The sequence below is a fragment of the Canis lupus genome, chromosome 34, assembly GCF_048164855.1.
Source record: "Canis lupus baileyi chromosome 34, mCanLup2.hap1, whole genome shotgun sequence".
Classification (NCBI taxonomy): domain Eukaryota; kingdom Metazoa; phylum Chordata; class Mammalia; order Carnivora; family Canidae; genus Canis; species Canis lupus.
Window position 1 is genome coordinate 50,954 of NC_132871.1, and position 288,358 is coordinate 339,311.

At 41.1% G+C, this 288,358-nt stretch overlaps 2 protein-coding genes, 6 long non-coding RNA genes and 1 pseudogene across 9 annotated transcripts; 5 read left to right on the forward strand and 4 right to left on the reverse strand.

The window, feature by feature from the left end:
• The first annotated feature begins 1,539 nt into the window (after positions 1-1,539).
• LOC140624561 (mitochondrial inner membrane protein Mpv17-like) lies at positions 1,540-2,237 on the forward strand (annotated as a pseudogene).
• Positions 2,238-46,159: 43,922 nt separating this feature from the next.
• On the forward strand, positions 46,160-69,189 carry LOC140624140 (uncharacterized). 2 transcript variants are annotated; one of them, XR_012023668.1, is made up of 6 exons: positions 46,160-46,371; positions 47,263-47,416; positions 47,829-47,977; positions 48,177-49,590; positions 67,435-67,478; positions 68,567-69,189. It is a non-coding gene; the product is annotated as an uncharacterized lncRNA (long non-coding RNA). The 2 variants fall into 2 exon arrangements; XR_012023667.1 differs by lacking the exon at positions 48,177-49,590.
• Positions 69,190-75,792: 6,603 nt separating this feature from the next.
• Positions 75,793-83,634, forward strand: LOC140624212 (uncharacterized). The gene is made up of 3 exons (XR_012023716.1): positions 75,793-75,932; positions 81,260-81,362; positions 83,481-83,634. It is a non-coding gene; the product is annotated as an uncharacterized lncRNA (long non-coding RNA).
• A 6,863-nt stretch (positions 83,635-90,497) lies between these two features.
• On the reverse strand, positions 90,498-97,245 carry LOC140624178 (uncharacterized). The gene is made up of 3 exons (XR_012023696.1): positions 96,161-97,245; positions 95,386-96,064; positions 90,498-94,138 (listed from the first exon to the last, which is right to left on the reverse strand). It is a non-coding gene; the product is annotated as an uncharacterized lncRNA (long non-coding RNA).
• A 206-nt stretch (positions 97,246-97,451) lies between these two features.
• On the forward strand, positions 97,452-235,714 carry COL5A2 (collagen type V alpha 2 chain). The gene is made up of 54 exons (XM_072811054.1): positions 97,452-97,651; positions 162,772-162,996; positions 165,563-165,576; positions 170,085-170,117; positions 171,204-171,236; positions 172,210-172,263; positions 176,957-177,067; positions 178,667-178,744; positions 180,452-180,496; positions 181,511-181,564; positions 181,970-182,023; positions 183,144-183,197; positions 186,136-186,189; positions 188,710-188,763; positions 189,705-189,749; positions 190,255-190,308; positions 193,344-193,388; positions 194,763-194,816; positions 197,011-197,109; positions 197,446-197,490; positions 197,601-197,699; positions 199,131-199,184; positions 199,417-199,524; positions 200,561-200,614; positions 201,199-201,297; positions 202,635-202,688; positions 203,529-203,627; positions 203,733-203,786; positions 203,913-203,966; positions 205,574-205,627; positions 206,349-206,402; positions 209,502-209,546; positions 209,858-209,956; positions 211,222-211,329; positions 211,742-211,795; positions 214,203-214,256; positions 214,475-214,528; positions 214,967-215,020; positions 215,438-215,545; positions 215,663-215,716; positions 216,244-216,297; positions 216,969-217,130; positions 217,729-217,836; positions 218,977-219,084; positions 220,447-220,500; positions 222,445-222,552; positions 223,080-223,133; positions 225,855-225,962; positions 226,343-226,396; positions 227,452-227,559; positions 229,586-229,877; positions 230,620-230,807; positions 233,093-233,332; positions 234,003-235,714. The coding sequence occupies exons 1-54, from the start codon at positions 97,555-97,557 to the stop codon at positions 234,147-234,149; spliced, it is 4,500 nt and encodes a 1,499-aa protein (XP_072667155.1). The 5' UTR covers positions 97,452-97,554; the 3' UTR covers positions 234,150-235,714.
• On the reverse strand, positions 141,814-144,843 carry LOC140624313 (uncharacterized). The gene is made up of 2 exons (XR_012023804.1): positions 144,710-144,843; positions 141,814-141,974 (listed from the first exon to the last, which is right to left on the reverse strand). It is a non-coding gene; the product is annotated as an uncharacterized lncRNA (long non-coding RNA).
• On the reverse strand, positions 155,218-158,579 carry LOC140624312 (uncharacterized). The gene is made up of 2 exons (XR_012023803.1): positions 157,825-158,579; positions 155,218-156,108 (listed from the first exon to the last, which is right to left on the reverse strand). It is a non-coding gene; the product is annotated as an uncharacterized lncRNA (long non-coding RNA).
• A 12,803-nt stretch (positions 235,715-248,517) lies between the features above and the next one.
• On the reverse strand, positions 248,518-286,391 carry COL3A1 (collagen type III alpha 1 chain). Its single transcript, XM_072811274.1, has 51 exons — positions 285,693-286,391; positions 275,511-275,713; positions 275,172-275,222; positions 274,613-274,726; positions 273,304-273,384; positions 271,535-271,588; positions 271,054-271,107; positions 270,205-270,258; positions 269,512-269,565; positions 269,291-269,344; positions 268,711-268,764; positions 268,239-268,283; positions 268,064-268,117; positions 267,525-267,569; positions 266,871-266,924; positions 266,373-266,471; positions 265,796-265,840; positions 265,545-265,643; positions 265,291-265,344; positions 265,094-265,201; positions 264,839-264,892; positions 264,184-264,282; positions 263,837-263,890; positions 263,581-263,679; positions 263,188-263,241; positions 263,010-263,063; positions 262,656-262,709; positions 262,051-262,104; positions 261,686-261,730; positions 261,065-261,163; positions 260,877-260,984; positions 260,683-260,736; positions 259,089-259,142; positions 258,945-258,998; positions 258,288-258,341; positions 257,718-257,825; positions 257,324-257,377; positions 256,976-257,029; positions 256,617-256,778; positions 256,393-256,500; positions 255,581-255,688; positions 255,019-255,072; positions 254,825-254,932; positions 254,342-254,395; positions 253,869-253,976; positions 253,519-253,572; positions 253,059-253,166; positions 251,943-252,237; positions 250,727-250,914; positions 250,042-250,284; positions 248,518-248,949 (listed from the first exon to the last, which is right to left on the reverse strand). The coding sequence occupies exons 1-51, from the start codon at positions 285,769-285,771 to the stop codon at positions 248,803-248,805; spliced, it is 4,398 nt and encodes a 1,465-aa protein (XP_072667375.1). The 5' UTR covers positions 285,772-286,391; the 3' UTR covers positions 248,518-248,802.
• On the forward strand, positions 250,201-252,741 carry LOC140624426 (uncharacterized). The gene is made up of 4 exons (XR_012023906.1): positions 250,201-250,330; positions 250,635-250,673; positions 251,778-251,846; positions 252,604-252,741. It is a non-coding gene; the product is annotated as an uncharacterized lncRNA (long non-coding RNA).
• Positions 286,392-288,358: the final 1,967 nt, after the last annotated feature.

Consider the following 288,358-nt stretch of genomic DNA (forward strand, 5'->3'; position numbering starts at 1 on the left):
GAAATTAACCTCTAAAGGACATTCTATTTTATCAAAGGAATTTCCCCAGAGATACCTATCTTCAAAAATCTTTCTCCTTTTAGTTTCAGATGCTACTTTTACCAGTAACTCTGAAATTATGTCTTTGATTCTGTGCTTGGCTGGAAGCATTGTTGCCAGCGGCAAGATGTCATGTTAGACAACCCAGGTGCCTTGTAGTGGTGATATGTGACCTTCTGGAAATCAATTATTTTATCTCAACTTCAGCTTTTCTTTCTATAACATGAAGATACTATTTCTGGCCTTGTCTATCGTCTACAATTTTTGTGAGCACCACATGAAATGCCAGGCATGAGAAATTGCAGTATGCATGTAAATTATTAGAATTCAAGGCAACTTTTCTAATTGTTTTAACTTTCTCTAGAGGTGCGACACCTGGAATTAAAAGCAGTGCGTAGGTGTCGATGGATCCAGAACTTTAATAAGTAAAACACAGCTGCGATTTTTCAAACATTGGGGAAGTTTTGACGTGTAGTCTAGCATTAGGGGGAACAGTGCCCATTTTGGTCATGGTAGCCTGTTTCAGAAGACAGATGTTCAGATTCAAGGAGAGTAGCTAGCCGAGGGTTCACTCTGCCTTGCTCTGAGTTTCCATTCTCTCTCCTTAAAGGATATAGTTTCAGAAGGACTTTACCCAGTTGCTTTCTGGTGTGTCTCTGTCTTATGCACATGCACACAAATACACACACACGTGCATGTTTGCACAAAAGTAATATATCAATATAGATATCATAAGTGGCTTCATAAAATAGAAAACAAAATTAACAAGAACAACGCCCATCTCCAAACAATAAAACACTCCATCAAAGTTTTTGTTATATTCTGGTCAATCCTTGGGTTTGCAAGAACTTGCTGTATTTGGTTCCCACATTGAGCAAAGGAACAGTCATTGATAAGGAACAGTTAAATATTAAAAAATAGAATTAGGGCAGCCCGGGTGGCTCAGTGGTTTAGCGCTGCCTTCAGCCCGGGGTGTGACCCTGGGGTCCTGGGATCGAGTCCCGCGTCGGGCTCCCTGCATGGACCCTGCTTCTCCCTCTGCCCGTGTCTCTGCCTCTGTCTCTCTCTGTTTCTCTCATGAATAAACAAAAAAAATCTTTAAAAAATAGAATTAAAAGATTTTTCTAAATAATTGATTACTAATTCTACTTTGAAAAAAACTATGACTATGAGATTTGATAAGATCCTTGGATCAGGAAAACTGTGGTGAATCTATTCAGTAAATACTCCCTTTCCTTCTGTTACAGTGTCTAAAGAGTTCGGCTGGTTTTATACAGCACAGGTAATACTTCATTATCTTTGTATTAGGCATTCTTAGTATTTTTAGCTACTCCGTTAACAGAGCCAGTCTGTATAAAAGCCTGTCTCAACATGGCATATTAATTTGAATTACAGGTAATGAAAAACTTGTTATTAATGTCGAGAACTGAAATACGTTAGGCAGGACAGCCTTGGTTATGCTTATGAAATCCTGGTGGGCTGGGCGCGAGCGCAGGAATCATGGGCCTCTGACGGGCATACCAGCGAGCCCTGACTGCTCCCCCGGGGAAAGTACAGGTCCTGACAGCTGAGTCGTGAGCCCTGGCCTGATCAAGGCTGCTAATCCCAGTCTCTAGCAGGACACAGGGAGGCATCACCATCCTTGGGAGAGAAGAACCTTGAAGCAGCAGTAAAAGACCGGTCATTTGTCCCACCACCTCTTAGGCTCAGGGTGTCAGAGCCTCGCTCAGGGACTTACTTCCCTACCTGGAATGGCAGCCCATCTCCAGGAGGTGTCCTGACAATACCCGTGTGCCCTGCACAGGGTCCGTGGTGGGCCTGGGTGACGTTATCTCACAGCAGCTGGCGGAGAAGCGGGGTCTGCGGGGACACCAGACTGGCTGGACCCTGACCATGGCCTCCTGGCCTGTGGCTTTGGGGGCCCTGTAGTAGGAGGCTGGTGCAGGGTTTTGGACGGGCTCATCACTGGCACCACCAAAGAAGGTGCTTTTGGACCAGGGGGGCTTTGCCCCATGTCTTCTAGGCTGTTTCCTCCCACCAGTAGGAGCGCTCAATGGCCTGTCAGCCCAGGACAACCAGGCCAAGCTCTGGTGGTTGGCCAGCTTCTACCTGGTTCCCTTCATTACAGGCTGGCCATCGTTCAGTGTGTCGCTGTCATTTTGAACTCCTGCTTGTCCTGGAAGGCACACCAACTCTAGGCCCGCCTCACTCCGGGTCGGCGCCTGCCGTGCTGCAGCATGACCCCCAGTGCCACCAGATGGTCTCCTTCAAGTGGCCGCGTTGGCTTTCCTGGGGTCCCGTTGCCACTCAGAACTTAACAGGCTTAGCACCTGACTCCTTTTGAAATCATTTCAGCCTTTATAACGGTCTTATGCCCACCACACACTGGGCACTCCATAAATGTGTACAGTCTTGTCAGCTGTAGTTTGTACCTGTATCCCAGCAATGGCACTTGTCCCCACCCTCCACAGGCACATCTGCTCTCTACAACCTTCCCAGGCCACCTGGAGCTCTGGCTCTTCTGGGGCCCCAAACACTTTATGTGGTGCCTCCAGAAATCTGTTATTAAATACATAGTTGGAAACTTGCCGTTAGAACTTCTAGAGCTGGAAAGAAGTCTCGAGACAAGCAATCCCAATCTTCCCCCACGGATGAGCATGCTGAAGTGAGACGGCCAGTCCACTCCACCAACCAGTGGCAGAATGGAAACTTGAATGCACATGTTACAGATGAATGTTTGTATGCCCTCCAGGAGTCTTCTGTTGCAAACCTAATGCCCAGGGTGATAGCGTCAGGCAGTGGGGCCTCTGGGAGGCCATTAGGTCATGAAGGATTCGTGTCCTTTTAAAGCAGTCCCAGGGACACCAGGGGGGCTCAGCGGTTGAGCATCTGCCTTTGGCCCAGAGTGTAATCCCGGAGTCCTGGGATCGAGTCCTGCATCGGGCTCCCTGCATGGAGCCTGCTTCTCCCTCTGCCTGTGTCTCTGCCTTCTCTCTGTGTCTCTCATGAATAAATAAATGAATAAATAAAATCTTTAAAAATATATATATATTTTTGCTTTATTAAGCAGCCCCAGACAGATCCCTCACCCCTCTCACCATGTGGGGACACAGCGAGAAGGAAAAGTTAGTGAATACCACATCTGCGAGTGCCATGGGCTTGGACCTCCCAGCTTCTAGAACTGTAAGAAATAAATGATGTTTATAAGATAAAAAACAAATTAAAATTAAAAATAAATCTTGGTGGCCTAGGATCCAAAAGGCTACTTCTACTCTGTGTTCATTGGGTCAACAGTAGAGTTTTACAACTGATACGACTGAGAGGTGGAAGGTGCCAGAGGCATCAGACACCTGCCTGGACACAGGTGGTCCCTGCCCAAGAGAAGGGCTTCTACAGGCCTCCTTTGCCTCGGAAGCGACACACATCGCTTTAGTTCACAATCCTTTGGCCAGAACATCACATGCCCTCCTACCCAAAAGAGGACCACAGAGGGTAATTTCCCACTCGCCCGGAATAAAGACAGACCCAGAAATAGTTGGCAAAGGGTTCTGATGACACCACAGCTGGTGAGGACGAGTTTCAAAGAAATTAAAAATCCAGCAGATCCATTTTTGAGAGCGGACTATGTGTCAAGTTCTGCATTAAATGGTTTCCAAACACTGTCATGTAAGTCCCACAATGAGCCTATGAGGCAAGTTGTGTTATTCTATTTATTTTCAAACTGGGAGAAGAGATGAGACCGTTTAAGTAACCTGTTCCGTGGGACGGAGCCAGCGGGTAGCTCAGCCAGCTCTGCCTGGACGCAGGGGTAGCAGGGATTAGCTTGGCTTTTTAAAAATGTCCCCAGTTGTCAGTGTTTAGCCCTAAAGTGACGGACCTTGAGGTAGAGATCTATCTAGGCCTGTGCTACCCATGACTATTTCACTCTATTCTTTCTGAAAAGGGGAACCTGCTGAAGAAGAGCCGACCGAAGATGCTCGTCAGAGGAAACTGGAAGGGGACCGTCTCCTCTAAGGGTTTGGTCCTAACTCGTTGGGCTACGGAGCATTATTTTAGTACATTTTTCCAGATTAATGGTGAATGTGGTTCAGATTAGTGACAGTTTTGGATTCATATGGTAGTTTTTGAAGTTGCTAGAATGGTTTTTAATCCCATGTTTTTAGAAATAAACTTTTTAACTTCAGAATAATTCTAATTTATTTACAGAAAAAATGTGAAGATAAAATGAGAGCTTCCATGTACCCCATATCTAATGTCCCATATTGTTGATATTTTACTTTACTTTGGCACATTTGCCACAATTAATGAACCAATATTGATACATTAGCATTAAGTAAAGTCCACACTTATTCAAATTTCCTTAGCTTTTATTTAATACCTTTCTTCTGTTTCAGGATCTCACCTAGGATACCACACTACCATTATGTCTCTTTAGGTTCCTCTTAGCTATGACAGTTCCTCAGATTTTTCTTATTTCTGATAATCTTGACAGTTTTGAGTACTGAGCAGGAGTTTGTAGAATCCCTCAGTTCCTATATTTGTCTCATGATTAGTCTGAGGTTATAGTTTCTTGAAGGAAGACCATGGGGATTAAGTTCGGCCCACAATTTGCTCTTTCAAAAACTTCATAGACTAATTTTTTTCTTTTCTTTAAATTTTCTCTGCTTTGGTTTCCCTTATCCTCCTTTCTCTTTGCCAGTTCCTTTTCTCTTTTCCTCTCTCTTCCCTAGTTTTTCTAACTCCTTTGCCCCCTTCTCCTTCTTTCCAATCTTTTTTCTTTCCTCTTTCCAAACAAGTCTTCATATAAGTACTAGTAGTATATTTCCCTACGTGAAGGTTCCCCAGCTCTTTACTTCCTTACATTTAACTAAAATTCCTCAACTAATTTGATGACTCAAGCAGCAAATATATACATTAGTGAAGTTGAATAGGCACCCCTTGGGTATTGTTTCTCAGATTTTATGCTTTCAGATACCGAAAACCATATCTACTTCATTTGTTCAATAACTATCATAGACTTTTGGCTGTTGCTCTTCAGGTTGATTTTCACAGAAAATATGATGCACATCATTTTTATTATCTAATAACTATTTCACATATATTCTGGGATTTGGATCTTTGTAAAGTATTCAAAGAGCAGCAGGCACAGAAACTTTTCTGAATCAAGCGATTTACTTTGATCGTGCACATGCCCTGACTTCCTTTGCTCTTAGTATCCCACCGAGAGCAGAGTCACTGGCGTAGGAAAGACGTATCAAGTACATCCAAGGTCAGACATGTAGATCAAGAAAGTAAGACAACTTCCGTATGAATGATGTGCTAGAAATTAATCCACCTTATTTCTATATACTAGAGATGAAAACAAGCTCCTTATTTTATATTCTGCTTTATGAAACTTCTTAGAGTTAATATATGCCTTCTCTTAGTTTCTCTAATAGTTTTGCTTACTCTGATCATAGTTTTATTATTTTTAAATTATAAATGCAAAAGCTGGCAATGATTGCATCAAATCAGAAGTTAGCAGATACAGGAGTGGAATTAATGATCCTTATTTCCAACATTTTTTAAAATAATAATATATTTCTTTTTTAAATGTTTGGTATAATTTTATCTTTGCCCTAACATTTCAGACAGAAAAACAACATAAATATGCTAAACACATTATTATATATATTTATTTCCATATAAAGAGCTTATATGAAAGCAGAGAATTATATGTCATCACGTTTGTTTTATCTTTATTTATTTTGTTTTCATCTTTTGATTACAGACCATGGAAATGTTAATATGTTTTGTAATGTGGGGTCCTATTTCCTACTTCTGATATGCAATGGATTCTTAGGGCAAAGAACTTGATTTATCACTGGCCTTAGAGGGGTCTACTTGCTGATTAACTAGAATCTTGATCTTTCCTTGATTTCTGAATGATAGTTGTTTGTATCATAATCCCTCAGTGCTTCAGATTCCAATTTTGTTCAAGGTAGCATTAGGTCTGTCCACAAACACTAACTTCCAGACTCCCTTGCAGCTAACACAATTATGGCCACTGACCAGGAAATGAAAGTTTAACGGATATTTTGCATAGAATTAATAAGGGGATTTGGGGAAAGTGTAGGCTTCTTGGGATGGGGAGCTGGATGTGGAATGGCCATCTCATAACCTGAGTAATGGAAGGTGCTGATGAGGCTGTGTTGTTGCTGTACCAGCACAAATGTAGAGAATTTGAAAATGAGGGAAAAAGACTTTTTTTTTATAAGACATTGCAGTTAGATTTCTGGTGTATATCTGAATGTTATTTTCAACATATATTACTTTCCCTTGGTTATAATAGTGGTGGAAGGGGGCACTCCACACTCTGGAATTTCCTGAGGTTTGGCTGGTGGTGAGATGTGCATATTTAAAGGATGGAGCGAAAACCTCCCCTTACCATTTTCAACATTTTTTACCTTGACTATATATTCCTAGAGACTCTCTGCTCTCTGCTGTGATATTCTGTGTTTTAGACCTTGCTCAATTTTGATCCTTTGCCAGCTTATGAAATTTTAACAGATTCCTTCCAGATGCTCTAGTCAACTCTCATTTCTGTCCTCCACTTGCCAGCCTTGTCCCATTGCCTCACTTGGCCTGATGAGAAAAGGATTTCCATTTTTACATGCCAAGCACACTCAGAGCCTTTGCAGTTAGTTGCTGATTCTCTGCTTAGGATGCTCTTTCTATGTATATATATATCTCCTACACCTCATTCTCTCACTTCCTTCAGATCTCTGCCCAGATCACATCCCTGACCACTCCCTCACCTTCTTTATTCTTCTGAATGACACTTATATACTTAGTAGCTTCTTTATTGTTTGATCATTTCAGAGGAATCTAAGTTCCAGGGACTTTGTCTTGTACTTTGCTATATCTTGTTAGATGTAGTACATACTCAATGAACATTTGTTGAATGAATGAATGAATTTTTTGCAGACAGTCAATCTTACTGTTCTTAGAGATGATATTACTGGCAGCCATTCTGATCATTGGGTGTAGTTGTTCATCAGAAGATTAATATGTGACTGAGATTCTTTGCCTCATTAAATAAACATAAAGATGAGTTGGTCACAACCACATTTTTATTTTTTAGTCACAACCTGGAGAGTCTGATTTTTTGAGACACCATCTGTTAAATATCCAGTAAACTCAGTCTTTACTCATATAAACCATGCCATTTATTGCAATGTTACACTCGGTAGGCTACCCAGCTGTAGTTCTTTCCTAATTATTCATAACCATGTGGTATTTTAGGTCAGTGGCTTGATGCGTAAAGTTCCAAGCTCCTTTAACTCTTACTGCATCAGACAAACTATTTTGGTTTTCTTTTTTTTTTTAATTTTTATTTATTTATGGTAGTCACAGAGAGAGAGAGAGAGAGAGAGAGAGAGAGAGGCAGAGACAGGCAGAGGGAGAAGCAGGCTCCATGCACTGGGAGCCTGACGTGGGATGTGATCCCGGGTCTCCAGGATCGTGCCCTGGGCCAAAGACAGGCGCTAAACCACTGCACCACTCAGGGATCCCTATTTTGGTTTTCAATTCAATTTCTGTTCAGATATCCAGTTCCACCTTATATTAGTTATATGACAGTGAAGACATCTGTTGATTTAGTTGAATTCAAGTTTTTACTTATAAAATGGAAATAATAATAATAATAATAATAATAATAATAATAATAATATATCCTGGCAATCTCACAGGGTTTTTGTAAGATTAAATGATATAATAAATATGCAAATTTATTGTAAAACAAATTATTATAAAATATATATGTTGGGGTTTTTTTTTTAAGATTTTATTTATTTATTCATGAGAGACACACAGAGAGAGGCAGAGATGGAGGCAGAGGGAGAAGCAGGCTCCATGCAGGGAGCCCAATGTGGGACTCAATCCTGGGACTGCAGGATCACAGCCCTTTTGTAGGGAAGTCAGACAGCCACAAACACGTTTAGACCAGACATCAAAACCTAATTTTTAAAAATCTAATTAAAACAAAATTTTAAGGATAAAGATCTATTGGTTTTTAAAGATTTTATTTATTCATGAGAAGCACAGAGAGAGAGGCAGAGACACAGGCAGAGGGAGAAGCAGGCTCCATGCAGGAAGCCCTACGTGGGACTTGATCCTGGGACCCCAGGATCACAACCTGAGCCAAAGCAGGCACTAAACCTCTGAGCCACCCAGGCATCCCTATGGGTTGTTTTAAACTCACTTTTATATATACCAATGAGAAAAAATAGTATACTTATTAAATAGTGCTAGAATTATTGGTTGATAAATTATAATCCTGTGCTTTCTTAAATGGGAAGCTGCAGATTGATTCAGTCAATAATTTGCTTCTTTTTGACTGAGAAGTGGCTTCCTGCTGGGTAATTGCTTGGGTTTTATCCCTACAAGATACATAGACTTTCCTATGAGCCGCAATTTTTCTGTTTGATTTGTTCAACATAAGAAATATTTTACAGTATTTGCCCAAATATAAAATGTATATACTCTGTCCTGAAAATACAGAAATAATTGAACATCATTGTCAGGAAAACCATTTTGGGTCTATAACAGATTAGGAAAATTCTCTGAAACAAAACATATTCCAGGTCTCTTGCTTTTCTTTATACTTTATTGTTGAATACTTGTATAATATAAATTCTTATTGTATACTATCTGATATTATGCAAAAAGTGTGAGGAGTTTTTAAAATTAAATTAAAAATGGAGACCAGAATTGAGAATCCCCTGAGCAGACAAAACTGTTAAAGCTATGTAAGCAAAACCAAATCTACCTTATCTTATGAACATAAGAGAAACTTAATTTATATCTTGTGAGTGCCTCTGATAAACATAAAAGAAATTTAAGTTATCTCCCTAAAAATGGTATAAGATAATCATTTTTAGCCGATCCCTAACCATCTGGAAACCTCCACTGTGATAATCAATCACTGCAAAGATTCAACAACTTCCTCATTTTCACCTCATAGTTATCCTGTGATGCCCCCAGCTTCAAATAAATTTGAGTTTCTTGTTTGCAAACTGTTCTTACAAGATCTGTGAACTCTTAGAAGCTACTCTTTATGGTGGATTTAATTTTGCTATTTCTGGATTTTTGACAAATAAAACCTAAAATGGATTTTAAAATAATAATATGAAGACTAGAGTTTGCATAGTGATTTCAAGTGGATCTGGCAGGGGATTTATACTGTATCTAAATAAATGCTGAAAAAATAGTTTAAACAAAATTCTTTAAATTATTGTAGGGAAGAATACATATATCATGAAATCCTAGGGAAAATAACAAATTTAAATTTAAAAGAACTAATTTGAGGCAGCCTGGGTGGCTCAGCGGTTTAGTGCCGCTTTGAACCCAAGGCCTGATCCTGGAGACCAGGGATCGAGTCCCATGTCGGGCTCCTTCATGGAGCCTGCTTCTCCCTCTGCCTGAGTCTCTGCCTCTCTCTCTCTTTCTGTCCCTCATGAATAAATAAATAAAATCTTAAAAAAAAGGAACTAATTTTAACTTTCTATTTTAATAAAATTTTTGCATGACAGAAGTTCGAAACTTGAAAGTATTCTTTTTTCCAATGGTATCTTCCCAACTTTTTATTCTGCTTGTGAAATATTTTAGACATAATGTACCTGATAGTTACATTTGCAACGATAAAAATTCAATTCAACAATTTTTGTAGGCTCTTTTAAATAAACTCTTACAAAACACTACCTACAAAAATAATAGAACCTGGGCAGCCCGGGGGGCTCAATGGTTTAGTGTTGCCTTCAGCCCAGGATGTGATCCTGGAGACCCGGGATCGAGTCCCACATCGGGCTCCCGGTGCATGGAGCCTGCTTCTCCCTCTGCCTGTGTCTCTGCCTCTTTCTCTCTCTGGGTCTGCCATGAAAAAATAAATAAAATCTTTAAAAATAAAAGAAAGTACTTTTCTAAAATACTAGAGCCATCAGTGAGTCAAACTTGTGTAAAATGGCTCATAAGTTAGCAATTCCTAAGGAGAATTTAAATGTGGCAATAAGACAATAATTGCATGCAATGTGGTAAGTGTTCACTTAAAAACCTAGTACATATTTAGCAGTATCTTGGAAGTCTGATGTCATTGGTAAAACCAGAAAACAATTCCCAGGTTTTTCTATATCCTTAACCTCAAAGGAAACAGTTTACCATAAATACCTCAGGAGTAAGACATCTGAGCAGACATGTAATCCAGGAAATATATGGCATTAAATAGCATGTGGTGGTCATTAAACATAGTTAATAAAAGTCTTTAACATCAACCAACTTCCATTCTGCCCTCAGCATATAGACTACCTAATTTGGAGGAAAAAAATAGAAAAGTTGGTTTGGGTTGAGATAAAAATTTGAAATCATAAGCAGTCTATGTAGTGCATATGATGGATTATCACAATTTTTAGTGGCTTTATGTGTAACTGATAGGAAGGAATATGTGTCAATATTTTTTCTGGGCTGGAAAAATAATTATTAGTTTAAAGCATATGAAATTGGTGATACTTGGCCATTTTGACCTAAAAAGTAGTAATTTCATAAGATTTGCGTAATAAAATACTAAATCAATTAGTCTGTCATGTTGACTTGTTATAAATAATCAAAAAGAATATTGTTATTTGGAAATAAAAAGTTCTCCTTATTCTTACATATTTGTAGTTAATAGATTCTTATTATTTAGAAGGAAAGGTTTAAAATATGAAACAAAGCAAATTAATGGTAATCTGTAAGATTTGCTTCCAAATTTGAGCAGTAGTATTAATTCCAAGAGGTTGGAAATTTTTAAGAAAGATTTGTTTATTTATTTAAGAGTTAGAGAGTCGGGGGGCCCACAGAGGGATAGAATTTTCAAGCAGACTCTCTGCTAAGTGTGGAGCCCAGACAAGGGGGCTCGATCTCAGGACCCAAGAGATCATAATCTGAGCCAAAATCAAGAGTTGGACATGCAACTGACTAAGCCACCTGGCACCTCCAAGAGTTGGAATTTTTGAACTAAGCATTTATTTTTATTTGAAAAAATATATATGATATATATTTTACATATGTATTTATATTTATAGATATATAATTAAAGGGATATTCCATGTTTTAACTAGTATATATTAATTTCTTATATAAATAATATTTTGAGGGGATCCCTGGGTGGCTCAGTGGTTTAGCACCTGCCTTTGGCCTGCGACACTGATCCTGGAGTCCCGAGATCGAGTCCCACATCCGGCTCCCTGCATGGAGCCTGCTTCTCCCCCTGCCTGTGTCTCTGCCTCTCTCTCTCTCTGTCTCTCTCATGAATGAATAAATAAAATCTTTAAAAATAAATAAATAAATAAAATATTTTGAAAAATGATGTTAAGTGACAAATTAGAAAAATATGCTGCAGATACTTAGAAGGCAATATTTTGTTCTTTAATGAGAAGAATTTAATGCTAATAAAAATACATTGTCAACATTTAAAATTGTGAGGTTTAGAAAACAAATGTCACATAATTTAATCACTTCTATGCAAAAGAAGCCAAGATTTATAATAGAAAAATAAGTAGTCTTAAAGATGATTTTCCTGTTAATATTCTTTGATTTTTTGACTACAGCCATTGACCACGAACACTAGAAATATTTGAAATTATAAACTGTAAAGCAGGTAACAGCAGTATTTTAAGATTAAGATACTTAGCATGATTCAGTATTTATTATTTTCAGTTTGGGGCACGACATAAAACTCCCTTCGGTGCAGTTTCCTCCAGGGATGAATGAAGGAAAGTAATGTTCTTATTCTTGATAAGAGCCTTATCAGAAAGGTAATAGTAAAATCAGGTACCCATAATTCTCCAGTGCTTTCTGTCATTTGCTGAGCACTCCCTAGGGAAAGGCCTGTGTTTTTTGGCAGAACCTGGGACTGGGCTGAATGGTTCACATAACCAGGAACAGGACAAAGTGATGAGGATGATACAAGAGAAAGGAGATGAGCACCTGCAGCGCTGAACTCAAGATTAGGAAAAGACAGGCCTTGTGGCCAAAATCTGGGGAAGATTGAAGAGAGCTGTGAGTGAAATATATGTGTGCCCTACGAGATCTTGTAAGTCTTCAGCGAAAATACCCAAATTATGATATGCTTGCTGTAAATGGATTTCCCGTTGTTGCTTGTGGCAGATGCTAATTTTTTTTGTCAGGGTTGTACCGGAGTTGGCCTGAGTGGATAGGAGGGTAATACAGATCTGGGTTATAGCTTATCTCATTAAAATCCCACAACAACCCTAGGAGGTACACACTGTTATTCTCAATTCTTTTTTGCCGGAAACTTAAGGCCCAAAGTAAGTGATAACCTATGACAGAACATAAGCTGTCAAGTGATAGTGAGTGATACAATTTTGTATCAGATCTCACATTCAAAACTTTTTATGCTTTCTGTCATCATATTGCCTTTCATCATAGCAATTTAATTTTATCTGCGACTTCAAGTGCAAAAGCACAACACATGTCTACATTGCTAGTGAATGAGATCAGAACATAGCCAGCATTTTGATCCACCTAATTTGAAATCTGTCTTTCCATAGAATACTATAAAGAAAAGCTATTTGTACCTTCTTCTGGTTTGTGGATGGTAGAGGAGAACCACCCAGTAATTTACACTGGTATTCTTGGCAAAAAATGGATTATAATCATTTCACAAAATTGGTGGTCCTGATATACAAGGAGTGAAGGTTTTCTTAGTTCCTGAAATATCTATGCTAGTTGTCCATGTGCACAACTGGTGGAGAATTACACAGAGCTCTTTTCAGATCCTTTATGAATTTTGTTGTCTGGGTTTGGGATCCGTAGCTAACATCTAGAAAACCTGGTGTAGAATGACAGGAAAGCCACCACGTGATTAAAGAGTTGGAAATTGAGATTTTTAAGGAAAGTTTAGGACTATTTAGCCTGGAAAAAAAATGTGAGGTGTGATTTATTAGCTCTATTCTAGTATGGAATTAAATTTTTTCCATACAAGGAAAAGTAATCATCCATTCTCTAGCCACATTATAGAAAGAATTATTGGAAAGGCTTAAGATTTAGGTTATTCAAAAAGAATTTCCTGATCATGAAAATGGTTAAGTACTGCAGTTGGTAACCAACCAAACGTTTGGTCTCTCATTTCATTCCATTACGAAGAGGCTAGACTTTCATTTCAGAGAATTACAGAATTTTAGGGACACAAGTGATCATCTTATTTTAATAACCTTCCCTTACTAGGGCTCTTCATGAGGAGTTAAGCAACTGCTGAGTAGTTCTAACACTCAAGTCTGATTTATATAAAGTTGCCTTAACCAAAAGCTGCGCCATTTCTTGGTTTTCCCTAATGTGGAGCTTTGTGTAAAGGGGATATTGTTTTAATGGAGAATTAAATTTATACAAAGTAGCCACTAATAGTGGCATTTGTTTCCTGTTTCATTTGTTAAAGAGAGATGATTCATCTTTTAGCCAACTGGTAGGGTGCTCCTTGTAGATCCTTTAAAGTTTATCCTCAGAAAAAGGATATTGTTTTCTAGATGCTCAAGTTGAGATATTTATTGTAAATGGTCAAGCAACGAGTAAGTCTAGCTTGTCAGACATGGGTTTTCTCTAAGCCTGGACTCCCTCTCATCGCTCGGTCCTCCTCGGAGCTGGGGTGTGTGTCTCAGGCGTTCCTAAGTGAGGAGTATGCTGAAGAGAATGTGCTCGGATGACTAACGTAAAAATAGCATGAGGGCTGGAAATAATTTAAACTTCTGCCACATATTCAGTAAGCCAGAGAAATGGTGCTGGAACTGACAATTTCAGGCAACAAAATGAAGTTTTATTCAAAGAGAAAGGAATGTTATATCTTAGAAATAAAATGATAACTTTGTTTCCTGAGGAAATACTGCCAGTTTTCTTAGGATCTTTAGTTTGCTGATTGCAAGACTGACTCAAGGAAGAGGACATAGTAATGAAGAACTTCCGTTCTAAAATGATTTAAAAAAATTCTTTGACCCAAAGGGTGTGGGAAAAAATAAACCGAAACTCTATCTGAATAATATTTACTGCATGTAAAAAAACTAGTGAAATACTATTTTTAATGCCAATTTGGGGGTAGGGAGACAAATGAAGACTAAATATGCAGAGATGTATTTTTGTAGTAAATAGTCAATAAAAAAAAACAATATAGGAGGAATCGTAATATATAAAAATATATTTTAAAAAAAGAACAAATGGATTGATAAAAAGCACTGAGCTATAAGATTAAAATATATAATAGCAAAACTCTTATTATGAGTTTGGTTGGCTTACTTAGCTTGCTAGAGTCATTTTCATAGTTGGGCCAATGACTTTTAGTAAACCACTCATTCTTGACCTTAAAAACATTTTGTAAACATAAATACAATGTAAGACATATCCTCTATATTTGACTCCAGCCCTGGTCCATTAAGTGGAGTCAGCCTGCCTGTGTGAATCACGTCTCTAGGAGCTTGCGAAGGCCCAAACTTAGGCAACAGCCTCCGCTCCGCTCTCGTTCATTGTCTGGGCTCCTCAGTTCCTGGCATTCTGATTTTACTGCTATTTTATAATGAGAGGCACATGACGTAGGAAGTAATTCCCTTTTATTTCTATACAGGACTCCTATTTCCTTCCTTATCCCCTAGGCAACCATTTAAATGTATTTAATGTATATCTTTCATTTGTATGTATTCTTGCTCATTCATATTTGTGCATGAATTTTATATAATGAATATATGCATTTTTGCTAAGCATCATATCGTTGAAATTCCACCCACATAGAAACGTTGAAATACGTGTATTTAATCTGTTGTTTGTGAATGGTTGGTTGGTACTATGCATTTGACTAGTGACAGAAAACTATTTTGAGCAATATTTTAGTTTCTTCCTTTTTCTAATAATTGTATTGATATATAGGTAATATAATATACTATAAATTCACCCTTTTAAATGTACAGTTCAGTGTTTTATAGTATATTCACAGAGTGTAAGCAGTATTTGTATTTAGTTTTAGAATATTTTCATGAACCCAAAAAAGAAACCTCGTATCCAGTTTCCCCCCACCCCCACCAGCAACCATTAATCTCTTTTGTGTCTCTGTGTATTTACTAATTTGGGGCATTTCATGTACATAGGCTCATACAATATATGTCTTTTTGTGTCTGGTTTCTTTCACTTCGTATATAGAGTTTTCTTTTTTTTTTTTTTTTTTTAATTTTTACTTATTTATGATAGTCACAGAGAGAGAGAGAGAGGCAGAGACACAGGCAGAGGGAGAAGCAGGCTCCATGCACCGGGAGCCTGACGTGGGATTCGATCCCGGGTCTCCAGGATCGCGCCCTGGGCCAAAGGCAGGCGCTAAACCACTGCGCCACCCAGGGATCCCCGTATATAGAGTTTTCAAGGTTCATGCATGTGGTAGCGTATATTGGTACTTCATTTCTTTTTAGGGCCCACTAATATTCTATTGCATGGATTTACCATATGATTTTATCCATTCATCAGCTGGTGGACATTTGGGTTGTGTTCACCTTTTGGTGTACAAGTTTTCATGTGGGCCTATGTTTCAAATTCTCCTGTGCATAAACCTAGGAGTGGAATTGCTGGGTCCTAGGGCACCAACCCTTTGTTTAACTCTTTGAGGGACTGTCCGACTGTGTTTCAAAGTGGCAGCATCATTTCACATTTCTACTACCAGAATATGAAGGTTTCAGTTTTTCCACTTCCTTTCCAACACTTGTTATTATCTTCTGATTCTAGCCATGTCAGTGGATGTGAAGTGATATCTCACAGTGGTTTTGATTTGCGATTCCCTGATGTCTAAGGCTGCTGAACATCTTGCCCCGTGCTTAGCACACATTTGTGTATCTTCTTTCAAGAACTGTATATTCACATCTGCTATGTTCAATTGTGTTGTGAAAACATTTGTTGAAGCCTTAACTCTCTGATACCTTTGAATGTGACCTCATGTGGAAATAGGGACTATTTTTTTTTTTTACTGATTGTTCTTTTGGTGTCATACAAGAAACCACTCCTTAGCCAAGTTTACTAAGATTTACTCTTATGCTTTCTTCTAAGAATTTTATAGTTTTGTTCTTACATTTAGGTCTATGATTCAGTTCGACTTAGTTTTTATACATGGTGTTAGTCTACATGGATTTTTAAGGTAACATTGAACCCTTTACAACTGTTGTAAAGTATCTGTCTGCCCCTCACCGTGTTCAAGCAACTGGTGCCAATTCAGTATGTTCCTCTGTACCACTGTGACAAGTTGTTTAAATAGATGAATTTTCTCCTAGGTCTATTTCTGCAGTCTTTCTTTCCTTCTTCAACTTATATGGTATTTTTAAACAGAACTTTTTGTCAGAACTTTGAAGATATCTTGTGAGAAATTTAGGTTTTATTTAGGTTACCTATCTATTCTTTTGGAATGCATTTAGATATTTGTCCTTTCAGCTTTACTATGAAGTATATAGTGAGAATTACAATTTTTTGTTGTTTTTCTTGAGTCTAAGGATTCATATCTTCTGCTTATTTTTTAATAGGGTTGTATGTATATTCATCATATTGAAGCCCTCAGCATGGCAATTCATGCCTGTAACCTACTTCCCTCTAGAGTTAACCACTATTCTGATTTTTACTATATATATATCTCCTTGCTTTTCTTATAGTTATACCACACATTTATGTATCTCTAAACAGCATAGTTTAGTTTTTTTCTGTTTTTAAACTTGTTATAAATATAATCATACAGCAAATGTGGTTTTTAGGCTACCTTAAAGTTACATTTTTAAGATTTATCTGTGCTGATGCAAATAGTTGTAGTTTGTCCAATTTCATCATTGCATAGTATTCCTTTGTATAGACATATCTCTAGGAATTTATCCATTTTTACTATGTGTGGGCATTTGAGATGTTTCTGAACTTGGGATATTAAAATTTTGCTGCTTTGGAACAGTCTTATACATGAACCGTCATATACACTTTATAGTACACAAATCCTTTGTCAGCTACATGCTTTTCAAATATATTCTTTTAGTGTGGTCTGTCTTAAGTGTTTTTTAGTGATTTTCATCATAATTAATTTTATGATCTGCATTTTTGTATTTGATTTAAGAAAAGTGAAATCAGAAATATGTTCTGTATTTTTTTCTTTAAAAAATGTTTTTTTAATTCTCAATTCATATGAAATAGTTCATCTTTTCCTCACTGCTTTTGCAATGCTCCTTATTTTATATATAAAGTTCCATATATGCAAGACTTTGTCATTGGGTTCTTAACTTTTCTTTTAAGGTTTTTTATTTATTTTTTTTATGAGAGACACAGAGAGAGCGAGAGAGAGGCCGAGACACAGGCAGAGGGAGAAGCAGGCTCCATGCAGGGAGCCCGACGTGGGACTCAATCCTGGGTCTCCAGGGTCAGGCCCTGGTCTGAAGGCAGACGCTAAACCGCTGAGCCACCCAGGCTGCCCAGGTTCTTAACTTTGTTCCGTTGTATCATTTGTTTTTTGCTGAATCAATACTACACATCTTATTTATTATTGTGATGAATTTTAGAAATAACTTGTGAATTTATACAGAAAATAGTCCCATGAGATTTTTTGTGTGTGGATTTTATGTAATCCATTCTAATAGATGTCTAATGGTATCTCATTTATCAGATGTGTTTTTTCAAATATTTTCTCTATCTGTGGGTTGTGTTTTCATTCTCTTAACAGTGTATTTCATGGAGCAGAAATCTTTAATTTTAATGAAGTTAGGCTTATCAACTATTTCTTTCATGTATTATGCCGTTTTGGTGCTGTATCTAAAAAGTCATCACCAAACCCAAGGTTATCTAGAATTTCTACTATGTTACCTTCTGGAAGTAGGAGTTTTACATTTAAATCTGTGATCCATATTGCATTAATTTTGCAAAGGACATAAAGTCTGACTCTAGATTCATTTTATTTTATTTTTTTTGCACATGGATATCCAATTGTTCTAGCACCATTTGTTGAAAGGTCTGTCTTTTCTCTATTGCACTGTCTTTGCTCCTTTGTCAAAGATCAGTTGACCATATTTATATGGGTCTATTTCTGGACTCTATTCTGCTGATCTGTTTGTCTGTTCTTTCACCAATACCACATTGTTTTCACTACCGTAGCCTTATAGTAAATCTTTAAGTCGGACACTACCAGTACCCTAACTTTGTTTTCCTTCAATATAGTGTTGGCTATTGTAAATCTTTTGCTGTCCATATAAACTTTAGAAGCAGTTTATCAATATCCTCAAAAGAACTTGCTGGGATTTTGACTGGGACTTCACTAAATTTATAGATTGAGTTGGGAGGAATTAATATCTTGATAATATTGAGTCTTTCTTTCTGTGACCATGGAAGATATCTCTATTATTTAGGTTTTTTAATTTCATGCATCAGTTTTCAGTTTTCCTAATACAGACCTTATACATATTTTGTTATATTTGTACCTAAGTATTTCATTTTGGAGGATGCTAATGTAAATGGTATTGTAGTTTTTAGTTTTATCCATTGATGATTGCTAGTACATGGGAAAGCAATTAAGTTTTGTATATTAACTTTGTATCCTACAACTTTGCTATCATCATTTATTAGTTCCAGGAGCTTTTTGTTGTGTGTGTCTGAGTTTATAATGGAAAGACTGAGGAAACTAAAAACTTCTAGAGAAAAAAACTGAAAGAGGTAGAGTTTGGACAGGTGGTGTCTCTTTTTCCTTTGTGGTTTACATTTGGTGCTGCTAATATTTTCCTTTTCAACTAGAAGACTAGCTGGAAACAGGAATGGAATAATTTCAAATTATTTGTATATAATCGTATTTTAAAAGTCAGCATTTGGAAACTTTGGATTAGAATTCTTATTTTCAAACTGCTCTTTTACCTTGTAACCATTAGAAATTGAGGTTAAACCATTTAACAAATTCTTGGACGGCAATATTGGTAAAACAATGATAGAAAATAGTTATATTTTTATGAAGAATACTATTAACTGTGATCTGGATTCTCTTAGATTTTATGCCTTGGGGTTGTATTTGAAAAGTCTTGAACTACTTTCACACCTCTCTGTATTTGGAATTGCTTACCTTTTCCTTTAACTCTGCCTTTTCGATTGTTTAGTCTGTTGCTATAGCAGTCACTACTATGCTTCCTAATGTTTGGCTAGAAAGTCAAACTTCCGCTGGAGGTGATAGACATGGCAATTTTGCTTCAGCAATTGGCCAAAATAAAGGATGGTGTGAACGGATGGGAGGGTTGTGACACTCTACCCCAAATTCTGTGTGAGTTCTAGCTACGTATATTACAAATGAAAGAACAGGAAATCTAAGCTTGGTCGTGAAGTCAGATATATAAAGCAGTTACTGCTCCTTAGAATTAAGACCAAGAACTAGCTAGCAGATGTCTGATTCATATGCACTGTATGAAGAAGGAGATAGACTTTTATGATTCACATTTTCTCCTGACCAACTGCCAACTCTCTTTTCTGACTGACTGACCAAATGTCAAATATCCTCTGGAGGTTTTCATGGATTTTTCAGTCAATCTGTAAATCTCATTACTTGTCTAACAATCTTTCCAGAACTTCTTTTGTATTTACTTTTCCATTAATTTCTGCATAGCTTTCCAGAATTACTTTACTTATTATTTTCAAAATGTATGTATATCTAGATATGAGACTTATTTCACCTAAAAAACATAATTTCAAAAGTTAAAATTGGACTACTATTTCTTGATGCTTTCACTATTATTTATTTCACTACTCTTATTAATAAATAGTAATTTGAGTTAATAGAAATATGAAAGAAGAGTGGGCTCAGTGAGATTATGTTGACTATGAATTATATTAGGCATAGTTTTATTCTCAAAAATTTTGTGTAGAAAAGTTTGGGTGAAGAATCAGAGTAGAGGAATTCAATGGATTTCAAAAGTAATTATAAAAATTGTTAAGTAAGTAGCAATTATAGATATGCTAGTCTTCCAGAGAATCTGGATATGTCCATATACGTTTGACCTGATCACTTGTTTCTGACAACCCTTATTTTCAAATCCTTGAAGACACACGAGCATCTGTTCTATGTTTAAATATTTCATGGAAGGAAAATAACGATGTCCATCAGTGCCTATGTCTCATGCTTTACAAAGTTCATTGGTTGGAAGATTTCCCTTTTATATAACCTGAATTCCGCCTACTGTAATGTAATTTCCCGTTTGCAGATTCTAAATGGACAACATCTGGTCACCATCTTTTTCTTTCTCTCTTTCTTTCTTTCTTTCTTTCTTTCTTTCTTTCTTTCTTTCTTTCTTTCTTTCTTTTCCTTCCTTCCTTCCTTCCTTCCTTCCTTCCTTCCTTCCTTCCTTCCTTCTTTCTTTCTTTCTTTCTTTCTTTCTTTCTTTCTTTCTTTCTTTCTTTCTTTCTCTTTCCCTTACCTTTTGCCAAAGCCATTAGCAGAACCCTGTCTTCTGACTTTTGCTATTCAAGTCTGACCCTTAAAATCCCATCGTTTTTGTCTGTGTTGTTTGGGCATGGTGCACAGGCAGCAGATTCTTTGATTGCCTCAGCCTCATTGGATTTTTCAACCTTTGCTAGACTTAGTTCCCCTAAGCTGGGCCCACTGATTTTCACGCTGCAAGTCAGCTCTGCTCCACTTTCTAAACCAAACAGGACACTTGGAAGGTGGTGATAAACAACCTTAGCTTCCCATAGAAGCTGACTCTATTAATTATCCTCCTAATTCTAGAAGCTGGGGCCTCCTCAGTCAGTAGACTATCCAAATAGTCTTAGCTGCCACCTAGACTTGGCATTGAACTCCTAGATCATCTTACAAAGTCACATTTCTCTTTGCTAAAGGTTTTATTTTTATTTTTTAAAGATTTTACCTATTCATTCATGAAAGACACAAAAAGAGAGGCAGAGACACAGGTAGAGGGAGAAGCAGGCTCCATGCACCGGGAGCCCGACGTGGGATTCGATCCCGAGTCTCCAGGATCACGCCCTGGGCCAAAGGCAGGCGCCAAACCGCTGCGCCACCCAGGGATTCCCCCTGCTAAAGGTTTTAAATTGAAGTCTGTGGGTAGCTTTCTAAAAAAGCTGTGAATCCTCTGAAATTGCCAAAGTAAGACATTACATGTGTATTTTTTTTTTCTGACATTGTACCTTTTAGTAGTTTCTCAAAGAGGTAAATAATACAACAAAATTTCTAGACAACTTATAGATGACTTAGGGATGTATGCTGGATTTAAGAATGTAATATCATATCTACAGCCAATATAAAATAAAATTAAAGAAATAAACGCTTACTTCCTTAAGTCCTTGTGCCTGGAGTTGAGTGTTTTCTTTGGTACCTTACAACCCACATTTCCCCTGTCTCCTTCCTATGTAGATTATTAGCAGTTAACTGGGATCTCAGCCCAGTTGCCAAGGTTCTTTGGCCCTCGTGTACTGCCCAGAAGTCAATTGCCCTGTGTAGCTTCCTAAACATAGTTGGCTTCTTTCTCTTGTTAAGGACCCTAATGTCTCCACTTGGAAATTTCATTAACAATAGAACAGTCGTGACTTTGCCTTTCTTCTACCACTTCTTAACTCTGTGAGGTCATGTACTATAGCCAAATATCTCCTAGTATCTGTGTCTACCTAAAGGGTAAATCTTATGTCAGGTTCCAACTTCTTCAGTCACCACATCAGCTTGTGAAGCCATTAGCCAAGTACAAAGATGTGAAATGTGAAAATCTGGGTCTCTTCTTAGTCTGTTCTTCTCATATTTTGTTATTATAATCAGAGAAGAAAGACATGGAAAGGGAATAATGAAGTATACGTGTAATCATATTCCCTAAATTTTAAAAAAAAGAGATAAAGTCTAAAACTTGGTCTAAATTTGGAACAAAACGATTAGAATTGAGGCTTCCTTGGAAAATTGGTGACATATGGTTACCATAGTAGAACAATCAGAGTTTTACTATATAAAGTTAAAAATAGCCTTGGAAAATTATGCTTGAATGGAAAATCTTAGGATGGGTTACAATATTCAGTTACACATTTTATTTTCACATTTTGAGAAGGAAATTAAAACACATTTCTTGCTTGTGTAATTATCTCCTACTGCACGTTTTTCTTTGAATAGCAACTGTTGTGCCACAAAGACATTTCTCAATGAAATTGGATTAAGGGTTCATTACAGATTACTTGACTGATGTGTGTAAAAGGAGTCATAATTCACTCCTTTCCTACTCAGATAAACTTTACTTCTTTGATCCGTGTCTGGGTGGTAAGAGTGAGGGTTGGATAAAGTTGGAATTATTAGAATATACACAGAATATTGGACGAGGAAAGGATCTTGGAGACCATCTGGTCAAACTTTTCAGTTGAGGAAACAGATCAAGGTTTGGCAGATAATTTGCCTTGGCTCATTGGCTGTCAGAGCTGAGGTTGACACTGGTTCTCCTTGCTCCTCTGTGTAGATTCTTCTTGTATCACCATTGTTGCCCCAAACCACTAGGTGTTTTTCTGGGCTACTACAGTTCCCTGTCCTTCCTCTTTCAGGTGACAGAAATAAAAGTCCAGTATGAAAGAAAAAGGATCATTTTTTTTTTAGCAAGGGGAGAGGGAGGGACAGACAGAGAAATTTATTTATTTATTTATTTATTTATTTATTTATTTATTTATCCATGAGAGACACAGAGGCAGAGAGAGAAAGAGAGAGGCAGAGACACAGGCAGAGGGAGAAGCAGGCTCCATGCGGGGAGCCCGACGTGGGACTCGATCCCGTGACTCCAGGATCAGGCCCTGGGCTGAAGGCGGTGCTAAACCACTGAGCCACCGGGCTGCCCCAGACAGAGAATCACTCAATGCAGAACCTGACCCAGGGCTCAATCTCACAACCCTGAGATCATGACCTGAGCTGAAATAAAAAAATCAGAGGCATAACTGACTGAGCCACCCAGGCACTCTGAAAAAGAATCCTTTTAATATTTACATGTCTCCTGTTTTATACACAAACTCAAACACATATCACCTTCCTTACAGTCTCCATTTTGAAGGTAGAATTTAATTAAGAAACTCCATATTGCTCTTTCCACAGTCCTGGGCCCAGAGTTACTATCTTAAACAAAAATTGGACACTTCCATGTTTTACTGAATTAGTTATTTTTTCTTATTCCCATAAGATGCTAGGATGTCCTTAGATAAAACATCTGTTCAGAAAAGGATAAGTTAAAATTATAGAGAAAAAGCTACCATATAATGAATTATTTGGGGTACAAAATTGGACATCATTGGGGTAATTATTAGCCTAAATATTTTGGTTTTCATGGAAGAGTGGAAGAAAATATGAGGCAGACATTTACTGTGCCAAAGTTTGTGGTATAATCTGTATAATCATCTGTAACTTTACTCTTACATTGACAGAAATTAAGTTCCCAACAGACATAACAGGAATTTACCCAATAGAACTTACTTTTATAGTAAACTTAAATATATTTATTTCATAATAAGAGGGATTAGGTGTATTTTAATAACAGGTAGTATGGTACAGGTAAAAAGATTTTTTTTTCTTTTTTTTTTTGGTAAAAAGATTTTTAAATGGATAAGATAAAATATGTACTTCTCCATTTGGGGTTATATTATACTTGGAACAATTGTTTTAAAAATATATTTTATGATAATTAGAATTGGCATGGGCAACCATTATCTCATTTTTCTTTCTAGCCCCGAATCTGATCCATTTCTTTACATTTCATGCATTTTAAAACTGTTTAATTCACAATGATGGCATTGATTATTGTACCTGTGGTAATAAACATTAAATCTAAGTATGATACAGATATTTTTGTATTTCAAATTCCAATACAAAATTACAGCCATATGATAGAATTAAATTTGATTATATTGAGGCTTAGATCATGTTTTCTGTATATTGTGAGATAAATGACATAATACAACATTAAAATCAAATAATCAAGGGAATTCACAATCCTTGATGTTTCCACAATTTTTATATTTCAGAACCTCATGGATTATTTAAGCTTACAAACAACATATAATAACAAAAATTAAAGATTTCAGTGTGCCAGAATTGGAAAATGGTCTATAAAAGACATCTAAAAATGAGAGAACCTTGCATAAAACCCTAAACAGTATTTTGGCAAACATGGGCCCAAACTGGTTCTCTCATATGTTGCTGTATGACTCCTATGAAGGACAATTTAGCAATACTTCCTAAAATTATGACCGTGGGTAGCCTTTGATTCTGGGTGCTTATCCTAATGATAAACTCAAAAGTGAGTGAAATGAGGAATATACATGTCAACTAACTACAGTACTATTTGTAATTAAAAAGTTCATAAATTCCAGTACTAGTAGAGTGATTAAATCATTGAGCTACATTCAAAAGCATATAATAATTATCGACGGCCCTCGGTGTTAGTTTGGAAAGATCTCCAGATTTTCCTAATTATAAAGCCCTGAATCAGCCAGCCTTACCTACCCAGTTGTCAACTGTGGACAACTTGGAGAAGCTGAGGTCAGCATGAGTTCCCTGAGGGCAGGAAGAGAAATGGTCAGAGCGCTATGCCCGGTTTATCCTTTGAATTTGCCAGTCCGGTCAGTCATTTCTCCACCTCAGGGAGAGAAGAGAAGCCATGGGTACTATTGCCTTTCACCCTCATTCTGCAGGAGGGAATTAGCACAGGAGGGAAGTAAGTGTCCCTTAGAACACACCCATCTTCCCATTTTCAATCTTTAGTCCCTCTAATCTAGGCAACTGTGGCCAAAGAGCACTCTCAGAATACAGTCTCATTTACTCTACCTGCTTCTGCAGAGACCTTCAGAAGCTTCCTGTTGCCCACAAAAATGAAGTAAAATTTTAAATTTGCCTTCCAGGTTTTCTGGGTAGGAAAGCATGGACTGAATCTTCATCCCCATTGACTCCTCAGGACCAAGGGCTCTGCTTGGAGTCTAGCAGATGTGGAGTAGATGCCACTGAGTGATTAGTGAATAAAGGACAAGTAACTGTGGAGGCCACAGTCCTTCTCTAGTCACCTAGAGGCGCTCCTCCTCGGTCCAGCCCTCCATGCCCTCCAGCCATTCATCAGTCCCTTCATCCTCCTTGTATGTCGAAGGCATCGTGTTCCAGAGAGTAAAATATTGTCATTTCTTTCTTTCTTTCTTTCCTTTTTAGACTTATTTATTAATTTTTGGAGAGCAAGAAGAAGGACAGAGGGAGAGAATTTTTCAAGCAGACTCCCAGCTGAGCAAGAAGCCTGGTGGCTCACTCCCGCGCTCCAGGAGGTCGTGACCTGAGCGAAAACCAAGAGTCAGTTGTTCAACCAACTGAGCCACCAGACCCCGTTCTTTCCTCTCCCAGGCTTGTGTTTCCAGGTGTTGAGCGCTAATTCCTTTATGAGACTTCCCCAGGCTCCCCTCCCCGAGACCAATAGTTGCTCCTACTTTGTACTCTGGGAACATGTTTGCAATTCACTTTAGTGCTTACATTAATAATTAAATTATAAGCTCTTTGAAGGAGCTTATTTTATCCTATATAGTGCCTACCATTGGAACCAACCTACAATAAGAATTAATAACTTTATCAAATTGAATTGTGTCTAAATTTAAAAAACACACAAAAAATATTTATGTATTTGGCAGTGACTTTTGATGCACAAAGAATTATTATATCATGGGCAATACAAATTTAGTTTGTTTTGTGAAAATATTGGTATTTTCCAAACATTTATCTAAGTAATAGGAGGTCAGAACAGAGATTTTTGGGAGCTGGGGTTGAGAAAAAGAAGGTAGCCATTGGATGGAGAAAAGTAAGAGTACAGATGGCATTAAAATTACTCTATAAATTTTATTGCACACTGGAAAGAATGTCAAATGACTATACAAATTTGACTGTTTTAATAATTAATTGAGGAGTGTAAATTTTTGACTTGCATGGAATTTATATTGGAGCTAGACTTTTAATAGGTTTGGATTTTAACTATTTTTTGAATTAACTTAATCACGTAGTCACTTAATCCACATTTGAAGTCTATGTTTGGATTCTTAGACTCGTATCAACCAAAGTCTTTGGATCAGAGGTACATATTTGCAATATGTGGGGGGAAACACAGCTGGCCTGTTCTCTGATAGGTGGAAGAGGGAATGACACCTCACTTTTGCCTTCTATAACGTAAGGTCTGCTTCTTGGGAAGGGACATGATGGGGTGGGCAGGCATTTTCTTGTTCGTAGGTAGCAGGATAGAGTTTCTAAGACCAGGATGATTACAGTGTCTTCAAAATGGAAGGTGTGTACTGATGCTTTCAAATGAGAGGACTTTTGTTGCCAAGTCAAGCCAAGAATCTGCCAAGTGATTTACTTCCCAAACTGGCCTGAGGCTCATATTTTTCCTGGCATCACGCAGCAGTTGCTTCTAATGCAGTGAAATACTGTGACAAGCAGAGGTGGCCCAAGTCTGCAGTGTCGGGGGCACGTGGGGGGTGTCCTGCGGCCCATGGGCCTGGGGGGCAGCCGTCAGCGCGGGCCAGCAGCAGTGTCCCCGAGGTGCTGCCTGCCTGGGCCCAGCGGACTGTGTCCCTTCCCTCCCAGACCTGGGTCTGGGGGGCACATGGGTTTGGCTGGCTGCTCTCCCAGCACATTGTAACCCTGGAGATCTTTTAGTGGAACAGTGATACTGGTCTCCATCGTCGGCCGTAGGAGCCTTAGGTTCCTACACTAAGCATGAGCCAACCAGTATTTACACCCCTCAGAACTGCTGTTTGTGAGACACTCGGATGTCAGCCCACACGATGAAATGCAACGTGACCCAGCAGGATACACAACTATCAGCTCTGTTACGTTATGGTGCAGCATATGCTCAAAAGTTAAAATCATCTTAATTGAGCGGATTTGAGTTTCACTCTTTGGAAAGACTTTGTGAGAATAATAAAATACTCAAGGGCAATCCAACTGTATGAACTCAAGATTACCTAATGAGCACTTTTCAGATTACTTCCTGGCAACAGGTTCCACAAGGATGACACATGAAAGCTTAGTACGAGGACAGTCGGTTTATGGCAATAAGGAATTTATAATCTATTGGGTGGCATTCCTGTGAGTTATTTGTTACTGCATGAGTGAGTGATTCATCAAATAGTTATGCATCGGATTTATTCCTCTAAGACACCAATCTGATGAGGTGTAAAGCTCCAGAAGAGTTGCAGGGGGAAGTGACTCACGGAGCGAAGAGGGGCAGTGAGTTATGTACATCAAGGGCTCAAACGCAAGACTGTATGTGATAAGGTCCAAAATGACTCAAAGTCCTATGAAAGTTCAGAGACTTATTTGCAGAGGTTTTTGAAACCTTTGATCAAATGTAATTCAAACCTTATTAACTTAAGTGCTGGGAATTTTAAAGATGACTAAACCATGGGCTGTTGTATTAGCTTGGATTTTGGCAGGCGAAAATCAGTGAAAGAGATGACCTGAAGAATGATCTACTAGAGGTAAAAAAAAAAAAAAAAAAAAGCAATTATGTGTAGAATATAAGGAACATTTAACAAATTTGAGGGTACACAAATCTGGGGGAGACCTAATGTCCAAATAATGCATCTGATTCTTGCATTGTTAGGGATACCATTTTATGGCTAATATTTATAGACAATTAACCAGTTATGGTGCCAGGAACTTGGTATAAATTATTGATTTTAAAAATAAATAAATAAAAAATAAATTATTGATTTTAACTCTGACAGCATCTCTAGAGGTAGGTATTGTGATGATCTCTATTTTATAGATGAGAAAAAATGGATCTAAGGGAAGTGTGTTAATTCAGCTAATGAGACAGAAAGTGGGAAGGTCAGGGCAGGGACAAGGGCTCTGACTCCAGAGCCACATAACCATTGAGCCACTTTGCCAACCTTATTGAGAGTCACTGAAATGTTTCTGAGGAATGAGATCCTTCACTCCATTGGCTCCACTGCATTATTTAGTTCTCACCACCTCTTATCCTGACAATAGTATTGTCTCACCTTTTTTTCCTTAAATTTGCTCTAACGTTGCCTCCAGAGTTACCTTTGGAAAATATAGATTTGATCATATCACTCCTTTGTTAAAACAGGTAATACCTGATTGCCTTTAAGAGCAAACTCAGGGGCTCCTGTGTGGCCCAGTTGGTTAAGCATATGACTCCTTTTTGGCGCAGGTCATGATCGCAGAGGGATAAGACTGAGCCCTGCGTTGGGCTTCACACTGGTCCCCTGTAGCCTGGTCAAGATTCTGCCTCTCCTCTGCCCCTCCCCACCCCTCCCTTCCTAAAAAAATAACAAAACAAAACAAAACAAAACAAAACAAAAGGCAGACTCAGACTTCTTAGTGCGGCATATAATTTCCTTTATAATCTAGCCCTAGTCCAGTTTTTCTTCACAGCCTCATTGTCTGCAACTCCACCCTCTCCTCAAGCCTCTCAAATACCCCAGCCGTACTCAAATATGCTTCAATTCTGAAACTGTATGGGAGCAGGGATGCCTGGGGGGCTCAGTGGTGGAGCATCTGCCTTGGGCTCAGGGTGTGACCCCGGGGTCCTGGGATGGAGTCCCGTGTCGGGTCCCCCACAGGGAGCCTGCTTCTCCTCCTGCCTGTGTCTCTGCCTCTCCCTCTGTGTCTCTCGTGAAAAAATAAATAAAATCTTAAAAAAAAAAGAAAAAAGCTATGTGGGAGCTTTAGAATTCCTTTAAAATATTGTCTTTTATGTCTCCTGAGAGTTCATGTATGGGAAAACTTGAAATAGTAAGAAATAAACTAAAAAATAGATTGGATTTCAAAAAAATAAAAAAGACATTGAGTGACAGGCTAGGGAGTTTGAAATTTATTAAACAGACAATGAAGAACTACTGAAGACTTTCAAACAAGGCAAGAACCTATCATGGTCGTTCTTTAGAAGGATTAATTTGTTGAAGTGGGCAAAATTAGATGGTAGAGGGATTTTTTTTCTGCTTAGTTCACTGATGAATCCTAGGTGCCAAGAACACTGCCTAGAACATGGTAGGTACCCTATAAATATTTGCTGACTGAGTGAACTCTGGAGCATCTCCTGGGAATTAGTGCTTACATGGTACCATTCTCTCCCCATTTTTGACCTTTATATCTCCCTCGGCTTCACTCTCCCTCTCCTTCATACACATGTGCTCTCTCCTTCTCATCCATTCTGATCTATTTTCTCACTTATTATAAAGGATAATTTTCTAACATAATTATTATTACAGTCATTATAATTCATAGTTAGCAAGTATTTCCTAATTATCATGTTCCAGGATGAGTTTGGGAGGTATTCTCACACTTGATCACGTAGAATTCTCACAAGAACCCAATGGGATGGGTATCATGTCTCACATCTTGCGACAGATTGATGTCAAGAATCCACACCAATATGCAGGGTAGATTTCTGGCTCCAAGTCTTGATTTCCTTACACCAAAACAATTGAATAATTCATATTGTGATTTGTTTTAAATATTTTATTTGTTTATTCATGAGAGAGGCAGAGACACAGGCAGAGGGAGAAGCAGGCTCCATGCAGGGAGCCGGACGCGGGACTCAATCCCAAGACCTCGGGGTCACGCCCTGAGCCGAAGGCAGAGCTCAACCAGTGAGCTACCCAGGCACCCCCATACTGTGATTTCTTTTTGGCTTTGACTGAATGTTGGTGACTGACTTAACCACCTTTTTAAAATTAAAATAAAAATTACAAGAGGTAAAGAAATGAAGATGGGATGATAGCTTTAGAGGGGAGCAGGGCTGAGGGAATATTTATTTTCTCAAAGGAAGTAGAGATGTGAATATGTTATAGTCTTGGATGAAAGAAGACATATTGTAAAGTAGTGTGAGGACAGTTACGCATCAAGATAATTCATAGAGTATGGTAGGGACCAGAATTAAGCACCAAAGTGAGGCCTTGAATTAATGTTGGAAAGGAAGAGGGATACTTATTCCTTCAATGAAGGAAGAAAATAGAGAAAACAGTGGCACACTAAGATGAATTTTTAAGTAGGGGATGGAAGGAGTTGCAGGAAATCACGTCAGAAAGTGATTTGGGGCAATTGGCTAAAATATCTGTCTCTAGAAATCCAGAAGAGCCTGGCTAAACTTCATTACTTGGTTATGAGCATGGATTATGAAGTCGAACTGTCTGGGCTTCAGCCACGGCTTGTCTGTTTGCCAACTGAATGATCATGAGCAATTACTCTATCACTCTGCGCTTTAGTCATCATTTTAAATGGGGTGATACAGCACCAAGCTCATAGGGTTGCTGTGTGGAGTAAATGAGTTAATATATCTAAAGCTCTAGGAATGGTACCCTTCATACAGTAGACCTTAAAATAGGTGGGAGCTGCTGTTCCAGTTCCCTGCCACCTTAAGCATCTTGAATATTCTTTATTCTCTTCCTCTAGTATATATTTTCTTTGGAAGGTGTGGCTTAGCTGTACCAGGAGTGAAATGTGCTTTCCTCCACTTTTGCAAACATACTCGTGTACATGGAATGATTCACAGATAACTACGCTGGCCTTAATCCAGCTGATAGCTGTGATTGAGTGGAGTCTTTGTTATTTGAATTGTTCTATTTTTATTAAATAATTAAGAAGGAGTAGTTGGGATCCCTGGGTGGCTCAGCAGTTTGGCACCTGCCTTTGGCCTAGGGTGCGATCCTGGTGTCCCGGGATCGAGTCCCACGTTGGGCTCCTTGCACGGAGCCTGCTTCTCCCTCTGCCTGTGTCTCTGCCTCTCTCTCTCTATGTCTATCATAAATAAATAAATCAAAATCTAAAAATAAAAATAAAAAAAGAAGGAGTAGTCAATCAAAAGAGACCATAGATAAAAGGACTGCTTTTAAAATTATTGAATGGCTGCAAAAAAAAAAAAAGATTGAATGGGGCAGCCTGGGTGGCTCAGGGGTTTAGCACTGCCTTCAGTCCAGGGCCTGATCCTGGAGACCCGGAATCAAGTCCCACATCGGGCTCCCTGCATGGAGCCTGCTTCTCCCTCTGCCTGTGTCTCTGCCTCTCTCTCTCTCTCTGTGTGTGTCTGTGTCTCTCATGAATAAATAAATAAAATCTTAAAAAAAAAATAAAACGATTGATTGGGAATTCTGTAATAAAGTGACAAAGACAATTTATTGTACTTCAAGTATGCTAAAACACCTGATAAATTCTGAATTATTTTAAAAACAAAAATTTGGGATCCTGTATTACCATAGGAAATATAACCAATCTACTACATAGTCATAAATTAGTAAAATGCTGGAGTTTGGCCATAACATATACATAGTGAAGCTTAAAGTTCAAGGCCAACTGGAGAAAGACTCTAAGTGTTGCATTAATGACAGGTTCATTGCTTTAAAGCTGCTATCTTCTTTTGATGTAACATGTAGACGGTCTCTGAATTTTGACTATTTTGACATATGATTGCAATTAGTGATAATAATGGCAACAAATCTCAGCAGCCATCCTAGCTGATTTTAGCAAAGGGAAAAATAATCTGATATAATACTTGCCTATTCTATATATTGCTACCTACATCCCCTAAAAGTGTGTTTTAATAAAATCTTTCTCGGTATGCCAAAGAAAACTACAGAATTGGCTATCTCTTAAGAAAATTCATTGCAAAATTTTGTGTTAAGCCAAAATTTTGTCCCCCCCATCCTTTGAAATATTACAATAACCTTATTTTAGAGGAGTCATCTTTTAATCTATCCACCAAAGAATCTTAAAGATACTTTAAAGCCATTTTAATGATGTGGAAACATAGCTTGATCAAGAATAAAATGAACAGGGCAGCCCCGGTGGCTCAGCAGTTTAGCGCCGCCTTCTGCCCAGGGCCTGATCCTGGAGACCCGGGATCGAATCCCACGTCGGGCTCCCTGCATGGAGCCTGCTTCTCCCTCTGCCTGTGTCTCTGACTGTGTGTGTGTGTGTGTGTCTCATAAATAAATAAAAATTTTTTTTAAAAAAAGAGTAAAACGAACATATTATGCAAAATGACTAGATATGCCCAGAAATGGAATTATGACTCAACCACAAGAATCTCTCAGAAATTACTGTGGAACAGTAGTAGATCATGAATGAGACTGTTTTCTCAAGCAAATGCTAGTTTAAAACTATAGTAGAAATTAAAAGAAAGGATGTGTAAAATAATCAGTGTTAATTTTAAAAACCACAGATTATAGTAATAAGAAAGACCTTGAAATATTTTCAATATATTACATGTACGATATAGAGTTTTATAGAGACTGAAAATTATGAGATATTCTCTAAAAGTAGTTTTCCAAATTAATTAAGGTTTATATAGTGTACATCAATATTTATCCTTTGTCTCATTTCAATTAGATTTTTCTTTTAAAAGAAGTACATGCAAAATAAACCTGCCATTTATACAGAGCTATTCTTACAGAAATGCTCCAGCACTTGCTGCCAAATATTTTTGAAATAGTTTGAAATATGTATCACCATTCAACATCTGCTTCTTCTCTAATTTTTTAAAACATGGAAATAGCTGTAGATAAGAGAAACTTCTTTGAAATGTTAGACTTTATTATACAAACATAAATTATGACATACACAGCTTTATCTTGAGACAGAAAACTACTAATTTGTATGTTGATAAAAGCACATGCTATTAGGATAAAAATTGTGACATTTTGTAGATTAAATATATATTTTTTTTCTAATATTTTGGAGCTAATAATCAGAACTAGTCAAAACTAAGGTTTTTTATTTAAAGTCCAGCTAAACTATTTGGGAAATAAAATATTTCCAAGTGAATTATAACAGTTAATTTTACTCCTAGAAAAATGAGAATATGTATTGAATTTAAAGGTTTTAAACATTCAGCAGATACACCTTCAGAACCTATCATTGTTTAGTGCACTGGGTTCCGTGCTATGTTGTATTAGCTTAAAAACTAAACATTTGAACCAGGCTTTCTTTTTTTTTTTTTAAGATTTTATTTATTTATTCACAGAGAGAGGCAGAGACAGAGGCAGAGGGAGAAGCAGGCTCCCTCTTGGGGTCCATCAACAGATGAATGGATAAAGAAGATGTGGTTTATGAATACAATGGAATATTCCTCAGCCATTAGAAAAGACAAATACCCACCATTTGCTTCCACATGGATGGACCTGGAGGGTATGATGCTGAGTGAAATAAGTCAATTGGAGAAGGACAAACATTATAAGGTCTCATTCATTTGGGGAATATAAATAATAGTGAAAGGGAATAGAGGGGAAGGGAGGAGAAATGGGTGGGAAATATCAGAAAGGGAGACAGAACATGGAAGACTCCTAAATCTGGGAAACGAACTAGGGGTGGTGGAAGGGGAGGAGGGCGGGGGGTGGGGGTGACGGGGTGATGGGCACTGAGGGGGGCACCTGACAGGATGAGCACTGGGTATTATTCTGTATGTTGGCAAATTGAACACCAATAAAAAATAAATTTATTATTAAAAAAAAAAAAAGAAGCTGCAGGCTCCCTGCAGGAAGCCCAATGCGGGACTTGATCCCAGGACCCTGGGGTCACGCCCTGAGCCTAAGGCAGGCGCTCCACAACTGAGCACCCCAGGCGTGTACCAGGCTTCCTAAACTAATGTGCCATGTGAGCTTCAGTGTAACAGTGGGGTTGTTGCAATAAAAGAAATTGCCCCTTGGTTCGATAAATGTGATCACTTTAGGTTTCTCTACTGCAGAGCTTTTCAGACCCTAATACATACTGTGAATCTGGAAAAGGGCTATGGACACATCTTTCACAATCTTATTTCATCACAGAGCCTCTCTGGGGAAGGAAGGAAGAATAGGGTACACAGCCCCCATGAAATCATTACCCACTGATTTGTGCACATTCAATAAGACTGTTGGGTAAGCAGTCCTCAGTTTTCTAAGCGTTCTTTGTCTTTTATTTGGCTCTCTGGGATTTCCCAAAAGAAGGTTCATTTCTTATCTCTTCTTTAATCCACTCCTTAGTCTGTACTTTACTTTTGTACATGCCATGTTTCTGGGCTGTTGTCTGTTACTCTGCTCTTCACGTTGATGCTTCTTGTACCATCTGTGGTGGTGTTGGCATCATCTCGGCCTACCTGCAGGACCATGACCTGTCCCGATCCCTGGTTAAGGAAGGTTCAAAGACAACCAGCTTCTCTGCTACCTGTTCTTGGACGTCCTCACTATTTGACCTGTGTTAGATCAAGGGTTATCTGACCAGTAGAGAAACATTTTCTTCATCTCAGGCTCACTTTTTTGTTTTGTTTACAAGTGAAAGGGGTGAAAGTGAAAGTGAAAGGGCAGTTATTATTCCTCAGAAGAATTGGCTTGATGAAGTTCTTGGAGTAGGAACGAATAGAGTTGTTTCATGTTTACCTCATGGTCTTCTCTTTCTCAATGACCATAGGTAGCCCTCCCTACTGCAGAATGCCCGATCTGATGGCTTCAAATAGCTCTTTAGACTCTATCCTCAACCACCACCAGTCTCTTTCAATAAGGACTTGTTTTACAAAATTCAGCCCACTGGACCAGTTATTCTCCATGTATGCTTTTATCCATTATTCCATATTCTCCATTCCAATTCCATATATTCCATATTCTCCACTTACAATTTTTCTTCCAAGGGAGCCCCTTGCTCTCTATCAGCTGTTATTTGGCCTTGGATACATTTTACCCATCCCTGTACAGCAGCCTATCACATGTCTATCTGTAACTAAAGACCAAATGTGGACAGGCTCAGTTTTCTACGTGGTTCCCTGGTCTCATGTAACCAAGGCAGATAGCTTAATGCTATTTGGAATGTCACCTATTTTCATTTGCTACAATTCCCATCCTCAGCTGTGACACAGCTGGGACAACTCTTTCAATAAACTCGATGAAACAAAGATATCAAATTAGAACTAAGAGAAATTAACTAATGTGTGACATGCTATAATTCAGATTATATTTCTGGGTTAGAACTAGATTTTTCCAGTATTTGTGAATAAATGAAAAGTTTCATATATACCTTTTTCAAGAAAGATTGAATTTTTTTCAAAAATAAAATGACATACGTCTGTTTAAAATAACCAAATATATCATCATAAGTATTTGCAATGGTCTGTAAGTAAAATTGACAACATCACCAAATTTCTGTTTGTTGAAGTCTAATTTATTTTCATCATAAGCTAAATACTTTTGAGGTTTCCATGATATTAGCTATGAAATGGTTCAACAGCACGTACCATGAGCTTCTTCAGTTAGAGGAATCATACTAAGCACAAATTGTAATGGCATTGATAAGGAAAACAGTTTCAAGTCTATCAAAATAGTGAACTGTTCTTCCAAGAAAAATTAATTCTAAAAATGTCTCCTCACTATATTCTAGTTAAGAATATGAAGGATCAAAACATAACAAATGGAAGGCTGGAAAGAATAATCAGAGAGAAAGAATACATTTGTAGAGAACTTAGGAAAAATGCACAGATATTTCAGACATAATATTTTTGGACAAAGCTAATATTTTAAGAGATCAGTTGATAAATATTTAAGTTTAGAAATGTCTTAAAGAGGGACGCATGGGTGGCTCAGTGGTCAAGCATCTGCCTTCGGCTCAGTGTGTGATCCTGGGGTCCTGGGATCGAGTCCCACATCGGGCTCCCCTCATGGAACCTGCTTCTCCTTCTGCCTGTGTCTCTACCTGTCTCTCTCTCTCTCTCTGTATCTGTCATGAATAGATAAATAAGATAAAATCTTTAAAAAAAAAAAAAGAAATGTCTTAAAGAATGTCTGAGACTAAAAAATTCAGTTTAGTGGCACAAGTGACAATGGACAAGGTCTGTATGCATTGGACAGAGTGGTGCAGACAGAGGAGGTGTTTGGGAAAAGCATTCTCTTTAGACCGTCTAAGAGAAAGTTTTACGTTGGCTAAGAATTGAAACTGTCTTGATTGTTGAGGAGGAAGATGGAAGTTCTTATTGGATCCAACTGTATAATATTTAGTTTCTTAAAAAATTTAAGTAACCCTAAATTAATTTTAGAGTAAAACACATACAGTATGTATGCATACCATAGTTTGAGCTTCATCATCTCAAATAATCCATGTAAGTTTTTATTTACATCATCTCTCAGTTCCCACCAGGAACTGAGAGATCTGTGTTCTACTTTTCCAGCTTCTCCAGGATCATTTGACAGGTGCCTCTCTGCAACGCCTTCCTTTATCCATTATTTGTTCTTCCCACATATGAAGTTCAACCTGCTTCATAGAGTTTTCAAACTTTCCATGTTATATTTTCTGTTTGAAAGCATATTTCGGGCAGCCCGGGGGGCTCAGCAGTTTAGCACTTGCCTTCAGCCCAGGGTGTGATCCTGGAGTCCTGGGATCAAGTCCCAAGTTGGGCTCCCTGCAGGGAGGGAGCCTGCTTCTCCCTCTGCCTGTGTCTGTGTCTCCCAAGAATATATAAAAAAAATCTTTTTTTAAGTGTATTTTAAGGTTAATATATTGCAATATGACATTTTCAGCATTATAGTAATGATTTTTCTCATATAAAATATTATTTTGAATGGAAGGCAGCAATATTTGAATTGGATGTAAAGAATGGGTAAAGTTTGAACAGATTGGTGTTAGTAAGAAGTGGACTCAGCGAAGCAGCGCCCAATAAGGCATGTTTATTTGTTGAGGCATACAGAGAAAAGTAGGAGGGCTTGCTGTTGGGTGGAGCCGTATTTGAATCCTAGACCTGCTGATTCCTAGCTCTAGAGCCTTGTGCAAGAACTGAGCTATGTGTCAGAGCGTGATGGGGATACGTGCTTATGGTGTATGCATATCCATAAAATGGATACATTTTACCCATCCCTGTACAGCAGCCTATCACATGTCTATCTGTAACTAAAGACCAAATGTGGACAGGCTCAGTTTTCTACGTGGTTCCCTGGTCTCATGTAACCAAGGCAGTATGGTGATTATATGGTGTATGGTGATTATATTTGATGTGGCAGAGAATAGGGCACCACTGAACATCACAGAAGATTGGAGAATGAAAACGAAAGTTATATAAAACAATACAATTATACAATGAGGGATTAATGGATCTTTTTGTCTGAATGGCAAGCTGCAGTTGTCCCTTGAACACGTGGGAGGTAGGGGCCCTGCCCACCCATGCAGATGAATACCACATACAACTTGGCTCTTCCAGACAGTCTGCTATTGACTGGAAGCCTTACTAATAATGTAAACAGTCAATTAACATACATTTTATATGTTATGTATTATATACTGCATTCTTATGATAAAGTAAGGTAAAGAAAAATTATAGAAGAGAAATTACATCACAATACTGTGCTGCATTTGTGGGGAAAAAATCTTTGTATAAGAGGCCTGCATGGTTCAAATCTGCGTTATCCGAGGGTCAACTGTATTTGGGTTTAATGATAAAACAATAAGTGAATTGGAAATTTGAAGTCCATTTTGAGGGAACAAACACAAATGGATAGAAAAGGCAAAATATTATGAATATGGTTTTGTTCATGATGTGTATTTTTGAAAATGTTTTAGATTTTCCCTCCACAGACTTATTGGCTGATTAATTGATCCATTAGTCCCCTATTGTATTTCGCTAATATTTATGTGTTCCATCATGACTCCACTTGAGAGCCTCCATGAAGCTGCCTCTGAGACCCTGGAAATAAAGTAAGATGTCCTCTGGGAGTTGAATGATGAGAACACACATATTGGTTCAGAGAAGACATCTACAAAGCCATCTTAAGGACACTGGCTGTCTTTAAGACCAACATGGAGTAAAACCCAGATAAGCCAATCACAAGAGCCACTAATTAGGTAGAGAAACACAAAAAGAAGAAAGGAAAGTCAAGCCATAAAACACTGACAGTGTGCAACCCTATACTCTATAGGGAAGAGCTCATCTTAAGTTAGCTCACACTTTATCCTGTTGGTAAGGCCATATTTAATATCTTCTTAAAGGTACTTATTTTTATAATCTAAAGGCTAGAACTTGGCTCACAGATATGATTAACTTGGCTTGCTTAGAGGTTCCTTAAAAATATTACATTAGTTTCGTAATACTGCCATAATAATACATCACATATGTGGTGGCTTAAAGCAGCACAAATTTATTATCTTTTATTTCTGGAAACCAGAAGTCTGAAATGGGTCTTATTTGGCTAAAAACAGGTGTGGGTAGGCTTTATTCTTTTTGGCAGCTGTAGGGGACAATTGATTTCTTTATCTTCTCCAGCTTATGGAAGCCACCTGCATTATTTGTCTCAAGTCCCCTCTTCCATCTTAAAATCCAGAAATGTTGTACCTTCGAATATATCTCTGACTCTAACCCTTGCTTCGGTCATCACGTCTCTTTCCCTGCTTTTTCCTTTCTCTTAAGGACCTTTATGATTAAATTAGGCCCACTTGGATAATCTAGGATAGTCTCACCATCTCAGGATCTTAACTGAATCACACCTGCAAAATCCTTTTTTGTCAAGTAAGGTTATATTCTTATAGCTTCTGAGGGTTCATGGGTACAGTTGGGAAGCTGTTATTCTATTATAAATTCAAAGATCTATAAATATGAGGATAAATATTAATATTTAAAATTCCAGAGTTTCTTGAAAAAATAAAAGATCAGAGGAAGTCTCAAAGATGGCAACGTGGATCATTTCCGACTTTGCGCCCGGTCATAAGAGCAACCAAATCTGTTCAAGAATAAGATACCACTGAGAAAATCCTAGAACATGAAGGTGAAGCTGAAGCACCCTTAAGCTCCTCAGAGACCAAGGCAGACTGCATTAAAAGTAATAGAAGGGTCTACCTGTTAACTGCTTAGACCCTCCCCTCAGGACGATGCAACATCCTGTGGAGAAGTTTTCCCTGAGCCTCTGATTCCGCCAGTGAGTAAAGAGCAGCCAGGTGGGACAGCCAGCCTCCCCAGGATTGTGGGTCATTTTCTAGGAGCACTTATTCTGATCTCATATCATGGAGGTTTACAGGGGAATCTGCAGGGTCCAGGCACTGGCGCTCTGACTGTGATGGAGAAGCGGGAAAGTCTGGAAACAGCACACAGTTCTTGGCAGACTGAGCTCATAACTGAAGTGCCCAAGTAGTAATCCCAACCAGTGGCTTTGTTCATCTACGGAACTAAGTTGGGGGTGTATTCTGACCTGGGAACTTGGAAGGATGCCAGTCTGCCTGATTTGGATCCTCAGATGAGGAGTTTTGCACGCTCTAGCACCCTGTTTGCCCGCACGTGAGCAGGGTACTGAATTACAACCCCAGCCGCTGTAGAGTGCCTTCCAGCCCCATCCCCAGAAGGGCTAATGAAAACCTGAAAGCTGTGCACCCCAGGGTTGCTCAAGCCAAGAAAATCTCAGAGCAAAGCCAGTGGCCCCATCCAGTCAGGGAAGTTGGGATGCAAATTGGCTTGAGGTAAGATAAGAGCTTTGCTAGTTTTAGAGCTCTTCTCCCTCTGCACTCAGGCAGGGACTCTAATTTGTAACCCTGCTTATTGCTGACTATATCCTTCACCTATCTGAACAGGAAGCCTAATCATGGTTAGCTGGATGGTAAGCTGTATGGCCCACTCAACTGCCAAGTGCTTACAGTGGCACCTAAATAGAGAACACATTCTGTGGCTTCCCCTATCTGTAGAACAAACCTAAGTGGCCTAGCTTGACCAGGGAATTAAGTATACACTGGGGCCTGATTCAGGTCCCCAAACAATGAGTGTCTAGACCACAGGCCCTAGACGCTTGCTCTGTGAGTGCAGGGAAGCCAATTCATAATGTCATCTACCACTGAATAGGGTCCCAACTATATGTAAGCCTGACCAGAGAACTTGGGCAACTGCATAGCACATCCTGCAACCTCACTTGGGTAGGGACTTAAGCCAGCAGTCCAATCCAACTGTTTTCACCAAGTGGCACACCTCCCATCCTCATCCTTAGAACTCAAACAGTTGCCTTGCCCTAAATTGGTCCATAATAGAAGGTTCATCTTGCCCAAAGACATTATCAACAGACACACCCAGAAACCCAAACTGAGCTGGCTGGTGAAGAACTGCCTTTGCCAGAGCAAACCTGTAAAAGCCTAGAAGAGGAGCTCATTAATCAAATGAGCAGATACCAATGTAAAAAATCTAGGATCACAAAAAATCAGATTATTATGACACCACCAAAGGAAATTATTAAAACTCCAATAACTGACCCTAAGGAAATTATTATCTATGAAATGCGAACGAATTCTGAATCATTCTCTTAAGGAAGTTTAGGGAACTATAAGAAAACACAGGCAACTAAATGAAATTAAGAAAACAATGCATGAACAAAATGAGAAATTTGACAAGGAACTAGCAATCATAAAAAAAATAAATTCTGGGGTTGAACAATATAATAACTGAAAAATTCAACACAGAGTTTCAAAAGTAGAGTTGACCATGGAGAAGAATCAATGGCCTGGAGGGCGGGACACTGAAAATTACCCAGTCAGAAGAGCAGGAAAAAAGAGAGAGGAGAGGAAAGAGAATGAAAAAGAGGAGCCTGCTTCTCCCACTGCCTATGTCTCTGCCTCTCTCTGTGTGTCTCTCATGAATAAGTGAATAAAAACTTAAAAAAAAGAATGTAGCAAAAAAAACCCCACAAATACATAATCTGTTATTAGTTACACAATATAAAAAACATGTAAATTATAGCAGCAATAACCTAAAATATGACAGGAAGAAAGAAATAAATCAATAAATCTTTTTTAAAAAAGACAGGAAGAGAAGTAAGAGTGTCAAGTATATATATTCTACTGAAGTTGTGTTGTTGCCAGTTTAAAATAGAGTGCTACAAGTTTAAGATATTTCATGTAAGCCTCATAGAAACCACGAGGAAAAATCTGGCAGGAATTACACAAAATAGAACATAAGAGAGAAGTCAAAGCATACTGATACCAAAAGACATCAAAACACAGTAAAAGACAGTACGATAAGAAACAAGGGACAATGGATCTACAAAACAACTAGAGCAAATGTAAGTCCTTACCTGTCAATAATTTATAGATCAATGAATTGAGATCTCCAGTCAAAAGACATGGAAAGGTTAAAGGTTAACCACACGCATACACTAAAAACCAACAATAGGCTGCCTACAAGAGATTCATATTAGCCTTAAAGACACTCATAGACAGAATGGAGAGATGGAAAAGACATTTCAAGCAAATGGTGACCAAAAAAAAAATTCAATGCAATCCCTACCAGTATTCCAATGGCATTTTTTTAAAAGAAGTAGCGAAAAACAGTCCTAAAACTTACATGGGACCACAAAACCAACTAAAAAGACAAAGCAATCCTAATAAAGAACAACAAAACAGGACGTATCAGACTTTCTCATTTCAAGATATACTATAAAGCTATAGTCATCAATGCAGTATAGTACTGGCACAAAAAAGCAGAGAAATAGACCAGTAGAACAGAATTGAGAGCCCAGAAATAAACTCAAGCATACATATGGTGAACTAACATTTGACAAGGGAGGCTGGAATACTCAATGGAGGAAAAAAAAATAGCTTCTTCAATAGGTGGTGCTAGGACAGCTGGATATTCACTTAAAAAAGAATGAAACTGGACCTCTCTTATACCACTCACAAAAATTAACTTGAAATGGATTAAAACTTAATGCAAGACGTGAAATCATAAAACTTCTAGAAGAAAAGATGACTTTGGTTTTGGTTATGATTTTTTTGGATATGATATCTAAAGCACAAACAACAAAGGGGAAAATAAACAAGTGGGACTACATCAAATTAAAAAGCTTCCGCACAACAAAAGAAACCGTCAACAAAATGAAAGAAAAAAAATTTATAGAATGGGAAAAAGTATTTGCAAACCATATGTATGATAAAGAATTACTATTTATTTTTATTTCTTTTTTAAAGATTTTATTTATTTATTCATGATAGTCACACAGAGAGAGACAGAGAGGCAGAGACACAGGCAGAGGGAGAAGCAGGCTCCATGCACTGGGAGCCCGACGTGGGATTTGATCCCGGGTCTCCAGGATCGCGCCCTGGGCCAAAGGCAGGCGCCAAACCGCTGCGCCACCCAGGGATCCCCAAGAATTACTATTTAAAATATATAAAGAACTGATACAACTCAATAGCAAAATGTAAATAACCCAGTTCTCCAAAGAAGATATATGAAAAGCTAACAGGTACATGAAAAGATGCTCAACACCACTTGTCATTAGGAAAATGCAAATGAGAGGCTCAGTGGTTGAGTGTCTGCCTTCAGCTCAGGTCATGATCCCAGGGTCCTGGGATTGAGTCCCGAATCATACTCTCCACAGGGAGCCTGCTTCTCCCTCTGCCTATGTCTTTCTGCCTCTCTCTGTGTCTCTCATGAATAAATAAATGCTTAAAAGTATTTAAAAAAAAAAAAGCAAATGCAAATGCAAACCACAAAGAAATATCATCTCATACCTGTTGGAATGGCCATGGCCAAAAAGACAAGAGACAACAAATGCTGGTGTAGATACGGAGTAAAGGAAACTCTTGTTTACTATTGGTATGATTGTAAATTGGTACAGCCACTATGGAAAACCATATGGAGGATCCTCAAAAAATGAAAAATAGAGCTACAATATGATTCAGTAATTTCACTTCTAGGAATATATCCCAAGATAATGAAAATTCTAATTTGAAAAGATATCTGAACACCCATATTCATAGCAGTATTATTTATAGTAGTCAAAACATAGAAACAACTTAGTGTCTATCAAATGGATGAATGGATAAAAAAAGTTGTGAGATATATATAATATATATGCTATATTTTCATAATTTGTATATAAATTATACATGTATATAAAATGCAGCCATAAAAAATGAGAAAATCCTACCATTTGCAACAACGTGGATGGGACTTGAAGGCATTATGCTAAGTGACATAAGTCAGAAAGAGAAAGACAAAATACTGAGTGATCTCAGTTATAACTAGAACTCTCATAAACTATTGATAGACATGTGAACTGGTATAACCACTTTAGAAAATGATTTTTCAATATTTAGTAAAACTGAATCTGTATCCTATGATCCAATAATTCCATTCCTTTGTGTATGCATTTAACATATTTTTACCAAAAGACATATCCAAGAATATTCATAGTAGCACTATTTGTAATTGCCCTGTGTTGGGCATTGCCAAGACCACCCCGCCATGTTTGATGATAGGCTAGAAGACTCATAGGACTCAACAAGCCCAGAGGCCTGCTCATCAGTGTAATATGTATAGCAAAAGGGTAACAATGTAAAGCAGAATCAGCATAGGGAAAAGCTTATGGGGTAAAGTCCTGAGGATCTTGGAAAGCTTCCAGAATCCTGTCCCAATGGAGTCACACAGGACATGCTTAATTCTTCCAACAAGAAGGTGTAACAACATCTGTGAAATACCGTCTTCCCAGGAACCTCTCTAGAGACTCAGTTCTCCAGGTTTTTGTTGGGGCCAGTCAAGTATGCAGCCTCTTCCTGGCATGTACCAGAATTCCAGAAAGAAAAGCAGATGTTCACATAAACCATATTGTTCTTATGAACAATTTGGGTACAATAAGCCTTTCTTAAAATTAGGGTGGTGGGAAATCTTCCAAAATCCAAGTTCTCAGCTACCAGCCAAGGGCCAGAGTGCCTGCAATCCTGTCTGAGAATAACGTCAGGTCTGCTATGTTAACTTGTTCCTGCACAAGCTCTAAACTGGAATTAATTCAAAAGTCTATCAACAGTAGAATGGAACAATGCATAAATACATTTTTGTGTATTTATACAATGGAATATTATATAACAATGAGAATTATAGTCCAAACTCTTATGCAATATAGATAAAACATAATGCTGAGCTAAGGACACCAAACATTGTATGTTTCTATTTGTATAAAGTTCAGAAATAAGTAAAATCGATCACCATAGTGATTGAAGTCACCTGGAGAAGTTATAACTGAAATAGGGGAGCTTCTGAGATCCTGGTACTGTTTTTGTTTTGTTTATTGATTTGAGTGCTGATTATATGTTCACTGCGTAAATATCCTTTGGGTCAGCACTTATAATTTGTGCTCTATTCTGTATTATGCTATATTTCAATAAAAACTTTACTTAGCATCAGTTTTTAAACTAAAAAAAAGGGCAGCCCTGTGGCTCAGATGGTTAGTGCCACCTTCAGCCCAGGGCGTGATACTGGAGACCTGGGATCGAGTCCCACATCGGGCTCCCTGCATGGAGCCTGCTTCTCCCTCTGCCTGTGTCTCTGACTCTCTCTCTCTGTACCTCTCGTGAATAAATAAATAAAATCTTTAAAAAAATAAAAAAATAAATCCTTTATATATTTAGGCAGAAAAAACAAGTTATTTTTTTTAAAAGGTTTCTGAGACTACTATTGTATAATATTAAAATAAATAAAACTTCTGTATAATTTTTAAACAATAAAATATGTATAATTTAGTGAATATTTATACCAGGTACTCTACTGAGTTGTGTTATATTGCTCTACTCTCTCCAGTATCATAGCCATTAGATATATGTGCTTACTGAGTGCTTGAAATGTGGCATGTCTGAATTTACATATGCCATATGTTTATCCTATAAATGTATATTATACCTGTATGGTATAAGTATAAAATATACACATTTTGAAGACAGTATAAAAAGAATATTTTTATGTTATTTACATATTGAAATGGCATTGTATTATTGAATATATTGGGTTAAGTAAAATATATTATTTAAATTAATATCTTTTTTTAAAAAAAAGATTTTGTTTATTTTAGAGAGAGAGTGTGTGTGTGCACGTGGGAGGCACAAGGGAAGGCACGAGGGAGAGAAAACCCTCGAGCAGATTCCCTGCTGAGCATGGACCCTGCTGTGGGGCTCAATCCCAGGACTCTGAGATCATGACCTGAGCTGAAATCAAGGATCGGCTGCTTAAGTGTCAGGGACCCCTATCTTTTTGTTTTTACCTTTTACATGTGAGTGCTAGAAAATTTAGAACTACATATGTGATCCATGTTATATCTCTACTAGAGAGCATTAATATCCACCATGTTATTAGTTTCTTACATCAAGCCTGAGAGATAATAGTCCCATTTTATAGATGAGAACACTGAGATGTAGAATATAAAGAAAAGGATATGTAATTTATAAAGATCACATAGCAAGTACTTAGTAGAGACAAAATTAAATATACATATTTCTAGGTCCTGGTTGTTCATCTCTGTGCTATACTCTCAGAAGATAGAGACATGCTACCTACCAGATTTTGGGGGGGAGAGTGAATTTGACTCAAGAATTCTATATCTCACTGAGATATAGAGATTATCCCCATATAGAGATATTATTCCCATATAAATGAAAAAAAGTGTTCTTATGTAACCAAAGGCTTAGGAAATACATTACTTACATATCAATCTTACCAAAATTTCCATCTAAACACTCATTTCAACTAGTTACAGAAATTGAATGAGGAATTCATGGTGTAAAAGGAGTGGTGATGGGTTTTGAGTCTATTTAAGCATAGAATTGAGTCTAATTATTATCATAAGTAGAACTATAAGAGATAAATATAATTCCTTGAATAAGATATTATAATTTTTAAATAATTTTTTTAAAAAATGTAACAGTAGTGATTTCAAAAAGCATAAAAGCAAAAACTACAGTGTTGTAGAGGGGTGGGATAAGGTCGAGGAAGTGTGTAATTCAATAATTTCTTCCTTCATTTCTGAACTTGATAAGCTGGCAACTATACTCTTAAAAAGTGTCATTAAAAGATATAAAAATAAACACTAATGGAACTAAAAACAGAATTCAAACTTACAATAAACTGAGAATAGGTATCGTTTTCTATGATATTATAGAAAACGTATGCCATAAAATAAAAGAGAGAAAAGAAATAAAATAGCACAGAATCAGAAATAAAACAGAATCTTTAAGATGACTGAAAGATCAAATATAGCTAAACCAATAATGAAATAAAATGAGATAAACTTATAAAGATTGAGTTGAAAGAAAGATTAAGAGCAGAAATATGACATAAACACATTTATTCTTAGAGTCTCTTTTCTTTTCTTTTTAAGATTTATTTATTTATTTCTTCACGAGGGACAGAGGCGCAGGAGGGAGGAGCAGCTCCAGGCAGGGCGCTGACCCAGGACCCGACCCCAGGTCCCCGGGTCCCCAGGAGCCCGCCCTGCGCCGCAGGCAGCACTAGGCCGCTGAGCCGCCCGGGCTGCCCCGGAGTTTACTTTCCAAATACAAGAATGAAGCTGCAGTATCGAGGGGATACAGGCGAGGTAGGAGCTGGCGCCGCGAGAGAATTCTAGAGACCTCCGCGGAGCTCATTAACGCCCGGGGGCAGGGCCGGGGGTGGGGGAGGGCAGGACCCGGGGCAGCACCGGGGGCGGGGGGGGGGCAGGGCCGGGGGCAGGACGGGGGGCAGGACGGCGGGGGGGCAGGACGGGGGGGGGCAGGACGGGGGGGGGGCAGGACGGGGGGGGGCAGGACCAGGGGCAGGACGTGGGGGCAGGACGGGGGGCTGGACCGGGGGCAGGACGGGGGGCAGGACGGGGGGGGGGCAAGACGGGGGGGCAGGACGGGGGGGCTGGACGGGGGGGCTGGACGGGGGCAGGACGGGGGCAGGACGTGGGGGCAGGACGGGGGGGCAGAACCGGGGGCAGGACGGGGGGCTGGACGGGTGGCGGGGGGGGGCAGGACGGCGTCAGGACCAGGGGCAGGGCCGGGGGCAGGACGGGGGCAGGGCCGGGGGCAGGACGGGGGCGGGGGGGGCAGGACCGGGGGCAGGGCCGGGGGCAGGACGGGGGCGGGGGCAGGACGGGGGCAGGACGGGGGCGGGGGGGGCAGGACCGGGGGCAGGACGTGGGGGCGGGACGGGGGGCTGGACGGGGGCAGGAAGAGGCTGCCCCAGGCCTGGGCGGGGGCTGTGATATCCCCGGGAGCGGGCGGGGTTGGGGGGAGCAGACTCCCTAAGGGACTTTGGAAGCAGGTCCCAGGGCCTTGAGGGCTCAGGCACGGCGGGAACAGGTCGCCGATGTCCGGCTGGTGCCACCGGAGTCCGGAGGCCCTTCAGATGGATCCCGCGGGCCGCGTGCTTGGGGGTGTCGCCTGCACGGGGTCGGGGGCAGAGGCCAGGAAGTGTCTAACGGATTGCTTCGCTGTCCCCATAGGCTCACGGGGTCCTGGGCCGGGCTAGCATCGCCTTGGCCCCGAGCGCAGCGGGACCTCGGGGCAGCCGCGTCCCTGCGCGCGTCTGCAGGTCGTGCCCTGTCCCCTGCGGGTCCCGCCCCCTCCTCAGCGTCGGTTGTATGTAGTGGCTCCGAGGTATCTAATTCCACATGCTTTTCTCATTGCTACTCGTCGTAGTCCTTAGGGTCCCAAGCCTTGCGGACTACTTAATAGGCTGCTGTTCGTGGGCGAGCAGCAGGAGGAATTAGGGACGTGGTGCCTCGCGTTTGGTCGCCTCTCCAGCCTGTGACTACACGCAGTTCTGCTGTAGAGTGTGGCAACAGCTTTATTCTTAAATAGAAGCATTTAAAACACTTAATCTTTCCTAGATCTCAGCCTCTAATTACTTGGAAACAGAATGAGGGCTGTAAGAATAAAGGTGCAGGCACCAACAGGAAAACAATCATTTGTACACTCAGCTTAGGAATCCTGTATCTTTGATGTGGAGACTATTGTTTCTACATGTTTACTTTTGACTGAAATTTCTTGCTTTTTTTTTTTTTTCGAGGTATTTCTGAAATAGCAAACCTGGTGTACCACAATCCAGCTGCGTGTTCTCTTACATTTCATGGATTCATCAGTCCTCCCGGGCGATCCAGCCTTGAAGGGGAAACCAAGCCTCCATAAGAGTCACACAAAAGACCGCATTTTCTTCAGGTGTGAGCCCATTCTCTAGAAGTGCAAATGCTCTTCCACTACCTACAGCTTTGCTCAGCAGGTGTTTTCCCCTCCACTTCGGGCCCAAATCCTCCCATCAACTACGAGCTAATCTCCTATTGTTTTTCTTGTGCTTTCCTTCCTGGTGGAAATGTTCCCTGTGCTCACAAGGGGACGTTTGTCATTCCTGCTCCTGCAGGACACTACTGTGGCCGGCTCCAGAGAGATTGCAGGTGCTCTGGGAGCTGAGCCCGTGCGGCTGCACCGGCCTCTACCGCTGGCTTTGCCACGGTTTACCTTCCAGCTGCTGCTGCTGTCTGATGCTGAGGGCGCTGATTCGGGACACATCCCCATCTTCTCTTACTGCGACCAAAGCCACTGGCTCCGTCTCCCACCACTGCTGAAGCGGTTGACAGCAATGTCTCTAATGCCTTGCATTTCCAATGGTATAAATATAGTTGATTTAGAGTTATTTGAACTTTACGATATTTGTTCACTCTTTTATTATAGCCTCTCCCTTTGAGGTGCAGGATGGAGTCAGGACTTTTTTTGGACAGGCAACATGATAACTCAGAATCAGCTATTTCTTACTCAAATAGCATATCCTTGACCCAAACCTCTGTCATTTAACTCATTCTTCTATTACAGATCAACTTTTTCTCAAAATAGTGTGGCACTGGCATGAAGACAGACATACAGACCCATGAAATAGAATAGAGAGCTCAGAAATAAACCCTTCCATATGTGATCAAATGATTTTTGACAGGAGTGCCAAGACCACTCACTGGGGGAAGGACAGTCTTTGCAACAAATCGTGTTAAGAAAACTGGATGTCCACAGGCAAAAAAATGAATTTGGACCCTTACCTCGTATCACATACAAAAATGAACTTGAAATGAATTAGAGACCTAACTGTAAGGGATACAGCTGTAAAACTCCTAGGGGAAAACACAGGGCAAAACAGGCATGACATTGGATTTGGCAATGACTCCTTAGATATGACACCAAAGGGACGCACAACAAAAGAAAAAAGACAAATAGGAATTCATGAAAATTAAAGTTTTTTGTGCACCAAAAAGTATCAACAGAAAAAAAAAAGATGCCCATTCACAAGGAATGGGAGAAAATATACCCAAATCATATATCTGATAAGAGATTAATATCCAGAATATGTAGACAACTCCTAAAACTCAGCAACAACAGAACAAACAACCCAACTCAAAGATGGGCTCGAATAGACATTTCTCCAAAAAAGATATACGGATGGCCAAGAAGCCCATGAAAAGACTCTCACTATCACTATGCAGCCACTATGGAAAACATATGGTGGTTCCTCAAAAAATTAAAAATAGAATTACCTATGATCCAGCAATTCTATTTCTGGGAATATAACCAAGATAACTGAAAGTGCAGTATCAAAGAGATATTTTTACACCCATATTAATTGCTGCCATATTCATAATAACTAAATTGTAGAAACAGCACAAGTGTCCATCTACAGAGAAAAATATAAGCAAAATGTGCTTTATACATAGAGTGGAATATTATTCAGCCTTTAAAAGGAAGGAAATGCAGAAATACACAAAATATGGATGAACCTGGAGGACATTGTGGTAAGTGACATAACCCAGTCAAAAAAAGACAAATACTGTCTGATGGGATACTTAAGAATGGTCAAAAATCATAGAAAAGTATAATATGGTTGCCAGGGGGTGGTGGGAGAGGGAAAAAGGTGAGTTATTGTTTAATGAACGTAGAGTTTCAGTTTTACCAGATGAAAAAGCTGTGCAGATGGATGGTGATGATGATTTCACAGAACTTGAATGTACTTACTACCACATAACTGTACACTTTAAAATGGTTGAAGTGGTAAATTTAATTGTAGTGTGCTTTTATCATAATAAAAATATTGAAAAAAGAAATCATCAAACAAACTAGAAGACCCATTTAGCCAGGGAGTCAGCGGTTCTGTGGGCGCCGGTGGGCACCCACGTCAACGTGTGCTGGCTATCAGAAATGCAATTTTGCAGAAGTGTTTTTTATTCTTTGTCTTTGTTTTTTACAAAGTGCACAGTTTTTAGAGAAGGAATCAAAAGTTTTGACTGGATGACAGTCTCAAGTTTTTAAAAGCTCACCTTTCAGAAGGGGCTCTTTTTTCTCTTTCTTCACTCTATCCTCTTATGTTCTTATTCTTTCTGGTAGAGTTGTTATTCCTTTACCTCTGTTAGGATGATTATTAATCATCTGTTGTAAAAGTGGCAAAAAGCATATAACATGAGATCTACCCTCTTAAATCTTCAATCCAGAAGTTCAGTGTTGTTAACCATAAGCACAGAGTGTTAGTGGAGTGGGCTGGGCTCCTGTTGCCTCCCCAAGGAGAGGCCAGGGCCCCGGAGTTTCCTCGCCAGGGAACCATGGCAAGACAGGCCACCGGTTTTCCAGCTGGCTTCCCTGTGGTGTGTGCTCCGGAGAGCAGGAGCCTCTTCTGTCTGGATTTCTCCTGCAGAGAACTGCTCCACATACTGTGGAATCAGGATTCTGGAGGAGGAAAGAGGGTCTGGGGCGTCCTGTGCCACCAACCTGCTGGCACTCCTCCCCGGTCATTCCACCACTTACTATGGCCCTTGTCTCCTACGTGTGCTTTCGTGGTTTGAGGACTCGGAAGCGTGATTGCCGTGCTCTGGGCTTTTTATCTGCCCGAGAGGACACAGCTAAGACATACAGACCTGAAGATGGACACTTTTAAACCCTTTTACTGCATTAACAACTATCCTCAGTGTTTACACAATGATATTTTTCCCAAAAACATTATAGACACGTTACTATTGTTTTCCTAAGCTTATAGAGGAGGAAACTTACACAGAGAGAAAATATTTAACTTGCCCCAAATCATGCTCTTTATTAGTAGAACTGGGAATTAAAGCAGGCAGTTTAACTCCAGAGCCTGTGCCCTAGAGACCAGACAGGGTAATTGTTGCACTTGTGTGACAACTCAGTGGTTGTTCTAGAAGGAGAAAACAATAGGAAAAAACAAAACAATACAATAATATAAAAATAAAAATAAAAAAAACCTCTGTAAAATCCCCAAAATTCAGTGTCCAACTTGGAACATGCATTATATGTGAAGGGGTTTGGGTTGCTATTTGTTTTTGCTGTTATTGCTGTTTTTTTTTTTTTTTAAGATTTTATTTATTTATTTATTTATTTATTTATTTATGGATCGCTGTGGGGAGGGGTCGAGGGAGAAGGAATCTCGATGCCGGAAGAGCAGGGTCTCCAAATCACCTGTCTCCACCAAATTACCTAGAAAACCTTCCAATCATCCTGAAAATCTATGAATTCGGCCTGAGATTTAAAGAGAGACCAGCTGGAATGCTACAGTGAGAAGAGTTCGCGCTTCTATCAAGGTAGGAAGACGGGGAAAAAGAAATAAAGAAACAAAGGCCTCCGAGGGGGAGGGGCCCCGCGAGGAGCCGGGCTGAGGCCGGGGCGAGTGTCCCCAGGACAGGAGAGCCCCGTCCCGGAGACGCAGGAGCTGCACCGACCTTCCCGGGGGAAAGGGGCTCGCGGGGAGGTGGAGCAGGACCCGGGAGGGCGGGGATGCCCTCGGGCTCCCTGGACAGTAACAGCAACTCCGCGCCCAGGAGAGTGCGCCGAGCTCCCTAAGGGCTGCAGCGCGCACGGGGGACCCGGAGCAGCTGGGGGTCTCGGGGGCGGCTCCGCGGAGGGGGCTGTGCGGCCCCGGGAGCAGCTCGGAGGGGCTCGGGCAGAGGAAGAGGCTCCGTGCGGAGGGGGCTGCGCGGTTCCAGGAGCAGCTCGGAGGGGCTCGGGGGCGGCTCCGCGGAGGGGGCTGCGGGGCAGGAGCGTGACTCCACCAGCGCAGGCTCCGGAGCACAGGGCGCCGGGACACAGCCCAGGATCCCGCCTCCCCCGGGACAGGCAGAGGCCGGGAGGGCCCAGGACAGCGAGGACGCTCCTGCCCCAGCTGAGCACATCAGCGGCCCCGCCCCGGAGCCTCCAGGCCCTGCAGACGGAGTTCCTGCCGGAGCTGAATCCAGGTTTCCAGAGCTGCCCCGCCACTGGGGCTGTTCCTCCTGCGGCCTCACGGGGTAAACAACCCCCACCGAGCCCTGCACCAGGCAGGGGCACAGCAGCTCCCCCAACTGCTAACACCTGAAAATCAGCACAACAGGCCCCTCCCCCAGAACACCAGCTAGACTGACAACTTCCAGGGGAAGCCAAGGGACTTAAAGTACACAGAATCAGAAGATACTCCCCGGTGGTTCTTTTTTTGTTTGTTTTTGTTTTTGTTTTTGTTTTTGTTTTGTTTTGCTTTTTGATTTGTTTCCTTCCCCCACCCCCTTTTTTTCTCCTTTCTTTTTCTTTCTCTTTTTCTTCCCTTTTTTTTTTTTTCGTTTTTTTTTCTTTTTCTTCCCTTTTTTTTTTCTCTTTCTCTTTTCTTTCCTTCTTTCTCTCCTCTCTTTTTCTCTTTTTCCCAATACAACTTGCTTTTGGCCACTCTGCACTGAGCAAAATGACTAGAAGGAAAACCTCACCTCAAAAGAAAGAATCAGAAACAGTCCTCTCTCCCACAGAGTTACAAAATCTGGATTACAATTCAATGTCAGAAAGCCAATTCAGAAGCACTATTATACAGCTACTGGTGGCTCTAGAAAAAAGTATAAAGGACTCAAGAGACTTCATGACTGCAGAATTTAGAGCTAATCAGGCAGAAATTAAAAATCAATTGAATGAGATGCAATCCAAACTAGAAGTCCTAACGACGAGGGTTAACGAGGTGGAAGAACGAGTGAGTGACATAGAAGACAAGTTGATAGCAAAGAGGGAAACTGAGGAAAAAAGAGACAAACAATTAAAAGACCATGAGGATAGATTAAGGGAAATAAACGACAGCCTGAGAAAGAAAAACCTACGTTTAGTTGGGGTTCCCGAGGGCGCCGAAAGGGACAGAGGGCCAGAATATGTATTTGAACAAATTCTAGCTGAAAAATTTCCTAATCTGGGAAGGGAAACAGGCATTCAGATCCAGGAAATAGAGAGATCCCCCCCTAAAATCAATAAAAACCGTTCAACACCTCGACATTTAATAGTGAAGCTTGCAAATTCCAAAGATAAAGAGAAGATCCTTAAAGCAGCAAGAGACAAGAAATCCCTGACTTTTATGGGGAGGAGTATTAGGGTAACAGCAGACCTCTCCACAGAGACCTGGCAGGCCAGAAAGGGCTGGCAGGATATATTCAGGGTCCTAAATGAGAAGAACATGCAACCAAGAATACTTTATCCAGCAAGGCTCTCATTCAAAATGGAAGGAGAGATAAAGAGCTTCCAAGACAGGCAGCAACTAAAAGAATATGTGACCTCCAAACCAGCTCTGCAAGAAATTTTAAGGGGGACTCTTAAAATTCCCCTTTAAGAAGTTCAGTGGAACAGTCCACAAAAACAAGGACTGAATAGATATCATGATGACACTAAACTCATATCTCTCAATAGTAACTCTGAATGTGAACGGGCTTAATGACCCCATCAAAAGGCGCAGGGTTTCAGACTGGATAAAAAAGCAGGACCCATCTATTTGCTGTCTCATTTTAGACAGAAGGACACCTACAGCCTGAAAATAAAAGGTTGGAGAACCATTTACCATTCGAATGGTCCTCAAAAGAAAGCAGGGGTAGCCATCCTTATATCAGATAAACTAAAATTTACCCCAAAGACTGTAGTGAGAGATGAAGAGGGACACTATATCATACTTAAAGGATCTATCCAACAAGAGGACTTAACAATCCTCAATATATATGCCCCGAATGTGGGAGCTGCCAAATATATCAATCAATTATTAACCAAAGTGAAGAAATACTTAGATAATAATACACTTATACTTGGTGACTTCAATCTAGCTCTTTCTATACTCGATAGGTCTTCTAAGCACAACATCTCCAAAGAAATGAGAGCTTTAAATGATACACTGGACCAGATGGATTTCACAGATATCTACAGAACTTTACATCCAAACTCAACTGAATACACATTCTTCTCAAGCGCACATGGAACTTTCTCCAGAATTGACCACATATTGGGTCACAAATCGGGTCTGAACCGATACCAAAAGATTGGGATTGTCCCCTGCATATTCTCAGACCATAATGCCTTGAAATTAGAACTAAATCACAACAAGAAGTTTGGAAGGACCTCAAACACGTGGAGGTTAAGGACCATCCTGCTAAAAGATAAAAGGGTCAACCAGGAAATTAAGGAAGAATTAAAAAGATTCATGGAAACTAATGAGAATGAAGATACAACCGTTCAAAATCTTTGGGATGCAGCAAAAGCAGTCCTAAGGGGGAAATACATCGCAAAGAAGCATCCATTCAAAAACTGGAAAGAACTCAAATACAAAAGCTAACCTTACACATAAAGGAGCTAGAGAAAAAACAGCAAATAGATCCTACACCCAAGAGAAGAAGGGAGTTAATAAAGATTCGAGCAGAACTCAACGAAATCGAGACCAGAAGAACTGTGGAACAGATCAACAAAACCAGGAGTTGGTTCTTTGAAAGAATTAATAAGATTGATAAACCATTAGCCAGCCTTATTAAAAAGAAGAGAGAGAAGACTCAAATTAATAAAATCATGAATGAGAAAGGAGAGATCACTACCAACACCAAGGAAATACAAACGATTTTAAAAACATATTATGAACAGCTATACGCCAATAAATTAGGCAATCTAGAAGAAATGGACGCATTGCTGGAAAGCCACAAACTACCAAAACTGGAACAGGAAGAAATAGAAAACCTGAACAGGCCAATAACCAGGGAGGAAATTGAAGCAGTCATCAAAAACCTCCCAAGACACAAGAGTCCAGGGCCAGATGGCTTCCCAGGGGAATTTTATCAAACGTTTAAAGAAGAAACCATACCTATTCTACTAAAGCTGTTTGGAAAGATAGAAAGAGATGGAGTACTTCCAAATTCTTTCTATGAGGCCAGCATCACCTTAATTCCAAAACCAGACAAAGACCCCACCAAAAAGGAGAATTACAGACCAATATCCCTGATGAACATGGATGCAAAAATTCTCAACAAGATACTGGCCAATAGGATCCAACAGTACATTAAAAAAATTATTCACCATGACCAAGTAGGATTTATCCCTGGGACACAAGGCTGGTTCAACACCCGTAAAACAATCAATGTGATTCATCATATCAGCAAGAGAAAAACCAAGAACCATATGATCCTCTCATTGGATGCAGAGAAAGCATTTGACAAAATACAGCATCCATTCCTGATCAAAACTCTTCAGAGTGTAGGGATAGCGGGAACATTCCTCGACATCTTAAAAGCCATCTATGAAAAGCCCACAGCAAATATCATTCTCAATGGGGAAGCACTGGGAGCCTTTCCCCTAAGATCAGGAACAAGACAGGGATGTCCACTCTCACCACTGCTGTTCAACATAGTACTGGAAGTCCTAGCCTCGGCAATCAGACAACAAAAAGACATTAAAGGCATTCAAATTGGCAAAGAAGAAGTCAAACTCTCCCTCTTCGCCGATGACATGATACTCTACATAGAAAACCCAAAAGTCTCCACCCCAAGATTGCTAGAACTCATACAGCAATTCGGTAGCGTGGCAGGATATAAAATCAATGCCCAGAAGTCAGTGGCATTTCTATACACTAACAATGAGACTGAAGAAAGAGAAATTAAGGAGTCAATCCCATTTACAATTGCACCCAAAAGCATAAGATACCGAGGAATAAACCTAACCAAAGATGTGAAGGATCTATACCCTCAAAACTATAGAACACTTCTGAAAGAAATTGAGGAAGACACAAAGAGATGGAAAAATATTCCATGCTCATGGATTGGCAGAATTAATATTGTGAAAATGTCAATGTTACCCAGGGCAATATACACGTTTAATGCAATCCCTATCAAAATACCATGGACTTTCTTCAGAGAGTTAGAACAAATTATTTTAAGATTTGTGTGGAATCAGAAAAGACCCCGAATAGCCAGGGGAATTTTAAAAAAGAAAACCATAGCTGGGGGCATCACAATGCCAGATTTCAGGTTGTACTACAAAGCTGTGGTCATCAAGACAGTGTGGTACTGGCACAAAAACAGACACATAGATCAGTGGAACAGAATAGAGAATCCAGAAGTGGACCCTCAACTTATTAGTGAGGCAACTAATATTCGATAAAGGAGGAAAGACTATCCATTGGAAGAAAGACAGTCTCTTCAATAAATGGTGCTGGGAAAATTGGACATCCACATGCAGAAGAATGAAACTAGACCACTCTCTTTCACCATACACAAAGATAAACTCAAAATGGATGAAAGATCTAAATGTGAGACAAGATTCCATCAAAATCCTAGAGAAGAACACAGGCAACACCCTTTTTGAACTCGGCCATAGTAACTTCTTGCAAGATACATCCACGAAGGCAAAAGAAACAAAAGCAAAAATGAACTATTGGGACTTCATCAAGATAAGAAGCTTTTGCACAGCAAAGGATACAGTCAACAAAACTCAAAGACAACCTACAGAATGGGGGAAGATATTTGCAAATGACATATCAGATAAAGGGCTAGTTTCCAAGATCTATAAAGAACTTATTAAACTCAACACCAAAGAAACAAACAATCCAATCATGAAATGGGCAAAAGACATGAACAGAAATCTCACAGAGGAAGACATAGACATGGCCAACATGCACATGAGAAAATGCTCCGCATCACTGGCCATCAGGGAAATACAAATCAAAACCACAATGAGATACCACCTCACACCAGTGAGAATGGGGAAAATTAACAAGGCAGGAAACCACAAATGTTGGAAAGGATGCGGAGAAAAGGGAACCCTCTTACACTGTTGGTGGGAATGTGAACTGGTGCAGCCACTCTGGAAAACTGTGTGGAGGTTCCTCAAACAGTTAAAAATAGACCTGCCCTACGACCCAGCAATTGCACTGTTGGGGATCTACCCCAAAGATACAAATGCAATGAAACGCCAGGACACCTGCACCCCGATGTTTATAGCAGCAATGGCCACGATAGCAAAACTGTGGAAGGAGCCTCGGGGTCCAACGAAAGAGGAATGGATAAAGAAGATGTGGTTTATGTATACAATGGAATATTACTCAGCTATTAGAAATGACAAATACCCACCATTTGCTTCAACGTGGATGGAACTGGAGGGTATTATGCTGAGTGAAGTAAGCCAGTCGGAGAAGGACAAACATTATATGTTCTCATTCATTTGGGGAATATAAATAATAGTGAAAGGGAATATAAGGGAAGGGGGAAGAAATGTGTGGGAAATATCAGAAAGAGAGACAGAACGTAAAGACTGCTAACTCTGGGAAACGAACTAGGGGTGGTAGAAGGGGAGGAGGGCGGGGGGTGGGAGTGAATGGGTCATGGGCACTGGGGGTTATTCTGTATGTTAGTAAATTGAACACCAATAAAAAATAAATTTAAAAAAAAAAAGACTACCTAATATGGGGAGAAAAAAAAAAAAAAAAAAGAAAGAATCTCAAGCGGACTGTGCTGAGCGCAGAGCCCAACACAGGGCTCAGTCTCACAACCCTGAGATCATGATCTGAGCTGAAATCAAGTGTCGGATGCTGAACCAACTGAGCCACCCAGGCGCCCCACTCTGGCTCTGTTTTTAAACAGTTAATTATTTTTATTTTTCATAGTTGAAAAATATTTTTTGGGCAGCCCGGTTGGCTCAGCGGTTTAGCGCCGCCTTCAGCCCAGGGCCTGATCCTGGAGACCCGGGATCGAGTCCCACTTCGGGCTCCCTGCATGGAGCCTGCTTCTCCCTCTGCCTGTGTCTCTGCCTCTCTCTCTCTCTCTCTGTCTGTCATAAATAAATAAAAAAATCTAAAAAGAAAGAAAAAGAAAAGTATTTTTTGTTTAAAAATGATTCTTTTCAAAACATTCATTGTGTTCTCTTGGTTGTAAATTGGAAAAAAAAAAGTAGCAGCTCTATCTTCTAGCAACTGATGCTTTGCCAAATTCAAATACAGATTTCCCTGAGAGCCTGTGGTAATTAACATGTAGTAAAATTTTTTTTTAGGTTGAAACCATATTAGAGAGTGCTTTTCAAGATAGGAGAGGTTTTTATCCTTTTGGGTCAGATTGTCATAACCGTTTTTCTTGATTTTTAACCTCCTCCTGGAACTGCTCCTGTTAACACCAATGGTCCCCAGAAGCCAGGCCGCTGCCCCCTCGTCTGCTCTGCCCCAGAGCAGCCCAGGCTTCTGGATCCCAGAGTCCTCTGGTCATTATTCCCACCTTTTCCTGATTCTCTGTGAAGATAGCTGAAGGTCAAACTTGAGCTGCTGGTATGTACAGTGAAGTGTTTGTTCAGCTCAATTGTCCTCCAGGAGGTTTTAGCATTTATATCTCCATCATATTTCTGTATTATCCCAACATGGTCAGTAATATTTATGAAAATATTTGTCAGTTTTATAACTTCAGAATGCTATAATTATTTTTTAAAGATTTATTTATTTATTCCTGAGAGACACAGAGAGAGAGGCAGAGACCCAGGCAGAGGGAGCAGCAGGCTCCATGCAGGGAGCCCGATGCGGGACTTGATCCCAGGACCCCAGGGTCACGACCTGGGCCAAAGGCAGACAACCACTGAGCCCCCCAGGAGCCCCTCTATAATTATTTTGATACTCATTGAGGTTGAATTTCCATTTACTTGTATTCTTTTGTGACATGCCTGTTTGTAACTTTTGTCTACTTTTCTGTTAAAACTTGTTTTTTGATTTCTAAGGATTCTTAGCAAATCAAATATATTAACTCTTTACCCTTTCAAATAATTTTCAAATATTTCCCCACAACTCTAAATTTCTCTCACTTCGAGTTATAGTTTTTGGGTGCATATATGGTTTTAATTTTTCAAGTTGAAAAAATTATGGTATTATGCTTAGAGTAGCTCATACTTCAAGCTTATATTTTTAAATATAAAGAGACGCAGAGAGAGAGGCAGAGAGAGACGCAGAGAGAGACGCAGAGAGAGAGGCAGAGACACAGGCAGAGGGAGAAGCAGGCTCCATGCAGGGAGCCTGACGTGGGACTCTATCCCGGGTCTCCAGGATCAGGCCCTGGGCTGAAGGCGGTGCCAAACTGCTGAGCTACCCGGGCTGCCCTATTTTGTAGCTTTTAAAAAATGGATTCTTCCCTTATATTTTAGCTATCTCCCATTTTATACTTTATCTCATCTAAATTGTAAGGATGACTAACTTCTGGGAAGATTGCATTGTATGAGCTAGGGAGCTCATTTTATTTTTTACGTCAGGGACCCCAATGCCATTTATTTTTCTTGAATAGCTTTGATTTCTGTACCTTCTCATTAAGGAAGAAAATGACTTTTGGTTGTGTTTGGTTTGATGTATGATATTCTCTGAGCATTTTGGTTTAAATTTTATTCTCAACGCCTGTGCCTTACCCCTTTAGGGGACTGGCAGTTACTTCATGAGATAGATCTTCCATCTTATTCCTTTTCTCTCCTAGCTCTACTTGGTACCAATTTTCCTTGCTTTTAATTCTCATTTTTTAATTTCATTTTCATGTTATTTTCCTCAGTGGCACAATGAGATAGCATTTTTGGTGAACTTTTTATGGGAGTATAATATATATACAGAAAAGTATGCACATATTTTGTGTATAACACACACTGGATTTTCTCAAAGTGAACAAACCCATGTAGTTAGGACCCCAATATGGGAACAGGGTCTTGTGGACAACCCAGAAAGCCCCCTTTACAAACACCCAATAAGTATCTTTCCTCCTCCTTCATGTTAACTATTATTCTGATTTCTCACACCACAGATTAATTTTTCCTGAGTTTGAATTTTAAATAGAAATATAGGGCAGCCCCAGTGGCCCAGCGGTTTAGCACTGCCTGCAGCCCGGGGCATGATCCTGGGGTCCCCAGATCGAGTCCCATGTCGGGCTTCCTGCATGGAGCCTGCTTTTCCCTCTGCCTCTCTCTTTCTGTGTTGCTCATGAATAAATAAATTAAATCTTAAAAAAAAAAAAGAAATATATGCAGTATGTACCAACACCATAATATTGGCTTTCTTTGCTCAACATTATGTTTATAATATTTTTGCATAATTGCACATAATTGTAGATCATTCTCACTGCTATGTGATCTTAGCCATAAATTTACTTGTCCATTCTATTGTTGTTACACATTTGGATGGTTAATGATTATTGACTATTAGGAATAGTTCGACCATGAATATTCTTATATGTGTCTTTTGAAGACCACATACACATCATTACAACCTGATTAGCTTTTTTTAAATTATTTTTTTTAGATTTCCTGGCTTATTTCTGACCTACTGACTGCCTATGTTGTTCTAGCATTCACAGAAATCCAGCGATGGAAAACCCATATCTGAATTTTGAAAAACAGGAACTATGGATTAGGCAAGCGTAGGCCAACCTGGTTATATGCCTATAACACTGTTCAAACATATAGTTTTGTTGCACTAAATCTTGTGTGTTATGCAGTCTGGATGAGGAAATACTTTAAATTTGGATGAGAAAATAATCTTTTCCAAGATGGCTTCATTTGGCAGTTGTTTTGGTGGAGGTTTCTTACGTGCTAAGCATTTGGAGAAATTTCTTTTCTAACGAACACAAGCTAGTAAGATATTTTAGTATAAAACTAATTCATACAGGAGCCTATTTTAGCTGGGCTCACATAGAGAAAACCCAGATATTTGTTCTTTTTGACTAAAATTTAGTATGTATTTATTTATAGTCCCTCAATGTTATCCGTGGGTTATTCTGACATACATCCTGGGAAATCTCATGCTGGGTGAGTGAGAATTTCTCAGCACAGGAGCCTAGAACAGTCTCATGTGAAGCAGCTCTCAAGACCAGTGCTGACTTACTCTTGTGCCGATACCTGCTTTTCATGTGCTCAGTGATGTTCTGCGTTCAGCCTGCGGCCGACTATACCACTAGGATTCTGGGAGGCTTTCTACTGGGCACCGGCTATTTCCTTTCCTAAACTACAAACACAACTGCCCCTTCTGTGGAGGGAAACAGACAGGTTTGCCTTGGCCAAAGTCTGATGGCCCAGAATCAAGCCCTTAAGTGCTTTTTCAAGTGCCCAGTCTAGGTTCTCTGAGGATTAGTCTGTTTGGTAGCCCAAGAAGGAAATTACCCAGTCGTTTCTGTTCTGGCATTTACCAGAACACAGATGTTTCTTTTGATTTTGTGGGAGAACAAACTTGAACTGGCACTTTTCCTGGGTAGGAGGATACAACTGGTAGGAGATATAAAATATTTTTTATTGATCTAGATGTCTTAGAGAATATATTATGAAAATGATACTTAATTAACTTTTATCCATCAAATGTCCCTTTTCCATTTCACATAATAGAGGAATTAGAAACTCCCACAAAAACACTAGCAAAAACTTGAAATTTACAGGTATCTATTCCAATGTTTTTTAATATGTGGGCCATAACCCTAATCCTATTAATTGGAATCTTTGGGAAAGGGCCTATGGGTTTCCAATTTTATCAGTTATCTCAGGTAATTCTAATATATACTAACATATGAAGACATATGGCTTAAACTCCAAAGCACACTCAGCTGAATTTACTCTACTAGTTAGAATCTGTTTGAGAATAAGAGGAAATTTAAATGACAACAAAATGATACTGATTTAGTTGGATCTGTTGACATAGTTAAGCATTATTGTAAGTGTTTAATTCTAGTAATAACCTTGAATTTTTTTTCAAGGCCTCAGGGTTATAACTTAGAATGGATTCAAGATGTGGTGTAACTATCTCATAACACATTCATATTTCAGAAGGTAAATACCCTTCACTTTGGGTCTTGAATAGATCCACATTATAGAATATTCCATTCTGTAAACAATAAGGTTATGGTGGACACATGGGGACATAGAGATAAGCTGCCCAGGTCTCCCTCCAGGACAAGCCTTATTGCCTAGCAACATTAATTTGTCAAATTTTAGTCCAACTTTTATAACATTACCATGCACTATTCTTCACTCCTGTTACCATTAGAGGAGCAGATAAGGAGAGAAAAGAATGAAAAAATAATTTTTTTTCAGGGTCATGATCTGTTAAAACGGGAGGGAATCCCTGTCTACAAGAGTTAAGAGGGGCTCATGTCTAAAATCCATGTGCCTTCTTTTTTTAGCAACCTAAATGTAAGCTTATCTAATTACATTTCTTGAATAAGTATCTTTTAAAAAGCAGTTCTAGGGAGGCCTGGGTAGCTCAGCGGTTGAGTGTCTGCCTTTGGCCCAGGGCCTGATCCTGGGGTACTGGGATTGAGTCCTGCATGGGACTTCCTGCAGGGAGCCTGCTTCTCCCTCTGGCTGTGTCTCTGTCTCTCTCGCTGTGTCTCTCATGGATAAATAAATAAAATCTTAAAAAAAAAAAAGTTCTAACATGTTTAGATATAGACTTCATATGTTACTTGTGCTCTAAGTATTAATGTTAGCATGACTATAATTTTTTTTTTTTAACATTTCTTTCCTTCCTCCTACTTCCTACCCTGAGGATTTAAGTTCCTATGTCTCTGTGAAAGATAAGATCTTAATTACATCCTGGTCAGCAAAATAGAAACCGAGCTTTACTACCACTACTAGATACTATACTCTAGGTTTTCTGTTTTAAAAAAAGAATAACATCTCTTGGCTATTTAAGATAACTTTTAGATTGCACCAAATGCATGATCATCCACAAATTGAACTTCAAACTGGTTTATGCTGTAATTATATATATATATATATTTTTTTTAAGATTTTATTTATTCATTCATGAGAGACACAGAGAGAGAGGCAGAGACACAGGCAGAGGGAGAAGCAGGCTCCATGCAGGGAGCCTGACGTGGGACTTGATCCCGGGTCTCCAGGATCAGGCCCTGGGCTGAAGGCGGTGCTAAACTGCTGAGCCACCCGGGCTGCCCTGTAATTATTATTTTTTTAATAATTTAGAGTGTTTAAGGCTTTGAGTATTACTTTATTATCTCCATTTTGATTTCTATTGAGCTGTAGTATAACAGTACTTTGCTTTTGCTAACTGTGCAAAAGTGAATTTATGGATTTTATATTTTTAGTTGCAATTTTAGGAAGGCTTTTATAAGTTTCTATGTATTCATTTACTCATTCATCCAACAACTTATTTTAGAGTACTGACTCTGGGTCAACCACTCTTCTTTGTACTGGGACTGCAACAGTGAACAAAACTGGTAAAAAACCCTGACCTCATAGAACTGTCTTGTAGAGGGAGGAGATAGGCAATGAAAATGGCAAATATGAACAAAAATTCAAAAGAAATCATTGTTATGGGGGGAAAAAGAGTAATGTAAGAGGGGAGGGAAGGGTTGGGTGATAATCTTCATGCTTCTGATCTTGTTTACATACCACAGAGCATCAGAAATAACATTGGGATGCTAAATATTATTTACATCAGTTCTTTTGCTTTACTGTAGCGACCAGTGTTTTGTTTCTTAATTTATAACAAGGATTACTGATATGTTTCCAGAATCCACTGAATTTAAAATCATCTGAAAATATGTCCTTATTTGGGATCCCTGTGTGGTTGAGTGGTTTAGCTCCTGCCTTTGGCCCAGGGCATGATCCTGGAGTCCCAGGATCGATTTCTGTATCAGGCTCCCTCCCTTGAGCCTGCTTTTCCCTCTGCCTGTGTCTCTGCCTCTCTCTGTGTGTCTCTCATGAATAAATAAATAAAATCTTTTTAAAAAAAAAAAGTCCTTATTTGAAATAGTCTCTTTGGAATGTATAGCTAAGTGAAAAAAAATATTTTTTGAGAGAAAAAGAGAGGTGGGGGAGGAGCAGAGGGAGAAGCAGAGAGGGAATCCTAAACAGGCTCCACCCCCAACATGTGAGCCCAATGCAGGGCTCATCTCACAACCCTGAGATCATGACCTGAGCTGAAATCAAGAGTTGGATGCTTAACTGACTGAGTCACCCAAGCACCCATAGCTAAGTGAGATTTAATTAAAAAAAAACAAAAAACAAAAAACAGAGACTGGGGTGCCTGGCTGCATCTGCTTTCAGCTCAGGTCATGATCCTGGGGTCCTGGAATTGAGCCCCACAGTCAGGCTTCCTGTTCAGCGGGGAGTCTGCTTCTCCCTCTCCTGCGTTTCCCCCTGCTCATGCTCTCATTCTCAAATACATAAAATCTTTTAAAAAAATAATAAAAAGACAGAGACTGAAAGTTGTCTGTATTGATTTATGTGAGAGCAGTTGGCATATTAAACCCCAGTAGAAAATTAGCACTTGCCTTTTTTAAGTTCACCGAATTTATGTTGCAGTTATAAATTTAAAATGCAATTAAAATAATTTGTGTTCTCTCACCAAAGAAGTCTCACTAAGAAAGAAATCTTAGTGAGAAATTTTCTCATTACATCATTAAGAGCTAGGAAAACAACTTAGACTTCTGAGAATCTTTACATACTTAAAATGAAAAAGGAGAAAATTGGGCAACTGAAGTTATCTTTAAAGTATTGCAGTAAGATCTTAACACAACATCCGGCAGATGGACGTCATGTTGGTCGGCCTAGGTCCCCCTCCAGAAGACTCGTTGCCCAGCTGTCAGCAACTGCAAGGTGGGCTTCCACTGCAGAGCATCTCCCTACCTGAAGTCACCTCCTTCTTGTGGCAGCCCACAGCTCGTGACAGCCAGGCAGTCTACCATTTCTGCTCCACATGGGCTGTGGGACGCCATGTTCAAAACTTACTACAAAGTTCGAGAAGATGGCAGGATAATGAGCAAGCATGGGGCACTTCTAGGTGTGGAGCCCATTGCACCTACGCAGGTCACATGTGTGTAAAGCTGGCGCTGGCTCCACAGAATCCCGTGTGCTTGGCCAAGGCATTGTTGGGCTTAAAATCGCATTGCAGTTCAACCTGGATGCCAAACCCATTGTTGTGTAACCAAGCAAATACTTTTTTCTAAAAAATTTAAACTATACTTTGCTGGTTCACCCGTAGCTCTAAGTACCAAGTCGTGAAAGCTCTGCTATCCATCATGCTGTTTTATATGTCATATCCAAACGCTTTATAGTATAATCTCCACCTTCCTACTTAAGTCATCATGAATATGATGCTTTTATTCATCCATTTCATTTTTGCCCTTACACAGAGGTACATTCTTACTTGATTTGAGAGACTTCTATAAGAAAAAGACTAGGAAATTACAAATACAAATTTGGTATGTGAATTAATATTTCCTTAAAATACGAAAAGAAATAATAAATATGTATACAAAAACTTGACAAATGCCATATATGTAGGAGTTTTCTGACTGAATTTTTAAAAAGAATTTATTGATTTATTCATGAGAGACACAGAGAGAGAGGCAGAAACACAGGCAGAGGGAGAAGCAGGCTCCATGCAGGGAGCCCGAAGCAGAACTCGATCTCAGGACCCTGGGATCATGACCTGAGCCAAAGGCAGATGCTCAACCCCTGAGCCATCCATGTGCTCCTTTCTGACTGAATTTTAACCAATTTTTTTTTAAGTCAGTATTTTTGGCTTCTTCTAGGATACTTCCCTCCTGTTGTATTTGAATTTTGGTATGATAAATCATTGTGAAAAATATATAAAACTAACTTAAAACCATAAGAAAGAGCAATTTAAGTGCATTTTTATGTTGCTGTTCTTTTGTTTTGAGCTATGCTATTGTACTTTATACATGTGTATGTGCACACATACACAGTGGTTTTGTTACTGGAATACTAACTTTCTCAAACAATTTTTCTGCATTGGTGGAATTTTGCCTTTTGTTTGCTCCAGACTGTCAGAATAAGGTGAGATAGATATACTAAAATATAATCCAATACATTGAAATGCATGTAGAACAAGCATTTCACAATTTGAAGTACTTTCTGTTTTTACTACTGCTATGGGTTGTGTCCTACAGAGGTAACTGACAATTCCATTTCATGTACTTCCCACCAAAAACAAAACAAAACAAAACAAAACAAAACAAAACAAATGTATTATCTGTTCACAATTGTGTTCCTTGAATTATCAAACATATTGCTGAGAGGAGAGAACTTCCACTTTCACTATGCATAAGTGAGTCCTAATACCCCAATTCAATTTTACACAGCTGATGATTGGAAGAATTTTCCAGGCTAGTTTCTGGTTTTATACATTTCAAATCTTGTATTTTCTCCACTACCTACCAGTTTATGTTTATGTTTATTTATTTTTTTTTTTGTGGGTTTTTGTGCAAGGCACCAGAGGACATGTTCATGTTAATATATACATTCTAGCCCTGAGGCTTTATGTTACTTTGCTGGGCCAGTCAGCCAATAGGTAGGAGTGTCTCTTGAGGTCATTCCTATACTGGGCCTGCTAGCAATATCTTCACTATGTGGAAGGGACTGTGAACCAAATAAATATCTCCCACTAAATCAACAATAAATGTATCCCCAACATAGCTTCTTAGTTGGATTCCCAAAATGCCTGTGGCTGCTCCAACACTTCTGGAGCATAATGGAAAGTGTGACAAAGAAGTCAGCATGGAAACTGATCTTTATTGATTACAGTTAAAATGTTTTATTTTTTGCAGATTTTGCAAAAAATATGATTGTGTGCATACATTGTCATTGCACATACCAGAATTCAGAAGAGTAAACCTACTCTTACTCTGATTGCAGACTTGATCCTCTCTAAGGAATTTCTCACCTCCACTGTTGATGTCTTTCTATGACACTAAGATGCTGATGCTCTTCTTACTTGAGGAAGTAAATAAATGAATGCAAAGACTGTACGGAGCTATTCAATATTATTTGTAATCAATGAGTCTTTATTCATAAATAATGAACCCGTATTATTTTCTCTAAGAATTATTTCATTAGGGATGGCTGGGTGGCTCAGTGGTTAAGCGTCTGCCTTCAGCCCAGGGCCTGATCCTGGGATCCCAGGATCGAGTCCCACGTCGGGCTCCCTACATGGAGCCTGCTTCTCCCTCTGCCTGTGTCTCTGCCTCTCTCTCTCTGTCTGTCTCTCATGAATGAAAAAATAAATCTTAAAAAAAAAGAATTATTTCATTAAATCTGGCTGGTCCAACACTATATTGTTGCATGGATACTTGCTGTTGCCTTCCCCTCCTTCCTTCCTTTTTGTACTCTTTCAAAGTAAATGTTTGCAATTTCTTCGTGTTGGTCCTCATTGATCAATGAAGTCTTCATGGATCTGTCCCTACCATTTTCTTCAGCAAATTTAGATTTTATGAGATCCATTCAGTAATTTAAAAAGGTACATTTTTGAGTATACAGAATATATATACAATTTTAAAGGTTCGAAGTATTACTGAGCTTATTTTTTCCTTAATAACATTCTGAGGTAGTATTACCATTTTCTCTCTTTGAAGGAATGGAGACTGAGAAAACCCAGATGCCCAATGACACGCAACTAGTAAGTAACAATGTTCAGAATTAGAATTTAGAGCCACTTGACTCCAAAGTTTGTGACCTTAAACATTTTATACTATTTTTTCTTCAGAATCCTGCTGTCCTCCAATGTGACTTATTTAATCTGATTAATACATCGAAGTGATAAATACAACCTCTACTGTAACACTAATAACATTATAGTATTTTTTGTTCGTTTACATATTAGGTTGTAAGATCTCAAGGCAGCAGGAATTGGTTTCTTTCATCTTTGAATTCTCATCTTCTAGCATCTAGAGAAAAGAACACTGAATAAATAAGTGAGTTAGTGAATTGCTGAATGAATCTAACAACAAACAGAAGAGATTAGTGACTCCTACTCAAAGGGGTCACATTATCTATAGAGAAGTTTTAAAAACTGAACTGAAAGTTGGTCTGCTTTATGTTATCAGCCTCGACTGTCAATTCTAAACAATGTCAAAGACAGAATAATCCTCTCCACCTAGGTGGGTCCCTCTCACTGGCCACCTCCCCTTCCAAGCAATGGACCTCAAAACAGGCCACTGGATTTTTCAGTGAATACGTTCTGGCAGCTATTTGGGGATCATCTTATCTTGAGGCATCAGATACCCCCAGGCCTCCCTTGACTTTCTCTTGCACTGCTTCCATCCCCCGCAGGTTTGAGGCTGTTGGTGGTTTGTCTCCACATACTTGTATATTGCCATCTAGTTTTGTCGAAAATGTTGTCCGTGGCTCTTTAGTTTTCTCTCTAGCTCTTACCTCCATGTTTATGTCAGTTTCCTGGAAGACCCAAAAACTATGCTGTTTCTACTTGTGTCATTTTCTCAGGATCTTCCTGGGTACTTTCATTTTTAATCTTTGTCAGTATGAAACGTGAGTTCATGGAACCTCAGTGTTTTCAACTTTTCATTACTTGATTTTTAGTAAACCTAGTAATGATTTTCTTATAGTAGTTATTTATGGTTGGTCTTTTTTTTTTTTTTTTTAGTAGCCTGTTTATAGTTTTGCCCATTTTTCTATTTAGAGTCTGCCTTTTTCTTAACGATATGTTAAGAACCCCTTCTTCGTCTTTTTTTTTTTTTTTTTTTTAAGATTTTATTTATTTGACACAGAGAGAGAGAGAGAACAGCAGGGAGAATGGCAGACATAAGAAGGAGAAGTGAGCTCCCTGTTCAGCAAGGAACCCAGTGTGGGCCTCCATTCCAGGGCCCTCGGATCATGCCCTGAGCGGAAGGCAGACGCTTACGACTGAGCCACCAAGGCGCCCCTGTAAGAACTCTTCTTAAGATATAAATTTTAATTCTTTGTCTATCACACGTTATAGTAACAACAACAATATTTAACGGTGTGGCATTTGTCATCTAAATTTATTTTGACATAACATAGTTTTGAACTTTCACTGAATCAATTTCTCAGTATTTTTTCTATGTTTTTGGTTATATTTAGAAAGACCCACCCACTGGTTGTTGAAGACTTTAATAAGTTTTTCATTCAGTTAATGTCACTACAGAACAAAGAACAATGAAGTCTTGGAAAGCAGCACATTGTCTTAATATGAAATGATACCAACGTTGTTTCCATTTATAGATGATCTCTACATGCTCTGATCTATTAATAAATAAGTAAGATTTGTGCAGTGACTTATAATTTAAAGACTTCTTTCACTTATATAATTTGGGCCTCACAATAAATCATGTACTTAGAAAAATAACTGCCTAAAGTCAGCAAGCATTCTTTTCCAAGTAAATTCTGCCTAATTTTGAATCTTTCTTGTTGTTAAGGGATCTGAAGATCAGCAACCACAGTAAAAAAAAAAAAAAAAAAAAAAAAAAAAACATCATGAACAAACCAGTTAGCAGACATTTGCCAGGAAATGGATTGTTTGCAGATTACTTGGCATAGATCCCCATAAAGAAGCAAATCTGTTCCCACCTCTTTACTCTACTTTTCCTGCCTGCTCTGTTCCAAAGAAGCAAATGTTTAGATAAATTCGAATCATCCAAACTAGGAGTTTATATTAATCTGAACAAGATAAGTTATAAAAACCAGGTGATATTCAAATATTACCCATTTTTTCTATAGTTGATATTTACATTTAAAAAAATATCACCAAAGTTTTTTTTTTTTTTTTTTTTTAGGGTTTTCTCTGTTTGGAATTAAGTTACAAGTTTAAAAAAGCCAAAAATATTTTTATGTGATTTGGGGAATTATTTCTTGAATGGATTTTTTTTTTTTTTAAGTCTTTTTAAGTCAAAGTTAGCTCCTATGATGCTGCAATTCTGGTGAGTCAGAAACAAACCATATTTGGACTTTCAACTTTCCACTTTCAATGGCTTCCTCTGTTTTTTTTTTTTTTTTTTTTTTTCATGCTCAACAAATGTAAAATATTTTAATCAAGTGGAAACAGATGAAAATGTGACTCATTCTACTCGGCTAAGGGATTGGTTTGCTGATGTCATCCTAGTCTCTGTTGCCAAATTATCCTAAGACGTGTGATCAGTCTAAGGAATCCTGCATTTTGGTGTAGGAACTAAAGCATTTTGTTCTAAAATGTTTTTATCTCCCATTTCCCTCTACTTCATATTTCCTTTAAAAATAAAAAAAAAACCAACTCTTGAATTGTTTCATACTTTTCTTGTGTGTCATACCACATACATTTCCTTTCATTCTTTGTGCCTCCACTCTACTACTTTTAATATATGTTTCTTCTGAAGACTGTTTGCTATTCTTTATGTAGAAAAAACAGTCATAAGATTTATAGCTTGAAAACTCCACTCACTCTGGAGTCTCCCTTTCAGGTCAGGCATTAAACATCTGCTTTCATGTCTTTATTGAGCATCTTTGTTCTGAAAGCTCTGAAATCTGCATCTTTATGTCAACCTTTTAAATGAGCTAACTCAACTTCCGCTTTCAACTGATAACACTCTTCACATGTCCCACGGGCACTTTTAGTTAAAATATTCAAAACTTAATTAATTATTCATTCTCAGCACCCAAGGTTGATCTTTAAAAAGATTTCCATTACCATTAATAGCTTTATCATCCACTCAGTCACAGAAGTATGTCTTTGAATTTTTTTTTTACGGCTCCCTCTCTATGACATTTCCTGTTGAACTAGTGTTCAAATACTGTTGCTTCTTTTTCAGAAATAATTAAAGTATTCAACCCTTTTTCAGTTGTTAAAAGGAAGGACTTCGGAACCAGAAAACTGGGGTTTATTTTATTTATTTATTTATTTTGAAAACTGGGGTTTAAATCTTGTCTTCACCATTACTATTTGTGTGACCTGGGGCCTATTGCTTAAAACCCCTCTGGGCCTCAGTTTTCTTGTCTGTAAAATGAAAATAAGTATAATATCTATATCATAGGGATTATGGACCTAGAACAGTGCTTGGTGTATTGTACATGCTCCCTAAATCTTAACTATTATTATTTTCATCACCATCTTTCCCTTCCCAGACAACCAAGAGGAATATTAAGAACACTGCTGTATAAATGAGTGTGTAGCTCAAAAGTAAGAGAAAAGTACATCGAGACTCTGTAGCATAGACATTCCAACCAAGGTTTTAGAGAGAGAGAGGAGAGTAAAGAAAAGAAGATAATGGCTAAGTTTTTAATAGGTGCAACAAGTAAAGGCTGAGTCAGGGGAAATGACACCAAGAGGAAAGAAAGAGTGCTGGAGAAACAGGATTAAAAACAGAACTAGTAGGGAAAAATTTCAAAAAGATGGAGTAGCAGCAATGTTAAATGCTGTCAGGGTTTGCACGCGGGCTTTTGCATGGGACTTAGTCATCAGTGGAAAGATGGCCCTGCTGCATAGAGTTGAGGGAAGACAGATAAAGTAGAGAATTTGTTCAAGAAATCTGGCCAGAAAAAGCATGTACCCAGAGCACTTATTTCCTTCTATTATAGTTATTTATCAGCCTTTCTAAACCACTAGAATGTGCACTTCTTGTGGGCAGTTTGCTAATCTTTGTAACCTTAGCACTGAGCCCAGAAACTGGCACCCACTAGATGCTGGATAAAGGAGTTGTATGGCTGATGATCATTAGAGCAATTAACTGAAACTGTAAAATAAGAGTGTCTTAGTCTGTTTGAGATACTATAACAAGAACCACAGACTAGGTGGTTATACACACAAACACTTATTTCTCATACTTTTGGAGGCTGGAAGTCCAAGGCCAGGGTGCTAGCATGGAGGTCCTGGGGGAGGCCCTCTTCTGGGCTGCATACTTCTCACGGTGGCCTCGCATGATGAAGAGGCTAAGGACCCTCTGGAGGCTCTTCTATAAGGCACTAATTCATGATGGTTCTACCCTCATGATTAAAACATCTTTCAAAAAAAAAAAATAAAACATCTTTCAAAGGGCCCAACTATTGATATCATCACCTTTTTATTTTATTTTTTATTTTTTTCATCACCTTTTTAAAAGGAATTAGGATTTCAACATATGAATTTTGGGGGAATACAAACATTCAGATCATAGCATAGAGTAAATTCTTTCTGGCTTAGGCTTAATAGAATGGATACTGAAACGCGTGTTAATTTTTTTCTCCCCGAATTACTATTGGCCTAATTTTCAAGATATGTCTCAATGATGCAAAAATATTTTGCATACTTAAAGTTAACAATAGAGATTAGAGGATCTAATTAAAATATAGCTAATTTTTGAAAATATCACATTCAATAAACTTCACAACTCTAGTCTACGGTCCTCTTGCTCAAGTTTGAAAAGTCATACATTTACCCTACTTTAATTCCAAGTTAACATATACAAGAAGACAACTAAGCTTTTGTTTGATCTGCAATCGGTACTTCAGGTCAATTTGTTGAATTTACTGCCTTGAGGCTCCTTTCAGCATTTGGTTTAAGGTTGGATAGTCTTGCTCTTGCCATCTTTCGTGTGGTTATAGTCACCTCCCTAGCTTAGACATACCTCTTACCACTTGCCTTTCTAACGGAGTCCATCCGTCAGTGAGCCTGGACTCACTTGAACCAGCTCTTTCTCTATTCCTAGTCCATCATGGCAGGGGCCCATTATCTCCACATGTCTCCTCTTACTCCCTCCCTACTCCTTACTCAGTTCCTCTACTCCTAGGCCATAATGGGACATACACACCTTATAATCACTTAAAAAGTTTTTTGTAGACTTAAGAGAGACTAAGAATAGTTTGTTGCAGGGAGAAGAGTAGCTGCTTTTCTATTTTAAACAGATAATTTTAGGAAATAAGGAATGTGGCAGGGTAGTCTGAGTCTGGCCCTATAATTACATGAAAACTCCACCAATTTTTCTTTATAAATGTGATATCTTGATTCTAGTGTGTTACACAAATTTGTAATTATTTAAAAATGTTCATTACTTTTGCTTCTGTAGTGAATTATGAATCCCCCCTTTTTTAACCTTGAAGATCTAATTACCTATTGGAATTGTAAGAAATTTAAAAATGTGATTGTAGACAGCCAACTATTATTGATATCTACTATTGGTCAGATATCTTACATGCAATTATTTTACTAATCTTTGTAATTCCTCCACCATTTAGGGAGCGTTATCTCCATTTTACATACAGGTAAGAGTGGCCCATAGAGATGGGGTTAGGTAACAAGTTCAGCATGGTCATAGCAATCTAACCCAAGGCCAAATACTAGTGGTGCTGCTTTTGAGAATATTAATACTCAATTCAATTATTTTAGTAGGACTTAGAGATGAACTCATTTATATATGAGTTCATATATGCCTCATTTATAGACATAGCCTCCCACTGTGATTTAGAATATAGGATTCAGAATTAGATTTCCTGCATTTTTTAAAAGATTTTATTTGTTTATTCAACACACACACACACACACACACACACACACACAGGTAGAGGGAGAAGCAGACTCCATGCAGGGAGCCTCACAGGGACTCAATCCTGGGTCTCCAGGATCAAGCCCTGGGCCAAAGGCTGGCGCTAAACCAAGCCACCTGGACTGCCCAGATTTCCTGCATTTCATATGTCTTCTCTGCTATTCATCAGAGGTGAGGCTCTGAGCACATGCCTTAACATCCCCCAAACTCAATTTCATCATTTCTAAATTAGAGATGATGATGGTAAAGATGTCGGCAGTTCCTTTTTTCAAAAATTGTCTGTGTTAAATGAAATGATTCATGTAAAGCAGTTAGCATGATGACTGGTGTAAACTAAACACAAAATAATTGTTTTTTTTAATGAACTCAGACATTTTGACTTAAAAACATCACTTTTTTCTTTTTTGTCTAAAAAATAGGAAATAGGAAAAGCTATATGTTCAAGGTAGTAATCTGCACATTCCTGTGAGTTTCTTCAAAAATTTAAAATTAGAACTACCCTACAATCCAGTAATTGCACTACTGGATATTTACCCAAAAATACAAAAACACTAATTCAAAGGGATACATGCACCCTTGTGTTCATAGCAGCATTGTCTACAATAGCCAAATTATGATAAAAGCCCAAGTATCTGTCAATAGATGAATGGATTAAGAAGATGTGATACACACACAGACAGACACACACACACACATACACAATGAAATACTATTCATCCATAACAAAGAATGAAAAAATGAAATCTTGCCATTTGCAATGACATGGGTGGATCTAGAGAGTGTAATACTAAGTGAAGTAAGTTTAGTCAGAAAAAGAAAATACCATATGACTTCACTCATATGTGGAATTTAAGAAACAGAACAAATGAGCAAAGGGAGAAAGAGAGACAGACAAGCTATGAAACAGATTAAACTGAGGGTCACCAGAAGAGAGGTGGGCAGGGGATGGGTGAAACAGGTGATGGGGGTTAAGGAGGGCACTTGTGATGAGCGCGGGGTGTTGTATGGAATTGTTGGATCACTATATATATATTTTTTTGGATCACTATATTTTACACCTGAAACTAACAACACTAAACTGGAATTAAAATACCAGATAAGAAACCAGATAAATAAAAAAAACAATGAGATAGAAGGAAACTCTTCAGTCTGTGACAACATGGGACAGACCTTGAAGATAGTACGCAGATTGAGATAAGTCAGACAGTGAAAGACAAATACCACACGATATCACTTCTATGTGGAATCTTAAAGAACCAAACTCATAAAAATCTAGAGTAAAATGATGGTTACCATGGACTGGGATGTAGCGGAATAGGAAAGATATTGTTTAAAGGCTCAAATTTGCAACTAATAGTCACATCAAGCCTGGAAATCTAATGCACAGTATGCAGCATGTGGACAATATTGTATTATAACACAAACACGATAAGAGACGAGATCTTGGTTTTTCCCACCATAAAAAAGAAACAGCAATTATGTGTTGTGGTGGAGGTGCTATTGCTACGAAGGTAATCATATTACAATATAGAAATATAAAATCAACACGTACACCTTAAGTTCACATGTTTTATGTCAAACATAATTCGATAAAAAGAAAAACTGATTTCCATAAAAAAAGAAAGTAAATGGCAAGTAGGTACTGCTTTTCACCTCACCATTCCAAGTCCATAGCCGACATAATTAACCTCAGCACTGTATTATTTCCTGTGCAAGGTTGAGGTCTGTCCTCAGGCTCCTCCTAGTAAGATGTCCCAGGCAGTCATCATGAATCGGTTCAGTCAGCCCACAGGATGAAGTCTTTGAAGTCCAGTTGCAATCTTTGTGAAATACTCAGTTTAAAAAAAAAAAATAGCATGGGGACAAGAAATCTAAAGGGAAAATAAAGTAGGGAAATATTTTCCAGTGTGCTGAGATTAAACTTTAAAGATGAGATGGATTTGATAATGTGAAAGTAAGCCTAGGTCAATTCAACATTACTGAAGCCCAAATAGGTCTGAGTCAGATGCACATGAACACGTAATTTAGAAACAAGGTAAATTGTATTAGGTTGTAGTTCATTAGTCCAGAAAGAAGTCCTCAAAATTTCCAAGAATGGGACAAGTGAGGCACTAAGGGACCATTTAGTCATTATTCATTCAGCAAATATCTTTAGGCAAAGCCCTGTTTGGTAAATGAAAAGATGCTTCTTTTTTATTTTCACTTTTGAAATGCTAAAGACCCAAACATCCCCATAAAATAGCATAAATCACTAAATTGGAGAATTAATGTTTATACGGAATTAGGGTTTATGTGAAAATGCCTCATTCTTATACAGGGATAGCATGGACAAAGTTCTTCAATTTTATTCTAAATAACTCTCTAGCATTACTCTTGAGAATTTCAATGTGAGATATTTCACTTTTATTAAAATCCTCACATATATATAACTAAGTATTTGTTCACTTGAGTCTGTTTCAGGCTAAAGGGTCATCAGCTCCTTTGGAGTTAGCTGGTGCTACGTCTGTGGGAAATAGTAAGATGTCTAGATTGGAACAAGAAGTATAGCCATGGAAGTAAGATGCGGCCCTCAATATTGAAACTGGCGACAAGAATGCTTAATACAGGTGATTTATCCCATACACACTTAAAAAATACTCAGAATGGCACTCAGTTCTCTGAACTTGCTGAGACATTGCAACTTTGGATATTCTTTTATGTCTGATTCAGCAGTTTTAGAAACACTAAAATACTCAGCATACAGCTGTGTTCCCATTTGCACAGACTGCACATCTGCCAAAGCAAACACTGGTGTGGGCCCTGTAATCCTAGCACGCCACCAGACTTTCTCCTGTATTTATGGGATGGGTGTGTTGATTGCAAGTTAGAGTCCTGGTGTTTGGTTCTTGACTACATTGTACTTAAGTTCATTCTATGTTTGTTTTTTTTTCTTTTGGTTAGAACTTGAAAGCAATGCCACTTTTAGATTTGGGAGGGTGCAAAGAAATAAGGCACAATAATTACATTATAGTCATGATAAATCCTCATTTTATTTCCTTGACTTGTACGTATGTTTGAAAGATACATCTCTTCTCGTTTCCAAGCTATACTTTAAAAAACTCCAGTTCACGTAAAAAACTTAGTGCCTCACTTGTCTTATTGAGCTATTAAGCGAAGTTCTTTAAAAAGTAAATAATTTTATTTAAACATCGATACTTTTAAGTATAACAGGTAGTGAAGTACCAATGATTGAAATTATTATCTGGAAAAAGTTAATAAATGAGCATTATGTCTTTGATCCACTTTCCCTTATTCCTCCTTTCTGGCCAAATCTTCCAACAAAACTAATGATTTTAGTGATGATTCTCAAGTTCATTATGCCTCTAGTGACTCTTCCTTAAACTGAGTCATTGCTCACAGTGAGCGGTGGAATCTTGTATTCTGCTCTCTCTCCATCACGTGACCCCATGCATAAGTGCCCCTTCCATCACTTCTTTACTTTGCTCAGCTGCTCTCTTTTCTACCACACAAGTTCTAAACCTGGAAGAGTTAATTTTTCCCGCTTCTGAATATGAAGCCTCTGCTTAGTCTGCCCAGTTCCCTTATCACCTTGTGAGTAAGTCCGTCATTCCATCCTCTACACTTGCACTTATTCTTCTCACCTCTCGCCCATTAATTCAAATCCTCACGACCCAATCTGATGATCTGCGGCTTCTCACCGCATGATCAGTTTATTTACATTTATTACAACTTAATTTTTAACATTGCATTTTATTCTTCTGATGTATCCTACTTTCTCTTTTTCCCCTTCTTGATTTTTCAGGGAAGAGGTTAATAGATTTTAGGTTTTGTTCACATTTTAATCCTCCACCCCGAGCTACAGTGTATTTTATGCATTTAAATTCTTTTAATTATTGTCCTAGATATTTTCACATACATTAAACTTAGTAATATAGAACTAATATTTTTAACTTATTACCAAATAAAACAGGTACTTAAAATGCTTTACTTCTAAAACACAACAGCTATATGCAATTTTAGTTTTGCATTATTTTAATTAACCCATCTGATTTTTTAAGCCTTTTTTTAAATTTTTTTTTTTATTATTTATGATAGTCACACAGAGAGAGAGAGAGAGAGAGGCAGAGACACAGGCAGAGGGAGAAGCAGGCTCCATGCACCGAGAGCCCGACGTGGGATTTGATCCCGGGTCTCCAGGATCGCACCCTGGGCCAAAGGCAGGCGCCAAACCGCTGCGCCACCCAGGGATCTCCCATCTGATTTTTTAAAAATTGTTTTATATGGTCAATGATTGTTTAGATTTACCCATATGCATGTTTTTCTTTGCTTGCATCGCAGACTTGTTTTCTAAGATAACTTTTGTTTTCTTCCTAAAGTAACTTACACTGCCTTCTGGTTCCTTTTGTTGTTGAAGAATCCGCTTTTAGCTTATTTATTATTCCTTTCAGTTATTTGCCTTTCTTTTTCTATTTTTTTAAAGATTTTATTTATTTATTTGACAGAGAGCACAAGCAGGGGGAGAGGCAGGCTCCCTGCTAAGCCTGATGCGGGGCTCAATCCCAGGACCCTGAGATCCTGTCCTGAGCTGAAGGCAGATGCTTAACTGACTGAGTCACCCAGGCGCCCCTGCCTTTCTTGTTTTTTATTTTTTTATTTTTTGCCTTTCATGTTCTAATGCTGCTTTTATAATATTTTGTCTTTTGTGTGCTGTAATTTTAATACAATGTGCTTATGTGTGAGTTCCTTTTTATTTATTCTATTTAGGTGAGTTTTTTTGTAACATTTTCTAACTTTGAGGATCACATTAATTTTTAATTTTGAAAATTATTAGCCATTATCTGTTAAAATATTGCCCCTTTTCTATTTCCTTGACTGTCTTCTTTTGGAATTCTTTTTTTTTTTTTAAGATTTTATTTATTTATTCATGATGGACACAGAGAGAGACTCAGAGACATAGGCAGAGGGAGATGATCCCAGGACCTTGGGATCATGATCTGAGCTGAAGGCAGCTGCTCAACCACTGACCACTCAGGCATCCCTCTCCTTTTGAAATTCTAATCAGATTACTCCAACCTCTATATCTCTTAATGTCCCCTTTATCTTTCTTATTTTATTGTTTTCCTATGTTGCACTCTGGATATTTCTTAGGTTTTGTCTTCCATTTCATGAATTCACTCTTTAGCTATGTCTAGTCTGTTTTTGGATGATAATATTGTGTACAACTCTATTTTATTTCCATTATGGACTTATGAATAATACTTATTTTTAATACTTTGTTAGTAGTCCTCTAGGGTTCAAAATATACACTTTTTTAATCAAAGTCAACCTTCACATATAGTGTTAAACTTTATTATAACAATAGAATTCCACTCTCTCATTGCCATTTTTATGCTACTTTTATCATATAGTTTACTTTTTCATATGTCTTACAGTTTCTGTTGGGAAATCTGGTGCAATCATTTATATATTATGTATTTGTCTTTTTAGTCTAGATGTCTTAAATATTTTGTTTTTATCTCTTTGGTTTTCAGAAGTTTGAATATGATACATCTAGGTGTTTTGCTTTTCCTCTTTGTTATTTATCCTGTTTCATGTTCTCTGAGCTTCTTGAATCAGTATCTTTACTATATTTATTATTTTGGAGAAACTCCTAGCCATTATCTCCCCAAGTATTATTTTTGTCTCATTCTCTTTTTCTTCTCCAATTTGTTTTACAACCTCATCTTCTTTTTATATTGCTGGAAACCATGATGCTTAACTGCCCTGTAACCTCTATTGGGTTAAACAAAAATTATGATTTTGAAGGTTATCTTGCTTTTACCTATTTTTAGGATAGGAGAAACAAAGGTTAGCTTTCTACCTCCTACTCAGAAGCTAGATGTCCTTTTATTCTGTAATTAATTTTGAGACAGTATCTAATGACTTTTAACAATGAATTATATGAAAATCAGTACATTTTACTTTCCTTTTGCCTTCCTCTTCTCTAGCTCCTTAATTTGGATTACTTTGTTATTTAGGCCATCAAGCTTAACACATGTTTTTTCTTTCCCTTCAGTCACAATTTTTTCAGTTTGTAGCATAATCTTTTCACATTTGTGCTTCCATTTTACTGTACTTAAAACCATCTCTTGATTTGATCAGATTTTATTTATAAGATTAATTATTGAGCCAGTTTTCTGTTTCCTCAGTATTTTCTAGATATCACTCCATTTTTTTCTGGTGCTGAATATTACTGCAAAAAATTTGCAAGCCAACTTGATTTTTCTCCTTTGTATCAGACTTTCAGCTGCCTCAATATTCATGTAACTTTTATTTATCATGAAAATTCCATAAATCCAACAAGATAGGGCCTAGTGTTGATCATCCAGTAACAATTTTGTTATGATACATACATTCTTTCTATATGTCTATTCAAGATGTTCTTTTCTTTCATGAAAAATGTTTTTTCTCTCATATCTTTATTTGTTTTCTGTTCCATTTTCTTCTATTTTTAAATTTAAGAGCACCAAATATGTATACATTGAATGTCTTATCTTTAGTCATTCAATATCTGTTTTTGCCTTTGTATATTTAAATAATTGGTTAGTTTCCACTTTATTTTTGTGTAAGTACCTCTAGCTTATTCACTATCTCTGTTTTTAGTAATATTTATTGTATTGCTTTTATGTTCACATATGGCTTTTGTTCTAAATATTTTTATCTTCCATTTTTTGAGCACTGATAAACTTATTTTACATCTTCTATTACTATATAAACTCTTTGGCTCATAGTTCTTTTGTGTGTGATTTGTTAATGGAAATGGCATACACTAATTTTATTGAGAATCTGAAGAACTCTTTATATAAACTATGCCTCTGTTTTCTTGTGTTTTGCTTTTCTTCCTCTGCCTTCTGCTTGCATGTTTTTTCTCCTTTCATTTTTCAGTTTCTCTTTTTTGTTTCCATGCTGGCACTTTATGGAACTGGAAATTTGCAGAAAAGTAAAGTGAAGAAAGAAAAGTAGCAAAGAAACAAGGTGAAAGTTCTGTAGCTTTGAGATTTATTTTTTTGAGCACTCCTTTAAGGTCCACCTTTACTTAGTTCTCAGCATCCATGAGATTGGCACAGCTGAAAAGTGACATTTATAGTGACATTCTCCTTTCTGCCAACCTATCCTTTTCCCATAGTCTTTTTGAGTTTGATCTGATTAATAATACAGACCATTTGATTAAGATGCTATGCTACCTCCTAATGTAAATGACTATATATATATATATACTTTAGTATACACTTTATATACTTTAGTATATACTTTATATATATATAAAGTAAAAATTGAAAAAAGATAGAAGTTATATAGCTAAATAATTACCATTTGGTAACAATGTGTTGTAGTTGAGGCTATGGACCTCTGGATTCAAAAATGTTGGAGTTTGTTGGGATGCCTGGGTGGCTCAGCGGTTGAGCGGCTGGCTGTCTTTGGCTTAGGGCATGATCCCGGAGTACTGAGATCGAGTCCCATGTTGGGCTTCCCACAGGAAGCCTGCTTCTCCCACTGTCTCTGCCTCTCTCTCAGTCTCTCATGAATAAATAAATAAAATCTTAAGAAAAAGTACTGGAGTTTACCCAATTCCAATCACTATCTTTGTCTAACTATACTTAACCATTCTAAGTTTTGGTCTTCTTATCTTCGAATCTATCTCAAGATGGTGTTTGCATTAAATGACATAATGCCTAGATGGCCCTTACTAAAATGTTGGGCACAGAGTATCCAGTAAACGTAATTTTTCATTTTTATTATACGGGTTTTCTTTTAAGTACGAATTCTTATAAATTGGTGAAATCCTTATCTACAAGTTGCTAAAGCAAATATCCACCTTGATCTTACCAGTTTCATTTTTTCTCAGTTATCTTTCTCTATGTCTCACCAAATTTTTTATGTATCCATCACTTAGATGCATTCTGTTTTGATGGATTGTATCTATCAGGATCCTGGTCAACAAGAGATGAAAGCCTCAAAAGAGATACAGGAGAATAATGCAATCACTCTTTACAAAGGTGTGTGGAAGGCAAAATAAGACCAATACGAAACAGTAAAATGTTGACTTTATCATCCTTATGCCCAAAGGAGAACAAGGACAGAGCAGTTCCTGGAATCTGGGGAGGTACTGCTGTAGGAAAAGCTACTGCCCAGGAATGCAGCTGTTCTCTAACCACAACCTGGCAGGAGGGGACTAGGGGAATATGTACTCTGACTTCATTCTCGTCCTGCTTTCCAGTTATGGTTTTCCAAAGGCCAAACCATAGCAAGTAGCCACAGGACAAGGTTGTCTACTGCTGCAACCTGTAAATGTCAGCCTCTTGGGGCAAAGAGATGTGCAAAGAAGGATGGAGAGTGAATCTGAAGGAACAAAAGAAGAAAACCAAGTAGTCCGTTGCTTCCTTTGAGAATTGATCATATTAGGATAAAAAGTCTAACTGGAGAGCTGTATTTCTATATAACTTAGACTTTAAATTGAACAACCTTTATCTACCTGAATTTTTAGAGTTCCATTTTTTTAATGGCCATTCTACAGCTTTGTGATTTGATGAGCTCAGAACAAATAGAACTTCAAAGATTGTTCTAGATTTTAAAGAGAAGAGAAAAAATTAAATACTACCTTAATAAATCTTGCTCTGTAGTTACTTATAGCTTTATCCCATGGTTCCTTTTATTTTGCTAGCATTAAATAGTTTTACATTTAGGTTTTTAATTATTTCTTATATGTGGGTTATGTAAATCCTTGCTGATTAAGAATGGAATTAATAAAGTACACAATCTTACTTTTTTGATCATGGACTTGCCCAACAATTCTTGTTTATGGGAATCTAGCTCACAGAAGATTATAGAAAAAATAACCTTAATTCTTCCCCTACCCAGAGTCTACTAATCTGAAGAGATAAGACATGTGAAAAGCATACATATAAACATCAGCATATTACATGTGGGGATTTAGTTATTCAGGTTTATATGTGTATAGGACTTTATTTTATTTTATATTTATTTATTTTTTTCATGTGAGAGAGACGGAGAGAGCCTGCACCAGTGGGATGAGGAACAGAGGGAGAGGGACAAGCAGAGTCCCTGCTGAGCATGAAGCCCAGTGCAGGGCTGTATCTCAGGACCCTGATATCTTGACCTGAGCCAAAATCGAGAGTCAGATGTTCAACCAACTGGTGGTCCCCAGATCGTGCAGGCTCCTAGATCTAAATATCTATCTTACTAAGGTTATTAAAGGTTAAGGTAGCAGAATAAAAACCAACAAGGGCCTATGTAAAATTTTTACCACGTAAGACCAAAACAGTAATGTGAAGTTTCGGCCCATATCAATCACCTCCGTTCCTTAAATATACCAAGCAAAAATAGTCTGAATGCATTTGTATAATCTTTTGCTGGAGTTTTCTTCCCCTGAAAATTCTCATGGCTAGGTACTTTGGTCATTTGAATTTCAGCTTAAATATCATTAACTAAATAAATAAACCTAAATAAACATTATTTTAAAGCCAATTCAACAGCCAAAACACACCCTTCCTTAACCACAACAAAGGATATATATGCCTCCATGTGGCTTCATTTACCACCCAGAAACTTACAGAATCTTACTGGGAACTATCTCTGCTTTCCTTTATTTGTAATATTTTAAATGGGGAACAGTTCGAGTAACTAACAATAGGAGAGTAGCTCAGTAAGTTATAGAGTTCTTAGGATAGAATATTACACAGTCATTAAGAGTTGTGCACAGAATTTTAGGTAGCGTGCATTAGATTCTTATCTCAGGGGCCCCTGGTGTCTCAGGGGTTGAGTGTCTGCCTTTGGCTCGGGGCCTGATCACGGAGTCCTGGAATCGAGTCCTGCATCGGGCTCCCTGCAGAGGGCCTGCTTCTCCTTCTGCCTGTGTCTCTGCCTCTCTCTGTGTCTCTGATGAATAAATAAAAAAAACTTAAAAAAAAATCTTATTCAGTGTTAATTGGGGAAAAAAGCAATATACTGAGTGAGATTACATATTAAGAATGTATTCTCAAATGAAAAAATCTTTGAAGAGAAATAAATGTTGTAAATGTTAACGATCATATCAAGGTGGTGTGTTTATTAGTGAAATTATTTAAAAAATATTTTCCTCACTTTCTCTTTTCTAGGGGCAGGAGGAAAAGCATGTGCTACTATACAAATTTGAAAATTAAATACTGTAATAAAAATGTAGAAGAGAAATGGACATGCTTGGACTATGGTGTTAAGTAAGTGTTTCTCAAAATCTTGGTTTGCTCTCAGGAGCCCTTTGTACCTTTTTAATTACCGAGGACCTTAAATAAAATTTAGTAGTTTATACTTTTTGATATTCACCATATTAGAAACAAAAACTGAGAAATTTGTATTAATTTATTTAAAATAATAATAATAATCATATATCCATTTTTTGTTAACATTAATAGTGTATTTTTATGAAACTAGCATAACTTACCAAAAAAAAGTTAATGAGAAGAGTAGCATTATTTTACATTTTTGCAAGTCTCTTTAAAGTCTGGCTTCATAGAAAACAGCAAGATTCTCATATCTGCATCTGATTTCAAGCTGTTGCCATTTGTTATAACGGTTAAAATTAATGGTTAAAGTGAATGAAAAAAATCTGGCATCATATAGATCTGTACTTGGAAAAGGGAAGGCTTCACAGACTCACCCTTAATTCCCAAAAAAGAAGATATTGTGAGCACGTAGGAATGCTTAGACCTTCTGAAGTAGAGGATGAACTGCAAGTCAGTACATACGTCCTGCATGATGTCCTTATAGTTGTGTGACTTCTGCATGTCATGTGACCCTACCGAACTTATTGCTAATTACCTATGACATGAGCTTTTTTTTTTTTTTTTTAAGATTTTATTTATTTATCCATGAGAGACACACAGAGAGGCAGAGACACAGGCAGAGGGAGAAGCAGGCTCCATGCAGGGAGCCCCACACGGGACTCGATCCCGGGACCCCAGGATCACGCCCTGGGCTGAAGGCAGGTGCTAAACCACTGAGCCTCCCAGGGGCCTCATAACATGAGGTCTTCACTCACTATATGGCTAGGGAAATTTGGTGGGGTGTGCTCATGAAAGTCCTTTGCAGCATCAAAACAAAGACTTGGGATTCCACACATGTCGTTTTTGCATTTTCCCTATGTAATCAAATCACATCTTTCATAGTAGTTATGTTTGAAACTCGCGTAGTCATAAATTGTAAAGGAATAATATCTGGCTTATGTACATTACTCTTAAGCAAATGGAAAGTCTGTTTTTTCCAAGGCAATGTCAGATACTTTCTCTCATTACTGTTTCCCATCGGTTCTCTCCACTTCGTCTCCTTTAGCTCACTCTGTTAGATGAGCTCTCAACTTGGATGTTCTTTCTGAGTTCAGGCAGTGTGAGGGGAACCCTGCCAAACTAAGGCATTGCTCACTTGTCTTGTCCTTTTACCCACTGAAAGTATGTTTTAAATGGCTAAAAATAGCTACAGGATCCCACACTGCCCATTATTAAGCAGAGAATTGAAAGGATTCTTCTCAAACAGCTTATTTCTGTTTAATCATCCCTCAAATGTAGTAAGAATAATAAGAACGATAGCTTATATTTTATTAATTTTTAGAATTTGTAAAACTCATTTATGAATAGTTCCTGTAATAGTCATTGGAAATGACCAAGGCGCGCACCAGAGGGGACTATCAATCACAGGATTTCATATGTTGTCATTGTCACACTTTCACATTTTTGTACATCAGTGAATTTTTTATATTAAAAGGTTGAGCCAAAGCCCCCAGTGTTTGTATTTTGAAGCCAAGCTTCACTTCTAAAGTGCCTACAGAGTTCTGTAAATGAAAATGCAGCTCTGCACGAGTTTGAAACCATCATTCCTCTTTATAAAATGGGAATGGCATATGCTGAGGTGGTCGTAAGTCTTAACTTTTCAAATTTTAAATAAAAGACTTTGCATATTGAAAAATGCAATTAATTTTTAGAATTTGTAAAACTCATTTATGAATAGTTCCTGTAATAGTCATTGGAAATCTGAAGGGACTTCACCATCTCCTTTTCCAAGGAGGCACTGGGCTTGGTGCCCAGCACCCCTTGGTGGGGGGGTGCTCTCCCTGGGTCAGGAGCTCGGCGGGGCCCAGGCTGTCCTGGCCCAGGGCCACCGGGCGTCCTGTTCTGGTGAACAGCCTCGCACGCATCACACTGCAAGTCCTGAAGGACCCAAAAGGACTTTTTGTGGTTTCCTTGTTGTTGTTGTTTTGAACCTGAAACTAGTTTGATTATACGAGATATTCATTCCCTTTCTTCAGGATTTGGAATTTGGAACTGTGTTTTTCTTTCTAAATAATTTAAAGGCCTAGTAACCCGCACGGGCTTCATCAGAGAGAGACTTACATACGTGTTTTCAATTCTCTTCGCCGTGTTGACTCTCAGGCTGCTGAGAAGCCTCTTTGGGGGGAGCTTAGAAGCTGAGATGAGGTGGCTACGTGAGAAACAGAATTCAAATCAATGTATGGTTACTGATTCATGCGCATTTTTTCTTGAGCTATGTCTTCTTTTGGAAGCAGAGATATGGGTGTGGTTCCACAAGAAACAAAACCATGCAGAATATTAGAAATGCTTTATTTATTTATTTATTTATTTATTTATTTATTTATTTATTTATTTATTTATTTATTTATTTTTTACTTTTACTACAAGAATAAAGATGTAGGCATGTTATTGATGTCTTTCTTCACCTGTCCAGTGACAGAGCATTCTGGAGAATACAGTCCTGTGGTATATTAGTTTAGTGAAATCATTAAAAAAACCCCATAGTACCTTGAAATAGAATAATTGACACAGATATTATCTTGAGATAATGACTAGACTATTAAGGATGAAAATATTGTTAAGGTTAGGATTTATTGCAGTTGGCTTTTAAATATTTCCTGTCTTCCCTTCCCATTTCCTTTGCTGTAAATACTTTATGCTTTTAAAATATATTTTACTTAGTAAGTTGTGAAGTAGTAATAAGCATTAATGAATCTATTATTTATGTGTATTTATTACTTGTGTATTAATAAGTATTTAAGTTTTACTTAAATATTTCATGCTTTGTACTATGGAGGGGGCTCAAAGTTGCACTGTTGAGATTTAACTCTGCTAGGCTACTGGCACTTGAATATTTTCCTCTCTGTCTTCCCTAACCATCCTTCAGCCAGTCTCTGTTGAGCGCTGTCTCTTCTTTGAAGCTCTGTGTAAATTCTTCCATATGTGTAATTCTTCCCTTTCCAGATTCCTTGTGACTCTCTGTCCTCTTACCTTACCCCATTTGCCTGTTGTTGTGTGCACTCCTATAGTAGAACTCATCCTGGGAGAGTGGGGATTACAGGTATCAGTGCTTGTGTCTCTTACACCAAACCAGGTGAGCCCTTGGAGGGCAATGAGTATGTCCTATATATATTTGCATCTTCAAAGTAATCTCTCAATAAGAGTGTATTATATCGAAATGCATGTAATTTTTGAAACCAGAACCCTCACTTAAGTAGGGAGATGGATATATTAGGATGTGCAAGGTACACTGGAAACAAGAGTGTGGTGGCTGATGCTCATGCCTCAGCAGCACAGTAACTTCTTAATTCTTTCTTGGAGATGATTTCCATATCTCAAATATTCGAAGTAATTTGGAGAGTTTTTAATAGATTCATTAAAAAGTGAGCAGAATTCAGAATTTATTTATTTATTTATTTATTTATTTATTTATTTATTTATTTATTTATTTAAAAGATTTATTTATTCATGATAGACACAGACTGAGAGAGAAAGGCAGAGACATAGGCAAGAGAGAAGCAGGCTCCTCTCAGGGAGTCTGATGTGGGACTCGATCCCGCATCCCGGGATCAGACCTGAACCAAAGGCAGGTGCCCAACTGCTGAGCCACCCAGGCGTCCCAGAATTCAGAATAAATTTAGTAAATTAAGTGCACTATGGCTCCACTACTGGAGCCAACTGACAGTCCTTGGAGATTGACTATATGATGCAAATTAATGAAGGATCTCTTTTTACAATTTAAATGTGTATAAATTTAATTGTAGTTAAGGTAACAGGGAGAGAAGTTGCTGAAGTTCTAAGTGTCTCTTGATTGTTCTTACTGGGTATTATATTTATGGAAAAAGAGATTTCAGATGTTTCGGGGACAATTCTCCAGATCCCTCTCATTCCAAAATCATGGAAGTGGAGATGATGCTGAAAGGGAAGACAAGGCACATTTATGAATCTCACTCATCCAATAATATCTTCTGATTGCAATTACTCCAGAGAAAACAAAAGTAAGCCTCTGTAAAACAAGAAAATGAAGTCCATGTGTTTTCCCAAATCTCAGGAGACAATATCACTAATATACTTCAAAGAAACATTAAAATAATATATTCTCCAACTAGTGAGTGAAACCTGTGTCGTATTTTCTGTGTATGAGGAATAATAACCCAATTTTTGTAGTAAATGATCACAGAGGGCTTTGATTTTCTCATCTTTAGGTGTCAAGGAGGACTCTAGATTTATGTGGGTGCAGTAACTTAAGATCATACTCAAAATCAAGTTTATGAATTACCCGTCACCAACTCTTTTTGTATGGGTGTGTATATTTTGTGTTTGGATATTTACATATTTTAACTAAATAGTAATAGTAATCAGGTCATTATGGTCTAAATATACAGAATGTTTCTGATTTCTAAACAGTATATTAAATGAGCCACTGGATCCTGGTGGTGTTTAGAACATTGGAAAGAGCCCAAATGCCCATCACCTAATAGATGGATAAAGAAGATGTGGTATATATTATATAAATATATATATGTGTGTGTGTATAAATATATAATATATATAATGGAATATTACTCAGCCATCAAAAAGAATGAAGTTTTGCCATTTTCAGTAATGTGGATGGAGCTAGAGTATATTATGCTAAGCAAAATAAGGCAGTCAGAGAAGACAAATACTTAACTATAGAGAACAACTGAAGGTTACTGGAGGGGAGGTGGGTGGGGGATGGGTTAAATGTGTGATGGGTGTTAAGAGGGGCACTGGTTGTGATGAGCACTGGATATTATATGTAAGTGATGAATTACTAAATTCTACTCCAGAAACTAACGTTATCCTATATGTTAACTAATTAAAATTTAATTAAAAACTTGAAACAGGAAAACAAAGAACATTGAAAAATCTGCTGCATAGTGACACATTTTAATAATTAAGACTTCAATTACTATAGTCAGAGCCTATCTGAACTCATAATAGTATATTTATACAAAATGAGCATCACGCCCTGGGCCGAAGGCCCACTGAGCCACCCAGGCACCCCTGCTAGCCTTTCTTAAGAGCCAGTTTATAAAAACTTCTTGCATATTCTCTGAAAGAGAATTCCACAGCTCTGAAAAACAACTAACTTTATTAAAGGAGCTGAAGGAATAGTTTGCCCCAACACCAGGAAAATTTAAAATACTAAACAAAATACTGATGAACTTGTGAAAAGTGGTAAAATATATCACATTAATTTCCTTGCCCTCTACTTCCGTCTCCATTCCAAGGACGCAGTTCCCCGACCTCTGGCTGCCACGTAAGAACTCAGAATCTGATGGGCTGAATCACTCCTTATTTTGTTGAAAAACAACCTACAACTCTTTGGCTTTTAATTTTTTTAAAGCAGTATATGGAGCATAACAAGCTCATTTGGTATAAATGGCCTTTGGTGTCATTGAGTGTCTGGACAATTTCTCCTTTGTAGCCTGTCCCTAGTCCTGCCATCTTAAAAGTTTCCCTGAGGGGAAGCCCTGACTCATGGACTCTCATTTTAGCTGCAGAGCATTGTCTATTCCAATACAAACAATCATCCATTTTAGGATTTATTAGGCTTAATAAATAAACAGTGGATTAATGGTTAAGAATGAGAATAAATTCAAACGTGTAAACATACGGATTTAAGAAAAGGAATGCACTGCTGATATATGCAACAGCATGGACGAAATCACAGAACCAGACAAAAAAGGCTACATACTCTTTAATTTCATTCATATAACATTTTGGAAAGGCAAGGCTACGGGATGGAAATCAGATCAATGGTGCCAGGGATGAGGATGAGAGAAGATGGACTCAAAATGGAGGAACTTTTGGGGACAAGAAAATATCCTCTGGATTGTGATGATGGTTACACGATTGTATGCATTTGTCAAAACTCAAAGAACCGTACACCTAAAAATGTGAATTTTGCTCTATTTAAAGCATGCTTTGGGGCACCTGTTGGCTCAGTCAGTAGAGCATGAGGCTTTTGATTTCAGGTTGTGAGTTCAAGCCCTACATTGGATGTAGAGATCACTTAAAAATTAAAAAAAATCTTTAAAAGAGAGAAAAAGGAAGGCATGTCTTAATAAACATAATATAAAAGAATAAAAAACATAATGTGGGAATTAGTGGAGCATACTGTGATAGATAATGAAACTTCCTTCTAATTACCTTAAGTTTTCATCTTTATGTAAATTGTAACAGTAAAATCTTATTTTTTCTTTTTTTTTTAAATCTTATTTTTTAAAGAGTTTTTATTGAAGTATTGCTGACATACAATGTTATATTAGTTTCAGGTGTGCAACACGTCGATTCAACAATTCTATATATTGCACAATGCTCACCATGGTAAGTGTAGTTAGTGTAAGTCACCATATACCATTACTGCAATATTATTATATTCCCCGTACTGTACTTTTCGTCACAGTGACTTATTTATTCTATAGCTGAAAATTTGTACCTCTGAATCTCCTTTATTTATTTCACCTATCCCCCAAATCTCCTCCTCTCTGGCAACTACTGGTTCTTTGTAGTTATGATTCTGTTTCTATTTTGTATGTTTATTCATTTTTTTTAAAGATTCCACATGTAAGTGAAATCATATGTTATTTATTTGTCTTTCTGTTATTTCACTTATCATAATACCCTAGGTCTATCCATGCTATCAAAAATGGCAAGATTTTATTTTTTATGGCTGAGTAATATTCCATTGTGTATATATATATATATATATATATATATATATATATATAAACAGTTAAATTTTTAAGCTGTTGATAAATTATGCTTTTTATTTTTTGAAAGATTTTATTTATTTATTCATGAGAGACACAGAGAGAGAGGGAGACAGGCAGAGACACAGACAGAGGGAGAATCAGGCTCCCTGCTGGGATCCCAATGGGGGACTTGATCCCGGGTCTCCAGGATTATGCCCCGGGCTGAAGGCAGGCGCTAAACCGCTGAGCCACCCAGACGTCCCAAATTATGCTTTTTAAAAGAAGCACTAATGCTGTTACTTGTTTTTATTTAACCAGAACATATATAATAATATTACCTGTATGCCAGACATTGTCTGTTTTACAAATATCAACCTATTTAATCCTCAAGATGACCTATTTAATCCTCAAGATGTTATTATTCTCATTATGCAAACAAGGAAACTAAGATGCAGAAAGACATGCAAGTTTTTCATAGTCACCCAGCTGGAAAGTGGTGGACTGGGATTTGGATTCTGTGAGTCTAGCTTCAGAGTCTATGCTCATAACCACTATAATTCTGCAGACTTTATTATTACTATTATTATTATCTTAGCTTTTTTCTTTTTTTTATCTTCGCTTTTTTCCAGCTTTATGGAAGTATAATTGATAAATATGTATACGTAAGGTGTAGCAAGTGATGATTTGATGTATATATATGTATATACATATATATATAGTGAGATGACTGTGATCAAGTTAATTAACAAAACCCTTATCTTACGTAATTACCTTTTTGTGTGTGTGGTAAGAACATTTACGACCTATGCTTTCAGCAAATTTCAAGTGTGCAGTGGTCACCGAGCTGTACATCAGAATTCCAATCTGTAGACTTTTTTGATACTGCTTATCTAGTTAGTAAAATTTGAATTATAGTTTAATCATCATGAGGTACAATGGGTAGAGTGCTAGGACTTGGAAGCCTATGCTTGAGACTGTTGTTGGCACTGTGTAGCTTCTGAAAGGTCACTAATCTTTCTGAATCCCAGAGTAAAGTGGAGATAATCATCCTGACCATGTATGTATTCAAACAGTATGTAGAGGAGAGGGTGCTACACACTCCAGTATTATTTACCAGATCACTTATGACTTTGCCTCATAAGACTTTTCATAACTTCTAAATATAACTGTTGATTGCCTCAGGAGATAAGGCAGTTTTTTTGGGATGTAAAATCACAAACTTTTCTCAAAATATGACTTATTCTGAAACATGTTTAGATTAAAATGAAAGTTTATAACTTAAGAAGTTAAGTTTCTTTTTTTTTCTTTTAAAGATTTATTTATTTATTTATTCATGACAGACACAGAGAGAGGCAGAGACAGAGGCAGAGGGAGAAGCAGGCTCCCTGCGGGGAGCCTGACATGGGACCGGATCCTGGGACCCTGGGGTCACGCCCTGGGCCAAAGGCAGCGCTAACCACTGAGCAACCCGGGCTGCCCAGAAGTTAACAGTTTCTATTACAAAAAGATATTTCTAATTATGCCAAGATGTAGATATATTTTTAGTACAAATACTCAGCTAGAGGTAACCTATATTTACAAAGTTTGGATATAAATAGGACTTGTAATTAAATTCATTGGTTCATATAATTGCTTACTTGAAAAAACACCATGCTAACTACATCCCAAAGGATTCTCCCCCATTGTCATTTGTTAAAGAAAAAAATCAGTGATGGAGTTTAGGGAAATAGACATCCTATAATTTCTTTGAACGTCAACTCCTTGTGAGTTGTAAGGCTGGATCTGGTCATTTCTTGCTGTATGTACGACTTGACACAAGTCACGCAGCTGCCATGAGCCTCAATTTCCTTTTTTCGTTTGTAAAACAAGGAAAATAATAGCGCTTATCCCACAGTATTGATTTAAGTTAATTAACACACGTGCAATGCTTACACAGTATTTGACAAAGCGTAAGGGCTTAATACGTTTGGCCGTCACCACTGCTCTTGTGGTCACTGTCCCAGTGACCCTGCCGCAGGAGAGCCTAGCCCTAACTCTGGCCTCTCCCGCTCCGGGTCTGGGCTCAGGTGCTCCACGGCGGGTGGGCGCAGAGCGGCCCGAACCGGCGAGGCTCGTCCTCCTCTGACCCGGGTCCTCTTGCAGGCTGAGGTGCTTCTCTCGCCAGGGTCATCATCTTCCTAGTCCTCTGGGTTGGCAGCTGCGAATCCTTTGGACTTTGCTCCCTGCGACTTGTGTCACGGGCTTCAGTCGTCGAGTCCTACTGATTCTTGAGCGAATGGCAGGTGTTCAACAGGTAACTATCGGGCAAATAGAAGCAAGGTCTGTGTCTCAGGGATCTCGCCGTCGGGGTCAGGGCATGTGGCCATGACGTGATGCTGCTCAGGTGTGCGCAGACCACGCTGGACGGTTCTGCGAGAGACAGCGGGCCTGTGTGCAGACGTGGGGGTCAGACGTGGGCTTTGCTGGCCCCTCATCCCCTCAGGTGGCACAGCCGTCTGCCTTGGTTCTCCCCGTTAGCTAACTTCTCAGTGATTTCATTTCCAGAATCCACCCGAACCCCTTTGCTTCTTTCCATTTCCCTGCACGTCCCTGTCCGAGCCGTCGTGTCTCACTGGAGCCCGAGTGCTCCCTGACTTGCGCCCTCACGTGCGTCTTGCCTTGGTAGAAGACATTGCTCTAAGCCGTCCAGATTTCTAAAATATCAAAACATTAGGGTACATCACTCTTCTGTTTAAAAATTCTTTATCTGGTTCTCACTGCATTTAGAAAAAGTAGCCTCAACTCCTGTCCAGGACGCGCAGGGCCTCAGGGCTGGAGCCTGGCGAGGCGGCCTTCTCCCTGCCCCTGCCCGGTCACAGCCTGGCCCGTGGGGGTCAGAAGGCGGTGGCCCTCGGGACGTGCCCACGCTTCGTGTCCGCTTTGTCTGCCTTGGTGTTTTCTGGTTGTTCTTTGAGATGCCCACGTGGTCATCTTCGGAGTCTGTGACTGTGTTACCTTTCATGTCAAAAAGCATTTTGCAGGTGTGATCAATGATCCCAGGACGTGAGAGGTTGCCCTGGACTGCACAGGTGGAAGCAGGACTGTCACACGTGTCCTTAAAAGCAGAGAACCTTTCCTGCCAGTGGTCAGAGGGAGGACGTGGCTGTGGAAACAGCTGGCCTTGCCCGTGGACACGGAGGCCGTGGGAATGGGAGGGGGCCCTGGAGGTCCGCAGAGGCGAGGAGAGGTCCCCCTGGAGCCTATGAGGGACGCAAGCCTGTTGGCACCCTGACTTAGCCGCGAGGCCCAGGCTCGGGACTCCCAGGACCTGGGACCGCACATCGCATTGTGTCAAAGGACCACGTGTCCGTAACTGGTACAGCGGCCGGCCAGAGGAAGGTCGCGTGTCGCCCAGGCCCCTTGGACTTGCTGTCCCCGCTGGGCGCGCTGCTTCCCCCGTTCTCTAGGGCAGGTACCTCCACACTTCTGGTCTCAGAGTCGCTGTTACCGCTTTCAAGGGGCCCGCCCTGCAGGCCCTGATCTGCAGCGTCCCCGCCTCCCACTCCTGAGCAACTCTGACGACACTCCTTGTTTCCTGCACGGCGCATCAGGGGCTCGGATTATCAGTTTGCACATTTGCTCACTAGTTTATTGCCGTTTTCCCACTCAGGGTTCTAAGCTTCCACAGCATCGGGGACCTTGTTTATGTTGTTCACAAACATATCCTTAGTTCCTGGAGTAGAACCTGGCAAATAACAGGTATTCGACAAATAGCTGTTGAATAAAGGAATGGATTAGACCTGGGAAATGGTTTTTTCAGGAAAGGCCAGAGCCTGAGCAAACATCCGAGGTGTGAGACTGCCTGCGTGCCTGGGAAAAATCTAGATTTCCAATGGCTGAAGCCAAAAGAGGAAAGGAGACGGCACCCGGGAAGTAGGTGTTTCCTCTTCGCTCATCCTCCTCCCTCCCCTCCCCCCCCCCCCCCCCCCCCCCCCCCCCGCCGCTCCCTACCTTTCTCTTCGTTTAAACTATCCTAGAACTATAGCTTGTAAGTACTTGGGAGGTAACTTGGTTTTTTTTTAAGAAAGGAGAAGTAATCGAGTGAAGGAACACACGACAAAACCCACACGGCCTGGGGCCTGGCCGGCAGTTGGATGCGGGTGGGGGGGCCTTGCTGGGCTCCTGAGCTGGGGACTAGAGCGGCGTCCAGGGAAGATGTTCAATGCGGACACTTAGACACACGAGTTGACAGGTGTGCAGCTCGGGGGGAGCCGTGCCCGGATATCGTCAGCGTGTGACCCGCAGTGAGGTCGGGGATCTGACAGGGGACACGGCCCAGGAGGGGGGCAGGGGGCAAGGTGCACCAGGACAGCGCTGGGAGCGCCACAACCCTCTAGAAGGAATTACAAAAGAAGTTTGACCAGAAGAGCAGAGAACATAAGAGGAGCATGTGGGACCAGGGAGTGTTGGGAGGAGGGAGTTTCAGGAAGAAGGGGGTCAAGTACTATGGGGAGGGAAGAGGAAGGGTTCACCCGCAGGGGAGGCTTGGTGTCTCCTGCAGGGCAGGCCGTGACATTCTCCCGAGGACAGTGACACACGACGGGGGGACGAGGAGGTAGAGGGAAAAAGGAGATGACGAAGGGGACTCACGAAGGGAAATCTTTGTGGGGTTGTTTTTTTTTTTTTTTTTTTTGAGGATAGAGAGGGGGACACAGAGTGAAGTCCTGAAGGAGATGTGAAGGGACGGAATAGAGACAGACGGGAGGACCAACCCTAAAGGGGCTGAGACAGCTTTCTCTGGAGACCGGAAATATTGGTGTCCTGCAGGTCCAAGAGCTCGGAAGAACTGAGAATACTCACTTAGGACATGAAAGTCTCTGAAATAGGACCCTAGATCTGCCACTTAGGAGCTGAGCAAACTTGAGGAGGTGAACTTCTTTGAATCATAAATCCTTATATATGACTTAAGAAAAATAATAACTTTCAAGGAGGCCGTGAAAGTCGAGTTGGTAAAGACTTACCCAGGAGGTGCGTAGTGTTATGTCTACACGCGGGAGGGCTTCGCGAGGTTGTGACAGGTTGCTGGGCTCCCCGCTTAAACACCGGGGCTTAGGACCAGTTCTTCAAGGACCAAGAAACGGTCGCGTCCTCTACCCTGAATGTAACCACAGCCGCGAAAGCCACGCACCTGGTCAACACCTGTGTACATTTTACTCTTTTCCAAGCTGCAGTGTAGGATCCCAAAGCCGATCATAGAGGAAAAGCCCAAGTCACAAAGCTCGAAAAGACGAGCTAATTTATCACAGCTGTCCTGAAAGTATGTTCTCTGTCCCTATCATGCCAGATGCTTTTGGTTTGACAGGAAGCAGAGGCTGAAACTGGAGGGACCTGTGGGAGGTCAGGTCGTGTTTTTAATCTTTGCTATAAAAGTGAAAAATTGAACTGAGAGACACAGGGGTAGAGCTGCTTGGAAAGGTGACCGCCTGTGGAATGTCTCTCCAGAGATTGTAGCTCCAAGCTGAGATGCAGAGGGTTTTGGGTTTCTTGTATTAAAAGGATGGCGCATCGCTCACCTGACCGTGCCGTAAGCCCCCCTTCCTCTGCATGTCTCCTGCGCTGACTGCGCCCCACAGCTACGTGCTCGGGCTTCCAGTTCTGTGTCTCCCGCAAGCCTGTTTCTTGAGCATCTCCATGTGTTCCCTAAAGGCAGTGGCATGGCTTCCACCTACTCTGTGTCACTGTCGCCCTCAGGGCTCAGCACAGTGTCAGTGTCAGCTACGAGGAACAGTGACTCACCTGAATTGCGCGGAATGGGCCATTTTGGTTCTAGGTGGACTCAGCGTCGCAAATGTATTCGGTTCGTAGGACGCTGTGAGGTCATTAAGATCTTGGCAGTTGTGAGGACCGGCCCCAGATGACGAATGCTGCTCTTAAAAGGCAGGTGTAACCGGGACTACCACAGAATCTGAAAAACTGGTGTAGGAGTCACAGCAGCACCATCTCCTCCTATGTGGCTCTTTGCGATCTGGGACGTAGTTAATACTGTGTCACTCATGTTAGTGTCGCGAAACTGTGTACACTGGTCGGGCCAAAGCCCTTTCCTCGCAGGAGAAAGCTGGGGGCACGGGGATAATGGGCTCGGTGTTTCTGCAGTTGGTCAGCCCGAGCTGCGGTGGGAAGCAGACTTTGCACACCAAGTGCGGTGTGCCCCCCTCCCTGAACCCGAACATAGCAGCCTGGCTCCCGAGCTGGTGAAACTTTCTGGGACAAGAGGGCCCTGCAGATGTGCCCCCCTCAACCACAGATGTGGAGAAGGGCAGAGGTCAGCGGGGTGTAAAGCACGATGCGCCACAAACCGATTTGGCTGCAAGTTTCTTCACCGGACGTTACCTGGGCACAGGTTTACTAGTCCCCTTCCAGAATCTGGGGGAGAAAAGCCCCAAACGAGAATCCGGCACGGGGAGGCAAGACTGTGTCCTCTTCAGTCAAAAGAGAGGGTTAAGATGTGATCCTTTGCCATGCAAGCTGAACAGGAGCCGTGGATTATCCAGACACCAAACAGCTGGGCTAAGAGGCTGTATTTCCTCCCTAAGGTCTTTTTCAGCTTATAGGGGAAAAGTGAGAAGTGAGGGGGTGTGTGTCGGGGGAAGGGCTGGGGAGGATGGGCCCTTTCTCCAAACAGTTTTTCTCTAAAAAAAAAAAAAAAGAAAGAAGGAAGGCGAGAAAAGGGAAAGGAAGCGAAATGAGCGTCCGCCGCCGCGTCGCCGCGGTCGGGTCCCCCTCGGGTCTACCCGGTAACCGAGCGCGGCCCCGCTCGCAGGCGCGGGCTCTGATTCGGTCGCTCGCCATCAATCAGACGCGCTGGGCGCGCACTGGGCGGCGGGAGGCGGCGGGAGGCGGCGGGAGGCGGCGGGGGGCGGCGGGGGGCGGCGGGCCGCGCGGGGCCGTCCTCCTCCTTAAAGCCGCGCGGCCGGGGCCGCCCCGCTCAGACGGGCCGGGGCCGGGGCCGGGGCCGGGGCGGAGGCGGGGCTGGAGGCTGGAGGCTGGAGGCTGGAGGCCGGGGCTGAGGCCGGAGCTGGAGGCCGGGGCCGCAGCAGGAGCCGGAGCCGGAGCCGGAGCCCGAGCCCGAGCCCGAGCCGCAGCCCGAGCCGCAGCCCGAGCCCGAGCGGCCCCGTCGGGGCGCAGGCGGGATGGCAGCAGCCTGCGTGCGGGCGAGCCCGCTGCTCCTCGTCGCCGTCCTCGTCGGCCGCTGCGTGGCGGTGACAGCGCAGGACGACGGCGACGACGGTGAGTCTGCCGGGCGCGCGGCTCGCGGCGGCGGCGGCCCCGGGGGCGGTGACAGGTGTGCCCGGGGCCGGCGGGGCCCAGCGCGGGGCGCCCCTGCGGAGTCGGGGCGGGCCCGCCTGGACGCGGACGCCGCGCGGTGTGGACGAGGCTCGAGGAGCGCCCGCCGCGGGCAGCCGGGGCTGGGGCCGGGGCCGGAGCGCTGGAGGCTGGGGCGGGGGTCGGGCTGGAGGCCGGGGGTCGGGGCGCCGGGGCTGGAGGCTGGGGTCGGGGGTGGAGGGCGGGGTCCGCCCCGCGGCTGGAGGCTGTGGTTGGAGGTTGGGACCGGGGACCGGGGACCGGGGACCGGGGATCGGGGCTGGAGGCTGGAGGCTGGAGGCCGGGAGTCGGGACCGGAGCTGGAGGCCGGGGCGGAGGCCGGGGCGCGGGGACGGCGGCCGGGTGGAGCCCCGCGCCCCACTCCTGCTGCGGCTCCCGAGCCTTTGTTTAGAGAACCCGCCGCCGCCGCTCCGACAGCGGATCCCCTTTGTGTCGGGCCCCTCGTCCTCCTCCCTCTGCGGGCTTCACCGCCTCCTCATTGTCGTTGGGGATCTCGGAGCACTTGGCCTCCGCAGAGGCGGCCTCGCTGCCTTCCCGGGCGGAGGCGGAGAAGCGGCCCCTGAAGCCGCGGGCCGCCCGCCCCGCCCCCGACGCGACCCCGACGCGACCTCAACCCCGACCCCACCTGCGACCCCGTCCCCGCCGCGACCCCGACCCGACCCCACCCGCGACCCCGACTCGACCCCACCCGCGACCCCGACCCCACCCCGACCCCAGGCGGACCGCGGCCAACCCGGCGCCTCCCCCGCGGCGTCTACGGGAGTTTGCGGGGGCCTTCTCCTTGGGGCGCGAGGGGGAGGTCACCTTTTCTTTTTTTCCTATGCAATTTGCGCATGTCAGGGTTGGGTGGTACTGCTGGGCTGCTGTAGAATATAAGAAAATATTTAATTTGGTTCCACTGATTATTAAATCCTTATTCTCCAGACGTGTTCTTTTTCAGAATAGGCCATTATAGATTTTCGTGACTATTTAACATCAAACTCAACCTTTTAAAACTTAGCCCATTGGAACTTTTCGTATCTACTGCGGTGTGTGTATATATACCTACGTGTATAGATACACAAATATATGCCGATACATGCAGATGTGTATGCACATGTCTTTTAACCTACCTCTCTGTATTTTTGCTCTGAAGATGTTCATAAAAATCATCTAGAGGCCAAAAGTTCTAAAAATCATTTAAAGAGTGAAAATAAGAATGTGAGATACCCAACAATCTGTCCGGAGTCCCATAGAGGGGGCACTTTCTAAAATCTTGGAGCTTTTTATATTGCTTTTTATGTTTTAAAAACAGACCGTTTAGAAAAGGTAAAAGTCTCGAATTTCTTTGTAATCGTGTGAAAAACGTGCATGGCTTGGAAGGGTGGGGAAAATAACTGGGAAGTAGAAGTCAGAAAAGGGGAGAGAAAAAACAAAAATTACAATAGAAATAGCAAATCTAATTAGGAGAGTTCTCTCCCCTCCCCACCAAAACAACTTTTAATTTAAAAATTCACACAACTTTCCTTGTTAATATAAAATAAATAACTTACTTTTATAAAGTGTGGAAATGATTGAACATGTGAATAAGCGAAAGGAGCGTTGCATAAGGTTAATGGAATAGGCTATATATGCTCAAAGATTTCCCTAAATAGTTGTAATTACTCTGTAGGTGTTTCTGAAAAATAAGGAGAGGTAAATTTTTCTTACTATGAATTTACATAAAAGTTAGAAATTTGTAATTTGGTGCAAAACAGTCTCCATCTCCTACCAACCCTTCTTCCCCCAATATAACCAAACAGCACAGTGGCCAGAATCTCAAACATCAGATTTTACAGAAAAAGTGTAATTCCTTGCATTCACATTGCAAAAAATAAATTCCTCTGTTTTATTACTCACCCTAGGAGAGTATATGTGTTAAAAATTTCAAGAGCAAAAGAAAGTAGTATGATCCTATGTAAAGGTGTCTAGAAGAGAATTCCAGAATCCAGTATACTCAGAGTTTCGTGACTTGTATTGTACTTACTTAAGGTGCATATTTTGGTTTCAGTTATATTGAATGGATACTTGGCAATATTTTGTTTCCCCTGTTCAGGCTTGACACCAGGTTAATAAAAGTGTCAGTTTTGAAACTCCATGTGATTTTAAGTTTGGGGAAGAGTAAGTTCAGGTAAATGCTTTAAAGAAATATCTAAAGTACACATACAAAACAAGTATGTTTTTCAGCTTTTCGCTGTAACTAAATCATGTAATCTGTTATTGACTTTGTATACAAATATGTCCTCTTTAAAATGTGGAGATGTGTTATCACATGTAAGTAGATGTTTACAAACTTTAATATTTTTTCTTTTCAATACTTCAAGGTATATTTTTCATCTATTTGACTCTGGTTATTTTACCAGAAATGTAAACATAGGCATAGTGGCTACCTGATAGAAATTTTTAGGAATGATGTGATGAAAGTAAGGAAATAAAGTTTTAGGCATTTTAGGCCCAAAACTTTACTACTTGTCAATAAGTTTTAAGAAGTGAAATGATTTTTTTAATTCCTAAAAACTGAAAAACTAAATTATTAACTGAAAGGAGGTTGAACTAACTTTAGTTGAAACTATTAAGTAACAAGAATCAGAGTTAAGATGACAAAATCAGCTTTTCATGAGTTTTGGAGTATGTGTGTTTGTGATGGTGGTGGTGGGATGCTTTGAAAGTTTCCTTTTTTTTTTAAAATTTTTTTTACTGTAGGAGAAGATACTATAGTGCACTTATAGTAATTTTGACATTCCTAAACAAAGTTCTAGCTCCTAGTGAGTTATACACATTCTTGCTTATTGGAAATGCACAGACTTAGAAAATCATCTTTGGTATGAATCACTGATTTCAACAACAGAGAGAGAATGGAGAGAAGGAAAGGTGCAGAAATGTACCATTTTGTTTCCAGAGACCAGGCAGGTAACCTAAACAAGTGAAGCAAGTGAGTGTTTACATCAACAGGGATGATGGGCCTGTGGAGATCTGAAGATGCATGCCCACTTTAAGGCATTCAAAACTAATGTTTTCAAAAAGCATTGCATAAGCCAAATGCAATATATCTGACTGCCAAGTTTGGCTCATGGACCATAAATTTGCAACCCTCTTGTTGCAGCCCTACCCTGATATCCTGGACCCAAGCCAACTTCTGATGATTAAGAGATGAGGGGCTCACAGTACTTTTTATATCATGGTCCCTTGCACTTTATTATGCTATATCTGCCACTTATCTGATTGTTAAAATACAAAGTTGAAGACACAAGTGCTTATTGCTCGGTATTACATGGATCAGATCATTTTAAAGGAAGTAGAGAATATGAATACATAGCTTAAGGTACTTGGTCATTCATAAATCATTTAAAACTCATTACTATTAAAATAGATACTTTGGATCATGTAGGATATGCACTTTTCTTTTATACTGAATGTTTTAATTTGGGTTCAGCTACATCTAGCAGAATGCAGTAGTAAGCCAAAAAAAATTGGACTTCTTTTTCCCTTCTCTTTTTAAAAGAAGCTTTCAGGTAGTGAAAGGCTGGTATATTAGCTCTACAATGCTGTCAACGACTCCACCCCTTTCTAGTTCTCTAGTCTCCTATCCCTAGAGTATAACCCTTGATGTGATGGTCCTAGATGGCTTTTGGAGTTCCAGCCATTACATTTACTTTCTAGGCATCTGGATAGATGATGAGAGACAAAGGCTGTGAGTCTCCTTTTCTCACGGAGACTGTCAGGTCTCCATGCCATTTCACCTTGCTTCTGACGGCTGGAATTGATCATCTTGTTACAGGAAGCCACAAGGGAAGCTAGGAATTGTAGTCTTTCACCTAGGTAGCACTCATCATGTACTCTGCTGGGTAGAGTTACCTTCTGAAGGTTATAAACGAAAGAACAGCTGTTAGGAGGCGACTGTAGTCCCAACCACAATGAGGATCAGCCACTTTCAGTTGAACAGACCTGCTTTCAATGGGCAGGGTATAGTTGTGATCACTTCTGAGTAGGTCGTGGAGCTCAGAACATGGGATGGAACTTAAATGAGGCTGCAATTCCTTGCTTCCTAATTCTTTTCAGATAAATTTACAAGTGCCTGTAACTTTTATCCAAACCAAAATGAAGCTTTACTTTGAAGAGTGTCTCTATCTATATAAAGACATAGATATACATAATTTTTTAAAAGATTTATTTTTTAATAGGGGGAGGGGCAGAGGGACAGGGAGAGAGAGCTGCAGAGCCTCATGGGGCTCAATCTCAGGACCCTGAGAACATGACCTGAGCCGAAAACAAGAGTCAGCCATGCTCAACAGACTGCACCCCCCAGTGCCCCGATACAGATGATTTTTTTATATTGGCAAATATATACGGCAAAACATATGTTTTGACCATGACTCGTTTAGTTCATGCATAAACCACGCACAGATCCATGTTGAGCTGGCCATATAATCATCTGAAGAGCTTGTTACCAATATTGATTCTAGGCACCTCTCCCTTGCAAATACCCTGATTTAGTAGGTTTGGATGGGATTTGCAAGCTCTGCAGGTGTTGGTTAACCACTGCATTACATCTCTGCCTAACATTCCTTTGATCTTGATGTAGCCCAGTTGGCTTCTTGTTCCAAGACTGCACAACTGTGACTTGATAATAACTTGCTATTCCAGTTATTCCTTTTAGTTGCAAGGCTGCCTAATTAAGGTTTGTAGATAAACCATTGCAAATTCCCCATCATTTCGGGGAAAAATAACTCAAGCCCAAATCCTTTTTCATGGTGGCTGAGGTAAATCATTCAACTATACCATGGGCTCATGTTATCAAAATTTCCAAGTGAATATATAGGTTTCATTTTCCTTTCACTTCCTGTTCTTCACACTTTTAGCACTGTTACCACAGGCGTGCATTGCGATTCATTGTGTTGATCGTTGTAGAAATGCACATAACGCTGATGTGAGGTAAAAACAGTAAGAGAAAGCTTTGCTTTTGAGGAGATTGGAAACATGTTAATCTATGACCACAGAAAGAAATCTTTTCTAATTCAAACAAGGTGCTCCTACTTGAAAGACAATCATACATCATCACTTTGCCTTTGATCATATTTATAAAATGTGCCAGTTTTTGACTTACCATTTTTGCTCTGAAATCACAACATTGACAAATTTAGATATGCATATGAGAAATGTAATGGTAGGGAGAAGACTAAAATTACTACTTATTGATTTATTATATAAATTTGGGCATGTTGTACAACTTTATGTAAAAATGGAGTTAGGAGGATGTTGACAATTCAGTTTTTCTCTTAGTTTCTCTCCATGTAAATTTCACGTGTATTTCATCTAAATTTCCTGTAAGACTGTTGAGCCCTTCTAGTCAGTGTTTTTAAAAGTATCTCTTGGCATTTGCTGGAGGGGGCAGGCTATCCTATGGAAAATTTTGCCTTAAAATTGTGGCCCCATTGGCAACCTTAATGTTTTTATTATATTTTATTGATGTGTTCAAAACTAAGCCCTTCAGAAGGAATCAAAGTGTTTCCATCTTACATTGAATATACTGAGGAACAGTGTATAAGAAAAATCACAGTAGTGTAAGATTCTTCTTAATCTGCATGCATTCTACAGAGAAGGTAGTAATGTTGACAATATTAATGAATTAATATTAATAAATTAATGGAAACTTGTCCCTGTATCTCTCTGGTATAATGTTTAAACTCGAAAATGATTACTTTTTTTTTTTTTTTTTTAAGTTTCTCCTGGGGAGGAGAAAAGACAGTCTCACAGTTCTTTTTCTCTAATTTTTTTCTCTTTTGGGTGTCTGCTCAATCAGAATTATAAATTTGGTTTCAAGAGACAACGAATACATTCTCAGTGGCAGTGTTACTTGCCGCATATGCGTCACCACCTGACATAGTCAGGAGAGTAACCCAGTCCAGCAGTCGCTAGGAAAACACCCGGGTTCTGGTCCGTCTCCGCCATGAGCAGTTTTGCCACCTGCAAAGAGGGCTTTAGCCTCACCAGACCTTTGGGTCCTTATCTAAAGTTGGGAAAATGTACACACCCCTGCAATCTGATGGGACTCTTAGCAGATCATTTGGGAACCTTACCTGAAGGTAATTTTAGGAGACTTAAATGAGACCCAGAAAGTGATACTACAATCTGATCTCAGTCATCATAGGTACAAACCTTAGCAGTGTTATTTTTGACTTTTACTTAATCTTTGAATTTATTTTGAAAAAACTTTTGGATTTGCTCTCCTTCCATATTTTTGTGTGTTTCCCATTTCCTGGGGAAACCTGCTCCATCATGCTCTCTTTTCTGTGACTACAACCACCTCCTTTCTCTGGGATCTTTCCTCTTGTTCTGTAAACCAGCTCAACTCTCTCCAGGGCCTGCGGCTGTCTCACACCCTTAGTTCTTAGCCCAGCTGCTCTAAAGGCCTACTCTAGTTTTCTGTCTCTGCCACCATGCCGCACTCATCCTGATGAACTCTGACTCTTGCCCCATTCCAGTGATGCTGGTCCAGTGAGAGGAGGCCTGAAATGTTGGATGTCTCAGTGGGTCCCTTGTATCTGTCTTATCAGGCCTGTCTCCTTAATTCGATACAACTAACCACTCCAGCTCTCTCTGAAAGTTCTCCCTCTGGCTCCCAGCCTCTTCCTCTCAGTTTCATGGGCAACTTCTTAAAATTTTTTTCCCCACAGGATTTAGTTCAGTGGCCCTCCCTGTCTATTCTCCTAGATTGTCCCAGAATCGCTCACCCTCAGGGTTTTGCTTAACAGCAAACTGCTGATAATTCTCAAATCTTTCTCTGCTATCCTGACCTTCCACATGAACCTCAATACCCAGCTTCCCTCTGATGGGCCATAACCATTTCAAGTTTGGTGTATCTAAAACTCAACTCATGATGGTCATCCCTTCAAGACAAGAGCCATCTTTCCTATGTATTCCTTCTATCAGTTAATGGCAACATCATCTTAACTGGTCACTCAAGGAATATTCCAATCAGTCACTAAATTTTGCCATTTCATCTGCTAAGTAGTTCCCAGATAAACCCATTTAGCCCCCTCTTCTACAAATGCCTCAGTTCAGGCCCACATCAAATCCCCAGATTATTGCAATAGCATTTAAATTCCCTGCCATGCCTCCTGTGTGGCCACTTCCCATTCACATGTATATAGACCCCCTCTGCTGCCACTGTGATATAAAACTAAAATCTGATCACGTCATTACCATCCCTGTAACCTTGTGCTGACTCCCATTGTTGGGGAAAAGGATAATGTTCAAGCTCCTAAGGATGGCATAGAATACCTTTTATGATCTGGCCCATTTCTAGATTCTTACTCATATCAGCTGTCACTCTGCTTCAAAATAGGAAAGTGCTTGTACTTCCCAACTCCCACTGCACATACACACCTGTACTTTTCCTTTTTTCACTCACCTCTGCCTTCCAGATTCCACTCCATGTTATGAATTCATCTTATATGTTAGGTACATGATAGTTTTTCCATGCATTTTTACCAGTTGAATATTATTTTTGAAAATCTAAGAAAATATTTCCCGCCATTTATTAGTGAACTTACGTTAAACTCAGTTTTTGCAAATTTGCATAATCTTGAGCAATTTTTAAAATGTCTTTATGTCTTAGTTTCTTCATCTATAAAATTGGAATAACAATTTTTACCTCAAATAATTCTTATGAAGACTATCATGTATATAAACCACTTAGGTAGTATGGATCCTGACAAATAGCAAGAGCTCATTAAATGATAGTTGATATTATTATTTGATTACTATAATAATACAGCAATAAATACTTACTAGGTGATTATGAGAATGAAAATGTTACATATTATTGAAAAATAAAAGAATTAACTTTTGCTCTCAGAGAGGAAAGTCTAGTGGAGAACTTAAAATGCAAACTTTACCTACTGTTGTACTATGGTCATTTTGATAATACATCAAAGTATGTAACTCATTTCTAATGAGCTGTATCTTAAGCGGTTTAAAAATTGCACTCTTCAAACTAGAGCTTTATAGTATCAGCTCCTTGAGTAGGATTACTATGGGAAAAAACAAAGGAAACAACACATCTTTCCGTGGAGCCTGTCTCATGGCCATGTGGTTTGAAGCATCACCCGCCTCTCCCGCCTCACACCCCCCACACACACATTTCATTCTCCGCAATGGTTTCCAGTGTGTGAGCAAGCCAAGCACGATTCCCTCCATGGCCCAGTGCTACCTCACGCCTGCCTACCAGCTCTGTCTCAGAGTTTATTTTCTGAAAATATGATAGTCATAAAAGTCTGTTCAAAATTGGAAGCTTATTTTCCACACTGCATTGCGCTGGGTTGCACTCGGAATGAGAGGAATGGCTTCCCGGGCAGGGATTTACAAGGCCGCTCCCAGGACTGTTTGGTACAGCGGTGGGGGTGACCATCTTTTCCCAGACTTGGCAGCAAGCCCTTCCTCCTCCAAAGGCTGCTCGTTTCTTCACTCCTTTTACTCCCTGAAGGTTTTTGTGAGATTGACTCCAGAAAGCAGAAACTGATAGAGGAAGTAGGTACATTATTCATGCTCACACTCTCCTTCCTTTGCTGCTTCTTTCTTCTCGGTTTTTTAAACTTAAACAAAATGATGGGTTTGACTTAGAGTGACGTTTGCATTGGAAATTCACCAGGTAATTTGTAGCTGTGAATTCTTTTAATTAAATCTTTATTACTCAGTATGGTGGTTCTGTGGCCATCAGCTTTAGATTTTTCATCATGGAATTCTAAAAATATGGATGGTTTCCATAGCAAACAAACTTCTTTATGAGGATTTAATATTTTCATTTATCTTAAACAGCGGTCATATGCTTACTATTTGTTTCTGAGGTAGAAGAACCTATCAGATTTCTTTATGCTGCTTCAAAATGGTTGGTAAGCCATTTCTTTCTCATTCTTTGCACAGCTTTATATTGAAGAAATGATTAAGTTATAGTTTAATTTGGAACATCATCTTTCTCATGTTAGTGCTAATTTTTGAGGTAGAACTTCTGGTAGGATGGACAGTGAGGTTAACTGGTTACCATAGAGGATGAATTGCAAAAAAAAAAAAAAAAAAAAGTTCCACATTTTCTCATCTTTGGCTATAAACACAAAACCTCGGAAGCTTTATAAAGAAAGCTTATACTTTATTTTGAGACGGCAGAGGGTACTGGTCATTCCAAGGCAAATGAGTGATTCTGATATAAGAATTTCCTTTTACACAAATTTGTACTGAGAAAAAAAAAAAAAAGACTTGGACCCTGGAAGGAGGAATAACATTTCCTCAGGAATCTTGCGTTCAAGCCTTAAGGTGCTAAAAATGTTATGTCTTTTTGAGTGTTCATTAAAAAAAAAAAATCTCACTTCTCTAACCATTTCCCATTTCCCCTAAAATCTTGACATCTATTGATTAGATTAAGTGGGTGTTTGTGCTTTTATTTTTCTCCCTTAAGCATAGTAAAATTGAACTGAATTTTGCTGAGAAACAACTAATATATTCCTGAACTAATGGAATTCTCATTAGCCCTGGAATATTTCAATCTTCTTATGATCTGTTTATTTTTACTTTTAAAAAAGTGGGGTAATTCCATTATGTAGAGAATGAGACAAAAATGAAACAGAATTACTGCTATAGACATTAACCAGTGAATACCATTGGCAGTGCTTGTGTTTGGATACCTGGAGGAGGATGAAATAAAATTAAATTAGTATTTTTATGATAACTAGTATTTTTCAATAATATTTTGGCATATTCAGCATGAGTGTTTCATAAACTTGCCAAAGCTTACACTTACCTGAGCTACCTACATCTGTTCCATGGGTGCAATGTTACACAGTCCTTAGAGGAATAAGCAGGTTCAGTTCCAGAAAAAGTTTTAAAATAGATGACTTTTGTTTTTGTTTTAGGAAAATATGCTTTCATCCCCTTTCTGTTTGAAGGGAAAGCATTCAGAATTCTGCATGAGAATCAGGGTCTTACCCTGCAGCTCCACCTGGATGTCACCTTCCCAAATTTTGCTTCAAGTTAGACTTTTCCTTGGAGCCTAACCTCTAATCAAAACTTAACTGTGTGGTGTCTTCTTCTTTCCTGCTCCGTAAGACACTAATGCACAACACATGCTCCCTTAGTTACTGTTCTATAATGCACAGTTTTAGTATTACTCCCTTACAACGAGAGCTAATTATATGGTAATTTGCCTTTTGCAATCCTTTTTCCACTATTCTCTGGCCATCAGAATCAGCAGACACCCTGGCTTTAGGTGAAAACTCCACCGTCACATCTACTCTGTGGCTCGTGCTTTAGGAGGATGAGACATGGCTGTTGTGGACACTGTTTTCTTGCCCATGGAGGGTTTCACCATCAAGACATTAGAATCACTTCAGATCCAATCTAATAGAAACTGGCAGTTGCTTAAGTATAATCAAAATGGAAGTTTCCCCACGAGATTCTCACTGTTTTTGAAGAGGACTTTTGAGTTTCTTCAGGATAGACTTTTACGGTAGTGCACCATGTGGAAGGCATATGTGCTTGGGAGGATGGGTTCTCTGCGGGTATGCAAGGGTGCCAGTTAGCTTCATTGAAGTCACTGAAATGGAAGGCACCACGGTAATGGGAGTCTTCATGACTGTACCTGTATCATATCTTGTGAGATTTCTTTAGAGAATTTCAAAGAGGTTGGGGAAGTTTGTGACATCTTTTTACTTTTGTTCTTTCTCTTTTTTTTTTACTCTATATTCCTAAAACAGCCACTTTAGAATAAATAGACACCACAATACTATAGCTCTATATATTTCTTTCTTTTTTTTTTTTTTTGGACAGCAGTATATATACTATCAATCAGGCCTATGGACAGAAGAAACAGGTCATTGTCTCACAGTCAGATTTTTCTATTTTTGGAAATTTCCTCAGTTCCAACTATTTCCATTTTCAGTACTTAGGGCCTTTTATGGTTAGCGATTTCTACATTTCAAACTTCTTTTCCACCTACTTTCAATAAGCAGTTACTAGAATATGGGTCTTTGGAGTCCACATTTGCCATTTGCAAACCTTATGATCTTGAGCAGGTTACTTATCTTTGAGATTGTTTTTTCATCTGCATATTGAAGAACTGAGTCAAACCTTTCAGCTTTTCATAGATATTGAAGAAAAGCTGGTATTATTAATATTCAGGATGGATTTCCTGATTGAGCCATTGCAGACTTTTTTCTCCATGACTGAAATAATTCTCGTCAATCTATTCCGACTTACTAGGTGTGACAGGAGAAAAAAAGGGGGAGCGGTGACTTCTAGGCATGAGGGGCAGAATGAAGGTTTGGGAGGGAGAGGTATAACTGGGAAGTTTGAAATGGCAATAAATAATTATTTATCTCATATTTTCCCCTTGAGCTAGGCCTCTGCCCAATTCTTGATTATTCACATAGCAAGTTAGGAAAAGCAAACCAGCAAAACCCCTGAAAGTTGTACTTTGGTGTTAGGATGCATGTCACAAACTTGACAGTACCTATACTAGTTTAATTTCATTCTCTCTCTCTCTCTCTCTCTTTTTGTAACAATGATTTTTGGCAACTATTTGCACATTTGGTTCAGGTAGAGTTGTTCGAGAAAAGTGAAACTCTGTTGAATATATAAAAACTCTGTTTAACTTCGCATTTTGCTGCGGTCAAGGCAGACTTCTGAGAACCCTGGGCGGTGTTTGGTGAGGGGCGGCCTGTGCCTCCCCCTGGGCGGTCGGCGGAGAGTGTGGAGCTGGTGGACGGCTCGCTGGGCGGCTACGAACCCAACGTGGCGGCAGTACCTCGGGGCGCCAGTCCCGTCTGATGGCTGGAGGAAAGTGCTCCCTTTCCTTAGAAGTGCCGAGCGTTACTTTCCTCATCGGAAACAGGGATAACACTATCTCACAGGTGCCAAATAATTCGTGTGCCTGGCGACTTAGGGGCAAGGCCCGCGTGAGAAGTGCGGCGGCCTGCGCAGCCCCCGAGGCGACCTGGAAGTCGGTAAATGACGTCAGTGGTTCCCCGAGGCGACCTGGACGTCTTCGGGGCAAATGACGTCAGCGATCCAAAGGAGTAGAAGGCTGTCCGTGGACATGAAGAAAGTAAAATACCTGCTTGTCCTCCCAAAGCCTCAAACTAGGGATTAAATAGGAAAAAATTAGAACAGAGGCTTTGACTTGAGGACAAACGGAACAAAAAGAGAACGCAAGCATGACTTGCGCGACGTGACTGGGCCGCAGCCCCTCCCGGATCGGCGGCGGCGCCCCCTGCCGTCCTGACCCCCGCCCTCCCGGGGAGCCGGCCTCAGAGTCCGAGCGAGCTCCGAGGGCCTGTTGGCGGCGCGTCTCCCTCGCCCCGGCCGAGGTCACCCGGAGTCGGAAGCTGAGACTGGTGGCCGGTGTCCGCGGCTCAGACCAAGGCCCCATCACCCCTCAGCCTACTTCCGGGGGGGCCTCGAGACTCGCCACTCGCTCGCAGAGAAGCCTGCGGCTAGAGTCGGGCTTCGGGGAAACAGGCTCCCTCGCCCTCCCGAGTGAGTTGTTGGAGCGACTGTAGACCCCGCTCGCGGTCGGGGTGGGACCGGGACACGGGACCCTGCACGCCAGGGGCAGCCCGGCGGGGAGCCCGCTGCGCGACCGCCGGCCTCAGGCGCGTGTGCGGCGGCCGCTCCCGGAAGCCGCCCGGGACCTGCTCCCAGAAGCCCCCGCGACCTGCTCCCGGCAGCCCCCGCCGCTCCCGGAAGCTCCCGGCAGCCGCCGCGGCCCGCTCCCCGGGGAACCGGCGCCTACCCTGCAGGGCGCCGCGCCCTCCGCGGTCACGTGTCGCGCTTCGAGGCGAGGATGCGAGGTTTCCCTCGGCCCGGTGCCCTGCCCCTGCGCTGCACCTCGGGAACGCAGCTTCCAGCTTCTTTGGAAAAACAATCCGCTTGTCAGGGAATGGCTTTCGGACAAAGTTTCTAGAGAAGTTTCTAAAAGGAGACAACGTTTCCAGACAAAATTCCTTTTTTTGTCTTTGGATTTTTAGAGATTTTATTTATTCCTGAGAAACACAGGCAGAGACCCAGGCCGAGGGAGAAGCAGGCTCCCCGTAGGCAGCCCCAGGCGGGACTCGACCCGGGGACCCCGGGGTCACGCCCTGGGCCGCAGGCGGACGCTCACCGCCGCGCGCCCCCAGATTCCTTTACCGGCGGTGCGGGCGCCCCGGGAGAGTCGGGCGGCCTCGGCCCAGCTGGAGCCTGTCGTGCCCACAAGCCTCAGACCCGACCGGAGCCAGAACCAGAGTCGGCGCTTACCCCGCGGAGCGACGCGGCGTCTCTAAGGGACCTTGTGAAACGAAACTCACAGGAACAGGGACTCACGGCCTCAGATCTTGAAAGCTTCGGGCGCCTGAGCCCCCGCTGACCCCGGGCGCCCGCGCCCCTCCCGCGCCCCTCCCGCCCCCTCCGCTCCCGCGGCGGCCCGGTGGTCGGTCCCGGCTGGTCGGTCACAGCCTGGTGATTCCGCCTGGTCAGGCACGGCCAGTAGGTCATGGTCGGTCCCGCCTGGGGGTCGGTCACGACCTGGTCATCCCGCCTGGTCATCCTGGGGCCAGTCACGGCCGGTCGGTCCTGGCCTGGTCATCCCGCCTCGTCATCCGGCCGGTCAGTGCACAGCCGGTCCCTGCACGGCCGGGCGCGTTGGTCCCAGCCTGGTCCACAGGCACCTCAGGCGCTCCTGGCGCTGATGGGCTGTCCTCAGGGCGGAGCGCCTTGACTTTCCCTGAGGACTGAAGCTACTAAACTGCTCTTCTGTCCAGACTTGGAAAACAAGGAGGGGAGACCCCGAGGTGGCTCAGCGCTTTGGCGCCTGCCTTTGGCCCGGGGCGCGGTCCTGGAGTCCTGGGATCGAGACCCGCGTACCCACATGGGGCTCCCTGCGTGGAGCCTGCTTCTCCCTCTGCCTGTGTCTCTGTCTCTGTGTGTGTCTCATGAATGAACGAACGAATGAATGAATAAATAAATAAGTAAATAAATAAATATTTAAAAAAAAGAGACAAGGAAGAGGAGCATTAAAAGGCTGTGGGCTTTCATGGAAGGAGCAAGTTCTTCAAGCCTGCATTTACGCTTATTCTTAGGTCCTTACTGTGTTTCGCACTTAGGTTTGTGGGGAAATACGTACACGTTTACTGTGAATACCCGGGAGGTGATGCGGCCCGTCAATATTTCTTCCAACACAGAACTTTTTGGAACATACTGCTTGCCCTCCCTTTCCTGCAGGGAAAATGAGGCTGTGTTTCTGCTGCTTTCCCCATTTCCCTTCCTTAGTCCAACTGACTCTTTTACGTCCCCAGATCCTGCTAGAATTTTACTCCCAGACATTCTGGGGATGGAGAGCAGCCTTCTGTATGTATGTATTTCTTTCCCATAACTATGTGTCTAATTCAGGTGCATGAAAAATTTAGATTAAAAATCTGAAAAGAGGGCGCCTGGGTGGCTCAGTGGCTGAGCGTCTGCCTTTGGCTCAGATCATGACCCTGGGGTCCTGGGATCGAGTCCCGCATCGGGCTCTCTGTGGGGAGCCTGCTTCTCCCTCTGCCTGCGTCCCTGCCTCTCTCTGTGTCTCTCGTGAATAAATAAATCTTAAAAAAAAATCTGAAAAGATTAACAAAAATGCTACCCAGAAATGCTCACCTCCACGTTCAAATCAGAGGTGCCAGTGGGAGTCACTGTCAGGGTCTAAAGTAAGTGACCTACTGGTCATTTTCTAGCCCTTGGTAACAATATACTTTGGGAAGGAAGGAAGATCCCCCTCAAAAACCATTATAAGATTGCATTAGTGACGTTGGGATTTAATTCAGATGATTATGAAAATTTTGACGTTTTATCAAAGGAAATAATGTTTGGGATGCCCAGGTGGCTCAGTGGGTGACCGTCTGCCTTGGGCTCGGGGCGTGACCCTGGGGTCCTGGGATGGAGTCCCCCATCATGTTCCCCTCAGGGAGCCTGCTTTTCCCTCTGCCTAGGTCTCTGCCTCTCTCTCTCTCATGAATAAATAAATAAAATATTTAAAAATAAAGGCAATAATGCGCTAATCTCAAGTGATGGTGGTTTTGATTTGCTTTTCTCTAGAGCAGAAGGTAGTCCCAGCATACATCTACGAGACACTTCTTGTGTTCATTCATTCATTTACTACTTCAGTAAGCATCTGCTGAGTACCTGTTGTTTACCAGGCACTTTACTGACTGATACAGAAACAAATATTTAATCCTTGCCCCCAAGGAGCTAATCATCTCGTGGGCACAAGTAAAATAAGGGATGGTACCGTGGGATCTGTGCTGAGAAGGAACTAGACGGAAGCTCCCTACCCTTCCTGTGGGGTGAAGGGCGCAGCAGCACAGCCATTAGCTCCTTAGCCTTAGCCTTAGCTCCTTCCTCTGCCTCCCACCCAAGTCCTTCTGATCATAATCTGGTCAGACGTGCCTCCTTTTAGAAACCTCTGTTGTCCTCCCAGACATCTGTTCTTCCCCTTTCTATGGCACCTTTAGCACTCAAAAGGATCTTCTGTGTTGTCCTTTGCTTTATTTGCACTTTTCAATAAATGACATTGAGCTGTTGGTTTTATCATATGCTCCTTCAGAACAAGACCATCTCTCAGTGGATAAAGTAGGTGATGGGTGCTAAGGGGAGCACCTGTGGTGGTGGGCACCCGAGGTGGTGTGGACACCTAAATCATCCATCTGAAACTGATAGCATGCTGTGTATTGACTATGGGGAATTTAAATAGACACTTAAAGACTGTTTCTGAAACTCAGAAAATCAAATGCATTTCTAGGGCTACACATATTGTAGATCCTCAGTAAATGTTTGTGATTAATAATTAAAGTGAAATATATTTTTTGATGGTTCAAAATCAAGTGGCTTCTCTCAATTGATTAGGAGATTGTTTTTCAATTGTATTGCTCAATCTTTGCTAGGTTTCTATATCAGTAGTAAACTTGAAAAGATGGAATCAGCTTTTATATATAGGTTAGCTATATTTAGTACTTCTTTATGTGAAGCCTCATAAAAATATATGCTTCAAAGCACATGAGTTGGGTATGAAATAGAAACAAAAGTTAATTTTATAATTTATTTGATTTGTAGTGACTTTAGTCAGGCTTTAGGGACACAAAGATGACTAACACACGATCAGGTATTTTCAGAGACATAAAGTCCCTTAATGAGGGGAATCGACATTTGAGCCCAAAGGTAAAACATGATATAATAGGATGAAAAAGAATGCCAAGGGTTGGTTTCCTGGAGAAGATAGACCCCCAAACATAAATGACGGAAGTGTGGTAACTAGTGTGGACACGAGAGGAGCAAGAGGACGATGTCCAGTTAGGAAAAAGGACATGAAGAAATACTCATATTAATCAGCATTGTTTGGTAGGAAAACTGCAAAAAACTGCAGAAAACTGCAGCTACTTTAATTAAGGTCTTGAAGCATAGAATGGGATAGGATCATCTCATTATTAGAATTTGATTTTTTAGACAATTGATTATAAATTCTGTATTTAATAGTAGTAGTGATAAAAGTATAGATTATTATTTTCCTTTCTCTATCCAATAAAAAGCTGAATTGTGAAGTGATGAAGAAATGTAGGACCATAGTTGGGATAAGAGGTAGAATCAAGTAAGGAATTTTGCTTTATTTTCAGATGACAGGATGGGATGTTTTAGTTTGAGAGAAGGTGTCTCAGGAAGACTGATTATTTTGAAGATCCAGAAAGGGCAACAAAGGTTGCCCACAATACAGAAAGGCACAGGGTTGGGTGTTGGGGTGGAGAGGTTAGCCTCAGACAGGAGCTGAGTGTCACATATAAGCTTTGACGCCAGAAGCAAGGAGGCAGAGAGGCCAATGTGGCTTCAGGTGAAAGCTGTCTGTGGGTGCCGGCGGGGGCGTGGAGAGGAGCGAGGAGCGGAGGGTCGTGATAGCTCAGGCTATTATCAAAAAGAATGCATTATTGCCTCAATGATTCAGTTACTTTAATGCATCAATTTTAATTCAGTACAAAATTAATTTAATGTCATTAATTAAATTGCATGTCTTGGAATGTTCCTCAGACCAACTGTCCTAACTATTGGTCTGCTTGTGCTAACATGATGCAGAGATTAAATTATCAGTAAATTATTTGTTTTTGTTGAGAAGGTTGGTTGTCAGACCGTTGTTCAAAGTGCTTCTGCATCATACTACTTAATGTTTCTTTTTCCAGCTGGGAGCCGCCGCCCTGTTCTTTAGGACAGTCATCTTAACTTTCCTTCCGACCCTAACTGTCACTCGCACCCCCACCACAGGTCGTGAAATCACAGTGATTAAAAGAGAGACACTTTCCCAGAGGTAAGGCTAGGGTGTTCTCTCCTGGCCAGTGATCTATGTTCTGCGGACGTTCATTTGGAGAGTTTGCTGCCTCCGTAACTAACATCACACTGTACCTGGTAGGACTTCACAGTTCATGAGGTGCATGTACTCAGTTGATGCACACGTGGAACCCTAAAACCTGAATTGACAGGTGAGGAAACCGAGACTCACAAAACAAACGATGCAAGGCTCCCGGTCCCAACAGTCTCTCAGAGAGAGAAATGGAGGGATCCCTGGGTGGCGCAGCGGTTTGGCGCCTGCCTTTGGCCCAGGGCGCGATTCTGGAGACCCCGGATCGAATCCCACATCAGGCTCCCGGTGCATGGAGCCTGCTTCTCCCTCTGCCTATGTCTCTGCCTCTCTCTCTCTCTCTCTGTGACTATCATAAATAAATAAAAATTAAAAAAAAAAATTAAAAAAAAAAAAAAAAAAAGAGAGAGAAATGGAAAGGAGCAAGACACGTTTGGTCAGAAGAAAAGCTCTCCACACTACACGAAAATCAGTTTTGTTTAATGCTGGATCCTTAGAGACCTCAGTGAGACCAAAGCTGTGGCAGGCCACGATTTGGGAAGGTATCATTTGGTCTTGTAGAGGTTTAAATTTTTTTTTTTAGATGTTTTTTTTTTTTTTTTCAGACAATGAAAGTTGAGGATTATCATGAAAAGCTGTAATGAGAAAATAAGCAAACAATTTTTTAAACAATTTTTAATTTACCCACCTAAATTTTGACTTGAGATGAAATAGGAAACCTTGTCAGCAGATGCAATCACAGGATGTGTTATAGGATAAGAGCCAAAAATGACTTTGGAAAGAAAAAATGATGTGGATTTAGCACCCAGTGAGACACCCTTAATTATTAGGTTTTCTGTCCTGGCTTTCTGCACTCCACTGATTATAAAATTAGTGAGAAAGTCACTGTTCAAATATTATTGAATTCTAAGTTCCAGCTCAGACATTGGAAGTAGAAAAATAAGAAATGGTCTTCTTAACCTACAGAGTCCTGGTATGAGAGACACAACTAGCCATAAATTTTTGTAAAGAGAACTAATAAATAGGGAACAGCATGTGTGTAGATCTGCTTAAACTTGTCTATAAATTAGTTAAAACTACGTAAACCAGACCTCTGCACCAAGCATTTTCAGTGGGAGGATCTCCAATGAAAATGTTTATTTGCTAAGAAATTTTTTTCTTCCTTCTGTAGTGACATTTTTATCAAAACATTTATCTTTCTGTGAAGATAATTACAAACAAGTTACTATTTAATCATATGCAGAAATGTTTTACATTTGTGTAAATGCTGTCCCTTGATAATTAATCTACAGTAACAAATATTTTTCTGGCCTGTATACCAGGCCAAGGGCTATGATACACCCAATCTGTATATTTATTAAAAATCAGAACTAGATGCCATGGTTCCTAACCTTAGGAAGCTTCTAATGTAGTTGCAAAGGAAACACTTGAAGTAATTAAGCTCAGAAATAGGATACATAAGCCCTGAACAAAAATACATTAATTTTTGATAATAAGCATAATAAGCCTGGGGTAAGTTTAGGAAAGGGGGAAATTGGCTGGAGCTGTTAGAAAATGAGTGAAAGTTTCAGAGGAAAGCAGGCAGTACACAGTGCTGTGGAAGCCTCCAGAAAGGTTCTTAGTCTTAGCTTGACAGGACTTCCATCACGGAGGCCCAAGGGGGGTGATGCAGAGTAGGTACCAGCCTTTAGAGTGTGGAGCTGACCTTTCTCAAAGGCCTTTGAGAGAATAGTTGTTCAAATAAGAACCAAAGCAAAATTTCAGTGGTTAGGCTTCTTATATGTTCTAATATATTTGTTTCTGAACTAATTTCATTTAGTGGTTACCTAAGTCGCACATTTAAATTCTACTCAGCTTAGTTCTATATTATGTTCTAAAGGACTTACTGGTATAAAAGTAGAGGACTGTGACCAGTGGATTATATGAGCAAATAGCGTAAACTCCACCTTGGCGTGATATTTAATCTCTATGGTTTAAGAATACTTGCTATAAAAAATAACATAAGTTTCCATAAATTAATAAGGCCATTACTATGGAGTCAGTCACTGCACATATCGTCAGGTTCTGACGAGGATTGTAGACTCTCAGGGACCCTTCTATTAATTACTGATATGATAACCCTAAAGACTTCGACTTTCTTTCTTTTTTTTTTTAATTTTTATTTATTTATGATAGTCACACAGAGAGAGAGAGAGAGAGAGGCAGAGACACAGGCAGAGGGAGAAGCAGGCTCCATGCACCGGGAGCCTGATGTGGGATTCGATCCCGGGTCTCCAGGATCGTGCCCTGGGCCAAAGGCAGGCGCTAAACCGCTGCGCCACCCAGGGATCCCCAAGACTTCGACTTTCTAATTAAAATTCAGGAAGTCTTTGTTGGCTATGTACTGCGTTCCACCACTGCTCAAGGCCGTGGGCATACCACAGTGTGAGACACGCTGCCTGGACTCACCGAGCTCAGTCTACCCAGAGAGACGGAAAAGCAAGTACACAGAATGGAAATGTCATTTTTAAAGTATTTTTTAATATGTTATTTATAAAGTGTTATTTTTAAAATATTTTTTAATTTTAAAAAATGTATTTGAGAGGGAGAGGGAGAGGGTGCCAGCACGTGCACACACATGGGAAGAGGGACAGAGAGGGAGAGGGCTGAGCAGGGGTCCCCATCCCAGGACCCCGAGATCATGACCTGAGCCCAAGGCAGATGCTTAACTGAGTCACCCAGGTGACCCTGGAATTGGAATGTTTTAACAATTTAGTTGTCACGATAAACTTTCTTTTTCCAATTTAGATAAGTATCAGATAAAAATGATTTATTATTTCATCCATTTTATTGATTGTAAAAATGGTAAGTTGTTTCTTCAAACCAGGACATACCAGAGAGAACAGAGCATTTTGACCAAACTCTTGGCAAAGTTTTATTTCAAACCAGAATGCCACAAAACGTTTAGTTCACCAAAGAATTAGCCCACATTTTATTTTTGTCATCCAAAGCATGTTACATTCCAGACTTTCTGTTACTGGCATGTGTGAGATACACTTTGAAGTGGATGGTGGTCTCGGTTGGGTTCTCTGTTCAGTCCAGTCACGTTGGTAAAGTGCTGCAAATATCATTTCTTACGTAGGAAGATAACAGGATACTGATTATTGTTTAAGATGAATGAGGAAATGATACTTCTTTTCTTTTTGGACCTTTTTCCTTATGTCTTTCACATGCTCTGCTAACTCAGTGTTTTCAATTCTTTACCACTCTTCCATTTTTTGCTTTTGTCTTGGATTAAACTTCTAGATGTTTTATTATTTTTATATGCTTTAGTAAACACAGAAGAAACAAATTTTTTAAGAAGTTAGCAAATTGGGACTTTTAATGTGATCTGAAAGTTTTAGCATTATTTGTATTTACATCTTTTTATATACGTATGTTTATATGTGTATGTATGTGGGAGAGAGAGATCCATATATATTTATATATAATTTTCATTAAACGTACATAATATTTAACTGCTTGTTATATTATGGCCTGAGTGCTGAGTGCTGTCCACTGGGGAGATGGGTAAAAAATTAGAAGGTAGTTGGAGCCATTACATAGTCATATTAGCAGTTGCCTAGGCTGAATTTTCCATTTTGTAACCAGATGTTATTTTTTAGCTACCATGGCAACTAATCCTCAATCATTTTCACTATTTTATTGCAAATTATTACAGTAACCTAATAGAGCATATGCTTGTTATATTCCCTCGTGTAAATTAATATTAGATTTGTACTAGCTATTTTGGAAGTTACAGATGATAATGTGATTTTACACTGTCAGTTTAATGGAATTTATTCTTAGATAACACATATTTGGCACAAAAATATAGTTGAGATAGATACGTGTTTTGGGGTATGCAAAAATAACATCAGATTTTTCTATTAATGCATCAATGTGCTTATTTAATGCATATGTCTCATTGGGGCAATGTCTCCAACAAAGCAGGATAATCAGACTCTTAAAATTAATATATGGGGCAAGGCCATCAATATATATCAGAAAACTGATTGAAACTTCCAAGTCTTGTCAAGTCCTTATGAAGGGAAAATATGTTGATATTGGTTTGTTTTCAAAGGTACTATAAATTGTAATTTTATGGCATTTCTTGTGCTTTTATCTTTAAAATTCTACAGTCTTCAATATCCATAGCCAAAAAATTATTTCCCTGAAAAAGGAAACAAAATTTATTTATTTAACAACTATTTATTGAGTGCAGTGTGACAGATACAGTCCCTGGCTCTGGGGATGAAGTCGGGAGCAGGCCTCTGACCACATGGAACTGGAATTCTGCAGGGTGTGGCCAGCCATTAACAGCCCTCCAAAGATGCCCATGCTCTGATCCCTGGAACTCGTGAATGCGTCACCTCACATGGCAAGGGATGATTAAGTGTATAGATGGAATTGTGGAGACGAATCAGCTGACTTCAGGAGAGGGACATTAACCATTAACTTGCGCTAACTGGGTGGGCTCAAGGCACCAGAAGGAGGCAGAAGAAACGCAGTTGCAAAAGAAGATGTGACGATGAAAGCAGGGGCCAGAGTCGGAGAGAGATTTGAAGATGCTGGTTATGAAAACTAGGGCAGGGCCATGTGTCAAGGGGTGTAAGTGGCCTCTTAATGTGGAGAAGACCCAGTAAATGGGTTCCCTTCCAGGGCATCTAGAGGGAGTGCAGCCCTGTCCACACATCGATTTTAGCCCCGTGTATCCCATTTCAGACTTCTGGTGTCTACAACTGTTAGACGATAAATTTGTGTTGCTGAGCCAGTAAATGTGTAGTAATTTGTTACAAATGCAGTTAAGAAATGAATATAGTATAAAAGTGGGAGAAGAAATTGGACAGAGGAACCAGAGAGCCGACAGGATGAGATGGCCGGGCCTAATGTCACTGGCTTTGAAGCTGGGATGGACCATGAGCCAACGAAGAGAGGCAGCCTCTAGAAGCCGACAGGCAATGCAGTGAGTTCCCCACGGGAGGAGAGCCAGCCCCTTGATTTAGACAGACTCATTTGGGATTTCTGAGCTTCAGGCTTATAAGATAAAACAAATGGATATTGTCTTTATTTTTTTTTAAAGATTATTTATTTATTCGTGAGAGACACACAGAGGCAGAGATCAGGCAGAGGGAGAAGCAGGCTCCCTGCAGGGAGCCCGACGTGGGACTCGATCCCAGAACCCCTGGGTCACGCCCTGGGCTGAAGGCAGGTGCTCAACCGCGGAGCCACCCAGGGGCCCCATTGTCTTTAAGCCACTGAGTCTGTGACAGTTTGTTACAGCAGCAGCTGAAAATTAATATAGCATAAGGCAATATATAAACTAAATATTTCTTTAAAACAGATACTTTTTAATAATAACTGGCATAAAGGAATTAAAACAAAGTAAGGTTCTGGAGCTGCGTGGTCCAGCATAACATCCCTAACCACTTGTAACTATTTACATTAAGTAAAAATAACTAAAATCCAAGCGCTACCAGTGTGGCTGGTGATGATTTTATGGACAGTTTATTTTTTTATTTTTAAATTTATTTATTTAAAAGATTTTATTTATTTATTCATGAGAGACACAGAGAGAGAGAGAGGCAGAGACACAGAGGGCCCCACGTAGGGAGCCCGACACAGGACTGGATCCCGGGACCCTAGGATCAGGCCCTGGGCCCCCGGGCTGCCCCGGCAGCTCACATGGTGGAACACGCCCATCACAGAGAGTTCTCTTGGCCAGTGCGGGTCTGGAGAACGGCACTGCGTTACGGTGGGGGGTGCAGTTTGCGTGAAGGTCTGACCACGAGCAGTCAGGCAAGCGGCCGGCTGTGGAGGCGGCAGTGCAGAGACAAGGGCAAAGTGTCGGTCGTCTTGTGGGGCCCGCTCACCTGCAAAACCGCTCACGCCAGCCGGAGAAGTAAAAGCAGCAGTCCTGGATTCCGGTTTACCCGGCCAAGGAGGCTCATCTTTCCTAAACTTGAAGTCCTTCGACCAATAAGTGTTGAACTAGGACTTCACGTAGATAGTGTGTGTGTGTCGTCGTCGCTCTGTCTTCATTTCATTGTTCTTGAGCAGTTTGTGTTGGTGACTGATGGTGACTCTCAGTAATCACGTCTTATGGATTAAAAGATCGAGTTTCCGGGGTGGTTGTCTCCAGAGCATTTGTGCATGTGAGTGTGTGTGCTTGTGTGTGTGTGCTTTTTTGTTTGCTTGATCCTTTGTTTTAATTTGTTCCTTTTAAATTATGTTAACTTCAGGATGTTCTAACACTGGCTCATAAAGCATGTCATTCTTAGCGTGATAGAAAGTGCCAGAGTGTGCAGTCAGTGGGTTCCAGTACAACCAGGGCACGTTGGAAAGCTGTCCTCCAAGGTCATGTGGCATCCCGGGGGGTCCATATGGGAAGTACCTTTTAAGGCAAATGTGTCTTACCGGTGAAAGTGACGGAGGATGATTTCCAGATGTTGAGATGCTTGTTTTGGCGACTGCTACAGAGAACCTAGACATGTCTTGCCAGAACGACCAGAAGGGCTGTGAAAGCGCTGATGTAAGAGGGGTCGGGCATGTGGCAAGCGAGGCCAGCAGAACCCAGGAATCATGGATACAGGGGAGGCAGGTGAGCCACAGGAGCAAGATCTGGAAGCCCAGGGCACTGAGAGCACGTTGGCGCCCGGCCTGGGTCACACTGGGCGCGCACATGGTGCCACTGCCGTGCACTCCGCTTACCCCTTCCCCTGCCTTCTTGATCTTTCCTGTAAAGATGGGTGTCGACGTGTCAACCAGGGAAACTCTTCCCAGCTGATGTGCCCGTTAGATACGAAGCAGTTGGTAAAACCTGCACGGCTGGAGTCCCCCTGATGTGTCTTCAAATCCTGTGCTCACCATTTCCTGCCAGGAAGACCTGGACTGAATTGCTTAACCCGGAACCGGTCCAACTTCCTGATCTGTAGAAGGGAGGTTATGATCTTATTGGCAGAGCACTGTTGTGAGAATCAAATGAAGTAACGGATGTGAGCGCCGGACTCCTGTTTTTAGCTCAGGTCATGATCTCCGTGTCGTGAGATCGAGCCCCACCCCGTCAGGCTCCATGCTGGATACAGAGTGGGCTTGGAAGTCTTCCTCTTTTCCTCTCCCTCTGCCCCTTCCCACTGTGCACTCTCTCTCTCTCTCTAAAATAAATAAATTAAATCTTTAAAATGCAGACTGTTACTTGTCATCCCAAACTAGTCAACCAGTTCCAAGCACTTCAAGATACATGAAATTCCTCATCTGTCTCCACATCTTGGTGAGATCTTGGACTTTCTTTTTTTTTTTTTTTTTTAAGATTTTATTCATTTATTTATTTGAGAGAGAGAATGAGAGAGAGCTTGCACGTTCAAGTGAGTGCAAGCAGGGGCAGGGAGAGGGACAAGCAGACTCCAAGCTGAGCATGGAGCCCCACGTGGGGCTGGATAATCAGTTCTCCCAACCCTGGGGTCATGTCCTGAGCCATAATCAAGTCAGACCTTTAACTGAGTCATCCAGGTGTCCTACACTTGCATTTCTAAATCATTTTGATTTCTTCCCTTCCCTCTACAACATTCTCCATCCCCAGATCTTTTCTGAAATAGAGATTTTTTTTTTCCCCCAATCTCTCTGCTAAGCCTGGCCTCGGACCAGAAAAGGCCAGATTCTTCCAAAAAGCCAGACTCTGGAATTGGAACCTCAAAACCTCATTGGTACTCCAACTATTTTCCCAAGGGGTGGAGTAACAGGAGCCAGGATAACAGGAAGGGACCCCTGTGGGGAGCCAGCCCGTTCTACACCTGGACATCTGGCTGTGTTCCACTGCAGATTCAGTGGGGAAGCTTTGAAGTCTGAATTTTCAGTTGAGCTACACTGTGTGTTGATCTCCCAGCCATTTCAAATTAGCACATTAGCTGCCCTGCCCTTTGTCATCCTAATTTCTCTGAAGAAAACATCACAGAGATACAATTCAGAATTTTTTGGCCTCATGACTTAATCACAGGATGCTGACCTTAACCTATTATTATACTTGGGAGTTGGAAGCTTTCAGCATAAATCCTAGCACCTCCGTCTACCAGCTGCATGATTTTCTATTTTAAATCCTACACATTGGGCCTCAGGTTCTAAATCTAAATAAAACGTAGAAGGTGAGATACTTGTTCTGACTGCTTCATCTTGTGTGAGGATTGAATGAGATCATGTGCGTTGAAGTACATAAAACGGTAGATGACTCCGATGTCAGTCTCCGAAATTTTGAATTTTTCTGTTCACACTGCATTGTAATTACTTGACTCTACTCTCCCTCCTTTGTGACTGAAAGATAGAGATAATTTTTATTTCTGCGTATTTGTCTCAGCCCCAGTACCTCGCACTTGGCTGGTCCAGGGGAGGTATATAGGACATTCTGAAGAGTGGGCCCTCTGAAGTCATGTTGCAAAAAATCCGTATCTCAGGCTATGCTCATAGCTCGTGCTGTGGGATTCTGAGCAGGACAGTTCGGCTTAGCAAGCCTCAGTCACCTCATCCCTCACATGGCATGAAAGTCTCTGCTACCTACTTCCTTTATCAATCAAGAGAACTAACACATTTAACACAATGCATGGTATGGATTAAGTTTACAAAACTTCTTAGCTTTTATTTGTACTCCAGGTACTTAAATAAATGTTCCAATGAGATTTGTTTTACCTAATACAGATTTTCTTCTATACTAGACACTGTTTTTTTATTCTAGAAGTTTGGAAATAATTTAATGCCTTAGATTATAAGGCTTTTTGTTTTCAAGGCTCTTCAGCAAACACAGGAACAATCACAGATCTCTTTCTAAAGTAATTACTAGGGTCATAGACCCAACAATACAGTTTTCAGGTAGACTCCATCGTTACATGATTTTTTAAAAAACAGAGTGGCCTTTACAATAAAAATGGTTTTTCTATCCTTTCTTACTAGGGTATGGTTTTACCAAAGCTACTGAGAAGTATGTAAGATGTGTGCAGTCAGTTGAAAAAGCTCAGTTATGGCGGAGCTTTGAAAATAATTATAGAGAGTAAAATATGAGAAGGTACTCTAGCTATTTTGAAGTTGAGAATGTAAGAAGAGTTATAGAGGAATATGTGTATTTATGGTCTTTTAATTTAATGAAAGCACACCTTGATTTTAATTTAAGAATTTAATTAAACACACCTTGGCAACTCATGGTGGAAGGAGAGTAAGCTAACTGAAATGGAGTCTTATAAAAGCAATAGCTAAATGTCAGGTGTTTACTGAATGTGCAGGTTATCTAGACCATCACTTCTCTTTAAGCCTTTGTCGTGCATTCATGTCTTTAGTCATGGATATTATAGAAAACAAGACAGTCACTAGTTATTTTCACTATTCCTTTTCTTGGGAGGATCTGCTATGTAGATGATATGTGTCTTCAATCTGAAGAAGATTGCTTCATTTGTCATTATGCCTTTATTAAATATAAACCACAAAAAAATTTTGGGACTAACTCCAACACCATTTTCCATAGAGATCCTTTTAGTTTCTAAAGAAAGTACCTTTTGGAAGTATGTCCAGGGGAGAATATGATAATTCTTTTGTAATACAAGGGGTGAAGTGATTGAGTTCATATCATGGAAGATAAGAAGGGAAGATACTAGGATAGGGCCCCTGTTAGTGTATCTTAAAAGTATTTGAAGGACTTATTTCTTATAACTCCCAACAGACCAAGGTAGCTCCATATAGTAAAAAGTGTAAGTGGATCAACTTTGGCTTCCAGGTAGTCCATGCTATGCTGATTGAATTACATTAAAGACAGCTGCTCAGTGTTTACACATAGACACTCTCTAAATGCCATGTGAATTCTCTATGGAAGATCTTAATGATTTGACCTAACCGAAAATGGAGGGCTCCCATCGAAGTGGGAAGTTCTCCATCTCTGGAAGTAACCAAGCAGAGGCTTTATAGTCATTTAGGGATGCTAGAAGGGATTCGTAAGACATTGGGTTAAACAGATCCTTGTTTTTTTCTGACAATCTGTGTAAATGAATTTCGTGTTCAAGAAGCCAAAGACCAGCTCCGTGAATTCATTCCAGAACAAAGATGGAACATTTATTATATATATTGAAATTCTTTATCTTTCAAAGAATCTTTTTTTTTTTTTTTTTTTTTTTTAACGGAGGTGATGAAATCCAAGCCTGGTTTAGGTTGATTCCCTTATAAGATGAACACTACTGGTAGACCACAGAGACATTAACATCGCAAATTAACATTTTAATCTTTGAGAACTTGTATGGCACTTGAAAATTTACATCTTCAAATATTTTTGTCCCGAAGTATTTTAGTTAGCTAAATTTCAAATAGGAATCTCATATGCATTGTGTCTCAAGGATTTTTATATTGACCTAACAGGATGAGATTTGTGTTTGTGGCCTGATAACGTGACAATTAGGATGAACTCTAGTCACTTCTTTTCCTGTTGTTTGTCATCTGAGAGCATTTTGGATGTAATTTATTGCCTGTTAAGCCATCTCCAAAGTACAATTATGATATAGGAAACAATCACTATCGTTTAGTGGCTGAACAATTGGTTGCTTTCATTTGAACTTTGCTGTGTTCTGTAAGCCTGTTAGTTTGATTCCTGGAGGCATACACATTGTTCAGGAATGTTTGCCAGTAATGAGTGAGGGCTCGTTTTCCATATTGACCTCATACATAATTACATAAATTAAAGCAAACCATAACAACTGAGGATACACATAAAATATACTTCACAGAGGGATTTTAAGGCCCTTGCATTGCACTAAGCTGGAAATTACATAGCCATATAGGACATATATTATTTTTGAAAAGTGTATGTTTCAGTTTCTACTAAGACTTTACAAAGAACACTGAATAAAAGGTTCTGTTTTAATTAATGTTATCATGGAGTTTTTTTCTCCAGAAGAATTTAGCTATGGAAGAGGAATATTGGCGCAGGAGGCCACATTTTATTCTGGAGGTTAGACTTCGTAATAGAAATTTCTAATGCTGGCCTTCCAAACTATCTTAAAACCACTAAATACTTAAAGGTAAAGGGGAAATGTAGAACGTAGATCTTAACCCACTGGAAAAATCTGTCATTTTCAATGTACTTAGAATTTCTTCATTTTCTGCATTTCCAGAATATGTTGATATTTGGCCAAGTCTAATTTAAATCTGTAATGAACCCTTATCATGTGTGGTTTATTTCTTTGGTTAATAATGTAGTAGATTATTATTTTTTTAATGTGAAGTATTATATTAGTTTTTATTGTTTAGACTTCTGCAAATGATACTGCATTTCATGTGACTGTTAAAAGGATCATAGACTTTTAGAACTAAATGGAATTTAGATCCGATATTAAGTCTATTAGTAAGTTATTTATTTTAGATTGTGGAAGGACAAAAATTTTAGTAATCAATCAAATGTTAACCCAACAAGATTATTAATTAGCGAGTGTTACTGCATTTATTTCACTCCTAAAACAATCTTGTCTGAGGTTTGTAGAAATTTAGTTCTAGTTGTCTTCACTAGTTTCTGAAACAACAAAAAAGATTTCGTAAAATACCATAAAAGATGATGAGAAAATCTTAACCTAAAATTTAGTATGAAGTTTTCTTTTTGATAAAAAGAGAGTGAAATTGTCCTGATGGAGGGTTAACATTTTCCATATTTCAAACTTCTATAGAGAGCATTCAGTATTTCTTGTAGAAGATCATCATATCACCATGAAAATAAGCTTTACGTATTTTAGGAATTTCATCTTTGGTTAAGGCCGTGCTCTATATGAACAGGTAATCTGTATGTGGGATCAAATTTGTGCAGTGAAGATTCTTTTCCAGAAAAATGAAGATTCAGCTAAATCTACGACTCTAGGATATGTAGGGGTAAGACACTTTTAAAAGTACTTCCAAATATATTTATACCCTGTCTGGTATTCATAGGCTTAGTTAAGTCTTGGTCATTGCAGTATTTTATAATTTTCTAGCACCATTTTGGGAGGGCAATATGGATTTTATGTTTAATACCAACTCTGTAATGTTCTTTTCTTTTTAATCCTCTGGTTACATAAAATACAACACATATTTCATTAATTCACTAGTCCTTTAACTATCCACTAAGAGCATCACAGAACTTCTTAATGATGATCATTCACAATTTGGCTTTTTAATTTCTAGAAGGGTTTTGAATTGCCCAGTAGTGATTCTAAGGATTTGTGGTAAAATACTCAAGAATTCCCTACCATTTGATAGAGGCCCAGAAATCCTCACAGAGGAGATGAAACTTCTCATTTCCCTCCCCAACCCCTCCTCTTCTCCTCTCATCTCCTTCTCAGGAGACCTTGCCGGGGTGCTGGAATATTGGGGTAGGCTTCTGGATAGATTTAAAGGTAAAAATCACTGTGATATTATATGTAAATCTAGAGAATTCTTTTTTGAAAAGATTTAATTATTTATTTAAATTAATAGATTAATTAATAAAAATAATTAAATTTTATTTAAATTAAATATTTAATTATTTATTTGAGAGAGAGAGAGAGAGAGAGAGAGAGAGCATGCACAGAGAAGACGGGGTGGGCAAGGGAGAGAATCCTCATGCAGACTCTCTGCTGAGCACAGAGCCTGATGTGGGGCTCCATTCCAGGATCCTGGGATTATGATCTGAGCTGAAATAAAGTCAGATGCCCAACCAACTGAGCCATCCAGGTGCCCCAAGTCTAGAGAATTCTATGGGTGCTGCTTTTTTCTAGAGAAGTTATAGCACTCCACTCCTTGGAAGCTTCCAGCATTTGAACTTCTCTACCTGAAGAAATATTTGGCCCTACTTTTTGTTTCTTGACTCTAAACTGGCTCCTTAAGCATGTCAAAACATCTTCCTAAATCCCATGGTGACTCAACGTTCAAGTAGTTTTGGTATGAACCTCGTCAGAGGCCTTTAGAAAATTCAAATAAATTATATTCACCAGTTCTCTCCTGTCCAAATGCTTACTTAGCTTGACAACTCTAATAGATTAGTCAAGCATCATTTCCTCTTCCAGGACCGTGGTTCCTCTGTGAGTTTTGTTGTGTTAAGTACATAGTTATCCCCCACTTTATAACAGATTTCATCAAATTGCCTGGGTGAAATGAGTTTTAGATTTCCAAGGTCTTTACTGGATTCTGTGTTTATGAATGGGGTCATATTGACAATTTTCCTTTTCTGGCTTGGTCTAATTTGTTATTGACAGGTAACGTGTTTTGACTCCTTAGTCAACATTTCACTCTTAAGTTCTTCCATTTTTGTGTAGATGCTATAGCATCACAGATGTTAATCTGTGTCAGATTTCCCAATGAGTAAAACACTTAATGTATTTTTAGTAGTGTGACTTAAGCACCTCTCACATGACTACCTCAATATACAGTTTAAGTCTGAAATCTTCAAATGAATAAACCAGCCAAAACAGAAAATAACTAAACATTGTCTGAATATTCCCCCAATGCACGCTTTTATATTTAGGATTCCTTAGTATTCTTTTTTTTAAATTTTATTTATTCATGAGAGACACAGCGAGAGAGAGAGAGAGAGAGAGAGACAGAAAGAGAGAAAGAGAGGCAGAGACATAGGCTGAGGGAGAAGCAGGCTCCCCACCAGGAGCCCGATGCGGGACTCGATCCTGGATCCCAGGATTACGCCCTGGGCCAGAGGCAGACATTGAACCGCTGAGCCACCCGGGCATCCCGATTCCTTTGTATTCTGTGCTTGGATTCTTTCTTCCCTTTGACATTTTTAAGGATCCTTTTCATTATTAGCTTTGAATTTCCTTGTAAGATAGTTTCACAATTATTTTTCTGGTTTGCTTAATTTATAATTGTATCTGACCTGTTACATTTAGGAAGCTTCCTTTTCCCCTTATATTTGGAAATCTTTACAGTTTATGCCTATGTACGCTCTGCGAAGTCAGCTTCTACTATACCAATTTGCTGTGAAAGCATTTTTCTTTTTTTTTTTGCATCTGGCTTGTTTTTATGATGCACGACAAAAAATTCGTCTTGGGCTTCTAATGGTGTATTTTAAAATAGTCTCCAGACTTTCTGTGGTTTATTTTATTTTAAACTATTCCTTTTTACTTTTTATAATGACCACATTTTCCTAAGCTCCTTTTCCTAAAATTAAATGATTTTGTATAGCATTCCTTCTTTTGCCCAAATGCTGAGCTGAACTGTTGTAAATAATTAGTAGACAGAAATGGGCGCTCATGATACGGCCTGCATCAGTTCTTGCTCAAATCTGCCTAGATGCTGAAAATTCAGATTTGGCAAGCAGATATCTGTAATGGCCTGTGTTTTTGCATTTCCAATGTGCTTACTATCTGCCTATGAGAGAATGACAATATTACTACTTCACTAGATATTTTCACTTTCTTTATTGTTGTATACTATTCTGATTATTTTGTTTTAAATAGTTCCCTATTGCATTGAAAATAGGGTTCAAATTCTTTAACAACCAAGGCCTTTCATGATTTGGTCCCTACTTATGTGGTCTTTATGTACTTCCCACATGAGCTCTTTCTTTTCTTTCCCAGTATAGTTCCTCCTAAATGGTATCATTTCACAACTTGGTACCTACTCCCATATCTTCCTGGAGTACAGTTTCCATCTTCTTCATCATCCATATATATTCAAATGTAGTGAAGATGTCTTTACTATGATCACAACGTTAGCTGTCAGCCACTTTCCAGTTAAGTTGAACGAGACGTCCCTAAATCCATGATCCTTTGCCTTCTGTGTAATTCTACTGTCTTGCCTATATAAGTCTGGATGTGAGAGTCAGAACCTCACTCATATACAATAAAAGCCATTCATGCCAAGTCTTTGAGTATTTAATAATTGAATTGAAGATTTAAGGTTCTAAAGAAGGGTCACATTATTAAGGACTAAGACCTCAATTTTCTTTCCCTGTCCTTCCTCACTACCCCCTTCCTCTGTCTTTCTGCCTGTGTCCCTATCTCTGTTTTCTTCCTTATCTTCCTTCTCAGAGGAAAGATACTTTTTCCTTATCTACATTTTTTTTTGTAGGCTGAACTCACCTTGAATACAAGATTTCTCTGATAAGCAACTTAGCAAGTCTATTCTTTTCTTTAAAATACTGTGCTTGCCCCATAGAATGGGGGCAAGTATGGCCCCTACTGAATGAATGGCCCAAGTATTGCCCCTACTGAATGAAATGTTTAGCTCATTACCTGACCGTATTTTTTTAAATGCCTACAATGATCTAGGCAATGTAGTAGACACTGATTATATAGTGGTGTAAATGCAGATAAAATTTTTGCCTTCATAGAGTTTCTAATTTAGCATGTGATCCAAATAACAATGCATAATGCAAACTATTTGCTTTGGATCCCATTCCTATGGCTACCATAGCATCTGGTACATACTTCTATTCCTGCATATAACCATGCACTATTATAACTGATTATTTCTTTTTAAAAATTTTTTTTAAAGTTTTATTTTAAAGATTTTATTTATTCATTCATGAGAGACACTGAGAGAGAGAGAGACAGAGAGGGGGGTGGGGAAGAGGGAGAGGCAGAGACACAGGCAGAAGGAGAAGCAGGCTCCCTGGGCCCAAGGCAGGTGCTGAACTGCTGAGCCACCCAGGGATCCCCATAACTGATTATTTCTGAGTTGATCTCCTCTCTTTGTCTGTAGATCTCAAAGGAGGGATGCTGTCTTAATTCACTTTATGTTCTTAGAATTCAGTATAGCATGTACATAGTATGCTCTACTGTAATAGGTATTCAATAAATTTTTGGTGTTGTGGGAATGAATATTTTATGTTTTCAGCTCAGTTGCATGATTTTAGTGAGCTATATTTGTATTACTATATTTTTACTATTAAATAGGAAATTCAATGAACACTGCCTTGAACCTATGGAAAAATATTAAACAAGAAAAAGATGCTCAAGGAATGTTATTCTTAATTCCTGATGTAAGTGATTTTTTCACATAGTTTTATGTATTTCAGTAAGCTACCTGTTGGACTTAATAGTATCCTTATAGTATTTCTAATGCTTTCTCTATGCAAGAATGCTTATATCCTCTTATATCCCACTTACTCAGAGTCTAGGATAAGGAAGTGTATAGCTTCCATTTTTCCATAATTTAGAGATTTAAAAAGAATTCTTCAGTGCTCTGAAAGTAATGCTGGTTGTGGACTAGATTAGCTCAGCTTTCCATGAGGTTCCACACTCAAGGGCTAGTTCAGTAAGAGTAATGGTCGGGAAATTGCATGCTAATGTATTCCAGGAGATGGTGAAATTTCTTATCTTATTAATTTGGCAGTGCAGAGTTCCTCTTAGAAGAATGTAATTTCCTCTCTCAAAGAAAATGAGGCATCTGTTCCTACTCAGAACCAAATGGAGAATTCTTCATTCACATCAGCATGTCAGGGCTGCTCAGTGTTCCAACTGAACTTACTTTTCAGAATATTCCACTCATCCAGACTAGATAGTGTATCTAGTGTTTCACATTATTTATTGGAGTCATAACCACTTACCATTTCCTAATTTCTTTATGATTTAAAAAACCTATAAAATATGTGTATATTTTCAAAATGTAATAAGATGGTCATGGAATTCAGTCAGATTACTTGATAAATAACCCTATATATACGTTTGGTTAAATATTTTTATTTGGTCCAATCTTTCAGCACTGTGTAGTTCTGAGGACATTGCAGCCTACTGAGACCTCATGGAGCTAAAGATAAATTTAAATACAACATTTGCAATAAGCAAGCACTGAGTATTTGTTTTTCCTTCCTCTCCTTGAAGTTAACTCTTGCTCAAAAATAAAGCTTTTGCTCTTCCAACTAGGTAAAAGCAAGCAAATTCCCAACTAGGTACTTGCTTACTGAAACTGAGATTCCTTTTTTGAATGTGTGTCACACTGTGTATTTTTTTTCTGTATTTCTTTTATCTATCTTTTGATTTTTTGAATTGTTCAGAAAGCCCTCAAGTGCTTTTGAGTTTACTGTTTTTAGAGGCTCAAGAGTCTTACATCACAGCAACATGCTTCTTACAGGGGAAGAATGTCTTTGAGGCACCACACCCCTTTCCATAAACATCTGGTTTCCAGATGATAAATACAAACACTAGGGATTTTTTTTTCCTCCCCTAAAGATCTGGGAAACAGATTGGACCTAAAATTCTACCCTGGTGATCTCTAATATATTAATCTTCATTATCATGTCAAATTCTTTAATAATTACATTGTCCAGCTACATGTTTTAAAGACTGAACACACAGTACCTGAGACATTCCACTAGTAGGATGTTTTCCATGATGCTGTGGTATCTTCATTCTTTTCTATAGCCTGACCACGTCTTACTCTTTTTTTCAAAAGCTGGTTTAAGACCTACTTCCTCTGCGAGGTTTTTCCTAGTTAATCTAATACTCATGCATCTCTCTTTCAATGCCTGGAACACTAATGTTCACCTGAAATCAAAGTGTGTGTTGGTTTGAATGTTGGGCTTGTGTGCTTTGGTTGTCCAGTCAGTTTAAGTCATTTGATAACAAGATTCTTTGTTTCTGTTTTAGTTTGTAAAGTGTAAGGGACATAGTGGATGTTCAGGACCTAGTTGTTGAATGAAGACTGCATTAATGCCATCAAAGAAGCCTCGTTCTAATACAGAATGTGAGAGAAACTACATTAGGAAGAGATTAAGATGGGGAAACATTCTACAATGTGCAGTATTAGCCTGCGGGGTTCAGTCTAGCCTGTACCTAGCTTTCGTATAAATTAGAGAAGGTGTCACCTCTGGGTGGCCCAGGGCATGTGGATAGTAGCACCCTTGTGCAAACAAAAAGGCTTTTCTTCTTCCAGTGGATGTGGCCTTCAGGTGGACTCAGAGCAAGATGAGGGGAAGTTGGCATGAATGGCAGCTCCCACCGGCTCCCTCAGTTGGAGACTTTGTGAAGTGTACAGGCTGCAACAATCCACAACAGCCTTCTAAGCAGGTGTGCAGATGACACATGCAAGTATAGGAAGCTTGGTAGTTCAGGAAGTCCTTACCCTGGCCATACTCCGTGTGGCCTGACGCCAGAAGCTAAGAACCGAGGGAATGTTACGGGGCACAGATTGGGGGAGAGATGTGGGTAGTTGTGGCTGAGGTGGAAAAGATTTATTTAAGAATCTAGGTTTTTAATTATCATACAAAATAACATTTAAGAGAATGAATGGCAAGTTCACAGACAGATAAGGGAACAGTAGATGAAGTTTGTAAGGTGTGAACAACTGTTAGAGTGAAGAAAAGGGCACAGTTCTGAGAGTGTGGGCGAATTTGTAGGGGCAGAGCGCACCCAGGGCAACTGCTGAGGTTCGAGGAAGGTGATGAGCTTGAGGTGCCGCTTACGGAGGTAATTTAAGTAGCTGCTTTTAAAATAGACCACAAGGTAGCAACAGTGGAACGAAATCTGCAGGGTGTCTGTGATCTTGAAAGCAGAAAGAGGGAAATGATCAAGGTGAAGTATGGAGAGAAATTTCTAGTTGACGTTACGGGAGTATAAAGTCTGAGGATGAGCACTCTGAAAGTTGAGGAAATGGAATGGATAATAATAATTTATTATTCCTTAGTGGATATTTGTGAATATAACAGTAATTTTTATTATGCTGAGGGTATAATTTATTGAGTTCCTAATACGTGCATTCAGTTATTAAGCCCAAGTCCCATCATTATTATAAGTCAAGCAAGTATGTAGTGCTGAGGCGGCATTCAAAAATAGGATCTTGTCCATCTGGTTTGAAGGTTTCTTTTTTATGACAGGATTATTTATTTTCCTTAATTTATAAACTATTTATGATTATAAGCTAACTTTAGAAGTGAGTTACACTCTAAAATTCTGTGTTCTATAGGAATGCTTCCCAAAGCATATGACATTAGTCTCAATAGTACATGAGATAACTTTTAGGTAACACATAACATTTAATCTTTTGCAAGTTTGATGTTGACATATATATTTGGAAAAACTATATAGCTTATCAAATCTGAGGTTTGTTTAGAATGAAATGTAAAAAATTAAAGGTTAAAAAATGAAAAGTCAACTTAAAATAGATTTTAGCAGAAAATGCACATAAATAATAGTACGTCATATACACAAATATAGAAAAATTACAATTATAGTGAACTCGTTGACTGCCAAATGGAAGATCCTAATCTACAGTCTACATATAAATTTTAAGCATGTATCTTAAAAATAAACAGGAATTGGAGAGAATTAGAAATATTTAGAAATATTTAGTTGGAAAATAGTAGAAAGAATTTTACTATTTTAAGGAGATTTCTGGTTGAAAATTATTTGCAACCATCAAAATATAGTTTTAATATAAACCTTTTAGAATGGTCTGTATTATTCCAACTGTAGTTTGCCAAGTCTATGCAATGTTTTCTTTTTCTTTTTTGCAATGTTTTCAATATTTACATAGATTAGGGGAAAATCTAGCTGTTAATAACATGAAATTCATATTACCACTTAGCATAAGATGTAAGAGATTCCAGAAAAGAGTTTGATACTATCTGTACAATGATTATCCATAAAACGTCTCCATTTCTTTCCTTAGTATCATGAAGCTTAACCTTTGGTCTTTGATCCTTGACGTAAAAACTTCATTATGAAATTAAATAACAAATATTATTTGACAAATAGACTTTTAAAGATTTTAAAACAGCTTCGCTAGTAAATCCTATACTCTCTTTGACCCAATTAATTGGCCAGTTAACTTTATTTACGGGCCAGAATACACCTAAAGAATCCAGAGGAAAGTCCGTGCACTTCAGGCTTTCTCTGCAGCGCTGGCGAATTTCAAGAATTCAGGGGAAAGTTGAGAGATGAGAATTAGTTAACTTTCAGTGTTGCTTTAACCGTGTGACCCATGTGACTGTATAAACTTATTTTATTTATTAGGTGAGAGGAGATCTCTCACCAGAGCCACAAATAAATCATCCTGGTGGGAAGGGCACTGTGCTGTATCCTAAGGACACAGTTGTGGGCTCAGCTTAGGTGAAGAATGCATCTTCTGCAGTCGCGTAAATAAGGCTTTGAAAATGGTCTCTTCACTACTTTGGGGAAATCCTTTGCCCTGTGAGCCGCAGTCCCTTTATCTGTCCTATGGGGACATAGGAAAATAATTCCTACCTCAAATAAAAATTTAAGCATTTATCAGATAACATCTGAAAGATGCTTGTATAAAGTAAGCACTTAATAAAAGGTTTTGTTATTACTGGTGACCTGAAGCATGTTAGCTAAGCAGTGTCTTCACTTGCCTGCTGCGCACTGTGTTTCCAGCTTATTTCATCCACACTGAACCATCTGGAATCCTTGGCTCATGTTACTCATCTCCCATCTCTCTGCCTGTCAATCCTGCTTTAATTCCCAGAATAGCTTGTTTTCAGCACATCTCTATTAAAAGGAATACTTCTGGCTATTTTATAGTTCCTTTCAATAAAATAATATTTGTCATTTAAAATCGATTTAAATCTCAAATGGGTAAGATATGATATTCTAGTACATTTTAGAATAGAATATTTGAATTAGATTAACCAACAAGAAATATTTACATTTACTTTTAATGTAAATGATCTCATTTTATTTGAGGTGAGAATTACTAGACCTAATACCTAATTTGGAAAAACTGAGCCATGGGAAAAGAAATAACTTATTCAAGGTGTCCCTGCTAGTAATTGGTAGAGCTGGGTCTTCTGATACCAGACACTGTTTTTCCTGGTATATATTAAACTTTTACAGTGAATAATTACAACCTAATACAAAAATCAGAAAGGGTAAAGCTAATAGCCTAAATGGAGAGGAGTATGGAGATTTAAAACTCTGACAATGTGGCATCGTACATTTTGAACAAAGATAAACTTCCCCATTCTCTCTTCCATTGTCTATATACACACATATCCATACATTTCTGTATCCCTTTTTTTTTTTTTTTAAGATTTTATTTATTCATGATAGGCACAGAGAGCGGCAGAGACCCAGGCAGAGGGAGAAGCAGGGCCATGTGGGGGAGCCCCATGTGGGACTGGATCCCGGGACTCCAGGATCACACCCTGACCGAAGGCAGACGCTCCACCGCTGATCCACCCGGGGCCCCACCTTTCTGTGTCCTTATCATTAATTTTGCTGCAGTGTGTTGGTATCTGCATCTGTCTTCCTGGTCTATAAACATATCTTTGTTTCATAATCCTGTGCCAAACATGCCTCCTGGCTTAAAAATGTAGGGATTTTCACAACAGTTCACTAATCTGTTGAAGACAGAGTAAAGGACAGAAGGCAGCTTGACCCCGGCAGGGCTCTGGAGTGGGAACCAGAGGACTCTTCACCTTCGAAGGCTCAGGCCTGTTCTTTGTGTTTTAACGTGCTGGGAAATTTTTGTTTTGTTCTTTGTATGGTGTTGTATGGAGTATGTATATATGGTAAAATGAATACTCTGTTAGTATAAATTATTTTCTTGACTCTGATTATTTTGAGTTTTTCTTTTTATACTAGATAATTATAGAAATGCTCAACAGTTATACCTTGGCATGCTTTAACTTCTGGTCATTTTTAAAATGCCTTTTTTTTTTTTTTTAAAGAAGTTTTAGATTTATAGAAAAAGGCACACTCCAGACTTAATTTCCCCTCTTCTTACCACCTTATACTAACAATTAATTAACCAGTATTGCCACTTTTACTCAGATTTCCTTGGGTTTTACTTAATGACCTCTTTCTGTTCCAGGATCCCATCCAGGATCCCATTATTACTTTTAGTTGTCACATCTCCTGAGGCCCCTCTTGGGTGTGAGAGTTTTGTAGACTTACCTTGAAGTACCGGTCAGTTATTTTATAAAATGTCGCTTAATTGGGATTTTTCTAACCTTTCTTTTAATGATTAGACTAGGGTTGTGGATTTGGGAGAGGACAACCTCAGAGGTAAAGTGCCATTCTCAACTGCTGATGCGACTTCCTACTGCTGATTCCCGAGGTGATGTTGGTCAGGTGTCCCCACTGTGAATCTGCTATTGCTCTTCCTTCCTGTCCGTCACTCTGTGGAAGGCAGTTGCCGTGCACAGCCCCACGGAAGGAGTAGGAGTTACGTCCCATCTCCTTGAAGAGTAGTATCTCCCTGAGTTATTTAGAATTCTGCACATTCCATCCATCCATCCATCCATCCATCCATCCATCCATTCATTTATTTATATCATGTGGACTTACAGATATTTATTTTAAACTTTGGGTAATAATTCAGTGCTACTTCTCTTTTTTGTTGGTCAGGTTTTTCCTGCTTTGGCCATTGGGAATTCTTGCAGGTGGCTCTGGTCTCTCTTTGGTAGACCGCATCATTGTTTTCTTTTTTTCCTTTTTTCTTTTTTTAGTACTATTTTGCTTTTTAGCATTATAAGATGCTCCAGATTTATCTTGCATATTTCCTGTTTCAGTCATAGAATCAGTCATTTCCCCCAAAGAGCCCCTTTTTTTAATTGGTATTAGAAGCCACAATCTGAGACCTAGATATATATGTTCATTGCTACTCAGAGTCATTTTTTTTTACACCTTCTCAATTGACAGATCAAGGAAATCTATGTGTGTATACAAACAGGTGTATATACATATACCGGTTAATATTTTAATGAATTATGTTTCTATTAGTGTTTTAGAAGCAAGGACACCTTGGAAGTAGGATACCCTTGGCTTTTATAGCATTTCTTCTCAAGCTTTCCATGCATGGGATGTCATATAAAACAACTGCAAATTAGGACACACTAATGAATACCATCAAGGTGTAGAGCTAAGCGAAGGCTGAAAACATCATAAAAGTATACTCTAAACCAGAGATTCCTTCCTGGAGTTCTCAGGCTGAATGGGCTTGCATGTGTGTTTGTTGCACACAGTGCTTTTAAAACTATTTGAATCACATAACATTAAAAAAGTGAGAGATGTCAAATACAAATATTGATTTCTAGATTCTCTTTAAAGTTCATTGTATCTGAGAAACCCTGGGCTCTCATTATTCGTGTACCAATCGCCTTGCATCGAACAGGGGTTCAAGTCTTGGGGAGGACTGGACTGCACAAGCTCCAGTCCACCCTAAGGCTGGCTACACACTGCGATCCCTACGTCATTTTCTCGTGGATACTAAGAGCCAGCTGAGGGTCCTTTGCACATGTGCTGCTGTTCTTCCCGTGCTGAAGAGGAGACAAAAGTATTTTTTGAATCCATGGCTAACACAGTGGGAAACTGAAAGGTTGTTTGTAATATATATATATAATTTTTTACGTAAAATGAGAGAAAGCATATTTCTCTATGCAAGTGGGAAATATTCCTATTTGCTTAATATGCAAAGTGTGACTGCATTAAAATACTACTACTTAAAATTCCAATGCAGAATGAACCCTTGAACACTAAATTTGGATGTCTGCTTTAATCCTTTGTTCTTCAATAAGGAGCAGAACATAATAAGCCTTCTTGCCACTTCTAAAGAATGACTTTATAAAGTAATATGATCCAACACAGGATTCAGATTTTGACATTCCCTTGATGTGTATATACCATTAATATATAACCTACTTTTAAATCTTTAGAGGACATCTCTGTGTCTCTTATTTTCTATGAAATTTTTTTGTAAATCTTGAACCATGTTATTTTGTATAAAAGGCCAATAATAAATAATTTACCCAAGATCTATAAACTACTTTTTTCTGCTATACTTAAAGCACTATATTTGTAATTTTCCCTACAGAGTCCAGTTAGCCAAAGTCCAGGGCCAGAGACTTTTATTCAGAGTCCAATTAGCCAGAGTTCAGTTAGTTTTATTCAGAAGGGACATGAAGAAAGGAAAAAGTTCTTAATTATAGAATATACATTTCTAGTCTGCCAAATACATGGAATATAGATCCAGCATTTTATTTGACATTTGTCTTTTATTTTCAAAATGAACATTATGAGAAAATAAAAAGTCTGAGCTATTATTTGTTAAAGGAAAAAAAATCTAGGTTATAAGTAGCAGGAAAGGAAGCAAGCTTACAGTTTCCCATGTTTTACTGGCTGAACCAAATTCAATATATTTGTCAGGAAAATGAACTTCTGGGAAGAAGAAAAAGGTTGTAATTATTGGAATAAAGGTGAATTTAGATAGAATTTTAAGTATAAAAAATATAGTAAAAATAAAATTTAAAAGTATAAAAAATAAAACAGGTTTAGGAATTTGACCACCTTCCTCTTCTCCCAGTATCATAATTGGTGGCATCATAAGATTTCGTTATGTTTATGAATGTCTATCTCCATGTATATATAAATATATAAACACATAATTTTACCATGTGTATACAGATGTAATATATTTGTCTCTATATGTATTTATAAAAAAATCTGTAGCTGCCAAACACGAGGGTGTATAACCATTTCTATAAAAGAAAGTTCTACAACCACAATACAAACATATGAAACTATATTTCATATATATATATATATATATATATATATATATATATATAGACATACAGAACAGTAATCTTCCAATTAGACAAAGCTAATAAACTCAATGGAAAATTCTGGTCTGTGGAATATGTTGAGTTTTCACATTTCTTAGGAGCATTTGCCACATAAAGTAACATTTAGAAAAACTGATGAATACAGCTTGAGTTAACCATTAAGATTCCAGACTTTCAGTGCTGGGAAGCCAGAAATTGAATCAGGACTTGACTCAGCGGGTTCCACGCTACCAGTCGCTTTCTTCCAACGCCTGCCTGAGCACTGCCCAGCCAGGGCATGAATGTGCTCGATGAAGAATATGCGATCAACAAAATCTGCTTCTCCGCTGATCTTCATTCTTTTTTTTTTTTTAAACATTTTTTAAATTTTTATTTATTTATGATAGTCACAGAGAGAGAGAGGCAGAGACATAGGCAGAGGGAGAAGCAGGCTCCATGCACCGAGAGCCCGATGTGGGATTCGATCCCGGGTCTCCAGGATCACGCCCTGGGCCAAAGGCAGGCGCCCCTGATCTTCATTCTTGATGGAAAAGCTCCCACCAGCGATAGTACTGCTGGTTTCAGATCTGGGCCTGTCACTTCTGAGGTGGGAATCCTGGCCTCGGGGCAAGCAAGCTGTTTAATCACTGTGAGCTATTATTGCCACCTTGTGGGAATGATACTGTGTTGAAGGTTACATGAGATCAAGAAAATAAAACTTTTGGACAGTACTTAGCACATAAAGTATTCAATTAACTTCCTTCTGCTACCACTACTATCAATGTAAAGAAAGTCCTTTAAAATTGGATTGTCTTCTATCTTGATAACTCTTTTAAAATTAAAAAAAAAAAATAAAGACCAGTATCCAACTTCTGAGTCACCAGTTCATGGTCATCAATCTGGAGATGTCTTAAGAGTGTAGGTACGGCCGTAAGGTTTACAACTGTTTGAAACCGAAGCAATTGAAACACTTGAGCCTGCAGATGATCATTAATAATAAACTTCCAAGTGGAGTAATACCTTAGTTTTTCAGTTCACTGTTTCTAACCACTATTTACAATACAAGTGAATAGGATTTGCTAGAAATCATTGCAGTATCTTATTTGCAAGCTCAGGTAGTGTTTCTCTTACCAGATAGGTACTCTGCAGTTTCATGGAGCACTGAAAATGTTTGTGTTACTATTAGCATTTGGCAATATTTGGTCATTAAATATTTTCACTATAAATTACATGTTATTATCCAGGTTAGGGAAGAAGAAAGTTGCTAAAGGGGTTGAGATAATCTAGAAATCCATGACCATCTGTGGTCAGTTATGTTTTTGCTGTTTGGTTTAAATGAGAAGTTATGTGTTTTTAGATTAAGTTAGTACTTTATTGTTTGACTTCAGCTGTAAATGTAAGCTGACATGGAAAACAGAAAAAAAAAAAAAGGAAAATTATGACATAAATTGAAGATTTGCTGTCCAGCTAGCCCTGGGTTGTGGAACTGGAGATATGGACACTGTTCTTAAGGGCAAGATAACTTTCCAAAGCTTTGAAATGCCTCTTAGAGCTTCTCAGATTGTACTGATTTCATGTGGTTATTAATAAGGCGTGTGGGAGCTAGTGTTTTCACTAATGATGGAGTAATTGGAACTAGCAGGATTTCATTTTGTAAGTCTTAAAAACTGACTATCCACCCCTTCTCCGTGTAGCCAGGCCTAAGAGAATGTAAATGGAATTTTTTGCATTGCCATGTATGATACAATTTGCTTCATTTTCCTGGTCTTTGCTCTTTATTTCTTGGTGTTTGGTAACTCCTAAATTCCAAACTTTTTAGGTAGTTATGTTTTTTTTACGCTATAGTTCATCAAATTTGGATTTGCTTTGCAAAACTGTTGGAAATTATAGTCCAATACAGTCCCCCAAACTGCCAAGAGATGGTCATGTTTATATTGTCAGTTATCTCAATAGAATGATTTTCAGGCTCAGGTTATGCTTACTGTCAAGTCTGTAAAGGCTTCCTGGCTGGTGAGAGGGTAAGTTGCCAAGTGACCAACACTGGAACAGAATGGAGGGCCAGAGGTATTAGGAGCTCACAGATCGGAGTGGAGAAGATGTTAGATCTAGGAGTCTGTCTTGATACCAAAGAACACTGATAAGCGTATCTTTTCTGATATTTGTTTCTTTTTTATTAGCAAAAGAAGAGCTTGCGGGAATGGCGAGCCAGTTGCATAGGGCTATGTCCACACTAGTTTGTAAGGTCCATGGGGGCAGGGCAGTGATTTCCTGTATATTTTTTCCAGTTCCTTGAGTTCAGAAATCGATGCCTGAAAGAAAACCAAAAGACATTGTCTTTCCACTCTTCACTGCAGGATAAACTGCTCCAAAAAAAAAAAAAAAAAAAAAAAAAAACCCAAAAACACAAAAAACAAAAAAACCAACCTTTGTCTCACAAGAAACAGAACTTCTGACTCCTGACTGTCACCAACATCCGGCTTCACGTGCCTCGCTAACTTCTTTCTCTTTTTTTCCCTTCTGTCCTTAGGCTGAACCCTCCTTGATTCATCCTAGGACCAGAATAATGAGCACCTATCTGGTTTGCTGCATGGAATCTTTCTCTCCTCTATGATTCTCCCAGCTTACTCTACAATCTCAGAAGATTCAATCTTCCTTCTTTCATTTTGCTGCTCAATGAAGGGAAAGACTTCAGTGCTATCACATTACCATCCACCGGGTTAAACACGACACCGTTAGCTGGTATTCAGGGTTGTGATGATTGGGAGCAGCTCGCTTCCTGGCGACCCTCCCGTTTATTTCTAGGTAGAATGCTCACGGTCAGGCCGACCAGATACAAGAATGTCCCCCAAGCACACCCCATCTTCAACCCCTCATCTCTGAGTGATGGCTTAGGTGTCTCCCCGGGTGTTTTTGCCAAAGTTCCTCGCCAGGCATTCACGGGCATTGAGGGCTCAATTAATCAGTTTTCTTGAATTTTGACAATAAATGAGATGGATAGCTAAAAATCATACACCTTTTATTCCTGTCATTATGATTTGGTTACTTGAATTTCACTGTTTCTCAATTCTGGTATGCTTTTCTAAAATTGATTTGTGGTATTTGGTGTGAATAAACATACTGTCAAATTTTTAGAAAGTTAAGATAACTTCTGCGTAATATTTGAAGTCAAGGCTAAAACACTTGTACAACTCCCCGAGGCACACAAAATTAATCTTATCTCATTAATGGAAGGCGTTCTTTAAAAAACTGTTTTAATGTACCATCACGTTTGTTAACCTTCCTAAAACAAGTTCTCTTTTTTCCTCTGATTTTCTGAAGTTGTCTGTACCAAAATGATACTGTTACTCTGGAATGTTGATGTGGTAGGAAACTTCTACTTATGTCTCTAAGAAGTAGGCTATGATTACATATCATAAAAATAGATGTAAAACGTGGCTATTCTGGCCTCTTGAGGTCAGAGAACCTTGCCAGGAGTGTGTTTAATCACATGCCTGTACATCTCAGTGTCTTAATATTTCAAATAACAGATATTTTAATACAAGATAATCAAAATATAAACCTGAATGGATGAATTAATAGATACTTCAAATCTGTTACCCTCTGAATTAATCAAAACTCAGTATTCATTTATTTTATCAATTATATTACATAGAATTATTTTTCAAAATATTCAAATATCAGCATGAGAAATACGTAATTGTGGGCACATAGAATCTCTCCTTCTATACTTTTTTTTACTAAGTGCAAAAAATGAATTTAGCTAAAGTTCTATATGTATATGATGAAATCCTCTCGGAAGAACTATAAAGCTAATTGAATCATAGTTGAGTATTTATTCCTGTCAACAATTCAGTTATTCTTTTAAATTTTTATTGATTCATTTATTAAAGTAATTTCTACACCCAACAGGGGGCTTGAACTCATGACCCTTGGATCGAGGGTCACGTGCTTTTCTGACTGAGCCAGCCCAGCAGTGTAGTTCTTAAATTCACATTTCATTAGAGTCATTAAATTTTCACCTTTTTGGGCCAAAGAGATTACCATCATTGTGATTTCCTGAAGCCAAAATTGCGCGGAGAATCATCATATGTTGTCCTTCCCCTCCAGACAGGCTGGGTGTCTCCGTGAGCTCCAAACCTGGCTGCTTACTGTTTCTGCGCAACAGAGACCCGCTGGTCGACGCAGACCTTTATGAATTCGGCAGAATGTTTGTAGCTGCCCTGGGGGTCCAATAGCAGCTCAGAGCCACCCTTTGACTCAAATCTTTTGTCCAAGAAAGTGACCGAAGACTATCTTGGTGTCTTTTTTTTTTTTTTTTTTTTATATCTTGGTGTCTTAAGACCATCTAATTCATTAAACTTTGTTTTCTTTTTAGCTAAGAGCTCTTTAGCAAAAGTTAAATTTCCTCACTGAAATATTGCCATATTTTCATGAAATTTTTGAAATGGCATGAACAGTTTTAAGGGCAAAAAGGGATATTTTTGATGCTTTGTGTTATATTTGCCATTAAGTTACATTGGCCAAGTGTCCATTATATGAACTTTACAATGCACTTAACCATCAAAATCATTTCCTGTAACCCAAGAAAGAGCTTGAAATCACTATTCATGATGATGATACTTAAAGATGACATTTCTCCTAATAAAAATGGCAATTTAAAAATGTTAAAATCTCTGTGAGCTTACCCCTGGGCTAGGGTTATTAGAAATTAACCCTAGTTTCCCCTCCTCACTCAACTCATGTCTTTGCTAGCACTTTCTGTCTTGACCTCTTCAGTTTTCTTTGTAACATCTGTCACTCTTGGACATATTAAATGATTATGTGTTGATTTGCTTATTTTCTGTTTCTCTCCACTAGTGTGTAAACTCCTTAAGGAAAAGACTTTTTCTGTTCTGTTCACACTTGCATTCCTAACACTGGTCTGGTGCCTAATAGGTAGTAGGTATTCAATACATATGTATTGAATAAATGAATGAATGAGAAATAAATTGGACTTTTTGATATGACTTGGGATTTAAAAAGTGTATGCATAGTTCATGATTACCTGTGCAAAAGGTAGGATGGTAGACTGGTTTATCCTCTGAATATTTCTTCATCTGGAAAATGAAATGGACACTCATCCCTGCAGAAGAGGTGACGTGTGAAATCTTCCCAGAGCCAAAGTGGCTATTTATGGTAGCAATACTCTGATTTATTCTTTCCTTCCCTTTTATTTAGTTCATGCAGCTACAGTGAACACCCACTATGTCTCAGATCCTCTGTGAGGTATCAGAGATGTAGGTATGAGCAAGACCGATTGCCTTGCAACCAATATGGAGTGGAGAGTGTGGTCTAGAAGGCAGGAGAGAAAAACAGGGATGAATCTGGTCAGCCTTTTTAGATGTAACTCCCTTTTGAAATTGAGCAAAGATGAGGTGCTCAATAAATTATTTATTTATTTATTTATTTATTTATTTATTTATTTATTTATTTATATTTTTAAAAATAGTTAAATAAATGAGGAAAATGAAGCTTTAAAGAAACTCTAAATCAAAACTTAATCTCTTTTAACTTATTTCTATAAGGGAAAAGTCAAATACTTATTTTAATAGATTCTCCTCTCACAATTTCTCCGTGATTATTAGGATTTGGGGGTAAATTGTCCAAAAGCACACAGAGATTCTAGCTACAAAATATTGCCATCCTCCTGTGAACTACTGGGGGAAAGGAAATTCTCACGCAAGTCAGGTGACGCAGTTTTTCTCAGAAATGACAGCATCGAGGGACACGTTGTCCGTGACTCCATCACCGGCGTCCAGGGAAGCGTCCGGCACAGAGAAGACAAAGTGCTTTTTCGTCAAATTGAACTGAAGGATTCGAAGGAGGAAAAGTGCTTTGATTCTGTGGCCAGACGATCTCTAGAACATCTCAGCCCGGACAGCTTACTTCAGTTAACTGCTCACTTCTTTAAAGGAGTCTCTCTTTGCTGCGGGGTCGGTTGTGGTCAGAAAATTCACAACTGCTGTGACCGAGCCATTCAAAGGGCACAAGTTGAAACAGCTGCAGTGCTCAAGGCCCCACGAGGCCAACTCGGTGTCACTACAAGCTCCCGCGCACTGTCCTCAGCTACGTGGCTGCGCACCGTGCTTATTTCTTGGGGGGCCAACTACCAGCCAACCAGCCGTCCAAACCTTAGCCTAAGTGAAGCTCGAGTGGATGCACATGACACGGTTGAGTCACTCTTTGATTCCTGACTTGAGAACGATTTCTAGGCCACATCTTATACTTTGTCCATTCTTAGATTAAATAGGTGATTTATGAAAGTAAACGTCACCTAGTAGTTCATGCAGGTAAAACAGAGAACAGGGTTTTAAGAAATGAAAACAAATGATATTTGTCATAGAAACTATTATTTGGTCCACTTCATTGTCTCCTTATTCTTGCATATTTAAGGAATGTCTCAAAAACATCTCTCAAGATAAAAGGAAAAGGTCATTCTTCAATAATTTGACATACTTCATACTTAAAATATGGATTTTAAGAAATTTCTCTTGTGAATTATTTATGGGCTGGGCCCCTTTTGGTAAAATGTAAGGGTTTTTTCCTGCCAACTTCTAAAAGCACAGAAAACAAACAAGCCACAGCCTTCCAGCTTTAGTAACGCTAGCCATCTGTTTTCTATAAGGTGGTGGTTTTTTTTTTTTTTTTTGTTAAATTCTCCCTGTGAAATGCTTTTCTGGAGATTTCTTTTTTTGGTCTGTGAGTTGTACCCAGTGACACTACTCGCTCATGGACCATAAAGGCCCGATCAGATTCTGGGAGAGCTTTGTAACTTCTGATATTCACCCCAGAAAATCACTGTACTGATCAAAATTGGATACTTTTCCAGGGAGATAGATTTCTGAAATACCAGAGCCCTATGGATTAAAGTGATTTTAATTTAAGAGTTTTTACACCTTAAATTAAAGATGATTCTTGAGATTTCAGGTTTGTGGTCATTTTTAGTGGTAAATTTTCCTACTGGGGGGAGTGCCCGTTAGCTTATCTCGGTGTTGTTTTAAGGAAGGAGCGGAAAACATATTCTTTCTAACAACTGAACCTAAGAAAGGAAGGGCCCCAGGCCGGCATGAGCTTTCTGAGAAACAGCAGTTCTCTTGTTTCTTCCATTTAGCAGAAGTCGTGTATCACTGGACGTGCTTACTGTGATAACTAAAGTAAATAACTGAATCTGGGGATCCCTGGGTGGCGCAGCGGTTCGGTGCCTGCCTTTGGCCCAGGGCGCGATCCTGGAGATCCGGGATCGAATCCCACGTCGGGCTCCCGGTGCATGGAGCCTGCTTCTCCCTCTGCCTGTGTCTCTGCCTCTCTCTCTCTCTGTGGTGTGACTATCATAAATAAATAAAAATTAAAAAAAAAAAAAAAACTGAATCTGGTATCAAAACACTGGAGAAGCCATTTAAAAATACAGATTTCTAGTTGCAAAACAAAATCAGAACCACACGAGGTGATTTTTAAAGACCACTTCTTTGAGTGATTCTGTTGCAAAGCCAGATTTGAGAAGCATGAACTTAAAACAGAAGGCTGAAATCTAAAATAAAATAAAATCAAAACAAAATTAAAAAAGAAAAACTCTTCAATTTGAGGGATACATAGCATTTAAAACCCAAAACCCAAAACCATACAATTTTTATGGAACTGATTTGGGGTGAAATCTTTGAATGAAGGAAGCACTAAAATATCATAAAATGTGGTTATAAAATAGCCCGAAGCGGAAATGGCTCTGAGAGGGAACCGGGTTCACCTCCCAGCCCTGCAGGCTCAGGGCTACTTCCCTACTTTTCAAGACTTTCCCTGCCAGGAGGTCTGGGCCATCGTGAAATCACAAAATAGTCTGTGACCGCTTGAGAAGCCTCCTGTCAAGGTGACCGTATGACCGGCCTCAAGACCTTTCGGGCTGTGCTTCTGCCAGCGCCGGCATCGCCGTGGCCGGGTGGCTCAGGCACGGTGGCCTCCACGGGCCTCCACGGGCCTCACGGGCCTCCGGGGCCTCACGCCTCCTACCGTGGCTTTGCCCGAAGTCGCAGGCTAACTCAGAGCACTTGCTGGCGCCCTACAGCCATCCCCTGCGCTCCCGCTGCTCCCCGAGGCCTGAGCACACCCCTGTGTTGTGAGCTGTTGCATTCGTGAGCTCAGGGTGGTTTGTGGGGGGATCAGGACTCCGCCGCCGCCACCACACCGCACCCCAGTGGGTTCCTGCCCGTTTACGGGGGCAGGATTGATGTCCCCCCCGATGCTGATGGGCCTGCGTAGCAGGGAGAGAAGTGAGCGTGATACACGTGTGTACGGTACACGTGTAAGTGGGTTGGGCGGCAAGAGGACTGGGAACGGCCATGCTAAGGAGTACTGGTGGTGCTGAAATGACGCCGGGTGTTTCAGAGCACTCTCACATCCCTTTGATTCTCAAAACAGCCTCGTGGGGGGAAGTATTTACCCCTGTTTTTAGATGAAAACATTTGAGGATCAAATAAGTTCTCATTTGCCAAGTGTCACGGAACGCGTGATTCTCCCTGCTGGGGTTACTGTGGTAGGGCTGGCAAAACAAAACGCTCAGGTGCCCGCGACTCCTCAGGTGCGGGGCTCCCGGCGGCCACCCTGGCGTCCCCCTAGATCTGAGGCTCAGGAGCTAAGGCTGAAAGGTTGCCCTCTCCTTCCCAGTTCCTCGTTCTGACCTCGGTGGCAGGTGCCCCAACCCTGAAGGTGAAGCCAAAGCGCCAGGTGCTGCCGCACGCCAGGTGCTCTGCCCCTTGGCCCCGCTCTGCCCCTTCTGCCCTCTCGTCCCCCTTCCCGCCTTCGGACCTTAGTGAGGGACATAGAATTCAGGTGCCCCTGAATAAATCCCACTCGGCTCCGTGACAGCACGTCCACCAGCCTGGCCCCCACGGGGAAGAGCCGGCAGCAGTGGGGCCTGTGCTGCTGCTGCTGCGGGGACCGTGACCCCTTGACCCCTTGACGGTCTGAGGGCCGCTGCTTGGGGCGCGAAGGCCGGCCGCCCTAGTGCGGGGGGAGGCCCGGCCCAGGGTAGGGGCTCAGGGTCTGCTGGGTGGGTGAGGGCCTCAGGCCTCCACTCTGACCGTAGTGTTCCCTGGAGTATTTCTGTGGCTATTTCTTTGGAGATCCTAAATCATTCCTTACTTGGCCAAGACCTTCCAAGGGCCCTGCACTGCACACTGGGTTTTATATATGTCATTTTGTTAAATATGGTCATTGAACAGGGGAAATTAGATTTAATTACATTATTTTGTTTGTGCACACTTTACTAAAAACATGTCATTCCCCCTCAGTTTTAGGACCTTTTGACCTTCTGATATAATCGGCAAAGAGCCAATTTCCTCTTTCCTTTTAAGAATATGCTTTAAGTGCCAAATCATTTCTCTTGAAATCAGTTCTTGCTTAGCAACATGAAAATAAATAAAGTTTTAGAATTTAAAAAAAAAATTCATTTATTCATGAGAGATACAGAGAGAGAGAGGCAGAGACACAGACAGAGGGAGAAGCAGGCTGTATGCAGGGGGCCTGATGTGGGACTCGATCCCGGGTCTCCAGGATCATGCCCTGGGCTGAAGGCAGGCACTAAACCGCTGAGCCACCCAGGGATCCCCAGTCTTAGAATTTTAAAAGAATATTAGGGAAGTACTTTCTTTTGGCAGTAAAACACTTAAGTATTAGTATTCTTAAAAATAAAAAATATTAATTTAGTGTTAGCAATGATAACTGAGAGAAATTTGCCATCATCTCTTTCCATCACATGAAATAGGCCCATTATTCAAAATCTACATATACTAATAGATAACAGAGAGACTTTGCTACTTTATGGTTACACTGGCTTTTTTCTTTATTAGATTTTAAGTTATTTAAACTTAAGTTTAAATAATCATTTTAAACTATGAAGATGGACAAAGTGCATGATTAAGATTAATGAATCCCAAGTGATTTTAAATGTAATCTAGTTCCTCTATAAAAATAGATATTTAAGTTTCTGACATCCTCAGCACACTAAATAATGGAGTTTGTAATTCCTCATACATGGCCTGGCATGAAGTATCATTAACTCGTGGCTGCACGAGGGTTATCACCGTGTATTTTATATTCCTGTAAATTCTTGGTAAACTCCTGAAGGCCCATGATTTTATGCATGTGGAAGAATAATGTTGCATATTTGAATTCTGCTGTACTTGCAACTTGGTATGGATATAGAGAATGATTTTATTTTATTTTTATTATTATTTTTTAAAGATTCTATTTATTCATGAGAGGCACAGAGAGAGAGAGAGAGAGAGAGGGAGAGAGAAAGGCAGAGACACAGACAGAGGGAGAAGCAGGCTCCATGCAGGGGGCCTCATGTGGGACTCGATCCTGGGACCCAGGATCAGGCCCCGGGCTGAAGGCAGGCGCCAAACTGCTGAGCCACCCAGGGATCCCAAGAGAATGATTTTATCTATTCCTAGAATTCCTAAGTCCCAGAGAATTGGTAAATGTATGTGATGATGCTTGGTAATGTGGTCCAGCCATGAAAAGTTTAGCTGAGCTCAGAAGAAATCCCATCAGCCTTTATACTTGGTATCTAACTAATAAATTTCCATCAAGTAACCCTTAATCACTGCTACTCCATTAACATCATAAGAATATCCAGTTTTACCCAGTCATCTCCCATTAAACCAATATGCAAATGATCAGGTTTTAATTTTTTATTAGATCACATGCCCTCTTTTAAAACAAAATTAGCTATACTTTTTTGTAAAAGGTTTTATTCAATTTTTTGACAGAGGGAGAGTAGACGGAGGGGAAGCAGCAGAGAGAGAGGGAGAAGCAGGCTCCCCGCTGAGTTGGGAGCCCGGTGTGGGGCTTGATCAGGACCCTGGGGTCATGACCTGGGCCCAAGGCCCATGACCTGGGCCTCAGCCACCCAGGGGCCCCATGGCTATCAGTTTTATTCCATTATTTGCTTTTATTTCTCATTATTATTGCTGGACAAATTACTAAACAGGAGAAAATTGAAATTGTACTTTGGTCCTTGGAGGGAGTTTTCTATTTTCAAAGTTCTTATCACAAGATTCAATAAATAAAAAAAGAAACCAAGAAATAAAGAAAACAGTTAAAGACTTTGGTAAAGACTAGTTTAGACTTTGGGAAAAATGAAAGGAAATGAAAACCTGAATGAGGTGCAATTTAAAAAGCAACTGGTTATTGGTTTGCTTTAAATTATATTTTTCAGTGGTGAATTTTATTGAATTTTCCCCAGTGACTTTTTCAGCATCACCTCTTTAGTTTAAATAAAGTAGGTAAAGTATATTGTTTGTTATTAGGGGGAGTCATATTTATATAACGTGGGCTGAATTTTCTAGAGGAAAATTTCATTTCCTGTGTCCTATAAACCGATCTAAAAAGGACTAAATAATAGTTGGTATGCAGTCATTTGCTATTCATAGTCATCAAGATGCCCGAAGGCTTATTTGTGTCACGGAGATAGTTTTTTCCCATCAATATCCTGTGAAGCTTCAGGAAAGCTAGGGGAAATTTCGCAGGATATTAGGGTGGTAACATTTGGTGGCTACACAGGCATAACGTCAGGAAATGAAATCTTGACTGTTTAGAATTGGGAACTGATAGAAAGAAGAACGGAGTTCACATTCTTAGTGGGTTTCACTTGCTTCCCCTTGATAACCAATTCTTAAAAAACCCATCGTAATCGCTCTTATCTTTAAGATAAACAATGCTTTACTCTTTGTTTCCCCTTTCAGGTTAATCCAGACTCCTCTTGCCCTTCATTCTTCCTAGGGGCTGTCAGTTTATTACTGTCACTTATTCAAAAATCTACACTCAGAGTGTGAATTTTAAATTTTATGTACACAAACTTGTCTTCCCTTTGTTCTCGCTCTAAGTAGCAGTATCCAACTGGCTAACTTAGAAGGTAATAACGAAGACTGTGTGGTTGTTCAAATACTGGCTCTGCCCCTCACTAACTTGGTGATAACTGACCCCAAGCCCCTCTCGGAGAGGTTGTAAGGATTGAGGATACAATTTGCATAAGACACTGAGCGTTGCTCTCATAACACAGTAACGAGTAGCCGTTAGTATTATACTGGATTATCCCTCCGTAATGTTCATCCCAATATGACTTAAATAGGGTTTAGAATTCTTCCAATCAAGTTTATTGGTCTTTCCAAAACTTTTATCTTATCAGTGTCTACACCAGTCTCCTATCCTGTAGATACCTGCATTAGTTTCCTAGGCTGCTGATTGATGACAAAGTGTGACAATCTGGGTGGCTTAAAACAACAGAAGTGTCTTGTCTCCATTCTGAAGGCTAGGAGTTCCCAATCAGGATACCAGCCGTATGGGCAGGGCGGGTTCCTGGAGACCTGTGGAGCGAGGATTCTTCGCGCCTCTTCGTTGCTCCTGGTGGGTGCCAGCAGTTCCTGACTGTCCTGGGTTTGCAGGTGCGATTCGATCTCTGCCTTCAACACACATGTGTCTTCGTGTGTTCTTTTCTCTTCTTATAAGGACACCAGTCACGTTGCATTAAGAGCCCACTGTACTCTAGTATGACCTCAGCTCGAGTCATTACGTCTTCAAAGGACTTCTTTCCAGATAAGGTCAACATATCTTTTTAGGGCAGATTACTCAATTTACAACCATATCTGATAGATGTTACTTCCTCTACTCATTCCTGAACCTTGCAGGTCATTTTTAGTCCCACCTGTAGTTCATCAAACCTTGCATATTTTATACCTGGTGTCTCATGGATTTACACCTCTTTCTTCATTCCTACAACAACTATCTCTCTTAACTACAGTTTAACATGTTCACCTGGTAGCCTTTAGTCTCCTCTGGTTCCAGCTCCTGTTCGAGTCTGTTGTCAGATCAATGTCACTGAAGGTTATTCTACATTTTTCTGTTCATTCACTTATTTACTCAACAAGCATTTAGGGGACGTTTTCCATGCATCAGGCACTTCTGCACTAATCATGCAGAGATAAACTGAATGTTGTTTACCCTCAATAAATGTGTAGCCTGGGAGCGTTCACGTGCAAACAGACGAGTGAGTCTGATGGATTGTTGCAGGAACTTTGTGAGGTGGAGGAAGGTGAAATCAGAGAAGGTACAGAGAAGAGAGGGGCCAAGTTACATGCGGGAAAGTGCAAGTCATGGGACACTTTGTAGAGGCAGAGCTATTCTTCCCAGAATTCACATCAGCCTGTTTTCCTATAAATGGAACCATTCCCCTCATACGCCATGTTTGCCTTCCTCCTGCTTTTTTTTTTTTTCTTCCCCTTAGGTGGTTCCTGCTCCCTTCCCAGGCACTCTTCCTTACCTTCACATCTAAAACACCTTGCATTTTTCAAGACATAATGTATTTTAAATTTTAATTTAATTTTTTAAAGATTTTATTTATTCATTCATGTGAGACATGGGCAGAGGGAGAAGCAGGCTCCATGCAGGGAGCCCGACATGGGACTCGATCCCAGGGTCTCCAGGATCATGCCCTGGGCTGAAGGCGGCACTAAACCGCAGAGCCCCATGGGCTGCCCAGGACCTACTGTAGAGCCTACTTATGTTCGTCCTTTCTCTGATCACATTAGCTCACAGCGATCCCATCTTTTCAAAATCTTTTCAAACCTCTTACGTGGAATTCTGCAAACCTAGTATTGTACACAAATGACTTGCTACCTTAAGTAATCTGTGGAACAGATATAAATGGATTTGCTAGGAATAAAATAAATGCACTTCTAACACAGGCATTTGATTCCTTATTTTCTCCTGTGTTCTAAATCATAAACTTGCACCCATGGACAAAATTCAGGGTCTTTCAATGTAGACATTATACAATATAGCTATGTTTGATATTCTAAAATTCCAAGCCCACATAAGCCAGAATTCTGTACCTAAATTTGAAAAGTGGTAATAAATTTGGCTTTGCTGAATTTCCAAATGGTTATGGAACTAGACTTGGAAAAATGCATTTATACTTCATCGCAGCATGGCCAGACTTAGTCATGGGACAGCTGGTTCCTCCCGTGTCTCTCTGCACCAGTTCCTGGCCTCTGCACGGGTGGCTGGCTCCTCTACGATGAGCTGGACTTCCACTCCTCTCTAAGGCACCTACCTATGGGGGCACTAGGAGGTTTAGAAACAAGAGTGCTGTTGTTTTACCCTCAGGCAAGAGAAGAGATGGCAAAAAAAAAAAAAAAAAAAAAGGAAAAAAAAAGAAAAAAAAAAGAAAGAAAGAAAAAGAAAATACGAGTAATGAGTGAGAGGAAGTGCCTGTATGCCTTCAGATCCATCCTGGCCAGTTGGCAGAGAAAAGGAGTCCATTGCCAATTACCAGCAATGAGCCAGGAGTGACAATATTATACAACTTGGAAGTTAGTTTCTGGAAGAAACCTCTTTGGATCTTAGTTTTTTTCACTCAAAGAAAAAGGAAAAACAGGGAACAGAAAGAAGAAAAACTAAAAATGTAAAACAGAAGGGAAATAAATAAATAACAGAACTTGAATCCTAGAACTCTTGATTTTCCTTACCTCCAGCCTACATCAAGTGCCCCTCCTAAGTATTTCCATCCTACCCAGTTTTGCCTCTAGTTTGTACTTAAAGAATGGTGTTCTCACACTGTTCCTGGACTGCTTCCCACACAGAGGGAGTGAGCCCCTTAAGAAGGGGAAGGTATTTGTTATATTTCATTATATTACCTCTTTATTCCCAATGTTTGGCAGAGTAACAGATAAATAATATCTGTTGTCTAAGTTACATTGTCAAAATGCATTTCTTCTGTTATTTTGAGATTTGCTTCGAGAGTAAGTACATTTGCTTTATCATTTGAAAGCATTCTCAATGTCAGAGATATTGGAAGCCTCAAACATGGAAGACCAAAACCCACACAGGGATCTTGTCACTGTGGCCCTGACGTAAGACAGCTGTATCAAGAGAACTCATTGGAGGGTGTTTGTGGGTTTCTACTCTCCCACTGATAGTATTCAGACTGTCCTAGAGTCTTTATTACCAAATAGGACCCTGAAGGGCAGTCAAATAGGTGATCGGTCTGCTCTTAAGATAATTCAGTGTCACTGGGATTTGTATTCTCTTCACTCCTGGCTTACTCGAAGTCTGCTTTTATAAACATACGCCCCTGCCCCCAATGATTGCTTTTGTTTTAGAATCTAGAAAACTCTCAGGTTGATGTTCCCGAGGCTTAGTTCTAGTTAAAGTAAATAGCATTAGGCAAAGACCTTTCAAAGCACAGAGGAAGATTTCCAGAATTGTTTATAAAATTTCAGTGTGTATGCAAATTTTCCAGAATGTACTATTGGAATACATGTATATGCAAACTTATTTTTCTCCTACAAGAAAGTTTCATTACCTTTTGCAGTTTTTGTGCATTTTGATTGTTTTTGGCAAGGAAGCTGAACTCCAAATGTCTCATTTCATGATCCACAGTGTACTCTTGTATTAGACAAGTATTTGGTAAAATTTGCTGTATAAATAAATATTGACTGACTGGATTAAATAATGCCTCCATTCCATTTGTCAGGTTGACTAATTTATTTAGATTAACTTTAACAACAGTTTAAGTCAAACTTATTTGTAATATCCTAGAATACCTCATTTCACCTAAAAGTAAAAGCTCATATTTTATTTCTTCTTATATAATAATAGGCAGAAATACTGAGGCCCATTTTTCATGTACCAAGTAAACAACCTGGTTGCTCTTGTCTTTTTGTCCAACCTAAATTTTACACCCACAGGTTAGCAAATGTTCTACATCCTTCTGTGATTTCAATACCTGCTAGCCACTGTGAGCACAAAGTAAGTGTTCCATAGCTATTTGGGATTGAATAAATAATTCAAAGTTTTTGAAAACCCTAAATCTTCCTATAGATACTTTAATAATGAGTGCTCTCTTCTTTTACATATATTCATAGCCACTATGTTTTTAGAAATTAACATATGAATTAAAAAACAGTGATAAAATTCAGTTTAAACAAAACCAAAAGGAATAATTTTGAATAGCTGTAAGTAACGTAAAGCTTCTTAAATTTAATAAAGCTTGTCATGCTCGTATTACTTCTACAAAAGGGTGTTTAATTTGGTCTCCATTCATGTACTTATTAAAGGAAATAACTTCTCAAAAGCACATAGATTTACGGGTCAAAATCATGGGTTCCATTTTTTGGTATTTTTCCTATCCCATCCTATGATAAGGAAATATCCCTAGTTGAATTCTGTGGCTTGCTAAAGAAACTTGCGAATCTTCCTTCTCAGTGTAGTAAAGGTATATAGGGAGAAAAAATTATCCTGTTGGTTGATCTCAGTCTCCTTCCTCTCTCCCTGTCCTTTGTCCTCCTCTCTTTCTTCCTCCTCCTCTTCCTTCTTTCTTTGCTTTTTGCTTTTCTTGTCTGTTGTTCCCCCCTACAAACACAGAAATTTCCAAATGAATAGTTTGGTTGTGCAAATAGAAAGTTATTAATATAACTTTTCAGTAAAGGTCTAGTTTCTGTTTCTTCTCCGGAACATTTCTATGGCATTTGGCTGGTGTTAAGATTCGGTGCATATTGGGGCTTGATCTCAAAACTGCAATAAATAAGGTGGCAGGTGTACAATCCTGGATGTGCATTATAGGAGGTAAAGTGAACGTGAAGATGAAGGGATGGATTTAGATTCTGAAATAATGGCTTTCGTCTTATTTTAAGTAATCTATTACCTGCCAAGTGATTGGCAGTGATTAGGGAATGCCAGAAAGAAGGGTAAAATCCATTTTCATTTCTGTTCTTTGGTGAAATCCCCTCCTAATTTGTAATTGCCACAAAATAGACATAAATCTAGGTAGATCAGGACAAAAGTGGGTATTATTATTAGTTCAAGTCTGTAAATATACCCATGTAGATAAAATTAGAAATGGTGCCTTCAGGATGAAAGCAGTCGGGCTCCCTTCCTGCAGAAGTGAACTCCCAAGGGAACAGTGCAGAGACACCACTTTAGGTCCCCCTTACACACTTCAAGTTTTTTAGGATTCCTAATAGTAAAATGAGTGGAACCAAAGAGCCATTGAGAACTGTGGAATGTTTAGTTGATTATAAAAGAAATTTTAGTCTTGTCAGGGCAAGAGCAGTGAGTAAAGAAGAATTCAATTAAGAATAAAGTAGAAGAAATAAACTGACTACGATGTCTGGATTTTGTCTAGAAGCCTGAATATTCCTCTTTCAGGGACTACAAGAAAAGAAAGCATAATTTAGCTGCAAAGAAATCATAAGATACTGAGTTGAAATCATTCTAAAACTGTTTCATCATATAGAGTATTTAATTTTATACCCATCTTTTGGTTTTGAGTGTAGTGGACACGTCGTCACACTTGTTTCAGTTGTACGTCATAGTGATTCAACACCTCTAGACCTTGTGCTATGCTCACCTCAAGTAGAGCTACCATCTGTCACTCACCTGAGAATATTCTCTTAAAATATATAAAGACAACTCTTTTTAGTTATAAAAATGAATAAATGTCTATGTCCTCTTCAGGACATAATATCTGGAATGAATAACATTAAAAATGACATTCCCACAAGGCCACATATTTAAAATCCCTGTAGTTATGGCCCACATTTGAATAGTAGTGAAAAATGAGGCTCTTAAAAAATTGTATAATATGCCCCGGATAAGAGCAAGTAATTTTATATATCCAATATGGTCTAGGTCTCTTCCTGATATTCTTATAATTGAATGTTCAGCAAGTGCATTCATCAAATACTTGTTGAGCATCTGCTTGATCCTGACACTATTAAAAGACACTGAGATATCTGGACAAACCAGAATAAATTATAACTGTCCTTCGGAAGCTATTGTCCTATCATGGGGAGACCAACAATAAACATGAATACAACAATATAGTAGAGTTCAAAGTGACAGGTATTAGATTAAAAGGAAAAAAAGCACAGTGACTGGAGGATTGAGAGTGACGAGTGTGAGAGTGTGTGTTGTGTGTGTGTGTGTGTGTGGCGATTTTCAGGTTTTCTGTCAGATGGTTAGAGTAGGTTTAAGGCAACAGGTGGCCTGTGAGCTAAGACTTGAAGGAACTGACAGAAATCTGGAATGCAGGCACCGACTATTGCTCAGAATTTGCTGCTTACTTACCTCCGGGATGTATAAAAGCCACGACACCACCCATCTGACAGGAAAATAGGCGGGTTTTCGGTTCTCCTTTACTTCAAACAGTGTCGCGCCGCAGAGAGCCGAGGTGGGCCCGCTTCATTCGGAGCCTTCGGTCCGGCCTGCGCGGGCGGACGCGCCTGGGGAAGGGCCCTGGGCTTGCTGCAGGGGTCGCCACGGAGATCTCCGCATCCGGTAGGCGGCGGGCTCGGCTTCAGCGGCGTCTACAGCTATTCACAGTTGGAGCCGCGTTTTCGGAGAAAAGAAACATCTGTGTCAAATGCATTAGCAGCCTGCGAGGCGCTTTTCCAGACACAATCGTCCGGGAGCGTTGCATGGGCGTCGTGCGTAATTTTAGCTTCACATTTTGGCCGCGATCCTTCAGATTTCCCAAGGATACATGGAAAGCAACTTAAGTAGTGCCTAACGTGAGAGATTTTCCTTTTTATTTTTTTTCCATTTTAACTGAAGCGAAAACAGCAGTTTTACCACGTAAGTGCGAAGCGTCTGCGCAGACTGAGAAGCGCGCGTGGCTGCCCGGGGACCGCGTGTGGCCGCAGCGCGCTCGGGGGCTCCGGCTCCGGCTCCGCCGCGGTGCCGCGGCCTCGTCCTCTCTTGAGCGCGAGGCCCTTCCTCAAGCCCGTCGTTACGCGGCCTCGGAGCACACAGGGCGGCTGTCCCCGGTGACGCGGGACCGGGACCGGGACGGCAGCCTGAAGGCCCCGGGGCAGGCCGCGCATGCGCCACCGACCCTGCGGCGCTCCGCGTCGAGCTGCCGACCCGCCCCCAGGCTTCCTGCGCACCCGGCGGCTGCGAGGCGGGGTCAGGCGGGGTCAGGCGGGGTCGCTCGAGGGTCCCCGAGCACCCTGCCCGCCTCGTCTCTTCCCCGGCGGACGGACAGGGCCCAGGAGCAGAGCAAGGCGGCAGCGCCGTGGAGCCTTCTGAGCCTGGAAAGGCCCGGATGTGCGGGGCGGCGGGGCCGGGGTGGGGGGACCGCGGAGGCGCCCCGAGCGCGCGGCTTCACACCCGCAGCCAGACGGGCCCCGGCCCGGGGGGGGGCCAGGCCAGCGGGCCAGGGAGGCCGGGCGCCGCCCTCCGTCGGGAGCGTCCGGGGCATGACGTCGCGGGCACGCGGAGGCCTGCGCACGGGGTCCCGGTGACCTGATCGCCCCCGTGCAAGACGCGGCTCCGGGGACGTGGAGGGCGCCCGTGTGCGCTGGGCTCCGTCCCCGCAGGGCCGCTTACCCCCGCAGCGCCGTCCACGCCGCCGTCGTCCCCGCCGTGACGTCATCCCCACGCCGCCGTCGTCCCCACGCCGCCGTAGCCCGCGGCTCCTCAGGACACAAGGCTGAGGACCCCCGGCGGAGGGGCCTGGTCGCCAGCCGCGCGCGTCCAGCCCAGACGAGCTCCGGCCGAGCGCTTGTGAGCGACAGACGCGCGGTTCCGGCGCCGCGTGGGCGCCCCTGCCCCGCGAGGAAGGCGCCCCTAGGAGCGACGGGGACGCCCGGGCCGCGAGGAAGGCGCCCAGCCCCGTCCGCCCCAGGACCGCGTGGCCCGACGTGGCCGAGGGGAGGTTCTCCCGCGTCCGTGAGGAGGGAGCGGCTGCTGGGGCGCGAGCCTCCCGGGACCCCGCGCTCCCGAGGCTGCCCCGGGCGCAGGAGGCCAGGCCGCGCCGGGAACCCCCCGCGCCTCTGGCCTGCGCCCCGGGGGCGCCGTGTCCGCCTCCCCGGCCGCCGGCGCCCGCGCTGGGTCTCGCCGTCTGTCGGGACGCGTCCGTCTGTCCGTCCGCCCGCCGCGGGGGGGCCGTGTCCTTGGGGGGGCGCTCGGGGCCGCGGCCGGGGTCCACGCGGGGGACGGTGTGGCCTCCATCCTGACCCCGAAGGAGCCGCGGAAAGCGGGAGAACGTCCGCCAGACGCACGCGGGGCCGCACGGCCTCTTGGTTTTCCCGCGTATTTCTTTCTCTTTCTTTTTCTCTCTCTTTCTTTCTCTTCCTTCCTCCCTTCCTCTCTCTCTTCCTTTCTCTCTCCTCTCCTCTCCTTTCTTTTCCTTCCTTTCTTTTCCTTCCTTTCTCTTCTTTCTTTCTTTCTTTCTTTCTTTCTTTCTTTCTTTCTTTCTTTCTTTCTTTCTTTCTTTCTTTTTCTTTCTTTCTTTCTTTCTTTCTTCTTTCTTTCTTTTTCTTCTTTTCTTTTTTCTTTTTTTTCTTTCTTCCTTCCTTCCTTCCTTTCCTTCCTTTCCTTCCTTTCTTTCCTTTCTTTCCTTATTTATTCATGAGAGACAGAGAGGGAGAGGCAGGCTCTGTGCGGGGAGCCCCACGCGGGCCTCGATCCGGGGCCCCGGCGTCACGCCCCGGGTGTGCAGGGAGCAGCAGCCCCGGGACTCCGTGGACCTGCTTTAAGGCCAGTGGCGCTCGGTGTCTCCGTTGGGGTGTTTCTCCCTCAGCCACAACTTAAGGAACAGGGTGACCCTTCGTCTTTGCGTAACCAAACCGTCGGTGCACTGTAGGCTAAGCCCGTGCTTGCGGCGTTGTGTGCAGATGTTTACCGCGGAGCTTCGCTGTTTCAAACTGATTTTTCATCTAAAAGCAAACAGCTATTTGGCGTACAGGCTTCTTAACTTATTTCACGGCACGTTGAGACGTGGGTTCCATGCCTGCCTGGCTTCGAGCTCCCGGAATAGGACCCCCCGCGCACACAGTCCGTGTTGTGCTGCGATGAACCTCGCTGTTGAAGTGGATGCACGGGAGAAGCCCAGTGCCTTGGCATCTTCCTGGGCATGGCTGCGCCACACGGCTGTGTGGAAGGACCAGATCTGCGAAGCCCGGGGCAGGCAGAATGTTGGCCAACCAGAGCTTTTAGACTGAGGAACATGGGGAAAGGCTCAGTGGCTTTATCCTGAACTGAGATTTTTACCTGTAGTTCTGCGTTGGGTATACTTATGTGGCAGATGGTGAATTCTTTCTACCCTGATACTTGTACAGTGGCAGGGAGTTGCTACACTTATTGTGGGCATTTCACAGTGTATGTGATTCTCAGATCACTAGGTTGCACGCTTAAAAATATAATAGTGTATGTCAACTATACTTCAAGTAAACAAAGAAAAATATAATTTTTTTTAAAGATTATTTATTCATAGAGAGAGAGAGAGAGGCAGAGACACAGGCAGAGGGAGAAGCAGGCCTCAGGCAGAGAGCCTGACGTGGGACTGGATCCCGGGTCTCCAGGATCAGGCCCTGGGCTGAAGGCGGCACTAAATCGCTGAGCCACCCAGGCTGCCCTAAATTCTTTTATAAACTAATCACAAATGCATTTTTTTTTTAAATCTTTAGCTTTACTTTTGTAGGGTACAAAGTCAGGGCCAGGGCATGTAAGTTCATGAACCATGATTTAGATTCATTCATTCATTCACTCATTCATATCTGTCCTTTGAACAACTGCTTGTGGAATGTTGGCTCTCTGCAAGGTATGGAGTCAAACTTTAGAAATACCACGATGAACAAGAAAAACTAGCCCTTATCTTCATGGAATTTACTGGCTAGTGAAGGAGATAAGAAAATAAAAATAGTAAACTGATACTACTTGTGGTAGATTTGATTAGCGCAGTGATTTTTGCCTATTTGTTCACATTTTATTTATTTATTTATTTATTTATTTATTTATTTATTTATTTAGTGTTGACATTTTAGAACTGGTTAATTAGCTGGTGTAGAAAACGAGATGGATGGATGGATGGATGGATGGACGAGTTCTGTGAGTCACACCAGTTGGATAAAGAAAGTCTACTCTTGTAGAGCGGGCAGAGAATTGTGGGGGCAAGTGACAAGCAAACCATAATAGTGACTTCGAATAAGTAGTTTGGAGGGTTCTAAAGAAATTAAGTAAGCAAGGATGATATGATCCACATTGTGTTTCAAGGTACTATAGTTTTTTTTTTCTTAAAAGTCACAAAATTAAAGAGGTTTTATATATGTAAGTGTGTGTGTGTTTTATAGTAATTGTCTAACAATCGTTATTGTTTTGTGTATAAATATGTGCATATTTTTTCCAAATCTGCATTACATTTTTATTTAAATGTAGAAAAGTATTTGGCAGATGCAATAGCTTATACTGTTGTGGTCATGACTTTCCTGAACTAATTTTGGTGCAAAGATAATGCTTTGCTTTTCCTTTGTGGTTTACTAAGCACCTTTAGTTTAGCAAATATATTCCATGAAATGAGACACTGTTATCCTTTCCTACCTTATGTTTAGAACTAATTTTTAAAACCCCACACACTGTTTTAAAAGTGTTTCTTTATGGTAAAAGAATATATATCATCTTCTCTTGTTGTGGGATCCACTAAAGTTTCTAATGAGCTGAAAATCACAACAAGACTCACCAGACCTGGAAATGATATATTCCCTTGTGATCCATCCTTTCAAGTGTTGTTTTTTTTTTTTTTAAGATTTATTTATTTATTCATGATAGAGAGAGAGAGAGGCTCCATGCTGGGAGCCTGACGAGGGACTCCAGGATCACGCCCTGGGCCAAAGGCAGGCGCTAAACCGCTGAGCCACCCAGGGATCCCCCCAAGTGGTTTTTTGAATCTCTTCTTACTGACTTTCCTATGTTTGGTTATTTAAACCTTCACAAATGAAATCTTTGGGAAGGATTACCTGATTAAGTATGTCTACTTTGAATCACTTTTTTTCCTTCCCCTGTCAAGCTAGAATACAAATATTATAGTCATTTCATTGTGAATTACATATTTCTCAATATGAAAGGACGAATGAAGTAAGTTCCTCCATGTTTTGCCTCCTTGGTGGGTTACTGCTTAGCCTAAAACTTTTTGAACCCACAGGATGACTCGCCTTCTTAAATATTTCCCAGATTCCAAAATTTCAGAAGATTACTGACCTCCTTGTCCCTCTCTCCCTCTTTTTCTTCTTATTCTAGAAGGATATGGTGAAGAAATCGCCTGCACTCAGAATGGTCAGATGTACTTAAACAGAGACATTTGGAAACCTGCCCCTTGCCAGATCTGTGTCTGTGACAATGGAGCCATCCTCTGTGACAAGATACAGTGCCAGGATGTCCTTGAATGTGCTGACCCTGTAACTCCCCCTGGAGAATGCTGTCCTGTCTGCCCACATACAACTGGAGGTAGCAATACCAACTTTGGTAAGAATGCTCAAGGCCAACTCAGAGTTGATCCAGTGACTCATCTTTATAATTGCAGTGGTTTTTGCTCTCAGAATTCAGCAACCAAAAAGAATAATTAAACCACTAGTCAATGGTGTTTGGGGTTAATGGTTTTGTTCACCCACTTTATCTAACACTAGGGAGAGGAGAGAATAATTTCCTGTTCTCTTAAAAACCAGGGGAATTTTGGGCTGAATTTTGTGTGGTTATGTCTAATTTAAGTTAAGAATTTCTTGTAGTCATTTTCCATGGTTCTTTGTTACCCTGCCCATGCTGGATGCCTCCAAAATATTTGTTGGTATTCTGTGAGGTCATTTATTGTCTAAGAGGAGATCTAGAAAGCCCATTTGTCTTCTCTGGAGCCAAGTTTGCTCTTGGGAATGGAATAATTATTTCTAATATAATTTAATGCCAGAGCACCCTCTGTTACATTAGTTCATAAATGCAGAATGTTTTTAATGATGGCTCAGAAAGACAAGAGAATGAGATGGATTTCCTGGAGAAAAGAATGATATAAATTGCTGGTTTTTAAACCTTTTTTTGAGACAAATGTCAACGTTTAATATAGACTATGTATTTGAATACATGTGTTAAAGAGACATATAAGAGGAACAAGTTCATTTTTATGTTTTAATGAACCAGGTAAGATTAATATTAAACTATTATTTGTTTCAGCAGTCATGAATGTTTTTGTAGCGCATGCATTGTTGTCAAGAGAGCGTTAAGGCTTTATTCCCCCAGCCCAAAATTCCATTGCAAATAACCATAAATACAATGAAGAATTCAACTGTATTTTCATGGAAGCACTAGATAGTAATTTACCAATTCTCCTCTTGGATATCATTCAAGAGTAATGGTGTGCCTTGAATAAATACGTAAACTCTAGTTTTAGGAATGTAAGCAGAAACATATAATAGGAAGAGTTAAAACTATGACACCTAAGGGCTACCCAAAGCTGATGCAACCTACAAAGAAGCTCTGGGAAAAAAGCAAAATTAAACCTGTGTGGATAAGTGAATAGTATGTTGGGACAGTGGGGGCAAATAAAAAAATAAAAAAAAACAACAAGTGACCTTTTGCAATAGCTGGGTTTGTGAAGTCCATTTTGTTCCAAAATGAATAATAAAAATAGAGCTAGCAACAATGTTGATGGCAAAGATAATCTAAGAAAAAAGGGAAGGTGTTAGCTACATTTACAAAATTAAGAACACACTGGTAAATATATTACCACAGAACTGATAAAAATTATGACCATTTTACCACAAACTAAATAAAACTTAGTGGAGTTTATTAAGAAAGGCCTACATTAGAAATATAAAATAATTAACAATGAGGAAAGAAGCAGAGGGAAAACCAAAAACCATCATGGGGAAATGAAAATGACAGAGGAAGAAGCGCAGGAAAAATCAATATTGCCATTAAAAGAAAAAATTATCTTAACAGATCTATGAAAAAAGAGTACTTTTCTTTGTATTTGAAATAAAGATATTTGGCAAAAATAAATATTCTTGATAAAGATGCTCAATAACTTAGTACCAAATGATATTTCATTAACCCAGTAAAATATGTACATCTCAGCTTAAAAGCTTCATTATGTTTAGTACTAGAATTATTTTCTCTAAACTCAGAGATAGATTATGAATATCCATTATGACAACTACAGTTTAATATTATTGAATATACCTGAACAAAAAATTAGATAAAAAAAGAAATTAGAAGTATAAAAATTAGAAGAGAGGAGGTAAAATGATTTGTTGCAGAAAATATAACTGTGTACTTATAAAACTTAAAGGGAAAGTAGTTTTTTACTAAATAATTTAGTAAGATGCTGCAGTGTGAAATTAACAAACAAATTAACAGATTTACTATATACCAGCAATCAGCCCATAGAATAAATAATGGGAATAAAAAATATCTTATTTATAATAGCAACAGAATAAAATGGCTAAGAATAAACAATGTGAAATGTATAAGATCTACCTGAAAAAAATGGTTACCAAGTCAGATGACAACTCTAAAAAATGGAATGTCCCATTATGTTTTTGGTTAGGAAGACTCGTAATAGAAAAATCAGTAATAGTGGCCCCCTCCAGGGGATTGAAATGTGGGAAATAGGGGAAAGGGACAGGATAGAAGGATTTTTTTTCACTCTATAATTGTGTATCTTTAACGTATTTTGGGTTTTTAGGTATACAATTGAATAACCTCAAAAAAGTATAAAAAACAAAAAATATATTGAAGATTATTCATGACAAATTTAGTAGCTAATTTTATAATTTAATGAACTTTAAATGCTATATGAATGGTGTGAAGAATATTTGAATAATGTCAGAGTTTTCCAAAGAGATGTAATACTTTGCCTGTTACCAAAATATTGACCTAAAACAACTTTTGAGTTATCCCTACTGTTAATAGGGAAACCTGTTTAAGTTACATTCTGACATCCCAAAAACCTATTACTGAAAATAAGTATTTAGGAGATTCTCATTAACTGTTTCTTCTTAAAATAACATATTTAACATATTTATTCTTCCCTTTCTTACAGGTAGAGGAAGAAAGGTAAGTTTTACTTCGTATGGTTTTATTTTCAATACTGTCCACTCAGGACTGTGCTTTATGGTATTTGAAAGTCTTTTGTAAAGTACAAATTACCATACAAATATAAATATTTGAGCTACTTCACTTATAGATTACAGCTGCCTCTGTTTTATTCACTTTGTTAATTTTTGTTTATAGATGTTTCTTCTAGAAAGTTGTAAATCCCTTAGGGATTGAGACTGTGCCACATTAACCTTTGAATTACTTGCATTTATTGGGGTGCCACGGTGGCTCAGTCAGTTAAGCAATTGACTCTTGATTTCAGCTCACATCAGAGTCTCATGGTTGTGAGATGGAACCCGTGTGGGGCTTCACACTGGGTGTGGATCCTTATTAAGATTCTCCCTCTCACGCTGCCCTCCCCCCCAAAAAAAAACCCCAAAACCCCCAAATTACTTGCATTTATCACTGTGCTTAGTATATACCTTACACATATTAGAAGTTCAGTAATTGCTTAATTGAAGAAAGGATGGATGGAAAGAAGGAAGAAAGAGTGGGTGGGTGGGTGATGGTTGTATTTCAGTGGGGTTGTGGCCTCTCTTCTCTTGGTTCAGAAGTGAATATTCACTCAAAAGAAGTAATTGAACACTTTATCAAACACATAATCAGCTTCTCTTCTTTCCTCTTCCCCTACCTTAAGGAGCCTAAAATCTAGTCCCAGAAACAAGCCTTACATTCAAGAGGATGATGGTACAATTTAGCCAGAATCCTAAATATAACTGCCAATTTGGCCACTTCTCACCTGCATGTGGGTAATCTCTCCGAGTGAAGAGAGTTCCATTCCCTTGGCATTGTTCTCCGTTTTCTAGTTAATTCAAAAACAGTGGCATTTGCTTCAGTATTATCCAGATGGGATGGGCTTGGGGATCAGGAATGGAAATGGGCAGTCATCCTGAATTTCATGGCAGATTTGAGGCAGATGACCACTGACTTTAAGTTGTCTTAATTTTGCATACGGTGGAACTTCATTAAGGTGATAATCAGAGCATCAGATAAAGCAAAGCTATACCCTCATATTAAATGAAATGATGCTATCCTGGCTACTTCTACAGTTTTTGGTTAAAAGGGCAATACCATAAATTGTCTTATTTGGAATAAATATCAGTGAAGCTATTTAGATTTGGATATATGTCAAAAGAGTAGGTCTACAGATACCAGCCCATGTTTTATTTATATCTGAAATTAAACCTGAACTTTTCTAAAGGCAGTGTGGGACAGTTGGGGGAAGGACATGCTTAAAACAGCTGCCAACTTACCACATCCTATTATGTGCTACCATCGTCATGACTCGGTCATTTACTATCAGGTGCCGTCAGAACTATCAGAGCAGGGTACTGTAATAAAAATGTATTTTGTGCCTTGTTTATATGAATATTGATTTTATTTGTAATTCATTCGTTCATTCATGTCAACCTCCTAATAGTTACTGAGCCTTTGTTAAATCCCTGTATGAGGCAAATGATACAGATGATGCAATGGTGGGAAAAAACACTGTGACCGTCTCCACAGTAACGCCATCCTGTAAAAGTGGTGAGACATGTCCATGTGGCTTTAAGTGATGAGTAACAGACAAGAAGCAAAATTAAACTGTAATTCTCATCAGGTCTCAGATTTGGATCTCTGAATCAGATATGAGTATTTGAATTTTATGTTTCCCAGTGAGTACGAAAATCAAATTTGGCAGATGTTAGACAAATGATAATTCCATGTAAATTAATTTATTTATAGCCCATATTTTAAAAAGCAACAAATACTTACATTTGTGGCTTCTTTCCAAAATAAGAATCCTCATTGAATCATTAGAAACATTTATTATCAGAACCTGATAATGGATCACTCAATCCCCACATCAGGTATTGTGGAAAAATGAAAGTTCATAATGAGATATCAGAAACCTTACAATTTAGCTGACAAAGATACCAGCGAGTTCCATTCTCCTAAGCACAAAGAGCAAAGGCTGCATTTTAATTGCTGGTCTCTTAAAATGGAGATTTCCCGACCATTCTTAGTTGACTATTCCATTTTTCTCTTTTTGATTGAAATAATTTCTCTTCACTTTTTACTTGTTTTTCTAGATTTGTTCCAGAAAAGAACTTTTTTTTTTTTTTTTCTCCCAGCATTATTCTCATAAAGTCCTTTCGGTATTGGGTGCAGATTTATCTACCCTTTCTAAACAATTCAAATTCTTTCAGCATCTCAAAAAAAAGCTCTTACAGCTCTTAAAAGGTTAATTTTTTTTGATACTTTCAAGTTATTTTACAAATAGGAAGGGTCAGGCTGGAAGTTAGGAGACTTGGAAGTGCAGAAATAAGCCTGCTCTGTTTTCCTGCCCGTGTGTGATGATCCTCTTCTTCTAGACTGTAGGTTGTCTTTAGTCTCTTGTGTCCCACCTTGGACCTGCTCACGTAGCGCTCCAATCTGCTTCTGTAGAGCTATTTCTCACTGCCAGATTCTCTATTCCCGACTTCCTAACCTTAGCATTACAATCACCAGGTGCCTTCAGGATGTTACTCTGCCATAGAATCCATTATTAAGACCATTAGGATTGTAAAGTATTTTTTAAATTTCACCTTATAAAATTTTGTCAGATATGAGATACAACTGGAAGGATATAATTGAATTGTACCTTTCGGGAGTATGCTTAGGTGATCTAGATGAAAAACCTGATATTAAGGGATCTCTGGGTGGCTCAGCGGTTTAGCGCCTGCCTTCAGCCCAGGGCACGATCCTGGAGTCCCGAGGTCAAGTCCTGCGTCAGGCTCCTGGCATGGAGCCTGCTTCTCCCTCTGCCTGTCTCCTCTCTCTCTAGCTCTAGCTCTAGCTCTAGCTCTAGCTCTAGCTCTAGCTCTAGCTCTAGCTCTATCATGAATAAATAAAATCTTTAAAAAAAAAACCTGAAATTACATATGATCTTTAACCCACAACTTCACTTTCTAGAGATACATCACAAGGTATTAACTAGAGATACTACACATATATTTATAACAAGGATATTCATTGTGCTGTTTTTTTACTTGTGAAAATGAAACTATAAGTAAAATACGGAGGCATTGATGAGGTACACCAAGTTCAGGTACATGCTGGGAAACTAAGAATACCAGCATGTTAAAAGTGGTTGTCTCCTGGGTGTGGAAATGTTGTTTCTTTTGTAAATTTCCTCTATTTTTAAAATTCCTCATTAACCCATATTATTTTTATGATCAGATAAAAGAGCAATGTATGTGAAAAGAGAAATAAAACTCATTACTCTCACTTTTTCTACATTTTGGATATCATTCTTCATGTATTCATACTCTTCAGTTGCCCAGTAAAAAGCATTATTAATGGAAATTAATATATTCAAGAATTTATTGAGGATTTCTGTGTGTCAAACTAAGGATGTAAAGTAGACTTGATCAGGACCTTGGTGGGACCAAAATCTGTTGAAAGACAAATTCCCAAATAATTAATGCATGTAAATATATGGTAAAATAGAGGTATATAAAGGTACAATTCATCCAATATTATCTATGTACTTGAAATCATGCTATGAGAACACAGTTTTTCAGAAACTGAAGTTCTGAGAATCCCATCTACAGCTGTTGCATTTGCTACATCTATCATAAAAGCCAATTAAACTGCCTGATGTTATATCCTTTAAGTCATTTTTGTTTCTGGTGTTATTTTTCTTTTCTAATTCAGTTAATATTTTTTCTAGATTTACCTCAGATAATGAGAATTGTCTAACCAATGTTATAATGTTATTTCCTTCTTTTTTTCTTTCTTTTGAAGATAAGCAAACTTATCTCGTTATTTCTCCAATTCTTCCATGAGTTTTAAAAAAGGTGGCAAGGGTTTTAGAAATGGCTGGCACCTGTAAATTACTAAAGACTGGGTGACGTGTAATAGGAATGTGAAAATTCAAACGTATCCAAATATTGGATTTTCTTTAGAGTTTTCCATCTTTGGATAGATTTCCTATGGTACTTTGATTTTACAACTTTTCAACACAGCTATCCTGGTCTAGTCAGTTACTAGGCTTATTCAATATAAAAACTAAAGCAAAGTAACTTGATGCTTTTCACACATTGGATGGATATTTTTGTGTCTTTCAGATGAGAAGTAATTTTTTTTATCAGCAATATCTGACTACTGTAAATATTGTTTCTTTTTTTAAAAATATTTTGTTTGAGAGAGAGAGGAGTGAGGGGGAATGCATACGAGGAGAGCAGAAGCAGAGGGAGGGGCAGAGAAACTGGGAGAAGCAGACTCCTCGCTGAGCAGGGAGCCTGACTGGGCCTTGATCCCAGGATCCTGGGGTTGTGACCTGAGCTGAAGGCAGGTGCTTAACCAACTGAGCCACCCAGGAGCCCATATTTTACATTTTTTATACAGAAATTCCCAGTGTTGATATGGAATATTTTAGTATGACATGATTATGCTCAACAAGCTATTATATTTTGATAATTGAACTTTTTTTTGCTTCATAGGGACAAAAAGGAGAACCAGGATTAGTGCCTGTTGTAAGTATACATAAATATTATTTTCATGTGTCTTTAATAAACTTAGTTATAGCACAGTTATAGATTATTGCTTATATACATACCCTCATAGAAAGAGACATCAGTTTTTTTATAACCAAGTTTTAGTATAAGATAAGCAAGCCAAAAGAGATTAATTCTTTAATATAATATTTAAGGCTTATTTATTACAATATTCTTGACTTTATTGTCCCATGACTGAAAGTGAAAGTCAGGGTCTTACAAAGTTAAGCATATTCTATATGGATGTAAAGGGATACTTAAGATCTATATTTTTATAGTATAAATTGCAATGTAATCCAAATAGAAAGGCATTATTTAATGTTCCGCACTTCTGGAAATATATCTTGCCATTATCCTAATTGAAATTCCATACTGTATAAGAGTTACTTAGACTTGTACACGATCAAAAAGTATATTCTTAAGGAGGATGAAAATTCTTCAACCACCAGTCTCCTAGATCTCAAAGGAGTTGTCATCACTCTGTCAAGACAAGCATATGCATGTTGATTTATTTGTCAGAGTTTGCATTTTTGCTTTGCCTTGAAATTGGCTTGTTTTTAACAAAGATTCCTAAAAAGGCAAATCATTCATATTGTTGTCTTTTATTTAAAAGCTCTTAGGTGTACTTACTATGTCTTAGGTACTATTTTGAGTGCTCTACAAGTATTTATTTATTTGTCTTCACAACGGTTGTGCTGGGGGGTGGGGTAATTTTACCATCGTCATCACCATTTCACAGGAGCAGAAACACTGAGCATGGAGAGGATAAGAAATAGTTCAAGGTCACACAACTGGTAAGGCACAGAGTTAGGATTTGAACCCAGGCCTCTAGGCTCTAGCACTGGTGCTCTCATTCACTATAAGGGTACTGGCTCCCTGTTTCAGAGCTTAAGTTAGGTCATGTCCTAATGCTAAGCAGGGAGGACATGGGCATCAGTCGACAACATCGATTTGCTCTAAAAACATTCACTGGACATTTGTTGTTACTCTTATTTGTTTGGCTGTTGACTGTTCTAAAACTCTGTCGCGACGCCTTCTTTACAGATTATCTTGTTTATTGTTTAGGTAACAGGCATACGTGGCCGTCCAGGACCAGCCGTAAGTAGTTTCCTCCAACACTCATGGTGCCCATCAGTTCTTAGAGATACACTGAAAATCTTTAAAACCATCAGAGACATCAACACCATGACGCTTGGCTTCTTGAAACGTTTTGTTTTGAAACCTCTTCAAGTTCAGGTGTTCCTTTGTAATGATGAATTATGCATGAAAGATCATTTCGTTCTGAAATTGATGAGCCCTATTGTTCCTTTGGGTTAGAGTCACTATTGATCATGAGGAAGGCAAGACGCTCTGTTGTCACACTGTTACATATTAGCCTTACTCACTGGAATCGGGGCCCACGTGCCTGCTATTTGACAATGATTGAAGGTGGGCTACCTCTATCTGTTTAATGAAATAAACTCTTGATTACATCTGTTCATGAAATTAAATCATATTTCCATAGAATTTGCAAAGTCACACATCAGAATAGCATATTAACTAGCTTAGCATAAAAGACCATTGATCTCCGGGTTGGATTACCAGTTGGCCTTCCTGGGTAACTAGATGGAGAACATAAACATACGTTCCTTCAGACCACTGATAATTTGGGGTTTGCACATCTTTGTAGTTCTAAAAATCCAAACTGCATGTTTTTGTAACCATAATTTAGTGGCAAAGGCTTGTTTGGGACAAGACAGCAAAAATGATCCTTATAAATTTTGCAGTTATCATTCAGGTGATAGATTCAGCCCACTGGGCTGCAGATGCGATAATATAGCATTTAATTCTTTAATTCTGTACAGACATTTAAGCTTCATTGCTGACATAAACAGCCTTTCTCTGTACACAGAGTTTTTTTTTTTTTGTACACAGAGCTTTTATATGCACATGGCTTTATCTTCTATAGATTGAATTGAATTAGAAGAGTGATATTTCTGTTTTCCAATTTTCTTAGCTCCAGCAGACATTTACAACAAAAACATCTGAAGTATGCTTGTTTTGCAGGCATAATCATCACTTTCTGTTTTAGGGACCTCCAGGATCACAAGGACCAAGAGGAGAGAGGGGCCCAAAAGGAAAGCCTGTAAGTTGACAGCAGAGTCTCCTTTTTGGTGAATTGTCCCCCATACCAGTAGGCGCGTCTGTACCACATCCCTGGATACAGCAAAGAGTTGGTGGCACTGTTTCTCTGTCACCTCTATCAGATGTGTCAGAATTCAGGTCATGGAGCGATGCGGTGTCTCCTCTGCGTCGGAGGGAATTATCGCAGGGGAGGGCTTACCTATTGTCTTAGTAGGTAACACAGATGACGCCTCTTTGTCCCTCAGGAGGTCAAACTAGAGCAAAGTAGAACTTAAGGAAACATGATGAATGGCTCACGTTGCTTGCAGGAGTTGTAAACCATGAGCGAACAATGCCAAGAATGTGCTGTTGAGGTAAAACACCCAAGTTGCATGACCTGTGGTTGCCACAGGAACACCCAAACCTGATAAAGAACAAGATTATTAGAGAACTAGGTTTTCTTTCGAGCGTTTGTACAACGAATTTATTTCCAAAGTATCTATCGCTCTTTTTTCACTGCACAGCTGCTGCGAAGCTGCTATCCAAGGACTCATTTTAAAGATCAGCAAACCACTCCACAACAAAGGGAGCGCCTCTAAATTTAAATGACCAACTGTATACCCTTAAGATAAAACATGAAGATGTTATATAATATATGCCAAATGGTTTATTCTCTTATTACCAAGTCCTAGGATAGCAATTCTTTTTCTTTTTATACCTCCCCATCGGAAATGAACGTCTTTCATGCATTAAACAATGTATTCATTTCTGTATTGCTGTCGTTATCTTATGTTTTAATGAGAAAAACTTGTGCTGTTTGATTTTCTGTCTAGTGATTTCTACTACATTTAACTCCAGATTTTTAGCCTTCCAGATATGCGTTTATCCATAGTTAGAAATAGATGAGCAGGGAAGCAACAAACCACCTTGAGGATTAAATGAAGAACAACGTACTTCAGGTCATGTTGCTGGGAACTCTTGCTGCCGGTTCCATCTCTGATACTGTTTTATGCTTCCACGCATAGGGCCAAGTGTAGTGTGATGCTCCTTGCAGATGGTGCCCGAGGCACGCAGGTGAATGAGGCCCCCGGGGAGCAGGCCAGTGGCCTGCAGGCGCTCTGGGCACCTCATGCTGCCTTCCTTCCTCACTGCTTTCCTGCTGAGCCGCCTCACCCATGTCGGTAGCCTGAGCACAGTTAGTGGCTCTCCAGGTGTCTGCTCCGAGTTAGGGTGACATGCCTCCACCATGGCCAGTTGAAAGATTAGCAGGCATGATGTCACAAAATACCCATAGGTAGTGTGTTCTGCCTCATGTCTGAAGACTTGAGGACCTAGACTCAGGCTGTGGCTGGCACCTTGTGGGCTGGACTCTCCTCACAAATACCATTTCTCCCTCTGCTTCCATTACTACCAGTCAGGATTTCACGATGTGAAGCGTGGTTTCTCAAGCCCAACACTCTTGGCATTTGGGGCCATCTGATCCCTATACGTTGCAGGGTAACTGGCAGCATTTCTGATTCCACCCACCCGCTGCCAGTCGCAGCACCTGTCCTCCCCATACAGCCGTGACAGCTAGAAACCTCTCTTGATGTCACTCCAAGGGGAGGGAGCAAAGTGCTCAGGATGGAAAGCCACTGCTATGGAGATGTTCTCACGAAGCCCTCGTTCCTACCGATGACCATGGGGTCTGTGTCTCATCACGGGGACTTGGTTCTAACTCAACTACCCTGATCACTTCATGGTGACCCACCAGCAGTCCGTCAGGACGTGGACAGTGGTTCAGGTTGCACGTGACACTTCTTGGGTCTCTTTCCTCGTCTGTAAACTGGGAACAAGCCAAGTGTTACCCACCCCAGCATCTCCTGAGTGTGTGGTGCCTGGAGCTGGGGTGGCACTGACGGGCCCTTCCTCTCCTGGGTGTTTAGAGGCCGCCACCTAGTGGCCTTTGGTCAGTACTGCTGTGCAGGTGGTTCCCTGAGAGGAGTAGGGGTGCGTCTGGGGGGGTGGGGGGTGGGAGTGTGTGTGGGGGGTGAGCAAGGTTGGGTGGTGGGTTGGTGGAGGTGGGGGTGCGGGGGTGGGGGGCGGGCAAGGATGGGTGGGTGGGGGAGGGTGGGAGTGACTGGGTGCACAGAGGTTGGTGGGGGTGGGTGGGGTGGGGTGGGCAAGGATGAGTGGTGGGGGGTCGGGGGTGGGTGGTGGGTGGTGGGCAAGGATGGGTGGTGGGGGGTCAGTGGGGATGGCTGGGTGGGGTGGGCAAGGATGGATGGTGGGTCGGTGGGGGTGGCTGGGGGGGGGCGGTGGGGTGAGGTGAATGAGGATAACGGGACGTTTACCTCAACACAAGTGTGCGTACTTCAGCTTACTTGGAAATGGGAATGTCTATATTTTAATGTGTTCCCAAATTATCTTTTCTGTTTTCAATGTTTATCAGAAAAACTGTTTATGTAGTATATTTTTTCTTACTTTCATTATAATTATGTTCACTTTATTTTGGGCCATTTTTACAGATTTGTATTAATTTCAATCTCCATTTGCACAAGAGTACAAACCGTGTAGGCTATTGAGAGGAGATGCTTTGGAGGCACGGAATACCTCACACTCAGGACAGTGGGCCGTCTTCTGGTCGGACTTCGAAACATGATTATTAATCGTAGAGGGATGGAAAAAGGATAGGATTTTTTGAGGATCAATATTACCCAGACGTCTCTCTACTGTCTCATATTGACACTAGATGTGGCTTTGGTGTTGTCTTTAGAAATCTCCTTGGGAGCAGAGATATTTCAGCTCACGTTTTGCATATAACAGAACCTGGTTCTCAGCAGCTTCATGTTTCAGAAATACAAGTTTTCCATGCAAGGCCGTTCGCGTAGGTCAGACGACTGCTCTTCCTGTGCCGCCGTGGACAGCACGCATTTGCAGTTCGTGTGCTCTCATCCGTAGGCTCAGGGGTCCTAGACGGCAGTTACGGTCAGCCTCTTAAGCATGATTACAAGCCTTCAGTGAATTGGCAGTGGCGTAGGGGTCAGTGAGGGTTTGACTTGAGAAAGTGATTGATAAGAATAATTTTCTGAGAAATTATTTTAAGTGTGTTTCAGACTGTCTACTTCTGTTTGGTAGATAAGTTCACTTATATGCCCTTTTCCCAAGAGGTAAACAGATCCTTATGAATCTACAGAAATATTTGAATATAGTAATTAAATTACTGAATAGCTGTTACGCCACTGTCCCCACGGCCATCATCTGCAAACTGCCCCCTTCCCCACCTCAGCTTGTTTTATATTTTCTCTTTCTGCTGTATCAGCTCCTGTTCTAATTACTTACTGTAAGCCAGGAGGTGTTCTCGTGGTTAGGCACGAGGAGCTGCTTTTATCAAACTCCAATTCACTTACCGTATTTTTCTTGATCTTTGCTTCTAATTATAAAAACCATACGGACTTTTGAGCTCTTTGGTCCCTTCTTTCCTTGTCAAGTCTGTTAAGACTCTTCAGGGTTAAAAGTCAGAAAATGCTTCACAAGACTTGTGGGAATGAAGAGGTTGGGGGCTGGAGCATGTTCAGAACTGAGGACGTGGCTGTTCCCCAAGCTGCCTCCAGAATGTGGTTGGGAGGAGAGTGGAATTTGGCAGCTCAAAATCCTTGCTCACTTCTCTGAGAACTAGACTTGGCTGGGTCTCTGAGCCTTTCCCTCTCCTTCTCATTGGTCTGGTCTACCTTCGGGGGTGGTAAGGAAAATAAAGTTTGCCAGACTCCCAAGTACTAGAATAAAGAGGATTGAAATGCGAAAATGTAATAAGCATATATTGAGTGTCTGCTGTGTGCCAAGAACTATACAAAACACTAAAAAATTCAAAAGATGAAAAAAGCCACAAACCCCAGTCAGCAGGCTTTCAGATATTTTTTGGGGGGAGAGAGGAGGTTAAGCAGGCACATACACAGTTAACTGTAAATCTAAGACAGACAAACGAATTCAGAGATTTTTATTAAATATCACAAAACCAAACAAATAAGGAAGCTTATTCTAGAAAATTGGTGAACTGAATACAATTTTATGATTATCCCAAGAAGGCTCATGACTGGGGATTTAACACATCAAGAGTAAAATTTTTACCCAGAGTATACCATGCCCCTATGGAAATCCACGGCGTCAGCAGAGCTGATGAACTTGCTCTAGGTTGCTGGGTTGCTATTGGCTGTTTTTTTTTTTAATAGAATTTTTTTTATTTTTTTTATTTATTTTTTATTTTTTTAGAGAAGTTTGAGGTTCACATAAAATTTCAAAGGAAGGCACAGAGAGTGCTCATGTATGCTCTGTCCCCATAAGTCATAGCCTTCCCCACTGTCAGCCTGCCCCGGCAGAGCCCATCGTTCACGTGAGGATTCCCCTGGCGGGTGTATGTTCCAGGGGCTTGGACCAGCACATACTGACACATCCTCATCATCCCAGTACCATACACAGTGCTTTCACTGCCCTAGAGTTCTGTGCCCTGCCTCTTTATGTCCCCATTCCCACCCTAAGCCCTGGCAACTGCAGATCCTTTTACTGTCTTTATAATTTTGCCTTTTTCAGAATGTCATAGAACTGGAATCATCATATAGTAGGTTATTCATTTTTAAGATGATGAGCACTCCATCTCCACCAAGAAGTCTGCACGTTCAGCTTTCTATGACGTACATATTCGGCAGTGGGCTCTAATTTACACTGGCTTGTTTCTCCAGGGTCCTCGTGGTCCTCAGGGAATTGATGGAGAACCCGGGGTTCCTGGTCAACCTGGTGCCCCAGGGCCCCCCGGACATCCATCCCACCCAGGGCCTGATGGCATGAGCAGGGTGAGTTCTGGGCATTACTCAATGTTGTATTTAGATTATACGTTCAGCTTTTAAAAATTGTGTAATTGGAGTATAGCCGACCTACAGTGTGGTGGTAGTTCCAAGTGTGCAACCTCATGATTGAACGACTCTATACGTTACCCAGTGCTCGCCAGGCAGGCGTCTCCATCTCCTATCGCACAATGTCATCACAATGTGGTTGATTACACCCCTGTGCTGTACTTTCCATCCCCGTGACTTATTATTTTATAATCAGAACTTTGTGCCTCCTGATCCCCTTCACCTATTTTGCCCGCCCCCACCCCCCCGCCTAAGTTTTTGATTTATTATTATGATTTCAAGTTGTCTCAGTTCAGATGTTGGCCCTTGACTGTAAGAGCAGCTAAGTGAATGCAGTGCTGCTATGGAACAACAATAAAACTAAGAAGTCACCAGAGAATAGTTGGAAAATTCCAAATAGCATTTTTTTAAAGTACTACTTCAAATTACTTGTTTCTCAATTCTGTTCTGGACTCTGCAATTTTGTTCTTTTTGTTGATTTTAAAGGACTACTAATACTCTTCCTAATAGAAACTGAAAAGAGAAACATCTGTATCCTCCTGCTGTTCTCCAGGCTCAGGATGCTCACAAAATCTGCGCCATGTCCTCTGCAAGAAGGGAAGATGACACATCCCTTATAATGTATATGGAAAGGGCCACAGAGTTGACGCTAAAAATGCTATCTGATTATTTCCCAATTTTAGTTTACTGCCAGAAATGAAATAAAACAAAATATCTTTCCATAAATGCTTCCTTGAATTCTTAGTGGCAGACATAGGGGATTTATGAATAGATCACCCAGGAAAACAAGGAACATATGGAGCCCTGACATAGGACTGTTGTTTTATAATAATTTATACAGTTTCTTCTCAACTGATTGCAGAAGGAATTGCCGATTTATTTTTTCTACAATATGCGCATTTTCCCCAATAAAGTCTAGAAATTAACAGCACTCTTGGAATATATATATATATATGGACAATTTTGGTCAGTTGGGTTACCAGAGTTTTTGTGAAAGAGAGTAGGTAAATCTGTTGCCAATTCTTGGAACAGTCAGTGATTCATTAAAAGGATGATAAAATCTTTATCAACCTCTGTAAATACAGTTAAAATTTACTGGTCATGAACAAAGAAACAGTACCATCTAAGTAAAATAGTCTGGAATGGAAACTGGAATCTTCAGGACAGATATTTTAAAAGCATCTTGCAGGCTTTGTTCAGACATTTGGCAAGCACCAATTGTGGGAGGAAATCAGATAAAGAGATTTGAAGCTGAAATCGATGAGACGGGCAGGATGGTGCACGCTTTCACCCAGCGTGAGACCGACCACGTGGTCCAAAGGAACATGGTTATAAAATACTCCGAGGAAGATTGTCCAATCAAAAACACACACAATGAAAACGAGGTTGAATCTTTTTCTGCACTTTAAAATCAAAAATATAAAAAAGATTCTCAGAAGAGTCTTTGTATAAGAATCCCAGATAATGTGCGTTTCTCAATTTAAGTTTGTGAAGTATGTCTTTTACTGTGGAGATAACATAAACTTGTTGCTTTCACAGCCATTTTCAGCTCAGATGGCTGGGTTAGATGAGAAATCTGGACTTGGGAGTCAAGTAGGACTCATGCCTGGCTCTGTGGTAAGTGCAGATTTTACCGATAAAGCTCTTGTGGAAAATAACATTATATAAAGCAACGTTTGAATTAGCTAGTTAAGAAGTAGTCTGTGTCTTCTTAAACAAATCTGTCCATCCATTAACTCCTTCAAATTATTTATCAAACCCTGCTGTGTACCAGTTAAAAGCCCGGCGGTGTTCCATTCATAACTGTGCAAAGTACTTGTTGGCTTTAATAAAGTGTTGCCTGTATAGATCATTTGATATATGAAGAAAATAAAGAATTTTAAAACATATACTCACCACAACAAATCTACTTTTATAGTGTTGTTAGAAACAGTGATTTGGTAAAACTGCCATGTGGGAAATTTTGGCAATTTATTTATTTATTTATTTATTTATTTATTTATTTATTTATTTATTTATGATTTTATTTTTTTATTCATGAGAGACAGAAAGAGAGAGAGAGAGAGAGGCAGAGACACAGGCAGAGGGAGAAGCAGGCTCCATGCAGGGAGCCCGACGTGGGACTTGATCCCGGGTCTCCAGGATCACTCCCTGGGCCGAAGGCGGCGCTGAACTGCTGGGCCACCTGGGCTGCCCAAATTTTGCCATTTTAATTTTTGTTTTTTCCTACTTACCATCCTCTGACTGCCTCAGCCAACAACTCTAAAGTTACCTCATAACCATTCCCATCGACTTTTTAATTTCTTCAGCTGCCAACAGGAATCCCATTTTCTCTGAACCTGGATATTTGGAGAATACAATCTCATAACTCAAAGGCATCCCAGATTAATGGAATGTCAGGCAATAGCCAAGTGTGAAGTTAGGCCACATACATAACCACCCTGTTTACCCATCCTTAAACATTGTTTGTATACTTTTTAAGTCCTTCGCAGTATGGGCTTCTTCAGCGATCACCTTGGGATGAATTTCTGAAATAGGTTAGTTTTCATCCACTTGAAGTTCACATTGCCTGTGTGTTTATTTTCTAATGAAGTGTCAGTTTTCTTACTAGCTAAACCTCTGATATGTTCAAAATAAAAATTTAAATTTTTGCCATAAGAACAAACTTGATTTTGATCTAATTGATTTCACTTTTTCTGCCATTTCAAAAATTATATGGATATATTATTAATATAATTTCTAAAATGGCATTTTCCTTCTCATTGTCATGCCTCAGTGTAATCATTTCATACTTAAATGGAGAAAGCCTATGTAGATACTTTAAATGTATGTTATGAAAGAAATAATCCAGAAATCTTAGTGCCATAGATAATTTTAAACTTATTTTTAGTGTGACCTAGTCAATATTGTTGTTGATGGCTTCCTAAGTCTTTAATTCAACGTGCTCATTCATTTAAGTTATAAGAATTCTCTGCTGTGACACTGAAGAACTAAATAGACAGTTTGAGAATTACTTTATGCCTGCCAAGATTTTTCTTTTGTTGGATGTTTTGGTTTAACAGAACCACCCTTAAGCATGCAAATGTTCTTGTCCCAGAGACATGGGGAAAAAAGAGGCTGAAAGTATATATAAAATCATCCCAAATGTTGCCAAACTTTAATCTTCTTGAATTTAGCTACATTCCAGATGAGTACAAATGGAGAATGTCATCATCTTTCACTGTCAAAGCTTCACTTTTCCAGATTCTAAGCCTGATGCAACATTTTTGAAATTTTGGTCTAATTGTCACGAACACTATGCAACTTTTCTCATTTGTTGTTAAGGGTCCTGTTGGCCCAAGAGGACCTCAAGGCTTACAAGGGCAGCAAGTAAGTCTTTTTATAATTAAACTACATACTGTAACAAAATAAAAACAAATACAAATAAGGTCTCTGTGACATGAATGCTTTTGGCTGGCCTTTAAATTCATATTGTAATGCTCACTTGGAACAAGCTGATTCAGTTAACTTTTACTCAGATACTTATGCAGCATGTTTTTCAAAGTTTCTTCATGGGGCTCAAGTTTTATCATCTGGTTTCTTTATGTGACTGGCCTCCAATACAAAGAATTTTTATATGCCTTTGCTTCTAAAATAACAGATCATTATCTCATGTCATAATGAAAATTCTCCTAATTGGTTATGTGCTAACTCTGAGGCTGAGAAACCAGATCACAGAAGGCTACCACCATGTGGTATTAGAAACTACAGTCAAGATAATCGCTCTATGGAATCTTTAAAAAGAATATAATACTACACTTTCTTTCTATAGCATATCAAATACAAATAAAATAGTGTGGTGCTTTCACCAGATAATTTTTGTAGTGATTTGACAGGCAGTAGGAAATATTTTTTTCAGAAGAAAGGGGAAGAAAAAGAATCCTTAGCTCTGTTAAAGATTTCATACGATTGTTGTCATGTGTGTGGAGTGTTAATTCAAGCCATTTTATATTCCTGCCGTCGGTGAATAGAAAAACCTAGTTGTTGACGGTGATGAAGAAGATGATGGTCACGTCATGATCATGGTGCTAACTACCACTGATGGAGCACTCACTCCGTGCCGGCTCTACTCTAGGTCCTTAACATGTATTTGTTACCAAGAGAGCTATGACAGCCAAGCGAAGTAGGTAGCATTATTATCCTCATTTCACAGATTAGGAAATTGAGGTATAGAGAGATTCAGTAACTCCCTCAAAGTCACAGAGCTGGAAGATAGTAGAGCCAGCGGTTTAAACAACTGCACCATCTGCAGGAATATGTGATTTAGTATTCTGTTTTTCTTTGGTTTGTATATATAATTTACATATAATTCTATTTATTTACATAATTTGTTCTCAATTTTAGGGTGGTGTTGGCCCTACAGGACCTCCTGGTGAACCCGGTGAACCTGGACCAATGGTAAGTGTCAAGTAAGCATGTAGACCCAGTTAAATATGGGTCCACAGTTGTAATAATGTGATAATAATGATGAGCTATTTATTTTGTCAGCTCTTTCCTAACATAGTGAGAAATTACAGTCCAGTTCAGGAGGCATATATTATGTTTCCTGTGGTAGAGTATTTAAATTCAGAGGCTTTGAATATGGTTAGCAGACCATGCTGACATATTTGCATTTATGAAATTGATTTTTTTTTTCCTTTGGGCCCATAAGCTGAGGCATGCAACATAAAATTTAGAATATAAATAAGGCTATTTTCTATCATATTTTCATTTGTCTCAAGGATATTTTAGATTTTATCATTGATCAGTGTAGGCGCATAGAAGTAAATGTTCTCTTTTCCTTTTGTTTCGTTTTATTATTAGGGTCCAATTGGAGCACGTGGACCAGAGGGTCCTCCTGGAAAACCCGGTGAAGATGTAAGTTGCCTTCCTTCATTATGTTTTGAAACTTTGAAGAAGAAGGAGCTACAGTGTTAATATGAATATTATTCCCTGATTACCAGTTTATTTTCCTCACTTGTAGCTTTCAGAAACTCAGGCAAAACTGGAGTGTGATTTTACAAAATCTAAAAGTATTCTTCATTTTGATGGTTGTATATTGTTAGATTCTGTCTTTTTTCTTGAATTCCCCTGGATTTCCATTGTGATTTCTCCATAAGATACTAGAATTTCTGTCACGATAACCGTGACTTTTGCTGGTGGAACCCCTGAAGTGAACTTAAAGAAAATACATTGCTCGGATGGCAAAACATTGTTATGAAGTCTTCATTAAATGGAATTTTTTAATGTATTAATAGTGTAGTGCCGATATTGCTCTCCAATGCTGAAAAAGCCATTTCTTCAATTGGCTTTTTAAAGTTAAGACTCAACTTCAGGTTTTAACAGTAATAACGGGTGATCTAAGAACAGGATGCAAAAACAGATTTGCTTTTCTGGACTTTTTTTTCTTAGTTGTACCAAAATTGAGGATAAAATTAATGGTAAACCATTAATTTCAGTGTGATACTAAACCAGGTAAATATTTTCTCTTTGTGTGTCATGAGATTTATTTAAGCAGATTACATTGAATTTGGTTATAAAGAAAATATGTCTAGTAGTTCTTAACTATTTTATCACAAGAAACGACATGTAGTATTCTAAGAAACTCTTAATTCAGGGCCTCATGTTAATACAGAATAACATAGCATATACCCGTCTGTGTATGTGTGGGTAAATTCTGATGTTTTAAAATAGTGAGCTAGGTCAGACAATATAATTGATATTAATTTCTTCTTCTGGATAAATTAGTGAATGAAACCTTCACAGCTGACTGCTATAATGGATTGCCAGCAGGAATAGAGCCAGTTTCACTTTTATACTGTTTGGAGAGCATTGGGCATGAGCTTTCTTTATTTGGTGGTGGTGGGGGGTATGTGGAGGGGGCATGAGCTTTCTGAAAAAAGAGTTTTATCTGCAATTGATTTGTCATCTAGTCTCAGGAGTATTTTAATCCTCTTTGCTTTCTCCTCCCCCCCCTTTTTTTTTTCTTACCTTAAAGGGTGAACCTGGTAGAAATGGAAATCCTGGTGAAGTGGGATTTGCAGGATCTCCAGTAAGTTAATACTTATCAATACAATGCCATAAAGGCAAACTTTGAAAAGTAAAGACTATTAAAATCACCTTGTAATTCATTATGTACGTTAGACACTATTACCAAGATATGTTCCCTTCTGTCATTGTGAAATAGTACATTTTGCCAGAGTGACAGCTAATTCCAATTTCCTATTTTGCATTGGCACCATATGAATAATCCTCCTAGAGCCAGATAATTATTTCATAAGCTAACATGGACACTCTCCAAACTGAGTGTCAAATTTACGAAGTCACCAACCTGACCTATTTCTATTTCACAACTTCCTAATCCCATTTGTCTTTTTATTTTTTATTTTTTTTCCATTTGTCTTTTTAATATCTTTATTTATTAATTTATTTTTTAATATCTTTATTTTGTATTGTTCACATGTCTAATAGAACAGCTTGAGAGTTTACTGATTTGTTTTTTATATGCTAAGGACAGTAAATTGTGGACAGGATGCCTCTTTGGCTGTTCCTCAAACTGTCATGTTGGCTAGAAGTCTTGATTGATGTTCTGGACCCTGAAACGTTATGGCAAGCTACACTGATGGCCAGTACCCCTAACATAGCTATTTTTCCCCCTTGACTTACCACAGGGACACGTCCCTGGTAACACACTCCACCGGAATTCGGGACCTGCGCCACTTGGCCCTACTCTGAACCCACCTTTTCATCCTCACTCAATGTTACTTTGATAGGCCCTCTCCTAGGATATGCTACACAGGCAATGGGGAAAATTAGAATAAGCAAGCAAAAATCCTCTTAACACTTCTGCTCTTACAGTTTCTCCTTGTCTAACAACCCCTACACTGATTCAACCTTTTACTTCCTACATTTCCTGTAATTTTCTAGTGTTCCTTCCACTCAATACAACCAGTAGTACTGAATTATTTTCCATTTACTTCCTGAAAATTGATGAGGTTCAATGCTGAGATTTTCTTTTAAATGAGTGCTCGTGTTTTAAGGGAACTTACTGGGCTCCAAGGATTATTTTGTTTCAAATATAAAACCAGCTCTCTGCTCTCTCTCTTCCTTTCCTCCCTCGTGAGGAAGGCATGAGGTTTAGTCATTAGCACAGATGTGCACGTCTTCCAGTCCAGGCTTGGGCCTCCCGTCCTGCTGCACTCCTGTGCATCCTCTCAGTGTAGGCCCTCCGTGGGGAGGAAGAGGCCCTGCCAGCATGTCACAGATGCACTCTGCAAGTTCTGTGCAACGACACATGTGATTGGGGTGTGATGACAGTCTCGGATCAGCAGAAAGGAAAAATTTTATGAGTACTAGTACATCTGGTTCATTTTCTTGTTGTATTAGAGATATGCAATCACATGAGAATTCCCTTGCAGGCCACAAAAACGCAATGTTCACTAGTTACTTGAAATAGCATAGCTCAGTAATTCTCCTATAGGCTGCATGTACTGAGTTTCCTGCTCAGGAAAGAGAGGGAACAAATATCAGTAAAGTGGGAAGCATTCCAGTGGAAAAACTTAAAGGAAGTTCTGGAAGTGAGGAATTCCTAAGCAGGGCTGTGTAAACAGAAGAATTAGTGGAACTTTATTTGTTCAGAGAACATGGTTTGATGTGCCCTGGCTGTTAAAACTCCCCCTTGAAGCACTACAGAAATATTTTCCCTGTAAGAGGTCACAGAGGAGTGATTGCTTTGCTTTTATCATATGAATTTCATTGAGTATTTAGTAAACAGTGAAGGCAATGATGTCCAGAACAGAAGATTTTGCCATCTGTGAGATTGTGTCAGCACAAGAGAATTTCCTTAGATAAGGTTTGGGAAAAGTGTTATGCGTGTTAAGAGCCATGTTAAACCATTTCTTCAGTTGTTTATTCAGTGTTTATTCATTGGATGCCCACTCATTAGGCATAGGGCTGAGTGCCACAGATATGCAGATTAATAGTAATAATTGATAATAATTGATACATCGATCTACGCTATCACTGTACTCAGTTTTCTGGTGCCAGTGGCAATGGCATTCAATTCAAAGTCAAATTAATGTAGGCAATGAGAATAAGTGAATAATTAAGTCCCTGGGTCCTTATCTATTTGAAGAGAGTGTGAGGAAAAAGTTTCAAGCATCATTTCAAAATAGTCAAACCATTTGGATTTAATTTTCTGTTTGATTTCTCTTGTTTTTTAATTCACTATGCTTAGGTGGGGGATTCATAAATTAGCATAAATTAAGGCATTATTGAGTCTAGGATCCAACCTGTTCTCTCCATATTTCTTGACCAACCCCAACCCTTCTGTTGGATATTTCACTTCTTTCATTAATCTTTGAAACAGTCATTGATCCTAAAACTTCTCCTGAACATTTTACTTAAAATAAATTTTTTATTACATTTTAAAGCAATCTTTCTAATCCTATTCTGCTGCCCATATTTAGTGGTTCAGAGAAAATAAAACAGATGTATTTATTCTTTTACCACAAGTAAAGCACAATATAAAGCATAGTTTTCCTTAAGTTCCTTCCCTGTTTTTTTCCCAAATACGTTGATCTAGTTGGTTTAGACATTGAACATATTGATTTAGGCTTATTTTCCTGTTTTATGTTTGTTGTTTGGTTGTATTTTTTGTTTTTGGTTTTTTTTATGTTGTTTTGTTTTTGCTACTAATTATAATACAGTGATATAGTTTCAAAATTTGGAAATGTCATCTAATCAATACCTGACATTAATACACATTTTTGTATAAGTCATGTTCCCACTTCTAACAGTGTATTTGCATTGCTAATTTTTGATCACCTAGGTGTATTTTGGCAGATTAAAGTGTACTACTCCTTTCTCTTTGTTGGTATTTTGCTAAAAAAACATAAGAATTAGATTTTTTTTGGAACAAAATTTATATTAAGCCATTTCCTATTCTTATTAATGACTTTCAATTGCCTTATCTATTTTTTTCCCCACAGGGAGCTCGAGGATTTCCTGGGGCTCCTGGTCTTCCAGGCCTGAAGGGTCACCGAGTAAGTTCAATCCTTTTCAGATATTATAGCTTATTGAGTAGAGTCTGGGGAGCATTACCTTCAACATCTTTATAATTCTATTTGTCAGTTGTCCTTAGCTGGCTAGGGTCTCCGTATTTATCTGTGGTTACCAAATTCACAATGCTTTTTTATATTTCCTTTGAATTTCATTTGATTCTATAAACAAATATATTTTGTGTTCTTACTGTATGCTGGATACTGTACGACAAAAGACGACACAGTGATGAATGAGAAAAATCCACAGCCTTCAGCTTCAGGCAAATAGGGTTACAGTTATGAAGACAAAATTACGTAGTAGAATAAGTGACATGATACTAGAGAGTGCACTAGGTCATGGGAGGGCCCAGTCAGCCCAGACCTGGAAGGCCACAGAAATGCTCTCTCTTTATAACTCAAGATAATTAATATGTAATCATTATGTGTTACCTATATATATAGAAATTACATATCACTCAAGATGGAGATAAAACTTTTATTGCAGCAGCAGTGTGTGCTTGACCACAACATTGATGGGCATGTAACAGAACCAGAGAGCTGTTTCTGGAGAGGATTCTGTAAATCCTGGTGCCCATCCAACAGTGAAGAAAATTTCCATTGGTTGTAGTAAAGAATATACACATGAATATAATCTGAGAGACTACTTTGAAAAGTAGGGCAAGATTAAACCATAGAAATTATGGAAGACAGGCAGAGGGGGGAAAAAGAGGATTTGCTTATGTAACTTAATGATCATGATACAATTGGTAAAATTGTTGTTCAGAAATATCACACTGTCAATGGGCATAATTGTGAAGTGGAAAAGGCCCTTTCTGAAGAAATATAGTCTGCTGGATCACAAAGAGGTCGTGCATGTAGAGCTGTCAACGTTATGGGTCATGGAGGAAACTTTGGTGGAAGAGGAGGCTGTGGTGGAGGTGGTGGCAGCAGAGGTGGTTATTGAGAAGGGGATGGGGATATAATGGACTTGGAGGTGATGGTGCAGTGATGGTGGTGGTCCTGGTTATACTAGTAGGGAGGGACATGGTGGTTTTGGACCAGGATACGGACGCCAAGCAGTCGGATATGGCGGCAGTGTAGGCTATGTTGGTTACAATAAAGGAGGAAACTTTAGAGGTAACTCTGGTGGTGATGGGAGCCACAGTGATTTTTGGAAGTTATAGTGGATGACAGCAATCAAGCTATGGACCCGTGAATGGGGGCAGTTTTGGTGGAAGAAGCTCAGACAGTCCCTATGGTGGTGGTTATGGAGCTGGTGGTGGAGGTGATGAATGTGGTAGCAGAAGGTTCTAAATCTCTCAGAAGAAAACGCTATAGTTCTTAGCAGGAGAGAGTGAGAGTTGTCAGGAAAGCTGCACTTTGAGACATCGCCCCAAATGCAGTAGAGGAGCTGCAGAACTCTGCCACTTAAAGGAACGATGATCCACAGAGAAATTACTGTGGCTTACATAGGAAACCCTTCCTACCCAGGAGTCTCACAGCCCCAATTGGCAAAACTTGCAGCTATTATTACTGCAGTTAGTGTCAGATGAGGTCTTTTATCTGTTACAGCTTTTTCTTTTTCTTTTTCATTTCATCACATCAGGTATATTGTCCAACATTGTGGTCATGGTGCCAGGAATAAAAAATTAAGAGATTTTTAACTGTGTAGTTCAGTTTTTCTACATTTCAGTACAGAAGCTTTCACAAAATGCAGTTTTTAAGGTGTTTACTTGTGAGTTAACAAGTAAAGAAGATAATTGTTAATTACTATTTTGCATGAATTTTGCTCAAGTGAACTGTAAAGAAACACTTGCTGACTTGCAGTTTAGGGGGAATTGATTCTCTGGATTTCCAAACCAGAAATAGACTCTGACACGTGGAGAACATACATATTTGTAAGTTTACAGTATGTTTTAGATAAGTAGAATTAGGTATTTAAATTAGCATATTTGTGAATTTTATAACATTGAGATTTACCTTCAAATGAAAAAAAGATCTCCAAATTCCAGAAAAAAAAAAAAAAAAGAAATTACCTATCTTCTATCTATCTGTCATCTAATTATCAGAAAGCATGACTGATATTTAGTAAGTATATACTTGCTGGCCTGTTTTGAGTAGTTGAGCCTCTGATTAGAATGCGTGCTGCTATACTAGTTATTAATTATTTTGAATGTCATCCATTGCTATAACCCAGAGTTTATAACTATATAAACTGCATAATTATTTGTCTTCTCTGAAACCACCAAAGGTCTTTCATATGTAGCTATAGATGAAATTTCTGCAAAGTCACAAAAATCTGAAAGGTGAGAACACTACAAATTAAGAATGTTGCTCTAATTTTCTTTGAATAGGCTTTCAAAAAACTGTTGAAAATTTGGAAACATTCTGAGTGACAACTTTAAATGACCATTTTTATATTTTTATAAGGTACTTTCTGTGAGCTTCTTTTTGGTTCTTCTTTTACAAATCTGAGGATGAAAAAAAAGCAAGTAAAATATAAATTTATATTTCTCTTCTTAGGGACACAAAGGTCTTGAAGGCCCTAAAGGTGAAGTTGGGGCAACGGGTTCCAAGGTAAGCATGCCCATTATCCCCAAGTCATGTCTCTGTCACACCTTAGGTTTGCTTCAAGTGCCTACCAATTTTTCAGAGCCATCTTAAGTTCTGGAGGAATGAGGAGTACCAAAAAAGAGATAGTTGAGTAGGTAAATATAATTTTTCAGAGACGAGTGGCAGTAGATTTGGCAGGGCCCATGACATGGCTTCCCTTTGCCACCAAGAACAGCCATCATGGCACTGGGTTTCTGCCAGCATGGGGTGGGTGTTACATGAAGATGGTACTGTGAATTCACCCGTTAAACACAGTCCCTCTTCTTTCTTCTTCAAAAATATCTGAGAGGTTTAGGTAGTCGTTAGCTTCATCATTTAGTACCCTTTTAATTCCAAGGCCTTCTGGCCATTGTCTTCACAAGATGTGTTTACATTTCGAGAGAGAGACCATAAAAGAAGTACAGAGGACTTTTTAGTGGGAACTTCATGCAAGATATACATACACATATCTCTGTGTGTGTTTGTGTGTGTGTATTTATATATGTGTATAGGCATTGGCTTTAATCTTTTTTATTTTTAAACTTCCTATAATAGATCTTAAGAGGTCAGTTTTAGCTTTGCAAAGTTTTACTTGAGCTAAAGTATTATCAGATATAAACATATAATTACTTTTTGATCCTAATTAATATGAATAGACATGATAGTCTTATCAATCTTGTTTACATTTTCAGTTTTATTTTATACTTATTTCTATAGAAACTAAATTGCCATTGCATTTTAAGATAAAATAATACATCAGAATTTTGAGGCCCTTCATTTCAAGTATGCCTTTCAGATGCCCAGTCTGAAAATACACTTTTAAAATCACACACACACACACACACACACACACACACACACACAGAAAAAGTGATGTATCAGTTGTAGGTTTCTCATACTGTAATATAACCTCATTTTTGCTTTAGGGTGAAGCTGGCCCTACTGGTCCAATGGGTGCCATGGGTCCAATGGTATGTATCAATTTAATTCTTTGGGTTTTGTTTATTTGTTTTTTTTGGTTTTGTTTGTTTTTATTTTTTAGAAATTAAGAGAATGTTTATATGAAAAATAAAAAGACATGGAGAAAATATGTTACCTGATGAAGTAAACTTGATTACCAGCTGATAGAAAGGCATATCCAGAGAATTGCACCCTTTAAATAGACAGGCTTCTTGCATTTCATTGTTTTTCTTAACCATTGAATGCTCTTATTCTTTTTCTATAGTTAGTGTTTAAATCAGAATTATTGTAGATTTAGTCCATTATAGTTTCATAAGGTAAAATCTATTAGGTAAGAGGTGGTAGGTTATGTATCCCCACAGGTGGAGATTTTTTCAAACCCAAAGTTGCTTCTAGAAATACTACTGTTTGGTGGCCAATTATGATGAGTCTTGGTTGGATTGCATGATGTAGCCAGACTACCTTAGGAGTCAAATAAGATGCTTCAAGAGATGTTTTTTTCTCTCTCATCTGTAGGGCCCAAGGGGAATGCCAGGAGAAAGGGGGAGACTTGGGCCACAGGGGGCTCCTGTAAGTATGTGTGCTTCAGTGTTCTCAAAGGAACTGAATATGTCTTTTAAATGAGAAAATAGTACTGGTTGTCTACTTTTTAATTTTTCAGTTTTTATCTTTGCTTTTTATTTTGAAATAAATTTAGGTTTACAGAAAAATTGCAAAGGTAGTATAGAAAGTTCCTGTGCAACCTTCACCTAGCTTCTGTTAATATTAACAGCCTACATAACCACAGTACATTTGGTGCCTACTTATATTAATACAAAAGTTAAGAAAACTATAAAAACCTATAGCAGCATGGAATAGAGTCCATGAAAAAAATAAAAAATTTGGAATAGTAATAAAATTATAGTAGGTACTATTTACCAAGCAGCTGTTGTATGCCAAACATTCTTCCATGCTTTATTTCACATTCATCATAATCCTAAAAGGTAAGTACTGTGAGTGTACCCTTTTAAAAGAGCCGAGTTTTCTGATTATCTGTGTTTGGTTTATTTTATTAGTCTTTTAAAGCTTTTTTTATTTATTCATGAGAGAGTGTGAGTGTGAGAGTATGAGCCGAAGAGAGGGACAGAATGAGAGGGAGAAGCAGGCTTCCTGTTGCGCAGGGAGCCCAATGTGGAGCTCGACCCCAAGAGCCTGAGATCATAACCTGAGTTGAAGGAAGACATTTAACTGTCTGAACTACCCAAGCACCCCTGTCATTGATTTATTTTAAATGTATAGATTGAGAAATGCCCTTGCCGTCTGCCTGTGTGCCTTGACCTAGCCAGATAGGGGATGTATTCCATTGTTTCTGTTCATAGCTCCCTGAAGGTGTTAGACTATACTTGCTAATATTTCAACCTTGCAGTTCATTGTATTGCACCTGCTTTAATTTGGACAATTAAGGACTGCACCTGGCCTTTATTACGAGATCTTCTCATTCCCATTAATAATAGGAATCCCAGGCTTACAGTATCCCCTGCTGTTACCCTTAGCCTAAAGATGACAACCACCTTAGAGTTTCTGAGTAGTACCAAAGTCAGGGCCTTGGCTGGGGAGAAGTGAGACCCTCTCACTAGGCCCTTTCTTATCCCTTTGAAGATAAAGTGTCGTCTGGAAACACAGAAAATACTGTAGAACATAGCTGTTGCCTCACCCACCCTTACATGGAGTATCCACTCTAGCATTTTTACTTCTCTGTGCTTCATTCTACTACCTGCCAAGGCAGTCCCAGCATTTCTATCCCACTTAGTCTAGGCCATTGCTCTTCCTAAGTTTCAAAGAACCATCTCCCATGTCAACACCATTTTTCAGAGTCTTTATCAGAGTGCTAACTGTGCATCATGGGAGAGTGTTTGTGTATTCTTTAAGTTTCCCACTTTATGTTCTTTCCCTCCTGATCCAGTACCCTCAGGACCTACTCACATGCATTCTCTTTTGGATTCTCCCTCTACGTGATGTAAAGCACTCATGACTCCTTTGGTGTGTATCTTCCCTCTTTTATCAGAAGCAGCTTTTCCTCAACTTAGTTATTTTGAGAAAAATAGTTATTCATCTGGTGGCCAAAGGACAGGAGCAGGGGGTAGTGGTGGTAGCATATATTGCCTGGTAAAGTAGAGGCTTCTGCATTCCCTTTAAGCAAGGAAGAATAAGCTATTGATGGTGGGGATGGTGGGAATTTCTATAGGCCCATAGACTTCAGAATTGAGATTTCAAAGTTCTTAAGATATCCCAATGCCAAATTTCATTCCTTCTAACCAAGGGCCCTCAAAATAGGGACGGCATAACAGGCTTTCTGTGCTTTAGAATTCAGCCTTCACAAGGGCTCTTGAAGCTTTATCAAGCCCTGATCCCAACCATCAACTTTTTCTTCCCTCTGATTGTAGAAGATTACGATATTTTAAGATGCTTCCAAAGAGTCTTATAATGATGATTAAACACCATTAGCCTTTCAATGTTTTTCTCCAATGTATGCATTCAACAAGAGCCATGAAATTCCGTCAATTTTATAATTGCTACTACTAATCCTTCTCAAGTGCCTGAGCTACTGTACCCATAGCCCTTTCTCTGACACTTGCGCCCTATCTCAGTTTACTACTGGAGACAATGTTCATTGCTGCATCACCCCAGGATGTCAAGAGTGAGTCCTACTTCATCTATCACAAGCTATTCAGTGAGGAGTCCAGCTTTACATTTTCATTTTAGAGTCAGCTTTCTTGTACTTCTTCAGGCACCAATGGTATCAGGGTGTTAGGTCTGGTTTCCTAGGAAACAACATCAAAGACTTATATGCAGGACATTTATTGTGGAGTTCTCTCAGAAACTACATTTGTGAAGAAATGAATAAAAAGCAGGGTTTGTCACAGGGAGAATTTAAACTGTATTACAGTTATAACAAAGACCCCAGTCTCCATGAGTCCTCAGTTCCATGAGAACTATGGGGCTGGCATGGCTCATCAGACTTGTCATGAATGGGGGGCCAATCCATTGTACCACTGCAGTAACCTGGGAAGAGGCATAACCTTTGCTGTGTGAACTCCTTAGCTGAGGGCAGTTTATGGGAGGGTCTTAACTATGAGTCATCAGCTTGTAACACTTCCAGCAGTGGTACAATGGTTTCTTCAGTGCTGAAGGAAGATCTAGATGATAGCCATAGCATTCACTATTTAATTTCCTCTGTGTGTGCGTGTGTGCTTTATTTTGTTTTTACAAAAAGCACATTCCTCCTCTGAGTTAATCTATTAGGAAGGCAGATGTACAAAATTTCAGTATCTTTGAGATCATTTTATTGAAAGTCATATGTTCCAAGTAAAAAGGATCATTTTAATCAGTTTCATTTTTTCAATTTTGATTCTTCTTTGTTATTTTTGTAAGGACAAATGTGTTTATTACTACCTTATCAGTGTTATACAAAAATGTATTTTTATTGTTATCGACCCATTTGAGGGTTGTTGGTTAACTTTAATATTTATTCTTCAGTTTTTAACATGGAAATTTTAGAAAACAAATGAATTATGAGCAAATACTGTAGAAAATGGAATTTTATTTGTCTTTTTCCTCCTAATTAGGGACAACGAGGCACACATGGTATGCCTGGAAAACCTGGGCCAATGGTGAGTTGTATTACTTTGATATTCATTCACTCATTTATTGTTCCATTTGTACATCCGTTAACATTTACAGAGCATTCAGCATCCTGGACACTTGGAATAAAAAGGTGATAAAAAGGTGATAAACACATATTACTTATATTTGGAAACTGCCTTAACTATCAAGGGAGAGAGATATATCAGTTACTATTGCAGTGTAATGCTGTTGCTAACTGCTATGCTGTGCAGTGCAACTTGAAGTACAATTATGGGAACCTACCTGTCTGTACCTACATCTAGAGTAAGATAAAGATATCAAGGAGGACTTAAAGAGGAGCAACTTTCAAGTTAAGTCTTGAAAAATGAGCATATAAAATGAGCAGGAGGGGGCAGCCCGGGTGGCTCAGTGGTCTCTCATAAATAAATAAACTCTTAAAAAAATAAAATAAATAAAATGAGCAGGAATGTAGCATGGTCTACAGGATGGATAGATGAGAAAAGCACAATAAGCTCAGAGAAATACTAGGAGGGTAAATCAGATTTGAAATTATTTGCCTTTAGGATCTTTCCTGCTTTGTTACTCCTAAAAAGGAAATAATAGCAGGAAAACATAAGTATAGTTTAAAAGGGATTTTATTACTGCAAAACTGATGGAATTACAGTACACTCCTCAAAGAAGAATCAGGATAACCTAGAATGGAATGCTTCCTTTTAAAAAAAAAAAGGTTTTATTTATTTATTCATGAGAGACACACAGAGAGACAGAGACACAGGCAGAGGGAGAAGCAGGCTCCATGCAGGGAGCCCGATGCGGGACTCCATCCCAGGACTCCGGGATCACACGCTGGGCCGAAGGCAGAAGCTCAACTGCTGAGCCACCCAGGAGCCCAAGAATGGAGTTCATCTTATACTCATTTCTTTCAATGATTTAAACTCTATGCACGTCTTCCCAAATATGGGATAGTGATAAATATCCACATGTCAGCTTGAAAAAAAAAATCACTGTAAAATATGCAGGTGATTCTTAAGCATCATTTTTATAAAGTACAGTCCCGGATTTTGGTATAAAACAACTTTCTAAAAACTATATTACTTGGTTAACACAAAGAAAGTACATCTCTCAAGAAGCAGTTGTTTCAAACAGTTTGTGATTGTGACTTGTTCTCTAATACACTACAACAACAAGTGTTTAATGCCACTGGACATGTCTTTTGGTACTATTTCATACCAATGTTGGAAGGTACTTATTATAAAATTATATTATCGTTGGGATTTGAAAGTACTAAGTGGATTATTCTTATGTGTCCAAATACAGAACGTTGTTTAAGAATGAAAGATGACTCAGTAGGACATTGATTAAAAAACATGTCTGATCACTTTTCTGGTTTCTCTTAATAGGGTCCTCTTGGGATACCTGGATCATCTGGTTTTCCAGGAAATCCTGGGATGAAGGTAAAATGTTAATATGTTTAGCTCTTGATTACAAGAAGTACTTGGTTATGAATCCCAAAGTGAGGAACTTCATTTCATTAATTGTATGGAGGTTGCTCTTAACCATGGAAAAAGCCTAGAGCGTTCTCAGCGCTATTCCGGTAGGGGCAAAAAAATAGCTTAGAATATTTAAAAATGAGATTAGCAAACAATATGTAATTGAAAGAGAATTACTGATAATTATACAATTGTAATATCAAAGAATCTGTTGCCTTAGAACTCTAAGGCTAGACAATTGTAACAGCTGCAAGGAATAAGAACTTAATCTGAATTGGAGCTCTATTCCTGGATACAGCACTAAATAGCAGAATGTTCTAAACAATAGGAGGTTAAAATAAATCAGAGGTTGTCAAAAGGCTGTTCTCTCACACAGTGCTGGCTTTTCACTCCTATTCCTGCTCCCTACCATTGACACAACCCATTTAAAGGAATAAGCAGGGAGGCTATTTGGCTTTCCACAGGGGAAGGGATTAAAGTATTCTGTTGGGTTGATTTACATTTGTAGGGAGCCACAATTTGTTCTTTCAGTATTTGGGATGATAAATTCAAGGATTAGAATAGGAGATTATTAAGATTATACTAGCTAAATTAGTGAGTACATTCCGAACACTACTTACAAGTTTTAAACAACACGGTGTGTTTGATTGCCTCTCATACGCAGTTTCCCCTTGGCAATAGTTTTTTCATCTCAAAGAGGAGATGTACTCACAAGAGGCCATGGCAATCCCCTCACTTCTCTAAATCTTGTCTCCTCACGGAATTTTGTTGAAGGTTAAGTAATGCCCTCCATATAGATCCACGCTTCCTGTTAGTAGTGCTACTCAAATGGGTTTTGAACTCTATTTTGAAACAAACAACAACAAAAAAGTCCATAGCTGACATTTTAAATACTCTGAAATGTCACCGTCATCAAGTCAAATGATTCTTCAGGCTGTCTCTAATGCTGTCTCTCAACTCTGGGCCGCAGAGATGTGGCTGCTTTACAGTGGCACCCTGCATCATTTCACTAACCAACCCCTTATTCACTGAGAACTCACTGTGCACTGGAGCTCGTAGGACCCTCTTGAGGTTCCCTCTGTTTCTGATCTGCTCCCTGAGGTCCTAATCCAGCTGTTCCTGACTCTGGCCTTAGAGGGCCCATCCCCCCATGGTCCCTCATCAAAATATTCAAAAACCCTTCCCCCTTCATGTGAGACCCTCTGCTCTTACACTGAGCTCTGGCCAGAGAACTAGAGATAGAATGAATACTCACAGCGCCCACAACTAAGACTGGGCAGAAAGCAGTTTCTGCTAGATTGTGGCATCTAGCTAAGACCTCATTAGAATCACAATTTATATAACAGTTCATGCTGCATATTTCCTTCTCCTCCTCGGGTTTTCTAATACTGGCTGTTGGCTACTGAAAACTGCTTAAAAATCAAACACTCTGCAAAACTGTTTTTCACAGAAATTGTTTGTCCTATTCCCACCTCCCCAAATATAAAATTCCCAGATCTTTGTTTTTGGCCAGGATTCTGCTACACCTGTTAAATTCTTCCATGGTCTCTGTTTTTCTGGATGAAGAATAAACTTCCATCTCCAGTTCCTTGTATTTCAAGGATTCAATAGGGATTTAACATGTTTTATTGGCACTAATGAACACCCATAGGCTTACAATTTTAGTTTTAAAATTCCAGCTCCAGGTCCCACTAGGATTAGAGCTAGAGGGATCTAATATGTTTATAAAATACAGAAAGTCACTTAGGTTTAAATTTCGGATAAATAAAGAATAAATTTTTAGTATAGATATGGCCCAAATATTGCCTGGGACAAACTTAAATTATTTGTTATTTATCTGAATTAAAAGTTAACTAGACATTTATATTTTTATTTACTATCTGGACCACTATCTTGGGTTGAAATAACGGTAGTTATCAGGCTACCTTGACGACTTAGCTTTGCTATTAATGTTACAGACATCATCATACTCGAAGAGGTTTAGGAAAGTGAGTCCACTTGTTAAGTCATAGTTAGGCACACATCCTTTGTAAACCAGTTTGTGCTTATGACTCCTTTAAATACTTGAGTATTAAATGTAAAGCTCCAAAGAAGCAATAAACTTTGAACCACACATTTATGTTCTTCTTAAATTAACATTTCTTTTGTATCCTGTTAGGGAGAAGCAGGTCCCACTGGAGCAAGAGGCCCCGAAGGTCCCCAGGGTCAAAGAGGTGAAACTGGGCCACCAGGCCCAGTTGGCTCTCAAGGTCTTCCTGTAAGTTCCTAGTACATTTAAGAACTATATTCTTAACAGAAAGCTTGACATGTTTTGTAACTTCAGAACAAAGGCAATCTATTTTAATATATCTTCTTTGAATTCTGAATGAGTGTTTGCAACTGACATAAAAAAAAAAACATAATTCTCTTGTCAACTCTGCAAAATTCTATCTACTTTATGGAAAAGGGAATTAGTTACAGAAGTAAGTTTTAGGATATAATGGTGGTTGATGTTTTACAACAATTTTCTGCTTCCTTTTGGAATATGAGTGGACATCCAAAGACCACCCTAGATATGGCTTAATAGCTTACAAACTTTTCATGTATCTTTTAGGGTACAGTAGGAACTGATGGTACACCTGGTGCCAAAGGCCCAACGGTGAGTAACTAAGTGCATTTGTGCCACATGAAACACAAGTGGGCGTGATCCTTAGGACCATAGACCTGTACGTAGTCTCTGCTCATCATGTCGTTCTTTCATTCTGATAGGGCTCTCCGGGTACCTCCGGTCCTCCTGGTTTGGCAGGGCCACCTGGATCTCCAGGGCCTCAGGGTAGCACGGGACCTCCAGGAATTCGAGGCCAACCGGTAATGTCCCTTAAAATAACTATCATCGTTAGTATAATCCAACGAAGAGCACCAAGAAAAACAGTATTCAGTGAGATGGAATGAAACATAGATAATGTGACTTATTTGAATGAGCCAATTAAAGACAGAAATCTTTGTAAAGTGGAAGCCAAATGTTAATGTACAGTGTAGGCTTTTAAATTCAAAGGGGAACATTATTGCGTTGTGTTGGATTTTAGTGAGTTTTTAAATTTAAAATAATAAGGTCATGACTTTGGTCTGCCTCATAGAATTTTATCAGTATTTGAATAATAAACTGATGGAAATATTTTACAAGCCAGTGTGAAGAAATCTGGAGGCTATAATGACACTTTGGTTAAAATGGGTTTAACGGCTATTTCTCAAGAGCTATTGTGAAAAGTGATTCCACCATATTGTTCAAATCAAATGAATTTCCATATTTTGTGAAATTATTTATTAGAAAAAAATGTTACGACAAGCCCATAAGAAATAAACACATTGAGAAGCTGTGCTTATATATTTTTAGCTTGATATATAAAAATTAAAACTTTCTTTCTTAACACTACCTAAAACAAATATTTTGAATTCTGTTCCAAGTAACTTAGTTATGCTAATAAATCCTTTTAAATGGTGGTGACAGATTTATTAAGACATAAGTGTTGCTGATACTTCACATTTGATTTTATCATGTTCTCAATTTAGTAATCTGCTCCCCACAAGTTTAACTAGTATTTAAAAATACACGTATAAAAAAAACACAGAACGCTCCAAAGATGAAATGCCTGTTTGAAGTTGTCCAACTGTCAATAAAGAGAACATAAATATAAAATTATCTTGATTCTGGGTAAACAAGTCTGTTTCCTAAAATAAACCTGAAATAGATTTATCTGTAGAAGTTGTCATTGTTAGTTCTATTTTAATTAGCAAATTGGAATAACTGAATAATTCTAAATTTCCTAGTATGCATGATAAAACAAGATTTTATTTTTTTTTATTTTTATTTTTTTTTTATTTTTTTAAAGATTTTATTTATTTATTCATGATAGTCACACAGAGAGAGAGAGGCAGAGACACAGGCAGAGGGAGAAGCAGGCTCCATGCACCGGGAGCCCGACGTGGGATTCGATCCCGGGTCTCCAGGATCACGCCCTGGGCCAAAGGCAGGCGCCAAACCGCTGCGCCACCCAGGGATCCCATAAAACAAGATTTTAAAAATAAGTCTCTGAAGACTGTAAAATAGACAAACTGCTACCTAATCAATACTAGATTTTATAAAATTTCACATACATTCTACAAGATTTGCAAAATTTAAAAAATGATAACACAAACTTACCGGCAAAAGTTTTCAAGGCCCACTTAGTATAATTAGTTAAAGCAGGTTGGACTGGCTAAATGTCCTGGTTCTTATAACTGTTCATACTTTTATTTTAGGGCGATCCAGGAGTTCCGGGTTTCAAAGGAGAAGCTGGCCCAAAAGGGGAACCAGTAAGTCTTCATTTTTTTTTGTTTAAAGGATAAGAAGAGCATGAATATTGTCCCAGAGTGCACAGGTCAACATGCTCAAGTGTTAACATAATAATACTGAGAAATATACCTTTAGATGGAAACAGTTTAATACAGTTTCACATTTATAACTGACTTCATTTTAAATGAAGCTTTTGACTATGACTCCCCTGTGCTATGGTCTTTCTGGTAACTGTCCTTCTGTTTTCAATAGGGGCCACATGGTATTCAGGGTCCAATAGGCCCACCTGGTGAAGAAGGCAAGAGAGGTCCCCGAGGTGATCCAGGAACAGTCGGTCCTCCAGGCTCCATGGGAGAAAGGGTAAAATTTGAATAATAAATTCTAGAATTGTAGGGGAATTATATGGGTAGATTTTGGGATAGTAAGGAATGATAGAGCAGTTAAAAGACATGCCTGCAAGTGCATTTCACAGCAGGATACAGGATGTTCAGGATGATTGTGAATTAAAGGAGCCAACTGTTTAATTGGTGCTCATTCATTCATTCAGCGAATACTGATTGAAAAACTACACTGGGCCAGTTTGATATATTGGTACTTAGGCTACATCAGTGGAAAAGAAGGCTGTGGTCCCAGCCTTCTGTACTAGTGGGGGCTAGTAATAATAGTTTACTCCAGTGGGGAGGTACACAATAAACAAGTGAATGGGCAAACAAAAATATAATTATGCATTTCAGTGAATACTGTATATACACGTAGGAAATAACAGGGTGATGTGGTAAAGAGAGAATAACAGTATATGATGGTAGTGTGACATTAGGTGGTTAGGAAATAGGATTCTTTGGGAAGATGGCATCCTAGCTGACACCTGAAGATGAGGGTGAGCAAGAGAACTTGGAGAAAGAACGTTGTCAGCAGAGGAAACAGGAAATGCTAGGCCAGGAGGCCACGAGGGTCGGTGACTTTAGAGATCAGAAGAGGTCGCCATAATGAAACAACAATATCACCGTACATTTGTAGAAACTTTCAGAGGAAGCATGGAGCTTCACGTGGGAGACAAAACAAATACATGTCATTGACATTTTGATGGTGGTGGATGGTGCCATTCCTTTGCTGCTCATATCAGATTTTCTCTATATTTAATTTTACAATGAATTGTTAGTATAGTTCTTAATCTGAATAATTTTTGGCTCAGTACTTACATGTTTTCCAAAATTTAATATTTCTTTCCATATAGTTAGGGTTGTTTTTTTTTTTTCCCCCTGCTTACCTATCTATTGCCATGTTGGCTTGATCACACCTCTTAAAACCATATAATACTAAAAGTAAAAATTACCCACTCATGATACATTTCAAGAGCATCGACAACAATTAAGAATCACATTTTGGTCATTTGTAGGGTGCTCCTGGCAATCGTGGTTTTCCAGGCTCTGATGGCTTACCGGGACCGAAGGTGAGGTCATCCTATCAAATGTTGACGCTCACGTGGGTGGTGCTCCAAAAGATGCCACTGTCCGGAATGGTGCTCTAGCTTTGGTCCACGTGGTCCAGATCTGAAGAGTGACATGGAGGTTGAGCCTAATGTCAAATCCCTCTTGTGCCATTTCTATTCTGTAGAGGGATGGGGGACGTATAATGGTTGGAAGTAGGGAGAAGTTTGTTTTCGGACTTTTTAGGGACACTGCTGAGAAGAAAAGGTCATACACCTTTCCTTTGACTGGTATATATACTTTTTCCTTTATCCAGAATTTAGACTTTAAAATTTTGGTATTTTTTCCCCCAAATCTAGATTAGATAATTTTCATTGGCTAATGATGAAAAACCACTATTCTATAAGAAATACAAATTAGAAGAGACTATGTTGTGACATTTTTTGTGACTTTGTAACTACTTGACAAAGCGTCTGTATGGTATACCAGTGCTTTGATTTGTACAACATACATTTCATATTTATTGCTTTTATTTTCCTGCACCATTTCTTTTTTTTTTTTTTTCATTTCTTTTTTTCCTGACATATTCTGCTTTGCATTGGAACAGGGGGCTCAAGGAGAGAGGGGTCCTGTAGGTTCTTCAGGACCTAAAGGAAGTCAGGGGGATCCAGGACGGCCAGGCGAACCTGGGCTTCCAGGTGCTCGGGTAAGAACACAGCAGTTTGCTACATCAAGCCAGAACTTCTCCTGAGAATTCAGTGAAAGGACGTTTTGACTTAGCGAGTCTTGACAAGTTGGAGCATTTCTTTGGTTTTACAACTTTTTTTTTTAGATTTTATTTATTTATTCATGAGAGACACACAGAGAGAGAGGCAGAGACACAGGCAGAGGGAGAAGCAGGCTCCATGCAGGGAGCCCGATGTGGGACTCGATCCTGGGACCCTGGGGTCACGCCCTGGGCCCAAGGCAGGCACCAAACTGCTGAGCCACCCAGGGATCCCCCTGGTTTTACAATTTTGACCTGATTGACTTTTTAAAATACTGGTTTGCTATTTTATCATGTATAGAAAATATAGTAATTTCTACGCTCCCTTTCTCAAAGGAGTACATATTAATGGTTTTGCCACTTGACATGAAAGAAAATCATCTTTGTCAATATTTATTTTTTCCTCTACTTGCTAACAACTAATTTCCTTGGCTTTTAGCCAAAGAGAATTCGTGATAAATTTCATTTTGACCAAATGTCATTTGAAAATTCATTTGGACTATGGAATCACTCTTATATTCGGTTGTCAACAATGCTCCTTGAAGAGAAAGGAATTCATACAATAAATTGTTGGATGGAAACATACATTTGGCTACGTGATCTTGAACCCAGCGTTCACTATATGAGTAGAAGTGTATTATAGCTTCCTCCTTCTATGTGGCAAACTGGCATTTTCTTAGGAAATGGGCAGGCCAGCTGAAGGGGCAATCAGCATTGCTTAGAGGAAGAATGACCGCCCCCCCCCCCCCCCCCCCCCCGACTGTAGCTCACATCTGGACTGGGAGGACCACGAATACTAAAAACCTGTGGGCAGCATAGCTGTGGGTGCTGTGAGTTTGGAGTAACATGCACCTGCCTGTTGGCCAGGACCAGTATGCTGTGCTCACGATGCTGTTATAATTCTGCTCACGTGGGAGTTCTAAGGCAGAGTGGCCCGTGTGCCCACCATGTAGACTTACTTGCTCACATGTGACCTGTCCCTTGTGGGGGGAGAGGATGCCCTCGGAGGCTGTGCTGTGGGTCCCCACCCCGGCCCGTGGAAAGCCCACATAGTGCGGCCTGTTGGCACGCTGTGTTTTCTGCCCTGGTCCTTCCAAAGCCAGGAGGGGTGAGGACCCTGAGGGGCCTGTAGGCCTGTCTGGAGGAGCCTAAGGCCACTGGGAGTGGGCATTGCAAAGTGGAACGGGGTCCTTTTAACGCGGTGCTGTTTTTATTCTCTAGAATCTTTACTTCAGTTTCAAGTCAGCAACAAAATGACGGTTGCTTTTAATTTTCAGGGTCTGACAGGAAATCCTGGTGTTCAAGGTCCTGAAGGAAAACTTGGGCCTTTGGTAAGTAATGTAAACAACTCTCTTTGGGGCACCCAGTTGGTTATGCATCCAACGCTTGATCTCAGCTCTGGTCTTGATCTCAGGGTCCTGAGTGGAGCCCCATATGAAGCCTACTTAAATAAATAAGTAAATAAAGTCCACAACCATTAATAGTTCTCAATAGACCTACAACTTAAATGATAAGATGTTTATTTGAGGTTAATGCTTTTAATTGGCTGGATGCTGATCTTATTTACATGTTTAAAATGCTGAAGTAAATTTATAGGATCTTCATATTTTAAAATTCACCCAACATTGATCAAATTTAATTGATACAATATCTGAGATTAAAATTGTTTCTCTGATATCAGTGGAAAAAGTTGAAATTATGTATTCTTCCAGGACTGGTCAAATTTGTCTATTAGAAACATTCTCATTTCTTGATGTCCTTGCAGTTGTATAGGTTTAAGAGAGGTAGGTACAACTTTTGACAGCTCATGTATTCTGGGCCTTTTCTTTACACCAAAAATGTGAAATAGAAGTATCAAATTTTCGTTACCACAATCTAGAGTAAATTAAAGAAGAAAGAAAATTTTCCCTATGAATATGAGAGAGTAAGGGTTGTGAGGATGAGGTTTATATGTAGAGAATAAGAGTTAATTCTCTGTTCTAAATACTCCAAACTACTTCAGAAATTTTTTTAGGCACTCAGCTGTTCTGATTCACTAAGAAAAAGGTGAAGGATAATTTAAAGCTTACATAACTTTTATAAGTAAGCGAAGAAAGGCAGGTGTCAATTTGGTGATACGATATTTAGAGAGAATTTACATAAAACGTACACTGCTTCTGTCTCTTTTGTAGGGTGCTCCAGGGGAGGATGGCCGGCCAGGCCCTCCAGGCTCCATAGGAATCAGAGGGCAGCCGGGAAGCATGGGTCTTCCAGGCCCCAAAGGTAGCAGTGTGAGTACAGTGTGTAATATGTTTGCTCTCTCATCATAATCCTCACTTGGAGCAGGCATGATTGGAGCAAATTGAATTTTAAAATAGTTTCTATTTTTTCTGTAGGGTGACCCTGGAAAACCTGGAGAGGCGGGAAATGCTGGTGTTCCTGGGCAGAGGGTAACTATACATTTCTTCTAAAGGGGGGAAATAGATATAAATATAGATATATGTACACACACGTGCATATGGATCATCCAGCTGTCTCATGGCCTCACCTCACATATTATCTCTGTGTGATATTAGGGAGCTCCTGGAAAAGATGGTGAAGTCGGTCCTTCTGGTCCTGTGGGCCCCCCGGTATGTGGTCTTTCAACCAGAGTATATTCACATTGCATTTTTCACTGACGTTTGCTTAAGACTACTTATAAATAAGTTTCAGGGGATGTAAATAAGAAGATGCAGGATTGAAGAATTTCAGTTACAGTCTTTTCTTTTGATTCATGTGCTGGCATCTCCTTTTTAAATGGAGTGATTGGACTTTTCATTTTAAGCTTCTTTAAAATGTTGATGGCAAAAGCTGCCTCATCATCTTTGCATGACACAGTTGAAGAATATATCAGCTGAGGAAACTCGTGTGACAAATATTTTGTACTCTTTATTGATAATATATGAATACTGAGTTATAGCTGCATTCTTCTAATGATGACTTACAGAAATTTATTTAAGCTGACTTATTTTTTTGGAGGACTGAAAAAAAGAAAGTTTTTTATCCTTTAAGGTACATTTGCATCCTAGAATTCCAAAATTAAATATCAGAAATATTTTGGCATATTTATTTGTTTGCAATGGGGCAATTTAAATCTTTCTAAAATGTTAGATTTGCTTCCTTCAGTTGTTCTAGTGTTGAAAGCTTGATTAATATTTTTTATGACACAGAGAAATAAATTGGAATAGAGATGCACGTTTCCCTCACTACCCGAAAGTAGAGCATTCCTCTGAAGACGTTTATAAGCTTAAATGGCATAAAGCAAAGAAGCAATTATCATTAACTTATATGGAAAAATTTCTTAAAATTCCTAAACTCCAAAAATAACCTCTTCTGGCTTTTCTGATACCTTAGGACATATCTTGCTCTTACAGATGCACAAAATAAATCCAGATAAAACACAGATGCTCACAGTTCAGCACTCAGAGGGCTTGATGCTCAGCTGCTGAGTGTGGCTCCCGAGGAAGGAGCCTGTGGGGGCTGCTCTCACTGCTAGGGGTGCACGCTGCCTCTATGGGGGCTCACTGCGAAGCAAATGCCAAACGCTGTTTTTGCATTTTGCTTTGTTTTGTAAAATCAAAAATTATCTGCAGATTTCTTTCAGTTAGCAAAAAGTTAATATAGAGCTTTCATAAAAGTGAAATGATGTAACACAAACTTTGGAAAAGCAGGGGATTACCTGTTTTAAATGATTAGATACGTGAAAGTAAGGAATTTTTCCAGGTTCAACTTATCCAATTTCCCTATAATTTTATGGTTAGCTGTGGACATTTTCTTTTTAAGATTTCATTTATTTATTCATGAGAGTCACACAGAGAGGCAGAGACACAGGCAGATGGAGAAACAGGCTCCATGCAGGGAGCCTGATGTGGGACTCGATCCTGGGACCCCGGGGTCACGTCCTGAGCTGAAGGAGGCGCTAAACCACTGAGCCAACCCAGGGATCCTGTAGACATTTTTTGGATCAAAAAATAAACATGTCATCAGTATCTTTGCCAGCTTTAGAAGATATTTTCTCAACATCGATTCAAACAATACCATTAAATTACTTCATTATAATGCGGTTTGTTATCTGACTAAAGTGAAAACTATGTGATTAGGAAAAAGGCAACTATCAGTTCTTCTAGTAGGTCACATAAACAAGAAGCAAGTGTAAAGATCAGGCTCTACTCATGATTTTCTTTCCTTCATGACTTAGGGTCTCGCTGGGGAGAGAGGAGAGCAGGGACCTCCAGGGCCCACTGGCTTTCAGGTATGCACAAATTCACTTTTCTGTTTTTTCCACTGTTAATTAAGCTGCTTTTTTAAAATATGAAAAGATATGGTCAGATGATGTGAAATTCCACAATTTTGAAAAAAGTCCCTCTTTTAGTAAATGGATAAAATGGATAAAACCCAACATTTTTGTTCAAAGAGAAGATATCGACTTCCCTTGAAAAACTGATCAAAATCCAAAATTATTAACAAATTAAAAATTATAGAGTGTTCTTGATAAGTCTTACTGGACTATATTAAAATTTATCTAGTTTTAAGGAAGGAAAAATGTCTTAAAATTATTGTTAAACAAATTTCATGATTTACCTAAATATATTGTATGGGAAATTATTTTATAATGGATAATCATACTTTGGTGAAAAAAGTTTTCAGGAGTGACTTTCAGCACTATACTAGCAACCTAAAATACTGCTTTCAGCCCCACAGAACTTGACAAATGTTAAGGATCTCCTGTTGGATTCTTATCTTTTTTTTTTTTAACTAAGTGGTGTGCGAGTGAAGGTCTGACTCTATCCAGGGGCCGGCTGCTGCGTTAGGGTAGAAGATAGTCTCCTTACTCTGCTTTGCTTGTGTTTAAACAATCTTTTGCCTGACAGTAGAGTCACGGAGGCTCTGTGGGTTATAAAAGGTGAACTGCTGACACTCGTGGCCTGTTAAACTTTGAAAACTCACAGTTTTATTTTCTTTCTTTCCTGTAGGGGCTTCCTGGTCCTCCAGGGCCCCCTGGGGAAGGGGGAAAGCCAGGTGACCAGGTAAGTCTTAAAACAGTAATAAGAGCAGTAATAAAAGGTGGCGGGGTGTGCGGTATCACTTAGGATATGTGAGGCTCTGTTCTGGTTTGCTTTATACATGTTGTCTCTTGGAATCCCCAGAACAGCCCTACCTATCTAGGTACTAGCGTCATGCCTATTCTTTAGATGAGGAAAATGAGCCCACGGATGTTTTGTGACTTTCCCAGTCACTCAGAAGCTGGTATAATTTGAATTCTGGTAATCTGCTTCCCAAGACTGGGTTCTTACCCACTGAACATGTATCTTATCAACTACAGAGTTTGGCGGGAGGCTTTATATGGTTATAACAGATACTATTTTATTTCTATTATTTTACCAGGACATCAGTTAATTTAGTTTATTTTTCTATGGGTGATCTGTTCATTCATTTAACCATTCAACAAATATTTGCTAAGCACTCTGTGCGTAGTGGTGTTAAGCCCTGGCTCTAACCTGGCTCTAAACAACTGAACAAAATGGACATGAACTTAGCCCTTCTATTACACCATAGTAGGAGATGTGGGGTTTCTGGGGAGACACTGTGTGTGGGGAAACATAGAAGATTCACCTAATTCAGATTTGGGGATTTACAGCAAGTTTCCCAGACTAAGTAATATCTTTTACGAGTTAAGAGGGTAGGAGGGAAGGTAATAAAATACTCCAGGAAATTGTAACAGCAGGTGCAAAGGTCTTGCTGATCAGAATAAGACTCTGAGAAAACTAGTAAGTCAGGAATGCAGAGTAAACGCAGAGGTGGAGATGAGGCTGGATGATCAATCAGGAGCCAGATTACATAAAGTCTGAATGTGAATGTAATTGGTTCTGATTCTTCTAACGGGAGATGATGAAGGGCTCTCAAGCAGGGAGTAGTGCTTTTAGGGATTGGACTTTTAGGAAGACCACACCACAAGGAGGACAGTACATTTCAGGGGATAAGACTGGAGGCCTGCTTGATACAGCTTTTGTTTTGTTTCTTTTTTTTTTTAGTAAAAAGCAGAGTTTGAGGAACTGAAGAACTGAGGAACTGAGTTTATTTGAGGAACAAAGGAACTTTTTTTCCCCTCTTTATACTTTGTGTTTATCATTTTATTAATTTTAAATAAAGTATAAAATAGGGGGGAGGAGCAAGATGGCGGAAGAGTAAAGTATAAAATAAAATGATAAACACAAATATAGGTTAATGGCAATTCAGTACATTTAGTTCGATAAGATTTTAAAAATTACATATTCACAAGTACACAGATCCTTTACCAACATTGAACATTTTAGTCTATGTAGTCACAGTCTTCTGGAATTCCAAAATTTTTATCAATTTTATTTTCTTCGAACCCAAATATTCTTTTGGCCCAAGATCTTACTGCAAATATATTATCAGTCCATCTGTTAGCAGCTTCTTTGGCCACTTTATTTGCTTGATGTAACTCTTCCGCAACTTGTGGGTCACACTCTATATTTTTTACTTCTGCCTTTAGCTGTTCCCTTTGGTCTCGAAGTGAAGAAAGCTCTTTTGCTAGCATGGTTGGCTCTTCCGTTTCGTGACATAACATAAGAGGCAGGTCACTAAGTCAACAGAAGCAGTGGTGTTCTAGTGGGACTGCTAGCAGCTTGTATTGAGCTACGTGAGGAGGAAAAGCTGGCCTCGTTTTGGAGGATGTGAAGTCACTGTCCAAGGACAGCATGTGCTTCTTCACGCTTCCCTTCCTCCGGCATCATCCTGGGTTGGGGTTGGAGGATGGACACTGATCCCTCTAGTTAAGACATATCCGTGTGAGCTCTTGTATCACACAAAGGAGAATTTCTCATGGAGGATTACAGTGGAATCAGACCTATTGAGTATATTGAGGTTAACATTTTGCAAACGTAGACAGTAGTGGTTATAATCTGTTATCCAAACTATCAGAAATATGTTACTTTGTCAAAAAATATACTCTGTTCAAAATATTATAGGGTGTTATCATATAAATCAAGACACTATGAATAACGCACTATCTGCCACAAAATTGTAAGCTCTACTGTATTTCATAATTGCCAGATGTACCATTACTTATGTATCCTACAATACACCACATAATGCCGACTAAGCTACCGCAGTGTATTCTTATGAGATAAAATATTATGGAAAGAACGCTCAGATTTGTTTATACTTAGGTTTTCTTTTAAGCCACATATGACCCACTAGCATACGTAAAAAGGAAAATGAAAAATAAATAATTTGATTAAATTATTCTTAAAATCTCACATTCAGGACCAACCCCACTTCTACCTTAGTTTTCATCCCAGTCTTTGATGACACAACAGCTTTCTTTGTCATTGGTTATTATTTTTAACTGAAGAGAGAGGTTTTGAACTTTTTGACAAACTTTCCTTTAGTAAGAGCAAACTGAAACTTTTCTAAGAGTCACGACTGCACTAGTTTGAACCCATAATTCCCAGCAGAGTACATGGTCCACAGTATATAGTCAAGAGATATTTACTAAGTTGAATTGAACTGGTTCTGTTTAAAAGATCAGCTCCTGGGGTGCCTGGAGGGCTCAGTTGGTTAAGTGTCTGCCTTTGGCTCAGGTCATGGTCCCCTGCGTCCTGGGTAGAGACCTGCTCAGGCCCCTGCTCCGTGAGGAGTCTGCTCGCCAACCCCCCACTCATGCTGTCTCTCGCTTGCTGTGCTTTCTCTCTCAAATAAATAAGATCTTAAAAAGAAAAGATCAGTTCTTTATTGCCTTTTATTTCAGTTTCCTCTGTTAAAATTTTTTTCATTAGGAAATAAAATTACTATATGTGTTGTTGTCTCTAAAAAAAACCAGTGCACTACATTTGTGAGATAATATTTTGCTTGTTTTCATTGCCCAAAATCAAACATTCAGGTGTAATAAACATTTTTTTTCTGGAAAAATATTTCCATCCAATGTATGGGATATCCCCTCATTTATAAAAGTATGCATATTTTTCTTAATGTTATGGGTTTATTCAAACTTCTAGTAGTACATTAAAAGAAATTTGGTATGTGATATGGGAAGATTTCTAATAAATGCCTAAAATTTAGCTCAAAGCATTACTTAGAATTTTTAAAATTATATCTTATAGGGAGTTCCTGGAGATCCTGGAGCAGTTGGCCCATTAGGACCTAGAGTGAGTATTTTCTCCTTTGTCATTCACTTTGTTTCCATTGCCTTCCATTGAAATAAAACATCTTTTATCATAAACTGGGCTTTAAGAATTAAAATTTTTTCACTTGATGAAAATCAATCTTATGTTTTGTGCTGTGCAACTAGCATATCCTTCCTTGAAGTTCAAATCACTAAACTAGAAAATCAAGCCTCAATAGTTGCTCCTTTCTCAGGTTTTCTCCAGTGGAAGCAGTTTTCCAGATTTTCAGAAACATTTTTAACCCATTTTTAAATCAGTCTCTAAGATTGTTTGCCATCCTGATGTTGCTCTAGGGAGAACGCGGAAACCCGGGGGAGAGAGGAGAACCAGGAATAACCGGACTCCCTGGGGAGAAGGGAATGGCTGGAGGCCACGGCCCTGACGGCCCAAAAGTAAGTGTGGCAGCCAGCTCTGCACTAGATAGTTTTACAGCCTGATAAACGCAGGACACAACTAGGATGTATTTCTCTTGTTGTTACAAGATAATTCAATTATATCATTTTCTTCTTCAACAAATTTTCAGTAAGCATCTACGAGGCTTTTTCCTGGCACTAAAGAGTCAGCTGAAAAGAAGTCTCTTTTCTGTGATGGAATTTATGGTTTAGTGTACATGGTGATACGTTCTCCTATAGAAACCCATTCCTGGGATCCCTGGGTGGCGCAGCGGTTTGGCGCCTGCCTTTGGCCCAGGGCGCGATCCTGGAGACCCGGGATCAAATCCCACGTCAGGCTCCCGGTGCATGGAGCCTGCTTCTCCCTCTGCCTGTGTCTCTGCCTCTCTCTCTCTCTCTCTCTGTGTGACTATCATAAATAAATGAAAAAAAAAAAAAAATGAAAAAAAAAAAAAAAAAAAAAGAAACCCATTCCTAATATTTATTTATATGACTTTTACTAGTGACTTCCGTTAATAAGCAGAAGCAATAAACAGAAAATTGTATAATTCTGTTAATAAGCAGAGGCAATACATAGAAAACCGTGTAATTTATTAAGAGATAGTCCTAATTATATGCTCCCCTTTTTTTGGTCTCCGGTTCCACAGTTCTGCTTACTAACCATAAAGTATGTCATTTTTGAAATCTGAAAGTAAAATACATCATAAGGCAAAAATCAGTACCATTTCCTTTGGGTGCCACTTAAAATTGATAGAAAATAAAGTGGCCAACTTTAATATAAACAATTAAAGTAGAATTTTTCATGATCATGTGTCATTAGATCCCTTATCATCTTCAAGGCCCAGAGTGATTACATAGGATCTGTTTTAATTTAATCACTGATTTAACCTATAAGCAAGCTTAATGTCATGGGTTCATTAGTGAGAGTGAAGTACTCTCTAAAAATAATGTCTTCTTTCTTCATTAGGATCCCCATGATGTTGTCCAAGGTAAAGAAAGGCAACTGTTATTTTATTTCAATTGATGCTCAATTTCCCCAAAGAAAAAAGTTGAAAACATAAACCAACAATCAGAAAGGCGAAGTTTTTTTTTTATTTCAAAAAATGACCTCAGAGATAATTTTCATAAATGAAAAATAAATGCACTAAGTTGAACCATATGAAATTGCTGATATTCAACTATTTTTGACCTACCAGCAGAGAAATTTCATGTGGCTCAATCTTAATACTGTACTGGTGAGGTCACTTATTGTTGGTTCATTTTAGGGCAGTCCAGGACCATCTGGGACCCCTGGAGACACAGGCCCACCAGGTCTTCAAGGTATGCCAGGAGAAAGAGGAATTGCAGGAACTCCTGGCCCCAAGGGTGACAGAGTAAGTCTGTGTTTTGATTTGTCTTGTCTCGTTTTGTTTTAGTTCATTCATTTAGACTTTGTAAATTCCTACTGAAAGTTATTTCCTGTCTAGGCTTTTACTTCTATTATCCTAAGTCACCAGTCAATTTTCCCTCCCTCCCTCCCTCCCTCGCTCCCTCTCTTCCTTCCTTCCTTTCCTCCCTCCCTCCCTTCCTCCCTCCTTCCTTTCTTCTTTCCTTTCTTCCTTCCTCTCTCTTTCTTTCAATATCTATGCTTATTAAGAAAAATACAGAGTGCCAGTCACTTTTCTAGGCTCAAGGGGATATAGCTATGCACAAGAGAGATAAGCTCCTGCCCTCATGAAGCTTCCATAAAATTGAGAGAAAAAAAAACAATTGAGTGAACAAATGGTATTTTGTGTGTTTTCCCAGGGTGGCATAGGAGAGAAGGGTGCTGAAGGAACAGCTGGAAATGATGGAGCAAGAGTAAGTGAGATCATTCCTTTTCCCAGCTAAATTAGGAATCAACATTATCATTATTACATGAATTTGCATGAACTTTCCAAAATAAAGTTCATTGTGTTTCCATATGGCCAGGGCTTGGAAAATGATGAATTTTGAGATTTGATGTTGATCAATCATGGATACTCATTTTGCTTACGTTGAATTAAAGCAGGCCAAAAAGTAGTCATTGTTGAGGGAATGAAATAAAACACAATTTACTGTGCATATGAGAACAGTGCTTTAAGCGGGGGGGGGGGCTTTACCTTTCTCCATTTTCTTTTTATTTCTTATGCAATGTTTATTTTTGTTCAAGTGTTAATATAATGAGCTGTTCTAGACCTCATCCCAGGGCAGGCAAGTAGAGTTCTGCAGAGTAGCCAAGTTGAGGTAACTATTTCTCAATATGCTGGATTTATGGGTGAGAAAATGACTGCACAATGAATCATTATTAATGCTTTCATCAATAAGGAGGATGAAGAAGTGAAATGCAAAGGACAGTTCACCCCGGGGCATTGACCTTTAACAAGCTTTCCATCCTCAGAAGTAGAATTCATTTGCATTTGTAAGGACAGATTGAATATAATATTTTAGACATGAAGAAATTATTCTGTCATGTAAGAGGGGATAGATATAGTTGCTCAGACATTCAGCATTTCCTGGAATAATTCCTGATATTTGATGAATAATTTCTGTTTCAGTATGACATGGTTTGCTGTTAATTGTCATGCTGTGCCCTGGCAAGAGTACTTGTACTATAAAACTCACATGGAACCATCGTTAACACATGGATTCTGCACAGTGAGCCATTGTTAACGCATTGATTGTATTAGCTTTTGATAAGGAAAATAAAGTAAAATACAGAAAAGTTTTTAGTTTTTAGTGGTAATTATCCCTTTATTCTTTTTTTCTTTTTCTGAAAGTCTCCTTAAGGGTGAGCAAATTATGAACATGAGATGTTTCTCGCCTTTGGATTGACTCTAATATTTGATTTCGTATTTCAAAAAAAGGTCTAAGTTAATCTGGCCTATTGTTTGTATCTTATGTCAGAGATGGCCTGTGGTGCATAGTGAAGCAGTGCAGTGCTGGTTGAAGGAGTGTTGCATTAACAGTTTATTTTAAGATGAAATCTGAAATAGGTAGCTATTGTTCTATGAACTGACTTTGCAAGTGCAGTGGAAGAGAAACAGGACGTAAACAATGACTGCTTTGTTTTCAGTCAGGACAATACATTGCTTTAGGGAGGAAGCAGAGCAGACCATTTGTTGTAAACTCATACTAAAGGGAAAAAAATGGACGATGTGTTTTCTCTGTAAGAAGAAAAATGGGAGAATTTAATCAAGTGATCTTTATATATAATCCAGTTCTTTGAGGAAATATATTAGGTAAATTATTGAAAGAATATTGTTCCATTATAGATCTAGAGAGTATAAGATCACGGTTTTCTCGTGTTCTTAGTAGAATATAAATTTAAGAAGTCATTTTTATTCCTTAAATGCCTTCCATAATACATACAAAAGTTAAATTACAAAAGAATATATGTGGGCCGCATATGAAGAGGCAATGCACATATAATAGAAAACTTGTTCTGGAAAAGACTCTAATATAGTCCAGTTTAAATTTTTTTCTTAAGATTTTATTTATTTATTCATGAGAGACACAGAGAGAGAGAGAGAGAGGCAGAGACACGGGCAGAGGGAGAAGCAGGCTCCATGCGGGGAGCCCGATGCGGGACTTGATCCCAGAGCCCCGGGATCACTCCCTGAGCCAAAGGCAGACGCTCCACCACTGAGCCACCAGGTGTCCCTAATAATAGTCCAGTTTAAAGATTGTGACCACATTTCAAGAAGACCCGGTTTGAACCCTTGTGTGATAGCTCCCTAAGCTCTGAGCATAAAGAACCCCAACCACAGCGTATTTGGGTAGTTGCACTCCTTGTAATCTTAGGAGAATGTAGAAAACTCAATGCTTTATCACAGTTTTACTTAAAAAAAAAAAAAGTGGTATTTTGTTTATATAATTTAAGAATATGATATTCTAGACAAAAGAAGAAAAACATTTTTCAATCTATACTCAAATTTCAAAATTAAATAGGCCAAGAAACACAGAAACATTGTAGAAGAATAGTGTTAACTTAGAACTAATGTTTTGAAGATGGTATGATGTATGGATGAGTTGAGGTGGATGAAAGAGATTAAAGCATTTTGTGGAGAGAATCCAGGAAATTGTTTTAAAGTAAGTAGAAAAATCTTAAGAATATACACATTATATATTTATTATAGACAATGTTTTGCAAGAGCAGCTAAGCTGTAACAAAACAGTTCCCTTGTTTAATCATGGAGCATTCCATGCATTCCCGTCTTCAGTGTGCCTGTGTTCTGTTCATTGACAGGGTCTTCCCGGCCCCTTGGGTCCTCCAGGTCCTGCAGGTCCCACTGGAGAAAAGGTAGTATCGTAAATTTCCTATTTTGTGGGCTCAGGATCAGGAAGTCTGTATGATAGCTCTTCCACATAGTGTTCTCTGTTTCATAAAGTGTGGTGGTTGGGCCAGGTCGTCTCAGCGCTCTCTCCCCTGTCTGCCCTGCTCTTCGTGCTCAGGGTCCTCCAGTTGCATTATATTCTGCTCCCGCTTTGGACAATAACCATCTAACATCTGCTTTCTAGGGTGAACCTGGCCCTCGAGGTTTAGTTGGCCCTCCTGGCTCCCGTGGCAATCCCGTAAGTGGCAGTATTTTGATGTGTTCTAGAAGGGGAGTGAGCAGTAAAACAGTGCATCATTTTGTCTTGCTATTTATATAAAACCACGCCTGTTGCTTCAGGCTTATTTATAACTTCTTAGTTTTCAGCATTTACTTCTCTCATTAAACTCAAAAACTTACCAGTCTGTTATTTCTATGCAACCTATTAAATCTAGGTAAGTAGCTCATTTACTTAATAATTAAGAAACCTTTTAGAGACTTCAGACCTTGGAAATTTTGTTCTATGGCCCTAGGATCTCTATATCAGCCTAAAAGTCTTCCTCAAGAAATACATCTAATTCATCTATATATACATTTAAAGACACCACAAATCTAAATGTAATATAATGGTATTTTTAAATACTGTTTCTATTTAGAGTAAAGTGTGAAAGCCACAGTAATCTTTGTGTTCTCCTAGGGTTCTCGTGGTGAAAATGGCCCAACCGGGGCTGTTGGTTTTGCTGGACCTCAGGTATAATTTTCAAGTATCTCTAATTTACAGCGAACACTCTTCTTGTTATAGCAATAAATTTACTTGATTATCATTGTCATATGTATTGAAGGTACAACATCAGAGATGCTGGAACGTTTACAGTTTTCTAGGCAATATTCTCATTTTTAATTCTTTCATGACTGCCACTAAAATGGATGAGTTTGCATTATTTCAAATTTTATACTTATTTGTTGTTATAAAAATGGGATGGGATGACTTATTTGTTCAGATGGTCTTCAAAGATCTCATTAGGGAATTTTTTTCTTCTGAGCTTCATGTTGATTACAAAGCACCATTTAAAAATGTTCGGTTAAATGATATGTTAGTAATAATTACTGTGAAATAACTGGTCTATAAGTGTTATAATCAATGGCTTATTTATTACAATTGATACAGGGTCCCGATGGGCAGCCTGGAGTGAAAGGTGAGCCTGGCGAGCCAGGGCAGAAGGGAGATGCTGGCTCTCCTGGACCACAAGGTCTAGCAGGGTCCCCAGGACCTCATGTAAGTGAAAAGAAAAACAAAACCAATAACTTGAGTCATGTGCCCAATGTTTAGACTTTGTGTTTAGCCCATCTTGTTTTACTATAAGTGATTTTTTGTTCATTTCTTTCTATGTAGGGTCCTAATGGTGTTCCTGGACTCAAAGGTGGCCGAGGAACTCAGGGTCCACCTGTAAGTTGGTTTGAAGTTCTGGGAATTACGCACAGCTAGTCACAGACCTCTAGCACCTTGTGGCCATTTTAAAGTTAATCTGAAGTTGTAACAAATTTTTATTTGTATAAGTAAACTGCAGTGGAAAGGGCACTTAAGTGGGAAGATCTGAGTTGCAATTAGTTTATGATCTTGGAGACCCAGCTGCCTCACATATAACATAAAGAATATATTACCTGCGGAAGAGGTAATGGATACTGGGAACAGCTCAACAGAACTCTGTTATGCAGATTAATGTGATGCTAGCGCTAGCCCTGAGTATCCTGGTAGACGTGCAAGATAAATGGAAAGTAGAAAGAGAAAACTAGTGTCCTTCCTACCGGTTAATTCAGATCCATTCTAAAAACGTAGGATACAAGAAAAAAATACATTGTTTACAACAATGAAGGGGATCTGAAGCCTAATATCCCTGTGAAAAAAATAGATCCCCAAAAGTGTATATAATTAATAGTTATTTTAAAATTGCTTATATGATATTATATTTCTAGGGTGCAACAGGGTTTCCTGGTTCTGCCGGCAGAGTTGGACCTCCAGGCCCTCCTGTAAGTCAATTCAGTAACTCAAATCATTGGTAATAATCGCATACACACACATGAGAATACACAAAAACACACGTATATACACATTATATAGATAATATATATTTGAGTTATTGTTTATGGTTTTATTTAATCCTTAATAGTTAGTTAACCCATGTTAACAACCATTATCCTAATAATTCATACGTACTGGTATCCCGTCATAGCAAATTTGTCTTTAATAATCTAGTGTGTTTTGGAGTCACTTATTTACAAGAGCATTTGAACCTCAGTGCTTGACTACTATTCCATTTGGATACTAAATTCTGATGGTATTGTGTGCTAATAGCCATTTCCTTCAGTTAGGAAGCATCTCTCTGAAGCTTTGTTTAATGTTATTCTTTAATGATAAGATCTGGTCAGACAGAAAAAAATGTTATATATGCATTGATGGAGCAAAGTCTTAAGAACTTTGAAAATCCAAGTTAATTTCAGTATACTTTCGATATTAACTCAAAGGCAATTGCAAATAATTTAGATTTCTTTTCGGGAAATGAATCTGCAGCTGTGTTTTGTTTAATCTTGTTTAAATCTACCGAATGATTATCTAACAGGAAAAATGGACCTGAGGGGCCGTTGCATTAAGGGCTCTAATGTTGCTTCCACTTTGCCCCGCGGTTTCTATCTTCTACTAGGGAGCTCCGGGACCTGCGGGGCCCCTAGGGGAACCTGGGAAGGAGGGACCTCCAGGTCTTCGTGGGGACCCCGGCTCTCATGGGCGAGTGGGAGATCGAGGACCAGCTGGCCCCCCTGGTGGCCCAGGAGACAAAGGAGACCCAGGAGAAGATGGGCAACCTGTAAGTTTGGCATCTTTGTTTTCGGCCAGCTCTAACAAAGATATTTACCATTAGAAATCTGTAATAGTCACTGCCACAGAGAAACTGTTTATGCATCAACCTGGCTACTCTCATAAATCCTTATGCCATATATTTTTAAATTTATAATAAAAATGTAACAATAATGCCTGTGGTGTTCAAAAACTAAACAAGAAAACACTCTTTGTTAAATATCCGTGCTGTATAGAGAAGTGTTTTTTAAAATACATTATTTTATTTGATATCTAAGTATCTCAAGCACTAATGTGTGTTGCTAGACTACTATTTCTTTATTTTAGAAATTTCTTTGTCTTTTCAAAAAGAAGAGAAATCTTTGCCTAAATAGTTAACTCTTTTATTCCTTCAAAATTCACAGTACTCTTCCAAGTTTCTCAGAAGCCAGTGAGCCACCTTTAAACAATGTTAGGGCTCTGTGTGGAGAATAAATGTTGACTATTCATATCTTACAAAACAGAATTTTTTTCTTGTACTGAAAGACCAGTAGAGCTGGAATCTGAATCTGTTCCTTGCATAAGGTTTTACCCTGGAGAATTCCTAATTAGTTTATCCTTGAAATTAGGGTCCAGATGGCCCCCCTGGTCCAGCAGGCACTACTGGACAGAGAGGAATTGTGGGCATGCCAGGGCAGCGTGGGGAGCGAGGCATGCCTGGCTTGCCAGGCCCAGCGGTGAGTGGCCACGTTGGTCAGCATTTCAAGTGATTATTGCAATATAATTTGTAAAGAGAGAATTTATCTCTTTTTTCCTTAATAAAGTCTTTCTTAGATACAAACTCTGACTATCTTAAAAACCTTTGACTTTGAATGTCAAATTCTTTTCTTAAGAACCTTGCAAAGTCTTTGAAAAATATATTTACTTAACCCTGGGACCAGAGAAGTAGACAAATAAGGATATGGATTTGGGGTGATTCTAAATCTTTCTTTAAAGATTAAAAGTACTCACAGAGCCAGAGAAGGGGGACAATCTCCTCGTGAGCAGCTAGCCTCTTGTTAAATCAACATGTTAATGTTAACAAAAGCATCTGTATTTCACGGTTCAGAGGGCAAGTTTTCATAAATCATCAAAGGGAAGGAGTAGTTGAGCCAGAGCAACATTGGAGGTGAAAGTGGGGTGAGCTATGAAGATGGACTCTGACAGCACTCTCCTTTTCCCTGGAGCGTGTTAAAGACCTCATAGTCCCCGGAGTGTGGATAAAAGTTGGACTTACTGTTAGCTTTGAAGAGATTGAATATTACTGCTGAAAGTTTACATGCTTGTGGAAGAAAAATGATGTTTTTATATGGAATGTAGACAGAGAGGTGTCCTGCTGGGACCTTGGAACTGGAAGAATGTGGGTAGAGATCTGAACTCGCAAACCAGGAGTTAGGGGGTATCCTGTTGTTACCAGAAGTGAGCCACAGACCCAAAAGTAACACCTCCCAATGTGACAGTGAAACCCAAGTGCCGGGATCCAGAAATAGTGAGTCGAGAGAGCGGGAGTGAATGTGGATGAGCCTGTCTTACCAACGATGCAGGTTCCAAGAGAGCAGCCAGGATTGACCACAGGGCATGGGATTGAAACCAAAAATACACACCTGAGGTGGTGGCAGAGGGCACTTCCTGGTCCCTCTGGTATGTCAGAATGAATGTGAGAAGGGAGCTTGCCTCTAGGAAGGTGCTAGGGTGACAGGAGGTTTGGGATAGTGGATAATTAATATTATAGAAGGAGGGACTGGAGTGCCATTTGAATAAACAGAGCCTTTCTGGAAACCAGCTTTCTTACATTTCTTCGGAAGTGGTTGATTGACCTACTTATACTTTTATTTCAGGGCACACCAGGAAAAGTAGGACCTACCGGCGCACCAGGAGATAAAGGTCCGCCTGGACCTGTGGGACCCCCAGGCTCAAATGGCCCCGTAGGGGAGCCTGGCCCTGAAGTGAGTGCCACAGAGAAAATTATCCGGGTGGCATGGGGACAATATTTCTTTTATTTAGAAATCAATTCAGAAATTTAGAAATTGTGCATTTGCCTTGAAGTTTTTTGGTGGTGTTCTTTGCTTCCCTGGAGAGTTGTGTAAATGACGACAGAAGGAGAAGGAAGTAAGATGGGTGTCTTCGCACTGACCTTCATCTGGTCTGGAGCCAAGTATTTTAGTGGATTTAGGTTGTTACCAAATTGTTTTGAAGGTGAACAGACACAGTAATTAATCTTTTCTTGTTATTTCACTCTATAATGGCATATTTCTCAAAATCGCCAAGTTTTGTGGTAATAGGATTAATAGAACTATTACAGCTTGTGAAAAGAGAAAAGTAAGGTGAGATCATTCTACCTAAATATCACTAGAAGGTAACATCATGCACGTCATGTTCCCTTAGGCTCATCTGAGAGGAAGTTAATGCTTGAAAGGTGATTTGTGAAGTTATAGGTTGGAATCTCCTCTGTTCTGTGCTTTAATGAATAAGTCACCAGACAGTGTCACATTTTCTTGAAACCATACCTTTCAGAGCAATTTTTGATCAAATGATAAAAATATAGTCCTGAAAAAAAAAATCAAAGTAATATAGGGAGAGAAGAATGTATATTCTAAAAAATGTTATTTAATATCTAAACACGATTGTTTTAAAACTTTAAGGATATTGTTTGGCTAAGCTTAAGATACGAAAGGGAGGAAAACCATTTACTGGTAATACAAACCACAAAATTCCAAGAATAAAATTTCAAAGGATTTGAGGTTTATCCCCCCTGTTTTAAAATAAAAAGTAGAAATGAAGAAATTTAGATTAAGTGCAGGACGCGTGCCTGAGTGCATGGGGGGCTTCCCTGGTGTGGCCCTCCCCTGGGGCTGCCTTCCCGGGCCCACCCTTGAAGAGCAGATTCAGTGTTGTTCCACACAGAGCACGGAAGGACCCAGATTCATAGCAGGTTCCACGACGGTTTTAAAGTCAAGCTGCCATAGTAAATGGAAGTTCTCGATGCTTGAGTGTGGGATATGTGCACAGGGCAAGGCAATAACACCGCACTTTATAAGCACTGTATCGTAAGTGGAAAATGCAGTGTCTTCAATAAAACTGTATTAAAATTGGCACTAAAACAAGTAAGAATGTGTTAATAATTTTAGAAGCAATTCCAAGCAGTAGAAAAGATGGCCCAAGACTTTCTTCTACTAGAATTTCCATAAGTGCTGATTTACACTTTATAGAACAGAGGTGGAAAACATGCTGTAATTTTTCTGGCGCTTGGAATGAGATTTTTGTTTCATTACTCTGTTAACTCATTTCTCAAATATGATTCTTTATAGGGTCCAGCTGGTAACGATGGTACTCCGGGACGGGACGGTGCTGTTGGGGAACGTGTAAGGGCAATTTCACTGATTAGAAATGTGCACTAATGTAAATTTGAAACCTTTGTAAGACTGAAGAGTAAAATTTGCCCTTTCTTTCATAGCTCTGGGGCAGTCCTGATTTTTCTGATAGTAGCTACCTTTTTTTAAGGTCATTATTTAGGTAAATGAAATGAGACTTGAGTACACAGCAAAGTGAGACGGCATTTATTATTAATTGTAGGAAAGCAAATTGCTTTCATAGCTGATGTAACATGAAGGCTTTGGATACAGAGGAAGTAGTCTAAGTGTCACACTCATTCACAAATATATGGAAGCAGAAGCATCGCTGTGTGACATCTAAATTTCTCTACTCATCTCCTAAAGTGAACGCCCCATGAGAAAATAAACCAGGTGGCTTTCTGCCTGTTACATATCCCATGGTGTGTATTAAATATCATGACATATGCTGACCTGAAAACATCCCCAGCCTCGTCTGAAGGCCCAGTCCCTTTGGGGTAGTCACATGGTCGTCTTAGACTGCGTATCAGTCCACGGAAGGCAAAAAAAAATCAGTCCCCTGATTTAACATCTGTTATGACACACTGGCTCTGCTCACTTTGCAGCTCATCATGTGGCCAAAAGGCCTGTATATTCAGACAGACTTTGCCGGGAAGCTCGATTCCTTAAGCAGCCAGCAGTGCAGCCTTGAACAAATTTCCTGAACCTCCGTTTTCAAATAGTTTAAATACGATTAATACTTGCATTCAGTAACATGTTTAGAGTATCTAGTAGGCACTCGAAGAGAAAGAGTTTTAAGGCATCTTGAGTAAGCCCTCGCCTCATCTGCCATAAAGCTAGGGAACGCAGATTCTCCTGGCACCTGGGTTTCCCCCTTGGTCAGCATACATCGTACAAGGTAGTGGTCTTCAAAGATTTTGCTAATGTGGTCCCTGGTATAATTTTGAAAATCTGTGAACCCCTATGCACAATTTAAGTTGCCATCACATTTTATTTTAATCCTAAGTTTAAATAGTTGGAAAAGAGGTAATCATTGGTAAAGTCTAAATGTGTATGTGCTTTTAATACATTTTTTTCAAACTCATATTTGCCAGTTTTGCTTACCTGATGTATCATATGTCCGTTCTCCAGCCGAATTGCCAGCGTTTATCCCGGTTGCCAAACTAACCAGTCAAATTAAGACTTAATTTCTGTCAGCAGAATAGGTCTGACTTCATTTTTCAAGTCAAATAATCATGACAGTACATATTCATATAGCAATTATCTCACGTCTGACTTCCCGAGGAGACGAGATTTGGAGCCTTGTCATAGTTGGGTCACTTGGATAAAATAAGGAACAGCCTCTTTCTTTCCAAGTATCTCGTTGCTTTATTCCCAAGTGAACTCTGCGTTCTAGAAAAGTCCATAGAGGTGTCCCTCCCCGGGGCATTGCACCATAGTAAGATTGTAGAGAGATTGGAATACTTTTTCTTTCATAAAATGAGAGAGGGGTGATTATTAAAGAGGAAATAGGGAAGGATACTTCAGGTCAGTTGTCTGAGAGAACACATGTGGAATTGAAAGTCTAGAAAACGGGTTCCTTAAATTTCTCCCAGCTCTCACACTCTGGAAAGTCTTTATTTATCCCAAGTGAATGGATACTCCTCTTGAGGACTCTTTGGTGTAAAAAACACGCTAAATTCTGGAGGTGACACTGGTATACACTACAATCTTGACTGTGATGGTAGTAGGGTGAGAGTGAGGGGAGGGAGAACTGGAATTGGGGAAATATTCTTTTCAGTTTGATTTATTAAGAAGTAAACATAAGTAAAATATTTAAGAAAAATATACGTTGAAATATGAAAATAAGGTTTTAAAAAAGGCATATGTTTTCTTACCGCGAATAGCATGAGGGTATAGAATGCCGCTGTTTGATGATAAATATGAAAAGAATAATCCCATGGTTATTCTCTTCAGGGTGATCGTGGAGACCCGGGACCTGCAGGTCTGCCGGGCTCTCAGGGTGCCCCTGGAACCCCGGGCCCTGTCGGTGCTCCAGGAGATGCAGGACAAAGAGGAGATCCGGTAAGGAGACCCAGTTTCATACCGACAGTTACACCTCAGGGAGCTACATGTGAGCCTGGACTTAATCGTACACGCACCCTGGATCAAGGACTCTAAACAAAGAATGATAAACAGTCAGTTATGACTTAAATTGTTGTTAATCTTAACAGAAAACATTTGACTTCCACTAGATATTCAAAAATCCTGATGCTTTGAATTTCATCATCTAACGATGTTGGGGTGTATAGGAAATGTAATACGTGTGCATCATGTTAAATTTATGCTAGTAATGTCTTAGCATAATCCACTAAGGAGGATCGTCATTCAGTGAAATCAGTTAATAAAGTTGACTAAAGAAGTGTCATCGGAGTTGTAGTGAGCACATTCTTACACCTAAGGACATTTGGTTTGATTTTAATCCATTAGCCATAAGAATATACACAGGGATATACATAAACCATATATAAGTATCCAACTTACCTATTTTTGAATTATGTATCTATATGTAATATTTTTTACATACCGATTTTTGTGAAAATTTCTTCTAGGGTTCTCGGGGCCCTGTAGGACCACCTGGTCGAATCGGAAAACGTGGCTTACTTGTAAGTAAAGTAATTATTCTTTAAAAATAAAAATATTCTCATATATACACACACATCTATTGTATGTACATGTATGTGTATATGTATATGTGTGTGTATATATATATATCCTCAAAGGAGCACAATTTAAGATTCAAAAATGAAGATTAAAGTATTACTTTAATATCCAGAAGTTTGTGTTTGTTTTATAATTTTAACATATGTCCTCTAAATTTAACTGTGAATTCTTTCAATAGTCAATAAGGACTTGTGGAGTCACAGGTTTCTCTCAAAATAATAGGAATGGTGCCCTTTTTTTTTAGAGATTTTCCAAAAATCACATAGGAAAATGGGCTTGAAATCTCTTTGTAAACTTGAAAAGTGCTAGTCAAATATTTTATATTTTCAGCTAGACTACCCTGCTCACGTTCTAATCTTTTTGCTTTTACAGTTGCTTCCAGGTTAATGATTATTATATAGCTGTTTTACTGCGAGTGAATCCTCTCTGACGGGCAGCCTGTTAGCCATGTTCCTTTCACACTTATAAAAATTAATATCTATAATGATGAAAAAATTATAGCGTTAAATTCATGATCTATTACTAAATCATAATTCTCAGCTTTGATTTGAGCCTAATCGGAGACAATTTCAGTTATATGGTGTGTCAAGTGAATGATTTTCTAACTACTTACATAACAATGTGGTTTATTTTTCATAATTAAATGAATTTTAGTTAATAATTTAAATAGGTGCTTTCTGGTTTGGTTTATTTTCAATTATGAAATTCTAGGACATCCCAAAATAAAAGAACCTCTCTAACATGAAAACATTCAGGCTGATTTTAGTATTTAAATTTGTATTATTATATAAAATACATAAAAGTGAGATCTACTCTTATTTTTATTATAAAAAGATTCCCATGCTGTTTGACAGTTAGGATGTCCAAATTAAAAAAAGAGAACTAAACAAAATAACAAACTAATAAAAAAAACTAACCCAAGAGCCAGTATATATTTGAGGATATTTTCCATTCTCCTAAGTCAGATTGATAGTTTGAATTATCTTTTAGGAAAACCAAAGACAACAGAAGCTGTCCTCAAAGTAGGTGACCCTATGCCTCCTGTCCAATTACTGTGAACCCCTAGATCCCTGGTGCTTTTCTGAGTCCCCAAGACTTAAAAACGAACAACAAACAAAAAGGCAGCCCAAGACCGATCAGATTGATCTGATAATTTCTACCTCTTGGCATAGCTACTATTCCACAAGAAGATGCTTAATTACTGCTTTTTCTTTAGTTTCTCAGCATCAGGATAGATGGATTTGGGTACAAATATTGCAGATATAAGGATAACAGGCATTTCTTTGTGTCTTCTTTAAAGGAGAGTGCTTAATAATGATATTCCTCTTCTGTTAGCTTGAGCAAGACTTTGCCAATTTTTCATTTCCCCCAAGTTTGAGATACAGTCGGCACATAACATTATTATAGTACGTAGCACAATGACTGATGTACGTATATGTTGTGAAATGATTATGACAATACCACAGAAAGTGTAATTAGCAGCCATCATCTCACATACATGCAAATTTTATTTTCCTATGGTGAGAACTTTTACGGTCTACTCTCTTAGCATATGGCCACCTTTCTAATATATTCTTGGGGGTCATATCCAGTTAGCTTATCTACATGTGCAAACTTAATAATCATTCTTTTCTTAGAGGTAACGTAAGTAAATAAAGACTCATGTTTTAGTTTAAAAGAATCTGTGTGTAGGGCGGCAGCCCAGGTGGCTCAGCGGGTTAGCGCCGCCTTCAGCCCAGGGCGTGATCCTGGGTCCCAGGATCGAGTCCCACGTCGGGCTCCCTGCATGGAGCCTGCTTCTCCCTCTGCCTGTGTCTCTGCCTCTCTGTCTCTCTGTGTCTCTCATGAATAAATAAAATCTTAAAAAAAAAAGAATCTATGTGTAGTGGCAATATTTTTGCATAATGATATCAGAAAATATGTGCAATACAGTCTTTGGAAAATGTTTCAGATAGGTTAGGTCAAACTTAAAAGTGCATCATTTTACTATGAATGCAGGGCAAACATTTAAAAAAGTGAATCTGTAGGAAAGCCTTATTATATATCTTATGTTTTTAGTGATCACGCCTTCATTCCTTAAGAAAAAGAGACAAAAATTTCTCAGTCCGATTCAGATAAGTAGCTATGTTAGTTCATACAGTTGCCCCCTTTCCCTCTGTGGGATTTCCATTACCTGTGGTTAACAGCAGTCAGGAAGCAAACGATCCTCCTCCTGACATGTCATCAGAAGGTCAGTAGTAGCCAGACACTCCGTCACAACGCCTGCGTCATTCACCTCGCTTCATCTCATCACGTAGGCATTTTATCAAATATCACATCCTCACCAGAAGAAAGGTGAGAACAGTACAGGAAGACAGAGAGAGAGAGAGAGAGCGGCCACATTCACATTATTATATTGTTATAATTGTTCTATTTTATTATTCATGATTGTTAATCTCTTAATTCGTGCCTAATTTATAAACCTCACTCTGAGATATGTATGTATAGGAAAAATGTAATGCTTATAGCGTTCAGGCTTCCACTGCGGATCGTGGGACGTGTCCCCCATGGATAAGGAATCCTTGTACGGTGTTCACAATTGTAGTAAATACAACTGTAAAAATTAAAACTGTAGTAAATTATAGTCTCACCAAGCAATATCCACGCCATGACCCTCTTTCTAGGGACCCCAAGGACCTCGAGGTGACAAAGGTGATCATGGAGACCGAGGTGACCGAGGTCAGAAGGGCCACAGAGGCTTCACTGGTCTTCAGGGTCTTCCCGGACCTCCTGTAAGTATTACTTGGCTTCCGTGTACAAATATACTAGTATCTTGACGTGAACATTTATTTACCCATTAGGTGATTGCACTTTTTGTATCTTTTCATTTCAAAGCATATCCTGGTGAATATTTAATTACCCAGTTATCCAGGATAATATGCCATTTATCAGCTGTGATTCTGTAGGAAGCAATAAAGCAAAAGGATAGGTAGGTGTACCATCGCTCCTGCAGTTGAGGATCCGCCGGCTCACGTAGGTGTTGGAGAGATGGGTGACTTGAAGAAATCAGCGTTTGCTGCGAAAGCGAATGACAGCACGTTTTTAAAAGCTGAGAACGGCAAAATGTGGGTGTAAACATTTTGGCAACAGTTTTTACTTTTTTCCTCCCTAGGGTCCCAATGGTGAACAAGGCAGCGCTGGGATTCCTGGACCATTTGGCCCAAGAGTAAGTAACAAAACCTACTAAGTTGCAGATACGAATAATAAGGCCCTTGGTAAAAATAAATAAATAAATAAATAAATAAATAAATAAATAAATAAATAAGGCCCTTGGTGACATAGAGCTAGGGCTTGAGGATCGTTTTTTATGACATTGAATCGGAGTCAGCCCGGGTTCTCTGGAGCTCTGATTCAGCAATTCCCTTTAAGTAGAAATATTCCAAAATATGATATATTGCTTCACGAGCCCACATTAGAATCTTTTACCTACTAGGTATATGCTGATCTGTTACTTCATCATCTTAGTCTGTGTTCATGGAAATTTTATTGAACTCCTTGAGAAGATATAATAAGACTTACCATGAGGTACAAACAGGTTTTGAAGCTGGATACCTTCCCCCACCCCCTTTTAGTAATTGAGATAGTTTCTCAGAAGTGGTTTGCATAAGGCTAATTCTGAAGAAAATAATAAAATGAAACCAGGATTTGCAGCTTTTAAAGATTCTACATTGGTGCTAATGCTGCCTCCAAAACGTCATTAATGTCTTAGGACAATTGACAGACATAATTACTTAGGAAAATCATTAGAAAGAATTTCCACTATGTCTAAATACAGTGTAAACAAATCCTACATAACATTGAGAAGAGTGGTATTAATATAAGTAGGATGTGATGAGATCCTGGAGAAAAAGCACACAAATTTAACTTCTATTAATCACTCATACCTTCTGTCATTTTCTTAGTCCTAACTAATTAGATTACTAATTAACTTTATAATACATGAGATTTCATGAAACAGCCTTCTTCCCATAAAAGCAGATGACCAGTCCATTAAAGTTTTTGCCTGATGCTGTCTTTTATGACACATGGATGATGGAAAATTCATGTGTGATCAAACAGTGAACATGAAGGATCCAGGACCCCACTGATTAGTCATCAGGACAATGAACGTGAAACCACTGTGATAGCTCTGTAAGGAATATAGTTCTTTGGTTAGACAGTCCTTGCAAAATGTTTTTTCATAGAATCTAATCTAATCTAATCTAATCTTGTTTCCGGCAGGGTCCTCCAGGTCCAGTTGGTCCCTCAGGTAAAGAAGGAAACCCTGGACCACTTGGGCCTATCGGGCCTCCTGGTGTGCGGGGCAGTGTCGGAGAAGCAGGACCTGAGGTAATTCCAGAGGGTTGCACGCACAGAGCACTGTTGGTTCCTGTAGCCTGGATTCTACCCAAGGAACCTCCATGAAGCCTGGTGGACAGGAGAGTTAAAGAACTCTGGAGGGACGCCCGGGTGGCTCCGGGGTCGGGCGTCTGCCTTCGACTCAGGGTGTGACCCTGGGGTCCTGGGATCGAGTCCCCCATCGGGCTCCCTGCATGGAGCCTGCTTCTCCCTCTGCCTGTGTCTCTGCCTTTCTCTCTGTGTGTCTCATGAATAAATAAAATCTCAAAAAAAAAAAAAACCTCTGAAAACAAACGTAGGTGTCCAACAAGAGCTTGTCTATATAAGTAACTCTTTCAAGTATTTTAAGACAGATGATTCAGAGTATATAAAATCAGAGTCCAACCTACCAAAGCCTTGACTTCATGTGACACCAGTGAGAGAAAATAGCAGGTTATGATTGTATTTATAATTAAAGTTATGAAAATGTTGCTTTGCTTTAAATGCCAGCAAACTAAATGTGAGCTTTGATGAGTATAGTCATTCATGAAAATGCTGGAAAGCGAAAATATTAAAATTAAAGTTTTTCTCTATTAAAAATGGCATTCAGAAAGGATTTAAATTAAAACTTCTTAAAAATTCTAATAGTATTGACTTGGGAGACATGAGGAATTTGGGAAACACCCTCCTATTTCTGCCATACGCATGTGTACATGTGCATGTGTTGTTTAGGAGTTAATGTGTCTCATTTACCTTTCCCTCCTTACTCTATCTCTTCCCTTTACTGATATTATCATTAAACTAAATACTTATTATTTATTATATGGATGGAATAGCCTTGTTTTTCCTATGGTCAAGGGCAATATCTCCTGTCTAGCTCTCTGAATGGAAAACAGCTACAGAATTGGAATACCTCTGACTTATGTGGCTCTCGATTGACTCTATTCTATGCTTCAGTGGCCCTTAATGGAAAAAAATACATCTTTTCCCCTAAACAGCATAAAGGAATGCATAGAGCCATGATATGACCTGAAAGGAAAAACAAACAAGCAGATTTAACAGGCTACTGAGGGAGAATCCAGGTTGGCACTGAATTTTGAAGCAACTTGCTCAGAGCCCATAACAGGCGGCAGGGCTGGCGTGGAGCTCCAGGCTCTGACGGCTGGGACCACGCTCTGCGCATCGGATGTGGAGCAGGCGCCTCTGCAGGTTGTCCCCGATGCCCTCAAGTCCTGGGCTCTTCCTTGGGAAACTGCAGAAAGGATCGATAGTGGGAATCCACTTCCAGGCCTCTGCCACTTTTTGTGCTTATCTCCCTATGAGTCCAGTAGTTCTTTATGGCAAAAAAGTAAGGGAGCTGTTTATTTTTGTTAATAAGAAGACCAAAGAGAACGTTTCACAATTTTGTTTAGTACAGAGAATCTGCTCGCTTCGGCAGCATATATACTAACATAGTACAGAGAATCTTAACTTACAAATTAATGCACATAAAAAGATATCCTGCACTTTCCTCCATATTTGGAAGTAGGGGAAATTGTTTCGGGGGTGTTTCTTGTGGGTATTTCCCTGATACAGACGTGAAGCCTTAGAGAACCAGCACCCACAGCTCTTCTGCATCTCCTCCTCCAGCTTCTGCCCATAAATCCTTTGGAAATATTTCAGTGTGCCTTGCCCCAAATAGTTTAGAAATGAATCGACATGTCCACACATTCTTAACATGAAACGTATTGCATCTTCAAGGTAAACATTGGAACAAATATTTTGTGCTTTGATTTTTATTGGTCTCAGGCTGACTTGCAGGTGTGTTGGCTGGTAACAGTCACACATCATGTCTCATCCTGGGAGAGTTACAGGAGTAGGCCACAGCGCAGCCCTCCAGGTTTAAAAAGTCTGAGGTCACAGATGTGTCAGTACCACCAAACTGGGACAGTGCTTTGTAACCCCCAACATAGGTACCGAGTCCCATTGATGCTTTGTGTCCAGATGAAAAAAAAACAAAAAATCTGTTAACTGTATTTCTGATTTTTTTTAAAATTAGGGTCCTCCTGGTGAGCCCGGTCCCCCTGGCCCCCCGGGGCCCCCTGGCCATCTTACAGCTGCTCTTGGAGACATCATGGGCCACTACGATGAGAGCATGCCAGACCCACTGCCAGAGTTCACTGAGGACCAGGCTGCTCCCGATGACAGAAACAAGACTGACCCAGGGGTCCATGCAACCCTGAAGTCACTCAGTAGTCAGATTGAAACCATGCGCAGTCCTGACGGCTCTAAGAAGCACCCGGCCCGGACTTGTGATGACCTAAAACTTTGCCATTCTGCCAAGCAGAGCGGTGAGTAGGCGCCTGCCCATTCGGGCGGAGCCCGTTGTTCCTGATTGATTGTGTTCTTGGCCACATCCTGAAACGTGGTGCTGAGTGAGTGACAGACTCAAGAGGTGACAGGACCAGCGCGGCACAGGCTTTATGCGTTGGTGGTGGGGACGGTCAGCGATGTGACCGGTTATGGGGTGAGAGGATCCGTGTTGTAAGAGAGGACCAAAACAAAAACAAAAAAAAATAAGAGGACCTACTCCATTAGTGATCCAGTTTCACGTCATTTTGGAGATAACTGTTGGCATTCTAATTGTTGCTCAACTCATTTACAGTATTGACGATACGTTATTTTATTAGATTCTAATTCTATTTTGCTTTAAAAAGTTGGCTTTCTAAATTTAATGAGAACACATCCATTTTGGCAAAGCCACTTCATTATGGTGACTCGTCTGTCTTTGGTATAGCTCTCTATGTAAGACGGCGATGGTGGTACTTCATCCCCGGGCATGTTTTGAGCTTTAAGCACCCTCCCGTTGTGGCACAGTACGTCAGAGCAGTGCCTGGCACACAGGAAGCACTCAGACGGGTGACATTTACTTTTTCTTCAGCTGTAGAGTATTTCCTAAACTGAGATACTCTGTCTTAAAAGAGTCCTTCAACAATGAGTTCATACTTTTCAAACCATCTGTTAGCTCTTTGAGAGACTCATAATCTTTTGAAATTCTCTTTATTTAGCATGTATTTTTATTTTGGAAAATAGGTGAGTACTGGATTGATCCTAACCAGGGATCTGTTGAAGACGCGATCAAAGTTTACTGCAACATGGACACAGGAGAAACATGTATTTCAGCAAACCCATCCAGCATACCACGTAAAACCTGGTGGGCCAGCAAATCTTCCGACCATAAGCCTATTTGGTATGGTCTCGACATGAATAGAGGATCTCAGGTAATTCACAGTCCTTGCTAAAAACTGTATTCTTTGCTTTTCATTATTTATTGTACTTTATTATTTATTTAAGACCATGCTATCATTTTTGACCAGATTGATTATTGCATAAATAAATCTTACTACGAATTATATTAACAAATTTTGAATGATAATTTCCCCCTCGATGCAATGTGGAAAAGTAATCATTTTTACTCTTAGTCCCTTTAATGCATGTGACCCTGGCTGTGGAGTATACTCAAAGGGATCTTGCCACAGTTGAAAAAAATTGGATTATATGGGGCGGGTGGGGGAGGGAACCTCAGTGACTGGCGCCTGGATCTCTTGCTGACTTTGTGACCTCAGGAAGTTGCTTAAACTTTACGAGGCTCAGTTTTGCCATTTTAAAGTAAAAGTGATGGGGCGCCTGGGTGGCTCAGTTGGTAGAGCATCCAATTCTTGGTTCCGGCTCAGGTCACGACCTCAGGGCCCTGGGATGGAGCCCTGTGTGGGGCTCTGCGCTCAGCAGGGAGTCTGCTTGAGGATCTCTCTCCCTCTCTCTGCCCCTCCCTGCTCATGCATGCGGGTACATTTGCTCTCTCTCAAATAAATAAATAAATAAATAAACCTTTTAATAAATTTAAAAAATAAAGTGAAAGTGATCATATTTATCTCACAGTCTCTGGATGAATATAAAGAGCTTAATATAGTATCTAGTTCCTGATAAGCTACAGATAGGTGTTAGATAAGTACCATAGTAGTATTTTTAATGATTCACTATGTAAGCTTTGTAGTATTATTTAAACTTAAAGCATTTTTATAATTACAGTTGCTCCTTGAACAACACAGGGGTTAGTGATAAAAATCAGTCAAAAGTCTGTGCAGTGAGAAATCTGGGTACGACGTTTGACTCCCCCAGAACTCAACTACTAACAGCCTGCTGTCGACAGAAAGCCTTAATCCATATTGTAAAGTTGGTTAACACATATTTTGAATGGTGTATGTATTACATACCATATTCTTACAATAAAGTAAACTAGAGAAAAGTAAATGCATTAAAAAAATCACAATGAGGAGAAAATACATTTATAGTATTGTACACTGAATATACTGAAAAATTCTGTGGATAAGTGGACTTACGCAGTTCAAACCCTTGTTCTTCGAGGGTCAACTGCATAGGGAGTCCTTAAACATTTTGAAGTCCAGTCTCCTTTAGGTTTCTTTCATGATCCTGCATTTAGATTCTCACCCAGCCTTGCCATTTCCTGTTGTCATATGAATATTTCATTCTGGGTCTCCTTATGACACCGTAACTGCAATTTTCCTCTCACTTCTGCTTCTGATCTTTCCTCCAAACTCATGTTCATAGCAAACATGTGAGACATTATGAGTATATATAGGATACACTAAAATCTACCATTACTTTAATGAGTAGGAGAATTTTAAATTTAGATATACCCAAGAGAAATGTAATTTAGTTAATACAATATGTAAAAGGCTCAAATAGGAGCACTGAAAGTAAAACTCAAAGAGAAGATGAGCAGAAAGGAGTCTGTAGGAAAACATTTTTGATTATCTGTTTTTGTTAGCTAACAGAAAGTTTGTATTTTATACTTCCTGTAAGTATGGATCAGTGGATTTTAAAAGCTGCTAAGTCAGGGGGATCCCCAGGTGGCTCAGCAGTTTAGTGCCTGCCTTCGGCCCAGGGCGTGATCCTGGAGTCCCAGGATCGAGTCCCATGTCGGGCTCCCTGCATGGAGCCTGCTTCTCCCTCTGCCTGTGTCTCTGCCTCTCTCTCTCTGTGTCTCATGAATAAATAAATAAAACTTAAAAATAAATAAATAAATAAATAAATAAATAAATAAATAAATAAATAAATAAAATAAAAGATTTTAGGCCAGTAGTTGAGTCCCAGTTCTTATTATAATCAGCAATAAAAACAGTGAGTTACTTTTGATACACAATTGAGCCAGTGTTCAAGTATAACTTCTAAAAAGCAATATCTAAGATTGTTTAAACAAATAGAGAAGCAGATTTCAAAAATACTTACACTTTCTCTGATGAGTTATAAATATCATTGGTTTCATTACCATTTGGTTGGAGTAGTAAGGTTTTTACTTGTGAGTATTCATAGAAGTTTCAAAATATTTTATATATAGGCAGAGTATGTTGTTAAATGAAAGAATAAAAGTAATATTCCTTAAAACTGATGTCTGAAATCACACACACACACACGCACACACGGGGACTGTGAGACCCTTCAGCCCTTCAGCGTTTCAGATAACAGAGACTCTTTGTTTCCCTAGTTTGTTTACGGAGACCATCAGTCACCTAATGCAGCCATTACTCAAATGACCTTCTTGCGCCTTTTATCAAAAGAAGCCTCCCAGAACATTACTTACATCTGCAAAAACAGTGTGGGATACATGGACGATCAAGCCAAGAACCTCAAGAAAGCTGTGGTTCTCAAAGGGTCAAATGACTTGGAAATCAAGGCGGAAGGAAATGTCAGATTCCGATATATTGTTCTTCATGACACTTGCTCTGTAAGTACTTTTGGCCTCTACTGATCTGATTGAAGAAGAAAATTTATTTTCAATAAAAATACCATCACGGTGGAAGTGGGGCAGTTTTACCCAGTATGTGATTATGCATGATAGCTTTGTTTACCCTTGTCCTGGAGGGTCAACTTGGATGTGTCTTAGTACGCGAAGCATGGTAGAGATTTTAACACAAAATAATTAGCAAAGGACTGGGTCCTTGAGAGTCGACCCGGCTCTTGTGCAAACTCCCTGTGGTTCTTCCACAAGTCACTGTATTTAATCTCAGCTTAAAATTCCTTGATTCTAAAACATATAATCGATCTGAGATACCCTTTATGTTTTTCAGATTTGTAGGTTTCCTCACTTGCATATGTAGATGCAAAAAGGGAAAATACTTAATGATGAATGATAGTTTCATTTGTGCAAAGCAAAAAAGTGCTCATGATTCGTGTTAGTGACCATCGGGGAAGCTGTAAAAGAACAAAAGGCATTTCTTTGAGCCCGTGCCTGCCAGCCATGCCAGTGCCACCTCGATGGTAGCAGTGCTCATAATTTTAAGTATTGCCCTAAAAGTCCTTGCTTTCACATTATAAAATTTGGCTTTGTAGTTTGTGTCTACCATCTTTGGAATAGTTTGTCTAGACTGTTAACCCATGGCACCATTTAATTCCAGAAACGAAATGGAAATGTGGGCAAGACCGTCTTCGAGTACAGAACGCAGAATGTGGCGCGCTTACCCATCGTAGATCTTGCCGCTGTGGATGTTGGCAGCACAGACCAAGAATTTGGCATTGAAATCGGGCCAGTTTGTTTTGTGTAGAGCAGGCCAAGATACATTGACCAAGAGCACCACCCCCGCCACCAGTGACCACCACCATTCACAAGAATTCTGACTATTTGAAGCTGATCCTGAGACTCTTGAAGTAAAGGCTAATCCCGCATCAGCACTGTATATATGGTCCTAAGTGCCTGGCCTCCTTATCCTTCAGAATATTTATTTTACTTACAGTCCTCGAGTCTTAATTGATTTAAACTATTTTTCAATACACCAGTTTAGGTTTAAGACAACCGATGATAATGACCACCTTTTTAAAAAGTAAACTGATTGAATAAATGAATCTCCGTTTTCTTCAATTTATTTCAATGTAATGACAAAGTTGCTTAGTATTTATGAGAAAATTCTTCTTCCTGGCAGGTAGCTTAAAGAGTGGGGTACGTAAAACCACGGTACGTGTTTATTTCACTTGGCTGTAGTTTGAGAACTAGAAAGTAGTGCCTTTTGTGACTTCTCATTTCCAGATTATCAATTAAAAGTGAAATCCAAAATATTTATCCTTGTGACTGAGACCTACACGCATGTCTTGATATTGTTTACCATAAAGACTCTTTAAAGAGAACTTTGAAAAAATGTCAGTTTCTCATGGTCTTAAATGGAATTTTTAAGTAGCATATATTCAATGGAATTTATGGAGAACAAAGTGACCTTAAATTTTTGTGAAGGGTGGCAACCTCAGACTTTTTTCTCATTCAAATCTAAAAGTACCTTTCCCTTTTGACTCAGTCTATCAACATATATAGAAGTTACATGATTAAACATTGAATACATTTGCACTTTTCTTGTTTAAGAAGACATTGAATGCAAAATAATTTACACATACAGTTTCATAAACATATGTCCAGGACCCAAAGTCGAGAGTCTTCCACATGTACAATCTCCTCATCCTGAAGCCTATAACGAAGAAAAAGATTTAGAAACTCAAGTTGTGGAGCTGACTCTAAGCAAATGTGATGATTGGAATTAGAACATTTGATCTTTGAACTCTCATAGGAAAAGTGACCCACCATTTCTTAGCATGAGCTACCTCATCTCTAGAAGCTGGGATGGACTTAATACTCTTGTTTATATTTTAGATACTAAAAGGTGCTATGCTTCTGTTTTTTATTCCAAGACTGGAGATAGGCAGGGCTAAAATGTATTATTATTTTTCCTCTAATGATGGTGCTAAAATTCCTTCTATAAAACTCTTCAAAAATAAAGATGGTTTCATCAATGCCACTTGTGAAAAAAATAATTGTTAGACTGCCCACTTCTGAAAGAAGGAGCGTTGTTCCAGTGCCTTTTCATTGTTCACCTGTCCTACCGTATCTGGAATGTTATGTGATACTTGCATGTTTCCTAGACCAGAACGTGTAGGTCCCCTTGTGTCTCAAGGTTTGTTGTTTTTTTTTTTTTTCCCTCCTCGATTGCATTTGTTGGCTCCATTTTTATTTTTTTCTTTAAAGATAAACAGCTGGGACCATCCCAAAGGGCAAGCCATGCACGCAACTTTAGTCATGTATCTCTCTGCAAAGCATCAAATTAAATGCACGCTTTTGTCATGTCAACGGTTTTCGTTTTGTGAGATTCCTTTGAACGTATTAGATCCGTTTTACTTACGATGGTGAAAAGTAGAGTGTTGTGTTCTTTTTTGCCATTTGTTTAAAGGACAAAATGACGAATACCTTCCATTGTGTATATAATGGCTTAGAAATGAAAATCAATTTTCAACATCACCCACGAAGGCAACACGACACTAATTATCATTGTCTTAAGCCCTTGAAAATCTCAGGGTAGTATTACTGATAAAAAGAGAAAAGCAACTGATTTTTCATTGTTGAATAAACTGATAATAAAATGTATGTTTCACAGTACATCACATATGAATTTAGCCTAAATGATTTGGGTTTTATTTTCAATAGTTATTTCACAACATTGTTTTCCCCCAGATTGGTTTTTTTTTTTATTTGAGCTGTATGTCTTAATTTGAATATTTATGTACCTGAAGGCATCTGTGAGTTTTGTTTGTATTAAAACGTCCTTCAAGTCCAACCTGTGCAGGTTGTACAGTTCAGATAGATAAACCAGAAATAATAGGTGGTGATTCTCTTAAGTCAAAAACACTAACAATCTCTGGCTCTAGAAATACCAGCTCTTAGTTGGAGCTCAGGAATGAAAGGTTGACCCGGACCATCCCAGCCCTCAAATTATCTGAGTTCTACATCCCGAGGTCCCACAATGCCCGTGGACTTCTTTAACCGTCCAGCTGATCCCTCAAACTCTACGTGGCCAAAAGTGAAATAATCTACATCTGGGAGGGATTCTAGCATTCATTTATTACTAATTTATTAAAAATACAAATGAAGGGGCGCCTGGGTGGCTCAGTTGGTTAAGCCTCTGCCTTCGGCGTGGGTCATGACCTCAGGGTCCTGGAGTTGACCCCATGTCAGGCCCCCTGCTCAGCAGAGCCTGCTTCTCCTTCTCCTGTCCCTCCGCCTTGCTTGTGTTCTGTCTCTTACAAATAAAATCTTAAAAAAATAATACAAATGAAAATTCCTGGCATTAACAGAAATGAAGAAAAATAGCAAAAATATAACAAACAATGCTGAAAAGACAAAACATAAAATTTGGCAAATTATGGCCAAATTGAACGTAACTTATTCCAAATTGAAAAGAGCTTCAGAGCAATTGTACACAACATCCCTTCTCAAAAGTGTTATGTGTGGCTGAAGTCAAGTACAGAAAATTCTGGGGGAGAAAAAGAAAAACCATTGGAACTACAGAGAGTCCCTATCATGCTATGAATAACGAGATGTCAGGATCACTTTTTTCTTTGAAGTGATGAAGATTTCAGAAGAGCCTAAGAAGATTAATTATTTAAAAGCTAATTTGGGGGCTGAGTTCCAAACCCCGTAAGCCAAGGCCGTGATACCCTACGCCCACCAAAAGCCTCTGGAGCGCAAGGCTTGTCAATAGGCTTTTTTTTCCCCCCCCAAAATGGGATGTTTACCCAGGAGCGGCGTTCCTTCCTCCTGTCAGTGCACGGTTTCATCCACACTTAAGTGTGGGTGCGCCCGGGGCTCAGCCGTCCTCTCCCCTTCACGCTCCCTCTGCCAGCTCGCACGCTCACCTGCCCACGTTCGGGTCACTGTGTCAGGAGCTCCGGAGTGCAGGGCAGCCCAAGGTCTCGGATTCGGGGATGCCCGCGTCACTGTCTAACTCGCCGTCTTCATCGGGCCCCAGGTGCTTGCGGCCCTACCTGCGAGCTGCCGTATGTTCCGTGGTCCCCGCCTGGCGCCGCAGTGTCACCCCCGTCCGTTCAGTGAGGCCGGACCTGGGGGGTCGTTCCTGACCCCTCTCTCCCTCCCCCTGCCGGATCCTGGCATTGCCAAGGATTTTCAATCTTGCCTTGTGACAATAAGGGAACCCTAATTTAAAACAGCTGGAGAGCCCTGAGGGGCTGCTGTGGCGGAACCCCACTGCTCCCAGGGGCGGAGAGCAGCACAGCACCCGCAGCAGGGGGGTCCCCGGCTGCCCCTTCGCCCTGTGCCGGCGGGTCTGTGGGCCGTCGCCTTCCTCTGCTCTTCCCCGCCCGCACGTGCCTTCCCCACCAGCGCAGGGCCCAGCCGGTCCACACCTTTGGCCTGTGCGCCCTTTACCTGTTCTCACCTGTCCGCGGCGCAGCCACAGCTCACCCTGCACCCGTGGGGCAGGTGAGCTCCCTGCCAGGGCTCCGGGCTCCGGGCTCCGGGCGCCTCCTCCCCTGGAGCACAGCCCAGGGCTCCACGTAGTCCACCCCGATGTGACTGGGGCGCTCGTCCCGCGCCGAGGCTGTCGGGGGCAGGGGCGCTGCGGGAGGCTCCCCTGGGCTGCTGGGCTCGGGTTCGTTCAAAACAGATTCGCTCAGTAAAGGATGAACAGGTGCGAACCGCAGAGCTGGAGGAGCGCGGGGTGGGGAGGGGGGTGCACACCTGCCCCACAGCCTGGCGAAGCCGTACACGCTGCTGCGCATTCACGGCGCTCTTTCCATTGGTGTCACCGGCCACGAGGCCGGCGTCTGGACCCCGAAGGCGGGACAGTTGTCCGGCTGCCGCTCAAGGACGTATTGACCATTCGGGAGACAAACGGAGCAACACAGCCACTGGCTTCAGTAACACCTGGAGATGAAGGGGTGCAGGAAGCTTCAGGGTGGGACCACAGGGGGGAGCTGGGGAGGCCCAGCCGGGAAGGAGGGAAGACTGGGGCTTGGGGACGAGGGGAGGCCTGGACCCCAGGAACAGGGGAGACCCAGGGTCAGGGAGGAGGAGAGGCCCAGGTCTGAAAAGGAGGGGAGGCCTGCTCTAGGGTGCTGGGGAGGCCCGGGCTCCAGTAGGAGGGGAGGCCTGGGCCAGGGGCGGAGGAGAGGCCCGGTCCCAGGGAGCTGGGGAGGCCCGGGGTCGGGGGAGGGGAGGCCAGGGGTCGGGGAGCAGGGTAGGCCCGGGCTCCAGGAGAGGGGAGGCCCGGCCCGAGGAGGAGGGGAGGCTCAGACATGGAGAGCTGGGGATGCCCGGGGTCAGGGAGTGTGGGAGGCCCGGTCCTGGGTGGAGGGGAGGCCCAGGCCCGGGGAAGAAGAGAGGCCCGGGCCCGGGGGGGATTGGGAGGCCCGGTTTGGCTGGAGGGGAGGCCTAGGCTTGGGGAGGTGGTGAGGCCAGGACCGGAGGAGGCAAGCCCAGGCCCAGGGAGTTGAGGAGGCCTGGGGTCGGGAGGAGGGGAGGCCTGGGCTCGGGGAGGTGATGAGGCCCAAGGACCAGAGAGGAGGGGAAGCCCGGGTCTGAGGAAGAAGGGAGGCCCGGGACCCGGGAAGAAGAGAGGCCCTGGCCCCTGAAGGAGGGGAGGCCCCAGCTCAGGGAGTAGGGGAGGCCCGGGCCCAGGGAGGATGGAGGCCCGGGATGTGGGAGGAGGAGAAGCCCGGGCCATGGGAGCTGGGGAGGCCTTGGGGTTGGGGAGGAGGGGAGGCCAGGGGTCAGGGAGGAGAAGAGGCCAGCGGTCCAGGAGCAGGGGAGGCCAGGGGTCGGGGAGCATCAGAAGCCCGGTCCGGGAAAGAGGGGAGACCAGGGTTCGGGAGCTGGGGAGGCCCGGGACCCGCGGGAGGAAAGGCCCAGGCTGGGGTGCTGGGGAGGCCTGGGCTTGGAGAGTAGGGGAGGCCTGGCTCAGGGAGGAGAGGCCCTGGCCCGTGAAGGAGAGGAGGCCCGGGTCCTTGGAGCTGGGGTGGCCTGGGCTTGGGGAAGAGAGGAGGCCTGGGCTCCAGGAGCTGTGGAGGCCTGGGCTCAGGAAAGAGGGGAAGCCCAGGTTGCCGGAGGAGGGGTGGCCCGGGCTGGGGTAGCTGGGGTGGCCCAGGGTCGGGGAGGAGTGGAGGCCATGGGTCGGGGCGGCAGGGTGGGGTGGGCTGGCATCAGGGAGCTGGGGTGGCCCGGGTTGGGGAGGAAGTGAGGCCCGGTCTATGGGAGGATGGGAGGCCTGGGACCCGGGAGGAGAGGCCCAGGCTCAGGGAGGAAGGGAGGCCCAGGCCCGCAGAGGAGGGGAGGCCGGGTCTCGGGAGCTGGGGAGGCCCATGTTCATGGAGGAGGGGAGGCCCGGGCCCAGGGAGCTGGTGTGACCTGGGTTTGGGGTGCAGGGAGGCCTGTGGTCATGGAGGAATGGAGGCCAGGGGTTGGGGAATATGGGAGGCCTGGTCCAGGGTGGAGGGGAGGCTAGGGCCAGGGAAGAAGAGAGGCCCGGGCCCGGGGGGATTGGGAGACCCAGTCTCGGGCTGGAGGGGAGGCCCTGGTTCAAGGAGGAGGGGAGGCCTGGTCCCGGGGAGCTGGGCAGGCCCGGGGTCGGGGAGGAGGGGAGGCCAGGGGTTGGGGAGAGGGAGATGCCCTGGCCCATGAAGGAGGGGAGGTCCGGGTCCTTGGAGCTGGGGAGGCCTGGGCTCAGGGAGGAGAGGAGGCCCGGCCCGTGGCTGGGAGGCCATGGGAGGACCAGAGGACCATGACCTGGGAGGAGGATAGGCCAGGGCCTCAGGAGCTGGGGAGGCTGGGCTCAGGAAGGAGGCGAGGCCCAGGCCCGGGCTTGGAGAGGAGAGGAGGTCTGGTCCCGGGGAGCTGGGGAGGCCCGGGCCCGGGGAGCTGGGGTGGCCTGGTGTCAGGGAGCTGGGCAGGCCCAGGTTCGGCGCGGAGGGAAGCCCTGGCCCGGGGAGGAGGGGAGGCACTGGACCACAGAGGAGGGGAGGCCGGGTCCCAGGGAGCTGTGGAGGCCTGGGTCGGGGCGGCGGGGGGGGGCCCCGGCCTCAGGGAGCTGGGGTGGCCAGGGCCCGGGAAGGATGGGAGGCTTGGTCTTGGGAGGATGGGAGGCCCGGGACCCGGGAGGAGGAGAGGCCCGAGTCCTTGGAGCTGGGGAGGCCCAGGGTCGGGGCAGAGGGGTGCCCGGCCTGGGGAGGAGGGGAGACCCAGGACCCAGGAGGAGGGGAGGCCCAGGCTCGGGGAGGAGGGAGGCCTGGGGTCGGAGAGGAGGGGAGACCCGGCTTGGGGAAGAAGGGAGGCCCTGGCCTGTGAAGGAGGGGAGGCCCGGGTCCTTGGAGCTGGGGAGGCCCTGGCTCCAGGAATAGGGGAGGCCGGCCTGGGGAGGGGGGAGGCTGGGCCCCGGGGGGCTGTGGAGGCCTGGGGTTGGGGCAGAAGGGGGGCGTCCCCTGGTGTCAGGGAGCTGGGGTGGCCTGGGCTCGGGGAGGATGAGAGCCCTGGGACTGGGAAGGAGACGATGCCCGGTCCTGGGGAGGAGGGGAGGCCAGGTCCCAGGGAGCTGAGGAGGCCTGGCCCGTGGAGGAGGGGAGCCCCGGCCCGGGGAAGAGGGGAGGCCTGTTCTATGGGAGGACAGGAGGCCCGGGACCTGGGAGGAGAGGCCGGCCCGGGAGCTGGGGAGGAGGGGAGGCCTGGGCTCGGGGAGGTAGTGAGGCCCAGGACCGAAGAGGAGGGGAAGCCCGGGTCTGGGGAGCTGGGGAAGCCTGGTCTATGGGAGGACAGGAGGCCCGGGACCTGGGAGGAGAGGCCCGGGCCCTGGGAGCTGGGGAGGCTGGGCTCGGGAGGAGGGGAGGCCTGGGCTCTGGGAGCGGGGGAGGCCAGCCCGGTGGAGCTGGGTAGGCCTGTTCCTGGCAAGCTGGGGAGGAGTGGTCTCGGGGAGGAGGGGAGGTCTGCTCCCGGGGAGGTGGGGAGGCCTGGGGTCCTGGAGGAGGGGAAGCCCATGCCTGGAGAGTAGGGGAGGCCCAGTTCCAGGGAGCCCTGGGATTGGGGAGGAGTGGCGTCCCGGGCTCTGGGAAGAGGGGAGGCCCGTGTTCGCGGAGGAGGGCAGGCCCAGGCCCGGGGAGCTGGTGTGGCCTGGGTTCGGGGTGCGGGGTGGTCCGTGGTCGTGGAGGAATGGAGGCCAGGGAGCAGAGGAGGCCAGGGGTCGGCAAGTATGGGAGGCCTGGTCTGGCGTGGAGGGGAGGCCCAGGCCCAGGGGGATTGGGAGGCCCAGTCTCAGGCTGGAGGGGAGGCCCAGGCCGCGGGAGCTGCGGAGGCCCGGGGTCGGGGAGGACGGGCCTTGACTGGCCGGGGGAGCAGCACACATGCAGGCGTGGGGTCCCTAAGGACGCAGCTTGTTTGAGGGACTGCAGGGAGGCCTGCGAGAGGCCCGCCCGGGGCCAGGAGGCCTCTGGAGGCACAAGGAGGTGTCGTCAGGGGCTTGGAGGTCAGGGACGTGGAGATGGATTCCAGGCCAGCTGCTCGGAGGAGGCGATCCAGGGTTTCCGGTGGGAGCGTGGCCATGGCCTGGGGCACCCCGGTCATGCAAGGGGCTGGTTCGTGCTGTAGCAGAGGAGCGGGGAACCCCTGCAGGCCTGTGCGGGCGGGGCGGGGGGCTTGGCCTTTGAATTTGCCCACTTTTTTTTTTTTTAAGATTTATTCATTTATTTATTTATGAGAGAGACAAAGAGAGAGGCAGAGACAAGGCAGAGGGAGACACAGGCTCCACGCAGGGAGCCCGATGCGGGACTCGATCCCGGGACCCCGGGGTCACGCCCTGGGCTGAAGGCAGGCACTAACCGCTGAACCACCCAGGGATCCCCAGAATTTTCCCAGTTTTATGGGGAGCTTAGGATTCACGCCATGATGATAAGGCTGGAGGGATAGTCGGGCCCACAGAGCTTGAGTTAATAGTAAGGGGACAGGTTTTTTGGTTTGTTTTTGAATATTTTTTTTATTTATTCATGAGAGACAGAGAGAGAGAGACAGAGCCACAGGCAGAGGGAGAAGCAGGCCCTTCGCAGGAGCCGGGTGCAGGGCTCGACCCCGGGACCCCAGGGTCACGGGCTGAGCTGCAGGCGGGCGCTCCCCCCCCCAGGACCCCAGGCGCCCTGCATGCCGCCGCCGTCCCCTCGTCCTTTGCCAGCCCCGTCGCTCTGACGGCCCAGTGAATCCTGAGACGCGCTATTTTCTCAATGTCATGGTGCCTCGTTCTCCTCGAATCGTCTCGAGCCCTTGGTTCTGGGCCTCGGCGCCCAATAGTTGCTCAACAACCTCACTGAACGGAAATGAATGAACTGAACGACTGTGATTATGACACGTGTCGTTCGAGCGTCGTGTGAGCAGCCCCGTGATTCCGGACATCGGTCCCCTGTGGTGACGCGGGGCTTCCCCCCCCCCCCCCGGAGCCTCGCGGTGGTGCCCACGGGTGGGGCGCACGCCCCCCGCCGCGCTGCGGGGTTTCAGGGGATCGACGCCTTCGGACAATGTTTAAACAGATGAGAAGGGCAAAAAGGAGCAAAACTGTCACAGAGAAGAATCCGTTTGGAGCACGTCGGCCAGGGTGACATCGCCTTTGAGCGCGCACAGAACAAGGAGCGGCCACGAGCCGGCGAGCGGACCCATGTTCCTTCCCACTGTCTGCAGCTGCCAACCGTGTTGCCAGGACTGTGCGAATCTCCCCCTCGAGGCTCAGAAAATCAATTTTATTTAAAACAAGGAAGTAAAATAGTTTCTGTCACATGCCAATTTGGAGGTGGAGACGGTCGTACTGGGTCTCCAACACGTGAGGGGCCGTAAAGCGGTGCCCGGGCTTGGCACCGAGTGCCCGGGGAGGGTCACGCGGCGCCCCGGCTCGTCTACAGGGCCCCGGAGGCCCCGCGTCCCCTCACTGGGACTCACTTTTTAAAATCTGTGCCGAGAGGCCTCGGGACAGCCCAGCTCTGAGGCTGCGGACCCTAATGTGCTCCCACGGGACGCCGCAGTGGCCACAACCGGCTTTTCTCTGACGTGCCCTGTGGGGCGGGCGCTGCTCGGCTCTGCCCTCGATCCGCCTGCAGTTCGCCCCGCGGCCTCGGACGCCGCCAGGCTCGCGCCCGGTCCCCTCGTCCCTCCTTCCTGCCCCGGGGACCTGCCCGGGGCCTCTGCTCCGCCGGGAGCGGGGCCGGGCCTGTATCTCCGAGGCGTCTCTCTGGCCCCGACGCCCCCTCGAGCTCCGGGCTCCGGGCTCCTGGGCCGCGGGTCGGCCAGTCGGGCTCGGTGGCTGCGGGCACCTGGCCGTGGCCTGAGGTCGTGACCCACTCGGGCGGCCTCCGCGTCCCCGCTGCCCCGTGTCCGGCCTGTGGGTGCCCGGCCGCAGCCTGGTCACCGGCTGGGCCACCCTGGCCCGAGGAGCAGCCACAGCCCCGTCCCCACGGCCCCTCCTCCCCCTGGGGCCGAGGCCACGACCGCACGATGGCCGCAGCCGTCGCCGAGTCAGAGCACCGGGACCCCTGTTCACTGTGGGGACACGTCCGGCCAGCCCCACGCTGCGCCCTCCCGGCGGCCCGGGCCGGCCTCCCCCCGCCGAGCTCTGCCCCGGCTCGTGCCTGTGGAGCGACCCCGGGGCCACTGCTTGCCTCATGAGAGACATTTGGGGCCTTCGGTGAGGACCCCAGGCCACGGACGCGTGGCCCTTGGGTCCCACAGGAGCAGGTGTGGGCTGGGGAGTCACCCTCAGGGAAGGTGCTGAGCGAAGGTGGGCCGCGAGGTCGGCCGAGGCCGGGAGGGGGAGGCCAGGAGGGGGAGGCCGGTGGCCACACGCGGCGCCGTCTCCCGCGGGCTGCCTGCTGTCGTGCCTCAAAGTCTTAGCCCTGAAACCAGATGGTTTGGGGTAAAATCGCGACCCCAGGTTTTAACCTCTAACTAGCAGGTGCCTTCGGGGATCTGCAACTTGGCTCACCTTTCCTCGTCTGCCTGGAGCTTTCCCTGGCGCCCTGCAGCGGACAGCGCCTCGTGGACGGAGGAGCACCGCGCTTCGAGGGCGAGTGTAAGGACAGAGCAGCCCGGGCCCGCGGGTCGAGGCCCGACGGCCACGCTGTTCCGGGGCCACTGGCGGCCCCGGCTCGGCCGCGCGGGCTCCGCGGGCTGCCCACGGTGCGCGGTCGGGCTGGCAGCTCACGTCCTGCGTGATGGCTCAACCGACCTCCCTTCCCACCTGCCCTGGAATTTTTTGTCATTATTGGTCGTTTTTATATGTATTTTTTTTTTTTTTTTTTTTTTACTGGAGTCGATTTGCCAACACGTGGCATAACGCTCAGCGCGGCTGTCGGCTGTGGGTCGGGCCACCCGGGGGGCCCAAACAGTGGAGCCTCCCGCCAGCCACCACCCAAGGCTCGGCGCTTCCCAGTTAGGGCCTTTTTTTTGTTTCCCAAACCGTTTCGGCCACGTCGTCACCACAGGCACCGTCGCGTGGGTTCCGGGGTCTGCGGGGCTCTTTGCCGCCACTGCCACCATCCCCACTGGAACCACCAAGTCCACACCAGCGGGTTTCCTTCTCCTTCCACCCGCAGACGAGACTCCCTTCCGAGGAGGGTTTCAGCGACGCTGGCTGCGGCCCGCCGGGCGTCCCGTGCGACCGGAGCCCCCATCCTGACAAGGTCTCCCCGGACGGGCCTCCCCAACCTCTAGCTTCGGTTCTTTCATTCTGGCAGGACCTCGTGATCGTGCCTCGGATCCCTTTGTTCATTTAATTTGCGCTGCCTCTGAGACCAGGTTCAGTCAACCAACATGTCAACAATACAGCCTTTCTGGAATTTTCTGTTAACATCCACATGCCTGTGAGTTTGGTCTAATCTGAGTTGCACGGTTCCTCTTTGTCTAGTGCCTCAGAACCCACGTCTACACGTATTGCCTAGATTTTAGGAACTAGTATTTAATTAAACTTTTTCATTCTTTTTATGTGTAGGCGCCTCCTGAGGTTGACCTTCTAATTGTCACACAACGCATCCTGGGCGCTGACTCGGCGGTGGAAGTGAAGTAGGAGGAGAGTTGGGCTGAGGCACCTTGTGTTTCAAGAAAGGCAGAAACGTTAGCAGGCGGGAAGTAAACGGTCCGATTTTATTATTTATTTATTTATTTATTTATTTATTTATTTATTTATTTTATTATTTATTCATGATAGAGAGAGAGAGAGGCAGAGACACAGGCAGAGGGAGAAGCAGGCTCCATGCCAAGGGCCCAATGCGGGACTCGATCCCGGGTCTCCAGGATCACACCCTGGGCCAAAGGCAGGCGCCAAACCGCTGAGCCACCCGGGTATTCCCAAGGGTCTGATTTTAAATGCCTGGAATAATTTAACGTGAAAGAGGAATAGTTGAAGAGAATGCTCTCAAAAACCCCATGCAAATTCCCGGGGTCCAATTATTTCTCACTTATACATCAATCAAATACAGCATCTGCAACCCATGTAGATCTATATTGAAGTTTCCCCATCTGCAAAATTAAGATTTATATCTGCTCTTCAGTTACCTAAAACCTGTGCAAGAAGATGAGTTCTAAAGTATGTTTTTTTCGTGTTCATATATTTATGTTGGCACGGCCAGGGAAAGGCCACGGCTCTCCTTCCCCCCCCCGCAAGCCAAGGTGGTAGGGATCTGACTCGTCCTTCTCTTCCTGCGCGTCAGCAATAAAGCCGTCACACCCACGTGCCGTCCTGCAACTTCTCATGAGACCTTAATATCCTGTCATGTAGCAGAGGTCACTCACCCTCCTCAGCCTTGGCTTCCCAGGCAAGTCACTGCAGGTGATCACGACATGAGTCCTGTCTCCAGGGGCTGCCAGGTCCTCATCTCTGCGTGCAAATTAGATCTCCCTATATTTGCCCTTAAAAGGTACAAATATTTGATCCCAGAATTTTTCTGTTTTCCTGAACTTCTCACTGCCATCCCTGCTGTTATCAATTGCTGTTTATTTATTTATTTATTTATTTTATTTTTTTGCTTGTCTAGTCACGGTTCTTTGTTACATCAACCTAAATTAACTTTGGCTATTTTACGTAGTAATTGACAGATTTTTGTCTGAAGTTCGGGGAAATTCCGAGAAAGCTATAGAACCCAGCCTCATAAAATAAACAGAAATGAAGAGAATGCTTGTATTCAGAGCCCTAGTCAACATCATACCCCAAAAACAGGCTGGCGAGGCCATCATAAGACTGGACACTAGATGTGTTCTTGGACATAAGGTTGCAGACAGAATTAAAGTTGCTCATCAACTGACCCTGAGATGGACAGATTATTCTGATTCATCCAGTTGCGCCCAAATGTGTTATAAACGTCCTTATAAATGAAGGAGGGAGGCAGGAAGGCCAATGTCAGAGCAATGCACTACGAGGAAGACTTGACCAAACGTTTCTGGCTTGGAAGATGCCTAAATTTAAAACTCCAGATAATTTAGCTTTGGTGCATAATGTAAATTGGCTTTCTGTCTGTGTCTCTCCATATTTCTGGAAAAGATACACAAGAAGTTTAACATTGGTCACCTCTAGCACAGAGGATAAGTGGACTAATTGTCCATTTTATTTTATTATTTTTTATTATTTTTTTTAGCGGACTAATAGTCTTGATGTGACATTTGACTGATGGATTTTTTTTTATTTTTGAAAGGAGTGTCATATATAAGTAATTTAACGTGAAAGAGGAATAGTTGAAGAGAATGCTCTCAAAAACCCCATGCAAATTCCCGGGGTCCTATTATTTCTCACTTATACATCAATCAAATACAGAATTTGAAACCCATGTAGATCTATATTGAAGTTTACCCATCTGCAAAATTAAGATTTATATTTGCTCCTCGGTTATCTAAAACTTATATAAAATACTTATATAAAATACAATATAAAATACCATAAGCCATAGAGAGTAAGCAAGCTTCGAACTATGAAGTCAAACGTGCAAGACCATGTTCACAGTAACTAAAAGAAGAAAAATTTGATGGTGGAAAAGGGCCAAGAGAACAATGAACAGTGTGTAGCAGTGATAGAAAAGCCCCAACTTGCGATTATTCTTAATATTAATGTCTAGTCTGCCAGACCCTGCTTCCTTGCAATAAATTACCAGCATCGTCCTCCCTGATTACTCTCACTTTGGGGACAAGTGAATTTCCTATGTTGTAATTTCCAGCGATTGACTCAAAGAGAATGCTCTTAGTTTCCAGTAGACCCCAAGAATTTCATTAAATACAATCTAAAAATCCTCAAGTCCCCACTGAGCATCAGATCTCTTCTGAACATAGCGTATGACCTCACATTCTTGAGGTCATTGCCTTATTAAGCTAGAGAGTTCGAACTCCATACGTCTTTTCAAGATCACCAGGGTTCTCGCGTGTACACATGCATTTCTTATATCTACGAAAAGTGACGAAAACCAGGAATGTTTTATTATGATATTTTATTATGGGTGTCTGGAGGAAAAAAAAAAAAGACCAACAACCACATACAAGCTTACAAAGTTAAATTTCAGCACATTCTCTGTGTTACTGTGACAAAAGCAGCCCCATAATTTTTTGTTGTTGTTGTTGTTGTTGTTGACTTTTACAGGATCAAGGGAGAGAGAGTCCCCTGAAGTGACACGGCAATAAATTTTTTTGAAAGATGGTGTGCATTTATGTTTTGAATGCAAGGCAACAATTCTGACCTGGAGTTTTTAAAGTGAAAGTACATTAGCACCATAACATGTGTCTTTAAAGCCTTCCCAAATGTGGGTAATCTTGACCATTTCAGCAATGACAAGAAAGGAGAAAAGCACCTTTAAAAGCAGTTGATATCCAAGATTAAAATCGTAGATTTAAAAAAATTTTTTCTTTAAATTCTCGTACTATACTTTTTTATCAATATTTTAGGAAATTATTGCTAATTTATGATTTTTTTCATCTTCCAGGACTTCTAGAATTCATCTGTATTTCTGACCAGGTTGAGGTAGTTGAAACAGGGAGGTCTTCTCTAATTTCATGTTTGACTATTTCAGAAAGAAAGGTTATCTTTTAATGGTAAGCCTAGTCATTGCTCTGCAAATGGGCTAGGATTCAAAGAATATAACACAGTGTTATTGTAAGAGTGTTGAAGTTTATTTATTATAGCACCATTGAGACATTTTGAAATTGAAATTGGTAAAAAAATAGAACAAAAAGCATTTGAACTGTATTTGGTGTAACAGCAAAAAAAAAAAAAAAAGGTATCTTTTTTTTTGCCAAATTATACTTTTTTCCAAAACTTTTGGAAATAAATAACTGGAATTGAGTTGGTCACTTGTACTGGTTGACAAGGTTAGAACGAGAGGAACACATATGGAGTGTGAAATTTTTTGCTGGGGTTTCAGATAGAGTTTGGTTTATAAAAAGCAAACAGGGCCAACGTCCACACCAAATTCTTGATCAGGACCACCAACATCATAGGGTGCAATATCTATAATAGGTAGTCTCACAGCCTTGCGTGTTCGGTATTCGAAGACTGTTTTGCCCCATTCCCCAGTGTGTTTCTGTAAAAAAGAGCAAAAAAAAAAAAATGTAAGTGATCATGCCATTACAACTACTTAGATACTTCCTCTGAGTGATCAAGCTTAGAAAACCAGCGTGCTCTAAGGGAGGTGCCAACTTCCCCGGCTATGTTCCATGCATATGAGACCCGTTCCATTTTAAAGCTAGAATCACCCCGGGTAATAAACCATATATATATATTTTTAAATTTTATATATTTATATATATATTTATAATATATATTATAATATATTTAATAAAAATATATACTTTATTTTATATATTTTATATATATTTTATTTATAAATATATAATATATTTATATTTATTTATATATATTTATTTTATTTTATTTTTTATTTTTTTTAGAGACTGAGAAAGAGAGCATGTGCACATGAGGGGAGAAGGAGGAGGGGAAGAGGGAGAGAGAGAATCTCACGCAGGCTTCACCCCCAGTGCGGAGCCCCACGGTGGCCTTGACCTCAACCCTGAGACCATGACCTGAGCCAAAGTCAAGAGTTGGACACTTGACTAGGCCACCCAGGTGCCTAATAAACCATATTGTTAACCAAGAGCCTTATAGAGCTTTAGGTCCACCCAGCAGAGAGTCTCAGGAGGCCTGCTCCTGTCTGGTCACTGCTACCAGGTATACGATTGGTTTACTGAAAAGTGGGTAAGTCTCTCATAATGGAATTTGCTAACATTAGAAGCAAAGTCTCCCTTTGTTTATAAATGATAACGAAGAATAGATTCGAAGCTAACCTTTAACGTGAAAAAGTGAGCAGAGATTTTAGAGCGACTCCAGATGAACAACTGTTATGCAGAACGTACAGTAACCACCCAGATTATCTGATAAAGTTTATATTAAGAATTGAAATTTCTACTGATTTCAGTTAGTTTCACCTGGAGGTTGAGAAGATCGATATCTCGTGTGTGGGGTATTTAAGATTCCCCGCAATGAATCAGTAGATTCTATGTACCTCACACCAAACGTTCGCCCTCGGTATTTTTTTTAGTTCTTTTCACAACAGTGTGCTTAAACTAGAAATGCTGAGATCGTTGTGATCCATGCTTCAAAAAATGTTATTACTTACAGTGCAACCATCCTCCAGGACTGTGTATGTGAATTTGCTGTTTCCTTCAGCCTTGAATTCACCTTCATTTGACCCCATCAGCCTCAGGGCTTTCTTTACATTCCCACTGGCGTGATCCATGTACGCGATGCTATTCTTGCAGTGATACGTGATGTTCTGGGAGGCCCGGCTGGAGAGAAGGCGGAGGAATGCCAGCTGGACATCGAGGATGTCTTCAGGCAGCTCGGGATTGCCGTAGCCAAACTGTGATGGGGACAAACAAAAGGGATCAGACATCTTAGGTGCAACCGTAGGTCCTGAGGACTCGTGCGCGGTAGTATGGTCATCGTAACGTAGGTTCTTCATGTATTTTATGTATGAATATTTTACATCTGAATATGTTTTTACTGCATGTATGACATATAGCTCTACAGTAACAAAGGTGTCAAGAATTGAGAGAAAGGTGGGTGCGTACAAAGAATAATTCGATCTAACTTAGCTTTGGGAGAGAAGTCATAAAGTCATAAAGGTATCACCCGAATATATAAAACCATTTGGGCTCCTCTGTTTATTAACTAACTTAGCTTTTTTTTTTTTTTTTTTCTCTAACTTAGCTTTGTGATGAACGATTTAGGAGGAACCAAAAAAGTCAGGTAAGTAGGAATGACTTACTTTTAAAAAAAAAAAAAGGTATATCCTTTATTACCTGGAAGCCACCATCCATGGATTCTCCAAACCAAACATGTTTCTTCTCAGCACCAGAATCTGTCCACCAGTTCTTCCGGGGAACGCTCCCGGGACTGGCATTCAGGCACGTCTCCCCGGTTTCCATGTTGCAGAATACTTTGATCGCATCCAACTTGCAGCCTTGGTTGGGGTCAACCCAGTACTCTCCTGAATGGTCACGAGAGAGAATAACGGGACTTGGTTATACACGTAGCCGTGGAGTTTGGGTCACAGGGACTCTGTTGGTGTCCCTGTTTGTGCCCATTCATAAGGCTGCTTGCAGTGTGCTTGTGTTTTATGGGAGAGCGTGACCCAGGAGCTTTCCCTGGGATTGCGAAGCTCAGAATGAGCCACGAGGGTTAAAAAACGCTGGAGTAAAATACAACTTCTTGATATTGAACAAGGCTGATGATACTAGGCCGAGACATCTGGTTGGTGCATTGTGTTCATTGAAATCTCTCCCTCTTTTTAAGATGATTGTCTATTTAGTGCAGTCTTGCTAAATAATGTGAGCTTTTCGTCTAATCTATATTTATGCCGTTGGGTTTAACCCGAAGTCCCTGTGATTGATGGTTGTTCTCTATCCTAAGTAATTTTCAGAAATGACTCCTAACACAGGCAATGTCCCACGTCAAGGTATTTGAGAGCCTCCAGTAATTTTTGCCCTTCAGAAAGGATTAACCCAGTATATTCTTAACTCTTACAGCATTACCAATATTTGATTTAATTTTATAGGAGTCTGGGATTTTTCATTTAATATGAAAAAAGCTAATAATTAGATTTATCACACAATTAATCCCATTCGATAAATACTGCAAAAGTTAAACCACAAATCATGTCTGTATCAAGTTATATAAATTTTATCCTGAACACACAGGGATCCAGGTTGCGTTACGACTCAGACAGCTTGGGGTTGATATGCAGGAATAGAGCAAACTAGGACTTGTATGAAAATTTCTACAAAATTGTCCAGGAATTTTCCTACGTTTGGGCTATTTTGGTTATTCATGTCACATTTTGTCTACCTGCAGTGTCTGCTTGCTTAAAACATTAAGTGGATTCGAGCCAACCCACGTCCTGTGAGCGCTACGTGTGCTATGGTATGTGTCCTGCCCCCAGCAGGTGCTCCCCCCCACGCCGTCCCCCGACAGCAGTGTCTGCACCCCTTGCCAGAGGCTGGGAGCCCCTCCACGCACCGCTCTTGAGCTCTGGATGGCAGAATTTGAGGTCCCGGCAGTTCCGAGCGGGGTGTTTGCGGGACCCGTCGGGGCTAACGAGGCTTTCTATTTGTCCACTGACGGATTTGAGCGAAGTCATAATCTCCTCGGTGTTGATTTTGAAATCCATTGGCTCATCTCCGTAATAGGGGGCAAACCCGCCAGCTTTCTCCCCTCCGGCGGCAGCCAGGGCGGCAGCGCCCCCACCACAGCAGGGTCCAGGGGCACCAGGAGGCCCGGGGGGACCTGGCTGTCCTGGGTGGCCGGGGGAGCCCTAGGGCGGAAAGCACAGGCGTCATGGGGGACCCGTTCTCCGCTGGAAGGGTGTGTTGCTAGGCTGATAAAATGCATCACAAACAATCAATACGTCATCATAATCATTTCAAGGAAGGTCCATTTGTTTTGTGACCGAATGATACCGGTTATAATAGACTCGTTACCGTGAGATTCACTGTGTACAAATCAGCGGAGCCAGAGCACACATTGTACCCTATCTTGCTTCCTTTGCAACAAACGATGTCAACTCCTCTAACTCTGACGGGACAGAGGGAATCTGACGAGGACCCCCAGATTCTGATCCCACTTTTGTCACTGGCTTTGTGTCTTTGGGCTGATCGCTCACTTGTGTCTCAACGACCAGACGTGTAACTTGTGGGGAAGAGGTTCTTACTGCACCTACGCCAGAGATGTGCGACAGGAAGGTATCGGCAATGACGGCCCTGGTAGCTGCGGGGGAGCCACGGGAGCTGTTGGAGAAGGTGGGCCACACGCTTGCCGGCATGATGATCGTGACTGTGAGGCCTCCAGCGTGACAGCAGCGCTGGGTAACTTTGCTTAATCGGGCTTCGTCCTTATTCTGACCCACCTGCTCTCTGAGCAAACCGTGGGCATGATCTTTCCCCCCTGGTTGCTACAGGCCGACGGAGGAGCCTCACTGGGGCGGACACTGCCTCCAAGTCCCTGTTCATCTGCCACACTACAAGGATGCCTGTACTGGGCCTCACTCGCTGGCTCGTGGGGCCAATCTTACCAAGTGTTTCTGAAAAGCGAGGGCTGTCGCACATTAAATACACGTATGTGTAAGTGATGTCTTACCTCAGATCCTCTTTCTCCTCTGTTACCTCGAGGGCCTGGTGGTCCAATGGGACCTGGATGTCCACTTGTTCCGTCTTTACCAGGGGGTCCACTGGGTCCAACTGGTCCCTAAAAGATGATCATGAGATCACAATGTTAGAATACCTTTCTGCTAGAACATTTTTAAAATTTTATTTATTTATTTATTTATTTATTTATTTATTCATTCATGATAGACATAGAGAGAGAGAGATAGAGAGAGAGGCAGAGACACGGGCAGAGGGAGAAGCAGGCAACATGCCAGGAGCCCAATGTGGGCTCGATCCCGGGACTCCAGGATCGCGCCCTGGGCCAAAGGCAGGCGCTAAACCGCTGAACTACCCAGGGATCCCCAAACATTTTTTAAAATTAATTAATTATTTTTTTTCTGCTAGAACATCTTAAAAACATGGGTCTGCCCATCTCTTTCCATGCTACTCACTCTGGGGCCTGCGGGGCCTGGACTACCGATTGCTCCCTGGTGGCCTGCAGGACCCTGTGAGGAAAAGAAGGGTCAGTATGAACGGAGACTTGTAGGAGATGTAGGAGACTGTGCATCCAACATCAAATAAAAGCCACAGGGAGGGTGACGGAGTGTGATTTCCCTTCACCTTAATCTCCCCGTTGCCTCATGCCAACAGCTCTTTCGAACAAGCCCTCGAACCCACGCTCACCTCCTTTTGCACACACTTCTAAAGGTGAGCAGTCTTCCCCTTTTGGTCTCTCAGACTTGCCTCGCTCTGCAGTTCACACACACCAGAGGGGATTTGCTGACAAAGCCGACACACTTACCGGAGAGCCTGGGGCACCTGGGTTACCGGGGAATCCTCGATGGCCTTTGATGCCGTTAAGGCCACGTTCACCGGTTTCACCTTTGTCACCGCGTGGACCTTGGGGACCCTTTACAGACACAGTTCAAGTCAAGGTCAAGAACACGCGCACACACTGGGAAAACAGAACAGGACCTAGAGCAGCTGACCATCGGGGACGTCCTGCTAGCTGGAACTCCCGCCGGCACCGCGCGTGCAGTGATGGGGACTGTTCGGGTAGTTCCCACGTGGGGCTAATAATCCCACGAAAGGCCAGTAACTGCTATGTGGGTCCTCGGCCCCAAGGAGCTTTTACATTTGGAATTGCTTTCCGCATCAGCAAAAGGAAGTCACAGTTCTGTTCCTCCGCGGTGGGTGTTGCCACCCGCCCCCAACACGCCGGGGCATGGCGCGTGTCCCACCGCACGCAGGGTGAGGGGAAGCAGAGCCACTCACAGGGGGGCCTCGGGAGCCTGCAGGACCAGGAGCGCCGGAGGGACCAGCGGGGCCCTGCGTGAACACAAACACACGGCGATCGCGGGTCACTGAGAAAGCTTTGCCTTCGCTCAGAGTCAGTGTTGTGGTCGTGCCGTGGTCGCGGGCTGCCGGGGGCGCGGCGATTGTGACAATCCAGGTCACCTTGTCCTTGTCGGCGCTGTCCGGGCTCCCCGGCACGGCCCAGGCAGGAGGGCTGATGAGGCCACATGGGCCTCGCCCCTCCAGGCACCACGGCCACGGCCCACAAGGAGCCGTGGTGGCTCCTCGTGGGCTGGGGCCCCGAACCTACCAGAGCCCTTTTCTAAAACAGCACAGCTGCCTGAGGGACAGGTCGCAGGAAACCCGAAGAAACGATGGCAGGTGGTTCGGTTCGCACGTGGGCCACCCCGCGCCCCCCACCCCCGGGCCCTCAGAGGAGCCGGGGAAGCACAGGAAACTCACCGTCTCGCCTCGGTCGCCGCTCTTCCCCGCCGGGCCCACGGGGCCGGGGGGGCCGGGGTGGCCGGGGGCGCCCGGGGCGCCAGGAGACCCGTTCTCCCCACGATCACCCTGCGGAGGGCGCACACGTGAGTGGGGCCCGCGAGTGGGGGCAGCCGCGGGCCGGGGGAGGCCGCCCAGTCGGCGCTTGCCCCTACCTTGCCGCCCGGAGCGCCGTCGCGGCCTGGCAGCCCGTCGGAGCCTGGGTTTCCCTGGAGGAGAGAAGGGGGCAGGTCAGCCCGGGCCCACCCGTGACCCCAGGATGACAGGGCGCTCCCAGGACCCTGTGGCTCAGCTCTGCGGTGCCTGTGGCCCTTGGCGGTCATGGGGGGGCTGCAGGCCGAGGCCTCTGGCCCGTGTGTCTCCCCCACGTGAGACGGGGGATGTGGTCGGGGAAAGGTGTCTGAGAAAACCCTTAGGACACAGGCGACAAAAGCTGGAGAAACCGTGACATAAGCTGATAACGGAAACCTGCAATCTAAGGAAAGGCTCCCCGGGCCTCCATTCCCCTGGTGCGCTCACCCTTCGCCGTCACAATCTCTGGTAACTATTAGTTAACATCGTTCTAAATTGTCACAGAAGGGGGATCTGTCATTAAGAAACAAGGGGAGCTTTGGCAATATTTACGCTCCTGACACGAGGGCACGGCCCGACCGGTGCTTAAATAAGTGACCAGGTACGACCTGGACAGCCTGACGTTTCCCAAGAGCTGGTACTTACATCTCTTCCAGGTTCACCAGCCGTGCCGGCCAGGCCGGGAAGCCCCTGGGGCCCGGGAGGACCGCGCTCTCCGTTGTGACCACTGGGTCCTGGCTTCCCATTTTCACCCTGCACACAAAGAAATAAAAGACATTTTACTTTGACTTATTTTATCGTTTTTTGTTTTACTTTATAAAAAAATTTAAGCTTTTTAAAACTTACTTTAATAATCAATTAATATAATATGAGGTGTGCTCGTTTTTCAAGGAAAAACTTCTATTTTATATTTTTTTAAAGTTTTTTTTAAAGATTTATTTACTTATTTATTTATGTTAGACATAGAGAGAGAAAGAGAGGCAGAGACACAGGAGGAAGGAGAAGCAGGCTCCATGCCGGGAGCCCCACGTGGGACTCGATCCCGGGTCTCCAGGATCATGCCCTGGGCCAAAGGCAGGCGCCAAACCGCTGCGCCACCCAGGGATCCCCAAAACTTTGTTTTATTAAAGGTCAATTGGATCTGTTCCTAAAACTACCTAAAATTTCCCTCTTTAAAACGGACAGTCAGCAAAGTAAAATGCTCACAACATAACAGGGGTATTCGAGGTGGCAGGATATTTGCTGCGATACCAGTTTATTAGTGTCTACGTTCGAGGCTGCCCTACGACGTCCATTGTTTTTGCTCTGCAGCCTTTTTATACTACGCATGCTTCCTGAAAATATCAAGAATTTGCATCTTTTACAGGAAAACGTGTCCGTCGCGCGCTTGCTACGGTTACGTGCTGTCCGAGGGCTATCAAAGGAAACCGGGTGCAGTGAAAGACGGCCACGCTCACCTTGACGCCCTGTGGGCCTGGGCTTCCCCTAGGACCTGGAATGCCTGGTGGTCCCGCGAGACCCCTGGCCCCGGTGATCCCAGCAATTCCGAGAGGGCCTGGGGCTCCCTGTTGAGCAAATAATAAAGGCTTGGTCCTTCTTTATGTGACTGTGTTTTCCTCTATTGAATCCATAATTAAAAACAAAACGGTATTGTGGATCAGTAGAGCAAGAGACCCCTCACCGGAGGGCCCTGGGGGCCAGGCGATCCCTTCTCACCGGGTTGGCCAGCATCACCTTTAGGTCCGGACACCCCAGGGCTGCCAGGAGCGCCGTTGTTACCGGGTGGACCGGGGGGCCCATCCTTGCCTGGAGCACCACTGGAGCCTGGGGGGCCTGGGTTACCCTACAAGGACATTTTTTGAAATTTGAGTAGTTTGCAATGGAACAATGAATGTTTCTTCCCTCTTTTATCTCCCTCTTCTACCTGCATTTTACATGGGATTTCATACAAAGAGTAGTAGCAACGGGTAAGTTTCTCATCCTACGCATATGTGAATATTCTTTATGGACTAAAGAAAAAATATTTAAAAAAAAACTCACATTATTGCCAGGAGGGCCAGGAAGACCACGACCACCAGGGAAGCCAGCGGCACCCTGGGAAATGACAACATATTTTTGAATTCCACAAGTCAAGCAGGATGAATAATCAAGTACAAAAAACACATATAAAGTATAAGAAATGGGATCCGTTTTCCACCCTGGGATTATTCACGGTTTGTTTTTTTCCTTTTGGAATTTACACAGAACCTTTATGATTGGGGGATTGTAGTTGTTCGGGATCCCCCATGAGGGATCTAGCACTTTCAAGGCAGTTTTTTATGGATGGGAATTGAGCAGTGCTTCTGCGTAGTGGGGTGGAGGACGCTGGCTGGGAGAACCGATACTCACGGGACCGCCGGGACTGCCACGTTCACCTTTGACACCCTGGGGACCGGGGGGACCCTGTATGGAACGGAGGTAGAAATGGTTCATCAGAAAACCGCCAAGATCAAAACTTGAAAGAAGCACTAAGCCTTCAAGAAACGGTGGCTCTGCTTATGGTGACCATCAGTCGTGCCCCTGCGTCGGGTCACCGTCGGGCTCCTCCAGGCCAAGGTGCGCTGACGAAGCCGCGTGGCGACCCTCTACCCCAGGCTCCCCAGTGCACGACAAACCGACGTCAAGGGGACGGGACTGTGGCGTGGCCAGGACACCTCAGGCCGTTCCCTGAGGCTGGGCCCGTCCCCCGAGGCCTGGCGTCCGGCCGCCCGGGGCCGCCGTTGGGCAGCACGAGGGTACTCACCGCAGGCCCGGCTCCTCCGGGGGGCCCTGCCACTCCGGGGGGGCCTCCTTCACCCTTCTCGCCGGGGGCGCCCCTTTCGCCCTTAGCGCCGGGCTCGCCGTTCTGTCCCTGAGGTGGGAAACGACAGCCCGTGAGCCGCGGCCTTCACCGTGCACGTGGCTCATCCTAGTTTTTCTGCAGAAACTAGAATTCTTGGGGGGGCAGGACGGTGCCATACGATTGGAAAAGAAGGTTCTCGGAAGACAGGCCAAGGCCTGGTAAGGGAAGCCTCCCCAGGGGAGGTCCAAGCGCGCCACTTGTGGGGCAGGTGAGCGCGGGGGACCCTCGGGAAGGGCCAGGCCCGAGCGTTTTGATTGTATCATCTTGCAACAGGGGGACGTCGAACATCTCCAGGGCGTGTTCACCCCGGGCCCTGGGCGCCACGAGCGCCTCCCAACGCGGGTAAGTGGGGCGGTGTTCCCATCCCCGCCCGCCAGGGGAAGGGGGGTGAGAGCCGGACAGGGACGGGAGGGCGGCCCGGGGCCCAGGGAGCCAGCGGCCGGGCCCGCCCCACACCCGGACGGTACTCACGGGAGCTCCGGGGAAGCCGGCGGGTCCCGGGGGGCCGTGCTCACCTCTCTCGCCCTGGGGGGAAACACGCTCCCGTTGGTGCCCTTCCCACGGGACACGGCACCGCCCGCCTCCCCGCTCGGCGGCCTACACCGGTAGCTTCTGGAAGACTCCCCGCTCTTCAACGAGGCGCCGAGGGTGCACCCCAGAGCCCTCCGGCTGTGAGGTTATTTGCCAGGAAAGCAATCTGAGCATTTGGAAGTGTTTGACACATGCAATCTGTAATTCTAAACATGTGAGAATTTAAAAGTATAGTAAAAGGGTTAATTGGGAAATCAGTCAACTAATTAATTAAAGCCATTTACTCCGTATCTGTCCTGAGTTGCAGACCCTGAAGGCAGAGGATTTTAGATCTAGAAGGTGCCTCAGGCAAAGATCCTGCAGGTTTAACAAATACTTACAAATGAGCATTATTCGTGCCATTTTTTATTTCTTTTCCAGAATTATTCAGGAGAGAAGGTGTGACTTAAAACTCTCTCTCGTGAATTTTAGATCTAAGAACTTTGGCCTAAGGAAACGGTCTCCCACGGCTGAGACTCAGGTCCTGGGGCGGGATTGCTGAGGAAGTGCTCGGGCCTGGTGGGCGCAAGAGTAACCTGAGGCCTCGTTCTCACTTACGGGGCCACCGCGAGGACCAGCTATGCCCGGGAGGCCGGGGGCACCACCTTCACCCTGAAGAAAGAGGAAGACAATATCGCTCTGCGTCTAAAGAAGCCGGGGCATTTCTGTGTGTGTTTGTTTCTAGGTAGTGTTACGCGTTACCTTATCTCCAGGCTGACCGGCTGGGCCAGGGGGGCCGATGGGACCGGTAGGACCCTGAAGAAAATAGAAATACATTTTTAATTTTAGAGGTAAAAAAGCATCCTCTTTCCTATTAATCAGAGTATATAGACACAGCATTGATCTGATCAACCAGATAATAGGACTTGTTTTCTGGCTTCAACGATACGCTTCACTTGGTGCGTACATATTGCAGAGCTTAAGAACCATGAGCTTCGAGGGGGCTGCCTCTAATGGATTCAGGGGCAATTTATTGATTCAGTTTTTACTTATTTTATTTATTTTTTATTGGTGTTCAATTTGCCAACATATAGAATAACACCCAGTGCTCATCCCATCAAGTGCCGCCCTCAGTGCCCGTCACCCAGTCACCCCCACCCCCCACCCTCCTCCCCTTCCACCACCCCTTGTTCGTTTCCCAGAGTTAGGAGTCTTCATGTTCTGTCTCCCTTTTTGATAGTTCCCACTCATTCTTTTCTCCTTTCCAGGGGCAATTTATTGATTCATTTTTCTTTCCATTGCAGAAGATAATGATGTGACATAACATCTTACGATAGTATCTTTTTAAAAATTAAAATGCATTGCCTTAGTCAACAGCTTGATGATCCAAAATGTTTAAATACTCAGAATATAAATACACATATTAAAATCTTCAAATTGGCATCTTCAAATAGTAGAGTTTTACCTACGTTACCTAAGTGAGATATTAGGTGGTTTTTTTGAAATTTTTATTTATTTATTTTTTATTTTTATTTTTATTTTTTTTAGATTAGGTGGGTTTTTTAATTGGATGATGGCTTACCCATCAAATCTGTCAAAAGTGAAATTTGTGTGAATTTCTTTAAGGCATCCACCATGAATATAACATCTACGTAATGACGCACCAATCATGCTTATTGGCTGTAGTCATATCTAGAAGGTGTTTGCGAACGGGGATAGAATTGATGGTAATGTTTTTCTATTTTGTTTGTTTTTAACCTTTATTTTGAAATAGTTATGCCTTCCAGGAGGTTGCGAAAGAAGATACAAGAAAATCCTATGAGCCTTTCTCTCAGCATCCCTGAATGTCAATATCTACACAACTGTTGTACCATGTCAGAACCAAGCGACTGGCATTGGTACCATCCCCAGAGCTGACCCCGGCCCAGCCGTTGTGCGCATTCTCATTTGCGCGGGAATGTGTGTATAAGCTCTAGAAGCTGGTGTCTTTGAGGTTAGCGTAAGTTGTGTGTATTTTCTATCGGTAGGTTGATGCCCACGGTCTGACTATACCACAGAATTACAGTGTTCATCAAATCAAAAGATTCCTTCATGAACACTATTGATTATCTTGGATGTTAGTGACTCATTATGACTTTAGCTTTTAACCTTTATCAGACTTTTGAGATTTTTCTATTCTCATGTCACGGTCGGACCATCAGGTAATGACAGATATAAGCCAGGAATTTTAACATTCATGTCATGTGGGCCTTCCTAGTGGTCAGAAAGTGGCCAAATACGGTCTAGGCCATCATGATGAGGTTTTACAGCAAGTACAAGTGGAGGAGAGAAACTTCCAGGTCATAGAGACACTCACCCTGGGACCATCCTTCCCCGGGGCTCCATCTGCACCTGCACTGCCTGGTTCGCCCTGTCGAGCAGAAGTCAGCGTCATGGCTGGAATGGGCCCAGGAGCAACCCCGGGAGGCTGCCCAGGGTGTGGTCGTAGCCTCAGGACCACAGGGTGGCTTTGGGAGCAGGTTGGCCTTGGCACCTGCGTGGCCATCCTACCTTGTCACCCTTGGGGCCGGGGCCGCCGGGGCCTCCTCTCTCTCCGGGCATCCCCTGCAGACCAGGGGTACCTGCCGAGCCGGGTGGCCCAGGGGGGCCAGCAGCGCCCTGGGGTGGAGGAGACACGGTAAGCGCCGGGAGGCCACTGCGCCGGCACTAATGGGTGGCCGCAGGTCCCCACCGCTCACCTTCCCTCCTTCGGGGCCTGGGGGTCCAGCTCCACCTCGGGGGCCCATGGGGCCTGCAGCCCCGGGAGGACCACGCTCGCCCGGTGCACCTGAGTCGCCCTGGTGGGAGGGAGAAGGCGGTTAGCGGGCCCGCAGTGGAGGGCATGCTTGTCGCGCACAGCACTGACTGTGACACCTGGGAAATGTGCTTGTGAGACGCTTGTCCCTGAGCAGGGAGGCGACATGGGAAGAGTCCGTAAAGAGGGACCTTGGTACCTGGCCTGACCCGCTGCCTCTGACACTGCTGCTGTTCTTTTACTCATGGGGGCATTTTTTAAAAAACGTTTTTCTACTTAAACAGTTTTCCTATGCGGAATCCATGCCCTGGAAAGATTCGGCGTTTGCAGTTTCAGACACTCGGTTGCTTCTGTAGCATTTGTTCATGTCAGACAATGTGATTTTATAGATGATGCAAATCTAACGTCCTGGAAATGTCTTGAGCTACCCTAAGAGTGTTGGCCAACTGTTTGCCACGTCCTGCTTCTAAGAAAAGACCATTTGGGTTTGATGTACTAAAAGGGAGTCGCTAACCAATTCTCTCTAACAGTTTGAAGAAATTAGAAAATAAATGGAAATACTTACCTTGCCTCCTGGAACTCCAGGTGAACCAGATTCACCCTTCGGGCCCTAGAAGACGGGGTTATACGATTAAGCCTATGTCAGGATCCAGGTTGTGTGAATATAAGCAAAAGGACTTGTTGGCATTTTGTACAGTTTGTTGAATCTTGAGCTGTGTGCTCTTTCTTTTATGGTAAAACCGAAACAGTCCATGTTACAGCTATGATTGAATAATTTTTCTTGGTTTGGTTAATGAATATTTAAAAAGCAAATGATAAAACTCAGAAACCATGGCGTGAGAAAATGCAAAAGGTGATAACTGATGAGTGATTATGATTTATTCTTTTGGCTTCTGATTTTTGAAAAAAATAAAAAGGCATGCAGCTTACTGGTTCACCGGGTTTTCCATTTTCTCCTGGGGGTCCACTGGTTCCGGGCAAACCCTACAAAGAACCACATTTTGTGTTGTGTAATCACTTCAGACACTGCTCACAGAAAAGCTTCTCATCTGTGTGTTTCTGCAAGGTATTCAAAAAGGTTTAGTGGTCTTTTTAAGGCTAAGAGCTTTGTGGGTCTCAAAACCCAGGGGCACAGCTGGGACAATCATATCTTTCAAACTTAATGTTTATCTCCCTGTAGTTTTTCTGTTGCTGTAGGTAAAAATGAACCGATGGTAATATGGATTTGCTATGTGGACTTAAATTATAACAGAAGTAGGCCTAAGCATAAAAAATTTGATGTGCTTAATTAATTAAAATAATTGCATAATAATAATAATCAATCTGCAACAGGAATGTCGACTCACATCGTCTGTCATTTTATTTCAAGGTGGAAGACAGACCCATACATTTTAAGCTGAAGAGGAATTGTAATCTAGGAGTGTCACCAAAAAAACCAAACTGTCAATCAGCTCAACAAATACAGCTCACAAGGGAAGTACTGAATTGTCTGGTAGAATCAGGAACCCAGGGATACTTAGGTAGCAACTTCTTACCTGTAGCCCTTGGGGACCAGGGGGTCCCGCGTCTCCTTTGTCACCAGCCGGCCCCTAGCGTAGGAAAATACAATGAGATGTCCTATTATAAAATATCCTTTCATACTTAGTCCACACAGTTTTGATTTCAACAGGCTCACTGCTTAATTTAAAACTTAATAGTGTGAAGGAGGACAGAGTCTGGCCTACAGAGTTGATGCAAGGGAGCCTTGTACAACGTGATCTTTACTTCTAGTCAGCCAGCATTTAGCTAGCTAAGTAACCAAGCCTCGGAACTGCTTTGGTGAACGATGGCATCATTCCTCGGCCCCACTCCCACTCACTTCCATCTCCAAGTTACGTGAGTAAACTTACAGTAGGCCCCGGGGGACCCTGAGGTCCAGTTTCACCATTCTTTCCAGCAGGACCCTAAAAAAAAAAAAAAAAAAAAAAAGCAGTTAGGGAAGCAGAGGTAACGGAGATAGTAGAAGTCATAGGTTGGGAATGAAGGCTTCTAGAGAAAGCTGGAAACAAGTTAACGACAGCTCCGTACCTGAGGGCCGGGACCTCCAGGACCACCTCGCTCTCCATTCTTGCCAGGTGCACCCTAAAGGAGTGGCCAGGATTTATTCATTCTCAAAACGAAATCATTCAGTGTCCTGTTCCCTGATAGTTGGGATCTGCCTCTTACACATACACATGCATGCATCCGCAGCCAAGAAATTATTTTCTAGAACTAGATTTCCATAAAGTTCACTACTCTTTCTCCAGACGTCTAAAAAAGAAAGCAAACCACAAAACCCACCCAGTCTCACATGGCATTTTAATTTTCCTATATCCTACTTCTTTGAAGCAGAGATCAAGTCTTGGCCATCTCTGAACTCCCATATGGGAAGTAAAAGCCTTCTGTCAAATATTTACTGAAGAAATAAAGGGAGGAACTCACATCATTTCCTTTAGGACCAGGGAAACCCATGACGCCAGGCTGACCTCGGGGACCAGACGGGCCTGGAGGACCTGGTCGACCACTTTCTCCTTGACTTCCCTAATGAGACAAAATTGCATTAACAGAGGTTTGATAAAGATCTCATGAAACTATGCCAGCTATATACCAAGACTACGCAACACACATCAACGCCAGCCAAACTGCACATTCCATTATTCACTGGGCTTATAAACAGAGATGTCAAAAATGTACATACGGGAGGCCCTGGTTTCCCATCGCTGCCTGGCCCTCCTGGGCTTCCGGGCATGCCCTAGATTGAAGAATGCAGTCAGTCAGGTGATCTTAAAATGTTAATTAAAAAAAAAAATATATCTGTAAAACTGTGAGATTTCGTACATAGCCTTTTACTGGTGCATATTTTTCAATCTATAAAGTGTCTCAGTCAAGCCTTCTGTTTTTCTTCAGTCATTCTAACTTTATCTTAAGAGTATTTTGTTTTGATGCTATAAAAGTAGAGTCTGCCTTAAGTTGTCTTTAACGCTCCCTTATTTGTCTTTCTTCTCACTAAATGTGAGTGTCAAGCAAACGAGCGCTTCTCTGTACCCTCATTCCTGGACCTCCTGGGACACCATCTCGGCCGGGTTCTCCAGGAGCTCCTCTGGGCCCTGCAGGGCCTGGACCACCACGCTCCCCAGCGGGACCCTAAGAGGTGAAAGAAGTCAACAAATAGGTAAAAGATCCTTCACTGACCTAGACACTGACCATATTTAGGTCATGACGTGCCCTACAATCACTGTTCCCCATTAGTTTGGATGATCATATTGGGAATGTTTTAAGGCAACTTTGATGAACATCACATGCCACCAATATTCAGTGAGCATAACGATATGTTTCTGTGCATATAAAGTCAAATATCTTTGATGATATCAAACCATATTTGTACAGTGTTCTAGAGTTTTCAAAGAACTTTCAGGCATTTTAATTAACTTTATTCTTGCAATGATGCTGAAATGAATCATTCTCCAATGACAGATGAGCTAAAGAATTCTCATAGAAGTTAAGTGACTTGCTTTAGCTATGAAGCTAGGAGATGGGCTGAGCAGGGGCTGGGACCATTGTATGCTGAGAATTATTATGATTTTTAACTTCCAGTGTATTTCTTTCCGATGTTTAGGTTTCAGTTAATGGGACACTGTATGGAAGAAGATGACCATTTGTAGTACCAGCATTTACAAAGTTAGACCTTAAAGTCATCTACCTTTTCTCCTGGAAGGCCATTTGCTCCAGCAGGTCCTCGGAATCCAGGTGCACCCTGGAGACAGTGAAAGGCAAATGTTGTGGCCCAAAGCATGAAACTTTTTCATAATTTTTGAGTAGCAGTGGATATTTTCGTGCTATCCAATGCCTCAAAGACAGTATTTGGGATTGAGGACGATATCCTCACCCTTAAAGTGAAGCTCTCTATGGATGAGTATGATATCCTGCTCCTTTTAGATGCTTATGGGAAACCTACCCTTTCTCCGGCAGCTCCCGGAAGTCCGTTTGCACCTGGTTCTCCAGGCGAGCCATCTTTGCCATCTTCACCTTTAGGTCCTGGGATACCTGGAGAACCAGCTTCACCCTAAAAAGGATGCCAATAAAGGGTTAATTCTTTTGCCAAATTTTCACCTGGAATAAGAAATAACCGATTCTGTCAGGGGTAATACTTACACGTTCACCGCGTGGGCCTGGCTCTCCTTTGGCACCATTTTTACCGGGTTCACCCTAAATGAAACAAAATCTTGGTTTAAAAACAGGGAGTTACAGGCTAACAAAATCAGCAGCAGCAACAACTAATCCAATTATAAACCCAGACTGAAGTCAACATAAAATCAACGGAACAAGTACAGAAAGTCTGCTGTTGATATTTTTGTTGTGGGAATTAAGTCCCATCTTCCAGGCAACTAAGGAAAATATGAACTTACTGCACCACCTCGCTGTCCAGGAGCACCATTGGTACCGGGTGGTCCAGGAGGGCCCCGGGCTCCTATCAGTCCAGGGGCTCCAGGAATGCCAGCGGGACCCTAAAAATAGCCCAAGAACGTCACATTAGTCAAACTTGAACCTTCTTTTCTGAACAGCTCACTCAAACACCATGAATGCAATGTCATGCAAAGTGCAAGGGAAGCCAATAACGTGAGTGGGTGAAGTGAGGACGGAAGTGAGGATGTCTTACCATTTCACCTTTACCGCCAGGACTACCATTGCTCCCAGGGGGGCCCTACAAGGGGAGAAGAGCATATTAAAAACAATGCAAATAGTGAATGTACATTTGCAAAGTAAATCTATTGATGGGTGCTGGGCTTTGTAGAGATTCGGTGATTCCTCCAACTATAGCACAACATGTAAAATGTAGGCAAAAGAATTATCATTATCTGAGTAATCTAAAGATAATATGCCCTTGGTCTAAATTTTTAAATAATAAATAGGAGAGGTTTTTAATACTGTTTCTTCTCTGAATTTCTGTGATTGGCGATCAGTTGGGGCACAGTATTTGAAGTACCAGATAACTATCCATCCTCTACTTCACTTTGTCATATAAACAAAATTCATAAATTCTAGAAGAGTGTAAACCTCAAAACCCATGAATTTTGGTACTAATAAAATCAGTGTTTATCACAATAGAATATTTCTAAGCACCAAGCGATGATTTTTTTTTTCAAAAAAATATTTTAATTGATAGCAACCTTAAAACATTTGCTTTCATGAAAGAAGTGAGGCAACTCTCCCCGACGGCCATACTTGTCACTTACAGGAGGGCCTGGAGCACCAGCATGTCCCTGAGGTCCAGGTTCTCCTCTTTGTCCAGGGGAGCCGTTTGAACCAGGAGATCCCGCGGGTCCAACTTCACCCTAAGGTGTAAAGTCCCGAGTAGTCAGCTTCTCTTGCCACTTCTAATCATTAGGCCCATTGAAACCCAGCTCCCAAAGCCCCGAGTAGTTTGACAATATAGTCTATCACAAGGAAAGAATCATCAGTCGTGAAGGTGGAGACAAATACTATGAGTGCGACTACGTGAGCTGCTTTTCAGAAAGAGACTGGGAAAAAAGAAAAGGCATAAATAAGGAGACATCAGAATAGTTGAATGCCATGGGTAACCCCTTTTGTAATAAAAAATAGGACTTTAAAGATCTGAAAAGATATCTACTTGATGGGTAATATATATATATTTTTTTTTTCAAGAAGCAAATCAATGATTTTCTGTTGTCCTAAGATCTATTTTATATTCTTCTATGGGAATACATGTTTACCTTAGCACCAGGGGAACCGGGGAATCCTGCAGTTCCAGGGGGACCGGGAGGGCCCTGAAAAAAATTAGGGACAATTTCAAGAGTTCTTAATCAAGTAAACAAAAGCTAAGATAACATTAACCAGCAAATATTAAGTGAGCACATACACAACATAGAAGACAATTATGCAGACAAAGTCACATTTATCATCCACGGATGAATGTTATGTGGGGCAATGATGTGGAAAAGTAACAAGAGAGTGAAATCTAAAGTTGGAAAAGTAGGATGCTTCTGCCCTCCATCACAATTCTGTGACTTTGTGCAGTTTACTTGTCCCCAGCTCTCGTACGCTTGTGTATGAAATGGAGGTGACACTATTACCTATTTTTCAGGTCCCTTTAATTGCCACGTGCAGTGCTGGTCATTAACTGACAGTGAGCGCACTCTCACATGTTAGCGATCGGCCAAGGATCATAAGGAGCATCAGAATGTTATGTATGGGCTTAATGTTTCTAGTTGTTCCTCGATTTCATTTGTGGACTTCGTGTCAGTTGGAATGACATATTCATGAGCCACGTTGAGTTGTAGGTCTAGGACCCACATCATCCCAACATTCCATACCCCAAATCTCTCATCACCCCGAAGCAACGCAGGGTTAGATTAAAAGTCACTCACTGGTTGTCCGTCACTTCCACGAGCACCATCGTTACCTCGAGCACCCTAAAGAGAGAAATTTGTCTCAAATATCCTCTTACTTCTGAAAAGCCAGTTGCGAGTAATGTTCTGACTAAAATTCTGACTCCACCGAGTTGGCTTTTCCTGCAGTGCATTAAAATCTGCCTACCAAGACTATGTTTTTTTTTTTTTTTTTTTTTTTTTTTTCCAAGACTATGTTTTGAGGCAAGTTGAGACAATCCCGGTGTTCCCAGCAGTGATCTGCTGTGCGAGGGCCCGATTCTGCGTTTAACAGAACTGATTGTGAGCTGAGGGTCCTATAGGGACATGGACAAGGTTAACTAAGTTTCAAAAGAGGCGATAACTACAAAGCCCTTATTTGTGTCCCTACAAGTGTAGCTCACGGTTTATGAGGCATCCTTAAATGCCACACTTCATAGAAAAGAGCTTCTCGGGGATTGGGGCCCCCGCAGCCTGGCCCAGGCCCTTGTCTGCACCCTTGTCGCCCCAGGAGCTGTGGGTGCGGCGGGGACACTCACCGCGGCCCCGGGGAGGCCTGGCCGTCCTCGCTCACCAGGAGCACCTCGGGGACCCTACGGAACACAATGGAAAGGACGATCTCCTTTTAGACTTGACATGGTGAGAGCAGCTGGGGACGGAGCAAGGCGACCTTTGGGTTGATAAAGCTGAAAGTTACATGAGAACTATAATTACCATGGGTCCGGGGGCTCCATTTTCACCTGGGAGGCCATTTTCACCCTAGAAACACATAAAACATGTTACCATTTTGTAGAAAGAGAGAGGAGTGTATAGTTTTTTAAATGCAGCACATTATGAAGAATATTATAGAGCCTAAGAAAAAGACACGTTCCAGCAATGTCAAATTTTTGTTAGCATTTTGTCTACCATCATTCTCAATTTTTGCATTTTAAAAACTTGCGGATGAAGCAGAAGTAACCAGTGAGTCACTCAGGGATGCACAATCATTTCTAATGTAGACAGTTCAAGTTCTCAGCTTTGGTAGGAGCTTCAATAAAGCCTCTGAATTACTCACTGTTATTTGGCTCCAAAAATGCAAAATTCAGGTAAATTTCAGAAAAAGTTAACCCCAAAATATAAGTCCTAAATATAAATATAACATTAAAATGAATTTATTTATGAAAATATGATTTTGCTTTTGATTTACCTTTAATCCAGGAGCACCTGTATCACCCTTTTCTCCATTTCGTCCATCAAAGCCCTAGGAAATGTACAGAAGTAGCAAAAATATTAAAGATCTGTTAACAATCCAGAATGGTTGAAAACTTTACATTGTATTTTTCATAACTAATTTTTACTAGATGGCACCATTTCCAACATTGATGTAAATAATTAAAAGCCCTTTTAAATGGATTAATAGAAGACATTTGAGATTGATTTTAGAGTAAAAAGTCTGAACTTATCAGCAAGCACAGTTTAGTTCAATTAGGAAGTTGCCTTAACACTTAGCTCTCAGTAATATATTTTCTTCTTTTTTTTGACAATGATGATAAAATTAAATAATTCTTTCCTAAGCCTTATAACACATTGAAACTCAGTCTAATTATTATCTGTTAAATAACTAGTTGGTTTGGTCAACAAAGTTGATAGATCGTTAAAAAATCAAATTGACTAGTTGTCAAAATCAACTATTTTTGGTACATACTCAAATTTCCCAATAAAATAGGTTAGGCAAGTAAACATAGCTGGATGAAATAACTTATAGTTAATTTAGAAACTCTACTTACTCTATGTCCTTTCATACCGGGGAATCCAGGCATGCCAGCTGGACCTTTCATACCCTAAAAATAAGGAATAAAAAAGACGTTAATGAGTTTTCAAATAGAATCACAATCCAGTAGTAAAATGCCTTCCATTTTTAAGTGTGATTCAATTTAATTATAGAATAATTTTCAAGCTAAGATTGTCATGGTTACTCCAAATAATTCACTGGATGCTGAAGACTTACTGGAGGTCCAGGCAGCCCTCGCTCTCCAGGTCGTCCAGGTCTTCCTGATTCCCCCTAGGTAGAGAAAGACAAATCACGTTAGGTGATTGTGTACGAGAAAACAGATTGCAGTCAACTAGCAAACCAAAAACTTTGCATTTTTCTCATCAAAAATTCATGAAAGTGGTTAGGCTCAACCACTTTCTAGCTGTTGTAGCCGTTGGAACAGCTTTCCTAGTAGAAGGAATGGGGAGGACTTCCATGGCAATACGACTTCTGCATAGCGGGGGCATCGCCCTTCCCTGAAACATCACGGTGCGCTCTCGACCCACACAAGAACGTGCCATGGGAAAGGAAGAATGACACGATATTAAAGGTGTTTTTAAGTTTTCAAGTTTGTAAAGTATTGATATCGATGTCTTCGTTACAAGAGGAAGAAAGAAGATACTTGTTTCTCCTCAAGTGATATATGCGCTGGATGCTTCTTGGCAGTGAAGAAGCACAGGTAGGGGGTCTGTTAGTCTGGAATTCAAGAAGTGGTGCATAGAGCTATACAAACCCTACACATTCAAAAAGTAAAATGAGCTAAAATGTCATTAGGATAGCACTGAGTATTTCAGTCCGGTTTTTCTGCGTATACAGCATGCAGGATATGCCACGTGCAATATTCCAACTTGAATTTTTCCATATCTCCATTCAATCTTAAACACTTACATCTTTTCCAGCAGGACCAGATGGACCCATAGCACCAGGGGGTCCTGGAGGGCCCTGAAATAAGAAAATAAAAAACAAATTTATCCATAGGTTTTTCTCTTACAGAGATTTATTGTTATATGTGTTTCTCTGAAAGGAACCCTCTTCTAGAAGATACTCTCAATATGTTTCCTTATGAAAATGACACATTGAGTTAATATATCTATATTATATCAAGTTTTTACTGTTTAATGAAGTTATTTTTAATGGGAATTAGAAATATCATGGATCTATGTTTTATACATACCTAAATGTATATTTATATATACCTCCAAGTGCACTTGTGAGACCCTGAACTTCTTAATATACAGGTATTTCTTTTTTTTAATATACAGGTATTTCCAAATAGTTTGAAATATTAAATTAAACTAATTTCACCTCACTTTCTTGTTCATACAGCATGTTTTTTTGAAGAATTCTGCTAGATTATGCTTATTTCCACTAAATGAAGTCTTAAAAATTATACATCAAAGAGTAGATATGAAGGTGAACTGAGTGCTTACAGGGAAATTAAATCTATATTTAAGAAAAACAGGATTTGTATCCTCCCTAGGAGGTGAACGATTGTGGTGGCTAATTAGCCAGGGAATTTCCAGATGAAAAAGCAAGGATCTCTAGGAAACCTAAACCACTAAAAGACTCCAAAAGGCCTTTGAAACCAGTTCAACCATGCCAAGAAATAATATTTATTATTTAAAATTTGAGTATAAATTTAATCTATACATTATAGACCCTGTGATAATGTTTTAGAAAATGAAGATGGTTTCTGTGTAGAACTGTCAGTTCACTACGTAGAGGTGAAATACTCACCGCAGGACCAGCTTGCCCAGGCTCACCAGGGGGGCCTTGGTATCCTGGGGAACCCTAGGATGGAACGACGTGCAAATGTGTTAAAAGTCTAGAAGACAGTACGAAATCGGGATTTGTGAAGGTACTCGGTGGATCTTATTCCAATGTATAAAGAATTTTTTAGATCAGAAACAACCAAATTTATTCCATTCCATCCATTTTATTCCATTGAGATTGAGTTGTTCTGAACTTGAAGCCATATCACATGCAAATTAAGCCTCTGCTTTAACTTTCACCGACATTTTAATTACTGATAGTTGTTTGTGGAAAGGAATTGAATATGAAATTCCAATATCTTGAAGGAATGACAGTTTCTTGGTTGTGATTTTTCTACCTAATTGGGGTTATGCTTGCTGGAATGGCGGAGTTACAGCAAAATCTGTGTTAACTAGACTTATATAATATATATGAGAAAGAAAGCCCCGTTAATGGTTAAACTTACCGGGGAGCCAGGATGACCAGATGTACCAGGGGGACCAGGAGGACCAGGGGGACCCTGGAATGTAAATTTGAAGGATAAGTTTTTTTTTTTTTTTTTGAAGGATAAGTTTAAAATAAATGCAACTGAAATATAATTTACTTGGGCATCAAAGAGATGCTCTGTTTAGAAATGATACTGACATTTTAAAAAATGAGGACAGCATACCTCATGATATGGTAACTATCCATGGATATGATGGGTTTTATTAGACATACAATAAAATCTGCAAATATTCATGCAACATGCTATGAATGTCCCTGCAATATTAGGATGATACTGGTACTGGGGAAGGAGCATTTTTTGCCCACTGGCCAAACTCCTGTGGAAACGTATCTGCATACTGTAAATCCCAGTCTCTAAAAATAATGATGTAAATCAAAGTAGAAGTTCTTAAGTATGTCACTGTGTTATGTTGACGTGAAGATTTAGACGTACGGGAGAATCATTATAAGTGGGACAATGATAAATTACAATTATAACCAGTTGATTTATCATTGCTCAGAAATACAGATTACACTAGAAAACCTTCAGTTTTATAGTATGCTATTTCCAAATACTGGTAACAAACCTTAAAACCACTGTTTGTAATTAAATTATCTCTTAAAAAAATAAATGATCTCTTATAACTTCTTTTCTGAAATGTTAATAAGTAATGAGTTTGTTGGGTTTTTTTTCTTGGTTTTTGTTTTTTAGTAAAAACTGTACATAAGACTGAAAAATAAGATTCATAATTTGAACCTAGCTGAGTAAGACCAGCTGTTGACATTCTTAATATAATTCTCCTTCTGGCTTTAAAGGGAAAAAAACCCCACATCCCCCCAAAACTTTAGAGATTTGTAAAAATCCTCTTTTTTGCAATTTACATCAGTTTTAAGGGTCTTTGTTTAACTGGTAATTTGGCTCTATTAGCTAAAGTGTGGTCCTCTCTAGTTTGGAAAGTCACAAACCTGGTGTCTAATGATCTCGGGGACAATCTTCCATAGTCCCGGCGTCATGATTCATTCACACTCATACCTGTTACTGGCAGCGAAGCCGTGAACTTCCCTACATTGCTCCTCCCAAAGCCTGTTCTGTGATAAGGACCTTTTATGTGACACCATGCGTCGTGCCCAGGTGCTCAGGCTTCAGTGACTTTTTTCTATTTTCTTCTATCAAAACTCTAGGTGATTTACATTAAGGGAAGCCTTTTGGGTACAATGTGAATAGCTATCATTTGTCATAGAGAAACCTAGACTCAATAAATTCTGGAAATATTTGTATTCGACTTCAGGGTTTTAAGTGGGGCAGATTGTAATATTGGGCGTTCATCCCTCGGACTGTCATCTAGAAGGCCGCACTTCATTGATGAAAATACATAAAAAGAAGATTCCGAACAACGTAGGGCGAACGAGGAAACGTGGAGGTGAAAAACAACAAAATGTGGTTAAAGTTAGGGAACATACGAGCGTGCGACCTGAGCATGAAGGCAGGTGGGCGCCTTCTACGTGTGGTCGTGTAAAGAGAGAAGGAGTGTGCAACAGGTGTGAAACGAGGGGCGGTGAGGAAAGAAGGGGTCAGGGCAGACGGACCGGGATAATCCTAGCAGGTGCTCCCCAGCCTCAGTGGAGGGTCAGCCGCTTTGGGCAAGCATGGAATAAGGCTGTGTTACTAGGGAGCCGACCGCTCGGGGTCAACCAACGGGAAGTCAACCAACACGCTGCTCTACGATGCTGAGGGACCCTGGTACGTACAGCTGGCCCGGGGTAGCCTCCGATGCCGCCTCCTGCGACACCAGCCTTGACGTCATAGGACTCGAACTGGGGAGAATAGTTCTGTAGCAAAGACACCAGAGATAAGATCATTTTGATATATATGTTGTAGTTCTTTCCCAAAACATTTAAAAGAGCCTCCATTTACAGCACCTACTCTTCCCTGATAGAAAGTTTCTACGTGCCGGAGGGTGTGGCACGTGTCATTGGGTAGCCTGCTCAGCCTGTCTCTCTGCAGCTCGTGTGGCAGGTACTCGACGGAAACACGTGCCTCCGTAATGCGCAAGTCTTCCAACTAACTCGGTGCAGTGTTAATGCCAAATAATTGGTTCCTATGTGGTCTTACCCAAAATATGATTTCTAAGAGATACCCACAGCTTCAGAAACATCAGATCACAGACTGAAACTGAAAGGGCCTTGAAATCATATAATCTGATCTCATTTGGAGCAGAAAAAAAAAATGGAGAAGTCAAATTACTTTACCAACATTTAATGATGCAAATAAGATTTGTCTCCCTTGGCTTCTGCTTAATACACTAGCAAATTTATTCCCCAAATAAACATCCCCACAGACAATAGGCAAAGAATAATAGAAAAACCCATGTGCCTGTTGGGTTTCTTTGGTGATTATTTTATTTTGAGTTTTGAATTGCATTGTTTAAAATTCAGAGTTATTTGTGTATAGTGGCTTCTAATTTCTCTTAACTTCAGGCAGCAGAAATTTTGACTCATTTATTTGTTTGGTTAGTTGCTTCACACGCAGGCTTAGCTGCCTGCCACGTGTTTTAGGAGGAGCAGGATGGGCTCTGAAGGCTTGGCCAGAGAAGTTGTCAGGCGTCAATAATCCTGCTGACGTGAAGTCAATGAGTATTCACAGCTTTTCAAATGTTTTTTTTTTTTTTTTGTCCAGACCTACAGAGGCTTTACCATTGGGGTTCTAAGTGCAATAAGGCACAGTCACAGCAATTCCTAAATACTCCGGGCTAATTCTTTTGCGAGTTGTTGACTCGTTTCTTAAACATAGTGATATGTCATATGCCTGCTGTGAAGTCGGGAAAGTTTGCAAAGATGTAATAGTGATACACCGGCATTTTGAGGAAAGGTAAAATTTATAAAGCACTTAAAATAGTGTCCAGCGCTTCTAAGCACTAAGTAAGGATTTGTTAGATACATGAAATCAGAGCATAGATGCAAGGAATCCACAAACGTGAGATGTCCCACAGGCTGAAGAAGAGAAAACGAAGTAGGTAGTTTTAAAGGGAGGGGATCTTGTTGTCCTGGGATTTATTACCTGAGGACCAGTAGGGCAGGATTCACAGATTCCAGGGGGGCCAGGAGAACCAGGGGAGCCTGGCTGTCCGGGAATACCGGGGTCGCCATTTCTCCCAGGAATACCAGGAGGGCCCTGAAAGAATCCGAGATAAAAACTCACAAAACAGGAAAAAGGTCTAACGATTCAGAATCATCATCCAATTGTAGCTTCTCTGCTTTGTAATACAAGGAATCCATATGAGTGATAAATCTTCCTGAAAATACAGACATTTTTATCTAAATCATGGGAACATTTTCAGCGTGATTTATTTCTTTGTAGATTGACCTATGTTTTATTTTCCAAACTGATAATGGGGATGAAGAGATCGTATAAAATTGGGGAAATTTAAATATTCACATGTACAGTTACGGATTCTCGGTTTGAGTTCTTTCATGTCGTTAAATATGGGGTAGCAAAGGAAATGTCTGAATGATCAAAGCTCAAATATGAAAAGGCTATTAGAAGAAGCAAAAAAAAAAAAAAAAGCAGCAAATTACTTAAAGAACTCAATTCATTCCACAGAAGAATGTTTACTTACTGGATCTCCCTTAGGGCCTTGAGGTCCATGACCATTAGGAGGGCGAGGAGGCTAATAAATGAAAAAGACACAGATTAAATAAGACATAAGAACAACTTTCCCATGAAGTGTGTCCCAATTTGCCTATTTATTTCTTATCCCAACTCACATCCAATCCCTAGCTTTAAACCAGAAAATCCACCTTTTAACTTGTGACACCAACATGATTGTTTGTCATACACTACTTTCTTTTCCTTTCAGGAAAGGAAACTATTTCATGTGTTAAGATATGAATCTTATATATGAAGATTCCTAATACTCTTCTTAATATGAAGGTGTACAGATTTTCTTTAAACTCACAGATGTTGGAGGCTGTGGGCAAACTGCACAACATTCTCCAAATGGGATCTCTGGGTTGGGACAGTCTAATTCTTGTTCGTCACATATTATGTCATCGCAGAGAACAGATCCTGAGTCACAGACGCATATTTGGCACGGTTCTGGCTTCCAGACATCTCTATCCGCATAGGACTGACCAAGATGGGAGCATCCTCCATCAATAGCTGGAAAATAAGATGGTTTGAGGTTGTTTTCTGTTTTGCTGAAATACGATTTTTTTGTGTGCTGTCACCACTTTCCAATAACCAAAGTGGAGATAGTTTGAAACCAATACTTTCTTCCTTTTATTAAACTAATTTGTATGTTCTTACAAGCATGCTTATGCAAAAAAAAAGAAAAAAAAACCCCCACAAATTACATTACCAAGAACATCATATTCTCTCTATGTAATTTGCTGACTGGAAAGAGGTTGCTGAAAATACCGAATTTATTAACTTCAAAATGGCACCCCCTAGGAAATTTTCCTTAAGGCCAAAAGAATTTTAGTTTCTATTATAGTAAGAATTTACCACCAATGGAAATCACACAAGCACTTAAACATCTATTTATTAATTGTGTAATTGAAAACAAGCCTTTCTAGCAATCACGATCCTTTGCTTTCATGGTAGACAAGAGCATTATTACACTATCGCGACGATTTTGTCACTAACTCTGAAGACTTTCTGGATTTTATTAAGCTAATTGGGAAATTCAAGGGAAAATAGATATTCTTGGCAGCATAAAACTCTCCCAGATTCCTGGGAAAGCTTTAGCAAAGCTTATTGTACGTATTGAATATCACTGCCAGCCCCATCGGGCATTAGTAGGTCAACACGATGTGACATAATATATTGTATGGCCCCTGTAGATGTAAAGTAAGTTCCAAATCACTAAAAATAATGTTTTTTAAAAATAAATATGGGCTAGGAATAGGGAACAATAATAGGGAAAAATATGAATCATGACCATGTGTATTTGTGGCTTAACATGGTAAAAAATTTGCTTCAACCAAAATTTTAAACTTGTTTCCTAATTATATGTAAGGTACTCAGGTTTCAGTGGCCATTAACAATGAATCAGCTTAGGGGTTGCCAGAACAAAACCTGGTCTCAATTCTTGAAGCATTAGCTGTGGATTGTGGTTAAAGACAACTTTAGTTCTTGAGGATTACTATGTTAGCTTGCCAGTAATTGAGAAAATAAATAAGAAGTTTCTAAACATCTGCAGAAATTTTTGCAAACAACAATTGACGTACTGTTCAGTATTTATATTTTTGTGAAACAGTGAAATTTTATTTTCTCAGAGCCAAAATCTTTAAAATGTCTGCTGAAAGAGGCCTGCTTGGGAGGAAGCAAGTAGTTTACCAACCATACTTTTTGCTATATTGTGGCCAAGAGGCCTTTGAGCGGGTCCCCCAATTTTTCCATCTAGAGGTCGCATACGACCATGAAGATCACCTTTAATACGTCCCATTTCTGTGTCCTCTCATATCTGGAGTGATAATGATTGAAGTTCATGCTAAATAATTTGGGTTTAGAGGTTTAGCCAGCTTCACAAAGATTCACAGAAGAAGGGGTAATTTCAGAACATAGACCCTACGCAAACTGGCCTTGCCTCCATTCCTCTTCTCCATTATTGGCTACAGATAATGACTTTCATGATCCTGTGTGACACCGTCCATCCACTCGGGAAGTTTCAAAGTCTCTTCGTGCTGTGCATGGCCATTCCCCAACGTGCTCTACAGCTACTGCAAGGAAGCTTGTTTGTTTTACTGCGATTTTAAGAAGGCAAGAATCTGTTTATTTAAAAAGTTATTCCCGTTCCTCCTCCATGTTTGGAGCAGATATATGAGAACATTGGAAAGAAATACTGTCTTAGCTTGCAGAGAGGCATTCCTTTCCACTTCGGGAGCCTAAGAGCTCAACGCCACGATGCTCGCCTCACGCAAGTGAAGGACGTCTATTAATAGTGTCATGAAACGTAGGCTTAAGGGAAGCACAGTTTCTTTTTTATGTCATGATGAACAGCAAGAGAGGGGAGAGAGGCACCAAACTCCTTTTTCTCTAAGCAGAACTGAAGGCTTATGTTTAGGGACTAGGTTCACGGTCTTCCAGAAGAGGTCTGAAGGCTCTAATGAGATGGAAGATCGTTTGCTAAAACTGTAGGCCATACAGTCCCGATTCTTAAAATGAATCCTTTTAAAACTTTCTCTAAACTAACATTATGTGAAATGTGGCGACAGATGATTTTCAGCCGAAGACTTCCCCATGAATAATGCGGATTTCGGACTCCCTAGCCTTCTTGAAAATACCCCCAGGGTACAGGATGTAAACCACAAGGCAGTGATACCGCGCGGTAAACTCGACATTTGCTGAGATTGGAAGTTCGGTGCTGCCGGCCCTCGCACGCGGGAAGGTAGCCATGGGCACTAACTAGTCGTTGGCTACATTGGGGTGATCGTTCCACAATGTATATCAAACGGTCACGTTGTGTACCCTAAATACACACAATTTTGTCAACGATACTTCAATAAAGCTGGAGGGAAAAAAAGAAAATACGGTGCTGATTTATCATTAGTCATAATTCTTTCAACTCCTTGACTCTGGAGCGGGAACATCTTTCCACATGTCACGCAGGAGCCATGTTACAGAACTTAGCTCTGGGGTGCTGATGACCTACTAGAGACAAATGATGAAGAAAGTTAAAGGGAGAGTCAAGCATCTCATGTTTTAATATCTTTTCTTAGGTTCTTAATCTGCCCTAAAATTAACATAAATTTCGTTCTTCAGTAATCACCCTCTTCTGTTCACGTCTCACTGAAAGTACCATCACATCACTAGCAACCCAGCGTTTTCCATTTGCTCTGTGCTAAACGGGCACGATATTTACTTCTAAAAATTGTAAGTGAATTTGTTAGAGTTGGGTTAAACCCAACGCTCTGTAAATGAAAGTCGTGACTTAGCCTCTTGGGTCCACATTTTATCAGAAGCCATATGCATTACGCTTTTTAAAACACGAAGGTCTCAAGATAAAGCTTGAGTCACTTTGTTGTATCTCTCTCTCTCTCTCTCCCTCTTTTAAGTGATGTTGTTCTATGGAAAAGGAAGTTGGAATACTTGAAAAATAAGAGTTGATGCAGTTTGTTTATGGCCATAACATATTTCACATACATTTAAAAGAATTTGGCTCTCCTGAAAAGTCAGTTTCCGTAGAAACTTGTGGTTGAGAGTCAGACCTTCTTCTGTTGCTCTATCTCAAACACCTTTGTTGAAAGGCAGTTTCCTCTAATTTCTCGTTGTGCGCATGACAAAATATGGTTGGAAATATGTTCTCCAGGAAGCTAAGCCTCTTACACAGATGTCTCCCCGCCCTCCGTTTTGGCACCATAGCCTGGTGCCAAGAAAAAGAATGTTTTGTTCTCAAGAGGAATAAAATATTCTAGTTTGCCACTTGCAGCATTTAGAAATTGTTTAGAAAATGGGATTCAGAAATTCAAAAATGTTAACTCAAAGGCAAATAATCTCATTTTTACTACTGGACGAGAAATAGATTTTTTTCCGATTACGTCTTTTATTCTTGTTGCTTAAATGAAGTCTCCCTCTTCGAAAATGTAATTAATTTTAAACCCCATCTCTCATGTCACTTGGTGCTTCTGTTCCTTATTACAAAGAACAGTCCTGAAATGAATTTATTTGTAGCCACACAAGCCATGCATTAGACTAAACCATCTCCTTACTAGGACCTAAAATATAAAACAAAGCGAAGCTGGTCTATGACATCATCTCTCTGAGCTTCTTTTCTTTCTTAGCTCTCTGTTTTGAAACTTCAGAGAAAAATAAAACCAAGTAACATAATCTAATATGTTTAGATATGTGAACACTTTCTTTTTATTGTTTTTGTTTCCATTCTTTAAATGTTAATTTAAATGCTGATTTGATAGAATTTTATTGTTGTGAGTAAAAAAATAATGTAAATTATGTTTGTCTTAATTCCATTTTTGGAGTAAAAATAATATGCCCCAAAGCATCCAATCAAATTGCTAATTTAGCCTGAGTGATAAGTTTCACTGTTATTTTCTTTTCTCTTCCTACTGAATCCTTTCCTGGGAAAAGGTGTTCTTTAATCTGAAAATTAAAAATAACAGATGTGATATGCAAATTACCACAATATTATTTTCCTGTTACTTTAGGAAGTTGACTATTTCATAAGTGTGAGTATGTAGAGTCTATACAACTTCCCACTGAAATGGCTTTTGCTTTTAAATGATGCTGTTTAGGAATCATACATTTTGATTAAATATGTTTCTGGGGCTTACATTTATCAGAATATTTTAAAATACATTAGATAAGTTGACTAAATTTCAAGGAAATATCAGAATTTCATATATATTCAATTTCATATATATTCAATTTCAAATATATTCAATATATTTCATATATTTCAAGGAAATATAGAATTTCAAGGAAATATCTATAGACCTATATGGGTGGATAGCTTCAATTTCAAAATGTTGTTTTACATGGACAAGACAGATTCTGATATTCTCATCCCCCCCAGCAAATCCAAAAACCAAAGAACTTTATGAATCATTTCTAGATGTTTCCTTGCTTTATTCTTTATAGATATATGATTTTTATGTTTCCAACTAGAGATTCCCTTTAAGGTGATTAACATTCTGTCCTGTGAAAAATAAAAATAGATAATCAGAGCGAAAGGTATCATACGTCTAACAATGAGCGATCGCACTATAACATGAGCTGGTTTGTGACACATTATAGCGACACTGGAGAAAATCTACTCTGCTTGTTTCATTACAGTTGGCAAACACCAAATCTTACATCTGATCACCAAAATTCCTACCACGAAGTCATTAGGTCACTTTAATTCCCTACAGCAATTTTATTTTGCGCTGGTGGTAAAACCAGTATTTGTAGAGTGTCCCCTGTGCGGGGGGGCTCGGTCTGAGGCCTTCGGCACCTCCTGTCCTCGGCCTGCCTTGCAGTGGCTGGGTGCTGTCATCATCTTCACTTTACACACGGGGCATTGGAGGCAGGTTGGATAACTTTCCCCAGGTTTACACGGTAGGGGGGCAGCTTCGGCCCGTCTCTGCCCAGACACCCTTAGATGCGGCTCGGGCATCCTCTGCAGCTCGAGGCCCCAGAGGGCTGGGACATCCAGCTTCGGAGCTCTCCCCCACGACGGCTTCTGGGCCCTGCAAGCTTCAAATCAGAGTCTAAGAAGACAGTGTTTTTTTTTTTTTTTTTTTTAAGGGATGACGGTGGCCTACAGATTGTTTTTTCAGTCTGGTCTCAAAGCAAGAAGATAGCATGTGGGGTGCAGTTCTGTGGTTTATGGTCCCCTGACCTTCTGGAAAGCAGCTGCGTCCCCAAGGCCATCCTACTGGCATCCGGACCACCTCCAGGACAAGTTGTGTGGGGACCCTCCGCAGGCACCTTAGCAGGTTCAGGGGAGCCCAGTCCCCCGGCGATGCACAGGGAGGCCGGAGGTGCAGCGCCCAGATCCTGACCCTCACCTGCAGGGATGCGGGGGCCTCTGGCTTCACCACAAGCCTCCCTGCTCAGTCTGGACGTTAGGAACATGCCGTAGTTTCAAGGGGTATTTCTCTGACTTAGCTTGAGGGACACGGCCGCCCCTGGCCTCCCTGCCCCACGGCTTCGGGGCCGGCCTCAGAGGGACTGGAGCTCTCCTAGCAAGTTCTCAGAGCAAATGTAACTTTTAATAGGTCCCGGCTCCTTGCTCTTTGACTCTTACATCGTTTGGCCATTCTAATTTTTGCCCTCTTCTTTGAACTTCTCATTTTGTTCATTAACTTCCAATTTTAAATGGCAGTTCTTGACCTCAGTCATGGAAAACACAAGGGTTTTATTAGTTAATCTGAAAGGAATCCACTTCTGCTGTGTTTTCATTAGGCACAGACAGACCTTCCAGCGGTTAGTGTAACTCCCCAAACTGCAGTTAACAAGTGATTTGTGGAAGAGTAGCTATCTCATTTTTTCCGTTGTCATTTTGATATGAAACAGGCTAAGTTTCCCCCTTTGAAAACTCTGGATTTTTTTTTTTTACACTACACCTCCCTACCTTCTTCTTCTTTTTCTTTTCTTTCTTTTTCTTCTTTCTTTCTTTCTTTCTTTCTTTCTTTCTTTCTTTCTTTTTCTTTCTTTCTTTCTTCTTCTTTTCTTTCCTTTTTTTTTTTTTTTTTTTGAGTGTGGAAAGCAATGGGACTGAGCTTTTTTTCCAGGGAAAACTGCTTTACAAGAAACAGTCCACTGAGACGTTTCCAGAAAGTTATTGCAGACCTGGAAACTTTACAAATGTTCATGTCCAGCAAAGGCAATAACATCTTTCATCTTTAAAGCCTTAACTCTTAGGCAATCCACTCCTAATGACTTCAAGGCGGGGATCTCGCTTGATGTTACGGAGTGAAAGCCTGGGCGTCGGGGGCCTGGGCTCGCCCGCGTCCCCCCCCGGGAGCCGTGAGGTCAGTAGATGGCACTGTTGTCCGGGTGACCGCTCGAGGCCCGGCCAGGACTCCGGGCTGAAACACGGGCTTTTCCTTCCCTTCCTCTCCACTCCTGGAAAACATAAGCCTTTGGATCAGACAATCAACCCAGAGGCTGAATCCGTCCAAGGCTCACGATCACGTCTCTCCTTCTCTCCCAGAATTGTTTCAGCGGCTTCGCGCTTTCCGCTCACGAAAGTGAGATGTTTAAGTCCAGAATTTAATCAGAATATCTATTTACCTACATAGGACATCAGACCGTCTGATGGGGAATAGTCTGTGGGTGGTAAGAAATGCGAGATATTATGAATGAAAAACACAAAGTCTTGTATCAATACTTTATTTACTTAAAATGTGTATTTTTACAGAAATGAAGATAATCTCTGGTTAGCTCATAACTGAACCTTGGTTTCTCTTGTTTCAAGAATAGATTTATTTACCAATTCAAAGTTGAGTGTTACACAGACAAAAATCTACCTTTTTCACCTTTAGAAATGCATTTGCTGATGTACTTTCTAGGACAAAAGACAAGGTTTTAGTGTTCCTTTTCAAGGACAGTTACAAGAGTGAGAAAAGTCAGATCCTGGAGACTGAATGTATGTTTTGTGTTCTCTAAATACTTAGGATTCAACAGAATTCTGGTCCTGGTCTTACGCTATCACTTCCGGGTTGTATTATCTCAACTAAAGCCCCGAACCGGTGTGGGATGACGACACGGAAATACATGAGCAATTATACGTTCTCTCCTCTTAAAGGGACAACTGTTTCTAGTGACTTTATGCTATATTTTCTGCATTGGCTATTTTTAATTCCGGGGGCAACACAAACCAGAAAACCTGACGGATTACTAACTGTGTCCTTAAACGTAGTGGAAAATAGACTCTCATAACCTGTAATAGGGAACAGGTTCTGTGAAGCCCATTTATTTTGTGATTCAAAACAATCAAAGGCCCACAGTGAAATTATCACGGTGAAATTATCAGGAGAGTAAAATATAAGCAAAATCATTACAACACTTTTAATTAAAAATAGGGTTTATAAAAAAATTAAAAAAAAATAGAGTTGCTCTCTGCCCATAACGAAGCAATATTACTTAACAATAGCCATCTATTCATTTATGCATCTGTCTAGCAGGCAGTGGCTACAATACTAACACCAAACAAGGACTAACATCAAAAACTTGACAAATACCAGAGAAATAGTGACACATTAGATGTGGAATCATTACCTGTGGAATTTTGAAAATGGACGTTAACATTCAAGTTCATCCCCAAAGTCTTTGAATATTGTTACCATGTGCTTGTGTGTGTTGGGCAACACTTTATCAGTAATGCACTTATTTCCTCAGGAACGTGGTATTTAATACCTAGAATTCACACATGTAATACTTTTAAATCTCCTTCCTAAGCATGGGGTCCAGCTGTGTGACATTTGGGTTGGCACCGGTCCTGCACACGGCAACTCCGCCGGCCGCTAGGCGGAGAGGCTCTGTGCTTAGACTTGGCATGTTTATAAACTACAGGAAATATAAAACAGACCACATCTCTCCATTGGTGGAATAAAACACATGAATTAAATAGAACTCTCAGAAACTTGTGAAAGGACCAAAATTCTTTGTGAGGACAATGTTTTAAGCTCCAGAAAAATTGCACGACCAGCCCCGAGGTCAGGACTTCTTAGGGCTCTGCTATTTCTCCCCGGGGACCCTCAGGGCATTGATAAGAACCCAGAACCCGTATTCGACGGCTGTCAGTGTCTGTCCGTCCACCTTCTGGAACCTCCCAAAGCTAATCCACCAACAGAATTTTCTTGTAAAATTTGCAGGAAACACAGGATGTGCTATCTTAAAATACTCAAGCTTTTTTTTTTTTTTTTTCATGACAAACAAAATAAAAACCTCAACAAAATCCTTGTCAACCTCTTTTGAGCTTAAAAGCACACACATGCAGCAGCAGAACTTCATGACTATGTATTATTTTCTGCAGCTAAAGACAAAAGTTAAAAAGAGCTTATGTGATGCACCAACAGTAAAGGCATTAAACACCTTTTTCCCCTCTAAAGTCGGATCAAGAAGACATAGCCAGAGTGCTTCTTATAGAAGATGGTAACCACTGGGCAACTACTAATACTTTGTCAGTCTTTTGAACTAAACACCAAAGGTTTGTAGTCTTTCCAATAAATGGCAGCTCGGATCCCCCTCCCCCCTGCACCCCTCCCAGAAATCAGGAGAAATTAAGAGCTTTAAAAAAGGTAAATGTCTTCATTGAGCTGGGGGTGTGCAGGATGCATTTGGTCCGTAGCCGAGGACGGGGGTGTAGTGTCTGGGGCCGACGGATGGGAAGGCCCAGGAGAGGGAAATGGGGGAGGGAAGGGCTCCAGGGGAGGAAGGTGGGAGGAGGCGAGGAGGGGAAGGAGGGAAGAAAAGAGATGGAGGCACAAGGAGGACCCTTGGGTGACAGGGGGGTCATAGGGGTGATGGGGGGGCGGGGGAAGGAATGAAGAGGAGGAGGAGGTTCCAAAGAGCCGAAGGGGCGGAGAATTGAGAAGGAGGGGACAGGAAGGGGGCAGAGGAGCTCGGGGAACAGGCGGTGTGGGTGTTTCTCTCCTCTCGTGGCCACGGGCTGCTTGTGACTGAAGCAACGTCACTGGGTCCCCCGTCCTGTCCTGTCCCCTGCCATACGTGACCCTCGACAACATCAAAGGCTTTACTTGAAACACAAAAGCCATTGTCAGGCCCATGTTTGCAAAACCTCGACGTGAATGTAAACATTTTGGGCCCTGGGCACACAGGAGCTGCTGTGTCACGGTTTCTTCCGATACCTTTAACATTAAAGGGTTATTTCTATGAAAGTCTGTTCGGCAGCGTGACCGGTGTTTTCGTGACTATGAGAAACATATGAGTGAAAAGACATAGCGTCACATCATCAAATGATGACGCCGGGAGGCTGGGGAGGACGGCGGGGGAGCCCTTGGCCCCAGTCACCGGGGGGCTGCGAACCCCTGCCCGCCTGGCGGTGCCGGCGCCTCTTACCTCGTTTGCAGGAAAGTCCAACAATCCTGGCAAAAACGATTTTTTAAAATATTCTCTTCATTAATGCAAATGCGGTTAAAGTGGACAGCACGTGGCCAAGCCCAGACCCTCACAGCGGGCCGAGGACACACGGGGACCCCGGGCCAGGAGCCGGCAGGCAGTCTTAGCACTTCGGGGCCGTGTAAAATGCACTCAGGACGTCTGCTGCCTGTGGCCCTGGGGAGCCCCCCGAGACCCCACTGGGGGGCGGTCCTGTGGCCTCGGCTGCGCGGGGACCCACGGACCCTCGGGCCCCACCCGCGGCCTCCGGATGGCCCGGCCGCAGGGTCAGCCGTGGGGACGGGGCTCTGCAGAGGCCACGGAGAAGGCTTCCAGTGCCGCTGACACGCAAACGAGTCAACACAAGAACATCTTTATCTTAAACGACCAGAAAACCCTGAAACACAAAAATGCCAATCTTCGTTCCAAGCAGCTGCTTAGAGGAGGAGCGGCCGGGCCCGGGCCGTGGGAGCGACCGGGGCGACTACCTCTCGGAGGCCGGTCTCCCCTTTCCTCCTGCTTGCAAGAAGTAAAGACAAAACCCCGCGAAGTCTCCTGAGAGCAGCCTACTCACCTTGCTGCTGTGCCGAGATGACAGCGGGCTGAAGCAGAGCGAGAAGCAACCAGGTCCCCTTTTGCACAAAGCTCGTCATGTCTAAATGTGAGACATGAGACTCTTTGTGCAGCGAGGAGGGGAGAGCAGCAGCTCAAAGTAGCACCATCAGATGTTCCCTGCCCTGCAGCACCGGGCCCGTCATAAAACTCAGCCACTGAGATTCCTTCGCTTCGGCCTTAAATAGGAAAAAGTTTGGCTTCTCTCACTTTCCAGCCCCTTTCTGAAATATGAGAGCAGCACCCATCCCCTTAGCAGTAAAAGAAATGATTAATACGTCTCTCTCCCTTATAGAAGACACAGCCCACAAAGGAAGGAAAGAGCACATCTGCAGCTCGTGTGCAGCTGCTTGTGTGCAAGTTGGTGGCGGGGTTCGCTCCCATGCGTGTTTGTACGACCCGAGGCTGCGGGTCAGGAAGCCCTGCGTGCGCCGGGCTGGGCCCAGACGGGGGCCCCTCGCCCCCCCACTCGGCCGGGGCTGCTCTGGAAGAGCCGCTCGGCCCCTTCCTGGGGCACAGCCACTCTGCAGATCTTATCTTCCTACAAGCTCTTTGTATTGGGGTTTTGCCAGAACCCCCCCGCCCCAGACTCAATTTAAATAGGAAACTGGGAGAGATTAGTCAAAAGAAGAGCCTTTGTGCCTTCCCGTCCACCCAGTCTGGGTGCGAGAAGGGCAGGTTCAGGCAAATGTCCAGCGCCCGAGCATGTGAGCTGAGCACCCTGCCGAGGGCGTCTAACCACCCAGGTCCTTATCAATAGCCGTGCGGCCGCCGCGCAGATTTCATTAGCCGGCCAGAGAGCGGTTTCTTGTGAGAGCTCAAGCTTTTATGCTGCTCGTGAAAGCCAGAACAGAGCGTTTTTGGAGAAAAATGGAGTTTTTTCATGTTCTGACTTTGTAAGAAACAGGGAGGGAGAGGGCTTATCACATGGAGAGAACCAGGGCGAGTCCTCACTGTATCTGCTTTGGTGTAAGGATTAGGTGAACTCTTGCAAGTCCAGATGTTCTCAGGTATGATCCCCAAGCCCATTCACGTGGTTTTGCAGTGCGGGCCCCGGATCTGAGGAGTAATTTCTGGGTCATGTTTGAAAGAGGGACAAACACCTTCTGTCAGTCAAACACACTGGTCCACAGCGTCAAGGGGTTTGTCGTGAGCACAATAACCCTTCACACCTTGAGCGTCAATCCGCGGGTCATCCGCGTGCTCCACCTGGGATCCTCAGTTCTAGTCGATGCCATCTAGCCAAAGCCACTTTCATTTATTTTGCTTTTTCCACCTTAACGGTGCCCGTTTCTGCGTGTGCAGGTACAGATCATGCTCCGCACCTCACCGCAGTTCTTGGAGGCCACTTCTCTGAGACCTGGTTCAAGACCATCCTTGACACTTGCGTTCCTCTCTCTCTCTCTCTCTCTCTGTCTCTGTCTCTCTCTCGGTTCGTGTTACCACTGTTTACCTAGTTCACACGTTGCACGTACGCTCCCAGGTACGTGTATCTGCACCGCGAGGATGCACGGTGGCTAACTTGCCTCCTAGGCTCGGCCACGGAAGCACTAGGATGTCCCAATGTAGATGACGTCCTCTGATGACAGGACGAGAGAATCCGTTGGAACAATCTCTCATGAGTCTTCTGATTTTAGATTGGAGAGTCACCACTTGGTGGGAAAAAAAAAAAAAGTAACTACTGAATAGTCATGAAAATAAGCTGTTTTATTGGCTCGTAGTGGAGCTGTTGGGGAAAGACACTCTTACCTACATCTTTCTGCCTTCCACGCTATACCTAAAAACAAACAAACAAACAAAAAAAACAACTAAAAAATCTTGTGTTCAAACGAATCCAGAAATATGATCGACTTTTCCCCCAGGGTCTTTGACACGTGCATAAAAAAAAAAAAAATCCAGCTATCTCTATGTATTACCTTATTGTTTGGGACAGTCAATAAAACTTGAAATTTGTTGAGTTTCTTCATCAGAATCTTTCTGCAGTGTGAAAAATTAGATATATTATTTTTAAAATAATTCCTTTTATGCTCTTGCTCGGGCAGTGCACGTACAGTCGCTGCTGTGTTTTGTTGTTCCTTCCTATACACCCCGGCTGCCCGGACACTAACCAGCCCACACAGACCTGTCATTTGCTCTCTGGATTGCATTTGGGGCTTTAACACAAATCTAAACACCTGCACCAGCAAGAGCACTGATTAATCTGGCTCTTCCTTAACAAAGAGAGTGACTGGAACGACAAGGCAAAACGAGGGTGTGGCAAACTATCAACCCCAAATTCCCATTTTTTCCAATTCAGCGGAAAGCACAGCTTGGAGGATGCCTAAGCACAGCTGTGATGAACTCAGTAGGCCAGTGAATGTCAGCAGTGCTCTCTACAACAGCGATGAGAAAATCAAGTCTCCATCAGGAGACACCCACGGAGGACAAGTCTCACTCTCCTACGTGTAATTTTCCTCTTTTAGGCCAAGGAGATGCATCATTTTCTATGGACGTTTTCTATATGTTTTCAAATCACCATAAGCTCCTTCAAAATGTCTCTATGGCTAAGAGTCACTTAAAAATGTACTGAGTCCACAGCAGAATTGCAGCCTAAAAGAGGGTGACTTACGTAGGACTGCGCAACACAAC

Excerpts from the sequence above, each read along its gene's own strand:
- COL5A2 (XM_072811054.1), top strand. The coding sequence starts at position 97,555 with ATGGCAGCAGCCTGCGTGCGGGCGAGCCCGCTGCTCCTCGTCGCCGTC. Across the intron at positions 193,389-194,762 it reads CTGGAAAACCTGGGCCAATG|GGTCCTCTTGGGATACCTGG; the intron begins GTGAGTTGTATT and ends TTCTCTTAATAG. Across the intron at positions 222,553-223,079 it reads CAGGACAAAGAGGAGATCCG|GGTTCTCGGGGCCCTGTAGG; the intron begins GTAAGGAGACCC and ends AATTTCTTCTAG.
- COL3A1 (XM_072811274.1), bottom strand. The coding sequence starts at position 285,771 with ATGACGAGCTTTGTGCAAAAGGGGACCTGGTTGCTTCTCGCTCTGCTT. Across the intron at positions 269,566-270,204 it reads CTGGTCCTGCTGGAAAAGAT|GGGGAATCAGGAAGACCTGG; the intron begins GTAAGTGTTTAA and ends TTCTCTACCTAG. Across the intron at positions 261,731-262,050 it reads ATGGAAAACCCGGTGAACCA|GGCCCGAAGGGTGAATCTGG; the intron begins GTAAGCTGCATG and ends CCCGTCTTCTAG.